The sequence below is a fragment of the Hydractinia symbiolongicarpus genome, chromosome 11 (genome assembly GCF_029227915.1).
Source record: "Hydractinia symbiolongicarpus strain clone_291-10 chromosome 11, HSymV2.1, whole genome shotgun sequence".
Lineage (NCBI taxonomy): Eukaryota > Metazoa > Cnidaria > Hydrozoa > Anthoathecata > Hydractiniidae > Hydractinia > Hydractinia symbiolongicarpus.
In genome coordinates, this window is record NC_079885.1 from 20765616 (window position 1) to 21053973 (window position 288358).

Below are 288358 nucleotides of genomic sequence, written 5' to 3' on the forward strand. Positions count from 1 at the left end.
CGAACAAAACAAAGCCTGAGAATCCGGCTGAGGCGAGATTGCTTGGTCAGTAATAAACGTGCTGCTTCTAAGTTTATCCTCCACAAAATATCTTTTGTTGACAAAATTTTGAAGATTTAGTTTTAAAAAATAACAATCTTTCTTTCATAAAACATAAAATTTACTAGCCGTTATTTCAAAAACGATACCCGTACGTTTGTTTTTATAATCAACGTAAATTTAGGGGCCACAGGCCTTAGGCTGCCGAGGTAAGAGGTCCTTTCTGACTTTTATTTGCTCTGCTCAATTGGCCGACAAGATACTTGTGAACCCTACCTTGATTATATGAGACGTAATTGTCAGTATTTTTAGGCTACCGAGACTCCTGGAAAACAGGTTGCATTTATTTTCGACCCCAGAGCTCTTTAGATAAACCTATCTTAAAAACAGCTCTGGGGACGAGAATGGGTTGCATTGTGACCCTGAGTTACGAGTATTTAAATGTAGACTACTAGATTCTTTAGAGAAAACTACTGCAATGGGACTTGTTTTTGTTTATTCATCCTGAATTTCTTTCCCGGTCCCTCCGTTTAGGAGTCAGGCGCAAAGTTCATTCTTCGAACCTTGGGGCTTTACATATCAATCACTTGCCTCTTTGTTCTTTTTTCAGATGCAGTCCCGTGGACCTTGCGTCTGATATCTCCCTTAGCTTTTCAATGTACTTTACTGTGGAGATGTATGTACCTATTTTATCATGGATTTTTAATCTTGTTTTATTTTGTATTTTAGACCTGAAGATGTTCAAATTATATATCAAAATAATTTAGTTCATATAGCATTAATGCCACTATGTTTTTACCAAAACATCTGTATTTTTTGTTTTTTGGTTTTTGGTTTCACTTCCGTGAAGCGTGATGCAAAAAAAAATCCTGACAATCACTTATCTTTATGTACAAAATTAAAGCTCCAAGATTAAACTTTCATCTCTTTGCCACTGTTGTAACAACTTCTTGTGCTTTTTTACAAGTAACTTTACGAGACACCCAAATTTACGACACATGTAAGATTACGACACATGTAACTTTGCAGCACACGTAAATGCAACTTACGTAACTTTACGACACATGTGACTTTACGATACATGTAACTTTACAACACATGTAACTTTGCAGAACACGTAAATGCAACATACGTAACTTTACGATACATCTAACTGTGCAAATTTGTAGTTAGATTTTTTTTGAGCTTCGCGCGTATTGCCCATTGTCTTGTCCAGACATTGTCTTGTTAGCCAAAGATTTTTTTTATCACGAAGTTTTCTCTGTTGATTAATATTAATTTGCAAATTGTTCTTCAGCCTGTTCTTGCCAATTTTTTTAAACATTCAGCTACACTTATGTATATAACTGTGATCGGAAAAGATAATATTTCTTAATTAGTTTTATTAAGTACTTCTCGACCAATAGTAGTCGAAGATGAGATTGACACAGCCTCGGTTATTGACCTTTTAGCCACGTGGTACATTTTAATTAAAAACAAAGTTCGTTCAAGCGTGCTGTGAAAGATTGTGTTGTAGTGTAGAGATGGAAAGACTCGTGTATAAATTAAATGTTTTCCAAGTACTTCTTTCTTTGTTTACAATATTAACCGCCATTTTATACGAAACAGCAGTGTCTTCTGAAGAATCCAATGATGTTACGCCAACCAGTTTGCGTGTGGGGATTTTAATGAATTTTTTCTTGCTTGTAAACGCTACACTTGGGATAAATAGAAACATTCAAAATAAGAAAAACTACTTTGCTGTTAAATGTTGTTTTGATGTATGGCTTATATGTTGGTGGTGTGTTGGTTTACGAAATAATTTTGAATATGTGACAAATTATATAAATTCTGCTGACCAGTCTTATCGAGTTCACAGCCTTCCTATCTCTTACAAAGTTTCATCATGGGACATCTTAAGCGAGGACATGCAATGGAGATGTCGAATTTTTTTTCTGTTTTACAGTTTTTCGGTTTGTCAACTTATCGTATTAGTGCTATCTGTTTTTTGTTTTATTATTGCATCCGTGCGAGGGAATGATTGTATTAAATCGAACAGAGGGAGTATAAAAACGCTTAATAACAATGACACAGCGAAAAATGGTTTCTAATTTCCCTAATCGATTGTGCGTTAAAAAATTCTTATTACACTAATACAAAAAAAGCAAAAAAGCATTGACGTAAAATTGGATGTAACTTTCGATACTTTGTCGATTATATTTATCCAAATACGACGCGCTGTAGTTACCATTGTGACCGTGATCTGTTCTGTCGCGAAGTTGACCGATATTATTGGGTTATCGAGCAAATAGAAGAATAACCTTGCTGACTTGTTGTGCTAGTTGTAAGAATTAAAACTTCTCGTGTAAACAGAAGAAGAAGAAGAAGTAAACAGAAAGGACGGACATCTTGTTTTTTATTTTTTTAAGTTTTTTAAAAAGATAGACGTTTTTGATTTTACTCATTATTAAACTCTTTTGTGATGTTATTTTCTTTATAGTTTTTGTAGTTAAGTGTGAGTACAGTTTTATTTTCTCTGTTTTTTTCTGATTTTTTGTTCTACGGCTTTATTGTTCTACGGCTTAATCCGTTAGAACTTTTTTTTGTCGCTGTTTTTACTAGCGAGACTAGTGAAGCACGGAAGGATACCAGCCTAGTGTAGCGTTACGAAGATTATTAGTTGTTATTAGTAATAACAGAATACTCCGTTGCACAAGGTGCAAAAACCTATTATTTTTACAAATAAATCATTTGACATTTTATGTTTAGTTGGCTTCGCTAGTACCAAACTACAATGGTTGTTTGTTATCTTTTAAGTGATCTATACGAAGCTGGATTTGTATTTCGTACAACAAGTTTCAACACGCTAAACTTCGATTTAAAAACTTCGATTTTACGTTTCATTTAGGTTTCATTTCAAGCAGTGTTTACAAATTTGAACACTTTTTTCTGCTACTTTAATATTTTCATTGTTCTTTTGCTGTGCCACTTGAAATAAATAATTATTAATAATTTTTCTGCACAATTAGCTAAAGCAAATACTCCCCCGTAGGGGATGAGTAAATCAGTAACACGCCGTAGAACTTTCCCGCCATAATAAATGTTGTGTTTACTAACAGAGCTAACAAAGTGAACAAACAGGAAAAAAGAAAACTTTTGGGAAGGAGGACAATGAGTGTACTCTTGGGTCATTTGATTTCCAATTTAAATTGAAAATGCATTCTGTTGTCTGTATAAATGTCAAGGCTCATTTTTGTTGTTGTTTTTTTACTCGGAATTCGTGAGAACAGTTAGCTACGATATCCATCATGAAAAAACTTCATAAAACAAAAAAACTAATTTAAACTGATCGCGTATAAGGGTGTGTAATCTGTGTTGACAGCTGTTACCTTTTAACCTTTGGTCCATTGGACTAATTAAATGGAGATGAAAAGATAAGTTTAACTTATCGTGTATTTTATATCATAATTATAGCGCCAAAGATATCTTTATAACCAAGACATTAAATATTATGTTTGTGAGTGTCACATTTAAGTAATGTAACGAACTATATATATATATATATATATATATATATATATATATATATATATATATATATATATATATATATATATATATATATATATATATATATATATATATATATATATATATATATATATATATATATATATATATATATATATATATATATATATATATATATATATATATATATATATATATATATATATATATATATATATATATATATATATATATATATATATATATATATATATATATATATATATATATATATATATATATATATATATATATATATATATATATATATATATATATATATATATATATATGAAAAAGGGTAAGAAAAAAGTACACTTCAAATTTTTATCACGTCGGTGAGCGCGCATTAAAGTGCTCGATATTGCGCAATATTTAAGAACGGTTTTGTGCGCGCTGATCGTTTTAAGAACCACAATTATTTTCACCTTTTTAAATCACTGTACAGGGTGATTTTCACGAAGCGAATTAAGCATTGCAATGTATAATGACGTAATTGCGTTTCTTATATAAAAAAAAACTAATTTAAATTTTATTTAAACTGCTATTTTTTTATTTTTTTCCAAAAAAATTACATACAACTATTTCAAAATTACCTACACATAAGTACAAATTCTTACCGTGGTATATAAAAATATTATGTTTTTATATGTATTAGGTACATAGTATAAAATGGCCGGAGTAAGTAGAAGACTGTGTAGTCTTATCATCTCAGGGGCTGTTCACATGGAGATCCCGCTCAGCCGAGTCAGCCCGCCTCCATATGAACAGCCCCTTAATGACGGCTATGTGAGGTGTCAAATAAAAATTAACAAGAAGCCTCAAGGCTTGAAGATTTCCGCCTTGTCAAGAGAAACTTTCCACAGAGCAAAACGTCCAATGGTCGCCCCAAGGCTGAGATTTCCAATTTAAAAACAGGATAAATGATTGAATAATTGCGCAAAACTATGTGACTTAATCACTTTTTGAAGCTTTTTGTCTAATCCATTTCTTGAGTAGTTTTAGTTGTAAAAACAATGATTTAAGTCTGGGATTGTGAGTCTAAGGTTCATGTTCTTATAACATTGTTCTTATATAAAAAAGGGGTTAAAGTAACCTGGTCTGAAAAGTATTAAATATGGGCGACAAATAACGCAATTTAGATATACTTCAATTTAATTACACTTGAATAAATAACAAAAATATACAGATTTACACACAGTTATAAAAAGTATAAAAACTTGGGATCTACCTAGAAAGTTCTAAAAATTTTCATGATACAAATTCTAGAAGTAAAATCATAGAAGAACCATAGACATCTAGTTTCCTTTAATAAGTTATATAAATATATATTAGTTTTAGTGATTCATTTTTCACAAATTAATATTTGCAGTTTACTCTATCAACATTTTTTTGGAAATGCTGATAATGGCTGTGTTAGATTATGGCTGACCTAAAAAAGAAAGAAAAATACTAAAAAAACATATATGAAGAACTCAAAATAATCTTAGCACATTAATATGATATTGTTCTGTGCCCTATATATTTAAAGATGACAGGTATAAATGCAAGATAAAATAAAATATTTCACCATTTTATGAAGTTTTGATAAAAAAATCAGGTGATACTGTGAAACGCCAAGTATTTGTGATGTCTGTCTTTCCAAAAAGAATACCTGCGTGTTCAAAGACAAATTTTGGAAGTTTTATAAATATTTAATTTTTTTGAAAGTTCCTAAACTTGCCTAAAAGCATCCCTAAAATGTTATATTCAACAGTGACCAAGAATACCATATTTACTCTAGTCTATTATTTCTTCACCACTGGATTAGTGTTTTAACCTACAAAAAAAGGTGGGTTTAGCAGGAATCCTATATTGCAGGATATATAGGCCGGATATGTTGAATTATTTTTGGGTAAAAAACCTGAGTGTAGTATTGTTTTTAGCAAAACTTAGGAATTTTTTAACAAAGTTTGGAAATATGAAGCATAAGAAGTATAAACACCTACCTCAAATCTTTTCCAGGCTATAAGCAATACCTTTATAACTTTTTTTTTTCAATTTCAATATGCATTCAAACTTGTTGTAAGAGCCTAAACTTGCCAAGGGTACAAATTATTTGCACAATAAATTTTCCTGAAACTTATTTTTGTGGGTGAGTGGTACACAAAAATGCTTCAATTTGCAGAATATATGCGAAATGTGCAATATTAATTTTTGGGTGCCTAAAGTTCAATTATTTCAGCAGAGGCAAAATCAGTATTTTGTCTAACATAGTATTCAGAAGTTAGGGCATTTACAAATGAGCAACATAGAACCCAATAACTTAGATCCTAAAGAAATCAAAGTATGAAGAAATAAAAAAAATTTTAATTGTTGCGGCTAGCTGAAATGGAAAATTTTGCGGAATAATTTTTCAGAACCGATGTTTGACTGATTTCTAAAATTTCTGTGGAACATTTTTACAGATTTGGCCCAAAGTTCTGCAAAAAAAAGTTCCACAAAAATTTCTTTCACAGATAGTGTATGCTAATTTTGAAAATATTTTTTACAATCCATGGCAAAAAAAGGCAGGATTACTTGAAAAACAGGGAAACTGGATAATAGAGTAAATATGTACAGTATACTTGATGCTTTTTTAAAACTACATTCACATGTTTTTGTGCACATCAGGGAGAATTTTTTTTCATAACCTCATTTATGTAAGTTACGACACAATTACATACAACTTAAGCTCGTATGTCAGGTTTTTTATGGAGCAAACTGTTTTGCTTGTTACACAATGTAACACAATGTAGTCCATAGGCCAAAATATATAAGAAAAAATGTTCGATTTAGGATTCAAATTTATAAAAATGTTTTTTGAATATTTGTGCACAAAACAATATAGCAATTAATAAAGGACTTGTTATCTTAGTACAAAAGTACACAGCCCTTTTCATAAAGTTCATAAAGAATATTATCAGAAAAATGCACTGTAGATTTGCCTGTCAAAGTTTGTAATTCTGATCTGCTGCTGATACTGCATTATAACGATAGTCGTGTTAAATATAAGAAAACACTTATTTTACGTTCTTTATGTGAAACTTTATATGCAATACAGTCTGCAGCTAGCTAGCTACATGACATGCAAATGTAGCTTAAATCGGTCAAACTTTCCTTAAAACTACTGCACCTTTTAGGCTATTAATCATCAGTTTTGGTTCCCAAACTGTTAAGTCAGGTAATGGGTTTGATCCCTAACTACATATAAGGAAGGCCATTTTATAGTTGGACAGAAATGCTAGGGAAATGCGTAGCTTAAATAAGAGCTTTAAACACTCTGAAGAATCGCAAATGTAAATCACTTTAACATAGCTAAGTAACAAACTAGCTAGAACATACAGCATTTTTTACCTGAGAAGTCTCATCATAGTCACAAGAAAAAAAGATAGTCTAGTTGCGTGGACCATCGGCATTGTTTACGCGAACTATCCTCAATCAGCCTGGGACGGTCTGCTCATCCTGCACAGAAGTTCAAAATGGGGGCGCATGCAGGAGGAGACTACCTTGCAGGCGAAGATCTTGATGATTTATTTGAGTTACTTGAAGGCGGTTTTCTTGATGAAGATGTGGATTTTAATGTGGAATTAGATGCTGTGATAACGGAAGTGGAAGCTTACGAAGAGGTTGGGTATCTTTGTCAGGATTGTGATAAAATTTGTAAATCACAACGTGGCCTGACTAGACATCGCAATGTCAAACACACTACTGAAGTTACTCCTGAAATATCGACGAATGCTGGTCCTTCATTACCAAAACTTACTAAAGAAGAACAAATTTTGAAAAAGCTACACCCTTTGAAGTTGAAAGTACTTATCACGAAGAGTGCTGAGATATTCCTTGGTGATCAATGTTTATCAACCAGGGAAGTGTTTCGTGATTTCAAAGTTTGTAATGATGATGCGGTCAAACTTTGGGAAAAATTGAAGCCAATCATTGGAAAGTATAAAGGTGATGCAGAAGATTTTTATGCAAACTTTTATGGTCTATTGAAAGATAACTTGCTTCCATCAAAATTTGAGGACACTACTTTGAGCAATATTATTCTAACAGAACTTGCAAATCATGTTTTAATTCATCTTTCGGGTAATGATAAAGTTGTCGATTCTGTAACTGAAGCTGTAACACCTATCTCGGAGAATGAACAAAAAAGCCTGCAATATGTGGCTGGATTTATCGTTCACAAGCTTTATACAAAATTCCGTTTTTCAAAAAAGTCTTAACAAAGTGAATTCAACAAACAGGCTGTATCAATCCTACAAGCATGCAAAGTTGACTGTGATGATTCACAGACATTGATCAATATACGCGACCGTGGTGGCTTGTGGAGATTGAACAAACAAATACAAGAACTTTTTCGAGAATGTGAAAAAATGTTTCGGTTAAAAACTTCAAATTTCAGCACAACACTAAATTGTCAAGACCTTGTTAAAAATATGCTCAAAAACTGTTCTGTACTTTCCAATTTCAAAAGTGTCTGTTATACCATTGATCCACAAGTCAGTAAAGAAGTCAGCATGAATCTTCTGGAACACATGCTTACTATGTTTACAAGAGTTCGCAGCTTTTCCTATTCTAGAGACATACGTGAAAAACATAAGGCTGCTAAAAAACTTGCAAAGAAAAGATCATTGAGAACTGAAATTAAAAAAGCCAGTAGCAGCAAAGACATGGGTCACTGATTCATCTAGTTCCGGGCATGAACTATAAAATCTGCCACAATGGCTATTTTTATAGCCACACATGTGATAAAAAAACATTACACATGGCTAAAAATCACAATAAAAATTCATTCCTTTTTTTTTTTTTTCTGGTTGAACTTCAGACAAAAATCAGGATCCCTCACAGTACGATTTAGAGGTGCCGTGTGAGAAATCGTGTTACTTCATTTACGGTCAATTTAAGATATCAGGATTCCTCTGATTTTCCTGTAAATATATGCGTGAGTAATTCTGACGCATTTTGAAAAAGTGACAACATTGCAATTTTTCCATAGCTAATAGCTTTCACAAAATAATAGATAGATGGGACACAGAAAAAATAAACATACATACTCATCCAATAACCATCTCCTAAAGTGATCCAATGATATAACAAAGCATCTCCAGTCCCACAATATAAAGAGAACTAGATAAAATTGCCAATTAATAACATTTTTTCAAATGTGTGGCTATAAAAATAGCCGTTTTGTTGTGTGCTTCATTCAAAGTGTAGACTTTTTTCTTTTTGGTAATGGGGTGTCATCTATCATGTTGAATTTGCTACCACATCCTTGTACATTCCCAGCAATTGGTCTTACAGAAAATTGTGCTTTTATGGTATTATCATTATATCCAACGTCTCTCACCGATGGTTTGTCACATCGCGATCCAATGGCACGCTGCCTACCAAAATAATTTTCCAGATCGTCTTGACAAAACCGTTCAGAAAGAATGTACGGTACACTATGTTGTAAAAGGAATTTCACTACTTTTTTGAGAGAGTTAACTGTAATCTTAAGCCCTTCATGTGTTTGCCAGGAAATAAACATATTTGATTTGGCATTTTTTGTAAAATTATCACCACGCTCTTCAATTGACTCTTTCCATAAGGTGAAATAGCAGAGAAAACCGTCCAACCATGCAAAGCGTTCATCATCAACTGACTGATAAGGTTTTAGAAATGGTTTTCTCTTCAACTCATGTTCGACAGTGTTTTTCACATTCAAGCAGTCAAAAAAACTATCCATCATTAGACAAAATTGTGCATTACCAGCTGCTTCAGGTGGACCAAACTGATTGAGAACTTTGCCAACAGTTTCACTGAGAACTTGAGCTGCAAGACGAACTTTCATTACTGAAAATGGTGTTAGCTGTATATGATCATTTGTTAATTTATTGACCAACTTCAAACCACTCTCGAGATCATTGTGATAGAGTTGTGTTATATGACTCCAAAGAACATAAAATCCACTATTCCACATATAACGGGTAGCTTGACCAGAACCAGAATTAAACAGACAATTGCGTGATGTTTTGATGAGATGTGGAGCATCAGCAAAAAAATAGATAAATCGACCATCATTAGCATGAATATTCTTAGTACGATAAACTACATCACTGTCATGGACACCATCTAAATGCCTATGCATTCTGAAAAAGCGTCTATTTGGAGAAGCACCATCAGCTGTTGCAGCGATAACTTTCAAATTTATTTTTTCAAGGTAAAGAACAGCTTTCCAAAATATAGGCATGATTTGATAGGAAGTTATTCCAGTTGTAGCAAATGTTGCAATACTATATGAAAGAGGATTAACAACACTTTTGGCAAGAAACACGAGAACATGAGTAGCAATTTCTTTGACAGATTTGAGTGTGGCAAAATTTGTATGAATATCACCAAGGTCAACAAAACCAATGAGTTCACCAGTATACTTGTCCCAAACTAAATCCTCCTGTATTTTCATCTCATCAAACAGAATTATGGTATATCTCTCAATGTCTGAAAATGCAGCAGTTTTTTTTGCTAGATCATTGATGATTTCATGATTAAATCCTCTTGTTGGTCGTATGTAGTTTCTATAATCACGAAGTGTTCGCAGGCTAGGAAGAACCAACATACCACTGCCAGTTTTAGGGTCATATCTGAGATCTGAATAAGCAGAAGAAGACTTTGCAGCAAGATTAAGACAGAACTTTATGATCATTGGATGATATCTGACACTGGTTGGTGATGAAGATTGGAGATATTTTTGCTGCTCCTCCCAGAACAATTTCATAAAAGGTGGTACATTTTTTTTATCACATCCACTGAATAAGGTTACAAAATCAGAGCTCATTTCAGAAGTAACATTACCACCATGTGCTTGAATAGCAGCTTTCATTTCAGACAGTTGGCTTGCCAGTTGTTTACATTCCAAACGCTGACTCTGAAGGGTTAATTTGACACGGTCCGGTGATGTGAACTTGATTGGTGCTTTCAACTTTGCAGGTTCAAGCATCTTCCTTTTTTTACGGACAGTAGCTGTTTTGAATGAAATGTTATGCGATGCACACTTTCCACAAGGATTAGGTTTGGGTGATAGAATTAACATACGACACATATTTGAACGAAAATACTGGTCTTGATGGAGATTTGACTGAAAGGACTTTTGTTGATAGTCTAGATAGTTGAATTTTTTAGGAATGACATGCTTTTGGAAGTTTGTCTCTCTACTATTATTGCAATCTGGAGCGGTGATACCAATACATAATTCATAACTATTGAGTTCTTTTATGAAATTGGAGAGTGTTGTATTAAGAAAGGATTTTTTGTATAAGATATGCAAATCATGGTCATCTGGTAACATCCATCCAAATATTCTTAAAGAAAATGAAAGGGATCGATCAATGAATATTTCAAATTTTGGGATGATGTGGTCTGGTGATAAACAAGTAACAACAACAAATGAGTCTTGAGTGTCAATATGCCAACATCTACCCAACGAGAGCTTTGAAACACGTTGACTGAAGTCAACAAAATTTCTGTATATGGTGGTTGGAGAAGGTGGTGGTGAAAAATCTTGTAAAATTTGGAAATCTTCACGTTTTTGTATCGAAGTGTTCGATCGAGGTGGAGAGGCTAAGGTCAAAATATTGCCAGATTTTTGTGGAAGATTCAGATGTGGTAGTTCTCCTTCTTTCAAACTTTTTCGAGTTGGGTAAACCCATATTTGATCCTCCGAGAAATGACGTTCACAAATAAACAATTTGAACGTGGAAATGCGACGTCTCAGCTCGTCATCTACCTCCCTATATTTCGTGATGATATTGATGAGCTCCTTTCCCCATTTTTTGTTTACTTCATTATTTGGCAACGGAACTTTGAAAATACTGATGTCTTTATTTCTCCTCGATACAGAGCATCCATATATAGCACAATTTTCACCAGGCATAGTAAAATCTTGTACGAAAAACACCCAAAGTCGAAATAAAAACACCAAACTAAGTACACACAACACCCAAAAAATGCGCCATTTTGAACTTCTGTGCAGGATCGGAGGTTTGGGAGCCACTATAGTTCAGCCGTAAAAACATAGAACAATGGCCTATTGTTTGTTGCTAGACTATCTTTTTTTCTTGTGACTATGGTCTCATCGACCAAACATCCTGTTTTGACAAACATTGATTTGGAGTTTCAAACATATCAAGAGGAACGGTAACCGATTGTTTTGGGCAAGAAACTTTGGCCTGTGGGACCTGAAACTCGAAGAACTTCGAGACAAAGCATCACAGGAAGCCACGATATAAGTTCTGACAATCTGAGACCCTATTGGCTAAAAAATCAAATAACGCATTTCTATTGGCTTTTAAGAAATTAAACAACTTCCAGGTCCAGGGTAAAATACTCTATTCTGGACACCGCGCGTCCAGGCTATAGGTGGTCCCTATCTCTCTATCTTCCAAGGCGATTTTAAAGATTCCGCTTTACGCGGCGGAAATCAACAATAAAAATGTAAATAAAAAAGTTAAATATTATGTTAAATGAAAAAAGGGTTTAATTATCACAATAAATTTTGTTTCAGAAGAATTTTTCGTCACAAATTTGTAACAGCTAATTTCTAAATGCAATTTATATTTGCTTTGTAGATGGATTTTATCTCCTCATTTAGAAACAATCTTAAGTTTTTTTGAACCTTGGTTTCTTATTGAAAATTTTGTCATATTAGATATAAATTTTGGTCAAACAAAATTTTTTACCTGAAAATCTAGTTGGATATTTATGTTGAACTTTCTTAAACAGTGTGATGAATATATTTTGTGCTTTTAATCTTATATATGAAAATAAGGACTTGCAAAAATGTTTAGCTGAAATACTAAGAATACCCAGTTCTATTAACAATGGCGTAGAAATTGAATACCTTGTTCTATTGTAATATATTATAATCCTACTGGCAGTTTTTGCTGATTGCAGTTTTTTTAATCTTGTTAGTATCCATTGCAACATTTGCATAGTATTTATTTAAAGCGAAACTATCTTTATATAAAGTTCCTAACCTTTAAGAAACCTTGTTTTCAACTAATTTAATATGTTCTCTCCAAGTTAACTTTTCCGTGTAGCAAAACTCCAAGAAATTTCATTGAATATTCTCTTTTTATGTTACACGATCAAGAACTAATTCAGGTAACTTAAGAGGATGTCATCTTTATGAAAAAATGTATATCTAGTTTTCAAGCGTTGAAGGATAATTTATTCGCTTTAACCAATCAGTTAATTTTGTATCGCCGTCCAAAAGTGAAAAAGGTACAAGATACCCTGGAATGTTCCAGAATGTAACTACACATGGGCCACAGTTTAATGCAGCAAAAAATTATAATCCTGAACATATCAAATAAAAATATATGAAATCAACTCAATGTCGTCTCCAGGGTCTTGTGGCCCCTAAATTCTAATGCTAACCTCGTGAAAATAATAAGTTAATTTCATGTGTAAGAACTTGGACAGTTGTCCAAGTATTTGTATGGCACTTTGAAAAATCTTGATCAGGTATTGAGATTATCGACTTAAAAATTTCACTAAAATAGCTAAGCATGGCATCTCGCCCTTAGTGAGGTGTAATATGTAATATTTAGTTATCGTAACACTGATAACAGGAATTATATATTTTACGTGCTAGCCTTTCATGCTAGTCGATGATGTAATAAATGATTCGCAATAATCTTCAATATCTCGAAATCTAATAATATTTTTTAAAAAGTAAAAATGAATCCTAGGCAACTTTGAAATCTTTTCTTATGTTATCCATCTAGTTTTTAATGGGAAGCCTTTCAGATTTAAATCGCTTTAACTCAAAAAATTTAGGGACAAAAATGCCAAAATTAATCTTTAATTTTAAACAAAAATACGGATTACAAGAAACTACGTTAATTGGTACGGATAAGTCAAGAATGTTGTTAAAAATTGTGTGCGGAATATACAACAGACTCTCGGTAAAAAAGACTGCCAAGGGAACCGAAGAAAAGTTCTTTACAGTTCATTATACCAAAAATGAAACTTTGGCTGAATTAATTAAAATCATGTATTTTTTATACCTTTCAAAAATTTATAGCGTTAACATTACCTGAAGTGTTCAAGTAATAATCAACCCGAATACAATACATCAAACAAATTCGAATCAAAGCAGCATTTTATATTTTTGTTTACATTACACAATGCAACGTCTCCATAAACCTAGAAAATTATCTATTAGTGGTTCACTACTTGTTTCATTGCGTAAGCGTTTTCTGTAAGAAAATGTGGCTGATGAAACGTTACTGGCAAAATGACATCCGAACGTTCAAAGTTTGGTTGTTTTTTGTTTTACTGTATGCTCTACTAATGTTTCTATGTTTCGAAATGTTCGATTTGGATTAAAAATGTTTTGTTTGCGGAACATAATATTGATACCGTTGCTTCAATAAAAACAAAGATAAACGGTTTGAGGGCACAATTGGCACGAGAAATTAACAAAGAAAAGACTACCAAGAGGGGGCAAAGTACTGACTAATTATACATTAGTACCTGGGTTCATTACGATAAGCTGTCGTTGTTAGTCCCATTTATCAGGGCTGCAAAAAGTAGAGATACTTTGAAGCAAAATAATCTACAAGAAGATGGGTCAACAGAGAAAGAGGACCGGTAGCCAAAAAAAAGTCGATTTCCGAAAAGTTGGATTTGCTTTCCAAATGTACAGAAACCATAACATCAAAAGCTGCTGACCCAACCCCAGCTCCAAAGATTTCTAATTTTGCATTGTATTTTGACGAAAAACTATCGAGTTTGGATAAACGCAATAGAAGAATAGCGGAAAACCATTTTATTCGAAGCCGAAATTTCATCTGATATGTTAAAAGTAGGAGAGTCCTAACCTTGCGCACAATCTCATCAACCTACAGGAGCTTAAGCTCAATTTGCTTTCAATATTTCCGCCCAAGGAGGGCAAAATTACATGGAAATGATAAACAATAACTGGATCTATTTGTTCTTATTTTCGTATACTTTATATAATTTTCTTTAATAATAATGACGAAAAAGAAGTAGCAACATGCAACCAAGCATATCTATTTCATTATTTCCAATTAACAGTACTTCCATTACCATTCTACTGCCCCATAATTAAAGAAATAGTCCATAAAGTTTCCCTAACACGTTTTGCATATAAAGAAGCCTTGTGCCCACTTCGAGATACTTCTAAAGAGTAAAGCGATTCCGTAGGGATTTCATAGCGCCATTCTCCGTTTGCAATTTCTCCATTCCATTCTCCAGAATAATATCAGCAAATAAAGGTGGTCGATAACCTTGGATGATTTAGGGCTTTTGATTAACATGTTGTGGAGTGTGAGTGCCGTAAGTATTTCATCTTACTTCGGCTCAAGATTGATGATAATAAAAAATATTCTCCAACGATTTGCCATTGCGCTTTTGTTACGGGGACTTTGGTAAAATCAGCTGTCAGACGTTCAACCACAGCTTTGCATCAATCTTTTACGAAGTAAGACACTGCATTCATTAGAATGCGGCACTGGAAGCTTAGTGATTTGAATGACTCACCAGTGGTCAAGTAGCGGAGGGTTAAGGCCAGTCGTTCGTCTGCTTTAATCTGTCTAGTGCCACCAACTTTTTCCTTTAGCGAGATAAGGTCAAAAAGTTTGCTCAGTACAAATTCGAAATCACCCACATCCATCCGGAACATTTCCCGAAACCCCTGTCTTTCTTTAATAATCAGTTCTTGGATAATATTTGTAAAATATCCTCTTTCTTTTCTTCTTTTCAGCCAGCTTCGTGATTTTCCCCTGGTCGGTTTTTCATCATCGGAATCCAATAATTCCGTAGCCAAAATAGTTATAATTTGGAATATTAAATGACACAAGTGTCCTGCTCTGAAGTTAACTCCTCATGTGTAAACCACTCAAGTCCTGTGTTCTGACTCGAATGAGGTTTTCATGTTAGCCTTTTAGTTCGATCTATTTAGGCCAAAAAATCTCCTTTTTGCGTTACAGTAGACATCCTTTAATTCGAACAGGCAGGACTAGATATTTTATCGAATTAACGAATGTTCGAATAATCGGGTAGCAGGGAAAAATTAGAATTCGGATATAATTTCTCAATCAAGAATATGTTACAAATTCTTAAAAAAATCATTTATCTTTGTTTGTTTCTTCGATAAATTGCTTGTCGAGAATACGACCAACTTTAATTTGCATATAATTGAACCACCTCCCCTTTATTTGAAAATAAGAAAAACCGTTTCATCAATTCTATCATTTGAAAAAATTACCGTCAGTAGGGGCACTTGACGAATTCTTCTTCAACTTCTAAATCGCCATCATCACCATCATCGTTTTTAATACGTTTATTAAAAAAAGGTTGATCCAACCTTTGCACGTATCAAGACATATCTACCAAAACGACCAAGCTTGTTCAATCAAATCAGCTGATTTCGATAAGATCATTTCTTTAAATGGAAATCCGGCCTAATGTTCGCTTAACAAGAACAGCCGAAAGTTAATTCATAGTTTCAAAGAATGCTTCCTAAATTGCATATTTTCATTGGCTGCAGGTAACAATGTCAACCAACCAAATAATTAATCTAGATTTTGCTAATCCATAGATAACTATCATATTCTGGTAAAGTAAGTTGAAAAGACCAAATTCCCTTTGATATCATTCTTTCAGTAGAAAATCCCTTTTAAAAGATGTAGTTGCACTTAATATAATTAAAAATATCTGAAACTTTTGTTGCACCTTACTGTATTTGGCTTAACATCTTAATAATACGCTAAGTGTGTCCGTCTGTCTGTGACAGGCAAAGCTGATATCGTCATTTTCCTTTGATGTAGCCGAAATTTCCCTTGAAGTCGCCGAAGAAGTTATATCCATTTTGCCAGCGGGTTTACTTTGTTTACATCACGAGATCTAAATGAAGCAACTTGATTTGCTGAAAAAAGTTTAACGACCTAACTCCCGAAAAATGGTAACCCTCGACACAAAAACAACAACAAGAAAACAGTCCCTTCGTCTTGAAAAAAATGCAAAAAGTAATTCAGAGAAAGAAAAGTCCAAGAAGTGAAGTGAGAAGTGGTAGCTACAGCTAGAAGTAAAGTAGTAAAGTTAGAAGAAGAAAATAAAAGTTAGAGTTTGAGGTGGATTTGAAATCACAAATAGTAAGGACTTTTATGTTTTCAGACGTTTAGTTTTTATGTCGCTGGAGCAAGCAGACTTGCATTTTCCAGGAAAAGCCACTTAAAAGTCTCAAATTCCTAAAGTTGTATATTTTACTGCTTTTTTTAAAAAAAAAAAACTGGCCAGCATGTTTGTTTACATTTTGTTGAATAATTAATGATTCCCTGACGCGTAACTAATGTGTTTGTGTTAAAATTCAAAATGCTACATAAAGCTGTTAGCTGACTAACAAACGAAAAACTTTGGAATGTTTAACTCACTGTAATGTTATTATTTTTACATTACTATTGTTTCTCTTTATATGTGTTTTACTAAGCATAAATAGCCATATATATAGCTTTAGTTTTAGCTAAGTGTTCCCAGTTTAAGTATATTGATGGCGCCGTAGATTAGTGGTTAAAACTCTCGTACTCTGTGTGGGAGACCGGGATTCGATTCCTCTTGACGGCGATTCAACGTGGGCGAGTAAATGTTATCATAGCCCCGGGTTAACCCAAGCCATGTGAGGGAAATTGAGGAGATGGCACATTGTGTGGGCTGTTGGATGTGGCAGGGAGTTGTCATAACACCATTCAAATTTAAAGATTTTAAAGATTCCGCCCTCGCCTTTAGCAGCTTCATAATCTCAGCCTAAACTAAGAAACTTTGAAACTCCGGTTGTCTCTGGTTTATGTCCTCTGATCGATCACCAAAAAATTTGAAAACGTCTGAAATATTTTAGTCGTCCAGGAAATTATGTTAATATCACCTTTAAAATAGTTAAAAAATAATGCCTGTTTGTTTAGTATGCGCGCCGAGGTGAGCAAACAGTCGCTTAACCCACAACCATTCGTTCCACACTTTAACGTGTGCTCCACACTCAAACAGTTGCTGCGCACCTCTACTCCATTTATGTGTAGACGAAACAGTCGCTACACTTAAATCATCGATAGCTTTTGAAATCGGAAAAACTTTCCATAGTCGGACGACCGGCCGATTTTTTTAAGATCACATAAGAGGATGCGAACCGAATATATTTCCAGATGGAGGCTAAGTTGTAAACAGAGTTTTTTACTGTTTACGTAAGTAAGATGGCCGGTTGATGTGATGTAAGAAGTGTCATGTAGGTCTATTTTTTGTGTATTGTTTTTTTGCATGTACGCAAAGTTTAAAAAAATCGTCTTACCAGAAAACTAGTTTAGCTACTTATTTGGCAAGAATTTGCAATTTTTTTTAAAAAATCCTATCGTTGCCGTCAAAAATTCTGAATTCTAAAGCTCAGAAAGTATAGTTATTAAGAAATTATTAGAGCAGTCTAAAAATATCATTGTTAGTTCTAAATAAATATGTTTCTTTTTACCAGGGTTATTGAACTTTAGATTTCCCGAAATGGACCTGAGCAACGTAAAAGATTAAATAGGTAACCACCAGTCTTCACAGAACGACCAGAGAACCAGCAGCGAGCAGTCTATACAGAATTTATTCCCATTTTGGTCACTTCTCCTGCGCCATGTTGATGTATTTTTTCGTTCAAATTTTGTCGTATTTAATCCGATTTTGGCAGCATTTTTATTTTTATAACTAGCAACCGTTCAGGGGTACGTTAGTTATAAACAAGAAAGCTGGGTAGCTTTAGAATGGAGTACTACTGGTCAGCATTAAAAAAATGAACTTTGGTAGAATTTTTTGTACGAGTTTCTACCAAATTTAAAAACTGCGGACCATGCGCATTAGCTAAGCCTTCGTTACAATTCTGCTCTCTGTTGTCGTTAGCAGTACCTTGTGTCGCAGAAAAATATTCCATGGATAGTCTATGACCGTGCGGCCAAGGAAACATCAAGAACAAAGAAAGCGAGGAGGAGCGACTTGGATTTTGAATTAAAATTTCAATTTATACAGTTATATTCCAATAAGTAATTTTTAACGTGATTGGAGAAGTTATAAAATTTCGAGTTTAAGAATTGCTGATAAACTATCTCCCGCAAAAAATATTTTGAACATAATGGAAATGAAAATAAAATGATGTATATGACTGTGTGAATGTCTTTTAACATGAGCCACATTTGTCTGGTATTGAACAAAATAAAAACGGTAAAATCGTCTGTCGATTAACGAAATAAACACACTGCACTAAAATATTGCAAGTTTCCGTATAAACTTGGATAATATAATCAACTATAAATTAAGAATTTCTCTAAATTTGACAGTACTTGCAGTGCCATCATGACTAGATAATCCTTAGTTAATTTGATAAAATTGAAAAAAACGTTTTTGATAAGAAGATATCAACTTTTTTCAAAACGTTTTATATGTGACCTTTTTAAAGAGTGAATAGCTTTAAGCGTTATTCTAAGTTACGTTCATATTTTGAAATAAGTAAATAAAACATTGAAGTTAATTAGTGTAATAAGAATATCGAGAAAATTTCCACAGTAGCAGAAGAAATGACGGTCAAACTCCCTTGTTTATTTAACTAGTATTAAGTCACAGTTAAAAACATCTCGTCAAGTGAGCTACGTTTGTCAAACTAACTCACCTCCATACAAAAGTGACATTTAATACAATACCTCTGAAATATGCAAATATATTACCTAAAAGTATTATACATTAATGGACATAATTTATTAATAATCTTTACAGTTCGCATTCCAGCGATACACAAATGTTTACCAAATTTTCGATAGTAAAACCATGGTTAGTTAAAGCAATGTAAAAATTTTAATAAACTTTTAATACCCCAAAAGTTGTTGAAAGGAAGCATCCAGCCTCTTTTTTTTACTTGCGACGCCCTTGTTTCCTGTGCATTTTTTAAAATTCATACTACATCTATGTACATCTATGAAAGCAACAGCTTTCTGATGTCCTCGTTATATCTAACTTCCTTTTTTTGGTTTGCTGTTGGACCTGAGATAAATTTCACGTACAATACAATTCTTCTTTAACCCACCGTGTTCTGTGTTTTTTAGAGGGACAAATTGTCATATCTTCATATTGTTGGGAGCCAATAGGTGGTTGTAATGCACTTGATAATGCAAAAATTATTATCACCAATAGTAATTCAGGTCAGCAATTTAAATATAATGGAGAAACGGGTAAATTTGGTCCATACATGTTCCAATAAAAGGGTTTGCATTGAAGGAGGAACTTCAAAGTTGTGAGTTCATCGTGTCCAGCTTTGTCACATGCTAAAAAATGGTTGCAAAAAGATGGTGAGTCTAAAAACTTTTTTCTTTTGTTCTGTTTTGTTTTCTTCTGTTACTTCTGAGAATAACAATCTTGGAGAAAATGCGACAAATCGAAGATTAAGTAGTTTTAAAGTTCTGACTGTTTCTTTGCAAGCTTTCTATGAAAATGTGGCTCTAAGCGAATGTTGGTCTCCTTTTTTATGGTTGGGAGAGGGGGAGGAGGGAGGGGCACCTATCATAGAACCTTTAATATTTGAGTTTCTTCCAAAAAATGTATTCAGGATTTTTAATTGACTTAATTTAGAGTTTAGAACTTTAGGTCTATATAAAATTAAATAAAAAAAACAAGTTTCAGAAATTTTAGGCTTAATTTAGATCAGCGATAGTGATACATTTTTAATGCACCAGATTGTGATGGGGCCATTATGTTTTGCATAGCTTTTTACCACTATACCAACTTTTAGGCAGACAATAACAATTTTTTATCATGCGACCAAAGTTTGAAAATTGATGCTGTGTCGTAAAAAAATTACGGCGACGAAACAGGAAAACATGCTTGTGTATGTGCGATTAACTTTTCCTAAACTCTTACCCAGACTCTTTGAGTGTTTAGGCGCTCCGTAATAACAGTTCAGGGTCCAAGAGACCCTTGGGATGAGATTTAGCAGTTCAGGGTTATATATGGTTTTGTCCAAATGTAAAAGAACCTAACAAGCCCTGGGGATAACATTGAAAGAACTAGTGGCAGAAATTTATATAATGTTATTTATTCTAGATTGATTTCTATTTTACCTGAAATGTATAAAGTTATACGATGGAAACATAGTGAAAGATAATCACGTTATTGTTAGTGAAGACTGTACATCCCCTGCAAGTAAAAGTATGTTTTCCAAACCAGGTATACTCATTTCACACACAACAGTGATTATTTGTTCAACAGTTTTTTTTGGGTTTTTTTGTGTCTTTAACCTTATTTTTGTTTCAAACACAAAACCTATAATACCCCTGGGGTAAGGTTGAGGGTAAGCCCCGTACCATGTTATTGAAAAAAGGGCCATAAAATTAAAAAATGCCTAAACTCAGCAAAAATTAGTTTTCAAAATATTGCAATGTTGATGAAATTTAGTCAGCAGGAAAGTGATTAATTTTGTGCAAGTGACTAATATTTTTAGCAACTTTTTTACTAACCGATTTTTTTTTTCGATAAGTTAAAAACATTCTGGTTATTTTTGGCATCGTATTGTCGTGGAGAAGCACTTCTATTATTCTTTTATAGTTTATAGTAAGATTTAAAAGCCGTTAAAAGTAAATACAAAAAAGCTTCTTCGTGCAAAACAAACTGTTCTGCTTGAAAAATCAGACAGTTTCTTTTTAGAATAAAGGGCGGGAAATACATGCACATTTCTTCTCCGTTGTTCCTTTTTCTGAATATATCAGAAGCAAAAAAGCTTTTTGCACATTGCAACGCTAATTTACATTCGAGTCTCTCTGTTAAGACTTTTAAGACTTTTAGCCTCGTTTGTTGCTTAAGTTAAATAACAAGTTAAATAACGAACTTATTTAAAACTTCGTAGCTCCTGTTCAAAAGAAAAGAAACCATTGTATTGTACTTGTTCAAATTCTTCTAAACAAGATTAAATAAAAAATTCCATATAATGTTTTTTCGAATTTTTTTTTTGGAAAAGACTTACTGTAAACATTTAAATTTAGGTGTAGGGCGTATACTATGCAAGATGTGGAACAACATAACGCCCCAATTAACCTCCCTGTTAGCAGATAGTAGATTTCCAAATCAATCCGATCATATAACATGGATCAGCTCTTACCAAACCGCCTTGTACTTACACACTCTTTCAAATTCTGGCCGTCAACCCACTATAACCTTTATATCACCTGAAACAGGGCATCACAATTTTAAAATGGCGGTTGACAACTATGGTACAACAGAAGCTACGAAGGTGAAAATTATCAACAACGTTGGTTTTTCTTCCCCATAGCAATACAGATACTCGTCGTCTCCTCGCTATCTAGTGGCAGGTGTAGGTTACTACGTCGAAGTCATTACGGTGGAGAGTAACGGTGGAGACCATGTAGCTTTGGGTGTGATATTCCCTAGCAGAAACACAGCGTATCCAATCACCGACCAGTACCTTATATGTCCCTAAGAGACGTATAGAAGGAAAAAGAAAAAATAGGGAGTTTTTCCATGAAACTTGATTTAATTTTGATTAACAATTGTTGAATTAAATTTTTTTACATTTGCAGCTACTGTTTAATCACTGTAAATAAATCATAGATTGACGTGTTCGCTGTCATGCCAACCTATAGACATTCCGCACATTGTTAGCGATGAGTTACTATAGCATTTGCATCATATATTTTTTTCTGAATCACAATTTGTCACAGTGTAACGCAATGGTAAAAAATCACTCTTGCCAGAAACTTTTAAAGTGTAAAAGTTATTACCAATAAATCACAATAAAACGTTACAAAATATGTTTCTTCATATTATTCGTCTTAAATAGGCTTTGGGTTTCATTAAAAAGTCATACCGGGACAATATTAAAACCAAATTTAGGCCCAGGCTACTCCTGCTGCATTTTGGCTAATTACAGCGGAGAAGGTGGGTGTCAAAAATTGTAATTTCATGCTAGGAATCTTTTGTATGCGTGGGTGTGTGCGAATTCGCTCGCGGCTACTCCCAAAGCTAACATAACTCGCTCACAGGCAGAAAGTCGAGTATTATAATATAGACGAGTGACCCGATGTTAAACATCAGGTCGAGCGCTTAAGTGCAGGAAAAGCGTGCCATATATACAGCAGTAGTGCTTTAGTGCAGATATATAGAATGTCGCAAATCGAACGCAAGTGCTTACAACAGTAATGCAGCGTTTCGGGTGTAATGGATTTTTCAAAAGGAATAACTTTCCCGCAAATGCAGGTGTACCCGCAATTTTAGGTGAAGTAAAAAAATAGACTAAAACCTGTTCTTACTTCAGCGTAGCAGAAACAGCCAGCCAGCATTTATTACTTTACGAAATAAGCTCCTGTGAAAATTCAATTAACTGTGCAGGACGCAGGCCAATATCAACAAGAGACAAAAAGCCCTGGAGTCGAGGTCGCTAACTTTGAGTAGTTACACCGACATAAGACCTTAGTACAAAATCAAGTCGCACATCTCTGCGGAGTTCTTACAGTGATTTGTTCTTTCAGACGTAACAACTTTCTCACAACCTGCAACAAAATGTGAAAGTCTACACCCAGATTTTTTTTATTTGAGGAATAAGTTTTCATAAAAGTTTCCACAGTATTATCAACTAGCCACAGTCAAACATTAAATACAGCTTACCAAAGCTGTACAGCTGTCAAAATACATTTAAGCACAAGAAGCATAACACATTTGTGCATTAGCTAGCTACTTACAAAAAAGAAATCTTCCTATTTTCACTTTTTAGAGCCACTTAGCAAGCTATATATATAACCCATAAGGAAGGTACAGCTTGGTAAAAATCAGATTGATGGAGATTGATATTTAAAAATAATAATGTTGGTTTGGGTATATAAGGGGAAGAAAAGCATGTTTGTTAGGCTGGATACTTATCCTATCTTATAACTTATCCTATCCTGTTGGTAGCTACCAAGCTCGTTCCCAGGGTATTTTGCCTTGTTTATGAAGTTGGCCACTCCGTAATAACGGCTCAGTGGCCATAAGACTCTGGGGATGAGGTTGGGTAGCTGCCCAAAACCTTAAAATAGTGTATTAGGAAAACCAAATGTCCTTAATTATATTATCTCTTTTATGTGTATCGTGATAAAGTACATTCTTTTGCGGTAAGTATTATATTTTTTTTCAAGTTTTCATATAAGTTTTTACGTTATACTCGATTTTTGAAAACCCATTTCAAACTTCTTAATGCTTCCTTGAGCGTATGATTCTTTGGTAACAATCATTCTAAGGGATCAGGAATATATAAAGAAGGGTTTTATAAATGTTGGATGAAAGGAGTCGTAGTGGAAAATGATCAATGGGTTTGATCTTAAAGAAAAGAAAAACTGGTGTTTGGTGTATAGCCTTTAATTATAAAGTTTTCGAGCTTTTCTTACTGCATGCAGGTGTATAAACTAGAAATTAAAAAAAGGTTGCGAAGCATTGCGCAAGTTGCAAGCAAAATTGAAAGTAGCCAATAGTTGTCCCTAGTGCTTTTTGTTTCTCTTTGATATAATACGGCGAGATTCTAACATCTTACTGCTGCTGATAACTGGGAATACACCAAAACTGAATATCATAGACGTAGAAAACCTGGGGACGAGATTGCAAGAAAAAAACTCACCGCGGAACAACAACAACTCGTTGTGCAAAAGTAATGATTTTTTGGCAAAATTACAACATATGTATGCGGAATATTTCTTTTCAGAAGGTACGAGAAATTTAGATCGCGCAAAAATAAACAAAAACGATAACTAAGAAATTTCGTAAAACCTCTTTTTCACAGAATTATAAAATTAAATATTGATAATATCACAATATTGTCAGTGGTGGCCGACGTAAATCCAACATTGATGAAGCTTTTAGTGCCAAAAATCCATGCAAAGTTATACTTTTATAATGTTAAAACCCTTATTTTGAAAGAAATGCAATACATCGAAAATGTCACGAATTAAGGGGATGCGCGTCGTAAGGTACACTCTTCCAACCGGAAAATAATACTCGGAATGCAGATAATAATAGAGACATTCGGAGATAAGACGGCGAACGAAGCAGCTTGTGGGTTTTTTTCAAGTAAAAATAACGGCACTAGTTATGACAACCGATTTCTTGAAGCCAATGAATCTGCTGCAATGAATTTTGTAAACTCACGGGAAAAATAAGCAAAAACAAACAATCTACAGAAACGAAAACAACTTATTAACTTTATCAAGATTTATAAAACAGCTTCAAATTTTTGACAGAAAAACAATAACAACACGGGATTAGGTTTTGCTTTCTTCTTTTTATCTCACGCATTGAAAGATAACATCTCTCTCTCTCTCATTGTACGCAATCTAAAAAGAAACAGAAAACATTTTTATATAGTATATTATATTATAAATATATATAGTAAAGTCTCTAAATACAATAAAATCCAGTGCCTTTGAGGGACGATATTTAGAGCTAAATTTCTAAACTACAAATATATATCATTTTATATGTCATACAATATGCTTCATACATGCTTGATATAATTAATAAAGTCATGCAACTCTGTTTACTTTGAGAGTTGTCTTCTTTTGGGGATTGGTAGTTCAGTCGGTAGAGCGTTCACTTCAAATTCATATGGGTTCAATCCTACATAAATTTAAAGGGTTTTTGTAGCTTAAATGGAAGCTTTCTAGCACTCTAGAACCGCCATGTTGTCCCCCCTGGAACAAAATTGACAGGGTAAATTTATTGGAATTAATGAGGCTAACTACATAAAATATAGATCACTCACTACTTTTTGTGGCCAAGACAACAGAATTGAAGGCACTGTTTTCCATTTGGAAAGTACAAATTGTATTTAACAATTTGCTCAAGGTTGCCCTCATACTTATGGCTTTTTTGGCCAGTTGACACGCATACTAATCTACCATACTGAACACAAAGTTACGAAAAACACAAAATTTGATTAAGGTGTATTATGTGGTTTCACATTCCTAAAGGGTCATTCAAGAGTAGTTTTTACGTATCATAACTTAGCTATACTACATTATTGTAAGCTTATGAAACACAATGCAAAAACATAGGGTCGTAAGGAAAATGATGATGCCCTAATTTTTTTTTATCTTTTTTAAATATATATTTTGTATATGTCCAAACTTAATCTCACAAAAGCAATAATTACATTAACGGTCGCCACCATTATCGAAAAAAAAAATTCCAATTGGTCATTTGTGACTTCACACGTCATACATCACTTCTTAAAAAATTTATTGCTGGTTCGAGTGTTGAAGAATTTAACAACATGTGAAAGTAGGTAAACAAAGTGGAATTTCCAGATAAAGGCACCATTTGATAAAATAGTTTAGGTTTAGAACATATATCAGTAAAAAGACCCTAGTAGCAACAGTACAAATGAGCAAATATACCTTAAAGAATAAAGAGGTATTTTCCCCTTTTAGTTTTGGATTGTTGACTTAAATTTATTTCCACGATGCAACAAAAAAAGAAGCAACTTGAGTTTTAGGAAATATTTAAAAATTGTATAATAAAATTTAAAAAGAAAGAGTTTTGTTAATCATTATGAATTGAATTTTCTTCTTCTGACTGTAGCTAGAGGTAGCTATCTAGCTATCTAGCTAATGATTTGATTAAAGGATGACAGCAAAAATAATTTTCCATGATGCACCAAAAAGTAATTTAGTTAGATACCTACATCAAACCAAGGAAAAAACGTAAATATAACTTTCAAATCATCCATACCTTCGCAACTCCCTTTTCTTCTGCTGTATGAAAAGGATATATACCACAAACATGCCAATTCAAGCTGATAATTTGGTACTTTTAAATCTTCTTTTTAATGAAGCCATAAATAAAACAGGTTTGTGCGCATTATAAACGTTCAAATTAAACGGGGGGTACAAAGCCTATTTACTGGCATTTTTAGCTAACATTTATAAGAGCTGCTTGGTCCAAACTTATTTGTTCTATTAGACAAAAAAATAACCTACCTTTTCGTGAAAAAATATCAGTCATATTTCCTTAAGCTGATTTTATATGATTTTTTTTCTATCGAAATTTTGAGAATCTCAATAATTCTCTTGGTATACTTCGCGTAGCAAACTGGCTCCACAATTTCGCTTCGCTCGCGAAGCTCAATTGCTTCGCAAAAAATAACCTACCTTTTCGTGAAAAAATATCAGTCATATCTCCTTAAGCTGATTTTATATGATTTTTTTTCTATCGAAATTTTGAGAATCTAAATAATTCTCTTGGTATACTTCGCGTAGCCAACTGGCTCCACAATTTCGCTTCGCTCGCGAAGCTCAATTGCTTCGCAAAAATTAACCTATCTTTTCGTGAAAAAATACCAGTCATATCTCCTTAAGCTGATTTTATATGATTTTTTTTCTATCGAAATTTTGAGAATCTCAATAATTCTCTTGGTTCGCGTAGCAAACTGGCTCCACAATTTCGCTTCGCAAAAATTAATTTTGTCCTTAGAGTAAAGAAAAGTTAATTTGAAATAGGGGTTTAGTGAATTGAATCTTCAATTAATTTAAATAGACATTCTTCTGTGTCAGTGCTTGTACACAGCTGTGGTAAGAGGAAGTATTTTAGTACTTTTATGATGGGCCGTGAATAAAGGAGTGCTCATTGCCGTGCCTTCGATGTGTTGGTAATAATCATCTTTGAAAATAAAACAATTATGTTTTATACAGAGAGAAATGGTTGGATTCAGTGAAAATATATACAGCCAGTCTCACAGTAACAAGAATAGCTACTGTATATTTTTTGATTGTCATAAGGTACCCAAGGATTCATTTTAGAATCCTTGCGGGAACTTACTAAGTAAAAAAAAACATCGAGGGTATGTGAACGTTGCCTCGCCTATCAAGAAGAACTGCATCGATTAAACATGCCTTTTCTCAGTGATATGCTGTTTATCAACAGAGGACCTGTGGCCAAAAAATTCTGCACATAACTTTGACAGAGAACATGATGGCAGACATACTGCGATTGTATCGCAAACAAACTTGCAGGGTAGAGTTTGTCTTTTTTTAAAGCCGAGTCAACGAAATTAAAAGCGCTGTTTTGTATAATTAATTAAGCTAGTTCGAGATAATTCGGGCGAGTTAATTCGGGCGAGTTAATTCGGGCGAGTTGAAGAGTTATCAGTGTGGAGCGCAAATTTTATTCAAAAATAATTTAAATTATTTTTATGTTGCCTAAAGGGTCTATCTTGTTTCTAAGGACAAACTTTTTGACAGAAAGAACATTTTTCTTGGAAAATTTAGCAAAATTTCACATGTCGCTAAAATCTGCGTAAAACAGTAAAAACTAACGCAAACTTCGCTATCTTTTTAATTTTTGTATCAGAGATAAATTACATTTTCAAACATCCATATTTCTTACCAAAATGTAAACGCCAGCCTTGTTTTAATGCTGGGAAATCTAAAAAAATTATGTTATATTTTGATAGCTTATTTATGATAGTTATCAAGTAACATATACTTTTATGAACTTGTTTCAATAGTTGGTGAATAAATAAGAGATGATTTTTCTTAAATTAACCATGGCACTTATTAGGCTATTGCCCTTTATGTTAGCAAGTAATGACTTAACGACAGATTCTCATATGTGATCTGTAAATCCTGACATGTTTTCTGTTGCAGAGTTGTTAGCTGATACTATGGGTCTGAGGGGGAAAATACGTTTATGTAGGTTAGGTAATACATAAAAAATGGTGGCATACATGGAAAAGTAGTGGGTTCTAAAAATTAGCAACTCCCCGTGTTATTATATGTCTACAAAAAAGGAAGCGAATAAATATTGATATATTCTTCGCAATCTGGAGAGTGGGATGAAAAGGTAGTTTTTTGTATTCTAAAGTTGACAGTTTATTTTAGAAATATAATCAGTTTCATTCATGATGACAAGACTGACACCATTGTCTGACTATTTAAATTAAATATAAGGTCAGGGTTTGTTTTTCAAATGTTGTAGGAGTGAACTTTCTTTGTATGACAAATTTTGGGTTGTAAATGCTTGTTGGTTGGGGGATAATTAGCAGTAATGTCACATTTTATTCCTTTGATATATCCCTGAAGATTATGATTTTGGATAGCAGTTGCGGTCTGTTTGAAAGTTTTTTTAACCAGGAAAAAGCTTGAATAGCATGAGCGAAAATGATATCCATGCATGATCCAAGCCTCTGTTCAATTTATTAAGGGAATTGAAATGGTCGATTAAAGAGGTGGACGTGGTTGGTATAAATTTTATTCCTTTGATAACGTTGTTTTCGATTCGAAATTTAATAATTTGTGAGAGGATAAATTTATGGTCAATCAATTTTTTCTCTTTTTGTTCGCATTTTCGCTTAGCCACGTCACATGGATAAGTACTTCCCACGTTCAGTATTTTGTGTAATGTGTTTTTTATACTTAACGTTTTTATTGACTAATATCGATCACGTGATTGGACACTATTTTTCTGTAGCGACCAGCTAACATGTAAAGAAATAAAAATTACAAACAAGCTTTCGTGAAATTTGAACGCTGGATTTTGACTTTCTGTACGTGCAAAAGAAATTAGAGCTAAAAATCCACGAATTAGCAAATGCGATAGATTTCTATCGAATTTGTTGTGACGGGAAATAGATTTTTTAACGATTTAACGATCAGATTTTAATATTTACCAAACATGTGTAAAAATAAAACAGAATTATAAAAAAAATGTACTCACTTTGTTATTTTCTATTATACCGCGTATTTTTTCACTTTGATTATAAATTTCCCATATGTTAACACACTCAGAAACCTAAAAACACATTTTAAATTGAAAGAATAGAATGGTGTAAAAATAAAGACAAATTAATATATACACTTTGTTTAAGAACGTGCAAAATGCTTTTGGAACTTGTTCCGTGTAATATCGCTCCTGTTCTGGAAAGTGTTAGGAATCAGAGCAAGGTGTATGTTCACTTTTTACACCAGGACAAAGTTGGGCTGTAAACCTTGTGGGGTTTTAAATATTTAAAGATTAAAAAACATATAGTTAAACAAGTGTGCCATCTGCTTAAGATGTTAGTAATTCTTCTAAAAAAACTTGCGGTAGTACTTTTACAGCTTATTCTGTTAAATCATGGATATACGAAAAGAGATCTATATCTGTGGTTAAATTTTGCATTGACAAATTCAATATAACATATTTGAGTACATCAGGTTACAATAAAACTAAGCGAGTCCAAATTACAAGAATATCACGTCCAGTCTATAGCTACAACACAAAAACATCAATTTCCATATTGAGAAAAGACTAAGAAATGACAGTACGCTTACGTTGTGTTCCAGCCTTTTTTAATATTCTCCTAACTTAAATGTGTGGGTGATTGAGTCTAACTGTATCAGCGAGGCAAAAAAATAACAAGAGAGAATAGAATATAGTTTTTACTTGTCGTAATCCCGTGGAAAATCTGTATCACATTCCCTATTTCGACCAAGAATATTTCGTGCATTCTCAACACGAAATCAGCCAAGTGACAGGCAAGATGGACATTAAACATATTTTTTAAAAATTGCTTAACATTTGTTTCTCAAACTTTTCTGTCTATAAAGAGTGGGTGCATCATAATAATCGAGACATTCTCGATTATTATGTACACAACCTTGCTATTTTTATTTTTAAATTTTCATTCGACCAAAAAAGGGTACTGTTTTCTTATTAACCGCTTTCTTATCACTTTAACAGAAAATCACGGAGACAAAAACTTTATACGGTATTGTAAAGAACTGACTGGTAAAATAAATATATACTAATTCTCACACAGTAAAAAAAATTCTTACAGGTGTTCATACGCCATCTTGTCACTCAGCTTCAATTTATGAGCTTCTGTCGCAGTAAATTTGAGAATTTACAACGAATTTCTCGCAAACACTTTATCACTTTATCAATATCTCGAAATTTTGTCAATTGCAAGATCTAAGCCTTAATGCAATTTACAGTTATACCAATGCGATGCATTTACGGTTAAAACGGAACTTGTAACGAGGGAAACCTTATATAAACACATTTCAATTTTCTTGCTTAAAACAAAACGAAGAAGGAATGGTTGTTTTTTTTTTTTTTTTTTTTTTTTTATGTTCTTTGTTTTTGCTGTTTTTGTTTTTGTTGTTTTGTTGTTTTGTTGTTTTGTTGTTTTGTTGTTTTGTTGTTTTGTTGTTTTGTTGTTTTTATTGTTTTTGTTTTTGTTGTTTTGTTGTTTTGTTGTTTTTATTGTTATTGTCACTGTTGTTGTTTGTTTTTTTTGTAGCTAGTTTTTGTTGTTACTGTCATTGTCACTGTTGTTGTTGTTGTTGTTGCGTCTACTGTTGTTATTGTTGTTGTTGTTGTTTTGGCAATGCATACAATAGCCACAACAGAATTATAAACTTTATCAGTGATACATCATAAATCCTGATTCATGGTTTATGATAAATATGTTTTGCCGACAAAAAAACAACAACATAAAGCTTGGTGTTTTATATCAACATAAAGCTACAGCATATTAAGATACTAAATAGTCGTCGACACACATTAAAAACGTGAATTATTAAAAAAAAAGGGTGCATCTTGCTATCTTCAACGTGCGAAATTTCGAACGTCTAACTTGTTACATTTCTCTCTAATCGCAGATGTCAGCATTATTTTGAAAGAAAAGGTGAGGTTAGGAAAGTATCAAAAATATTCAGTATTATATCGCAACGTGATATCAAAAGAATTAAAAAAAATAAAAATTAAAGCATATAATCAAACAATCGTGTTTTCGGGTCTGTATTTTATGCGCGGCTTTTTTTGATTTGTTCATTCAAACCGACGTTTTTCGTTTTCACTAAGCAAAGGAGAAACAATTACTCGAAAATAAGCGCAGAGGTGATTAGGTGTAGCATCTTAAGGGGAAATCCTGTGAAAAAAAAATTTTGTACAATATTTTTATTTTTAACTTTCCCCCCTCCCCCCTCCCTTTTTATTAGAAAATTAAAAGTTGATTACAAAAATTGTCATTCCCGCCCTAGTGCTTTGACAGAGGCGGAGCTGAACAAACAAATTTGATTGACAGCTCAAGAACAATAAGTATTTGAAAAATCTGAATTTTGAATAGAGAGAAATATTTAATTTTTATTAAAATTAAACAATGTATCCTTTTGTTTGCATTGTCTAGTTTAGAAATATTTTAAGTATCAATTTAATGCACTAAGGGGTGCCAACAGTTCCTGATGAGTTTAATTGTTGTTAAAGAGAAAAGAATGATATTGTCTTCGTGCTCTGCTATATAAATAGACGGAGAAGTAAATTTATTTTTCACTTGTTTGTAAACCACTCTTCGTTAAGTACACAAGCTATGACGTCAATGAAAGCTGAAGACATCGCGATGCGTTTGTGGAAGTTAAAAAAAGAAAGAGAAGAAGAAGACACGAAATCAAGGAGAAAGCAGAGCGACTTGTCAAGTACTGGCTCAGATATGGATGATTTCGAGGTATTATCTTACGAGGAGAATGGAGATGATATTGAAGAGGAAGAAGAAGAGGACAAAAAGTTGGATTCGAATAAAGATGTTGTAATGACGGAAACAAAACCGACACAATCGTACATCGCGCTTATCGCAACAGCGATTTTAAAATCGTCTGAGAAAAGACTAGTGCTGTCAGATATTTACAAGTACATTATGGACAAATATCCGTTTTTTCAAAGTCAAGATAAAAGTTGGAGAAACAGCATCCGACATAATTTATCATTAAACGAATGTTTCATAAAAGTTGGAAGAAGCGAGCAAGGGAAGGGACACTACTGGGCGATACACCCGGCAAATTACGACGACTTTTCACAGGGTGATTTTCGACGCCGTCGAGCAAGAAGGCGAGTGCGACGGAGCTTTTTCGATTGCCTTCCTTACGGTTCGTACTCAATGCGACAACAGCCGATTTCCCGGCAGTTATATTACCCCGATCATTACACGATGGTTCCTTACGAAAATCAACGGCAACATTATTACAAACGGTTTATGCCTGCAGAATTCCGACCGAGAATTACCGAAATAGCCGCGAAAAAGTTCGAACGAATACCCGAGTTAACAAAATTCAACGAAAAGCCGTTCTATTCCGTCACGTCGGCTCTGCGTCCAAACGAGAATCAAAACAAAGGTAAAAAATCAACTTTATTCACAATCGATAACATTCTCAATAACAACAAACAAGACGAAAGTCGTAATGAAAAAGTGGATAAACTTTCAAGTCCAGCTTTTGCATGTAATTGCCACTCTTGCGGCGTGAGAGACTCGAGAATGTTCCCGACGTATCACGGCGCGTGGTCAAAATACACGTCGTCGGGATTTTCACGTCAGTTTATATGTTGACGGTGAAATAAACGTTTCGACAAAACAGAAAGATAGGACTTAATATTTTACTAACACCAACAATTTCTTGTTCAACAGATTGTAAATGTTTTTATTAATATATAATATAAATATATATATATAATAGATATGATAAATACTTGTATATAACCGGGATAATTTATGAAAACTTATATCAAATTAAAAAATGTTCTGTTCTTTATAAGCCTTCGTCTCCGACCTAATTTCAACCTCGACTGTTGTTACCTCTTTTGGAAGGAATCAAAGACAGAAGTAAATATGAAAAAAAGTCTGGATGCAACTTGCAAAGATAATTGAACACAATTTTTCTTGAAACTCGTTCTTTTTGTTTTAGGTCTTTGACCTTTATTTTTTTGAAACTGATAATTGAAATACTGTTAAAACATGGTTTGAAAAAATTAGAAACGGCTTACATCTGATGAAAGAGAGCCAAGGTATAACATGTTTTCAAAATTGATTACACTAAACCTCTACGGCTTGAATTTCTTTGAGAAAAATGTTGTAAAAATTCAAATATTACATCAAAGAAATTTGGCGCCTACTAATCGTGCCCTTGGACAATATTTTTAGAACGTTATTGATTTATGAAATTGAGTTTTAATGATTACCGTAAAAAGAATTCTTAAATATGTGTTTCACTGCCATGCTGAGGAGGTTTCCGTGATCTTTTTAAAAATCAAAAAACATCGGTATAAGCTCGCTTAAACTGTTGGCAAAAAAAACAGTCGATTTACGCTGTCAAACATGTGAGGCTAATTGGTGAAAACGAGGCTCACACATATATTCAACGAGGAGGTTTGATTTCAGAAAGTGCTAATATCCACTAAGTTATAATACCAACTTGAGAATTCAGTTTTGTGAAGAAATTTACACGAAGACTTAAGGGAGACCTGTGTACGAGGTGTGCTTTTATGTCAATCAAAACATGTTGTTCACAGCATAAATATATTTTTCACTTTGTGTCAAATACAAGAAATATACTTACTCGTTCGTTTGACGAAGTGTAAATGATATTGTTTTTGTGACTGTGAGAGGACATTTGTATGGTCCTTAAAAAATAAAATCTTCTAAAGATGCTGCAATCCTGGACATAATATTATTGGAAAAGGCCGATTTTTGGCTATTTCTCGAACTGGCCAAATGGAATCGCCCCGTCAAAACTATGCAGCCGGCAGGCTGCAAAAGCTTCGCCAGGTAAATAGCATCAAAAATGCGCTACTGGTAGTTTCTGCCATGTCCGCATTTCAGAACAATCCACACGACGGCCCACTAAGGTGCTAAAATTCGGGGAAACGGGGTGTGCTGATGTCAGCAAAAATTAGTATGGGTTAGTATGGGTTGAAACTAACCAAATAACCTAAGATTCGTGCGATCATTGACAAGTGAACTTTGACAAGTTCTTAATGCCTTTGTCTTTTGTAGAAACAGTGTTTATAACTGCTTGTGGGACGAACTATGAATTTCGTCCCTCCTTTCCAATAAATTAAGTCCGGGATTGTAACGATCGGTTGTTTATTTTTAATTTTCTATACAATGTGACTTTAAACACGTATTTTTGTACCCTTAGTACCTAGGATCCTTTCGCTAATTTGAAATATTGAAAAGTCTATTTTATACTCTCTGCTTTATATCTCTTCCCTTTATGTATGTATTAGTACTTTTGTATTAGTAGTTAGTTACTTTCCGTTTCCATTACTTTAAAGTAAAATTCATACAAAATTGGCTTCATTAGTTAAATTTGGCTATTACACTTAGGGTCCGTAAAACTTGGCATGTTATAAGAGACATCATCCCCAAGGAGAAAAAGAGCCCTGGGAACGAAGTTGTGTGTCAGTAACTACATTACAATTTTACTGAAGATTCATTATTTTGTAAGAACCTGCTCTCAAAATGTTTTTGTTTGTATAATGGCTCCAAAACTTGCCGTGAATTCAAACTCGTCCCCAGAGCTTTCCTATGCCCATGTTAGTCTGACGGGACGGCTGGGTTGGCGTGTTTTTTGTTTATGATTTTTTTCTTTGTTTCAGTTGCCCTTCATGTATCTACGCATAAATGTTGAAAAGGTGTATACTCTTATGTTGTTCATAATTATCACCTTTTTACAATCAGACACTTGTTGAAATCGACATTGCAGCTACCCCACCTCGCCTGGAATATTTGAATTCCCTCAAAGTGATAGGTGATAAATGCGTTTATTGGTCTCTCCTTTCGTTTCAAAACCAAATTATTAGAGAGCTAAGCGTGGTTTTGAAGAATAGCTTCTACGGTGGAGAGAAATTTTCACATCGCGTAGCAATTAACATATTGGCAGGAACGTGTTGTATCAATTGTTTGCGCATGAAGGTGGAGCTCTGCGTAAGAGCTTATTAAGATTTATTCTGCTAATGACACTCGTTAATCAAGCTAATTAACAGGACGGAACAATAAAATATTTGCGTTAATGCTTTGTTTATGAACTAAAGACGAGAAAATATTTGGACCTTTGTTTCTGGAGAAGAAAGAGAAAAATCAACAATAACACCCAAAGGAATTACACATCTCTATCTTCGTGATGACACGTTTTTCTTGTTAGTATCTCATTACGTAATCTCAAGAGGTTAGAATTAGCTCGGAGAAAGTTTGTTGAAGGCTTCACTTTAAGAACCTTAGTGCTGAATTTTCACGTTCCTACAGGGAAAAGCGAATGAAATGGAGAAGTTCTGCAACCAATTTCACCTTTTTTTAGAATATTCTGAAAAAAACCGCAATGAAACAAAATTCATATCAATTGGCAATGTTTTGGAGATATGTTGAATTTAGGGCCGAAAAATTTTGCAGATTAATCCAAGTCTTCCTCTTTTTGCATAGTATTAGAAAAATATATGATGCGTCAAGGCGAGGTCAAATTTAAAATACGTAGGCGTAATTAGAACTTTTTTAAATTATTGATAAAAATATAAAATTAAAGGCATATGTCTAGCAATCAAACTTAAATTAAATGTTAATCGATTATGCATACGTTGAAAATTGCTTGTCGTTAACTGACCGTGACAAAATTTATTCAATAAATTTATATTGAAATATTATCCTAGATCAATCCTACGAAAAATCCCCAAATTTCAGGGATCCAGAATAGGGAAGACTGGCACATTGTGAAATGGAGTTGACGGGAAATCTACGCTATTTGGTTTGGTGTCAAAACAGACGAACATAAAGTTTAAAATGCAAAAAATCAAATTGTAAAATTAGCCCTGGTGTTGGTGAATAGATTACATCTAGAGTAGGGACCATGAGCGCAATATATCTTTTGGACTGATAATTTTGGCCTTACAGAATTTTTTAAAAATTTTTAAAGCAAATAGATTCCAAGAAAAGTGAGCTTTATCAATTTATGCTGATTTATTTTTCATTGCTTAAACATTGAGATACTGCTCACACTTTGTCTCTCATTTTGTCGGTCAAAAATTACGACAAATACCTAAAGATTGACGTGAATTATAACCGACAAAGATTTAACCAATAGATTAATTGAATATCTATTTTGGCTTTCCATGATGTTATAGTGTGAGTAGCGGAATTTATGCTTTGGGAAAGCTCCATTCATAATAACAACGCGCACATTCTTTCAGTACAAAGACTTACATATTATTATTATATATATTATTAAATATATTTGTGTATAAGTATGTTAACGCCTGCGAATTGAAAATTTTCCCACCCTATCCTAAGTTCAACCTCTTTAAGTAGAGTAAAAAAATAAATACTTGTCACTTATTAGAAAAAGCATCCCCTCCTCTGTTCGACCAAAACAATTATAAAAAGACAGATATTCAGTCTGTGAGATATTACATACATCCGCTGCAGGCCTTTTTTCAACACGTGTATTATTGTGTTTATAGATCTACGTATGGATATTTGTTCACGTGAAACATCTCTGTTTGTTAAAAACAGTTTTTTTAGCAGTGTGAAAAACTTAGACAAACCCACATGATTTTAATATTGAATTCACATGATAATATTACATCTATGAAGTGGCAATGTAAATGGTATTTTTTGCTAACAATGTACCATCTAATTTGTAAGAAGAGTCAAAAATTACTGTTTTCGTCTTTCGAGGTGTAGCCTTTCAATTAAAGGTGTTATGTCAATTAGATAGAAATATTTTTACACCAGGTTTCTGTAAACTTCGCAACAAAACAACCACGATAGTACTTCTTGTACGGTGTAATATCTTCATCCGCTTGGTGGGAAAAAACGTACGGAGAATTTATGAGGAGGATTTGGAATATATTAGGGAAGGTCTCTATCTCTATATAACAAAATTAATATCTATTCATAGAGTTCCACCACTCTTGAGAAAAAAATTTAATGTTACGTTGGTCCTGCACTTGTACAGGTATTAGCATCAGGAATCTACAAATACAACGATACTTGCCAAACTATAAAGCAGCTTTTTTATAACTTTATCGTACGTTGATCATTGCATTGATAAAACTATTCCATGTGTTGACTGGTGAATGTTTTCTAGGTAGCTACACACTTTGCAGATGGCTTTATAAGCTTGTACCCTCATTCTTCGAAACAAAAGCAAACAAGGGTGCGCAATGTTCACTCTCCTGGAATCTACAGAGATCCAAATTAAGTTAGTGTAGCTTCACCCTCGATAAGCAATGTTTAGTGTTAAGAAATAATTATTTGCAAACCTGAGGATGCACAAGCAGGCGTTATAAAAGGAGGTGCAATTTCTGTAATATCAATATGATTTTATTTTAATTCATCCTGCAGGTAAATATCTGGCAAAAAAAACAAATTAAGTGCGCAGTATTTTATTTTGTTTTGTTTTGTTTTGTTTTTTGTTTTGTTTTGCTTTGTTATGTTTTGTAATTAGCTAAAATTTAAAAAAATAAAAAAAAATTCCACCTTTTTTGTACTATTTTTGCGCGTATTAAATTTCGCGCGATAGGAATATAAATGTATGCAAAATATTTCTGCGCAAATTAAATGAAAATGGCTATATTTTCTCCTGCGAAAAAAGAAAATAAGTACACGAGAAAATAAGTACGAATAAGGTGCAAACCTCACAAACATTTTCACAATTTCTTTCATTTAGTTTATTTTCTCCTAATATTAGTAACTCATAAATTGCTTTCTTTCAAACTTAATATCTTTGTACAATGTCCATTTATATGGGATGACATCCGGTCATGACATTTTAGGAAAGAACACCCATCCCACTTATATGGCGTCATGCACCAATTAAAAACTTACTCTCAACCATGGTAGTTACAGGATTGACTAAATTGATAAAAAATAACTATCCAATGGGATAAACTTTGTTACATATGCAATTGCAACTGAGTTTTTTAAGAATTACAGGAACAGTTTCTTACTCCTAACGTTTCTTTACGAACAAAAGTAGCTTTGTTAGGGAAAAATTCTGAACGTTTAAAACCTTGCATTCATCACAGTGCATGTGGGAAGCTTACTGGCCCGAATTAATAATAATTCCTGGTAGCGTTTTTTGGTAAAAAAAGCTTTTTGTGACAGTGAAAATATTTTTTGGGCTGGTAGATGTTATTTTATTAAATACCAATATAGTAAGTCGCCTCGAATTACGTTTGGGCTGATTCACTTGTTTTAAAACATTGTTGAGCAATTGCCTTTTATGCGGCTGTATCGTTCTTTCATTCAAGTTAATTCAATGGGAGTCAGATTCTTTGTTTGTTGTTTTGCTTTTTTTATTTCTTTTTCAGTTCTTTGATGTTTGCTCCAAACGTTGCATTTTAGGTCTTTAGTTTTTTTCTTTTTATTCCCCATGATTGGTGTTTGACTCTATTTTAAAGGTATTTGTGTCTCCTTTTTATATTTAAGGACAGGGAGGGCAAGATTACCACCTGTAGAATTTAGGGAATGACAAATGTTTCGACTATACAGTTTGGTACAGTGACTAACCAAAGTAGAAGAAGTGACGCTCACTGCCAGGCAGTATGTTAGTGATGAACAAAGTAGTTTTTCTACAATATGACTTACACGCATTATACTCGCCCGTCATGATCAGGGGTCTGATCGGGGTGAGGCATTCTCTGTTGAGAATGAAATACGGATTTGCTATGATAAATATTCACCCATGTATACACACCAGCCGGATAAACTATCTGAGTTCATCACTAAGATATTGCCTCACCTAGTGTAGTGGGTTCGTCGGCGGCTCCCAGTTCTGGGGACCGCGGATCGAATCCTGCTCACTGCCAAGCAGTATGTTAGTGATGAACGAAGTAGTTCTTCCACAATATAGAAGAAGTGATTTGACATAAAAAAATAAATATTTTATGATATACGAACATTCATTTCAAATTATATTTTTTTAACTTGTTTTTATCAATAAAGGTGGATTTTCGCTCAAAAACAAATTGGAGCGGATCGGATAAATGTGAATTTTGGAATTTTATTTGTTCATAAAAATTTTTGATTTGATCTGTTCTGATCTAAACTGAAAGTTGAAATCATTTCAATTTTTCTTGTGGACAGAAGGGAAAAAAATTAAAAACAAAAGCATTATTAGTAAATAGCCAATCAAGTATTTTTCTTGCTCCATTCTGGCCGTTTTGCTTTTGAATGGAAATCCACCAAGGATGTTATTTTCGAAAGCTATGTTAGAAGTGTTACACTGATAGCTACACCTCTTTTCGTTATAGAAGATAAATATAAAACAGACATTACTACCTAAAATATTATATACCTAAAAATATCTACCTTATACCTTATCTAGAAAAAACGTTAACAATTAAAAAGATATTGCTTGTAAAACAACCACCTTCCACAAGATACGATTAAGTTAACTTCTGATAAAATCTGTTTAATTATACTTCAGACTTGTTCGAAATCAAATAATAACAACTGAATCTCCTCTTTTTGTTTCACTTTTTAAAAATGCTGCTTCTGTTTCGCTTTCCGTGCGATACTATTTTCCTTTTAAATTCTTTTTCATATTTTCAATCTGTTTTTCTTTCTCTTTAATCATTAGTTTATTTTTCTTTTACTTCTAACTGATTTCAGTGTTTCATCGCAATCCCATTGACATTTAAAGATGACGATTCGATTGCAATTTTTTGTTTGGAACTTGTCTAGCAATGTTTTGCATCTTCTTTTACGAGTGAGATATTGTTGGATGGCATATACATTGTTTGTCTAGAACGGCATGTTGGTTGTAGCGATGGATCTTCATTTTGTATTCTGGAACGATGTTGAACAGAAAGTTAAATAATTGAAAGTGGAGAATAGAAGAAGAGAACATCCGAAATACGATGCAGATAAGGGTTATACCGATGAATCAAAATCATACCGAGTCTCGAAAGGAGTAAGTAAGCAGCTTTTAAAAGGTTTTAATGAGCAGAAATTTTTTTTATACAGTACTGTCATTTTCCTCCGTAAACAAGTTGGGACTGACCTTTTCTCGAGTCAGTTCCGAAATGTGTTACAAACTATCGGCAATGTATGAAACGTCAAAAATATTTAACGTCACCTATGTTGATTTTAAGGAACAAATTTCATTGGTAGTTGCCATGGATTAATGAACTCACTGTGCTTATATGATGAAAGTGAGATTATATATCTTGCAACCTTGGAGATTGTTCACAGGGACTCTCACCCCTCTTCATTTAGCTGCTGGTGATAGGGTTATACCTGCACCGAAAAGAGGTTAGTAACTCAGAAAACTGCATTCATTTTGAAAACTTATTTCCACAATTGTGTTTCTACAGAAATAAAAAGCGTGACTTCAGGCTGAAACTCGAAGTTTTGTGTGACAATCCAAATGTTACTACACCATAAATAAGTATCATATTCCACGCATGGAACACATTAATGATGAAATTGTGGAGGGTGAATTTTTACGAGGCGTTTTCGACAGGCAGTGAAAGAAGGTACTCCCATCACTGACACAAAGATTTACGTAGAAACATCAAAAAGTAGAGCCAACAGTACAAATTCGAAGCGCTGAAATATTGTGATTTTGGTGATGAGTAGACAAGGTCGAACATTACAGACCAACTGTCACACAAAACTGTACAAGGCAACTGAAGTCATTGAAGTTTTAACTGTCAAGCAACAGCATTTGTGTGAAATCGTTGCAAAAAAACCCAACTGTGCCTACATCAACTTTTAATCTCTCTTTCACCATCATGCTACTCAACAATATTGTATTTGCACGCCAAAATTTAACCAACATCCGCTAGAAAACTCGGGTATGCCACAGAATAATTTAAACTTTTCTTTCACTTCCAAATTTCCCTGTACACAGGGGGGAATGTGACTTAATGTACGATAATGATAGATGGATCAGAATTTAGGTCGAAGAAAGCTTGACCTCTGCACCTTTTACGTGACAGCGAAAAAACGCAGCGTCGTTGAGAAGCAAATTTTCTTTTGGATGAGGTCCGGAGTGGTACTATAAATAAAAAGAGAAGAAAAATAAAATAAATAAAAAATTTCGTCAGCATACAATACTGCAACCTAACTGGAGAGCTTTTTAGTTTTTAGAAGATAAATACACTTTCAAAAGAATTAAGATCATGTTTCGTTTTTTACTAAATTTGCTGTCTTGTTTGTAATCAAACAAGTAAAAACGAAACTGGCTTGAAAATATCAACGAGCGAATTTTTGGAAATTGTATGATTTGATTATTAAATGGAAAAGCAGTGCCACTTAGAGCATTAATTTTTGTAGATTTCAAAGTTTAAAATCGCGAAAGTGGTGAATTTTTTTAGGCTTTCTTTTGTGTTAATGCTAGTGGTATTAAGGGACTGTTTACATAAAAGGCACGACGAGACGCTTGCTGTACTTCAATATACATCAATAATTATACTAAAAATCAAATTGTATTTATATGGGAATCTGTCCTGAATGTTGTCCCGTCACGATTTAGCAGAATCCCGCTTGAGATTTTTATCTAAGCACATCGTCCTGGGATGAATGAAATGATTTCTTCATATTTCAGTTGAAGAAAAAATATCCCGAAACACTTTTTTCGATATAAAATCATCTCAGCAAACGTCCCGTTCCGCATGTCATGTAAAGTTTGTTCCGGAATGGTGTGTTAATGTGAGAAACTCTCCGCCTGAACTGGAATCCCACTCGAGCGGGTTTCCGCTTAACCAGAATGGACGGAGGTAAAATTTTGGTGTAGTGATTTTTAGTATAATTATAGATGGGGGCGAGATCTTGCAACTGTCCTTTGCCGCCTCTAGTGTAAACAGCCCCTTAGTAGGTAAAAAGTCTAATTACAGACTCCACAAGCTAAGGCTGATTAAATAGAATATCAGAGCATTTGTAAAAAGAAATGCAACGTGCCTTATTGTCACACATATAAGACCACTCTGTTTAACAGCCCTTGGGAATATACCCGGGTTTACATTCACTGGGCCTTATCCGGCAGACTTTTTCAATTAAGGAATAACAAAAAAAGAGAAATGCATTTAGTCAAATAACTTTCTATCTTTTACAAATGTATTCTTTACATGCTCAGTCTTCTGAAGATAAGTTTCCTGTCCTTTAAACCTCCAAACCACTCCCTCTTTCGTTTTGTCTTTTTCCCGGTATATTTATGAGCGTTTATGAGCCTTTATACGGGAGAGTTTTTTCAAATTAAAAGTTTCAAAACCTACAAAATTAATTCCCCCGCATAAAAGCCATGGGCTTTTATGCGGGGGAATTAATATTTTTTTTAAATGTCTAAAGTTAGGGAAGCTTTCAAAAATAGTTTCTTGCAGCGTTTTATAGATTTCCAGGTAGTTGCGCAGCAATCTTATTTTTAATACTTCTCCCGCTTATATAAAATTATTTGAAACAAATTTCTTTTAAAATTTACCAACCATTCAAATTAAATCCGCCTGAAATATTCAGTTCTATGTGGGTGTGGTTATTTGCCAATTTTAACACCCTTAAAAGGAACCAATGTTAAACAATGTTTTGATGTAACCAAATTTCAACAAAACCTAATTTTCTGACAGTTTTTTTTAACTCAATAAGACGTGGCTTTTAAAATGAAGTGAAATTGAAAAGTTGTTGATGGTCATTTGAAAACACTGAGTGGGCGCAGACAAATGGGTGGGCACAGACAAATGGGTGGGTGCAGACAAATGGGTGTTCCTTACGAGTGCAGTTTTGATTTTGTTTATTGACATAACACTAGCGTGATTAAGTTAAAGAAGCATCTGTGTATGCTTTTAATAATTTGTTTGTATACACTCAACCTCGATGCCACGTGACCTCAATGCCACGTGACCTCAATGATCAAGATATATAACAACATTGTGGGCAGCTCAAGTTGGACACTGCCATCATGATAGCCTAGTCTCCTAGTTTTTAAGTGAAAGTTTGCAAATTAATTTGCAAATGGAATATAGGCATAAACATTTGAGCTATGACTTGATAATTTATTTTACAAATTACTGGTCTAAGCCCGTAAAAAATCCACCGCAATCACACGTCGAAAAAATTCGCGTCTGCCGCTACTCTCAAGATTAATCTTTGACTTACAAACAGACAAGCGAGCAGTATAATGTAAATTATGACTTTTTCAAAAAAATTTTGAGATGTCTGTATAGAAAGCGTGGTTACTGCCCTGTTGTACCAAAATGGCTAGACAACTTTAAAGAGAAAACGACTTCAAGAAAAATATCCACTTGGCGTTGCTTGATTGTCTTTCAAGTAGTCAATTAATTTATCAAAGAGGTCAAATGAATTTCAGTTTCACGTTACAATTTAAGTGCCACCATTTTATACCCAAATTGTGACGCCATTTATAAATACATATTTCAATGCTACTAAACAAAAATAGCAAAAGAAAAAAATTAAAGTAAACATCATTCAAATTGTTTGGATTACGAGGGCACGAAACACGAATGAGTGTACGACACGTCGGTGACGTTTGTATTCAAGTATACCAGTAACTAAGGATATTTGCTGCAGACATTACTCTGGCATTTTTTGCCGCAAAAGCGTCGTATCCTCCATACCCAGCCTTTTTCACAGACCTAAATTGTTATAGCACCAACTCAATTTTTATTAATTCCTAAAATACTGCTTTAACATGGCTGAAATTTGGCTAATTAAATATTTTTCCTTTAGCAAATTTTAATGAATCTTTCTATTTTCGAAGTTGCTATGGCTACCGTTACTGCTTAGTCAATTTTGAGCACTGTTTTTAAATTCATTTGCCAACCAATCCAATTGTCTTATCGTGGTCAGCGCTAAAAACACGTTTTAAACTGTCGGCAAACAGCAAAAAAATTTATCCGAACCAAGCAATTTCTTTTAAGCTATTCAAAAGTTATTTAAGGTTGTTAGTTCCACCCACCCCTTCTCAGGTTATTTGATAGCAAAGAAGCAGTATAAACAGTGTTAATTGATGGCAAAAGTGAACGGACAGGTAGAAAAGAGGGAAAACAAATACTACGATGTTTTATGCATCTCTATTTCACATCCATTTTGAGTTGGTTTATGATTAAAAATAAAATAAAAGTCAATAGTGAGGAGCCTCATTCAAGAATGAAGAACTACCTTTTTGTAAGCGCCAGGTGCTTAGCTTTGTAAAAATTGTTTTGATTTCATCTTCCCATTTGTTTTGATATTTTGTGTTTTTATAGAGTAAAGCTATAACACTTTGAGTCGGTGGTCAATGTGAATTTGTAGATTAATGTGGATCAATATGGTCCAGTGTGATTTTATTTTAAGTAAATGTGGGTCAATCTAATTCAGTGTGAATCCGTGTGGTTTTAAAAAAATTGCAAAATTTGCTGGACTGTAGCAGCCTAGGGGTCGCCCCCCTAAAAATATTTCTCTTGTCAATAAGAGTAAGTATGGGCGAGACTTTGGAGTTAAAACTAGAATACAAGATAAAAACCTTTTGTCGTTAACAATCTTAATTAGTCCTAGTTGTTTATAAGTGGGCGTTGTCTAATTAGATTGATGACTAACTAGATTAATGAATTGGACCTAGCTGTTGTTGTGTATGAAATATAGAAAACTTTCATAGCACGTGTATTTTTTTCTTTCTTATTATGTTGACCACACGTATTTCAAAAACGTTATTATTGAAGTAAATGTTCTATAAAAACATCATAACAAAACAAGTAATGTCAATATTTTGCTGCTCTCTTTCGTTGAGTATTTGTCCACTTGTAATCTGCAACTAGTAATCCATGGAATAAAAAATATTTGCGATGGAGAGAACTTGATGCAAGATTTTATGAGAATGAAATCTCTTCACGGGGAAAATGAAGTATCGTATGTTTTTTGATACATGGAATCAATCGTTTCTCGTAGAACTTCGTTTTTTCAAAAATAATTTATGCTTGCATGAGGATCGTAGTATCAAACTTTGAAGTTTTTGTTGCACTTCTGTTCGCTTATTAAACAGTAATGTTTGTGTTTTTATTTTTCTTTGTGTATTTTGTATTTAAGTTTATTTGCGTTAGTACTTTAGATTTGATGTGTTTCTGCTTTAAAAGCTCAATGATTTCTTTTCACATTTTAACATCAATTTCTACCATAAAAATGAACACTTACTGGGACAAAAAAAAAGTAAGGACATTTATCGAAGATGACGAGTATTTTTTCCGACAAATAATTTTGTCCAACATTTCTTTGTTTGATAATATATATCACAAAATGTCTAATGTTGGCTATTTTTTTCCCGCGCTTGAAATGAAATTAACAACAAACGTTTGACCTCGCAAAACAACTAGCTAACATATTTCTCAAATAAAATGGTTGCTTGTAAAAAAAATACGTGTATTTAAAAATACATTCTCGGAATAGGTGCAAACGTCACTAACTTTTGATTGAATCAATTTAAACATTTTTTGTTAAATAATCTGTCCAAATTTTGTATGGGTAAACTGTTTTATACAAATATAAGCCTAAATAAGAGTATTAACGAACTAGAAAGAGAGAGAGAATAACGTAAAATTTCATATTAAAAACTTGATGCAATTATTAACAGATGTTGCTAAGATTGGATGCATAATTAAGTTTTTTTGTCAAAGAACAAAAATCACATTGTGGCAGCTACTGTTGCGTTTATTCAGTGATATTATAAAAACATGTCATTTCGCTTGATCTTCCTATTTGCATGCCTATCATACACATGGTGTGATTACGAGTTAACCGTGCTTCATACGAACGACGTTCACGCACACGTCGAAGAATTTAACAAATATGGCGGAACTTGTAATAGTGGTAACTCTAAGAATTGTTTTGGAGGAGTTGCTAGGAGACGTACTGTGATTGAGAGGATTAGGAAAAGAGATAAGAATGTTATTTTGTTGGACGGAGGTGATCAGTTTCAAGGAACAGCTTGGTTTCAAGTTTACAAAGGAATATCGGCGGCGTATTTCATGAATCTTACTGAATATGATGCTATGGTAGGTTTATTCTCCGTAATAATTTACTCCATATTCTTAAAAAGCTTCAGAAACGTAATATATGTTTTAAAGGGGTTCATGGAAATTGGGTAGCCCAGTTGGAGTAGCTTTTTGGGCACCTGAATAACGCATTATAACAAGCGAATCGATATTCATTACTTCGGGATAGAGTCTTTACAGAGAATAAAAAACATAATTCATTAGATTTAAATTTAGATACTTAACGCATTTCCAAGTAATTGCGAATCCATTACGTATGTTCTATCAATTTTTTTCTCGCAAAATTGTTTGCCTATTTTTTCACTACGCGTACAAAATCCCATTCGTAAAGAAAATTTGCGGAGAATAAAGAAGATTACTTTACTTTATACGCGAACTAAATTGCGCAAGAATTCAAGTCAGATCAACAAAACGAGATTATAGTAAAAAGTATTTGCGCTGGATAGAAACATCTTAGGTTCTCGTCTGGGATGTCTGCCACATGGAAACCACTTTTAAACGCGTTTTAAAGACCATGTATTACTCCGCGCATAGGCCCTGGGTTTTGGTGGGCTTACCCGAGGGAAAGCTTATACGTGGTCCTCATTTTGCATTTAAACATACAGTTTTTTATTAAATTAAAATTGTAAAAATTAAACCGCCGTTACCATAAGGTACATAAAGACTCTTTAATTTCATCATCACCATTAGCATCATCTTCACTCTCAACAAAAGGAATAATAAGGAATTTTGCATTCAATTAACTGATTTTTCTTAAATATATGATTTAAGCAAAATATACACGGCATTTCGCGCCAACTTTTAAACATTGACCAATCAAATTGATACAAAAAATAAAATTTCGGTACGTGTGCTTATTTTCACTTTCTCTTCTCTGTTTTGAAATGTACATTCTTTAGAGGAAATCAAGTGGAAATCGAAAAGCGATTTTTAACTAATAATGTTCCAGAAATCAACAAGTAGCGTTGAAGAACACGTCCATTTTTTAGGATGTAAACAATGATAAATTCAAGTTAACTATTTTTAGGCAGTTGGTAATCACGAGTTCGATAATGGTCCACAAGGACTGGTCAATTTTATCCAAGCATCTAACTTTTCTATTTTAACATCAAATATGGACGTAACGAAAGAACCTGTCTGGCCAAAAGATCTATCCGTCAAGAGATCAGTTATTCTAAAAAGAAACGGACAGCGAATCGGTGTTGTGGGTTATACAACAGCTGAAACTAGTTGGCAAGTTTCGTTATTATATTTTACAAAAAATAATTTTATTCTGATTTTGACAGCGCCTTAAGTACACATTTTTTTTTAAAAGTGAACGAGTAAAATCTGACCTGAAGCTTCATGTGTTCTTAATACCTTGAGGGAATAAATTCTGCGAGAACTAATTTTCGCGAAATTACAAGCGCTAATATTTCGCGAGAAAAAAAAATTGGTGACATTTGGTTTTCAAATTCAGGCCTTTTCAAGGGACTTTTGGTAGGAGACGAAATTCACATATATATTATTATTATCCAGTTCTGGGCATATCTGGGGTTAATCATTTTTTAAAAAGGAAAAGAAAACTAAATTGTCAAAAACTCGCGCAATTCGCGAAAAATATTTCCCGCTAAAATTATTTTCCTTAAGATAGTACACACAGAATTCCACCTCCATTTGGTCTGATCTACCTCCAAGTTTTTATTGATTTTTTATTCAAATTTCTCTGAACTTAAATATGTTCATATGTAAAAATAAGTGTTTGTGTTGTTGCTTCAGAACAAAATATTTTGTGTGCAGAAATTACAAAAAATTTCGCGGTATGTAGTTTTTACGACAAATTTTGCGGAAAAACTTTCGCAAATCGAAGACATTAAGTTTCCCATTATAATTAAACATCTCTTACTCGTCAGTCAGTTTCACAACATTCTTCATTGGGCTGAATTTTATCAGCACACAGTTTTACGAATTCGTCAACTGCAAAAATGACTGTTATCGTAACATGTCCCTGTGTCACCATCTAAGATTGGGTTAATATCGTGAAAGGAACGATTTGTGGCAGCTTTGTTGAACTCAACTTAAGAGTATCAAAAATTCCAACAGTTTTTTCATCCAAATATTTCTACTTCTTTGGTAGTTGTCATGTGGTTGTAAAACTCCACTATTCAACCAGCGTGAATAATCTGCGGTTTACTCCCCTGTAAACCAACTTGAACATCTTCGGTACATTAACCATCATTCCATAGAGCTTAGACTTGCCCGAATATCGCTCGTTAAATTTCCCTTGAGAATTCGTTTACCGTTTTTATTGACCGTAAGATCAAGTGTCTGATGAAATTTTGTCATGTTGGCAACAACATTGACGATGCATCTAAACTGTATAATAAAAGTATTTTTTTTTAAGTAAAAAAACTTTTGTGTTTAGAAATAAACTTTCACAGAAAAGACAAAAAAACGGGAACGTTTTAATAAGCAGCTGGAGCTGAGAACGAGAATGTATGCCCTAAACAACCTCGATCACCGGTCCTGTAGCTTCATCTTCAAATCAAAAAACGCTTCAGGCCCTGGGATCGAGGTTGTGCCCTGGATCGTTCTCACTTATAAAATTAAGTTTGAACTTGTTCTTATTTTTTTTTACTGTAAGCAAAATCTGAGGCTTGTTTTTTTTATAAATTTGTTCCTAAGAAAAGAATACATTCAACCTTTTATCAAACAAATTCACAACTGCGCATGCGCCAATTTATTTATTTTTAGGTTATCCAATCCAGGCCCCAACATTAAATTTCATAACATCATCGACTCAGTGCGTCAAGAAGCTAAAAGGTTAAAAAAGAATGGACTCAACATCATCATTGCATTGGGACATGCTGGAATCGAGTTAGACAAAAAGCTGGCGCAGGAAGTCAATGAGGTGGACATCGTGGTTGGTGGGCATTCAAATACTTTCTTATACAACGGTGAGACTCGTTCGAAATCATACTGTAAAAACATCTTATTACGGGCATTATTAAGAGCAGACACATCTCTGCAACGGGCACTTTCTTCGGGAACGGATAAAATGGTGGTCAAACTCTCATATATCACGGCCACCTTTCTACTGCGAGATCATTTCAGATTCTAATTTACACGACTTCATAGAATCACCCTTTGTACAGCGGACAAACCTATTAGTGGATCGATGATTCTTGTGATTGTGATTTATCTATAAAGAGTATTTTACATTCTCGTTTAAAGATTTTTATTCTTTCATTTGTTAATCATTTATTTCGCCAAAACTGACCATTGATACACTTTGCAATTTATTGCAATATTCACTAACATCCCTGAGTAGGTTTTTTAAAGCAATTACAGAGTTTTACTGCGCAGGTCTGGGCACTAGTGAAAGCTTGTTTATATTTGTTCTGATAGCCCATATTTTGGTTAGTTCTACTTTGGAGGAAAAATTTTCTTTAAAATTCTGCGAAAAGAGGCTGAAATGCATAAGCCTGATGTTTCTTTCACTTTGTTTTCTGTTTTTATTTGAGGTTATGCCTTTTAATAACACGCCTAAATGGTGATACTAACCCTCTTAGGATTAAAAATTTAAAAATATTGACTTTCACAAAACAGAGACTACATTGTTGATAACAATATGATAATGACTGGCTTTGACAATCTGAACTATCATCACCTGCTTAACATTACATATTTTTATGTATTAACAAAGAAATCAAGCTTGTCCAATTAAATCAAATGCTTTACGATGCATGCACCAATCAAAATCATGCAAATTTTCACCTTTTTCAATTGAATAAAACAATGTTACAAAATTAATGTTGCAGAAGTTTAACATACCAAAATTACCATAACGAAATTGGAAAGTTGACCTTGCCAAAATTAATAGCAAACAACGGTGTAACATATTATGTACCCCTACATATTCTGGTTGTCTAATATATAGAATATTAATTTCCAAAAAAAAGTCAACTGTAGGGAAGTTATGTTTGCATTATTCAACCAATCCATTTATGGTATTAAAAACCAAGGCTAGGCATTATGTCAAAAGCATAAAATAACTCTTTTTGTTCTTCTAACGTTTTGTGTAGCTAACATCAAGACCATATGATCTGGATGTAGCTATAGTTTGAAGCAATTAATAACCAGGACGATCCCAGAAAAGATTTCCTGGGGACGAGGGTGTCGTAATCCTGTTTACGATAAAAAAATATTGAAAAAAAGGGAATTAAGCACATTGGAAGAACAAAATGCATTTAAATGCAACACCATTTGATGATATATTTCAAAATGGCAGCAAAGTGGTGACAATGCATTAGTTAATTTTATGTTTTTGTTGTCAGTAAGAATCAAAACATATACATGTTCTCTTTGATTACCAGGACCAAAACCCTCCAACGACAAAGTCGAAGGACCCTATCCATTATCGTTTACACGAGCTGATGGCACGAAAGCTCTGGTGGTACAAGATTTTACCTACGGAAAATATCTTGGATACCTGAAAGTCATGTTTGATGATAATGGCAACGTTAAATCTTGGCAGGGAAATCCAATCTTATTGAACGCTTCATACGAGCAGGATGCTGCTGTTTTAAAAAAAATTAAAGAACTTAATTCTCCAATTTTAAAACTACGAAAAGTAAGTACTCTTGTCTCTTAAAGGAGTGAAACCATAGATTCAACCATAGATTCAAAATATTTGTGTCTGCCAATAATTCAATAATTAAGACTTTTTTGCCCCAGTTCGTGCTCTCTACTTTCGGGAAGGGAATAGGGGGAATACTTTGACATTCTTACGACGACTGGAAATTCAAATCGTAGACTAATAGTTTCACAGAAGCCTCATCGACTTCTTCTATTTTTAACAAATAGTCGTTAATCCCATGAAATAATGCACGGGTTTGTTGTTCCTCAGATTTTTGTCTGCAGTACATATTTCTTGCATCGGTATTTCGTGCATTCTTGTCCGTCTGTTAGCACGAAGTAATAAAATTCGGGTACAGTTGTGGTGCAGTCATTTGGAACAAAGTATGCCACCATTAATATAGAGATACATTTTAAGGGGCTACTACATTTTAATTGGATGATCATTTATTTTCCTGTACACCTTCCTTAAAAATGCTGGCAAAAGACTAAAAATTTTGAAGCCCGTCAAAAGACGTACTCTACATCTTAATTTGAACTTGCCGATACTTACAGCTGCCTTATCTAAACTATTAGCCTTGTGAGTTGCTGATGACTCTTTTCGCAATATTTCGGTACTTCGTGAGCCCGGACAGAGTATTCTGGCATGTAAGAAAGTACGATTAGCGCTGTAAACACTTCTTAGTACACTGCACTTTTGTGGCGTTCCGTCTGCATTGTATTAGCGAGTTGATGCCTTTTGGCAACATTAAAAAATGACAAAAGAAAAATGCGTCGTGCTAATTTTCTTCACAAGGATTGTAGGCGACACATGTTCATTCGCGGCAATGGTTTCTTTCATGCAACAAATCATAGCAGAATGAGATTAAGAAAGATCGTTCATAATTACAGTCAACTGAATGTTACCTCTCTTGTTTGTACCCAACAAAACTTCTACATGTCCTTTCACCTGCTCTATTATGAACGTAACTTCTACATTATACAGGAACCAGTTGGACGTACATTAGTCAAACTTGAAGGCGAAAGAAGTATATGCCGAACACAAGAATGTAATTTTGGAAATTTAATAGCTGATGCGATTGTTAAAATGGCGCAACAACATCCTGACGAAACAAAATGGGCGACAGTTTCACTTGGAATGTGGAACGGTGGTGGAATTCGATCCTCTATTGATAAAAATTTGACTGGTAAATCACTCTTGGGTTTTTTTCGAAATTATCATTCCATTTTAGGCCCTCAGGTTCGTTTCCAGGGGTATTTTTCTTTTTTGATAATGGACGCTGAAATAAAAAGATTATTATTTTACTAGCTGTTGAAACGTCGGGTTAAGCTACAAGTAAATGTGTTACCCAGCGTTAAACACCCAATGAAGCGAATAATAAGAACCGTAAACTGTGCCACACATTCAAGTTCTAGTACAATTATGCAGTATTTCGTAAATATTGCTTTTCTTAAGAAACAATTTCAGCAGAAGAATTACTTAAAGTGCTGCCGTTCGGAAACACAGCAGATATCGTAGAAATCAAAGGCGTGGATCTTTTAAAAGCATTTGAACACAGCGTATCCAGTCTACCCAAATGGGAAGGACGTTTCCTGCAAGTATCAGGTAAATTTTTGCACAAGCTTCCTACAACCTCGTTTCCAGGTTGGAATTTTGGGTTCTTTTGTAGTTACTCAGGGGAGAAATGGACACTATATAAAACATCAAATGTTTTTACAGGTTTTCGGTTAAAGTATAACCTTGGAAAAAAAGTTGGCGAAAGATTGATTGAAGCCAAAGCTCTCTGTACAAAATGTCGAGTTCCACGTTACGAAATTATAAAGAAGGAACAAGTCTACAAGGTGAATGTGGTTTATACTAGCTTTTTCGTATCATTTTCCGCATTGTTTTGGAGAAATTCTAATTACATCTCGTGATTGTGTGTTGTTATATCGCTACTGTCTGATGGTGTGAAAGTTGGGGTACTAACACCTACGCCTATTTTCCCGCCGACATTAATACATTAAATTTCCGCGCGAGTTTTATTTTCGCGCAGGAGATGTGTCCAAATACACAATACTGTACGGAGCAAGCTAAATTTTGCGCAGTGCGAGGAAATTCTATTGCAAATGGTGATGGAATCCCCGAACTCTCCCTCTTTCTACTTTCTAAGCGTGTATCCTTTACCTTTGACTAATTCTTAATTTAGCGCCTAAGATATTTAAAAATTGCATATCTAAATGGGTACCTACTTCATAATTGTGATGCTTTATAACATATTAGTTAAAATATCTTCTCTTCCTTTAGTTTAGTTAGTATAAACAGATCTGCAAACACACAATTTGAATATGTTGACTTACCTGTGTATGATAGTGGCAAATTGTAATTTCAAAGAAAGGGCGGGAAAAATTGGCGCGATTAAAGCATTCGCGCAAAAGCTATAAAGCGAAACCAATATGCAAGCAAGTTGCAGATACAACTCCCAAACAATTATAATTTCATCCGTGATGTTTGTTATCCTCGCAGGTAGTGACATCAAATTACATACTCGGCGGTGGAGATCAGTACACCATGTTGTCCAAAATACTGAAGCGTCATCCTGGTGAAACAGCTTACAGCTATCTGTATCAATATGTAAAACAGGAGAGTCCTGTAGCACCTGCGGTAGAGGGCAGGATAGTTTTTGTAACAAGCACAGGGCTGGTGAGAACTTGGAATGTCATTTGTGTTACACTCTCCTTCGCAATATTTTCACTGTCTGTTTATATATAAACATTTTCTGTATATAGCGATTACCGTATCTTCTTTAGTGGGCGCCGAAGTTTATTTCACGAATAGTGTGGCGTTTATTTGAGGACGTTGTTTTTCTGAAAAAAACAAAACTGCGAATTGTGGATTTTTTTATAATTTTTTAAATAATTTTCACGGGAACTAATTTTCGTGTAATTAACGAAAACTCGCCAAATTCGCGAAAATTAATTCCGTTAAGGTACTAATTCGAGCAGATATAACTCACGTGTAATATTAACCCTGCTTTGACCTTTTTTTAGAAATATGTATAGATATTCAAACTTTGTATTAAATTTTATACGACAAACTTGGACCGTTTATTTTACTGACTGTAGATGAGAATATTTTTAAGAGATTCGATTACCATTTTTTTGTTGTTTATTGACTTTTTAGCTTGTCCATGGAAAAAAATTACTTTTTTCATATCCGTTTTGCTATAAATAAAAACGAGGCCGTAGTTTTAAAACGAGGCAAGTGTTGAGAATTCTGTAAACGCTTGTAGTCAAACAGTACCCCGTGCTTCAAATTTAAGTTGAATTTAGAATTATTTATGGACGGTTCAGTTGATGTTTTTTTCAGGCTTTTTAAGTTGTTTTAGTGTTAAAACAAGTTATTTTGAGCTAATAATGCCAAGTATCAAATGGTAGATTTCCTCTTCTAAACATACACCAGTTTTGTAGCTAGTTGTGGCTGTACATTACTGAGATCCTTATCTACCATTTAATGTTGAACAGTAGAATAAGATTTCTTATATTTCTTATACGCAGTAAAACTGTGACTACTGCGCAGTGGACGAGTTTTCACTGAACAGTAGTCAATGTTGTAAAACTCTCTTTACTGCGCAGTAAGCATAAAAAACAATGGAATAGTAAGTCCACTGCGCGTTAGAAATATACATATATATCGTAAGCCCGTGGAAAATCCACGGGTTCGCCCGTCCTTTTTTATACCGCATTGCGTGCTTCTCCCTAATGCGCAGCTAAGCTACCATTTTTGCATGACAGACAGACAGATAGACAGACAGACGTATACGGGTATTATAATATAGACTAGTCGTTAGCCCGTGAAAAAATCCACGGGGTCGCCCGTCCTTTAAATTAACCCGTTGCAACAAAGTGGACAGAAATACATCACATTTGGTATTGATGCGCATTTTAAAAATTTTGTGTTTCCGTTACGGGACACAGCTTTCGCGGACACACAGACAGACAGACGGAATACGGCTATTATTATAGAGATATATATGCCTAATGTGCAATAAAACATGTAACACTGCGAAGAAGAATCGCGACTACTGCGCAAAAGACAAATTTCTGCTGCGCAGTACATATATTTCTACGTAGTAGAATTGTTTTTACTGCACAACAGTGATCTATTTCTGCTGTTCGACAATAGTGGCAGTTATGGCTCACCATAGTGGACATCTCCAGATTTACCAGTCATTTACTTACAATTTTTGCATAAACTCTTTTTTTTGTAAGCATACACGTAAATTGGACGTAATCTCGAGATGCCTAAATTTTCTTCAATTTGAGCCTGAAATCAAATTACATGTCGGGTGACAGGGCAATTTGCCTCCTGGATAATTTCGCCCGTGAGTGTCCTACACTACTACTGGAAAACTGTCCCGGACAGTTTAAATGTAGGATAACTCCCTGCCCTTGATAAATGCACCCTAAAACTTCTCGATAGTTTCCAGAGCGACAGGATAGCGGGTAAAATTACATGGATGTAGACCTATTTCATGTGCATGCTGGATAATAAATACGGTCAAACCTGCCCCAAGACGTTACTGCGAAACAGCGGACATTATGGCTACACCTTTGTAAAAATCTCCATACCTTCTGTACAGTAGACACAATTTATGTCCCGCAGACATTTACAGACCTATCGATGTCAAACAAGCTTCCAGAGGAGATTTTTGAAATCTTATTTTCTAAAATGCCAAAAGAATGATTTCTTCCGCCGTATTTTCTGTAACTTTAAACCAGACTAGAGTGTTTCAGGGTAAAACTTCCTCCTTCTCCTGGGTTGATGGTATTTTTTTTTTCTTTCTGCTTATCAAGTATAGCATACGGAATAACAACACACGGATCTTCGTGTTAATTTTTACAAAAATTCTAGTTGTACTTATTCCAGCGTTTGGACGATTACCAAGGTTCTTCCCTTTAAAATTTCCCAAATTCCCTTTTATCGAACTTGTGGTTTATCTAACAAACTAAAATTAATTGACTCTTCTTAAATGATTTGTAGGTTAAATATAATCCAACGTAATAAAATGTGTATATTTGTAAGAGAGCATAAAAACTTCTGTTATGATATTGAATTCAAACAAAAAATTTAAGATAAAAGCTAGAAAAGATGGATTCAAAACGGGACAAACAGATAATACTTGAACATCAAAATATAACACGTCAGAAAACAAAATGTAAAATCACTTCATCAATGTCATCACCGTTTTTAATTTTTCACCATAAACATCAACAAAAATTGCTGCAAAGCTTAAAAGCGATGTCCTTGGTGAAAAAAATATTGCATCGTATCTCCTTTTCTGAGAATCTGAAGTCAATTTACGTCATATTTCAAAATGATGGAAAAGAGAGAACGTTCAACCATGTAAGCCTGTGTATATCATGATCCAACATACCTGAAATAAAAAACACGGATTTAAAAATAACTAGTCGTTAGCCCGTGGAAAAATCCACGGGTTCGCCCGTCGCAGCTAAGCTACCATTTTGCGTGACAGACAGACGGACGGACAGACGTATACGGGCATTATAATATAGATACCTAAGTAATCTAATTGTCGTTAAAATTTTTCAGATTTTTTTTTTTTTGCGAGAACTGATTTTTGCCAAGCTGGAAAATCCTATTATTTCGCAAGTAAATTTTCGCAAATTTCGCAAAAAAGGGATTCGATGGCATTTTGTTTCTCTATTGATACAGTTTTTATGTAGAAGACATGAAATAAAGCTGCTGTAGTTGAAATTTACATGTAGGTCCAGGTAAATCAGAAGAAAAAAAAAGTGCAAATAAAGGAGATAAAAGTATATTTTCCACATTTCGATTGAAAAGCGAAATTGACAAAGACTCGCCAAATTCGCGAAAATTAATTCCCGCCAAATTCGACCAGATATGACTCACGTGTAATATTAACCCTACTTAGAGTCGTGTGAGTTCTGTAAGAGAGGGGGGGGTGGTTTTATTTTCTTTACTCCCTAACCTTGGTAATGGCGAAGTGAAAATTGTAACAACAAATGTTCTCATCTTACTAAGAAAACAGCGAAAGCAGTAAATAATCCTTCTTTAAGAATTTCTTGTATTCCTCCATAATCATCCTCGTCAATTTTTTGAAATTTTGAGATGTAAATATAAACTATCGCGCAATTGATTGCAAAGAATCTAAAAAAAAGAGATGCATCAATTTCGACCTTGCCTAAAAAAAACTTTTTATTACAAGGTGAATCGAATGGAGTGATATAGTACGCGTCAGTGTCTTATAGATGAGAAAAAAAAGAGCCTGAAAGTTTAAGCTACACTGAAGATAGAATGATTATGTACACCACAATACCTAAATTAAAGTTTAAAATATGAAACAACTTCAAAAATTGTCTAGGAATGTTTTTGTTTTTTTTGAAAAATCTTGATTGGTTTTTAAGATTTTTATTTTTGGACATCACAAACTAGCTCTCAGTGAGGCGTTGTATTTCATTGTGTTGACAATTTATAATGGCTAAAAATTTCTTCGAACCTTTAGTTTGGCCTTTTGAAATACTTTTGAAATACAAATACAAGAATCAGAGTTAGCTGATCTCATAATCATAATTAGCGAAACCTTTAAGAATTATATATGGAGAAGCAAGTAAGATTTTTTCGCGAGAGAAAAGTATTAGGGAATATCAAACTCTCACGTTTAATACCAAAACCAGAAAAAAATATCATTAAACAGCGGTAGAAATTCAAAGCAGTTGATGTAGAGATATTTAATAAATAAAAGTAAGTCTAAACTTACAAGCCTAATCCCAAAATGCCTTGCAGAGGTATCAGTCCCCATGCGATTCCATTGATTACTGCAAACACTTGTCTCATCCAATAAATAACGTCTAATAGATCGTCCTAAAAAAAAAGAAGAAATATTTTGGTTTAAATTCCAGAAAGTGATTTTTAATGATCTCTTAAGCAACTATATAGGCTTTTCATGACTAGTTGTGAAAGTAGCAAAAAATTGCCTATGATTTCCTGTACTATAAAAAACTTACCACAGTAAACACATAAAATGAAAATACAAAGAAGTTACCTTTTCATCCCAGGCAGCATCAATTGTGAGTGATTTTTTAAACAAATCGGCAACATTACTCTTTGCAGGAATGATTTGTGAATTTGTACCACCTTTGCGTTTACTCATAATATAATAGTAACTATATTAAAGAAAAAAAAACAAAATAAGATAAAAAATGTACAATATGTGACCGCAAATGTCAGTTCTCACTTAAACATTTCAGAACTAAAGCTTACGAAAACTGCAAATTTGCAAATACTAACTTTGCATTTTTTTCTTTCAAATTCATTCTCTCCCTCAACGATAGTATTACCAAAATACAAATCAACGCAGAGAAGAATTAAAATTTCAAAGGGGATAAGTCTTCATTCTGCTTACCTTACTTACGAGCAATATGTTGCCAGAAATATGTCATGACAAAAAATGCAGAAAAGTTTTGATAAGTGTGGGAAAAACCACATGTCAGTGTAAAACATGTTTTCAGGTGTGCAAAGTGCCTTTAAATAAACTTCAGTATTTTAATATTTAAGCAGGCCTATCAATAAGGGGAGAGCAATTGCTCTTGTTAACGCAAAAGCTCGCCCAATTCTGAGAAATGAGAAACTAGCTGAGCCATTAATTGCTCCCCAAATTCCAAAAAAAGTTTTTCTAGCTAAGCAATATCAATTCATCTCACATGGAAATCAATGTTTTCTTTCTTCTTATTTATAGTAAAAAAATATATATATATATATATATAAAAGATAAAATAAAATAAATAAAAATGACTTTCTGATAAAATATGCATTTATAATCTTATTCTATTTATTCAGATTGCTTGCCCAGTTTAAATTATTTTAACCTTGGGGGAGCGATTTATTACTCTGGTGTTATTTTCTTATTGATAGGCCTGTTTAAGGGTGTTTCTTTTGTGTGTGTGATTCGGAAAATCCTAAAGAAACTGTAGGGCAACTTTGTATAAAACTTGTGTAGGAGATAATTATATCCATTAAGAAGAATATTCTTTCAATATCTGACTACATGTAATGGACATACAAAAATATCAAAAAAAAACTAAAAAACATACAGCAATAAAAATCATAACTTTATTTACGATGAAAAAGTAGTTTGAAAGGAAGAGTCCAGTCTTTCTGATTTAATTTTGAATCAAAAATATTAAAATCAATGCGTTGAAGATGCTTCAAAAAAGATTCTATAGGAACAGTTTGAAGAAATAATTTCTTCAAATCCTTCTCTAGACTGTGTTTCATTGTTTTCACATGTTGCAAATTAATATTTGCTTGACTAGCAACATCAAAAATGATTTCCTTTATGCCATCTTTGCTTCTGTTTCTTAAAATGTCTTCCTGTGAAACGCTATGCTTCACACAGAGTTCAGTAGGGAGCAGCACTTTACGTTGTGTCATGAAATATGGAACACCTCGAATTAACGCAACTAATGAAGATGCCTTTCCAATATGACTACTAGCGTTTAAAGCATCTAGACTATCATTACAGGTGGACTCTAACAATAAATCAAATATAGGACTGACAGAATATTCTCCATAATCTTCCACATCCGCAATGCTCATAAAAGGTCTTTGATGTATGTGACGTTCTCTGATGCTAATCAACTTATCAAAATGCTTTTTTGATAACATTTTTTGCTCTAGCGAAAGAGCTAACGATATCATTACTGGGTGTGATGGTGGACGACCTTTAAAAGTTTCATCAATGCTTTTTTTCCAAAATTCTAATCTCATTTCAGCTGTACGTGTTTCACTTGTTGAATCAACAATTTGAGAAAGTTCCACATTAAAAGCTCTGACTACCATTCCAATATTACGAGGCTCACCTGACAATAAGAGAAGACACAAGTAATTCTCAAAGTCTCGTGTCCGTACCAATTGTCTACAATACTCAAAATTATTCTTTTGTGGTGGTGGTGCTGCAAATCTCCTGTTTGCAAACCACAGAACAGTTTGGATTCTTCTTTTCAGTAGAAGTTTCATATTTTATAAAATATATATTCCTATATTTTCTATGGAGTTCAAAATTTTGAAAATGTGTTGCAGAAAACGTAGTCCTCCATGTGTGTACACATCACAAGTTGTATGCAAAATATTGAAGGCCAAATTGACAAGTTACTTGATATTCATCCTTAGATCTAATACCAGGGTGTAATCATCGTTCTCAGTAGCTTTGGGGTATTTTAGGGTGCAGGTAAAGGAAGGGGGCGTTTAAAAAAATTTTGAATTTTTTTCTTTAACCTTTTTAACAAAATATAATTTAATTCAAAATTCTTGCAAAAATTGTCCTTTTTTTCTAAGGTTTTTCTGATTGTCAAAAGTAAATTTTATTCTAGAACCTAACCCTCACTAGCTAACCTTTGTCTCCAGGGGTTTTCTATGTTTATGTAACTTCCAGACATTTCTTCAACATAGGCCACTATAAAAAATATATATCTTATGTTTGAGTACTCTGTTCAACTTGTTTAGTATACAAGAAATCTTGGATCAGTAAGTTTGAAATAACCTCACAAAAAATAATCCATGAATATATTTTAATGCCATGAGTAAGTAAAGTAAAGTAAGTAAGTAAGTAAACATTTATTTACCTAAGAAATGACAATTTACATTACTAAAAGAATAAATTAGCAATTAGGAAGGAGACTTTCCCGATAGCCAAGGCTAAACAAAGGAGAAAGCCACCAAGAAAAATGTGAAATATTTTCATATGTCAGTAAATACTGTAAGTTTAAAGATTAAAAAAAAGATTAAAATGAAAAAGCATTATTGATTATAATTAGTATAAATGAAAATTCAGTACAATATAGTCAAATAGAAAAATGTAATGAAACAAAATAATGAAGAGGAAAGCTAGTTTTTTTTTTTTGTTTGAACTGGACTGAATTTTAAAAAATGTACAAAACTTACTTTAAAGAATTCACCAAGTTATGTTACATTAGAGAGAATATTATTAAAAGTAATAAAATTATTTATATATTATATAAAAACGAGTTAAAAAATTTTCGTGAAGATGATGTAGACTAAAAAGATTCGAGAAGGAGATAGCTGCGAGAACGAAAAAGAGAGGACTGTTGGGGACTTGATGCCTAATGTGTGCCAGCTATTAGAACAAACAAACAACAAAAATAAATATTAAAACAACAAACAATATACAACAATATATACAACAAACAATAGTTGATGTATTGACTCATGTAGAAACTTGTAGCTAGGGATTTGATTGTGCTTAATTAAAGAGTAAACGCCTGTGGTGTTTATCACATTTTTTCCCCGATAGAATACTTTACAACAGTGGGGGAATGCTCTGATTTAATTGAAATTTTCAAAACACATTTACAAATCTTTTAAGATTTTATATTTAAACCCCAGTTAAACATGACCACTCAAAGCGAAAAGATTTTGGTATATATTGCGATCAAGCCTTGTGGGCAAATACAATTAAAAAAGTACCACTCCAGTTAATTAGTAAACATAGAAAGGAAGCAATCAGAGCTTAAGAACATAAAAACCACCACAAAACTCCGGTTGCCATCTTGAAATAAACCACTCGACGTTTATCTAGAGACTCCAAAAGGTGGCTCCGACTCCATTTAGCACCGGGCTAAGTGGACCCGACACATGACGTACAACATAAAGTAACACTGCTTTATATGCCTATCGACACAAAAAGTCCGACGCTCGTTCATTGAATTACTCCAACCAAGTTAACTCGACACATCAAAACCCTCTCTGACATCCTCATAACACAAGCATATTTCCCTGTAGATAAGCCATAACCAACATAATATCGCATAATAATCCATATTACCCTTCAAATACTCTCTATCGCTACATAATAAATACACATTATCCTGTAGATATAGTCGATCGCAGAGCCTGACCGACGCTGGCTACGCCCCTGCAGTAATTGAACAGATATTTCGACGAAATGCCCTCCTGTAAAAGGACATATTGCCTATTGTAAGCTAACTAGAGAGAAGCATTTGTACTATACATTGAACAGACTGTAGTATTCTGTATTCATCCGTCCGTCCGTCCGTCCGTCCGTCTGTCTGTCTGTCTTTCCACTGGCTAACGACGAGTTTTAGACAATTATCCTCCCGCCAAAAGACATATTGAAAGTCCTAAAGCACGCCAATCAAGAAATGACTTTATAATATAAACAAACACTTATGTTGAATACACATCCATACATAAATATAAACAGTATTCTGTACAAATAACCTCCCACGAATTAACACATTAAAAGTCTTACGCTAGACCAATCTGAGAAAAGACGTTATACTATACACTGAACAGGCAGTAGTGCTCTATACCCATCGATACACCTATAGAAACGATGTCTTGGACAAATATTCTCTCGTGAATGGCATGTTAGAAGTCCTGAAGCAGACCAATTAAAGGAAAGACTTCTCACTTTATTTAATCAAGCAGTGAGGTTGACACCATCTATGCACTAATAGAACAATATCCTGGACAAATACTTTCTCGCAAATTGAGAGAGTACAAGTCTTAACCCTATTCGGTCCGGGGTTTTTCGAACATACTATGACCGGGGGGGGGGGGGCGGATTCCGCCCCCCCTTAATAACTTTTCATAGGATTGTTCAAATTGAATCAAACTTGGCACACTTATAGTACGTCATAAAAGGAACAAAATGAAGGCAATAAATTTTTGCTTGCGTCAGCACATTTTATGTGACATCATCAGAAGCTTAAAAATTGTTAAAAATGCCACTATCTGCTTAAAATATAATTACTTTTGTTCTAGAACGAATTTTTACATTCTGTTTGAAGTTTCTGAAAGCTAAATAAAATTTTTTTAACAAATCTTCCGGTTTTCACATGGATCGAATAAAAAATTGCCAAAAATTATATTTTCCCCATTATAAGGATTTCATAGAGATTTTAGGGGTAGTTTCGAGTAATGGCCAATATCAAAGCCTCTGAAAGGTATGGGACCTAAAAATTTAGCATGCAGGTGTCTAATAGATAAATGTTGAAACTCAGTAAGTATCATAGCCATATAAGAAAGCAATCAGGAGTTATTAAAAAAAAGCCGTCAGGGGGGGGGGCGGATTCCGCCCCTCCCGGACCGAATAGGGTTAAAGCTGTCAAATATGATGGAAGACGTTTATACTATACCTATCCATACACTTTAAAAATGATATTTGTCCTCTCAGAAATGTCACAGTAAAAGTCTTAAAGCTGTTAGATTTGAGGGAAGTCGTTCTACTTTGCACTAAACAGAATTTATGTTTTCTGCGAACAATTTTTTAACAAAAATAAAAATAATTTTGAATATTATTTCTTTTTGTCTGTTCAGTATTCATATTACTGCGGAAATTTTATCATTTTTGAACATGATAGTTTAGTAGGCGACGTTTCGGGAGATCCTTCTCCCATCATCGTCAAAAGTATAGACCTCGCAAGCTCGGTCTATACTTTTGACCTCGGGTAATATTTCTCGGTATAGATAGACAAAACAGTTTATATTGTATTATTATAACGTTGTTTATGGTCTATCTACGAAGAAATATGTATTTGTTATGTAGCAATAGAGAGTATTTTAAGGGTAACCTTTTAAATAGGTTGGGGGCTTGGTGATAAGGCTATTCTAGCCTTCTTCTCGCTCCTTCTATTTTTTTCCTCTTTAGCTAACCATTTTAGCATATGCAATCATATCTCTAGATTATACGATATAATAATAGCTTAAGATTTTTATCCTACTTTTACGGAAAACTGTAAATTCTTCAACAGCAAAAAAGGAAAAAAGAAAAAAAAAAGAAAAAAAAGGAATATTATGCGATATTACGTCGGTTATGGCTTATCTACAGGAAAATATGATTGTGTTGTGAGGATGTCGGATAATGAGAGGGTTCATGTGTAAGTAAGTAAGTAAGTAAGTAAGTAAACATTTATTTACCTAAGAAATGACAATTTACATTACTAAAAGAATAAATTAGCAATTAGGAAGGAGACTTTCCCGATAGCCAATGCTAAACAAAGGAGAAAGCCACCAAGAAAAATGTGAAATATTTTCATATGTCAGTAAATACTGTAAGTTTACAAAGATTAAAATGAAAAAGCATTATTGATTATAATTAGTATAAATGAAAATTCAGTACCATATAGTCAAATAGAAAAAAGTAATGAGACAAAATAATGAAGAGGAAAGCTAGTTGATGTATTGACTCATGTAGAAACTTGTAGCTAGGGATTTGATTGTGCTTAATTTACAGTTTGTGAGGTTAGTATCAGGATAATTTCTTTGCAGATTGTTCCACTGTAATGTGGAGATTCTAGAGAATGAAAAAGATCCAAACGTCGATGTGTTAACTGTTGGTTCAATAAGCAAACCAGTTGTGTTACATCTAGTTTCATGAGAATGTGAGATTCGATCAAATTTGAGTGAGGTAAGTGTGTCAGATGGGAGGTTAGAGTTTAGGAATTTGTGGATAAATTGAATGTTAAGGACTTTAACTAGGTCGAAGAATTTAAGAATTCCAAGTTCTGCAAATATAGGCAAAGATGGAGATCTTGGTTCACTGAAGGTGATCAGCCTAAGGGCAGCCTTTTGGAGGGTAAGTATTCTGTGGGCTACTGTGGTGTCTCGAGTGCCCCATACTTGGCAAGCATAGCTTAAGTGAGAACTAAAGATAGCATGGTAAATGTTTAGCAGGGATTTTAGGGGAACATAGTGACGAATTTTAGATAACATCCCATTGGCTCTTTGAAGTTTAGTAGCCACAGATGAGACATGATACTTCCAGGAAAGATGTTCATCAACATGAACACCCAGGTATTTCACACTTTTGCTAGGATAAATGCGCTTACCGCATAGAATCAAAAAAGGTAAAAATTCAAGCCTACGAGATTGGGATCTAAATACAAGAAACTCTGTTTTGCTGGAGTTCAGTGATATTTTGTTGGCATTAAGCCAACACACAAGGCGTTTAAGATCAGCATTCATCCCTCTACAAAGGGATTCTAGTGATTTTGAGAATTTCAGCAGATGAGTGTCGTCAGCAAAATGATAGGTCTCTGACGATTTGATACAATTATGCAGATCATTAATATACAACAAGAATGTGTCTGGTCCATTTGGTTGGAGCAATTTTATGAAGGTGTGTCGGACTTTTTATGTCGGGTGTTTATGTTGTACTTCGTGTGTCGGGTCCCCTTAGTCCGGTGTTAAATGAAGTTATTGCCCAAAAGAGGGCATACGCTGTCGACAAAAAGATTCCGTGCTCTCGTAATGAAAGTGTAGTTCAAAGATTGCAGAAGTGGACAAACAGATAAAGTTTATTGAAAACTTGCGTTTCGACAACTGAGAAACTAAAAACTTCTTGCATTGTGGATATCTTGATAATCGAAACAACTGGCGCAATAACATATTTGTGTAGGGCGTTTAAGAGGGCGTTGGGTGACCCTAAAGCATCCTGTAAATAACATGTATAACTCTGCGTGGAATTTTCGTGGAAATTTATTCGGTTTTTCCCTCGACCTCTGAGACAATCTTTTCCTGGTTAAGAGAAACTACCCTAAAGCTAGATAGCTATTATATCTACATTTTCGTATCATGCTTTATATGTGAACTTCTACTCGTGCTTATTGTATATATCTAGCTCCTGGTGTCATAAACACTAGCTAGCTACGCGCCTTCTCTTTTAAAAATAGTAAGAGTAGCTATGTAGCTAATAACAGTAACAGTAGCTAATAAGAATATGCTAAATAAGAATGCCAAGATAGGATTTCAGGTTAAAAACAATAGCTATAGGTCTTTTATTTATTTTGAGCCATCATATGACAATTTAAACAGAAAAAGTAAAAAAGAAAGTCTAAATAAGTTAATTTTATTAAATCACGCCAGATCATAAATAAACTAAAATTTTTGTAGTTTCTGTTATTCCGACTAGAGTTCAAGTCATCTTTAGAGAATAAAATATTTTACAACAAGTGGCCGTTATATATATGTAACATTAAAATAGTGATCGTTCTTAGGACATTAAACCATGGTTTAATGCAGGTTTGAGTTTATAGTTTATTTATACTACTATTGGACTACATTGTCCTTCAGCATGACGTCATTTAACAAGTTTTTAATGCCAATTATGTGAGCAACGCCATTGCATGTATGGATGTGCTTACGTATCACACTATTCTTATCACTCCATGCATGTTCTAAGGTTCTTTCATACAATGTAAGTTTAGTTTTACCAATGTATTGTGTGTTGTATACATCCAGGATAGGAGAACTGGTAAACAACATTTGATTTAGACAGAAGAGGTGTAGCATCCTTCGTGTTTGTAAAAAATTCCAGTTTCAAATTCTATCGCAGATATGCTGTGGTGCCGTAGTTCAGTGGTTATAACTCTCACACTTTGTGCCCGGGTTTGATTCCCCCTGACGGTGATTCAATATGGGCAAGTGAATGCCACCATAGCTCAGGTTAACCCAAGTCATGTGAGGAAAATTGTGGAGATGGCACACTGTGTGGGCCGTTGGATGTTGCAGGGAGTTGTCTAGTAGAGTGCGGACCCTAATTGGGTCTGTGTAGCTCAAAATGAGCATTAAATACTCTAGGACTCCCCGTCTAAGTCATAGTCTCTCCTGGAAATAATAGGCAGGGTATATCCCTCGAAATTTGTGAGGCTATCCATGTAAAATATGCACTTCATCATCATCATATTTTGATAATACCCTCTTTGTAATCAAACCAGAAGATATACCACACATAAATGCATTGTTTAACAACCTTAATGAAAACTTAGTGTTCACAGTTGATCTATTCACAGATGTCGTTCCATACTTTCTGGCCTTAGAACTGAATCCGGATGGTCTTGCTCTGATACAAACACTGGTCTTTACACCAACTATATAAGTTATGTTCCATGAAATTTTCACTGCCTTGTAAACTGTGCTATCAAGATCTGCTGCCCAAGAAAACTGTCAAGTGAGATTTCCACAATCAAGAAGTTTGCATCATGTAATGGTTTTCCAAAACAAGTTTCCAATTCCATCATATACATAAATTATTGAACAAGTCAAATAATACACCTGTAACCGAGGGGACAAAAAGACTGTTTCCATATGGTTCGGAATACCTTACTGTGGAGAAAACAGTGTTTCCTTGATAAAATCATGTATATATTCGTAAAATCTGTCGGAGCCTGGTAAAAGATAAATTTGTTTATTTTAAAATTATGTACAACACAGTTATGTACAATTATGTGCGACCCTCTCTTTCCCAAGAAACCTTTCTTTGGAAAGAGAGGGAATATTCACTGAATAATTTACTCATCAAAAATGATGCCATAGTTTTCAAAGCCATGAATCAGATTGCTTCTGATTACATGCCCTCAAAATTTCTTTTGGCAAAAAACTGCCACAATCATCAAACAGGCACATTTTAATTGTTTTTCTAGTTTTCCCAATCTACCTTGGGTGGCACAAGCCCATACCTAGGAGCAGTAGTTGAAATAATGGCATGACAAGTGCATTAATCAAAAGGTTTTTTGTGTGAGGTGTTAAACAAGATGCAATGATTCTAATTTTAAAATAATTAATATTTTTCAATCTATGTCATTAATGTGCTCTTCCCATTTTTTGATCAAATATTACCCTGAGGTATTTAACTTTTTCGCTCCTTTTCAAAAATCAAAAAAGCCTGGAAACTTGTCTGTACTTAATAGGTTATTAAGGCAGCTATGTCTTCTTCTGAACTGTTTGTTAACCTATATTTGACCTAAATTTTTTAATATCAAATGTAACATAAATTAATTGTGTTGGCATGCTATTGCACTTATCTGCTTAGATTTACTGGCAGCATTCCTGTCAATCTGAAAGTTCAGACAATTTGACAGTGATAAGAGAATACTTAACCATACTTAGAGAACCCAAGGTATAAAATGATGTTTGACTTGTATTACAGAGCTTAAAAAGTTGGTTAACAAGTCTTTTTAAATTCTTTCACATTTCAAGAATTTCAGATTTAATTATGCTGCATAAATTATGATGTCATATTTAAGTAATTGCAAGTTTTGACATTTTCTGTCATCAGTAATTCTAGACCTGTTAAGGGATGTGCATTCAAACTTTATTAATGCATAGATATAAAGGTGAATTGATTAACATAAATTTTTTGCCTTGGGTTCCCTTTAATGTTTATGTAAACATTCCTAAAAAACGTTGACCAAAGTGAATTTTATCAACTTAAATCAGTTTAGATGTACTTTGAATCTCATATAAATAGTCTGTTATTACAGTTCAGGTAGCCTTGTAACTTTCCTCAAAAAATTATTTTTGTAATTCTTAATAATCTTTTTCCTCAAAAAATTATTATGAAACTGTTTTAAGAGTTATGGGTTATATAATGAGATTCTTATATTAAAAGCCTGTGTTATAATTTTTGATTATGAGCTTTTTTAGAATAAAAGTTTTAGGAAATTTGCCATAAACGTGCCACTGATATTTATTTTTGTGGATTTATCTTTGCAGAAATTGATCACCTAATCATTTTTGTTTTTAGAATAAATTGTAAATAGTAGACGTTACATACAAGCATGTAGTTAAAAGATATGGAAGATCTCAGCTACCTGGATAAATTGAAATATGAACAGAAAAAGGTAAAATAGGTATTTTGTGTTGGTACCGTATTACTTCCTCAACAAACATGTTGGATTTAGGCCACTATTGGGTCATATATCTTTGAATGTTTGTTCACTGTTAAGCGTCACATTGAGAATTTCGTTGTCACTATTGCTTCATTTTGCTTAGGTTAAAACCCTTTTATCAAAAAGAAAATCGATTTTTTCTTTTGTAGTGCAGAGTCCAGTCTTTCTAATTTTTGCCAGGACACATTGTCAACAGAAATGCTAATGTGTTAACAACATAGGCAGTCACAAAAATTGCTAATGTGAAAAATGGTGAGAGTCCAAGTTTGTTTGTCAACAAGTCAATGAAGTCAAAACTGCTTATAGAAATAGATACAACTCCTAACTCATTTGTTTAGGGATTTTCTGAAAAGGTTCGTATGCAATTCATATAATTCGTATCAAAAAGTTTAAACCCCAACACATGTCCATACATTATGGAATTTTGTAAACATTGGAATCTTATCTGTATTTTGCTTGATAATTAAGGCAGCTATGTCTTCCTTAAACAACAACACATTTTGTGCTAAAGGACTCCAAATGTGATTGTATTAAGTTCAAACAATACATTATTTTGTTCTTAAACCATGTACAGGCCTTTTCATATGGCTTTCGTTTGATGAAACAAATAGTTAGTAGTGTTCATACAATGATATGGAAAGACGATTCCCTACAATCCACATACCACTGCATCTGGTATTTATGTTTGTTTGCTTGTCCCAAACCTCTTAAGTTTTTTCCAATGACCAAATAACTCAGGATCTGTGACTTGGTTTGCAATAAAATGTTCTGCGTAAGGTTACAGGCCTTGTATATTTATTTACAGAATTTGATTGCACACGAACATGCAGATCCTATGTTATAGGGTCATCAGCAAAAAATTAAGAGGCCTAAAGGAGCAAACAAGTGTCATTTTGGCAAAAAATTTTTAGGTTAATCTATTCACCTTATGCATGCATAACAGGTCTAAAATTACCGATGACAAAAATGTCAAAATTTGCTATTACTTAAATACGACATCATAATGTATGCAGCATAATTAAATTCTTCAAAAGTGAATATCTTGAGAATGAAAAGAGCTGTTTAAAGAATTTAAAAAGACTTGTTAACCAACTTTTTAAGCTCTTTAATATAAGTCCAACATCATTGCATTTAAGCAAAGATCATGTTTTTGAAGATGTATTCTTTTTTTTCTTTTTAGGTTTTACAGGAAAACGAGAAGAGTCGTGCAAAAAAGTAAGTATGTCTGTTATTGAAAAAGTTTTTGAAATTATGAATATGACAAAAGTTGGAGTTAAGTCTTGAACCTGCAACCTTATGATTACAAGTGAATAACACAACCATTACTCTATTGAATTATTATTAAAGTTATTAAAAAAACATGGTAATGGACATAATAAGTCCGTTCCATACATGCAGTCTTATTTATTTGATTTTGGTTTATTTTTATTTAGAACAGAGATACGGGATGAATACATCAAATTAAAGGAGAAGCTTCAAACTTTTTCCGATGAAATCACAAGACCCACTATGGTTAGTCAAATTGTTTCGAATGAATTTTTTTCTTGCTTTTAATTTTTTTTTGATCTTTATATTTTGTTTATTTCAGGTACCTATTGGTGAGATAGCATTCTTTCCAGGGCATTTCATTCACACAAATGAAATCACTGTCCTTCTTGGAGAGAACTGGTTTGTTGAACGCTCATCTAAACAAGCATTAGAAATTACTGAAAGAAGAATAAAAAGTAAGCACATTTATTTTACAAAAAATGTGTATAAGTAAGATTTGTGTATCCGAAACACAGAAAAAATATAATTTTAGGGTGCTAGTTCTTTAATGGTTAGTGTTATGTGTAGGAGTTTTGTTAGGCCAAGATATGAGATATTTTACTAAGCTAAGGCAACATTGAAGTAATCTCGCTGATCCCTAGTATGCATTTTCCTCAAAAAATTATTTTTCGATAATAGCATTTAGTAAAATGTTTATAATCAGCATGTGCAGACTGCAGGGTATCAGGATGTCCACTCTTTGACGAAGTTTGCCAAAATGTAAAAAAAAAAGTCAGCAAATCAATAATTTCTTTCAATGTCATAAATGTAACGTTTGAATAGCCAAGTAAATCTATTCTTATTTTTTAAAATATTTGCAAGGATTGACTTTCAAACCTGTTTCTAAAGAATCACATTACTTTTTTACAGTCTGTTTTAATAGTATTTATAAATTTCCATTTTTCGGATTATATAAGCCTTATTGATATATCTATAATCAGTTGAAAAAAAATATTAGAAATGTTAGGGAAATTAGAGTTGATATTATAAATGGTTAACATTTATCATCTTTGTTAATCAAGCAAGTAATATGAATAACAAGCCTCCACCAATTCCAAAGCAATCCAATGTAATATATATATTATATTAATATTATTTTTATTGCTATTTTTATTGTTGATATTTATCAGTGATAAAGACATGGTCAATGAATATGTTTATTCTTTTGGTTACATGTGACACGAGGACCACATTTGTTTGCATATTTTCTTAATTTTGTCTGATATGTTTGATCGTTCATTTTATTTTTAAGATTATAGATGTTTTAACGAATCGATTTTTCTTCTTCACTTTTTATATTTTTTTGTAAATATTAAATTAGCAACATTTCAAATGACCTGAAGCAAAAAATATGAAAGTTCTACAAGATGCAGACTATTTCTACATGATATTAGTTTTGTGTTTATGTTTAAAACGCATTATTGTTTTGAACTTCTCATACTACATTTTAAATATATTTGTTTTAGTGGTCGATGCTCAGTTGAGTGAATTGATGAAGGAATTTGATAATATGAAGGCACATATGGAATACACCAACCATTTTCAAGCTATTCAAGATGTAAGAATTTGTTCACAGCATCACAAAAATAACGATTCTTTTTCTTCAAGAATCTTTGCGTAATATGTTTTTTGTGTTTAAAGTTTCGTGACAGTTGTCATATTTTGTGTCTAATATATAAAGGTGTGACAAGAAAAGTGACTTCGTAGGACCAAAAACAGGATAAAATTGTTTTCCTTGAGCGTGATACGTGCATTTTCTGGGCAAAATAATAATCCTTCTATGGTGTTTGCACCATATAATTATAAAATGAATTTTAGTAGTAATGTCAGGAAGTATGAATGCCTGGCTTTGCTTCGTCTCGTATCAGGGCTAATACAGGTCAATTTAGACATCGTTATATAGATTTTTGGGGTCATTTAATTTGGGCGCCCAAAATAGAGAGATGAAAATTGTGTTACTTCTTGTATTAAAGAATGAACAGGAAAAAATGTGGTAGTAACCTTTTTGTAGGTTCACTTTAAAGTATAAACTGTTTGATACAAACAAATTGAGTTTCTCGTTTCCTAAAAAAGTCGAAAGAGAATTTTAGGGGTTACCATGCCCAGATTAATTTCCTGGATTAACCCCTGCGTATATTGTCTGCTATAAACTTAATTTATTAAGAATATTTTAGTTCGATCAGATTGTTTTCAAAATAGACTGAGAAAAATTAGGGAAGTTTTGACTTTAAACGATGCAGTGGATCTTATGACTGCTTAAGGCGTTTCTGACTGTGGCACAGCAAGTAAATAGTAAGAGGTCCGCATTAGACTTAAGCATTAAATTTTTTTTAGTCCCAAGCCTGTATTTTGGCAGCTTTCAAAGTTACCATAAGTCAACTTTAAGGCATTTACAGACGGACAACTTTAGTAACAGCCAATAAAATTCAGTAAACCTGACCATACAGCCGTTTAAAAGCAGGGTGCTACGGCCATAAACGTTAAAAAACAGGGTGCTACGGCCATAAACGTTTAAAAACAGGGTGCTACTGTCATAAACGTTTTAATGAAAGGCAGCTACCATTTTTCTTTTAAATTGCTATGACTTTAAATCTGTTAGTGCATTCTTTTAGGAACACAATGATATCCAAGAAATCAAGGAAGAAATTGACGATTTTACAGGAGCGCAGAAAAGTAAGTACTGGCTTCCAAGATGATAGAAAAAATTCTACTGTCTCACATCGCCTAATCATTGTGGTAAATCCTCTGTAAAGTGAACAAAAAATTCTTTCACTTCAGTTAAGTATATTGTTTTTTTATGTATCAGTTAAAAGACGGAAAGCGCATGTACCGAAACACGATCTTATACAGCGAAGCGTTCAGCCCAAAGTGGAAAACACAAAAACAATTGACAAAAACAGCGAGGAGTTTTCGTCCAATAAAGACAGTACAATAAATCACAACGAACTACTGGCGCGATTAAATGAACTAGAAAAAGAAGAAGAGGAGGAAGAGGAAAAAGAACATTCGAAAATAATGAATGAAATTTTGGCAGGGACATATAAACCTGATGAAAGTGAAGGTAACACGTCCGGGAACAATGCGAGTGTAGTTCGGAAAGGTGGCGAACATAAACACGTGCAGTTTGATAGTGATGTTGATGATGCGAGGAATTCCGATGGCGAACACGAGGGAATTGAAAATGTTATCAAGTTTCAACACTCCTCTGACGTGCAGGTGGGTTTCGTCATATTTGTGTTCAATCGCGTGTCATGTCTCTTCCTGTGAGAAACGTTACTCTGCTGTATGATTATAATCGAGGGAAATGACTTGAATCACAATATAGTTCCAAGATAGGACTCTATGCCCCAAAGTTTTATGTTTCTTCTTTTGAAAACCCACCCCTGCATTTTTTATCAAATTTTCTAAAATTTTTTAATAATCTATTTATCCCAAAGGAGCTTCATTGTGATTTACTGGTGATTACATTACTACGCATGACAGTAGAAGCCACCATTTTGTTTGTGTCAGTGTTTTTTTTTTGTGGTCGTTTGTTTACATGACAAAAGTTGATCGATTTGCACTCTCTTGCTTTGCCGAAATGCTGTTCAAATCACAATTTGAACTATAAAAGCAAAGTTTTATTGCATATGAGAAAAATTCTTGTCAAAAAAAGATCATGGGCGTTGCTTAATTTCACTTTCCTTAATATGTTTTTTTTTTTTACTTTTCGTTGCTGTGTTTTTCAGCGGGAACGATCTGCTAGCGAGTCAGATGTGACTAGAAAGAACGTGAACTCGCCTGCAGATATTTACGAGCAATATAGACGCTCTGATAAAACTCACGACACTGACGAAAGGCCTCTGAAGTCAATTTTAAAGAAAGATAGTCGATCGAACTCCAACGAAAACTTGAGGCTTCGACCTATCCTAAAAACGTCGCCGGAACACAGGCCGGGTACGCCTGAATATACGTTAGACGATCAGCCAAAGCCTATTCTTAAAACACCACCGGACACGCAAGGCAGTGAACGCCGACCGGGAACGCCTGAATACGGTTTATCTGACGAGCCAAGGCCTATTTTAAAATCTCATTACGATACCACAGACTGCAAAAGCAAATCTGAAGTTCATTTTTCCGAAAGTAATAGTTATGTAGCCGATTATTACAACGACGAGACTAGGTCGATTTTAAAAAGCGGTGATATTGATAGATACCAATCAAACAATGATGATGAACAGAAAAAAGTTTTGAAGCACGAGCAACCAAAAACTATTTTAAAATCACCAGAAGCTGTTCGAGCCAATAAAGTGTTGGAATCGTGCGCCGAACCACGGCCTATTCTAAAACATCACAGTAGCGAGGTAGGTTAGTTCCCAGTCTTCACTTTGTTAAATGTGCGTTCTCTCACCGTCCTCTTGTACACTGTTTCAAAGTTAAAGTCTTGTCGTTGAAGTTCCTTCTTCTGATGGAAAATGATGTAAACAGACATAAGGGTCATAACAACATCGAGGAAACAGTGGTTTTTTGCAAAAAAAGGAGTTTGGGTGAACAAAAGCTATAGAACTGAATCTAGGTAAATGAGGGTAAAACAGTATTGACAGTGAGAACTAAATCGTAATCTCTCTTTTAAAGGCGTTTTTTGGAGAAATCGTGGAACGAGATGGTGCTTCGATAATGAGTCAGTTTCATCGGGTAAGTGAGACAATGAGTCAGATTGAGCATAGTTCGTTAGAGCAAATATTTGCCGAGACCTTGAAAAAGTTTATAGCAAAAGTTGTGCAATCCTTTGTCATTCTTGACCTGGTGTATGTCACTTTAAGCTTACATTACCTGACAACTAAAGATATTGAAGTGAAACGTCGCCAAAACCTCCACCATAGAATTTTTCGATTCTTGTCAACTTTTTTTGGAGGCCTATATAGCGAAATCCGAAAGTGGTCAGAATTTGAATTTGTTATTATCATACTGACTGTTTTATTCCAACTTATTCCAACTTTTCATAATTTTTTTATATTTTCACATTTCATTTTGATGAAAAAGTTTTTTGATCAGCATGACAGCGAATTCGCCTTTCATAAAGTCGGGAAATCTTTTTAAGCCTACTATAAAAATCATGTCATGTTAATTCGCCCGGGAAATTTTTGTTCGGATAATTTCTGTAAACTCAGTTTTGGTATGATTTTAAGTTTGTTCGCATTTAATCGTTAAAACGTGTTTTGACGATGTTAGGAAATTGTGTAAATTATCTTAAACTTTAATGGTCAGGGGCGTAGTTAGTGGTAGCGGCTGGGCAGTTGTTGCTACGCCTAAGGTAGTAGTACCTCTCCATTATTTTTCTTCTTTACAGGTAACGACCAGTCAGAAGCCTGTGTCTAGGTTTAAAGCGTCTCGGTTGGAAAGGTGACGTAAACTGCTTCTAAAGAAATTTTGGCACATCAAGACCCTCTCTCGTTTTTGTGTTTGTTTGTTTGTTTGTTTCTTTTACAAGCCGTTTATAATATATTTTCCATTGTAACCATATTTTATATGAAACACTTTCTAATTTGTATGTGTTGAATTGTGATTTTCCCCAGTTTTTAAATGCTCTTACATACTTCTTACGCATCCAACAAACCCTTCCCTCGTCGCAGGAACAGCAAAACATAAAGGAGTTAGTGTTTCCGGGCTAAATATACAGTGTCTAGTAAGCAAGATTGATGAACACTTTGGATACTCTTGGTAACCTTATTGTAGGGCGGAAAGGGGTTGGTGGCAACAATAAATTTGAGGTAGTATCAACACCCATTTCATTTTATTATCACGTACTTTCATTAACCCTATTTGGTCAGGGGTGGAATAGGACCAAACTTGACATACGTCAAAATAGCAGCAATTAATTTTTGTTTATGTCAGCACTATTTCTGTGACGTCATCGGAAGCTTGAATTTTGTCCAAAATACCGCTATATCTGCTAAAAATACATGTACTTAAGTTCTATAACGAATTTTAACATTCTGTTTAATTTTGAGAGACAGGTTATTTAACATTTTTTCCGTTTTTTACATAATTGGAATAAAAGAAAATGCTAGATTCTTGATCTAAGGGTAAATTCCAAGAAAATCGAAAAATCTGGTCAATGACGTGTCCGAATAGAATTGAAAAAATAGAGATGTGTGGTGGATTTCAAGTTTAAAAGAAATCCTAATTTTATAATATTTCCATAGAATCTTAAAAGAAAGTTTCTGAATGCGTCGTGCCCTATCGTTCTTCGTGGCATGGTTTTTCTTTGATTCGTAATACTCTTCGTTATGACCACCCTCATCCCCAGGGTTTTTTCAAGGGTGCGTCGTGACGTACTATGTTTGGTTTTGTGTGGATTCGGTGCAGCGTGATACTTTTCGTCGTGTCGTACGTTACTTCGTGGCGTAATGTTGTGCTTTTTACACGGAATTACTAATTTCGTGAGCAAGGGCAAAAATCTATTTTAAACTTTAATAGCCGCCTGAAATCTTAGTAAAGATTTTTTTGATTTTATTTTTTTGATTTTAATTTTCTCTTTTTGATTAACTGGCTAGCTATAATTAGAATTTTTTTTCCGATTAGCTAGGCAGCTAAATCTCTTCACTGAACTTTTTGTAAAAAACTAACTACATAAACATAAATTATTACGTAGAACTTTTGCACAACGCAATATTTATTCAAAATCACATGAAAAACTATACATCTTTCAATTATTTTACCGCATGTTATTCATGTGACTTGAATTTCTTGTAAGCAATGCACGAATTAAGTAATTTCATTTAAAGAAAAGCATAAATATTTTGAAAGACTCCGCAACGGACGCTCATTCTACCAATAAGGCGCACTTTGGCACTACGTAAACAACTAAGAATGATACGTCACGACGAAGAGTATTTCGAGTAAAATAATTTACGTCGCGAGGAAAGATACGACATGACCAGAAAGCTTTACAGCGCGATAAAAACCATACTACACGAACATTGTCCCACATATAAACTCTAAACTCGCCTACATACGGTTGGCGGAAATAATTCAATTTGATAGTAATGCTCCCCCATGAGGGAAGCGAGAAAAATTATTTATAGACTCATCGATATGGCCTTCTCCACGGAAATCTTTAGTAAAAGGCGAAAGATTTGTGCGTGTATGAAGAAAGCCCAGAGTTAAAGCCAGACGCCGAGCCGGGTGTGGGAACTCAGAGTGCTTTGCATCAGCTTGTGGCGCGCGCTTTCAGCATCTCGGGCTTCCGAAAATGCAGAAGATTCCTTATTCCGGGAATATAAGACAAGCTCGATGTGCCAGCCATGACATAAAATGATTGGATGACGAGGCAAAAAAAATGCACAGACGCTTTTTGTTTTGTTTGTTTGTTTGATTATTTTTTTTGCCTGGGGCAAATTTATGCAGGTAATGCAGTAGATGTAAACACAAATATGTCTGGTTTGCCTCAACTCTATTTGTCATCTATTTTGCCTGTTTTTTGCTAATGTTCAGCAGACACACAAACACAGCACATGCGGGTAGCAATAAGAAGGGGAATGATATAGCAAAATATGTTCCAATTTAAGGACATTTCTCCTCTTTGGGATACAATCAGTTTTTATAGGTTCTGTGGAGCACTTTTTCATCACAACTGAGTCAAAAAACGTTCTGCAGATCAAACTCTAGCTAGCTAGCTACACAGGAACTTAGGCACTACCATTCGAAATTAAAATTCAAAGAGATTTTTGTATTTTTACATTTCCTACTGTAAATTGCCAAGAATTAATGTTATCTACCTAGCTTTTTGAGATTGGGGTTCAGTTCTTCACAAAAGGCATTTTTAAGCACAATCGCCATCATGCCATCATAGTTTAGCTGTCAGCATGAACTGATAATTAGCCATTAAAAAAATAGTTACAGTAGTTGCCACGAATCTAATGCTTACGAAATTTTTACAAGAATTTTGGTGTCAACTCACACACATTGACGCACACATTTTCTTTACCTCACACGCCAAAAGCATATTATTAAAGTAACAGGCATTTCTTTTAAAAAAGTGAGAACCTCTATTTTCGCTAATCTTATGATTTCTTATGATAAAGAAAATCAATTTCGTCTCTTCCATCTCAATATCACCCTTTGTGATTCAATCATCAAATTGATTTCACCCTTCGTCCCAGATCTTTTTTCTATGTACACCAGTTACAAGCATACTATATTCGTCCTGTGTTTTTCTCGTCCCCCGGTATTCAAAACTGGCAGGTTAAATAATTGTGCAAAAGTAACACCAATTTGTGATATTTCTCAAATAGTAAAATGGCGGTATAGGTTTGCCCAAGTGCATTTTCAACGATCCAGAGTGTTCAATTTTCAAAATTTTTCCTACGGCGCAAACGGTTGGTGCCTCCAAGAGATTGTAACAATAAAAATTGTCATGCATTAGAGCCAAAGGAACGCATGTACAATTGAATTATCGTAAAGGTTATTTTCCTATTCAACCAGACCCTGATGTTTTATTTTTTCAAATTGGGAATACAATATACAATATGTATGTATACAAAATTCTTGATTGATAAATCCAAATATACCACTCATTGTTCCGGAAATTTTGTACTTATGACATCTTGCATTAGAAAATATATATACAGCTAAAATGATAAGGTTTTTGCTTTTTTTAATATTCAGGTATATTACAAAAAAGTTCACACTTCGAATTCTGTACACTGTCTAAGCTTCCAAGCAGATTGGTGCTAATAAAGGTTTGCAGAAGAAAAAAAGTGATGGCACTTCTTGAAGTGTAAATTCTACCAAGTTCTACTTCTGTTGTGTTTATGGGAAACAGTTTTACAAGAAGACGTAGTAGAAGAAGGGACCAAGTGACAAATCCTGCACAAACTGCAGGAGAAATCCAAGACATATCGGCTAGACATCGAGTGGTAACACATCAAACTTTGCCAGCAACAATGGAACAAGTTGACAATTCTGATCAAAGCGAGAATGAAATGTCAGAGAGCAATGAACCACAGCCAAATTTAGCATCAATCTTATCTTTTCTGCTACGAAGGTATTTAGCTAACTTTAGTAACAAATATATATATATATATATATATATATATATATATATATATATATATGTTGCTGTAACGCATTTTGAAAGTGGGAAAAAAAGTAGGATCTCTGTCAATTTACCTTCATAATTCTCCTATATTTTACAAGTTAGCAGTTTGAACCCAAAAATTTCAGTATTGTATTTCCTAAATGTGTTTCTTTTTAAAAATATGGTAGATTAGTGGTTTTAGCTCTCATACTCTGTGTGGGAGACTGGGGTTCGATTCCTCTTGACAGCGATTCAACATGTGCAAGTTAATGTTAGCGCGGGCCCTAATTGTGTCTGCGTAGCTCAAAATGAGCAATAAATACTCTAGGACTCTCCATCTAAGCCATGGCCCCTCCTGGAAATAATAGACAGGTATATCCCTCGATATTTGTGAGGCTAGCCATGTAAAATATGCACATCTATCTATCTATCTAATATATGTTACTTTTGTACTTTTTGATTTCTAATGTTCTAACTTGTTCAAAATTACTTTTCAGGTGAACAAGGCAAATGTTTTGTGAAAGCAACAGTTTTGCCTCTTATTTTGGCTAATGAAATAGGCAAGGGAAATTAAAATTTTGTTATTGAGAATGTTAAACAATTGAAGTAGAATTTGCTTTGATTTACACCAATCACAACTAAATTACTACTTACAACTTTTTTTACATAGTAACAATTTTTTCTACCCTACCTTAACTGAGCAGTTGTAAAAATCTAATTTTTTGTTGCAAATTTAATTGGTAAGTATATATCAAATTTAATACATAACAGAAATTAACTCTGGTGGTAACATTTTTTTTTTGGTTATTATGAAAATTTAATTCGCCTGGTTGTCCTAAATATTTCAAATTTTTAGATTTTGTTTTTTTCTGTTTAGTTCCAATGAATCAATTTTAGTCGTTTTTAAGTACTTGAGTGTAAGATTCTTCCTTTTACGGATAGGCAAAAATTTAGTACTGCTGTTCATGTGGAAAATTGTCTGTAGGACGAAGGATAGTTTTTTTCTTAGTTCTCATCATCATCATCATCATCATCATCATCATCAAAATGATTATCATTATCATTTCTGGCTTAATGGCCTTTTGCCATGCTATAACATAGCTTTTTAGTTCTAGCATGTCCTTGTAATCGTCCACTATATCTGTCTCGATCTTCGCATGTAATTTATAGTAGACAAGTATTACCACAATGATTATTGGTTAAAATTTAGTAAAACACATTTTATTTTCATTTTTGACGGCATTTTCCAAAAAATTTGTGATACAGGCTCTCAAAGTTTGGCATTTTTTATTTAAGAGATTAAGGGCTGTATTTTAGGAAATTTGTCTTCAAAAGCTTATTAACAATTGTGGTGTACTAATAAAAACATTTTAATGTTTAATATTATCAAGGTTATTATAACCTTAAATTAATTTTAGCGGCCAAGTGAGGTTAGTTCGTTCTGGTGGATTAGGTGCTTTTGAAGTCAATGTGCATGTACAGAGAGAAGACAGCGATGAAGAAGATGAGTTGGGTTCCACTGGAAGACAACCTCCATCTCCCAGAGGTTAGTTTTGTTATCATTTTTCTCTTTCTCTTTTATGCTTATTAAAATTATGCTAAATTTAAGTAGAATGATCTGGTATAGAATAATGTGTTGCAATAATGTCATTGTATTGTCGCAAAGTAATAAGCTGATAGATAACAGTTTAATTTTTCCCCACTCACAAGCAGGATCCAGCACTACCTTCAAGTGAAACTCTCTTGTTTTCTATTAGGTTTTTTCAATAGTAATACAGTTTTTTATCAAAATGTTAAGATGTTTATGCTTGTCCCAAGCTTACTTGACAGTTCTAGACAATTTGAAAATAAAATACTAAGATGTCTTTTGCAAGAACCCTTTAGGCAGTTTTATAACAACATGATGGTTTGACTTTTGTAAACAAAGTATTTTTTAGCAATAACATTATTTAAACTTTGTTGTTTAATTCATAGGTGATAACGAGCCTGACACTTCAAATATACCAGTAAGTTTTTTTATTGCAAGCTTATTGTTATAAGTGCGAAAATAAAAATGTGCAGAATAAAGAGGGTTGAAAGTATGAATTTCAGTAAATATCATACTAACTCCATTCAGTGCATTCTCGCACTATTATATGTAGTCAGTTTATAGCGCCAGGCACGTTAAAAATACCATGTCTAAATCATGCGTTTCCTAAAGATAATATCTATCACATAATTAAATTTGCTTTAGTTAGTAACAAAACACTATAATACTAATGACAAAATAACGAAAACCCTAGAACACTAATTAATTATTTGTTGCCTACTTACACTAATTAAGTTCGTTCTGAGTAAAAAAGTTTAAGGAGTGATATACATCAATTAGTTCTGTATTTTTTTAATCTTGCACCTTTTTACCTGTAAGGCATATTGCCTTGTTAAAAAGTCTTGTAAATGGGTTGAGCTTGATAAAACAATGTTAATTTAAATTCTTTCATGTTCTACTTCCCTATAAAACGTGGGTGCTCCCCAATAAGTTCATTTTACTTGAGATGTAATAAGAAATTAAACTTTTAAATAAATTTTGAGCATCAAAATTTATGAAAACAAAAAAAATCACGCCTGGCAATAGTCTCAAATGTTAATCGACAAATTAGACATCACAACGTCAATAACAAATTTTATATCAATTTTAGTTATTCTATAAATTTTACAAGACAACAGTTGTCAGCACTTGAATATAAAAAAGATTTTGTCCTTAATTTCATTTTTTAAGGCTAGGTGTTATTCTAATGATTTTTTCTTAGAATTCCCAACTGCAAAAAATTGTACAGAATGACAGTGGTCATTTCTACAAAACGCCAATGAATTTGACAACAAGATTGTTTCAGGTATATATTTTTTTGCATTTGAAAAAAGTGAACAAGAGAAAGAAATATTTACCTGACTTGCAGTTGTGAAAATTAATACAAGTTTTTCCTGAACTTATGATTTTCTCATACACATTATGTTATTTATTGTAAATTTTAGAGGGAAAGTGCTACCCTGCATGGAAGAAATCACTTTACTTCTGGTGATCGTGCAATATGTACTAAAAGGTATCGTAATTTGAACTAAGCTCTAAGAAGAAACTTTTCTTTTCAGAGAAATTTATTTCACGCTTACTTTGTTATCATGTAGCTTTCTACCAAACTCATGTGAAACAGTGGCACGGTATCGATCCAAAGCATTTTGTGGCACATATTCTTCAGATGGTACTGTTTTTATGACAGCATGTCAAGGTAAACACGTGTAAAATTTCATTTGCTGTTGTTTAATATAATATAATATAATATAATATAATATAATATAATATAATATAATATAACAAAAACAAGAATAATACAAGTTTTGCAGAAAAAATCTTACATATAGCTATTGCTTTTAAACCCAATTTAGCTGCTGCATTTAGAAATATAAATGGTGAAATTCAAACACACTAATGCAATTTTTTCCCTTTTTTTTGTGTTGCTTCAATACTGTTTTCAATTCAGTTTCACCTAAAAAGGGGCTAGGAATCGTCGAAAAATCCCAGTTTTATTAGTTGATTAGCTTTCTTATGCTGCATATATATTTTAACATATTATGTATTCTTTGCAATAGATCAACATATTCGGATGTACGACACAACTGATGGCCAGTTCAAACTGTTTCGTAACATATCAGCAAAAGATGTTGGCTGGAGTATTGTAGATACCGCATACAGCCCTGACCAACACTATATCATCTACTCCAGTTGGTCAGATTTCAGTAAGTTTGTTTGTTTAGCATATTGTCTTGCTCTTCAGTATTTCTTGTTTATTTGTTTGTTTATTACATTGTTTATTTGTTCGTTCGTTCGTTCGTTTGTTTTTTGTTTGTTTATTTGTTTGTCTGTTTGTTTTTTTGTTCATTTTTTTGTTTTTTCATTTTTTATTTCAGTTTAAGAATGCAATGTGTAAATTGTTCTGCACTATTTATTTTTACAATCTGTGTATTATTTGTTTTTTCGTTTGTTTCAGTTCATCAATGTAATGTGTATGGTGATCATAACACCCATCTTGCTCTTGACTTGAGGTGAGATGTGTTGAAATTTCTTCTTTAAAGCAGTGGTAATTCGAATAGGATGGCTTAAGGTTATTAAATTTCTTAATTTGGTTATTCTGAAATTGTTCTGAAGAACTATGAGACTTTGTTCCTAATTTTTCTTGAAGTATACAATATGCCTTTTGCAATTAATTATTTAAGCATGTTATGTTATGTTACACGATTTTAAGTTTTCTCTTTTGTTCAAACAAAGTTCTTAAAATAAATTTCATACTCCAAAAAACAAGGCCACCCTGTTAAAGGAATGATATACCACCATGCAAAGGATATCTTTAGACTATGCAAGCACTCTTGTTTTTGTTTAGGCCGGAGGAGTCACGCTTTTGTGCGTTCTCAGTTTCTTTTTCAGAGGACAGCAAAGAGATCATAGCTGGGTAAGATACTAACAGTTCCACCACATGTTGTAATTGGAATTTGATATGTTTTGCAGTATTTTACACAAGTTACCCCATGTATTTTTTAGTGGCAGTGATCGATGCTTGTATATTTATGACAGAGGAAAAGAGGATCGCATTTTACGGGTTGGTGTTGTTTAAGAATTAATATATCATTTTTGCAGACGTTAGTCTCTCTTTTTATTGAATGTAGTAATGCGAGCAAGGATCTGCATTTAAGAGCACTGCGTTTAATTGTTTTTACAAACCTACAGCAATAATCACATTTTAAGAGTTTGGAGTTAACAAAAGGATCGTAGAGGAGGTTCCCACGAAGCAAATTGTGAATAAAAAACTCAGTGGCGAATTAGCTGAGAAAACCGTTTTTCTTTTTAATTTCTACGATAAACAAAAACATTGGCGAATTTATAAAGCTAAATCTAAACACTCCTTTAAGTAACTAAGCATTTATTTGATTTCTCCAGTAATTATTTTTTCTAAAAACACCAATGGTTGCATTTTGATTGGTTAAAAGTTTGCAGCGAAATATTTCACCACTAAAAGTAGGAACTGCTTTTACTTTTCGTCGAAGCGAATTTCTTAAAACAAAATAAAACAAGCCATACTGCGCATGTCAAGACACATCTCGCCGGAGAATTCGCCTGGTGAAAATCTGCCTTAAATACTTATCCGTTGTAGACAAGTGAACTTTAGACAAGCTCAACTTGCGCCAGCATAGTATAGAAATATACTATTATATTTACTTATAGTATTGAACTTCGAAATTTGCTGCCTTGCCTCACTATATTTTGTGAATGGTTGCAGTGATGTTTAAAGAAACTTAATAATAATGTTTCTTTTGCTACTATACAATTGTCCTACGTGTGTAAATAGAAGTGAACCGATTTTCATCACAAATGAATATATATTCAGTCCTAATTTGTTATGCCACTGCCAGTTTTGGAACTAACAAACCACGTCCTGAAAATCACAAGATCTTACTTATATGAATTGTCTTCAAGTTTTCTTTAAAATGTTTTTTTCTCATAGTTCTTTGATGGATGCCAGCTTGAGCAACTAAACATTAAAGATTTTATGTTGTAGATATCTGCACACGATGATGATGTGAATGCAGTATCATTCGCCGGTGCAAGTTCTAACATTTTAATTTCTGGTGGTGATGATGGAATATGCAAGGTACTTCTGTTTAGTACCTTTTTCACGAAATAATGCAACTGTGAAGTAAAATTTTTGTCCCTATGCTTAGCACAAGGTATTTTAACCTTTTTTCCTACGCCCTGAAAACAAACTCAACTGGTAACTAATTCCCACAGTTTTCGTATAAAAAACAAAGCACCTTAAAACTGTACTATGTTAATTTTTCTTTTCATTGTATTCGGTTAAAAATTTGTGTGTCTGTTTTTCCACATGTGCTGTAGGTTATCAAAAAAACTATTCTTTAATATTTTTAACTCTTTAAAGCCTAAATATTAAAAACAATAACAAAAAAAGTCGGTAGCTCGTAGTATCGCTTTTACACGAAATAAAACTTCGCATTTTTTGGACTTTCAGTTGCATATTCATTCGTTTAGGTGTGGGACCGACGTTTACTGAGTGAATCCACGCCCAAACCGGTTGGTACGTTTGCAGGTCACACAGACGGGATAACGTATATCTGCGCTAAGGTAAAAACCTTTTATTGTCTCTCTTTGGTAGCTATTATTAGATTATTATTTGAAATTTGTAAAGATTTTATTTGTAGACTTTTTTGAATTTCTAGGGTGATGAAAATCACTTCATATCCAACTCAAAAGATCAAACAATTAAGTTGTGGGACACTCGCAAACCCTCTTCAGAAGAAGCAACACGGGTGAGTACAGTTCTTTTCAAAAAAGACCCCTACGATATGTGTTTCATGCGGTATTTTTCCGGGAAAAATTTTCGAGAGAAGAAGTTCGTTTTTTTTCTAGGCTTTTTATTTCGTGGTTTGTAGTATTTTTTCTTTTATTTTTATTTGACGTCAAATTTATAGATTTATAGAAAAACTCTAAACTTGTTTTTACATGTTTTTTCTGTTACTTGTTTCTTTCTAACAACGTTTCTAAAAACACACTACATCAAAACAAGATAGGATGTACTCACATCATTTTTCTTTCGTGGTTGACAGAAAAAGATATTTGTTTGGACCCAACCGTCAAATATTTGACGGTTAGGTCCAAAGACTGGGACTATATTTCCCGGACACGCGAAATACCGCAAACATTTCTTTACACGTGCGCATTAATTTAGCTCTGTTAGTTACCTAACAGGTGATGGAAATTTTTTAAGGAACCTAAAAGTATCTGTCAGCGAGAATGAAGAAGTTGGTTAAATTTTGTGGACTAAAGTTAGCCGCTTTTTTATTTTAGGAAGCTCGTCGTATTGTTGCCAATCAGAATTGGGATTATCGCTGGGAAACTGTGCCTCGACGCTGTTAGTAGTTTGTTATTTTGTTTGTTTGTTTGTTTGTTTGTTTGTTTGTTTGTTTGTTTGTTTGTTTGTTTGTTTGTTTGTTTGTTTGTTTGTTTGTTTGTTTTTATAAGTGTCTGCATAGAAGCCAACTGTAGTGCCGAAAGCTGACTCTCGTCATTCTAGTTATTCTTTGCTGTTTCTTTCTATATAGCTCCGCGTCTTCAGAATGTCATTGGCAACGACGCCGTCATGACGTACCGTGGTCATCGGGTATTGCACACATTATTAAGAGCAAAATTCTCACCCGCCCACACCACCGGACAGGTAGCTAATCATTTTTTTAAGTTAATTACGAAATAAATGAATGTTGGTCTTTTTTTTACAATGCTCATTTAAACTGAAGTGTAAAGAGAGAAAAGCAATGTATAAATCATCAAGCACATGTGACTGTACAGTGTATATACCATACCAAACGCTGGGCTGACTTTGTTCATCAGTGTATGACGAAGCCTATTCGTTCGGTTGGCCAAAATCACCTGGCCAAAAAAGGGTGGAAAGTTCAAAGAAATTACGTCGGTTTATGTATTGCATTTCTTGCTCACGCTAATAATGTTATATGTTATTAATGCTATTATATTTTAGTAGATTCTGATAATTTTTTTCGTGCGTAAAAAACACGTATTATTATTCAAGTGCTAATAAAAAGGGTAGAAAAAGCCAGGTCGAACATACCGTCAAAGATTTCGCTATTTTTTGTGAGGCTAACTAACATTCTTTGACCTTCTTTGTTGCAGCAATTCATATATGCTGGTTGTGCTACTGGCAGCGTTGTCGGTGAGTTTATATTTAAAGATAGATAAACATGCTTCATCCCAAGTACGATATCCCTATATTATATTGATCTAGTGAGACTTTCTTTGCTATGTTTTCATGACAATATTATATTTAAAGATAGATGGACAGGCCTCATTCTAAGTATGATATCCGTATATTATATTGATCCATGTTTTTTAGAAATAGATTTTCTGGTTTTGAAACATAATTTTTAAGCGCATATTTGCCATCCTAGAATATCGACCATTTCTTTTTCTTTTTTTTATTATATTTTTTCTGTGTTTCAAATAGCAACGTGAGGCTCTGTTAATGCCGGCATTTGTTTTTCTAGTGTACGACGTGTTAACCGGCAAAATTGTGACGAAACTAAGAGACGCACATCGTCAGTGTGTAAGAGATGTGTCGTGGCATCCATACGAAAGTGTTATCATGTCCACTTCGGTAAGACAATAGTTTGGGATATCGAGACATCGCTTTATTGCGCATGCGTGTGCATGAAATAAGATAAGCATTGTTGTCAAGCTCATTTTTTTAAACTTATGCTCTAAGTTTTAGAAGCAAAATATTGTAGATTTGCGATACAAATGATGACTATTAGTATTCCTTCAGTCCCTGAAAGCAATATTTATATATCTACTTTCGAATTTCAAATATCATGCTTAATTAGATCAAAATAATGAAATATTGGCGATGTACTCTTTTGGTTGAAAAATATAGGAGACGGCGATGTTAATTTTTTGGATTTGCGAATATAGATGACCCCCTTCCCTCTCTTGGATACTAAGGCGGTGTCCATCTCTGGCAGGTTTATTTGCGTCTTTAAGGAAATTAATTGAATTTAATAACCAATCATAACGCGATGTTGGTTGTTTATTAAAAACCAACGAGCGCACCGTATTTCAATATTTCGAATAATTATGCGCGGGAACTGACGAAGTTTAAAATTATAATAACAAAAGAAAGATCACATAAGAAACGAGTCTGCTAAAATAGAAATTTAAAAAGATGCTTTAATTTCTTTGTTTCTATCCACCTAATTTATAATGCAGATAAACAACCGGCTAGCCGGGCTGACTTCATTTCTTTTGATAGTTAAAGTTATTTTATTTGAGTAAAGCATGCTTATTCTTGTACAGAATGCTAAAAATATTAAAGATTAAACTTTTTTTAGCCAATAAATTATGTCAGTTTATAAACAATACACCTTTACGATAATTCGGGAAAACTAACACTCCATCGCAGCTTATTTTGCGATCGGAGGAGGTAAACATCACACTTTTATAAGAGTTTATTAATGAGAAAACACGTTTTTTCGTGATAACTTTTTTTGACGCGTTTTCTTTTTAAAGAAAAGTACACATAAGTTGTATGTTATTATTATCAACGTTTCTTGAAAATTTGAAAGAAATTGATACGATGGAAGTTAAAAAACTGGAGAAAACACGCTTTCGTCTCTAATAAACTCTCATAAAAACACGATTTTTACCTCCTTTTTTCCGATATTGTAAAACGATGGAGCGCCGTAGGAACGCATGTACAATTGAATTATCGTAAAGGTGTATTGGAGCTAGCTACATGTATTTGTATGAGAAATAAAAATATCTAAAAATCTTTTAGATGATTAAGGTACCATCAGATTTCATTGTGATACTTTTAGCGTTGTGATAAAAATGTAATTAGAGCAATTTGGTGTATTACGTTTTTTGGAAGGATCCTTAAAGCGCTCTATTTCATGTAAACACACTTTCATGACTTTTTCTGCTCACCCCACGTGAACGTAAAATGAACCTAACTGAGTCAGCCAGGATAATCGGATAAGTTCTTGACCTAAAAAGGATTTTCATATCGTTCCGCCAAATAAAACACGTTTAAAAAAAAAAACTTTTTTTTTCGGTTTCTTTCAGAAAGAGTAAAATGGCGGTCCCGCTTCAGAATGAATATATTTTCATTAGTTATTTATTTTGTATTCTATTAAAACTTATAACTTCGTTTTATTTGATGTAATAAAATTAGAAGTTTTTAGCGCTTAACACAATATCCAGCGAAAAATTGTGTCCGCACTTATATTGCTCTGTTTTTCAACGAAAGGTGCGCAAGTTGCAACCAACCTAGTACTTAGACTTCTGTAATTTTTTTCCGTGGTTGTTGTCATGTATTTTTCTGTCATGAATATTTTTTTTCTTTCGTGGGATTTCAGTGAACTTTTATATTGCCGGTAACCTAGTACTTAGACTTCTGTAGTTTTTTCCGTTGTTGTTGTCATGTATTTTTCTGTCATGAATTTTTCTTACTTTCGAGGGATTGCAGTGAATTTTAATTTCCGGTAACTTAGTACTTAGACTTCTGTATTGTTTATTGGTTTTTCTTATGGATTTTCCTTCTTTTTAGTGGGATTGCACGATCGGAAAATGGGAATATTGTCACCTAGCGTGCGAAAAGACGCAGTGCGAATCTCATGATTGTGCCAACGTGAAGAAGAGTCAAGACGGTAAAAGAAAAAGAATGAGATCGTTTAATGATGAATTGTGACCTCGCCTTAAAGGCTTGGTGAAGAGTAATTACCGGAACGCCCTGTGTAATAATAGCTGCGCCGGTTCATATGCTACGCCTCAAAAATTGACGTCATATTTCGTATTTAACTGCGACAGATAGTTCATGATCGAACACGAACCTCCTTCGAGCTGCTTATTCTAAATTGGATATTAAGAACGGAAGATAAAAACCATCTACCAGTTTCCTTAGCCTGAGACGCATGCGCAAGAAAATCTTCAAAATTTCGAAATAGCGAAATATATTTTGGTGCATGGAATAATTACGCATGCGTGTTTAAGATCTCCTTTAACTTTGAAAAACTGTTTGTACAGGACTCGCTATAATATTAAAACAATACAAATGTTTCCCCTTTTGTTGGCGTTTTCACCTGTTATATATATCAGCCTAATATATACAGTATATATAAATGTTTGAGAAAAATTATCATTCCACTTCGCAATTGTGTGTGACGAAACGAAGTGGTATTCTATTTTGGTAAGTGTTTGGTTGGTTGGTTAATTTATTTATTTATTTTAAAATGTTTTGAACTAGTGCTGTGTTTTTGTAAAGCAGGAAAAGTCAGCGTATTTCCTTGAATGTGCGCCGGAGAAGTAAGGGCTCAATGGAGAGGAAAGCGATTATTTGATATTTGAAAAAAAATTATTCAATTTTTTTGTTTGTTTTGCCAATTAAAAATGTGACGTCGTAACAGACTTTATCGTAATAAAAAGGAGCTGAATTTTTAAACTTCCCTATTGTTTTTTTTCTTATCAGCTTCTCTTCCTCAGATGCTTGCTTTTTAAACGAGTGTCGAAAGGGCGTTCTTGTAAGAGGCGCTCTACACAAGGCGCTAATACAAAGTCAGGCGCTCAATCGAGGAAACGTGATATGGTTATATCAAGATTTTCCCGTCTGTTTTTGTTTTTGTTTATTCAACGTTGTTATTTTTCTTTTCTTTTTGTAAATATATATTTTTGTTTAAAACAGTTTTATGTCTTCAAAGATTGTAAAAAGCGAAATAATGAAAGTCCTATAGAGGAGTACGCGACTACATGGGTGTGTGGTTGGGTTGGGTTTATGCCTAAACGTTCGATTTCAATTGATGCGTGTCAATTTTTCAACAATTACTATTTGCCTGCACCTTCTTCTGAAGCGCAAAAAAGCTCACCAGCTCACTTCGACAAAATCTCTAATGTGCGCACGCGCTGACAAAAAAAACTCTGAAGTTGCATTCAAATAGAAAGGAGATTCGGAGTATCTTGTTCGTGACTGGGCATTTAAAAAAAATAGTTTGTCAACTGCGCACGCGCTATCGTAACAGCTTGACAGCTTTCTGTGCTATAACGGAAAATGTTTTCAAATGAAAAAGGAGCTTTTTATTTATATTCCAATGATGTCGTGTTAACAAACTTTTGTCACTGCATGAATGACTTTCTTTTGTAGAATGCAACAATATGTAAAAATATGATATCTAAAATTGTAAGGACAAAGAATTGAAAACAGCCTTTGAGAATTCGGTCGGGTAATTTCAGTATTGGCACAGAGTGCGAAAATCTAAAAAATGATGTGTTTTTGTATAAAGAGACAATTTTCTTCTCCGTGATACTTTTACAGTCACGGTATTTTGAAACTCCACAAGTTGCCACTCTTTTTTATTTTTTTTTCTAATAAAACCAGCTAGCAAAAATACAGCCAGAAATGTTCATACGTTATTAATTCTTTAACAACCGGAGCGAAAAGTCTACTTCAACAGTGTCGTAAATTTCATCGCAATTTTGTTTGAATTCGGGAAAGATAGGTATGTATCTGATTTTGCATACTATAAATTTCAGTAAAACATGGATAGTGAAATGTTTCTTCTTCTTATGTTGAGTCACGAGTGTACATAAAGCTTACTAATTACATTGTTATAAACTCAAAAACTTATTTTCTTGTAGAGTTTTATTATCGAAGGGAATAATTAATGCCATTTTTAAATCGGTATCTAATTAAAAACGTAAAATTAATAATTATTACATATTTTTATAGACGTCTGGGTTTACAATTTGTTCAAATTTGTAATTTACCGGTGTAGCTGTAACATTCCACCATGGTTGAAACTGACGTGTCAGAGAGAATGTTTCAAGATCTTAACCGCCCACCCTCTAGATTGGCTAAAAACGCATCTTCTGAAAGTTTTTTTCAACTAAAACGTAATCGGCAAAAAAATTTTGGAGAGACTTGTACTCTCCTCCTCTGGGTTAGAAAAAGCATAATTTTTTTCCCAAGTTTTGTCAAAGAGACGAAAAGTTCTTGCAAAAAGTGCGCCAGTAAAAAGATACAGAGATTCCTTGTTAGAGAATTTTTTTTTTGCAAACTCAAAAAAATATGTGAGGCGGGTCAGGAAGTTTTTAGGAGAATCGGGGAAAAACATTTTCGTATTTTTGAATCATTTCTTTTTAAAATTCAACAATTTATGTCGCTAATTAATTTCTGGACCCTCCCTGATAAAACGATATATTGATTTTAATATTTCAAAGTGTTGCAAAAACTCGTTAAATGTTCAACCCCTTGTTTGGTGTTTTAACGAGAAAAGAGAATAAAAAAAGACTTGGAAACGACAAAAGAAGCCGTATATTATAACTATATTGTTTATTTAATGATATTAAAGCGCATAAATTATGCATACTCGTTCGCGTTGAAACAAATGCGTTCGTTATGTACATGAGAGAAAGAGGGCGGAGTTGTTTGTTGTGACCCATAGCGTGGGGTCCAAAGTTATGGTTTTTATAAAACGCATTGTTTGCGAAAAAATTATAAAAAAAGAATGAGACAGAAGAAAGATACGCGTTTACATAATCTCGTTCTTAGATCTTCTTTGTACGCTTATGTAAGTGGTGGGCTAGCTACATATCAAACAGCGAAAATAAAGCCCTGGGACGAGGTTGTTATAATTGTTTGTCACATTCGGCAAAATGGGAAAAACGAACAAAAACTTGCTCAGCTGACTGTCTTAAAGCATAGAATCTAAAAAGAGGGATGGACGTAGTGCCACCCTTACAAATGATCTCATACTGTTTCACATACAGCATTTTTAAAAGTAGATGTGAATTTTGAATGGAAAGTAACAGACCTCCCGTTATAAATGTAATAAAACTGAATCCCTTTTTTTATATTTTTGCCACCAAATGTCACAAATATGCATGTGTTTTGAAACAATGTTGGCATAATGTTTTTCATTTTTCATTTCTGGCACTGTTTGTTGTTGTTGTTGTTGCTTATGTTGATGCTATTCTTGTTGTTATTATTGTTGTTGTTGTTGTTGTTGATAATGTTGTTGTTGTTGTTATTGTTTAATAAATTTTTTATTGACTACTGTAGTGCGTTATATGAATATTGGCTGTGGAAATTTAAAGCCGAAATGAGCTTGCAGGCGCTGTGCGATTGAACCATCAAATTTCGTGACATTTGTAAATGATGATGGAAAGTTGAATGGTTTTGTCACGATACTGAATTTGTAATACAAATGAATAACTTCACGATACTTTTCTTATCTGTTTAAAGCTGGGTTTCCACGTAAACGAAAATGCTCGAATCGATTGACAAAAAGTAGGAAGATACTTTTACATCAATCGATGCTGATATGGAAACCCGCCTTAAAATCAAACCATCTAACCTAGTATTTAGACCTCTTTTTGTTTTTTTGATGTCAAAGTAAAAGGAGGTCCTGGGAACGAAGTTTTATATTATTACTATTACTTTAACGCTATCCCAGTACCTCTTCGGTCTACTGAGATAACGACAAAGCGTATAACAATTTTAAGGTTTCCATTAACTGACTTTGTTGAGTAAAAAATTATAACAGGCTAAATTTGGAGAAAAGTCCTTTTCTTAATCCTAGTTCCACCAGGAGCCAAACCTGTCCTGGGGACAAGTTGTGTCTCTTAAGGCGCGAAATTTTATGTTGGCGTTCTGACTAAGGAAGCTTCTTAATAGGTTTTGCGAGTGCAATTTTTACGCTAGCTAACTGCTAACCTCGTCCCCAGGGATTGTTGTCTCTCACCGGCGCTGCGCTTATTGACAACTTATGCAATTTTGCAAGTTTTACCCAACCTTCGCTGCAGTCATGGTCAAAATGTAAACTTAATATTAGACAAATGTAATTAATAAAAGTCTCAATTAATCACAGAAAGTTACAGAATTGCTAACACGAGGCTTTAAATGTACTGGGAGAAATCTAAAACATGTACCACAAGTTTATTTATTTTTGTGAATTCAATCCTAATTTGCTAAAATTTGTTTGCGCGTAATTTTTAGAAGCTGAATTGATGCGGTTGTTTGTGAAGAATTTCTTTTTTTTAAAAAAAATATTGATTTTTTTCTCTTTCGGTAACTTTACTGTACGTTCTTCTGATTGATGACTTTAAAATCTTGATTTGTGTGTTGTTATAGTTTAACTTTTCAAAAAAGAAGATGGAAACTAAATTTGATAACGTTTAATGAAATAAAAATGAGAAACAGTACCAGTAGATTACCGAAAATTATTCTTCGCCAAAATCTTAAAACGGTCCATTAGCAAAAAAAAATCTCCCAAAAAAATCTTTAAACGACTGACTCGCTAAAATTAATCTTCGCGAAATGCATATTTTTTACCTTGCGAGAATTGATGAGTCACGATCTCTATGTTATCCCTTTTGATGACGCAACAGTCGAGGAACAAAGGAAAAGAAACGGCTGGATGAATGACTCAGTTCTACAGCGTCTCTTTTTGGGAAGTTTATAAAATAAAATAACATAATACTTAAATAAGATATAAAGAAGTAACATAAAACCCTGGAAGTGGAAACTGCTCCAGATGGCTACCATCTTGAATGACTTATTATGCACGAATCAAACATGGTTACATATCTTCATATTTTTCTCTCTAGAACAAGTTACCAGAAAACAAGTGAAAACCTTTGAAGAACAAACTCAAAGATAGAGAGAGAATATTCATCACTAGTGGTTATAAGAATGGAATCAAAAATGGCAATCTTTAAAATTATGATGATATATGGTATTGTCAGCATATCTGCTGCAGCATACGATCCATTATCAAAAACAAACAGTGAAAGGGTAGGTGGTTTACGCCCATATTTATTTATTTATTAAATTCATGCTGGAAAAACTTTATTGTTTTGCCGCAAAAAAACTATTTATGAAAATAAGGGTGGTTCCCTTTTTAACCAGGGCTGTCTTACGCGCCATTTTGTTGTAATTTTTATTGTCACACTGGGATTGGTTTAAATTTATTTAAAGTTTTTGGTTTATGCTATTTGATTTTTGTGTTAACTTGATTATACATCTTGAAGTAATGCAATTAAAGCGGTGTTATTTTGTAGATCGCTAAATTAACTGTCTCGCACTGAACGGAATTCAGTATGCCTTCGCTAGAACTCTGTGCCGCAAACAAACCTAACCAAACTACGTGCAACAGTGGAATCATTTCTGTCTTTTAATTCTGGCGACCAGGGAAGAACTCCCGCTCAGTGCTAGAAAAAGTAGCATTTTCTCAATTTTCTTACACCATTTATACTGACCCGTCTTGGCTGGAGATCTGAATGGGGTTAACCATTCTCAGTGGAGGATGAATACACCGGTGTGCCAAGTTAAATTTGTTTTTTTACCAGTAATGCTTTATAATCGTTTTTGCGCAGCTCGAGTTTACGGCGGATTTCCGTAGGAAAATGTGTCTTATAGCGCTGGTTAGAGTTTTCCAGTGTGATAAACTACAGATCTAAATCGAGAAAGAAAAATAAATAAAAAATACGATTTCACAGTTTCCTTTTTTTTCCTTTATTTAATAAAAATAGAAGAAAATAGAAGATTAAGAAGAACATAATAATAAAGGATACAAGGTATAGAGTTAAAGTGTCATATGTATGTTTAATTCACAAAAGAAAGAAATAATTTTGTGTTTTTCCTTTTTTAACAAGCGATTTGAAAAACGTAAATCGTTCTTCCCTCTTCTCACCTAAGTTGAACATTATATCAAATTCACTTATAACGCACTTCCCGTTGTTTTTTCTTTCCCTTCAACAACAACAATAAAACTGTGTATTAATAAAGCTGGTTGTCGTTAAGCAGTTCATAACTCAACGTAGTAAAGTATATTGCATCAACAAGGATTATATAATGCCTTCTCAAAGTCGACTTTGTTTACAATTGGTGGTCATAGCAGTTATATTCACAATCGTGCACGGTTTGCTATCCGTATCAGGGCCTTATGGACCAGGCAAACGAGAAAAGGTAAGCGAGTCGTTTCTTTTTTTGTTATTTTTTCTTAACTTCTTAACATTTGCACCATCTTTGTTGTTTTCCATACACTATTCTCTATTGCTTCTCACTCCTCTTGCAACCAACCATGTATTGTGGTAAAGCAACAACAACGTTTCTTTTTATTTATAAGAACGTCTAGTTTGCTACATATTCTTCTTTCTTTACTGAATTCCAAATCTAAACAACCTTTATGATATCACTGTGCTTATGACGTCATTTCAAAAATACGAAATTCAAAAATTGGTGTCAGATGGACATTGATAGTTTTTTGCTTGATACATCAAAATTAATTTACAGTAGCAATCCTGTTTTTTCATATGAGAAAGACCTTATGGGGGACTGTTTTTTCCTAAAATTTAAGGTTTTTTATGGAACGGTCCTAAATTTATTGACAATTAATTCTTGGTGTTGGATGGACGCGATAAATAAATTGTGAATTTGTGGCGTCTTTGTATTACTTATGAAGTGATGTGTGTCAGCTATGTAACTTTTTTTCAAAATGGTAGCCGAAACACCACCTTGTGCGAAGGTTGCACGAAATAACAATGTCTGAGATAATCTGAGGACCGGAATATAGAGGACAGCTGAACCCCTGGATTTTCTACGGGCTAATGATTCGTTATTTATAACAAACGAACCAAATACTTTCCAGGAGAAATTGGAGGAGAAATTTTGCGTTGTTGCCTTGTATTTTCTTAGAGGTTTCTGTACTCTATGGCTAATCTTATGTTTTTCTTCACAAGACTTATTGCATATCTGCTGACAAACCATTAGTCAGGTTCAATAATTTAACATTAGAGGAAGGAATACTATCCTCCAAGATTTAACTTTAAATGGTTTGATTTAAATCTTCGCGTACAAAAGGTGAAATTTTTAAAAACATTTCCGCCCTAGAGTGGCAAATTTATCTTATTGTGGAAACAAAAGAAGCAACAGATGCACTTTTTTTATATCTTCTTTTTTATCTTATTCTTTTATTTGTTTTTATTGATTTTTCTATAATTAAGTTAAGCGAAGATGACACCTTCTGGTGAAAAAAACGTTCCGCAATTCGTTGAGACACGTGATCGGAAATTTATATTTATTTATTAATGTTATTCGCCGTCCTTTTGGTTTTGGTACAGCCTTTCATCGCATGCCCATTTGAATTCAATGATGCGATTGTAACAGTACAAAATATATAGAATATTTTTGTTCCTGTCGAGGTTTAAATTAGACTAGTTGGTGGCCCGGGGAAAAATCCATGGGTTTGCCCGTCCTTTTTATACCGTATTGCGTGCGTCTTACTACTTGCGGTACCATTGTGCGTGACAGACAAACAGACGTATACGCAAGTATTACAAAATAAATTATTCTGATATGCAGACGGGAAATCCAATTTTCTCATATAAACAATTTTTTCTTAGCTTAAGTACAGTCACAATGAGTTTGTGCTGAGTCAGCGCAATTTTAAGCTACAATTTCATATCATCAACTAGACCAAGAATTTTGTAGCATATGCTTTCAAACGAGCGTAAAGAACCTTGGTACGAGAATGCTATGTCGCGTGTAGGAAAGGGAGTGCACGTCCTCCTTATAACAGGAATAAAACACTGTAAAAATTAACCTTGAATAGCAGTATTTTGTTAAAACACTTCAATTCCAATTTTTATATTTCTTTCTGTTTTTTTTTTCTTCATATTTTTGATTTGCCATTACCACCAGTTTGATTGATTCAAAAAAAAATAAAACTTTTTAAAAAGATTAAGTTCCAAATATTTTTGAGTACTAAATTACCGTGACATGTCCGAGAAAATGTTTTCTAAATAAATGTCTTAAATTTTCCCAGTCCTCTAACTTGCATTAAAAAAAAATTCATAATCCAATCAAGATGAAATAGTTAACCAATTTTTTTTTTTAATTTAAAAACCAAAATTGGTTTAAGGATAACAGGAAAAAGTATTTGCTATCCCACGTTTTAAAACGTCATACTTACCCCCCGGGAGTATGTCCTTCCCCTTACCAACATCTCACAAAGAAGGCACCATGCTTAAACAGAATACGTTTACTTCCTCCAATTAGGAGAGCATTCAGATTATTTATCTTATGTGTGGTAGGGGGTAACGAAATAAAAAATAAAAAATGCGCAATTCAAGCACATTGATCAGTTCGTATCCTGGTTACGCTGAGATAAGTTAGTTTCAGACACTTCAAAAATTTTATTTCGTCTAATTTTATCTTCTTCGGGAAAGATAATTATCAGATTATTTTAAACGAGATAACTTCGTCATCAATATCTCTTGAAGAACATCGTAAAAGATAGTATTTGGTAGATCTAGAGAAGAAGAAAAAAATATGTTGAAGAGTTGTGTTAGTCTGCTGTTTTTTGTTGTGTGTGTTGATGCGTACTTCGGCAGTGTGGGACATTTGGGTGCCGGGAAAAGAGAAAAAGAGTATAATGTAAGAAGTTTTACGAATTGCTTTTATTATTACTGGCGAATTGTCTTTTTGTTGTAGTTGTTGATGTTGTTGTTGTAGTTGTTGTTGTTGTTGTTGTGGTTGTGGTTGTTTTCGTTGTTGTTGTTGTTATATGGTTGTTGTTGTTTTTGTTGTCTATTGTAAAGCATATAAACAAGAAAAACAGCCATTAAAATAGAGAAATTTAGTATCGGTTTGTTGGTTAAATTATCTGTCAATTTTAGAAGAAATTTTCAACTAAGAAAACTTTATTTCAGTCTTGTCACGACAAAAAATATTTCCCTCCCATGCAGAGAAAATAGCTGTTCACAATCTAATATATTTTCTTTTGTGTTTTATTTAATAATAATATATTCTTTCTTTCTTTTATATTTTTAATCATACAATTCTATTCTTGAGCTTTTCAAAACAACACGAACCAGGAAAAGAAGGAAATAAAACAGCACCGCTTCGCTGTTGGGATGCTTTTTTGAAAATAATAAAATAGACACCATGCTTTTAATTCACTCCTCCCTCTTTCTCACCCATGGTCGATATTACAATTTCGATTCTTAACTTTCGCTGTTACATGCTACATTCTCTCTTTTCAGTATATTTTTATTCCTTGACGGCTTCAGGAATCTTTCTTTAATTTCCAGTAAAGCTACCATTTTTTCCATGAAAAAACTTACCGACCTTGACATGTTCGGAGTCTTTGAACGGCTCTGTTTTTGTCTTTAAAGTTAACATCTTCTGAGCTTAATACCGTTCCTCGTTTTATTTTTAATTGCAATGGAAATATTGTTCTAACATGACTACACTTTTCCTTAGGTTGCACAAGCTTACAGGGAAGCTTCAAAGTTAAGAAGTCTGTCCACGTATGGAGAAGTAAAAGATATATGTGAAAAAACAAAAGTGATATGTTCTGAAATGGAAAATGAAGACCGTTTAAAGAAAGCAGAGAAGGAAATGGTGGATGATCCTTGGGATAATCTGAAAGATACTTTAAATCTCTAAATTATAAATCTTATAAAAAGTGAAATTTAAAGATTTTTTTGTATCTCTTTTTACCTATATTTTTTGAGACGTAGGCTATTGTCAAAAAAAAACACCTGAGCATTACACTAGTGTGAATGACAACATGGTTTTAAAATTAATCTAAGTTCTTATTACGCCTAAAGTAAATTTTTCCATGCTTGAAATACTGTATGCCTGATTTAGCGCCCTTTTGACTAAACGTCCTTAAGATTAGGATCCACTTGGGCGGCTAATTAAAGACATTTTGACATCAACAAAGTGGGCGCTTATTTTTGATTTTTCTCAATGAACTTAAAGATATTTGTTCAAATTTGCGCGCTCTGGCACTTAGCAAGGACCTCCTTGCACTTAGTGATGAATAAAAAAGTATTAGAATTGTTTTAGTAAAAAATGTTTTAATTTACCGCCCCTCTAAGTAAGTGGCGGCCTGGCGCTTAACCGAGTATGTACAGTACTTTCATAGTTTCAATATATTTTAATTTATTTATTTATGAGTGTAAGGAATAGATAGAGATCTATTGCATAGATATCTATCCGCATAGATAATATTTACAATATGGGTTTTAAATATATTTCAAATCAAAAAAATAAATATTTTTGCCTCTTAAGACGACAACATATTTTTCATTTCACAAAAAGCTGCCATCTTCGAACGTTTATTTTCTGCTATTAGATCACGTGACATAAACAAAGGTCACATGACAACGTAATTAATTGGTTTGAGGGTTCCCACTTTTGACGCAAGCAAAAAGAAAAAAAAACCCTCAAATTAATACATGTTCGCATAGCACATGCGGTGGAGCAATCGCTCGTCAAGCGAGATGTCGTAGCTTCAAGTTCCACTCAATCTATCATCTTTTCAGCACTTGGGAAGATAATGTGCAGGACTACTTATACAGTACTTGTTCGTTTATTACCTTTTGTTGGGCGCAAAGTAAATCTTAAACCTGGATAGAAGAAACGACACTGAAAGTGTAAACCTACAGAAGAAACAGCAGCAGCAATCCAACAAAGAAATGTGTTACACTGGTACTGGCGCTTACTCAGAAACAGCAAAGATATCAAGAAACAAAGAAACGTTTTAAAGTAGCTTAGAAAACATAATACCCCCTAAGAGTGTGTAGAATATTTTGTTGGAACAATGAAACACGATTGTATGGAAAAATGCAATAACCCATCAAAATACCTACATGGTAGACAAGTTTAAATTCTCTTGTTACATTCTGTTTACACCTAATTGAATAAGTTGTTACTTCGAGATTTTTCCATTTCTAAAAGCCATCGGTTACTGTTTAAAAAAACTTTTAATTTTTAAGTACTGATAAAAAGAAATTTTCGCTAAAATCTCGCGTACACAATCTACTTCTTATGGCATCTTGCCTTTATAGCTAATTTGATAGCAACCACTCAGGAGTTAAGAGACCCTTTAAACGAGTATGCCTGTGCACACAATTGCACCTGCTTTGAAATAATTGAGAATTGCTAAACTTCAAAGATTATAAAGAAACAATCGGGTTATTAAAACATCACACATATGATAAAAATAAATAAATAAATAAATAAAGGCAAAGATAAATAAAAAATTTATGTTGAGGATGTAAAGCAATAAGGAAAGCATGTAAAGTGCGGAAAAATAAACAAATTTGATTTCGTAGCTTTCTGATTATGTTAATGAATTCGGGAGTTGAATCTATTATCGCTATATTGTTCCCGCACATTTCGTTTTATTATCACCTCGAAAGTTAAAAATTCAACACTTTTGAAAAAATTTATTTTGGCGGCATATTTTTGAACCCTTTATATGGGAGATAATAGGTTAAAAAAGAAAAAAGAGACAAATAATTATTTAATAAGAAACTAAAGTAAAAAAAGGAATACTCTGGAACTAAAGATATATCCGCTTTAAAACAAACAAGAAATAGACAAAAAAATATAACAAAAAAACGTCGAAGATTTAATAAGATCTCGCGCAGAGAGGAAATAAATTTTTGAACAATTTTTAATTCCATTTTAATTAATGTGTAGGCATGTAGGTGATGTTTAAAGCAATTAAATAAGCAAGAAAATGGAAGAGGAACAAAGTATCTTGTTTCTAGCAGGTGCTAATAACCCAATTAGTTCCCAGACTCTCTTGCTTGGTAAAAAAACATTTGATGCATGTCATGTCGCCAAACGGTAGAAAATGTTTAAAGTGTCCAACTCCGCATGTAACAATCTCAAATTTCTAGTAAAAATCTCATTTTTAAGTTGATTGATAATAGCTTCGAGCATGCAGGTAAAATAGAGATACCTCCATGCTTTGAGCGTGCTTGTCTCTGGGAGACTGGAACATAAGTCGTATAGTCATTTTTTGACCCAGCTTGACGGCAATCCCACTTGCTTTGCCGTTATATTTGGACCAATCAATTTAATAGCATTTTAAAACAAATATAATAATGAAAAGTCTTAAAATAAAAAATGTAATTATAAAATATATAAAAAAGATTAAACAAGGGAAGTAGAGAAGAATTTTTGTAACTACACTTCACTTCACGTACACATTAGAGGCGGTTTTCAGATTTAAATACATCGAAATGTCTTACTTGCTTAAGTTACTGGCGTTAATGTCAGCATTTCTCATGGCGGATGCTATGTTTGGCGCTGTTGGTAAATTTGCGTCGGGTAAAAGGGAATCTGTGCCGTGGGGCTCGTTCAAAAATATGAAGTACTCACGGAATGGAAAACGCGAGGTACCTTGGGGTCAACATCGCATTCCATTTCGATTAATTGGTAAAAGATCATCGGATCATCCTCCCCATCGACTGATCGGAAAACGGGATATTGAAAATTTGGAAAGCTTAAGAAGTGAAGAGGGACCTTGGAAAATGTTTGGACGGCCATTTGGAAAACGAGAATACGATGAGATGTTGAATTCGGAAAGCTTAAGAACTGAAGAGGGACCTTGGAAAATGTTTGGACGGCCGTTTGGGAAACGAGAATACGATGAGATGTTGAATTCGGAAAGCTTAAGAAGTGAAGAGGGACCTTGGAAAATGTTTGGTCGGCCGTTTGGGAAACGAGAAGACGAAGATAATTTTTATGATCGTGATGCGGATCCTTGGAATTTATCTCGGGTACCGTATGGGTTAGGAAAACGGGAAAGTGAGGGTCCTGATTGGAGTTACAGAGTACGTTGAGTAATGCTAGACTTAGCAATACGGAGTCCTCATAAATCTAAAGAATGGCAAAATAATGAAAATAGTAAACTTGCAGCGTAGAACTTTTAATCTGTCACTTATTCTGATTCTCATAACCGTTAGGTTATACCAATATAAGTTGAATAACTGAGTTTATTGTTCTTCTTTTAGCTTCCGTTTTGGACAAGACGGAGCATCGAAGAAGCGTTAGACCAGGTAAGCATTTTTACTATAGGTAGATAAAAAAGAATGCATCAACCAAGCAGGAAACTAATATAAAATATGTTATTTTTGTGTTTCAGTTACCAATGAGCATGTTAAGATCACTTGTTGCAAAAAAAGAAGCTGATGAAAACGTAAGCCTTGAAATATCCGATTTTCAGCCATTCTCGTCCCAAGAGCTCTTTGAGATTAAAACCATCTCAAAGAGCTCTGGGGACGAGAATGATTTTCAGCCACATTTGTTTATGTTGTAGTTTTTACATTTTTGTCTCTATTTATTTAGTTACCGATGAGTTTTATTTCGAAGAAGAGAAGTGAAGAGAAGTCAAAAGTAGGTTTAGCCAATATGTAGTCCCTTGAAGCTCTTCAAATTTTCTCAAAAATGCCCACAATAATGATATACAAAGAAAGCACGGAGACGATCGCTCGCTTAATTACGACTGTTCTTGTTGTGCTCACTCAGCATTCTCTGTTTTTTTTTCAGATTCCGATGAGTTTAATGTCTAGAAAGTCAACCGATGAAGAGGTATGTTAAGGGCTTATTGACATATGAACAAATGGCAGAAAACATAAAACAAACATCTTGGGATTTATCCAAATTGATAGCATATGAATATTTACAGACAGATAAAATAATATGAAAATAAAAATGATCAGATAATTAAACAAAAAGAGATAAAAGAGATGAAAACAACAGAGTGGTATTGAAACCATAAAGTCTTAAAAAAAAAGATGAAGATCCAAAATTAATAAAGCTTTAATAAAACAAAATTAACATATTGAGGCTGAGCTCAAAATAACTATACTCATAATAACACGGTTGTTTCTCTTTAACTTCCTTAACCTTCAAAATCAATTGATATTTTTGTGTGTTATTTTTAGATGCCGATGTCTTTAATGAATTTAAAGAAGAGCAATGTAAGTTTTTCATGCGATAGTATCAAACACATTGAAAGGATATCCCAATTTTTTAATTTAGATGATAAGCAAAAATCGCGTACTTATTCTCTACACCTCGTGAAATATTATTTACTGACGGTGGATTAATTTTTATATTCAACAAAATGCATACAATACCTGTTTTATTGATGTCTAAACTGTTTCTCAAAAAAAAGAAGACAATAAGAATTTATGTGAAGTAAATACAACGTTTTTAAAAGTAATCTGGTTTACAAAATTCCTGCCTCAATCATTTTAAAATAATTTTAACCAATCAGGTATAGGAATTAAGTTTAAAACAAAAGAAATTAATGCTTGAATGATTTGATTGATTGAAATCAACATGACTAATAGGGGTGGAATCTCATAAAATATTCCACGGTCGCTTTGCACGGATAGCTACATAATAATAATAAAAATAATTATTATCATTATTTTTTAATAGATTCCAGTCCGTTTTATGTTAAATAAAAAAGAGACGGAGAATATCTGCAGGCGGGCCATCGAGGTATGTTCAAATTCAATGGATAAGAGAGACGCTCGAGAGAAATTGATCGATGACATCAAAGCAGCCATGAAAAAAGATGCGTAAAAATGGATCATGTGATGTTACGATAATACTAAGTTGTCAATCAAACATAAATTATGCTTGTTTAAGACGTAGTGTATATGTATATATGTTCTAAACGAGGGTATTACAGTCAACTTGGTGCGCCAAATTAATTTTTTTTTGTAATAATAAACAAATATCTTCTTTTGCTTTTCAAGAACAAAATAACCTTGTAGTTTGTTAAATACTGATCGTGTCTATGTGTCTTCCTAACATTCTAATCAGAGTGTACTGCAGAAATGAACCTTTCTTTTAACATATACATATCACTGAATTTTTATGTCGAAATATATATAAACTAGAAAAAAAAATTTAAGTGTATTACTTAGTTTATAGTCAGTCCTATTGACTGAATGAAACAAAATAGCAATCAAACTTAGGAGCAGCTAAGCACAACAGAGTCAACATCGACCCTTGTGCCTTTCCTTTCTCTGACAGACATAAAGTTTTGTAGCAGAAGAATAATAGGGAGAAAACAAAAACCTAGTCGTAATTCTATTCAAAACATTTTTTAAATAAATGTTTAATTTCAAAGATCATATCCACGAGTAACGATTTACAACGTTTCCATTATTGCACCTACGCACTTTGAATTTATGAAAATTCTATTATCTAAAATTACTACATGAGGTAATTCTTGGCGACGTCATCATAACCCATTTTCCTCTATCAGAACATTCACGGGCCGTCGCGTTAATTTGGACAACACAGAAACTGGTGCATTCTCAACGTTCCTTACCCAAACCTTGTTCCCAGGGACTTCTTTTTGACATTACTAAAACTAGTTTTGTCATCAAGTGAGATCTAGCGGCTTCGACATAGGCAACAAACACTGGGGACAAGGATGTCCTAACCCACATCACTTACCTTAGAGGTAAAAAGAAAGTCGGAAAAAAGTGACTTAATTCTGTCCAAGTGACCAATATTTTTGCCGACTAAAATTCTTGCCGACTAATTTTTTTGCCGACTTTTTTTTCACCGATAAGTTATTGGCCTAATTACGTTTTACACAGCTTTACAACTGCTAAACATTCGTCAGGTGACGCTGTTCTGCTATTTCAATAAATTGCAAAAAAATGTCACTTTCTAAAAAATTATTGAATGGTAACTAACTGAAAAGGAATGCTTAAAAAAATCACGTCATGTTTAATGATTTTTTTTATTATCGATGATTTTATTTTCACACTTCCCCTATAAGCTAAACGCTTGGTTCTTCAACCGTTTCCCATAGTAAACTGGCAACCTCATTGGCAGGGCAATTTGATTAATCTGATAGTGGTGAGACCGTTCAGGTGCCACAAGACCCTGGAGATGAGTTTGATTTATTGGTCATTATTTTTCTTCCGGAAAAAAGAACTATAACAGAATGAAAATAATATAGCGAAATATCAGCTTCTTCTATGTGGTAACTCATTCTGCATATATTTTACCATCGCTGTAAAATCCCCTGAATGACAGACTTTTCAAAGACATCTGGAATCATGCATCAAACAGGTAAAAAGCGGGGAATGAAGAAACATCATTTGTCTGAAAATGTTTGCCTCTCCAACAGGCAAGGGCGTAAGAAACAAAATTGCTCGTATGGCGTCAGTGGTAAAGAGGGAATTATTTAAAAAATTTATATCGACAGGGCTTAATGAGTTAAATGTATTTTTGTAAATAAAATTGTACTTCCTTAGGACGTTACCAAAGGCGGGAGTAGGAGTTGGGTGAAAAGTACAGTAATATACCCTTACGTAATGAATAAAACCCCCTAAATAATGACTAATGAGATGGACTTTCGTTTAACAGCCATTTACAATGTGAGCATTGCAGATGATAATTTGTGTTGTTATTGTGTAGAATTTGCAGGGTCAGGTTTTAAAAGCTGGATTACCTTTGTCTCCCTTGATTTGCTTAACTCTTGGCTCGGAACCTAGCTCTTGTTATCAACAGAGCACTAGTATTGTGAACTTATATATATATTGCTCAGAAAACATGTTTAAATTCGCCTAATGATCCAATTTATTGTGAGTGTGGCGAACAACAAAAATAATTTCTCAACAACACACACTATAGTAACGTTAAACACTGCAATATGTTGTTGATGGTTATGAGGCTAGCAATTGGCTTTATTTTCTTCCTAACGTGAGACTTAGTAAACCCTATCAGATTGGCTGCTTATAAAAAGTGTAATTGATGATCTAATAGAATTGAAACGTTAAATGAATATTGAATAAAGATTAAAAACTTTAGTTACACGATTTGTAATGAAAACATCTAACTTTTGGTCGGCCTTGGCCATGTTTTTTTGTAGGAATTAAGGACGAAAATATATTTATGACGTATTTAAGGGAACAACGGTTAGAGCTAAGCATACTTGTACAGCTTCTCTATTGTTTCTTAGACCTGGCGGGAACGAATTTTTCGATATGTCGATGTTTACGTTTATGTTATTTTAAACAAAACTCTGTTTTGGTAAATTTGATTGCAGCTCGCCATGTTCTAAAGTTCTCTTCATGTTCTCGCCATGTTCTTAAGTTTTTCTTAAAAATGTGCATATGCTTCCTACTGAACACCTCTGCCCGTCCACCTCACATTTTCTTCAGGTAGATATGTAGTTAATACAAATAAAAGTTGAATATTTTAACTATTTATCTTTTTATACCTGGAGTTTTTTGGAGAGTGTAACCTGTAGGGAGGGGTTAGAATGTTCGTTCGTGGCCAATAAGTCTTAACTTTAAATGAACCAAACCTTTATCACATTAATAGGAAAACTCAATAGAAACATCTGGCAAAAAAAAGGAAAATACGTCATTAGTACGAGGAAAAAGTAGAGGCGGATTTACACATTGGCAAGCTCGGCGCTTGTCAAACAGGAAATTTGGGCGCTCTCTTGAATCTTTACAATTGGGTTCTGTTTTCACTTCGCTATTTAAGTGTTGTCTCTCTTTCTGAGTGCTATGCCGAGTCTGGACAATTTTGCCAAGTCATACGGTATCAATACATCTATCGGCTTTCACCCGGTCCCATTCAATCTAGTAAATGGGGCAAAAAGCACTTCTCCTGTACTGAGGAGTGCTTATTTCCACTGCGCAAAAAATTCTGGTGCGTAATATATATTGACTCAGGGTGCATGGTTAAACAATAAAAATTACTAACATGTCCAGAGCAACTATAGAAAGACAACAACAAGATTTTTTTTAAAACCCCCTACGACCCATACCACTACCACAAGCCCCGCCACCATCACCCTATTTTGCTTCGATCAGATATTTAGTGACACCAATATAAGTAAGTTACCATGTATTTCCAGTAATGATGTTTTCGGTTATCGGAAACACATTTTTTGCTCTCAGCCTTAGTAAATTCAATTTTTTTTAAAAGATTACAGTGCGAGCACAGCCGAGAAATAAAAAACACTGGTAACATAATTGTCGATAGCAGCAATAATTTTGATGATGTTATATTTATTTGACGTCAAATTTTCTAACATTATTCAAACGATGGCAGTAAACGGTTAAATAACACCTATAACGTTTGCCGCAGCTACAAAAACAATGGCGACCTCTTCTGATCCCTTTGAAGGTATCGATATGTCAGGATTTCGGGTAGGTGATATTTGTAATATGATAATGTGAAAGTCACATAAAAAATTGTGTAAAAATTTGGATTCAATCAATGGTGACTGAATAGTAAACTTATGTGAAGACTTAGAATAGTAAACTTATGAGAAGATGCTTGAATTTACCTAATTTTCCCTTTTTTCGGACTTTTGTCGGATAATTAGTTCTCTAAAATGTTTACGTGGCAATGAAAATTTGCAAACCGTAGAGTCTGAGGGTTGCTTTCTTTTTATTCCTTAATTATTATTGTGGAATAACACTTCTGTACAATAGAAATTCTATCGACTTTCTCCATACGCAAAACTCAAACCTTCCCCGGAGAACTTCAGTTCTTAACGATCACAAATGACGACAACCGTTAGGAGGACAATTATTCTACAGTTAACGCTCGTTGACGCGGGTAAGAAGGGAGGAAGGTGGCACAACTATTGATGTCAACATTTTCAAATTTTCAAACCCTTGATTTTTTTAAAAGTTTTTAATAAAAATGCTTACACTGTATGGCGTGTGGAAATCCTTCTGTGTTGCTGTTTTTACCTTTTCGTTCAAAAATTTATTTGCTTTTTTTCCCTCGAGTTAGAGCCCTTGACAAAAAAGACGTCCACTCAGGAATTTAAGGGGAAGTGTAGAGCAGCTTTGATACAGATTGACGGAGCAGGGTCGAATATCTTGGAACAATCCCTTACATATAGTCATGAAAGACACTATTTTCACTCGCAAAATATTTGTTTGCAAATTTGAAGAGCGTCTTAAATAAACTACGCTTTGACAATAATAAAACCGATAACCGTTCTGTTTAGAAGAATTTACTCTATAAGAATATTTAAGATGAAAATGGACAAAAAGTGAAGAATATCCTAAGAATATTCTCATCTTGAATATTGTTCTTTTTGTAACTTACATTCTGTCATTGATAAAAAATGTTTTTTCTCAAGTTTTATTGAAGTGTTCTACAAAATCAAGTTGGCTGTCTATCAGTTAAACCAAGGGGTGATTTTTACACGAGTTTGCATTATGAGATATTTCAATGTTAACTGTACTAAGAATATGGTAAGATTATACTAAGATTTGATTTTTGCCCAAAAGTTGAGAATATTCATTTTGAAACGGAAAAGCACTATTCTCACAAACTGACTGCTGGCTCATTCTTATTTTTATTCTTTATCCATAGAACAAAAGGGAACCAGCCTTGATTAAAGCTGCACGTGCATTTCAGGAAAGCACTTCGACAAGGTATTCAAAAATGAAAAGTGATAGAGAGATGTAAGTTTTCTTTGTTTTATGCTTGACACTGCACATGTGATGGGTTTCAAAAAACTTTTTACTTGTGTGGCTTTGCCACAAGGTTTTAGTAATGCAATGGAAACCAAGAGAGTTGTAAAAACAGAAAATATGAATACGTTGCAGTGTAGATATCTTTATGTTTACGTTTTTAAAAGTTGAAGAGTTTCATAAGCTAAAATATTTTTGCTGTTTTCAAGAAATTTGTCGTTTTCAAACATTACATTGGGGTTTAGAAATATTGCACTGGAAAAAGAGTTGACGCAATTGAAGAAACAAATGGATTCCAAAATGTCTGAACTGCAAGTAAGTGAAAAATATTTGTGTAACTAGCTAGATGTTTATAGTTTGATTTAACATTTTCTTAATAAAAATTGATTATGTTTCTTGTACCAGGATTTACAAAATTTAGCAGAACAGACGAAACCAGCCGCTCATATTTTGGAGACAGTGATGGGTGAACTGGAACAAAGGGTAAGTTTTCTCTTATAAAGAAACGGAAATTGTGTTTACAAAAGGGATGGCTGTTCTTTTTAAGTATTCTCTGGTTAAATAAATTAATTATAGCAAGATTTCCGTAAGGTTTGTTTATGTTTTTTTCAGTTTTTGATGATATTATTGATGCGAGACATGTTTCTTAGTTAGCATAAAATAAGCGTGTATATTTTTCATTATTTTTCTCGCAGCAAGAACTGCATTGAAATTGAAAATATTGAATTGGACAGTATCCGTTGCTTTTTCTATATATTTTCGAACTGAGATCAATCAATGAGTTCGTTTAAAGTGTTGGTGTTCTATATATGATGTTTGTTTCAGACCATGTCAGCTTTTAGACAGCTTTCGCTGTATTGAACTTTTTCTTATAACTCTTCAAACGAGCATACTGACAATGCTGCGACATACCAATTTTGTGAAACAAGAGCTGAAACAAGAGTATTTATATTTACTTTTCACCCGGACTATTTTTTAATAACTAAGTCAGACTTTCGTTCCTTGCTTGCTAAAAGGAATTCTTAAAGGTTATTGGTTAAATTCTTGCGTGCAGCAAAAAAACAATCTTTTAACAACTGAAAATTTATCCAAATAAATCCTGCTTTACTGATAATTATAACGAAGGTTATTTTCTTTCTTTCACTTTGTTATCTAAATTCTTTCGTGCAGCGAAACAACAATCTTTTAAATTGGATTCTCTTAAAGTTTCAACTGAGATCAAAGCTGGATCAAGTAAATTTACAGGATATAAGAATATATAGTTTTTGAGTTATTTATGTTTTAATTTCTGGTCAGTAAAATACCGGTCTGTAAATTACACATTTTTTAAACTGCTATATCTCCACGACGACTTAATTCTCAGGGAAAAAAATTATATTATCCAAATCAGGTTAATAAAATGAAGCTCTGATCCAAAAATTGGCAGATTCTGAATACCCCATGTCTCCATGATCATAGTATTTTTCGGAATCACCCATGCACTCACTCTTAACAACTGAGAATTTATCCACGTAAATCCTGCTTTACTGATAATTTGGTTATAAAAAAGTGTTTGATAACTTAGAATTTAGAATTGTCATCGTTACTGAAAGCTTCTGAAGAAAGTCGAAAAGATATGGAGGAGTTGTTAAAGGAACAAAACGAAGGTTATTTTCTTTCTTTCACTACCCCACCTTGACAATTGGATCAACCGATCTCCATTAACAGAAGAGTTTAAATAAATACAACATAATAAGCCGCTACTAAAATGAAGACGCTGTTCTTAGTCGCATATGAAATATAGAACAGCTAAATGGCTACATAAGATGCTTTTAGTATGGAGCATAAGCTGTGATGCATGAATCTTACGTCACTTTATAGTTGACTCCTCAATAGACAGTAAAGCTAAGAATGTATCCCCTCTATTGTTCTTTTTTTAGAATTAACAACTTTGAGAGCAAACACATTGGTATGTTTATACCTCCGAAAGTTTACCAGCAATTTCGTTCTTATTTCTTTCTTTCCTTTAAGTGGCCACTATCGCCATTGAATTGAAAGTTTGGGTATGAGGTTGTTGCAACGTTGTCTGTATAGGTTCTATATCAGCCATTTCATCTTTACGGTTTCCATATCAATCCTTTTACAGACTCACTAATAACTTTTGAAATACATGTTTTTTTTATTCTCTGATGAATAAATATTCGGCAAGTTAGCAATCACATTGTGACAGATCTTCTAATCAATCTTATGTAACTCTCTTGAAGATTATGCAAACCTTAGAAGCAGAAGTCACTCAACTGAATAACAAGAAGACTGAGCTTTTCGGAGTGATACAAACGTTAGAAGAGGGTACGGTTTTTTTTTAGTCATAAAGTTTTACTATATTTTCATAAGTAACCGTTCACCGAAATCTTTCGCCTGTGTTAACGCTTTCTTAATGGGAATATAACTGCTCTGGATGAAAATTTATATGTAAAACGTGCTACATTTGGCAAGAAAAATATTTATTTCTTTTCAAGCGTGTGGTTTGATTAACGATGGCCCTAAGTTACCAACAGCCGTAAATAAACGATGAAAACAACGCCAAGTACACGATGACCCTGAGCGGATGACTACCTTAAGTAAACAACAGACTCAAGTGAACAGCGGCCCTTAACTGTATTTTTAAAAAGTTCTCACATCTCGCAACACGTTGCTTTTAACGCTGCCACATGCACCATGTGTCTGACATAACCAGGACATTAAATATCCTCTCCTTAATTATTGTTAAAATTGATTAAATGATTAAATAGAAATAACTATGAACAAAACTTTTAATTCATAGGTTTTTATTTAAAATTTTAGCACCTTAGCGCACAGAGAGTAGCAGGTCCCTAATGTTGTTACGTGATTATAAAAATACAAAATGTCTTTCTCTTTTTAGACGTAGCATCGCATCAATCCCAAGATCAGGTAAACACAATGTGTTTTTAAAGATAAACTATTTAAAAAATGAAAACTAATACTTACATCTTTTGTATTCAGACATTCAACAACCGTCTTAATGAGATGGAAAGAACACACAAGCTCGAGGCAAGAAACAGTTCATTTATTGCTTATAGGAAATTCAAAAATGGCAGATAAATTTGATGATGATTATCTGACTGTTTTATATAGGGTTATGGTTAATTACTTTCATTCTATCTTCGAAATTTTTAGGAAAATCAGTGGACAGAGTACATAAGAGATTTGACAATGAAAGTAGTGAACGCAGAAGAACAACTTCGTAATAAAGACGATGGTACGATCTCTCTCTCTTTAATTGTTGTCATTTTTCAAAAATAAGTACTTACAAGGGAAGAAACTTTCCCGCTTTTCGCGTTTTTTAGTCATTTTCGCGAGAGCTTTTGGTAATTATAATTCACCAAAACACAAACGTTTTTTCACCACACACACATAAAAAAAGATTTCATTTTTTCTTTTATCATTAACTACAATAACATTTGATGTTTTTTGTTCTTCTTTGGTGCTACGAACATTTCTCGGACATCCCGTTTCATTGAAACAGTAATGGACATTGGTTGCAGACTTTTCATTAATAATAATAGGTGAACAGAAAGAAAACTGTTGTGAAGTGATTTTTATTTTCGCGAAAGTTTTTTATGCAAAGTTTGTCGCAAATTTACAATTCGCGAAAAACATTCTGTCCGCGAAAGTTGTGTTTACAAGTTTCATAAACAACTTGTCCATGGCATATATAAAAACGGGAATAGTTAAAAACATTAATTGACGGCAAATATGATGAAAATCATATTAAGTACAAGGAGTATAATGATACAGGCGTTATACTCATGTCTTACCAATTGCAAGAACAGGTTCAGTCGTAAATAAAAGTTATATATACTAAGAATTTTTCGCTTTGTTTAGAACTGGAAAAAACAGAGCTGACAATCAAGGTAAAGTATTGGTATTTTTGTCATGATAAAAATCAGAATGTTCGCCCGTTTTGAAAAAAGACTCTTTCTGTGGCTAAAAATAATTATATTCCGAAATTCAAGTTGCCACAGTGTAATCACAAATTTGATGATTTTGATAATTTTGGTGATGGTAAACAAGTAGTGGGGAACCTTAAAATAACGGTGTGCATCAACGATTTATTGATAAGTCAAATGCTTTAAAAAAAATGATGTGAGTTTATAATTTTGTCTACCGCAGAGAGACCAGGAAATAGCAAAATATATCACTAATTGAAAATTAACCAATTTTTCTCATAAGTAAAATGGGTTACTAAAAGGACTGTTGTAAAATCGTTTTGTTGCAGGAGCTGTTTGAAAAATGTCACCAGTTGGGAGGTAGCAATGGTGATATTAAGAACGAGTTGATTCATTGTCTGGTAAGTCTTCCTGCAATTTTACTAATCCAGCTCACATACATCATAAATCAGCAAAATTGAAGTCTTAATAATATATTGGTTCACTTGTCTCTATAATAATACGCCAGTTCTGTCTGTCTGTCACTTTTGCAAAGTGGATAAAATTTCTTTGATAAAGTCTATAAAATATCGCCTAAAAATTTGTTCTGTAAATTAGCAAACTTTGACGTTAAAGCAATATTGACGTCAAAGGAAAGTATATTAAGATTAGTGAAGCCATTGCATTGCACTTTTAAATAGGCTAAATAACTTGGAAACGGGTGGAAATAACTGACGTCATCTCCTGCGTAGGTAACTAGGGACCACCTGGGACCAATTTGGGTAAGTTCCCCAAACCTTGGTCCCCGAATCCGTTTCGGAATGGACGGGTTGATGACGTCACCAAAAAACCTTCAAACCCTAATATCTCTGTAACCGTTTGTCAAAAATACGCGATCCTATACATTTTCTTGATCAGCGTTTCAAGATCTATACGATGAAGGCAACAGGCATTCATATTTTTGAAAAAAAAAATTGTGTTCTGACATGTCTCTGCTGACGTCATCAAAATTTAAATGACGGTTGTTTTTCTCTGTTATCCTGCCTAAGTGGATTTTTCCACGGGCCTTATCGACTAGTCAATAATAATGAGATTTTTTTTTAGGAATCCGGCAAAAAATTGAAGGATTTAAACACGAAATTGCAATTTTGTAAGGATTATTTGGAACAGCAAGTAAGTTAAAAATAGTGCTGTATAGCTCATATTTTGTTCTTGTTATAACTAACTACATTTTGCGCGAATTTTATAAGACATCTTCAAGGAAAAAAAAAATATATATTATAAAATATATTCTTTGTAATATAGTATGTTACAGACTTTAAAGAAAAAGAAAATTGATGCAAATATTGAATCAATTGCTTCGCATTAATTTTGATAGCTTTCGCGCCTTGAAGCTTTGATCAGAAAGATCTTAAACATCAATAAAAATCATCCATTCACATACAATAATTTTTACTTTGACGCTAAATTTTATAAGTTATGCTGGAGTAGTAGAGATTGCTGAAGTTTCAGACGAGTGTTTTTTTGCTAGGTTGACGAATTGATCAAAGAACTTAAAGCATCAAAGGCATTGAATGAACAGGTGAGTTTATTAGTCTTAATAATCGGCGCCAGGTAAATTTATTGTTTTTTTTTGCAAAGAAAAAGGGTTAAATCTATATAATAATACGCCAGTTCCGTGTGTCTGTAACAGGCAAAGTGGATATCGTCATTTTCCTTTGATGTTGCCGAAAAATGCATATCCAATATGTTAAATTTTCTGACGTTACGGCGCGACGTCAATAATATTACTTTAACGTCAATATCCTATATTAAATTATTGAAGCCGTTACAGTGCACTTAAAACTTTGAGGCCAAATAACTTGGAAACGAGGTGGTGACGTCAATGATTTTTCACCGCGTGGGTAACTAGGGACCACCTGGGACCAATTTGGGTAAGTTTCCCAAACCTGGGTCCTTGAATCCGTTTCGGAATGGACGGGTTGATGGCGTCATCACAAAACCTACAAACCCCAATATCTCTGCAACCGTTTGTCAAAAGTTCATGTTCCTATACATTTTCTTGATCAGCATTTCAAGATCTATATGATGAATGCAACGGGTGTACGAATTTGTGAAGAAATTTTTCTTTGGAACTTTTGGTAGGAACTTTGCTGACGTCAGCAAAATTTTTATACTCTATATCTCCTTAGGCTCTTTTCAAAAACATACGATACTATACATTATTTTGATCAGCGTTTTAACCTCTGCACATTACAGACAACAAATGATTAAATTTCACCAATTTTCTTTTTGTATATGCACTGTTGACGTCAGCAAAAAATCTAAAGCAACCTAATTTTCCATTGTTCTTCTGCGCCTTAGTGGATTTTTCCACGGGCCTTATTGACTAGTATATAATAATAGTGCATCCATTTCAACCTCGTCCTCAGAACTTTTTTGATTCATCTGCTCTGCGCTTCTCGATAGATCTCGTCTCGCTGTCGAATATGCGAAAAGAGACAACAGGTTCTGGGATTGTTGTTACCAGTAATTACATCTATTACTTTATTACAAAATTTTGACCGTCCTGAATCTGACTAAAATGATAAATTATCACCAAATGTCATCCCTTAAAGCTGTATGATTTAAAAGTTAAATTTCTTGCTTGAATTTAAATTCACAGAATAATAGATTTTCTTAAGATCTATAAATTGCAAAATGGCGATTTTTCTTTAATTCTTGAAGGTATGATACCACTTCCTATTAAGATGCTCCCTTAAAAGTGGATCCTTAATTCTATTCAACACTCAAGTAATTTTGTTGTCTTCTAGATGCGACTTGAAATGTCAAATATGAATCGAGAAAAGCGCAATTCAGAAAAGCAATGTTTGCTCACACAAGAACAGTAAGTAACAAAATTTTCATTTTGAGATTGTTCGCAAAAAATATGATGCCGTGCAAATCTGCTAAATCCCTGTCTAAAACAGTAATAGCATTTGAAATTCCTTTTTCTTTATAATTAAGTCAAGTTTTTATCGCGCCATTGATGTAAAAAACCTGCAATCCCTGACAAATATTATTGCCGAAGGTTGAAAGAAATGACAAAATAACATTTTTTCCCATCCTCCTACAGTGTTGATCTTTTTGGGAAAGTACAAGTACAACATTGATTGCAGGGGGACAAAAAATTTAATACTCTGTCAGGGGATCTACCTATATATAATTGACAATACACATTCTACACAGTCTTGGTTTTAATGTATTTCAAGCTTACATACATTTTGCAATTGAGCGGTTACCAAAGCATTATGAGTGTACAAAATTATTGATAGGGAAAATTCGTTGTTTTTTTTAAAGTCCTCTTTCAATGTAACTGTGAAACGTTTTTGTGCATTTGACGTCACTTTAAATTTTAGTGACGTCATTGAAATTACTCTTTCTGTGCAAAGCCTATTTTAATTTTATAAGTCTGGTAAGAATCAATATTCGTTTGGTGGCGAGGTCTTAAAATTACTTTAGACTTTTTTTTAAACCACTTTATCATAATTTTAGGTACAGCCATGTACGGAGTGAATTGGAAGTAGTTAAAGAAAATTTAAGTAACACGCAAAAGCATTTACAGGTAAAAATCAAAATGTACTTTTATAACAAATTTTCAATCACACTGTCATTACATGAAAGACATTCTAAAACATAGAACAACCCTTAAACTAGACAGTTTAGTCTATCCCTGTTACTATATTAGTGAAAGATCTATACTTTAGCTTTTCAACGAGGGGTCAATTATCAACTTTGTTTTCCAGGGTTCTAGCCATTTTTTGACATTATTACCCGCCAAGCAATCGCCAGTGGCTTTGACATCAAGAAACAAACCCTTAATTTCAAACATTTCTCTTTCCGAAAGTTATTAAGATTTAAATTTGTGTGATTGGATTAAAAGATAAGTCAAATTTTTTACGCATTTCTGTACAAACACTGGAAATACTTTTGCCCAAAAAAACAGGAATATAGGCAAAATTAAGCAGTATATGTTATAAACATGTTATAAATATAATATTCTTTTTTATATATATATTTTAAAAGATTTGTTGTGCATACCTGGCCAAACACTCATATGTTTAGGATTATGAATCTGGAAATCTCAGAAGTGCCAGTGCAATGTCAGAGATTTCGAAAGAAAAAGAAGCACACGAAACTACGAAACAAACTCTAGAAAAACAGGTGAGATCTTGGGTAGCAGCTGATGTGTGATCGCGATATTTTACGAGGAGTATGAGGAATTTCGCAGAAAAACTTTCGCGAATGTTAAAAATCATTTTATTTGCAACGGAAATCCTTTCGCGATTGGCAACAATTTTTTTCTTTTCTTCTTCTTTTTTATTATTATTAGTAATCAAAAGTCTGCATCTATTATTGTTTTAAGGAATCGGGATATTCGAGTAATGTTTGTAGAACCAAAGAAGAATAAGAAAAATCAATCAGTGAATTTAAGATTTCTCTTTGTGATGAAAACGCTTTTGCGTCATGAAAAAATATCTATAACTCTGCGTGAAAAAACTTTCGCATTTTGCTGTTTTATAGTTTTTTTTTATAGAATTTTGCGAAAACTACTAAAAAAACGAAAATCGCGAAAATCTCAGAAAATTTAGAACAAAAACGCAGTAACTAAATTGAAGCATATATATTTCATGGACATATTTTAGATTCGCGAATTAGAAAGCCATGCGAAATTGCAGGATGAAGAGTTGAAGAACGCGTTGCTTCTTGGCAGAAAAATGAAAACAGGTATGAGACCATAGACAAAAAATCTGTTGGACATTTGTTTCGTAAAATAAAATGTTATATAAATATAAACGAATAAAGATTTTTATTGCATTTTTTTGTCATTATAGATTTGGTGCAGCTGCAGTCGAAAATTGTAAGTAAATTTGAAGTTTTTCTTCCATTTGTCAGTAAATTTGCATTTCTTCGTTAATTTATCTTTCTTTGCCGAGAGGATAAGAAAAACTCCCAGGTTTGTGCAAAAAATAACACTTCAGAACTAGGAATCATTTTAAATTTTTCTACTAAAAAGACATTTAAAGTCACTGATTGATTGATTTTTTCTTTAATTTTCAACCTCAGCAAACATTCTCACCCCAGAGCTCTTTTAGATAAACCGCTCTGGGGGCGGATTACCTACGCCAACTGCTTTCAAGAAACCTCGTCCCCAGATAACTAAACTCGTCGTACAAAATGATTGTTTTTCATTTAGGAATATTACCAAGAACATTTTATAGAAAAGCAAGAACTTCAAAAAATTAAAAGTGATCTTGAAATCAAGGTTGGTAACTTTCTATCTTTATAAAAACAAATTCTAGGTCAATTAAAAACTCAAAATTTTTGGCTGCCGGTAAAATCAATATCTATCTGTTCAAAATGGTTGCACGCAGCTTTGGACATTCCGTACAGTAATGCATTAGTACACGGTAAAAGACGAACAAAGATGCACAGAATAGCAATGTGGGAGATATGTACTACCGCAAGCGAATTCCTATGAATTTCTCCCACATGCTAACGACTGACTGTGTTCTGTATGTTCAAAGTGATTGCGTCGTAACTTTATCTTACGTATCCTATTTCATCACCTCATGCTAACAGTCGAAAAGTGTGCATGAGGGAAATAAGTACGACAGGCGAATTATGATTACGTTTCTAAATAATATTAGCCATATAAGAAAAACCTTAATTGCCGAACAATTTACAAAAAAAAAAAAAAAAACGAAAAAAAAAACTTAGACAACGAATTTCGGACGATTCACATTTCGAACAAAAAAAGGTCCAAAATTTGTCTTGCCAATCTCTTCATTGTAGTTTTTTTTTTTCTAAAGTGTTGCCGGGTCGTTCTTGTGGTCCTGCTTTAAGGCATCTGTATGCTGCATTTGTAATGTCTGTTTTGGTTTAGTATAAATTGGATTTGAACACTCAACTTCAAAAAGTCAGTGCGATGTTTGAACAAGAGGTAAGTAAAGATATTAACACGATTCAACCTCGTTCCCAGGGCTTTTTGTCTCTCATCGGCGCTGCGCTAATATGCGAAAAGAGACAACTTGTCCTGGGATCGAGGTTTAACACGATTATTCAGGCACAGTGGACTGCCTTTATCTCGATCACCCTCTATTTTAAAGAAATATTTTTGTTCTTTGCCGAATTTTCCTCTTTATCTCCGTGACTTATTAAGTAAAGGGAAGTTTTAACGTCTTCGAGGATTTCATTGTAATGGATAGCTTTTCTTCCCCTTCGATTGTAACTAAGTTACATTACCAACTAGACATACGTGTAGCATTGCTTCAACTTGCTTGCCTGCCATACAAGCCAATGGGCTGACAACACTACATATAAAGTGTGCCGAATGAAGACTCGAACCTAAATACTTTTGATTACAAGTTGACAACGCTACCACTACACCCTCCACCATCTTTTTTTTCGAGAGTGACATTAACACCACATTGTTGTGAAAAAAAGGATGGGTAATTAGATATTATTTGTTTTCGTCATCAGGGTTCTCCTCTCTTCTTCATTGTTTTTAATTAATATCTGAGCAGATCAAATGTTTTTTATCAGCATCTAACCATTTTAAAACAGGCTCGGGTATAATTAATCCTCGGGCTTCGCAACAGCTTGCCAAATAACTCGAAATTTGTATTGTTATTCGTCAACAATCTTTCGTCTTTGAACCCGATTTTTGGCCACCTACTACCTCTGACATCCTCTTTTTAGAAGGAGAATTGCTCAGAGCTTCTCTGAAATAATTTAAAAACACAGCAGAGAGTTGCGCTTCATCATTCTTATTTTTTGGTAAATCTGAACCCTGAACATGCTAATAATTATATGCATGCCTAGTGTATCAAGAAATTTGAAAGGGGACATTCCAATTTTAACTTAGCAAGAGGGTATAACTTTATTTACTTCAATAAATTGAATCATCTTTTAGCTACCAAAAAGAAGAAATAAAAATATTGAATCCACTTTTTAAGCTATTTAATATTTCGGATAAATGTCGTAAAAAATGACAGTGTTGACCGTAATGTCAGGTTTTTAATGTTGATGGTAGCTAAACGAAACAAGCCAACAAACAGTAAATAATCTTGCTAATAATAGTGTGTTACACATTTTTTTTTATAAAAGTTGCTTTTCGGGTTTTAAGGGGGTGAATTATATCCGTCACGAAAATCTGATGATTTGACATAGAATGAACCAATGGGATTGCTATAATGATAAAGTTTGAATGTTCAAGTATCAAAAAGAAATTCATTTTTTATCTTTAGCAAAACGAACTGATCACAACAATGAGGACATCACGTGCCTATCGTCAAGACAACGAACTCGAGCCAAGCAACTCGCCATTGCGTGCAACGTATAGAACATACAACTAATCAAATAACACGAACTTTGCCATCATGTGTTCTTATTTTCTTTTTAAATAAATTTACAAAGAAATAATTCGAGAAAAACAACGATACCTCAAATCAATCTTGTTGTTATGGTTACAAAAAAAATAGTTGCGTAATGCTACATTTTATGCGGGGTTGTTCTACACGTACAAAAGTTCAGGTAAGGCAGGAGTTAAAAAGAAAAATGGTTATTAAAAACAATAAAAAGTGGCAGAATAGCGAATGAAATTAAAGTATTCTTGTTCCGATTCGTTTGGAAGTGAAAATCCTGCTCAAGTGAGTCAGCCGCTTTGATGTGTTGAAGTGGTCCCTTTAAATTCTTTCACACAGAAAAAAATATTTGGGCGTAAATTGGCCACCTTATCTTTAAAGAAATCACCAACGTACATAACAGCAGCCGAGACTACCTTTTCGCCATTGTGAAACTCGTCGTAAGAAATTGTTCGTACTGCAGCGATATCCATCCGTTACGATTCGTATCATGCTGTTGAAATGTAGATGTAATCGTCTAAAACGGAGAGAAAGAGGTCTGAACTGCTGTACTGCACGTTGGATGATTGTTAGCTGTATCTATTTTGAAAGTAAAAAGGTGGACATTTTCTGCAACAGAGCGGACAAAAAGCCAACATCATTTAGACTTGAATTTCGTGAGAATTACACGATGCAAAAACAAACAAACAAAAAATTCGTTTAATATGTTGGTTTTGCTTGTCTAAATAAAAAACACCCCAGATGATGGAGTACTAACCGAAAAAGATCGCATCGAATTAAACTTTCGCACAAATAACCGCATAGATCGTTGAGCGTGAAAAGTTACTCGTACAGAATATTAAAAACTAAGCTTATATAATAAGTGAACTTTGCTAAATACCACAAAAATAAACTACAAAATGTTTCTTATTTAAAGTTAACGAACATATATCGGGAAAAATGTTAGGAAGAAAAATCGGAGTGCTATCTTTTTTGCTGATGTCAGCAACAGTAATGTTGTCTCGATAACAGGCATCATCCAGTGCAAGGATTTTCAATATTTGATAAAACCAAAAAAGATATTATTACTCGAAATATGTTCGTCTACTATACTTAAACAAATAATTAGCGAATGGTAAGGAGAATTTAAATCCATCAAGATTTTTTTAAACTAAACACGAGTGAGAGAAAATTTTCGTAATTGATTTCAATCCATCCATTTCGATTAGTGTCATGTCTCATAAAGGCGGAAGTAAGGGTCTGGAAATCAAAAACACAAAAACAATAAAAGATGCAGTACATACAGAACATGTCTCATTCAATCGTCAGCGCGTGCGTTTAATTATGCATGGCAACTCACTATTCCGATTGATTTAAAAGTAAGTAACTCCTGCTGACCAGACAAAGAAAATTGTCCCGATGAATGAGCAATTCTGTTTTTTTCAGAAATAATTACTACTCCTGAACGGGTAAATTTCGGTTAGAAACCTTATATTTAAGAACACCTAGCTAACACTAAAATGTCGGACATTTATGTTTTGTCACAATTTGATAAGAACTACTACAAGCGCGATAAAAGAGTTTTCTTTTTACCTGCAACACCACACAACATTGGATGAAATCATCGAATGTGATCACTCCTCTGTTTGTACGGTCGAATTTCCGGATTAAAATATCGTAGAATTTTTCAGATAATCTGTAACCTACGAAGACAACTTTTGATACAGGTTCCTGGATCAATTAGTACGTGAAATAAGGTCTTCGTGCCCTCACATTCATGGCTTCTTATAAAATTAAAATACAATTGAAGATTTTAGTAATACAAAATATTAAAGCAAAAGCAATTAAGTTCTTACCAAATGAAGTTAGCGCTTGTTTCAACTCATTTTTGTCTATAGATCCAGAATTGTCTCTGTCAAAGTTCCGGAAACAATTTTGCCAATCCGTTACATATTTCCATAAAGCGCCAAACTCTTGAAAATTAATATTACCATTTCTGTCTTGGTCAAACATACCTGGAATAAACGGTACCATATTTTGTACACGAGGTATTTGTGTTCTGTTTAAACTGTGAAAACACAAAAACAAACGATTGACATACCTATCATTAATCTAACTGTTTCTGGATTAAACGGTGTCCATGATCCTAAATCAAGTTCAGATTAGAATAAAAAGGTTTGCTACCCAAAAATGATACTCAAATATCAGAGTGTCCCAGAAAACATCCCAATTTTTTTCGGGAAACCTATCAGATTGAAAAAATCCGTATCCGTAAATTGTATCAATTTATTTTTGGAAAAGAAAAGGCTAATTTATTTAATCTTTTTAGCAATTTTTTATTCCAAATTTTTATTGACTTAGGGTCAAAAATTTGGGTTTGGAAGAGATATCACTAAATTTACTTTAATGAAAGTATTTAAAACAGCACATTATAACCCAACCTTTTTTGATAAGGAGCTCCACCTAAATGTATCTTTACCTAACCCTTTCTACATTTACATAAATTTTTACCCCTTTAGCCCTATTATACTTGAAACACTGTGGAGTATATAACAGCTTAAATTTCAATGATCTTTAGCTACCTAATATTGTTAACTATTTTTAAAATAAACTCACCGTTTGAAAGAGCCTGCTGCAGCTCAACTGACGTTATGGTACCACTTCTGTCCTTATCAACTCTAAACATTAAAAAAGCCTTTTTTATCCAATGAGACTAAAGAATAAACAATGATAAAGAACAGTGTCACGACTAATACAATGTGAATGAGGCAGTTTAAACAGAATTGAACAGAGAGAAAGAGATGTGAATAATTTACATGACCAGCCTAACAAATATCAAGGGATAACCCTGTCTATTATTTCCAGGAGAGGCCATGGCTTCATTGGAAGGTGAGTCCTAGAGCATTTAATACTCATTTCAAGCTATACACAGCTATCCACGTTCTACCAGATAACCCAAGCCATGTGAGGAAAACATGGCTTGGGTTAACCCTGGGCTATGGTAACATTTTACTGGTCCATATTAAATCACCGCTAAAGAAAACAAACCCTGGTCTCGTTACAAAGCGAAGTTATAACCACAAGCTGTGGTATCGGTGATGTTTGAAATAATGCACATTAAGTAGCCTAGTTAACTAAGCTTTCTTCTACGAGTTGATAAAATGAGTTTCTCTGAAACAAAAGCTTAGACGCGAACAAATGACTCAGCGGAAACTCCATGTTTAAATTGAACAATGTGACTAATCGCCTCGGAGGCCATTTCAATTTATCTGTCAGTTGTTTACCAAGCTTGGACAAATTTGACTCTGGTAAAAACTTTGTAGAATACTAATGTTTGTTAGGGTGAGTGAAACTTGCTGGAATATTCTGGATAAAAAATATATATATGTACATGAACCAATATGTGCTAACTAGCACAAATTTTTGTCTCTTTGCACCAAGGAATCTAAACACAATAAGCTAACTTTGCATATAATGATTATATTTTTTTAAATAGTACATATATATAGTTTGACTCGTATTATGTCTAATTTTAGATGCGACTAACATTTTTTCCTCATTAGGTTTCTCATACCAATGCAGCTGAAAAAACTACTTGTCAAGAGACTTGAAAAAGAGACATTTCCCCTGTTTGTGAGCAACTTCTTCTTCAATCTGTGAAAACATTCTTTAATTGTTGTGATCTGATTGGTTGATTTCGATCCTCTAATTATCTTTTCAACTAATATAAATAGCCAAAGATGATTATGATCATTGCCTGTCAATGACAGCTGGAGCTGTTGAAACGTAGCCTAGGGTAAACCTGCTTGACCATGACATGATAATATCTATATTATTCAATGACAATAACTGAACAGATAAGTGGTAATATTTTTAAAATTAGCTATACATGATTGTGTGTTTGAAATCAGAATACACAAGAACAACTGAACCAGAATTTTTTCATCCTTATTTCCATACTGTCATTTTTATTGTTGGGAAGAAATTTCTGTGGTTCCAACATTAGCTTTGAACACTATAGAACTGCCTTTTTGGCCCATTCTGTTGGGAATCAATAAAATGTAAGGATGTCTCAATAATATTTCGAATCTGAGTGTACGAAACCTTACAGTATAGCTAAAAACGTCCTTAAATTCACAGATACTGTAAAACTGCAAAATTTATTATTTATTTATAATTTATTTCACAACAATCTACCTCTTCCTCCTATTGGTAACTATGCAATTGACTTCTCTCACTCTCATAATACTTGTGCTAACAGCCTTGGATTTATAAATTCAAGTGCTGTTCGTACTTGTGCATTTGGTTTGAAATCCATTAGGCATCAAAAGTTCCTATCATGGTCTAGTTGTCAGAATGCCTTACCTGAAATAAGACTTTTAGATCTCCTCTTGCATAGACTTAAATCTCTAATAAAGCATACATTCTTGTCTAATTATGTTTAATTTATTTATACCTAAAATTACTATTGTTCACAATCACTTGCACATCTTGGGATTTGCAATTGCAATATTTTCACATTTTTTCATTTGTCTGTCTTTTTTTGTAGTGTTGTCTGCATAAGTTGTGTGTTTTGTATTGTCCCGGTGGCTGTCATACTTTAAGCTCTGCTAACTTTGCCAGTTTCTGGGGTTTACTAGGTCATAATTTAGGTCATTTATTCACAAATATTTATTCACATTTATTCACCTTTTAGGTCATTTGTTCACAAAGATATAGCCAAAATGCCTGTGGACAAAAAAAGATAAAAAAATCACACGCCTTTAAAAGTCAAAAGGATAAAAATGTTTATAACGCCTCTTAAAGTTGGTTTTAGTCTGAAATTTTCAAATTGTGGATAAATTATAACATTTTGATCCTTTATTGCGCTAAAACAATCTTAAAAATCACAAAAATGATAAAAATATCACACTTCTTTTCTCAAAAAAAAATTTAAAGAGACACTCACAATTTCAACTGATATAAACTACTTATAATGTACTTTATAATGAAAAACAAATATGGATGATTATTGGTTAAAATAGAACCCATTTTTGTTCAAGATGGGTTTATAAACATTAATTGCTCAAGGTAACTGAATTTTAGTGAGAAAACCAGGCCTTTTTAGGAAAATTTTGATGCATGTGTGGCAGAAAGTACGGCACAAGTATTTTAGGTATACTTTAGGGTGTGCTGCATTGGTTAACTTCTTATAAAATTTGTCATTTTGCAGGTGCTATCAATAGCACACCTAAGCCATTCCGTGTATGTTTGGAAAAAGCCTGGAAAACAGCACTCAAGGGAAGAAAAAGGTTTAAATTTACCCTTTTTTTCTGGTTTTGAAGAGTTTTTGTTATATGGATTTATATATATATATAATGGACTTATTGGTATAAATCTTACCTTTTTTGATAAATGTGATAAAGTTATCATTATTTTGTTGCAAAGTATGTGAACTTACTGCACTGAAAAGAACTTTCTATTACTAATATATTACTGATATGGTGTGCCCTATCATTTTAGAAAATTTACTAACTGGTTCCAGGAAATGAGGTAAAAAAGTCACAATGTGATACTTTTACCATAGTTCTGTTTCTAATAACTTTTGGCTAATATTCTGGCGACAATCGATTATAAATGTTAAATGCTATATTTTCTGAAACTTCCAAAATAATTAAAAAATATGATAAAATTATCACAAAAAAAACAAAAATGGGCATTTTTGTAATGTCCTAGACTGCCACCCATTTTTCCAATAGACGTTTGTGGATAACTCTCAAACTGCAATGGACGTTTCTTTCGTGGCAATTCAAAACTACATTTTTGCCCACTACAATCAACAAGACCAAGAAACCGCGGAGAAGGCTTTTCACCTTTGTAGGATACATTTTTTTGGGAAAAATAACTGCCACAAGTGGACGTTTCTCAGGGTGGGTGGGTGTCTTTGAAAAGAAACGTCCATTGGACGTTTGTCGTGGCAATGTGAGTATGGATGCTAGAGTGTCATGCTCTGGGAATTGCCTTTAGAGGCGAGTCCAGCAACTCCACCTCCCATTAAACGTTTATCTTGAATCTTTATGTCCCAAAGACAAAATAAGGTAAAACTACAAAACTATATACCTTTGAAAAATTCCCCATAAATAATTTTGATCAACATTTTGCTGTTGTTGATGGTACGCCATTTTGAATGTTTTCGATGGTAAATAAAAATCGCTCTTCTTCACTGTGTTTAAAAAAAAGTGTTCTGTGCAGGGCTTTTTCATAGACATTCTGCGGTGAAGAACAGCGCAAATCACGTTGCTTATGCTGTTCCGTACAAAGTCTTAGTTTATACAAAGTCGGGTAGAAACAATTGTCTGATTTTAGATGCCTGACTTTGAAAGTTTTTGTCCTACATGATGCATGTGTGGAAATTACAATGCTTATTAAAAATAATAGGGAATTTCTTAAGTATTTTATCGGGAAGAAATAAAAAAATTATTACGATGAAATAAAGAGAAACTTTTTACCATAAGTATAAGCAAACAACAGCAAACCACCACTTGGTCAGCTTTGTGGAAATAAACAAAAGTAGTCAAACAGGGCGTTTTTATAACAATCAGGAAAATATACGTCGAAAGATAATTTTAAGAAAAACAACCTTGCCTTTACAAATAGCCTAAGCCTACAATTAAAGGCACCGAAAAATCCTGGTTATCCAAAATCTGTTTCTATTTTGGGTAGTTTTGACCCCCCTTCCCCCAAAGTCTGTAAAAAATCGTCAATATTACAATGCCCTTCTTTGGGTGGGTTTTTATTTCTATTCAAAGTCAATCACAAATCGTCAATAATAAGACTTTGAGTGGTTTTTATTCCTGCCTAAAATCGGTTAAAAAATCGTCAATAATAAAATACCCTACTTTGTGTGGTTTATATTTCAATCAAGGTCGCGCCAAAAGATTAGTCCTACTTTGGAGGTATTTATGTATGCTCATTTTTTTGGGCATGCTTTTGCTAAAATAATTGTGTATTAAAAGTTTAAATTTCGGTTAAATATATCTTCCTAAGAGCTATTTCTTTATTAAATTAGGTTCATGCCTCTTTCGTTAAGAATAGTAAGGCTTATAGGAGTTTAATAAAGTTTTTTAAGACCCAAGAATTTAGTATTTAGTGATAAAAGAATGTGTTTCACTTTACATAGTTTTGCCCTATTTCGATCATGATTAAAAAAATAGCCGACTTCGGGTAGCCGCCCTACCTTGGGTCAAAGAATGCACAAACGAGGCAAGATATAAAATACATAAAAGTAAACATGCTTGTCAGACAACTCATGCTCTTTGTGGAGCAAACAGGATCAATAGGTTTTAGGAGGAGTTTTATGAATAGCTCCGCCCGAATGGCTTCTTTTTACGATTTTTCACTCAAAACACTGAAGGGTGAAACTAAGTCTATGTCAGATTACAAGGGAAAAGTTGTTCTTATTGAAAATACAGCAACTTTATGAGGAACAACCACCAGGGATTACTTACAGGTTAATTTCAAGACTTATGTTTTTGTTAAATTTATTGTTAATGTTGACATATTGGATTGTTTGATCACTGAGATTGTTTTTAACGTATAAATACATGATTTTAGATGAACGAATTGATGGAGAAATACTCCTCAAAAGGTTTGTCAATCCTTGGTTTCTCTAGCAATCAATTTGGACACCAAGAAAACTGTTCCACTGAAGAAGTTCTTGATCAACTGAAACACATTCGTCCAGGAAATGGTTTTGTTCCAAAAATTGAAATGATGGGAAAAATAGATGTAAGCATATTTTAATACAATTGTATATACTAATTTTATTTATGTGTGACTTCATCATCATCATCATCATCATCATCATTCATGATGATGATGATGATGTGACTAATGATGATGATGATGATGATGTGACTTATGGGCCTTATTGCCTAATCTCTTGAAAGCTATTGGGATAGTTATGTGACTTGGTTGGCTGTGGTGATCGCTATTTATGCTATATATATATAATATAAATTACTTTTTTGCAGGTCAATGGAAATAATGCTGATCCGTTATTTAAATTTTTGAAAGAAAAATTACCGGTACCCTCTGACGATACAGTTAGTTTTCTTGACAATCCCGACTTCATTATTTGGAGACCTGTCCAACGAAGTGATATTGCATGGAACTTTGAGAAATTTCTTATTGACCGAAGTGGTGTCCCAGTAAAAAGATTTAGCAAAAAATACTTGACTAAGGATATTGCTGAAGATATAGAAAAATTGCTGTAAAATTATCGAAGTCTGAAGATGTTTAATTCACCTGATTTAACCATTTTTGCTTTTTAAATAAGGTTTCTAAAGTTTGGTAAAAGGTTTTACAAACTGCCAAAATAGTGACTATTTTTCAAAGTTTATATTTAACTAGTATTTACCTAATATATAAAATATTTTTTTATATTTTGATTGTCTAAACAGGGTTTCTTAAATACAATTTCTTTTAGTTCTCAACTTGAGCCAAAAAAGTTACCCCGTTGTTCGGTTTCGTTAAAATTCTAGGTATATATTTATAAATTGTATAAACTTAAACAATTTTCCAATATTTATGATTTTATGTTAGTAACCGTTTGTACAACAGACTATCATGAATGATGCAAAAATATATTGTAAAACTAATTTTTAGTCTTTTATTGGATTTTCCAACAACCCAGAATTTTCTTGCGTATGTAGCCTAAGAAGAATCATTGCGTCACTTTTCGTTTCCTGCACATCTCCGTGTGGGGGATCAATTCTTAGTTTTTGATGACCAAGCATGTTTCTATCGTAATTCTGACGCACGAAGTTAATTACGATTTCATATTAAAATGATTATTTTCCAATTAAGTTTTGCAATTATCCGCAGTTGATGAGGTCTGTATTTAAATGGATAGGTTATAAAGGTAAAGTTCATGTAGGTTATAATTACGTTGATTGAGACAAAGAAAATTATTACTGACTCGATAAACCAGAATTAATAGATATTAACCTTGTAACTAACTTATTATACGTTATACTTAGCAAACACAACTTTTACTTTCGAAGATTGTAAAAATAGTGAAGGAGGAAAAACTTCAGAGTGGTTCCATTGTAAAATGGATTATCTTTTTAGTGTATGTTGATATGGAGCTATAGTGTATCACTTTCTAATCCCGTCGCACTTTGTAATCCTATCGTATTTTTTAATTCAATTTTGTTACACTTTGTATTCCTATCGCACTTTGTAATCCCAAACCTATCTCAATTTATAATCCTTTCATGACGCACGTTGTAATCCCTCGACATTTCGCACTTCGTAATTCCACCTTGTTACACTTTATACTAATTCTTGAAATTATTTTTAAAATTTACTCACAATATTGATAAAATATTCTTCAGGATAAAGAAAAAAAATGGTATATATTCCATTCATTTGATTTTCAATTAAATTGGATATTTTCAATTTAATTTGAAATACTCAAAACGAGCACGTGGATCTTTGATTTTTGTTTTAAATATTTGTATCATATTACGATAATAGATTTCACGAGCAAGATTATTTTTTTCTTCAATTTTTTTTGTAATATTGTATATTGTAACTCTGCCTTTAGGGTTATTAACAAGAAACTTCTATAGAGACTTTTTAAACAAAGGTGTGTAACGTATATTAATGAAAAAAAATGGAAAAGAAAGAACAGTAACCAAAATTAATATCAAATGAGTAAAAGTTAAGTTTTTAAAGTCGATAAATAATAAATGTAGATTCATAGCACGAAAAATACATGCAGATCAACAGAATGGAAATTTCTCCTTCATTTGCACGAAATATTCTGTGTTTGTACGTTTCATTAGCTTAGAAAAAATTGGAGAAAAAGTATTTAAATTCGTGTATAAGAAACCAAAAGTGTGTAAATCAATCGAGAAAAATCTCATACTCATTAATTCTCGTCCCAAGAGCTCTTTGAGATTAAAACCTTGAAAGTAGTTTTAGTAGTCTCCTTCCGAGTTTACCTCAAAGAGCTCTGGGGTCGAGAATGATACTCATTATTTTTAAGGATTACAAGTTGCGATAGGTTTGGCGATGGGATTACAAAGTGATACACTACAGGGCGAGTTGAAAAAAAGCAATGCAGATGTTGAGAAAGAAACTATATTAGGATCAAATTAGTGGTAATAAATTTAAGTTAACTTTCAAGGGACCGAAAAAAATGATTCTGCTAGGCGAATGTTCAAAAAAACATTAATGTCGTCAAAAAAGGCAGTTCTGGGAAATAAAATTAGACGAATACAGAGGCAAAAGGCTCTAGAAAGGTCAAAATAAGATAATTAGAGTGAGAGTTACTTATAATCATCTAGAATCAAAATTTAACAATTTTTTAGTCTCTCTCTGTAGAAAAATTAGCTGTAATGTTTCACCATGCACGTGTTAGTTTTAAAAAAATCGGATGTAAAAAAACTCGTTCGCACGTTGGAATTCTGGAGTTTGTTTCAAAAATCGAGCAAATGTTCCGGTTACGAGGGTAAAAATTGCCTGAAGTGTCTAGAAAAATGTTTCCCATTAGCGAATGTTCCACTTATCCGGGGTTCCACCTATAGGTATTCCGCATATCGAAACTGTTCCATTAAAATACTTGGCGGGAAGATACTAATGTGTAAGATTTTTAAAAACGTTTAAAAATAAATTCCTACGAATATATTTATTTACACGTACGAATTCGTTTTCCCCGAATTAAAACATGATGTCAACACCGGTAACAATTGAAAAATATGCTAATACAGCTACTATCGAAAATTCGAAGGATGTGTAATATGTAAATGTTTTTAATTTAAAACACATATTGACGAAACACGAGAACGTGAAAACATAAAAATTACTGAAGAATTGCATAATTGATGTACATTCCTTGTTTGTTTTATTATTGATTCAACCTCGTCCCCAGGGCTCTCTTGCTCTCAAGCAAACAGATTGTAAGTAAAAAATAATTTGATGACACCATTGGGATCAGAAATGACGTCACACATGTCTAAAAAGGCCATTTTCCCAATTTTGAAATAATTTAAATCGAAGAAAATTGATTTCATTTACAAAATATGTCATATTTGTACAAAAGTTTTTCTTATTTCATTCAACAATAAGAAAATGTTGATGTTCTTATCATTAAACTTAGTACGCTTAGAATATGGCATTAATAGATGTTTGAGGTAAGAAAAACAATTATAATGACGTCATTCTGTCAAATTTGTCTGTTTTTTTTATCCAAAGGGCCCATATATCTCTAAACAGTTCTTAAATTTAAAAAATTTTTTATCCTAGACTGAAAAAAGGAATACCCTTTAAAAGCATTTCAAATTTACCTTTTAATTGCAAGCTTTAGACCTGCCACTGAACATAGAACCTTTTTAATCATTTGATGCTATTTTGGAATGAATTTTGCGCCTCTTGGCTAATTAGAAGATAATGATCTCTATCGCAAATTTAGAATTATAAAAAATAAGGTGGAACACTGAGGCTAAGTAAACTCACAATTAAGCAACAGTGAAAAGTCAAGGAGTAACCTGGGTAAAGGTTGGTGGTATTAATAACTTGAAACGAGTGGTAAAATCTTCCGACATTTGAAGTAGGTGAAGACAAACGACGAAAAGCTCTTTTGACATATCTATATATGTTAGCTTTCGCCAACGTTACCCCTGACATAATCTTATACTTGTTTAACAACAAAATTAGATTACTATTATTATTATTCCTAATATTTATACATGATATGGCGACTTTAAAATTGGAAACACTGTTATCAATGTATGTCCTGTGTTCGAAATGCATAGAGTAAGTATTTTCTTCGCATGGCATTGGTTGACCCGTAAATATGGTAAAGACACTCACTAAACATACCCGCACTGTAGACCGAGCCACGGATCTTGTGATTACGAAGCGAACTGAATGAACGAAAACTCAATACATACCAATCATTAACAGGAGTTGTTTTTATTTCTTTTTACATTTTGTTACAATACACAGATTCCTCCCTAAAAAGTTTACACCTTAATCGGTTGACTTTTCACAATAATTGGTCTTGGTCGGTTTTTAAAAATAATTTTCTGCTTCACAAAAGCCACAACATCGTAAGACGTTTCTTGTGGCGAATCAATATCCATCATTTCGCTTTCACATTCGGCATAACTTTGTTTCTTCTTCATCACAGCAAATGGTTTATCTAGTGGTGCTATTTTTCCAGTAAGAACATGATGGCCGACAATTAAGCTTGGATTTCCCTGAAAAACATGAAAACAAAGTAAGTATACAAGATTTTTAAGTCGATTAGATCATTTATTGGTTTGTATGCAGGGAATTCTCCTAATGATAACTTTTTTTTCCGGCAGAAATCTTTTTAGTCAAAATTATCACCGTTAAGCCTTCGGATATCCAGCATGGCTAGTTAGTTTCAAAGAAGTAAATTCCAGGAGTTTTTCAGTTTTCCTAGTGTTTTTCGATAAAAAAAAATATTTGAAAAAAAAACACGTATGGAATGAAAACCCCAACAAAAACATCTGTCGATCCAAACATAAAAAAATTATACCTATGCAGAAAAAAGACGACGAAGAAGGCATTAAATAATATCATCTTGCCACTTGCAAAGGAGCTAAAAGCACTAAAAAAAGTTTTCCTTAAACTATTATATATGGCGCATTAAGATTTTGTGGATACATATATATACAACTTGATAAAAAATGTATTAAAGGAACACAAGTACATTAAAATCATAACAATCCCTAGAAATTTTTAAATTGTGCAATTGAACTCACCACAAACAAAGGTCATGAAACAAAATACGTCTTAAAGTTGCAAAAGAAGACTCGAAAACTCCATCTGCCTTTTTTAGCATCAGTTAAAAAGAGGTTGGGAACTTCTTAGCGCATCTTTTTCACGGAAGTTTCGTTCCCAACTTCAAAATGTGTGTTTTAACGTTCTGATGAGAACGTGAAAATGGATGCAAAACCAGTAAAAAAAGTAAGTTTGTAACTGCTTTGAGTGTAACTTTGAAATTTAGAAAAGCTCAAACTTTTGTGCTTTTTTTTATCTGCAAATAATTCTAAACCAGTAAATATCTTAATATCTAGCCCTCTCCTATCTCGTGTACATATATATTTGTATTAAGATCTTCCAGGCAATGGAATGAAAACAAAGATGTTTTGATGATGAGAGAAATAGCTGCTATTGAAATACTAGCTTAAAAGTCTATGGTAGAAGGTTGCAGACACCTTGTGTGAAAATTTGATGAAGTTCTGGAAGTGAAACTTTGACTTTTCTAAGGAAAAAAATAGGGAAACAAAATCAAACGAGATGCGCTCAAAACCAACAAACTATTAAACAACAGCCCGAAACTTAGCTAGCAAAATTGAAACTTCGCTATAGCAGAGCTGAGAAAAACTGGATGTAGCTACCGACCTTTCAGTTAAGACGAAGTCAGCTCATAAAAAAATTACTTGCTTTGGAAATTTCTAAACATTTGCCTATGAATTAAAAACACAAGGAGAGTGCTTATTAAACTACAACACCACGAATAAAAATAAAATTTAAATCGTCGTTTATGTAGAAAACGAAAACTTGCAAGTACAGAAGATTTTACTTAATTTTTTTACGTAAATTGTAAAGTTAGAAAATGGAGGGTGAAATTGAAACTTTAAAAATATCGTTAAATGAAATGAATTGAAGCAAAAGATAACTACACTTGAAACTGATTTGCAAAGTTTACAACAAAAGCTGTTTACATACGATAACCTAAAACAATTCCCACAAAAGTTCAATAATTGTGCGGCTTGAAAATAACAAATTCAATCTCGTCATGGAAATTATACAACCTTATATATACAGATTATAGATTATACTGGGCATTTTTTTAAATTCCAGAGATAATAAGACGCAAATTTGACGCTCATCTCGAACTTTTCAACGCATTAGACGCATCAATGCAAGCGAGAATACAGCCAAATGTGAATGTGCAGAAACAGTTGGATTTTGTATTTAATTCGCACAAAGGCTTTTCTTCTCACTGTCTGAAGCCTAAACAAGTCCAATGCTCTTCTAAAGGGCAAGGATGTTGTAGGTGTCCTTCCTACGGGTTATGGGTAGTCGTTAATCTTTTAACTTCTTCCTGACACTATACCACAAAGAAGCACAAGAAATATCTTTATTGTGATGTGCCCTTTATCTTCAATTACATAGAAGACCAAGTGCAGTTTTTAAACAGTGTTGGTATTTCAGCAACCTCAGTTCATTTCAATAATAGTTCCACAAGCTCTTATGAAAGTTTGTTTGCTGAAATGCAAACTCACGAAGAAATCAATATATCAAAAGAGGTGAAAGAAGGGGATATACATTTACTCTGAGCTCATCCAGAGGCAATACTTTCCGAGCAAGACAGAACTTTATTGAAGTCAACTGTTTATAAAGATAATGCTGATAATAGATTAATGTTGATTGTTATTGACGAGGCTTATTGTGTAGAATTTTGGTAAGCATTGTTTCCTCTGATATATATCTATTTAAAAACAAACTACATCTTGGAAACTTTTTTGACTAAGTTAAAGTAAGTTATGACTAGCGCGTATTGTATTGTAGAAAACAACCTGAAGTAGATAAGCTACATGCAACTGTGCAGTTCGGGTGCAAGTCCCGATTATGTTTTTGTACAACAGCTGATCATGTCATACAATCACCTTAGATATATACATATATATCACCCTGACGAAGAAATAATCGAAATGTTGTAATGAATAATTTGTTTTTTTGACTTTATATACACATACTTTAAACTAACAAGATGCTGCTTTAAGAAGGAATATGTACTTTATGTATCTTCTTATGTATATTATGCAAATTCCAACCGGAAACATATATTCCCTGAAAAAAAGATCCGCAAAAGTAATGCTTCTGGATTTGAAAGCTATGAGAATATATTATATTAATAATATTATATTATTATTAAGAGAACGATTTCCAATGACAATCTACATAAAATTAAAATATCATGGTCTAGCATTTAAATGGTCTGAAAGAATTTTCAGCACATTTTAATAAGTGGGATTCAAAAAACACCATCTAGTCAATACCATGCAGCACAGACGAAAGCTATGAAACAAATCATCATAAAGAAAATCCCTAAGATAAACTCACGGATCAGAGTTATCTTTGCTACCACTGCTTTCGGAATGGGTGTTAATATTCTACATGTAGAAAATGTTTACCACATTACCCCACCCAGCAATCTTGAAGCTTATGTTCAAGAAATAGGACGAGCTGGCAGAAGTAAGCAACCTTTGATGTTTCGGCAAATAAAACAAATGTGGATAAAATTATGAACATTAACTTGCCTAAGAGAGCATATTCAAAAACAATTGGGTTTCAAGCACGAACTTCAAGAAAAATGTTGTTCAATCTGTGAAAAAGTGGAAACATAGAAAAGTCGACCACTGTAAGAACTCATTTAGCAGCAAAATTAAGAAATGAATTAAACTAGGAACTAAGTGTGGCCCTAACCAACATTAGTGAAGAAAATTTGATATTTTTGTACTCACGAAGAGCTTGCCGCTGACATTTGTAACACAAGCCTACAATCAAATACAGTTGCCCATGATTTATCCACATTAGATGAGAACATTACTAAAAGAAGTTTAAAACATAGTCAGTTAACATTCAGGTAGCAGATTGGAGTTAATAAGAAGGAAACTGGAATAATCATAATGGAACAACAGTGCAGATTGCATTATTTATCTGAAAATGGTGATCGTAATGCATGAGTACATGTTCGAGAGTTAGAAGTAATTAAAAAAAACTTACAAGTAAGAAACAAGGCCTGTTTGTTGATTTTGAAAAAATTATGTTATTACTGAATATGCAGCGTTTAAAACTTACGAGAAATTTGAAACAGTATTCCAAATAAACAATAATGATTATTGCAATCCTTCAATGTTTGTTACTTTAAAAATGCAGATTTACCAAAGCACCAGATGAGCTTACAAGTGCTACTGCTGAATCTCTTACATATGACCATAAAAAAAATTCCATAGGTTTACAGGTAAACGAATGACGTGCCAGTCAAATACACACTAATCGCACATGGATGGGTCTAAAGAAAAATTAATACCCTGCCAATGACCTAACTCTAACCACGCAGGCATGGGTTTACAGGTAAGTTAATACCGTGCCAGTGACCCTCACTCTAACCAAGCAGGCATGGGTTTACAGGTAAGTTAATACCGTGCCAGTGACCCTCTCTCTAATCACACACGCATGGGTTTACAGGTAAATTAATACCGTGCCAGTGACCCTCTCTCTAATCACACACGCATAAGTTTACAATTAAATTAATACAATTCCAGTGACCCTTACTCTAATCACACATGCGTGGGTTTACAGGTAAGTTAATACCGTGCCAGTGACCCTTGCTCTAATCACAAACGCATGGGTTTACAAGTAAGTTAATACCGTGCCAGTGACCCTCTCTCTAATCACACACGCATGGGTTTACAGGTAAGTTAATACCGTGCCAGTGACCCTAACTCTAATCACACACGCATAAGTTTACAATTAAATTAATACAATTCCAGTGACCCTTACTCTAATCACACATGCGTGGGTTTACAGGTAAGTTAATACCGTGCCAGTGACCCTTTCTCTAATCACAAAACACATGGGTTTACAGGTAAGTTAATACCGTGCCAGTGACCCTCACTCTAACCAAGCAGGCATGGGTTTACAGGTAAGTTAATACCGTGCCAGTGACCCTCTCTCTAATCACACACACATGGGTTTACAGGTAAGTTAATACCGTGCCAGTGACCCTAACTCTAATCACACACGCATGGTTTTACAGGTAAGTTAATACCGTGCCAGTGACCCTCTCTCTAATCACACACACATGGGTTTACAGGTAAGTTAATACCGTGCCAGTGACCCTTGCTCTAATCACAAACACATGGGTTTACAGGTAAGTTAATACCGTGCCAGTGACCCTTGCTCTAATCACAAACGCACAGGTTTACAGGTAAGTTAATACCGTGCCAGTGACCCTCTCTCTAATCACACACACATGGGTTTACAGGTAAGTTAATACCGTGCTAGTGACCCTTGCTCTAATCACAAACACATGGGTTTACAGGTAAGTTAATACCGTGCCAGTGACCCTTGCTCTAATCACAAACGCACAGGTTTACAGGTAAGTTAATACCGTGCCAGTGACCCTCTCTCTAATCACAAAACACATGGGTTTACAGGTAAGTTAATACCGTGCCAGTGACCCTCACTCTAACCAAGCAGGCATGGGTTTACAGGTAAGTTAATATCGTGCCAGTGACCCTCTCTCTAATCACACACGCATGGGTTTACAGGTAAGTTAATACCGTGCCAGTGACCCTAACTCTAATCACACACGCATGGGTTTACAGGTAAATTAATACCGTGCCAGTGACCCTCTCTCTAATCACACACGCATAAGTTTACAATTAAATTAATACAATTCCAGTGACCCTTACTCTAATCACACATGCGTGGGTTTACAGGTAAGTTAATACCGTGCCAGTGACCCTTTCTCTAATCACAAACGCACGGGTTTACAGGTAAGTTAATACCGTGCCAGTGACCCTTGCTCTAATCACAAACGCACGGGTTTACAGGTAAGTTAATACCGTGCCAGTGACCCTACTCTAATCACACACGCATATCGTTGTTGATATGACGAAAGGGCCAATTTCAAAATCGACAAAATTTTTTATTGCTGAATCTGAACAAGAAGATCCAGTTCTTTCATCTGCATCAGGATTTAAAGAGCTAATCTCACAGGTCTTCTGTATTTGATGTGGTCCAATCTCAATAATCATAATGTTGAATTATGACAAAAAGGCCAAATCCTACATTGGCCCTTTTTTCAAAATTTGTTAAAGTTTCACATAATGGCCAATCTCTACTTTGGCCTTTTTGTCAAAACGCTTTCTTTACTTTGTCACCAGGTTATAACCCTAATGCTGAGATTGGCCCAACATTGATGTTCTATCTTTTTCAGGTTTAAAGAAGTCATTACATTGTTTAGGCTAGTAAGTTTGATTTCCTAGGTTTAGAGAAGTCATTGCATTGCAATGTTTAGGTAAAAAGAAGTGTTTCTGCAGTTTAGATTAGATTAAAAAGTTTTATGGCAGCAGAAATTGCAAAACTACGTTGTCGACAGATTCAAGACTTTGTCTCTGGTGAGCATGTTTGGGTCGATGCAACCTACTTTGATGATCCAAAATCTGCACCAGAAACCGTTTCTCAACAAGTTGTGGTGAAGACAAAAAGGTCAGTTGCTTCTGGTAGTTGCAAAATAGTATTTGATGATGGAACTAAATCATATGTTGCTAAAGCTGAATTACATCCTGCTGGCAATGCCAGGATTGTGAATTCAAATGAAAACGATGAGGAAGATAGTGAGGAGAACGAAAATGAGGAATGGAAACCAGTGGAAGAAGAAAGCAGTGACGAAGATGAAGAAAATGAAAGAGCGGAGGCACGTACTTTCCTTGTTTTGTAATTTCAAAATTTACATTGACATCTTTCCTGTCTTTTTATTATCCCAATTTAAAATCAACCTTTGTGGGCGTATTTTCTAAAGTTGATTTAAAAAACCCTGTGTCATATCCCTTAAAATCTTTGATGTCTTGCTGTAAACTTAGATCTATCCTTTTCATATAGGAAGATGATACAGGGTTCACACCAGCGGCCAGTGAAAGGTTGTATTATTTGATGGATCAGAATCGTAAGCTGTTTGTTGGGAAGTTGATTCCTGGAGCAGATGTTGTCCACAACATACCCTTGGTAGATACTCAAAGAAAGTTTGAAATAGTTTCTGTAATTGATGCTAAACAGTGGGAGCACTTTGATGAGGACAGACATACTGAGGGAACGTTTATTGCATGGGACCTGAAATATGCTCAAGTGAAAGTAAGTGTATGCACCTGCACAAGTACACACAGACACACATGCACATACATACACACTAATAAGGTAAGTGCTTATTACACACACACACACACACACACATATATTTCTATTTTGACATACCACTAAGCCGCAAAAACAATTTCAGATGCAGCCAAGACGTCCAGAAGCCGCCTTGGAATTGGTTATTCCTGAATACATTCTTGTTGGTTACAAGAGCCATTTTCAAGAAGGTTGTGATGTTGTATGTGGGGAAGTATGTCAGTTTCGCGAGGATAAAGTTTACCACGAGTGGACAGCTTTAATCCAAGCTCCTTGTGAAGGAACACCACAAAAACCATAAAGCGCGGTAAACTGAACAAAAAAAAAGCAAGAAAGCGACTCAAGTTGGAAGGTAAAGAATACACAACCCAAAAGGGAAAGACGATGCCAGCAAGAAAACCAATGCAATGGGTAGAATGCAAGTGCAAGAACAAATGTGCAAGAATTTTCACCATAGAGGATCGAAATCTTTTATATGAGCGATATTGGAGTATTCGTTCAGACAACGAAAGGAGACAGTACATTCTCGCGATGACTTCAACAAAAGATCCTGCCCAAAGAACAACAAAGAAGGGAGAGAATTCGCGAAGAAACCAAACTCCTGTGTACTTCCTCAGTAAAACTAACAATGAAGAAGCTGAAGTCTGTGCAAACGTTTTCTTATCAATGTTACAAGTAACTAGAAAGTTTGTTCGATATACCCGTCAAAATGCAACTCAAGGCTTCATCGAAACCGGATAGCAGAGGTCAAAAGACTCCAAAACACAAACTAACTGATGTGAGACGAAAACAGGTTTTGGCACATATCAACTCATTCCCTAAAGTCCCTGCTCATTATGTGTGGAAATCAAGCCAAAAAATCTACATCGAAGATACCACAAACTTTTCCAAACTAACTGTAATCAAAATGCATAGACTGTATCTAGCTGATTGTCAAAAGGAGGGTGTCAACGATCCTGTAGCGCTTAGTACTTACAAAGAAATTGTTAAATCTCAAAATATAGCAATACATAAACCAAAAAAAGACCAATGCAAAATCTGTGTTAAATATACTAGAAGTAATCCCAAAGAAAAAGAAAAATTAGAAAAGTAAAAGAAGATGCCAGTCTACTTGTATTCAATTTTGATCTTGAAGCCGTGTTGTATACACCATGTGATAAAGTCAGCACAATTTTCTACATGAGGAAGTTGTGTACGTATAACTCTACTGCCTTCAATTTAGTCACGAAAACGGGACAGTGCTACATCTGGGATGAAAGTGAAGGAAAACGAGGAAGTAATGAGATTGGTACTACTATCCACCGCTATTTGGAACAGTTTCATGGTAAAGAAGTGGTAATGTTTTCAGACACGTGTGGAGGTCAAAACCGTAATCAATACATAGCTGCCTTGTTATTGTATATGGCACATAACCACAAAACCATCAAATCAATCGACTATATTTTTATGGTTCAAGGGCACTCCCACATGGAAGTGGACTCGATGCACTCAGCTATCGAGCGAAAGTCAGGTATACCTCTTATCTACCAGTTTTTTTATATAAACAAAGTTAATATTATTCTCTATAATCGAACATGAACATTCTTCAAACTTCAACATGCATGCATTTCTAGTAACGTAGAAACGATTAAAATACTAAGCTTTATGTTATCCGTACAGCACTGATCTATTTAAAATTTTATATCAGTATTCAAGTTTACTTTTGTTTTTCAAGGTGGATTGCAGATATACGACCCTTATGGATGGACTGTTGTAGCATCAATTGCCAGGAGAAATCCTTATTTTGTTGAAAACTTGGAACACACTGACATCCTTGACCTGAAAAAGTTGAAGCAGGATATGAAAGTGACAAATGTCAATAAAGATGACGATGGCCAAAAAGTCAGAAGGAACAATGATGGGAGTATTACCTGGATGCGGTTCGAAAAGGAACAACCAGACACCATTCTATACAAAGTCACATATGATCAAGCCACACCGATCAAAAAAATGAAGGTTATTCGAAGTATGCGCCAGAATGTAGCTTCAGAGGCCTCAGGTTACACTTTACCAAAAGCTTACACTAGCAAACTTCTAATATCTAAAGCCAAGCATGAGGATCTTTTGAAACTTTGCAATGACCTAACCATCCCAACCCCCCACCATCAATTTTATAAAGATCTGCTATGTCCAGACCAAGAGGTCGAGGAGAGTTTCTCTTCTGTCATTCATTATGACATTTACTTTTCCAGTTTAGTTTATCAAAGACCTTGTAATTTTCGTTTTTTCGGTTAATTATCTCGTTTAAAGTATTAAGAACTGCTTTTTGATTTATAGTTCCTTTATTAGACCTTTTTAAGCATATTTTAACAACTTTTAGGCAAAACATACTTCTATGCAAAAAGGCAAACCTCAAAGAATTTTCTATAGTGAAACATGAAAAAAGGGCCAATCTCTTAACTAGGACCCATTCCTCCATATCCATCATGAAGAATACAACTAGACAATAGGCAAAAGAAAGTTAAAACTGTCACCCTCATAATTCATTTAAATGGTAACTGGTGCATTTGCGAGACAAAAGAAATTAAAAAAAAAACGGTTAAAAAAAACTTTGCTATTTCCCGAAATGCTGATTTTGAGATTGACCCTTTTGTCATATCAACATTGATATACGTTTACAATTAAGTTAATACAGTTCCAGTGACTCACACTCATCACACACGCATGGGTTTTATCATGCAAAGTAAAAAAAGTAAAATGATGTTGAGCATATATTTATATAATTAGGGAGGATAGAAATTTATAAGAATTAACCAATTAGGAACAAGCTGTTAATTACAGTTAATTATGGTAATTAACATTTTTTTCTGTAGGGCTGACAACCAAATCTCAGGATGTTGATGCGAGATCCTGTATATGTGCTTGTCACGTTCTACACTATTGATGGTTTCTTATATCTTCCCAGTCATTGTTCTAAATTTTCTGTCAATGATTTTTTTCTCATCCCAGCATTTAAACTGCTCCAGCTGTGGTCCACAATTTCGTTTTTCTTCACATCTCTACATTTTTACTGTGTACCTGTTCTTAAACTCACTGCTTTCACTTCCTTTTTATTTGGCCTATATATACTGCATTACGATCTTGACACTTGATTTTGCAACCAACATTGCTTTGTTTTCCCAGGTCAATTTTGACAGTGCTTTTTAGTGTATCTTTAAGAGTTAAAAATGAATTGCTCTTGTGTTGCTTTAAAACCTCAATGAAGGATCTCGCTGGTAAAAATTTTGACACTGATATATTCCTCTGATGTTTCACTGTTGTCTTGTTTGGATCTTGTGTTTATTTTATTTTCTACTTGCGTGATAACTTTCTGATTTTATCCATTTGCGAATAATGCATTCTCAATAATTAATTGCATGTCCAATCTCTAGTTTCTTCTCCTTTTCGTTACCGACTACACTGTTGTGGTTTGATTTAGTAATGAAGAAATGACACTTTCTTCACAAGATTTCTGATGGTTTGATTCGAAGTTAAGGTGCTGGTCAGTGTGTTTTGCTTTACGGTACACTGAAACTGAAATGGTACTATGCTTGTGCTTGACCAACGTGTCAAGGAAAGGGATGCTTCCATCTTGTTTAAGTTAACAGTCAATTTGATTTGCTAGTGGGGGCCATTGATGTGTTCATAGAACACTTCTAAATGAGATCTTTTGATTATACAGTGGAATCCCTCTAAAGCGGACACCATTGGTGCAAAAAAAAGTGTCCGCTTTAGAGGGATGTCCGCTTTATAGGAAGTTGACCAAAAAATTAGTTTTAGACCTAATTTTGACCAAAAAAGCTTTTTTTGTAGTACTGGCGGGTATCATGGGGTGACTTGCAACACTAGGGTAGACGGCAACATCAATAGATTTAGCTTATCGAGCAAAGAACCCAAGTTGGCTGTGTAAAGTAAGTTTAGCAGCTCAAATTTGTCGGTGTTGCAACCAACCTTTAAGTGTTGCTAAGGTTATAAACTAAGAAACCAAGTTATATTACGAAGATATATTTCATTTATCTTATAGGTCTTTCAATACACGTTTTTCTCCCTATTTGAAATAATCTTTGATTGAGGATTGTTTTCTATTTTGAAGCTGAAGTTCCTCAATCTTTTTCGTAATGGTTGACAACATTTCTTGGCATGTATCATCAAAAATAGTAGATCGCTTAATTTTATCAAGCATAGTGATTAGCTCGGTGAAACCAAGCATTTCTTCTTCAACCACGTCTTCACTCTCATCATCATCCTCGGAAATCTCTTCGACCTGACATGCCATCTCTGGATTTTCAATTGCGTTAATGCTAGCTTCTCGGATTAATTTCCAACGCCTCCTCTTTAAGCATTACACCATTAGGGTAGATGTTAGAAGCGCAACATCTTTTGTACCATTCGAATAAGATCTCATTTATCTTGTGATACTTGCCATGGCGGTTACGTTTTTTTGTTTTCTCACGAAAAATTTCATGTTGTTCACGAATTTTCTTTTCGTCTCTTAAAATATTTGCTGCGGCTGTCTTTCCAATCTTGTAAATGTCTGCTAGTTTTCTACATCCAAGTTCTGGATTTTTTTTGGCGAAATCCAAAAACTTGATCTTATCATCTAATGATAAAGTTTTCTTCGCTAGTTTACCAGCAAGCTGCTGCTTCGACATTGCCATGTTGAATGTGCATTAGAAATTCAAAATTCGAAATTCTTTCCAGTTTAAAATTTTACGCTGCAATGTCTTCACGATTCGAATGCTATTTTAAAGTTAAAGAAGCTGAAGAGAACACAGATATGTCGAACGTTCAACTAAATGAGATGCTTCTCAAAAACATTGACCAACAGATTGAGATTATCCTTATAAAACAGAAAGAATATCGCTTCGACTCGTTTATCCGTGGATACCATGCTTACATGGACATATGGAGCCCAAAAGTCGGAGAAGAGAATTTTTGTTTAAAAGCGGAAGAAGATAACGAACATGACAAGTTTGCTGTAGCTGTTACAGATGACGATAAAGTAGTTGGGCACGTCCCTAAAAACCTTAGCAAACTATTCAACAAATTCATGTCGCTTCCTAACTGTACCATCGGATGTAAAGTGACTGGGAAGCGAGTGAACCGTGGTGCTGGCTACGGACTAGAAATTCCTGCCCAGTACCAATTAATTGGTGTTGAAAAGGCAGTTGAGTGGGCCGAGAAAAATATAAGGAAAGTGTTGGACTCGGTAAATAACAAAACTCAAAGATGTACTAAGTAAAATGGTTTAAATTTTAAGAAAAAGTGACATTTCATCTCGTTATTTTTCCATTGTCCGCTTTATAGGGAGTGTTTATAAGGGAAACTGTCATTTGGTGCAAAGATTTTTGTCCGCTTTATAGAGTGTCCGCTTTATAATCGTCCGCTTTATAGAGATTTTTTTATGAGAGTTTGACCTAAATTCTGCCGGTGCAAAAATTTTTGTCCGCTTTAGAGGGCTGTCCGCTTTATAGGGTGTCCGCTTTAGGGGGATTTCACTGTAGCAAATTACGTTGTCAACGAATCTTTTTCAAACCTTTGGGTGTCTGTCTGATGTGACCAATGCTGTTGTGTCATGCACTTGCATGTATATTTCAGCAACTACTGACAATGAAAAAGGTGTTTATCGCTTCTGGTCAGCTGTAGGTCAGGACCACTGAAGTAACAAGGGTAATCCCTTTGGGTGTAAAGCCACATAGACAAAAAAGTAAAAAAAAAAAAAAAAAAAAAAAAAAAAACGCCCTTAAATTCTCTTTTATAACCAGGTAGGGCAACATTGTTTATTGAATCTGTAGGCTACTGTGAGCCAACTCTGCCTACAGAATTTGGGGTAAAATCAAGAGTTAGTTATTTATTAAGAAATACTGAAAAGTGACTGATTGTAATTATGAAAATAAACAGGTACAATCAGTGAAAGTATATCATAAGAAAAATAGTACAGTATTAAGATATTAAATATTAAATATATTATTAAGGACTTGATATAGCAACTAACTATGTCATTAGGCAGAGCACCATCTCCAACATTTATTATTCAGTGCTTCAAAAGTAAATTTAGGCATGCAGCAAAAAGCGCAAACGTCAATTATAAACAGCTACCTAAGATACACGGGCTAGATTTCTAGGCCACAAATGCTACGGAATCAAGAGCTTTCTCATGGATTGGCCTGTGTTCTTGGTACGTGTGAAAATGTGTCATTCAGAGGTTGAAGCTACCAGAACTTGATGAAAACAAAAAATAGAAGTTTTTTGAAAAGTTTTAAGACTATCACCTGCTTTGTCTCACTGCAGCGTACTTGGATTTGTTAGACTTCGAGTGTGAATCCCTCATGCCATTCGAAGTAAGCCCAGCAGTAAGGATAACCACACTAGATCTTTGAGATTTAGCCAATACTGCATGACAAACAATGAAATAATCGATTTATATATGGCAAACTATAAAGTTATTGAAGACAATGACATGAGAAAAGTTTCTTACTGTCTTAAGAATTTTTGAAGGCAAAATGGGTAAAAAACCTATGAAAGCTATGCACCAAACAATACATCTGAAAATAACAGGTCTCAAAAATTAAAACACAGCCACCAGAAAAGCTTCATCCATTGACAAAAAGCTTGTAGCACTAGAAATAAATAAAATTCTTGATGGACAATTTGCTGATTTCAATGTCTCCATTTTTAAAGACGCAGAGTGGATGAATATCCTATCTTTATCCGACGATATTAGTTACAGTGATGACCAGATTATTGCCCTGTCAACACATTTTAAATCCAGCAGGTTTTCACATTGTATGCTTAATACAGGAGTGGAAATCGGGCAAGCGCTAAAGTTTGGTGATCTCCAAACAAAAAATCCAATCGTTTGGCGACATATATCATGTGTTGTAAGGAGCATTTTCCAAATATTTGTTTACTTCTTTTCGTGTCAATGTCAATCAGTGTCTAATTTAACTGATGGAAAAATGTTTGAGCATTTTGAAGATGATAATGAATGATTGTAGGCTTCGAATGTCGCATAAAACGAATTCCTGATATTATCAGATTTAAAGCAACAACAAACTGTGGTCAGATCAGGATCGCAACAACATTATTGACAAAGCAGTCAAAATTCTGGTTTCGAAATAGTGTACCACACAGATTGATCACTCTGCGAAGCAACCATTGCCAGTGAATGAAACAGATTAAGACAGTAAAGAGGAAATTGATTTTAATTTAGAAAATGTTGTTTTGTAAAAATTTTATACCACATTACAGTTTTTTTTTTTAATTTTCTTTTTAGCTTTTTTTCCTCTAACATAAAACACAAGAATCCAATTAACACAAAATCCAAAAGAACCTAAAAATAAAAAATGATCCTTGGTTTCACAATCTTTATGAAGAGCAGATAACCTCCAGTGAAAAAATAGTCCAGGCCCAGGTTGAGGGATGGATCAAGACTGCAAACAAAATGTCATACCATCACAGTAAATATGTGGTACGATGCAGCCTTTCTCTTAGTTAGAGTTTTCATGTAACCCTGCAGTATATACCTGCTATAGGTTACATCCTATGATGAAGCAATGTTTTGTCAATATATATTAACGTTTTTTACACTACTAAGGGGATTTATGAAGTGTAAGAGCAAGTAAGCGCATTATTTTCTTTGTGGAATTCCTGGCATTTTATGAAAATGAAACTCCAAAATTATTATAAATTTATTTATTTCACTTTTGTATTTATTTAAGAACACACATACAAACATACCCTTTCATCAAAATGCAGATCACCAATGTGAAGTCCAGCCAAATCATTTAACTCACTTTCCAAATTGCCTTGCAACTCAATAATCGTCCATTCCAATGGTTCATCTACCCTAAAAACATTAGGAGTTTTGTGCTTAATAAAAGATATTTATGAGTACCTGTTGCAAGAAGAATCATAACAAAATGAAACAATGCAAAAAGGTAATTTAATTATGTGATGACCCACATGTCTTTTGACAATGCTTTAAGACATTAAAGTTTGGATCTTACTTCACAAGCTTTGTTCCCAAGAAATTGTTTTTTAACTTGCACTCCTTTATAGCTAGCTATGGAAAAGTTTAGCTGCATAATCTTTAGTTTTGAAAGTTCTTATTTATTTATTAGTGAAGAATATATATATACACACAAAACAAATCTTTTCTGACAATGAAAATTCTTTGGGAAAAAAGAAGTTAACAAAATTTCTGCTGCATTTTGCTCAGATAAAATTATCTGTCGCTAAAAATATATATTTTTTCTTTTGTGATGGGGATTGTGCAACAAGAAAGGTGCTTAAAATAATGAGCGGTCATTTGGCATTTGACTGTCAGGATACAAAAGGGGCAAAAAACGCTCATAAAATTTACGCAATGTAATAAAAAAACATTGTTTATCAATAACTTAGTTATACGGCAAAGCAACTCTGAGCAAACAAATCAAATTTATATCAAGAATCGACTAGACCATCTAAAACAGTTTCATATCGCTGTGGGTAAATTAAATTGAAAATTTTTTATTTAATTAATATGCTATTTTTTTACTAGTTTTCAAAATTAAGCCTTGTACCCAAATATTTTACAGCTTAACAAATTGTAGATGCAAATTTTTTATAATGTATGAAAGTTATACTAATGATAAAATATGTGTGTCCCTTTTGTTACACAGAATTTAGTTGTTTAATACATTTTGTCCCACAAATAATTACAAAGTTTAATTAAAGAACTCCCTTTTTTACTATGCACTTATATTGTGTTTAGAATTATGGTCACATATATTTCTCCGTATTAATTTTTTGACCCTGAAAAATTGACTTAACATTTTAAAATCTTCACATTTGTAGTGACTACCAGGGATATAATATTTTAAGCGCTACAAGAAAAAAACAGTGATGTGCAAGGTGCTCAAATTAAAACGCTCAAATGGTGAAAAGGTGAGGGGGGAATAACGCAGGAACTCCAATTTTTATTATTATTTTTGTTGGAAGAAATAAAACGATAATAAAAACAGTAATTCAAAATAGTTTTTAAAAAAAAATTGTGAAACAAAGTTTAATGAGGCCTTGCATTTTTGTGTCAAAATCTCTCCGGTTTTGATAACAAAATTTTGCAAGCAACCACGAAATCCTGAAACAAAGTTCCTATCTTTTGCTTTTAAGGCTGCTAAGTAAGACATACGGTACTACTTAAAGAAAGATACTATTATCAAAGACTATACAAGAATTCCTTTTTCAGTTTACACAAAGTTCAAACCACACATAAAAAGTTACAAGGTTCCTAAATTATATGTAAACTTACAATTTCACAACGATCTGTACCATGTCATGACAAGTTATTGATATATTTGTTTATAGATTTCTAAAAATAATGAAATAAAACAGCAATTAAACAAAAACTTTACTAAATGTTCAACTGCATTTGATGCTGTCCAGCAATTTGATTATCAAAACAATAGGCCAAATCCTTTCCTTTTTTCTTTTCTTCTCACAATTTCTATTTAAAAGCTATGGTTATTGATAAAGCAACTATTTTCTTAAAGGAAAATATAGCCTTTAAAAAATGACCAAAATAACATTTTTTTTGTAGAGAATAATATAGCAACCATAGTTGCTATATGGTGCAATGGCATGGAAACTTGCTTTGCCCAAAAGAATTGTGAGGGATCTTTTAGGTTCATAAAACTTTACACTAAACCACTATGATTAAAAGAGACAAAGTTAACAACACAAAAGTACCACTCTTTCTCATACATAGAATAAACCAGGTACAATATCAGCAATATTAAAAATGTTAATTGTTGTCGTTCGCTGCATGTTCTCTGATCGATCTGTGAAAGTGGTAGTTACTTTTTTAGTCCCTACAGCTTTAAAGGATTAAAATTTCATCTTGACCTCTGTTTACTATGTTAAGAAATAATATTTCATCATTTATATTCAAAATTATAAAGCAAATAAAGATACATTTTTTTTGTGGTTACAACATTCCACCTTAGCGAAAGCTAGCATTCTGAAAAAAATTTTTTTTGGATTGAACTAAACTTGACGTCATCTCAAGGATGGCCAAAGAAGACTCTTGAGCAGTGTGCGTCCAAAAAGGCAAGACCCCTGGATACTCTTCGAAAACGAGTTTTACCATAAGATGTTTTATAGTTTGCAACTTTAACGTCAAATATATATCTTGCTAAAAAATCAAAATAAGAATATTTTTGTAATTAATAAAATACTTAACTAGAGCAGATTTTTGATTACATTTTTCTAAGAAGTGGCAGGTGCGATAAGCTTTAGAAACCCTCAAAAAACTTAGGTAAAAAGATGCACTGGTGGACTATCGTAGAATTACGTACACACTTTATAGCTGATTTTAATTGTTTTAAACAACCTTTATCAGACAGAAGACTATCATACTACTACAGACCATGGATGCTATTTTGTGTTTTTAGAGTTCACTCCTTTTAATAATTTTTCACCAATAACAGCAGGGAAAGGGGTCAAGTAACAAAAGGCAAAAAAATAAATTATTTATCACATAATGACAGCTATTTGATAAGAAAACTGGTAAATAGAAAAAAAGAAAGAAACTTAAACAAATATATAGCTACGAATAGTTTTTTCCATACTGTTCACTCCGACACAGATTCCGCTTCTTCCCGCGTTAAATACTGAAGGAGAGATTTAAAGATGGTAGAAGTAGACGTAAACAAAACGCTAAAGAAATGACTGGCAAATTGTGACAGAAGAAAGCCCTGGGGACGAGGCTGTGAAAAATTGTACTACAAGTAATAATAATAACAAAAGAATAACAACAAAAAACAACGCATAAATTATCTTGTAGGTGTCAGGATATGTGGGGTATAAGAAGGATATGAATAATTTTTGCAAGAATAGATTTTTGCTGAATTCGCGAACTTTAATTCACGCGAATTTTCATTTTATAAAAATACTAAGCGATTTTCCACAAGGTAGTGGGAGGATGGATAAATAAACGGCTTTCTTGCATTCGCAGATAAAGAATTTGTTTCTGGATTCAATGTTTATATATTTTTTCCTTTTCCATTATTCACATTTTTCCTTATTGAATTATTTCATTTTTTCCCCGCCTTCATCAGCATACGCTTTGTCATATACTCTATTTTAACCATGATTGCATTTCTGCGCCACTAACAATGCTGAATTAACCTAAAAATCCAGTACTCATCTGGCAGTGTTTGGTTGTAATAAATTAAACATATACGTAAGAATCATACCTTTTTTTAGCCTGTTCGCAAAAAAAAAAAAAAAAAAAAATCAGAACTCTTGTTATTGGTGGCTTAGCCTACCTATAATGTTTTTTTAAATCGTATTCCAGTCTATGCTGTTATCACATGTTTTGTGTAGTGGGTGATTATTGGTCGGTTTTTCATGGAAGAGAAAGAGCAGTACGAAATAACGTTTTATATCTGAAATAAAAAAGTTTATATCATAACAGATTATAATAAACTGACAATTTGGAGTAAAACTTTCCCAATTTTAAAACATTGCCACTTGTCCGTTCAGTCATTATCATTGAATAATATAGATATTACGATGTCATGAACAAGATATTTTAGGCTACATTTCGACAGCTTCGGCTGGAGCTACTTCCTGAATTGTTGGGAGACATTTACGTAGTTGAAATTATGGCGGTAAGGGGATTTGGGAGTCAAGGTTCTTTGTTTTGTCTTCGTTTGATAAGGCAGAGATGGTACTGCATGGTAGTGCATTCGGCTTGTAATCATAAGGTTTCAGGTTCGAGTCCCCCACATAGTCCTGGCATACTTTGTATGTAGTGTTTTCATCCTATTTGGTGCCATCTACTGACGGCTAATCGGCTTGTGTGGCAGGGAAGCAAGTTGGAGCAATGCTATACATATCTCTAGCGGTAATGAAACATAGTTACTGTCGCAGGGGAGGAAGAACCAGCGGTTATGTTGGAATCTCCATCAAACTTCCTGTCAAAACTTTTTTACTTACTTAATTTCTAATCAAATAGCGCAGGCGTTTATTAAATTAACAAGAACATCTTGCATTACTATTAGCCGAATCGTTCCCTTGTGGCCCCTAAGCCTATTACAGAGCGGAAATAATCAAGAAGACAAAATACCCTGGAAACGAGGTTGCAGAAAAGCGAAACTAAAATGTGGAAAATAAACCTATACATCACGGTGGGCGATGAAAGAACTTTATATATATAGTACCTAATTATAGCTTGTTGTGAAGTGGTTTTTATGTATTTAATTTCATGACTTATTTATATGACTTACCGAGTGAAACCATCATATGAGACCAATTGTTTTTTTGTATTTAGTGTTTTATCAGAAAGGACAAAAATTAAATAAAATCTCAAAATTGACTATTTGCACAAACAGGGAAAATATTAATAAAGCTGTAAATATGATTTAAACCTTTATTTACAAGGGAAAAAAATGGAATTAAAAGGAAAAATATAGAAGTTATTGCGGGAGACAGAAGTTATGTAATTTTTTACGAAGACAAGCGAAACACCTGGAATTGTTGAAATTATACATTTCTAAAATTAGAACTTGTTCATCTGACTGCGCTGGGGGTGGATATGAAAGAAAAAATTTTTTGTTGTTTTTTGTATATTTTTCGTAACTACGTTGCTCCCATAGATGTAAAGCAGTGTGATACATCGCTGTTCGGTATATAAATTCTCTAGAGGGGATATTGCAAACATGCTTGGAGCAAACTTCGGTAGTTATTTAAGAGAGAACTGGAAAAGCAGCAAATTTTTCATGCCATAATGTACTATCTATTTTTTCTAAGCTTGCTTATTTCACAGGTGATCTCCGATGAGTAAGTATTAATTTACTATCGAATCTTCACATGCATGGAGGAAAGAGCGAAACAACCAGTATTTGGTTATTTGGAATTTTTTCTTTTGTGTAAAATTTTCTCTTTAAAATTAAAATCGTTTTGTTTACTAATGATTTAGTCTTTCTGGTGTTGTATGTTCTTTCGTATTATAATTTATGCAAATGAATTCTGAACGGTTTTCCGACAAAACGCTTGTCCAAAAACGTTGTCCGAAAATTTTAATATCTGAACTTTTTATTTCACTTAATTTTTTGCCATATTTTGTAAAACATTAATAGCATAAAGCTTTTATGATCATCTTAAATTTTATCTTGGTAGGGAATATATCTTTACCATCAGTAAAACCATTCAAAACTTTATTATGACCTGTTTTTTTAAATGTCTATTATCTTTTTTGACATTATTGATAAAAAAATTTGAGTCACGGAAGGTGGCAAGACATAGACTGTTAATATTAGAATATCTTTCCAAAAATGCGCTGCGCCACAAGGATTAAGAAGGTACTGAAAGGTTAAAAATGCCGTTTGAACGTAATGCTGTGTTGGAACTTCGTCAAACTGACTTGTTTTAAGTACACTCATGGCGCCGGGGGTTCTATCCCCCTTTGCGGCGATTCAATTTGGGCAATCGAATATTACCATAGTCCCGGGTTAACCTAAGCCATGGGAGGGAAATTAGATGATGGCGCACTGTGTGGGCCGTTGGATGTTGCAGGGAGTTGTCTGGCAGAGCACTAACCCAGATTGAATTTGCGTATCTCAAAGAGAGCTTTAAATACTTATCCCTGTTTTATCCCTGGATATTTGTGAGGGTAGCCATGTAAAATATGCACATCTATGTATCTATCTGAGCAGATAACAACCTGGTGCTCAGGAGTTATGGTGCTCCAACGATGGACTGTTTTGGTGAACGTAGCCTGATTGTTACCAAAAAAAGCTAATGTCTAAAGTACTAATGATAAATAAACTCATAATCTCGATTTTTATTAAATTCGGGAAACGGCTATTTTCGCACTTAAATTCGCGCATCCACGCAAAAATCCTTTTAGTGGTTGAAATTTACTACAAACGTTATAAGTCATATTTTACGCGAAAATTAACACACGCGAAAATTTACTTTTTTTCCTCAAAAAACAAAACTGGTTGCAACAAGGCGTTGCTGTTATATTTTGTCTAAAACCTCGATTTTGTAATTTTTACTTGTTGTTAGAGAGAGGGAAATTGAATTTGCGCGAAATTTAATACGAAAGAAATAAGTTCATATTGCTATTTCGTTAAAATGAATAAATTTCATATCCGTGCTCTAGTTGCACGTCGACAACAAAAACATGACAAAATATAACACCAAATTGAGAATATAAATCATAAAGAAACAAAAAGTTGAAGAATTTTTTAACATTAAACCTCTGCTAAACGAAACCATGACGTAAATTTTTGCGTACTGAACTTTTCACTTTTTTTTTTCTAGATTGGAAGAACACTTGGTTTTTCCTCCTGAAGATTATATAAAAACGGAATCAGGAAAACACGGTGACTACATTTTTTTTTTCGTCTAAATCATTTTTTATGTTATGTTTAATCTCATAAGCAATATTTTTTCTAGTTCTTTTCCAGAATTTGAGAGTTTACTGAATTCGTGTTGTGTTTGTAAAGTGCTTCAAAAGTACATTGAGAAAACATACGCTAATAAAGGGGGTAATAAATTTCCTTGCATCGACGAAGAAATATTGATCAAAAAATGGGTATAGTTTTCGAAAACATAATTTACATATGCAACGACATCAAACCTACTTAAAATATCCAGATAACTTATGACTAACTTTTAAATCGGAGTATACTGATGAAAAACGCATGTTTCTGTTGTTTTTCATGAACGTACTCCTAGAAACATCAGTTTGTAAGTGAGACCAAGGAGGTGGGGCAATTAGACTCAATCATTGTCTTGTTTTTAGATGGTCCACGAGTTGTCCATTTTACTGTGTGGATTGAATCCGTCATACGCATCGATCCAGCTGCAATGGTAAGGATGTTAACACCACTATCTATGTATTATTTTTGAAAAACCAGTGTAACCTTTGTACATTTCAAATAACTTGAGCATCTTAGTTGGACATTGATAAAAAAAGTCAAATGGTAATTTTTTTTACTGCATGTTACTATCAGGAGTTTATTGTGAACAGTTACATCATTCAAGAATGGACGGATGAGCGTTTGAAACGAGAGAATCATCATGTCATCATGTTACAGGAAGCAACCGACGTGTGGACACCTGACGTTTACTGTTTGAACTGCAGAAAATCTGCTTTGGATGAGAAAGGCACAAGAGTGTTGTTAAGGATTGACGTGGATGGGAATATTTATTACAGTCAACCGTAAGTTATTTATGTCGTTGCTAGGAGTGTAACGATCCTTTTTGTAACATGGTTTGCGGCTAAAGTAGCTATCTGTTGCAAACATTCAGAAATAATAGAAGATACAACATTTAATGAAAAGTGGACAACGTCATCCAATCTATAAATGTCTCAAAACAAATATGGTAGCTTTCACTTTTAACATTGTAGCTAATAACGACTAATGTCATTCTTTTAACCTTTTGGGTGATTTGAATCAATGTCGCAAAACTAACCGAAAACAATAATAATAAAAAAAAAAATGGGAAAAATCAAAAAAACAAAAACAAACAATAAACACACAAAAAAACTGTCGACATGTGTTACCCTAATGAACCTAATACCATAATATATCTTTTTAATACATACTTGGCGACATTTTTCACTCGTCAACACAAAAGTTATGAATTACCCAGGTATAGTAGACATTAGGACATGTCGGCAACCATATTAAAGTTTCACCCCCGGTTATCTGATAATTAAAATCATGATAACTCCCTTACCCCCCCTTTACTACTTTGCTTTTTGAGGGTAAATATGGTGGAAATCAGGCCACGCCCGGAACACAACATTCGAGAATGGTTCCAAGAAATCTTAAACATGGAACAGAAAGTATTTAAAAAAAATTCCACTTTTGTATGATTTTTGTTTTAGGGGGTTATTAAATGCAGCGTGCAATTTTGATTTCTATACTTTTCCATTTGATGTTCAAAGATGCAAAATGCAATTTGCCAGCTGTAGGTACATTTTTATATCATAACTTTCTTTAAAAGTTGTTCTTGTAAAAGTCATGCTTAACTATAAGGTTTACAATACCATGCATTCGTTTTACAATTTGAAATATCGGCATTTAATGTTGAATGAAGACTTCCAGCTTATGTATCAAAAATTTATAGCTGCTATATTAGTCAGTGGGATTGATACATCTGTGGAGAACAGAAGTGTCTGTGCATGACAGTGTTATTTTCTGTTTATTTTAGACAGCAACAACAACAGCTTTGTAGATTACAAACTAAAAAAAGCTACCTTTCTCGAGAAAAAAGATTTGGAGCAATTTAAAATAGATAATGAAATTAAAGCGTTGACTAGAGTTGCTGAATATTTATCTGGTGTGTATTCTTATGTGGTGTGTATTCTTATCTGGTGTGTATTCTTCACCTTAAAACATACGCAAGAAGATTTCGAAAATTCGTATCTTCCTACGAGGACCGTAAACGCTTTTTAGAAATATCACGAATTTTCTTCGTCTAGGTAATTACACAATAATTGAACTGGAGCTGAAGTTTACCCGCCAAATTGGGTTTTACTTAATCAGACTATACATCCCTACGTCTGTGCTGGTCAGCTTATCTTGGATAACATTCTATGTATCACCATCAGATATTGAAACAAGATTGACAATTGGTATCACTTTGATTCTCTCAATGATCTTCTTGCTTGGATACAGCGATACATCTCTACCTAAAGTTTCATATATCAAAGCGATTGATTGGTTTTTGATCATGGCGTTACTTATTATTGTGTTGACGGTTATAGAGACTGTGGTTGTATACTGGTACATTTGCAAGAAGGAAAAACAACAGGAACAGGTAGAAGAATAAGTTACCTTGGCTGTAACCTCCTCTTGTCCTGTAACAAGATAGTCAACGGCGGCCAAATGTTTTAGATGTTCTTCCGAACGTAGAAAATATGTTTTTTCTTGGTTATTTTTATTAAAACAAGAAATAAAAAACACGAACTTTTTGTGTCAAATAAAACGTTTTGCTTGTGTAAAAAATTAACTAAATTAAGGCCTATCTTGTTACGGGACGAGAAGAACTAATCAGCAACGATAATGAGCAGCTTCCTATCTTAAAGAAATATTTTGCTCCTTTGTTGTGCAGTGTCTCTTTATATCATTTCTATATCTCTAATCTTTTTTTCCTTAAGTGATTCTTTCCGTCTTTCGCTTGGTCGTGATAGAGGGATCCACAGTATCTCATAACAGAACTGTGTTAGTAGATCAGACTTTTCTGCTTTATATGACTAATGCCTTTAATATAGCTAAATGCGTCCTGAAAGTAATTTTACAAACCCGGGCTTAGGAAAGTCAAAAAAGAAGCCCTTTTACGAACAAAATTGGATTTTCCTTGTTACGTTTTTGCAACGCCCTTTAGTTCACATAAGAAACAAATTATTTTTATTATATTATTTATTTTCGGTTAAAAAGAACTAATCATGGACTCTCGTCGCATTTCTTCTTAGAATGTATTATTTATTTATTTATTTATCTTATCTTACAAAGCGTTCGCAAAGATTAAGCTAGTGAATGACTAAAGCTAAGTTCACACTTGAACGCAATTTCTTGGGTCGCGAGAATTTACCACATTTGTGGTTGTTTTTTTAAGATGTTTTTGTACATGATTAACAGAAAAGACAAGAACTAGCAATTACAGAGAAACACTGGAAACACTTATTCAGCGTACCACCTCCGGCACTTTTGAAGTCGATTTAAACTTACCACAGCTTTCCGCAGCAAAACGGAGCTGGAAAAACGTCGTATTTCAACTACCTTCTGAGCAAAATCCATAAGTTACTTTATTAGTGTAAATTCAACTTAGCCTGTTTCGGGTTATTTATTTAGTGTAAAGCGTGTTTCCCTTTTTTCAGTGTAAATTCAACTTAGCGTGTTTTTGTTAGCCTATAATGTGTACCTCTCTTTCTGTTCTGCTTTCAGCGAAGACGATCCTCCATATTTTCAAAACTTAGCGGCAGCAACCACTTCGATATCAGCAAGGAATGCAGTCCACCCGATGAAGATGATGACATGAAAGCTATCTATGGAAGCAAAGAAAACACTCGCAACAGAAAATGCGCAATGAAACATAAACTACTTTGCGTTGACGAATATGACCGAAAGAAGCCACTGAAGTTTGACTGCAGCATGAGTCCTTTCATAGGAAGTGAAGTCAATGATGATGATAATGATGATGATGATTTCAGAAACAGAGTGGCGAATTTTGAGATTGTAGCACGACTTGTATTTCCCTTGGTATTTTTTGTGTTTGCCATTATATATGGTATTCATTACTCGCGATATCTACATGAATAACACGCAAAAGAGGGCGAATAATAACATTGATGAACTTTGCAAGCTGGTAGAATGTAGAATCTACATTATGCAGCCGCTGTTGCGATTATTAAAACTGGAGTTTAATACAACTATTTCTTGTTTCGATCAAATGTTATTGAAAAAACAGCGTATCTAGGTGTTTTTTGGTGAAACGTTTGGACTTTTACCACTTATTTTTAAAATATACTCCATATTATGTTCAGAAAGTTATAGCGTAGACTTACCGCGATACCCAACGATTTTTCTACCGTATTTAATCAGCCATTTAACTGTTTGTACTTGTATTACAGGCTTAGTGCTTTTTATTTAGCCATTTTTCTAACACTTTCTTTTTCACTTCATTAAATTAAATACGTCAACACACATACGAACATAGACATTGGACGTGGAAAGAAGATGGCTAAAAGCTTGTCTGCTTTCGCTCAACCATATTATCTTGGTGTCAACCCCCACGTGGGTTGTAATAACTTGTGATCAAGTTATTTAGTAATATGCCAACTTTTTAATAGTTATGTCAAACAGATCTTTAAACAAACCAAAGCCTCAGAAATTCGCGAGTTGAATATATGTTTTCCTATCCAACTAAATTTTGTTGAAATTCTAAGTTCTTAATAGTCTTCATCATATAAACTGCAATTAATTCCTTAAGAAAATCAATTAACTTTCTTAGGAATTAAGACACCAGAATTGTCCAGGAACTTGGAAGATTAAAATTCCATTGTAACCAAGTGCCATGAATAAAGTGTTTTCTAGATGTGGATAGTACAAATATACTGAAATAGGCGAAAAATATACCGAAAGATATACTAAAAAAAAGGGCAAAGTTAAACTTAATGGGGCAAAGATATGCTGAAGGGGGTAAAATATGTACTGAAAGGAGGTTGCGCGTAAGTGGACAGTATAAAGTATAAAACAAAAAAGACTAATATTCTCAAAATCAGTCCTCTTAATAGATAACTTGAATGTGAGCTAGCTAACTACTACATTAGGGTAGAGGTTTTAGTGGCGTGGGGCTTTGTGGTTGTGTCGTTCACTTCGTAATCACAAGGTCCGTGATTTGGTCCACAGCACGGGCATGTGTCTTTACCACAGCTACAGGTCAACCCATGCCATGTGAGGGACATTGGGTAGCCCAGCCGGTGTATACCCATTGTATAAATTCAAAGCACAGGACCCACATTAATAAAAGTGTTTTCAACACTGAAGTGACTTTATCCCGTATAATTATTCGGAATAGAAATAATAATTGTGAGAACGTCTCGACGAAAAGTTTTTTTCCTGTAAAAAGTAATTATTAATATTTGTCAAAAATTAGTATAAGTTCTTGTACCCGCAAATTGTGCCCACCCTTGAATATACAAAGGTTTCATAAGGTTTTAGGTACGAGCCTCCACTCCAACCGTGGAAGTATAAGAGATATCTCTTATACCTCCATGCTCTAACCTACTTTAAATGTAATGTTGTCAGTTAATTTAGAGCCATCTTTTGACCACGAACCGGCTTGTGTGGCAAGCAAGCAAGTTAGAACAACAGACATGCATGTAGACTTAAATACAGAAGTATTTACTACTTACGGAGGCTAAAAAAAATTGTAGGCCTTTATGGTTTACAATAAGCATAATCTCAGAAAATGGTAATTCTTCAGGTCGCAAATAGGTTTTAGTTATTGTCTTCTTATTATTGAAATTGTTTACCCAGTTCAATTGGTACTGCTATCCTCTGGAGGGCGCACTAGAACTTAAATTTATTCAAAGCTTCCATTAGAGAGCTGCGAAGATTGTGCAAACACAGCAAGCGCTTAACTAGACAACCGCCTTAGATATCAATCCCATCTTCACTCTGAACACTAAGCAAAAAGGACAGATTTACATTTTTATAGTCCCTGGCATGACTCGGCCGGAGTTTGAACCCAGAACCTCCCACATTGGAAGCGAACGCTCTGCCACAAGTCTCCACCGGGCGGTAAAGGGCGTAAGCTAATCGATAAAATTATAACTATAGGTTTAATGAATAAAAGCACTGTACATTAAAAATGTAAAATATAAGATAGTGCTTTTTAAAATAGGCGTTGGAAACCACGTGCATGGAAGTTTTTGGAAAACATTTTATATTATAAGTTCATGTTCTAATGTTATTAACAGAGTATTCTGTATAGGACATTTTTTCCCTCTCGCCAACAGCCCAACATGATTAGGGTGGTCAACATTTATCTACTGCAATTGTCTGCTGTGTTCCTACGGCAGGTGGTTATACTTACACCACCTGGGTGAACAAACACAAAAAATCTTTTTTATAGGATCAGTTAAATCAATATTAATGTTCACTGGGCGAGGTTTTATATATCAAATGAAAGTTTTAAAATTTATTAACTTAAAAAACACACCTATAGAAACCCATTTTTATAGAAAGTTGAAATAATTTGTTTGAAAGTCCGTGCAAATGCAAGAAGCCGAACACAACAGCCGAAATGCACAGCATGTCTTACTCAAACTTTATTGATGTCTTTTCAATTGTTTAATGAAGCTGAAAATGTCACTTATAATCAGTTCTAACGGTCTCATAGAACGTTAACATCAGAAATACGGGCTAATGGTGGTGGCAGGATGTCTTTTGGGTGGTTCGTTTGTATTTTTTTACTGGCATTGAGCGAAACAAAAGCGACAGGGTATGTAGGAACTTACTATCTTCAACTTTATTAAGTATTAAGTATACTTTCTAACTGCAAGATTTCCAGGTAAGATAAACTTCTTTAAATCATAAACACTTTCTTTAAAGTAACACTTTGTCAGTAAAAGGAAACTTTTCTAGTTTTTAAAAGCTAATTTCCAAAAGAAAAACCAAACTGTACGGTAAAATTTGTGACGTCATTGTCGTTTGTCGTAATCTTGGGAAACTTTCCAGGTTCTTTTTCGTGTCAAAACAGAACATTGGAATCGTGGCCAAGAATTGTAGAAAAAAAACACAAGTAAATTTGTAAAAAAAAAAAAAAAATTTTCTCTACAGCATGGGTATACTTCAAATGTTTTTATTTTCAATTCCAGGATTCCTTATGAGCATTAAAAGATCCATTATTATAAGACTTCAAGCACGAAGTCTCACTGTTTTCAAAAAGATATCAGCTCCACTTGCAAAAGTTTAAAAAAGGTTATTAGTTCAGATTGTGATATATTCCCCTGATCATTTTATTTCTTGGTCAATTCTACCATCAAAACAAAAACGCAACTAAATCCTTCATCGCTGCCGTCTGACGGCTCTCCTGTGGCATCCTGTGGTATTAGTCTTTGTAATGAAAAAAAAAAAAAAACCTAAAAATGCTATAAATTTAGACCTAAAATTAACAAAAATGCAAACAACATTATGACTTCACAGAAAATGATTTAAAAAAGGAGACAAATTTACGTCAAATTAATTTGTTGTCATTTTATCTCCTCCTTCACTTAAAACTGACCCTTAAAAAGTTATTGTTTGCATACAAACAGTAGCTGGATTGTATCAAGGTATAAGATCTTAACTTTATCCGATGTTAACATGCTGCAGTCTAATTAATTTGTGATATGTTTCTCTCGTAGAGATGAAGAAAATTATATCTTTCCTCCAGAAGGCTATAATAAAATAGAATCTGGGAAGCATGGTAATTAGTTTCTAGCGTTTTTAACATATTATTGTAAAATAATTATCAGGTAAATAGCATTTTTTTTTCGAATATTTAGATGCTCCTCGTCATGTGAATTTCTCTTTGGTGATTGAATCTGTTATCAGAATTGATGCCACTATGATGGTAAGAAATTTTTTGAATGTGCGAGTTTTTGTAAGACTAATTTCAATATAGCGTATTTTTGTGTTAAGGTGAAGCGATTGATAGACTACCCGAATACTTACAATCTTAATGGTGTTAATTTTACGGGACAGAAACAGATATTTTGCAGATATCAACTCTCACAAGATAATGTAAAAGGGATATTTTTGAAAGAGAAGACTTTTTTTAAACCACCGTGTTTTTTTGCGGGTATTAATTTTCGAAGGTAAAATTATTTCGCGAGTGCATAATTTCGCGAATTTGGCCATAACGCATAAAAAGTACAAAAATTGATACCTGCAGCAACATTAAAATGTGTGCTTTAAACGATCTTACTACTTTAGAAACACATGTCATCATTGTCTATTTCATGTCATGATTTTGACAAGAATGTTAATAATTTTTAGAAAAGTGTCAATTTTGTGCATGCACTGGTTTTTGTATTGAAAACAACTAAAAATTTGAAAATAGTGAAACCATACACGAGAAAATTGTCAGCTTTTTATTGTGTAAAAAATAGGGCATTAATAAAATAGGATTCTGTATGGTCTATCCAGTAACTCTTGGATGCAGTCCAGATTATTCCTTCCCTTCGAGATGTGTAACTAATTATTTTTGTCACTGTTAGAAATGACAATAAATGTTGAGGCATAGATTCTTAAATATTATTGAGGATTAACATGTAGATTAAAATCCTTATATTCGTAAGAAAGATCTGATCATTTGTTTTTTAGGAGTTTGTTTTGAATAGTTATATCGTGCAAGAGTGGACTGATGAACGTTTAAAACGAGATAATCATCACGAGATTGTCCTGCAAGATGACAACGAGATATGGACACCTGATATATACTGCTTAAATTGTAGACAGTCAACACTTGGCACAAAAACAGGAAGGGTTTTGCTTCGTATTGGAGTAGACGGAAGGATCTATCACAGTCAACCGTGAGTTGTCTTCTCGATACGTAAAAAGTCCAAACGAAAACAAAAATTGTCTTCCTTTTATCTTAACTCAAATTTTTTTTGGTATGAAGACGAGGAGGGGTTATAATTTAAGATCTCTTTTCCTTTCAAGAGAAGATGCTATTTTTCTTTAGGTAAAACAAGAGTATTATTTTTTTACATTTTGTCGAAGATGTTTTTTTTAATTTCTCTATATGTTATATATATAGAAAAACGGGTAAAAAAAGGCTTTTCGTCCTTCATCTCTATCAAAACCTGGGTTCTATAGTTAGCGCAATGTTAGCCAGAGAAAATATTTTTTGTTAATAATAAGCAGGCCAAATATGGCGAATTTACGAAAAATACAATGACTTATTACGTGGTCCTAAATTTTTGCTAAAAAGCAAGGTTTTAAAGAATTGGCAATTCAAACCTTTTGACCAAAATGCACAAAAATTCGCGAGATCGCGATATTTAATTCTCGCGAAAATGTATATTGTAACACCTGTATATCTCTGTTTTTCTGTCAGGTAAAATGGTACCGCAAGTACGGCACACGTAATGGGATATAAAAAGAACGGGCGAACCCGTAGATTTTTCCACGGGTTCGCCTACTAGTTTATTATATTACCGTTTATATAATCCAATTAATTTATATAATTATATTTACTGTCTAGGGGACTGCTACATGCAGCTTGTAATTTTAAATTCCAGTTCTTTCCGTTTGATGTTCAATATTGCGATATAGAGTTTGCCAGTTGTAAGTTAACGTTTTATATGTATTTTCTTCTTCATTCCTTCTGCAGTGTTTTTGTCATAGCTTGCTATACCGTTAGAACCTTTTGTGGAAAGTTATTGTGGTTTTTGGAGTCAGAGCTGTTTTGGAGATGCGGTTAAGGGGCTGATTATATGAGGCGAGCTGACCCGGTGCTGGCTCGTTTAAAGGAAAATCTATTTTTAAACATAATCCAGCTTTTGCAGAAATTTCTTCTAAAAGACAGTTTCGATTATATGAGGCAGGTTGAAAACGGGTTGGCTCACATTCCGAGCCAGCTCGTTTTTTCAACCCAGCCAGCTCGCCTAAGCGAGCTGGCTAGCCCCATGTAATAGCTTGTCCCAAGTCAGAAGCGAGTTGGCGCATGCAAAGTAGCCGATATCATGAACAAGAATTTTTTTGTTTGAGAGAGTCTAAAATTTTTTGTCCATAAATCTTCTATTGATACAGCAACCAACGTCATATCAACCCACCACTTATCAGTACGACAATTTCTAAACCAAGTTTTTCTCTTTTTTCTAATTTTTCTCTGTTGTGTTCTTGAAAGTAACTGTTTCCATATTTTCTTTAGAAATCATAGAAATAGTTATATTCTAAAACATTTTGTGTATGCAAAGCAATAAAACATTTGTTGAGAGTTGCAAAAATGTGCTCACCAAAATTAACACACGATAATGTATCATTCTTTGTTTACTTAATGCGTGCGCCATCTTGATATTTTCCTGGGTTGTCATTTTAATTTTTCCATGTAATAACGAGCTAGTGCCGGGTTGAAAATGAGCCAGCACCGGGTCAGCTCGCCTCTGTAACCAGCCCCTAAGATTCTAAGTCAAGTGGGTGAAGACCTTATCCGTAACCGCTCTCAGCTTCTATCAAACGATGAGTAAAATCAATATTTCCTTTTAGACAGTCACAATAGCAGTGTTGTTCAGTTATTCCTAAAAGATGCATATTTTCTTGCACGGAAGGATTTAGAGCAATTTACCGTTGAAAAGGACATAAAAACATCCTCAAAAATCGTGAATTACTTGTCAGGTAAATTTCTGTTTGTTTGCCGAAGCACTAAGAATCGACGAAGTGACTGGCGGGGAGTATTTTGCCACAAATCCAATCTTTGTTAGGTATACGCACTAATAACACAAAATTACTTTTAATTTATGCTTTGATTTTTTATTCGTATTATGTGATTACGAATCTTGTTTCTTATTTCATCACAGGCAATTACACCGTCCTTCAAGTCGAGCTCAAATTCATGAGACAAATCGGTTTCTACTTAATACGAATCTACTTCCCAACGATCATCCTCGTTTGTTTATGTTGGATCGCATTTTGCGTTTCACCATCAGATATTGAAACACGATTGACAATTGGTATCACGTTGATTCTCTCAATGATCTTCTTGCTTGGATACAGCGATACATCTCTACCTAAAGTGTCATATATCAAGGCAATTGATTGGTTCATGATTGTGTCTTTAGTTCTCATTGTGTTGATTGTGTTAGAAAGTGTTGGCGTGTATTGGTATTTAAGCAGGGACGAAAATGAACAGGTAAGTGTTATGAAAAATATTTAAAGAAATAAACAAGAATGCCAATAATATATCCATTTATATGCTGCACGATCATTCGTTTATTTTATTGAGTTCAAAGAAATTAGTACGTCGCAAGAATGTAGATAATTGGCTATTTCGTGTATATGTAGCACGAATATTTTCCCATCACACGGACTAAAATAAAGGGTATAGAGATATGCAGGTACTGGTATTTTGTGTAAATTTGTTCTAAATGATAAACACAATTGAAAAATGCAATGATATGATTATTCTAGAACGATACCGAATCTAAGGCAACCACAACAACTGGGATAGACAAAAATATGGATAACGCCAGAGAATCTAACATACCCGTTGAAGACGATTCGTTTGACTCTAGCACCAATATAAACAATGGAATGCATGGTGAAGAAGGCGTTAGGTTACGTTTGCTAGGCTGCAATTTATTTAAATCCAATTGCAAGAATGCAGTAAAGAAAAAAATGGACGCCAAGACAAGAGTTGCAAAGTTTGAACTTATAGCTAGAATTGCCTTCCCGTTGGTTTTCTTTGTTTTTGCTGTAATATATGGACGGCATTATACACAAAAATTTCATGAATAAGAATTCGCTGTAAAGTTGGAGAAAATAAAGTCTGTGTATAGAGACAATATCCATTGAAGAGATGAAATGTTCAAACGGTTTGTCGTATTCTGCACAACTAATGTAAAGGAGATATCTCCGCACATGCACCATAGAAGTTAAAAACTGTAATTTAAACTGTAATTTTTTTTGCAAAACTTATTTTTGTGATTTAGAAGCCTGAAAATAATTTTTGGGGGACCAAAGTTTTGCGATTGCAATATGTAGAAGAAATTATTTGCAAGCTCATTTTTTATGATTTTTTTTTTTTAATATTGAATTTCCTTTTACTTATCGCCTTTCTAAATTTAAAATATTCTTTCAATGATTTTTTAAAATATTTTGATCGATTCATTTTTTCCAAGTGTAAAAAAGTGGCAAAAATAAATTCCGCGAAAATTGCTTCTACAAAAACTTCTTTCCTTAAGGTAGTACATATCTGACAAAAGTTTGTCTAATAAAACAGACTTGCTGCACAAATTTTCCATAAATAATTTTATGGTTTTTAAACCGTGTTCTTCATAGTACTTTTGACTCCACAACAAATTAAATAACAGCTTTATTTCCACTCGCAGTTAAACAAAAACAAACCTGCCAGTGCCATTAACATTTTGATTGAATCCGATTTTATTTTGTCGCAATAAAAAAGACTATTTGTATCTTCATTCCCTTGCTGTGAAACTGAAAGGACAAATTTTGATTTTCAATAACTCTGCACACAATCAAAGACGTAATGTGCTGTGTATCTAATATAATTTTTGCTCTGGTTAAGATAAAAAAGATATGATAAATTTGTCTAACTTTATTATGAGTGGGCGTCGTTACTTGTATTTACAACTTCATATTATACCGCCGACATAAATTCTATCAAACCGTGTAAAATCTCCCGAATTGAACAATTCAATCCAATGCCCGACAAGATGTTAGAACAAATCTGCAAAATATTGATTTTTAAGACAGAATGTCTCCATAGGAATAGTTCAAGCTTAATATAAGCTCTAAAAAAGACCCTTATAAGCCGTCGGTTATTTGTGGCTAACGCACTTTATGTTTTCCGCCCTTAATAAGAAGGATTTTTTGACTTCATGCATAGTCAGATAAGATGGCATAACTGCCTTACTATCAACTAATGAAACAAACAAACAAAACACCACTGTAGAAATCCGTAAAGTTATGGTTTTATTATAACCCATTAAGGAAGAAACTTCTTTCTTACGCTCCCTAAGCCATATGTACGCAAAAGCCGGTTTTGGTAATAACTAACGATTAGGGAAGACGTCCACTTAATACTAACTCCAGATTTTCCTGAAATTTCTGACATTTTCTTATTTTCAAGTTTTCTACCAACACGTCACAAATTTGAAACCTTGAATTAATTACAAGCAAAACGAGTATCACTTTGGCAAAAAAATTATGTTAATCAATTCACCTTTATAATCCTTATGTATTGATAACGTTTGAATACAAATCCATCCACACAGGGGCGGATCTAGGATTTTTTTCTGGTTAGGCAAAATTTCATAGATTTTTTGGCAAAGTAATGTCAAGGGTTGTGGTGTTGTACGAGGTAAATCGGCCGTTTTGTGTTTTTGCTGTAAAAGGAACTAAAATTTTCCCAAAAGTAAGGTTTTTAGTTATTAAGAATCCTTCTAGATTAGAAACGAAAGTTTCTTTATAGCCAAACAAATAACAGTAACCCCCGTAGTTTTACCACTTTATCCTTGTTAAAACATGCGGATGGAAAATGCGTCTGGTTAGTAAATTCGATTTGAAACAGGGTTAGCGTTTCCATAATTTCTTTGAATCACATATTGGTATTAAGTATCTTAGCATCTTTTTTCGTTTTGCGCACATAATACGAGTACAAGTAATAAGTTGGGGATTTGCTTCATTTCAAAACATGCAATAAGTCTAATAACTAACAATACAACAAAAAATTACATTACAAGACAATTTTAGGAATAGATAGTCAACAGTAGTGCAACGTAGAAATATTGTTTGGAAAATTATAGTCTGTGGTAACAACCTGCAAATGCACAAAGAAAACCAGCATATAAAAGAATGAAAGATTTCCAGTTAGACTTACAGTGTAAGATCGCAACATATAATAAACGTGTACAAAAAGTATATAGTAATCACCTCTTCATGAAGTTAATACAGTTTAGCATTAGGGTTACTGGTGTAGTTTTGCACCAATTTCTATTAAGCATTAATTTTAATGCTATGAAATTCCCACAAGAGAAAGGCAGTTTATTAAGCCAGAAAAGAGTTAGAAATTAGAAAAATAACATCAAAACATTTAAGATGTCTCATATTATTTACCCTTACATGTCCCTGTCAACTATGTTTAAAAAATATTTTAATACTGTAAAATCTTTAAGAAAGTTTTAGTAACTATAAGCCAATTATGAAGATTCTCATATAAAAAGCAACATATATACAAATCCTACTCATATCCATAAGTTGACATGACATTTTGTTAGTTTACAGTCTGTAACAGAACGTTTTTTAACATGCAATTCTTGTTTCGATCTGTATATGTTTTACGTGAAAATCATTTCTATGATTTACTTGAATATTCACAAGTTATTTTGATTGATTTTTTTCACCAACTTTGTGGATTATACCAGATATATATCCATTGTTTACAGTTTTCCAATATTATAAGGATTCAGAACAAATCTTCTGTGTTATTTACTTGAATATTCATCATAGGTACCAGGGTGACATCAAAATACAAATTATTTTGATTGATTTTTTTCACCTTCTTAGTTCCTCTTATGAAACACAACTTTGTGGATTATACCAGATATATATCCATTGTTTACAGTTTTCCAATATTATAAGGATTAACAAATCTGTGTTCTTTTAATTGATGGTGATTTTCATTGTCAGAAGAATATTCATCTTAGGTACCAGGGTGACATCAAAATATCTTATCCTAAAACAAAATTATATCAATGTATTGCTCAGCAAGATGAGAATAAGAAATATTATAAAACAAACTTGGACTATTCTTAGATTAGGTATTGCTTCATTCTTTTGTTTTTAGCAATATTATTACAATTAAAAGTAACATGGGAAAGTCAAAGAGATCTTCTCGTGTTCTTAAAAGTTTTAAAATGAGCAGTGGGATGTTGCATATAAAATGCACTGTTTAAAAGTTCCCACAAAGTCAAAGTTCTTAGGGACAATCACAATAAAAAAGTATATGCTAAGCGTATAAATTTGGCGGTGGGACGAGGTAGAATCCTTTGACGTTTAATTATATCTCATACTGTATACATCGATTTCTTAGAGAACAGAAAGAATTAATAACTTTTAGTGTCTACCTGCTTAGCAGGGACACATGGATGAGTGCTTATGGTTTCAAGGACTGACAACATTCAAAGATTACCTTTTCTGATTTGATGTTTAGGGGAGGGAAAGGGGATCTGCAGATCTATTAACATTTAGCTTGGACTTTTGCGTTCATGAAAGAGCTGTCCCTTAGTTATCTTACAAGAATGTATTCTCTCCCAAACAGAAACAAAGATACACAGTTGCATAAACGGCTACACGAAGCCTACACGAAGCCAGTGACCCTTAAGACGTTAAAGAAAAAAAACTAACAAAATTCCAACTAATACACATACAGGTAGCTAGTAATACTCTATACCGAATTTAACATACACATCAAAACATCTTTCGACCGCCAAGACAGTGTTTACATAAATTGCCTCCGTTAGCTATCTCGTTTGGCATTGGGCTTTTATGTTTTTAAACAATGCATTTGATCAAGGCCAAGTTAAAACCTTTTGTTTTGATAAGAAAAAGATTTAAATTACACGTTTTGTAAGAACATCTGGTGGTTTACCACTTTTAAGAATAGTTCTTGACACAAAAGTGCCTTAAATTCAGGAGCAGCTAAAACTAAAATATTTCAAGTATTACTGAATTTATTGTCTCTTGCAGAGGAAGATAAAGGTTTGGTTTGAGACAACAACACGGCACACGTGGCCAAAATACTTCTCTCCAGCATTTCCAATCCTTTCAATATCTGAAAAGGTTTCCAAATTCAAAACTTCTTTATTTAACTTAGGTGGCATACAATTGCTTTAATATTCTAGACATTTGAAGTGCTCCCTGCAATTGGACCTGATCCAGGTAAACCATGTTGAAAAAGAAACATCCACTCCATGTAACCGTACCCGTGGTCGTTTTAGGCGTTTAAACTTTAAAACCCACGGACGTTTTAGGCGTTTTTTCTTCACATTCCAGAATTTCATTCATTGGAACTTGAAAACCCGCGGACGTTTTAGGCGTTTTTTCTTCCATCTGTGATTTTCATTCATTCGGAACTTTAAAACCCGCGGACGTTTTAGGCGAATAGACATTTTGCCTAAGATCGCCCCGGGTTTGCTTATTTGAGTAAAATAAAACACGCACGCCGCGCATCGTCATAGTCGAAATCGGCGGATGCCAAAAATAAATTGATAAAAATAATTTAGTTTTTTTTTAGATTATTCTATCTATAGAGAATTTTTTTTCTAGTTCACAAAACTAGGCTTAGGCAATTGCCTAGGCTGCCTAACCCTAGATCCGCCCCTGCCACAGGTTTGAAATATCTGATGACAGAAAATGTCAAAATTTGCTATTCCTTAAAATGACATCATAATTTATGCAGCATAATTAAATCTAAAATTCTTTAAATGTTAATATCTTGAAAACGATAAAACTTTTTAAAATTTTTAAGAAGATTTGTTAACCAATATTTTAAGCGCTACAAGTCCAACATTATTTTGTACCTCGGGTTCCTTTAAGATTTTATAACAATCAAAAATACTGTTCAGGAACAGATTTCAATTAAATCCTTACTTCTCTTAAAACTTAAATGTAGTTCTAATAAACTCAACCCAAAATTCCTGACATTTTTCTGACATATTAAAAAATGATGGAATGAGTAGATTTGGAGAGAAAGTTGTTAAAGTTGTTAGAGATTTGAGGAGATTTGAGGAGAAAGTTGTTAAAGTTGTTAGAGATTTGAGGAGATTTGAGGAGAAAGTTGTTAAAGTTGTTAGAGATTTGAGGAGAAAGTTGTTAAAGTTGTTAGAGATTTGAGGAGATTTGGAGAGAAAGTTGTTAAAGTTGTTAGAGATTTGAGGAGATTTGAGGAGAAAGTTGTTAAAGTTGTTAGAGATTTGAGGAGATTTGAGGAGAAAGTTGTTAAAGTTGTTAGAGATTTGAGGAGATTTGGAGAGAAAGTTGTTAAAGTTGTTAGAGATTTGAGGAGATTTGAGGAGAAAGTTGTTAAAGTTGTTAGAGATTTGAGGAGAAAGTTGTTAAAGTTGTTAGAGATTTAAGGAGATTTGAGGAGAAAGTTGTTAAAGTTGTTAGAGATTTGAGAAGATTTGAGGAGAAAGTTGTTAAAGTTGTTAGAGATTTGAGGAGAAAGTTGTTAAAGTTGTTAGAGATTTAAGGAGATTTGAGGAGAAAGTTGTTAAAGTTGTTAGAGATTTGAGGAGATTTGAGGAGAAAGTTGTTAAAGTTGTTAGAGATTTGAGGAGGTTTGAGAAGAAAGTTGTTAAAGTTGTTAGAGATTTGAGGAGAAAGTTGTTAAAGTTGTTAGAGATTTGAGGAGATTTGAGGAGAAAGTTGTTAAAGTTGTTAGAGATTTGAGGAGGTTTGAGAAGAAAGTTGTTAAAGTTGTTAGAGATTTGAGGAGTTTTGGGGAAGCTTTCAAAAATTGAGGAGAATTGACGAGTTTTGATGGGTTTGGTAATCATGCTAACAGAGTAAACACCCTGAAGTGTAACAAAAGTCACATTGTTAACAGCAATACGTAATATCATATTCGTAAAATGCGTTTTCATATATTACAATACAGAAAATACAATATAAAACTGAGTTTGACATTAAAATCGTATCTTAATACGTCTTTAATGATATTGGTCTGTCATTGGTATTGTAAACACATTAGGTCTTCTAACTTTCAAATACGGACCGTAGTTGGTTTAAACACTTTTTAGATTTAAATCTTCAATTAGTTATGTTTCAAATTCTTTAAAAAATACCATAGCAGGTGCAATTAAGATGTAAAATGACGGGCAATACCTCTTTCCCTTCATGTAAGCATCAGTTATTGTCACAATGCGTCGGCGACGACGCCCTTCAAGAGTTATCAGACACGATGCATGATCGAACCAATAGGAAGAACATCAATATGAACAATGGCGAATGAACGACCGCGTATTTCATCTTCCGAACACCCTCCAGTTGCTGACACAGCAAAACTTTGTAAATAATCAACAGCAAGATGATTGAAGTGTTGATGATGATACGTTTCACCGCCAAACTTTTCTCCATCGCCATGTACAGATGGATGAAGACAATCAAGTCAAAGTAGGCCATCAAAGTGTCACATGCAAACAAAGGCGTAAATACCGTCCACCATGTTGAATCTAAATAATCTTCAAGTTTGAGCACTAACAGAATGGAAAACGCCAATACAGATGCGATCATCATAGTGAGTTCGAATACAGTGATTTGAAGCCATTTCTTTAACTCTTTTAATGTAAATAACATTTCTTGTTGTTATATTTGCTAAAGAAGAGAGCCAGAAAATGAGAACAAATTTCGCAAAATGAATTTAACTGAATCAACATAACTTTTCTTGCAGAAGGTGGGACAGTAAAAATGATACTTGAAACAACAGAAAACATAAAAGAAAGCAGTTATTTTTTTTAAAAGCATTAGTAAACAGGTAACAGAGTAAAAAAGACTAAAATATGCTGTAAAAATGTTTAGAAAAATAACACAGTATAAAAAAGCCAAAGAGCTGTTGCTAGATTAGAGGCAAGGTACCATTTCTAATATAAAATGTTGTGTGTCACTAAATACAACAATTGATGTAACGATTGATGTAGCACACAGTCACTAAACTTATCTTACCCAACCCAGATAACTAAACAGCCTTTACACGAAGTTTGCGGCTCTATCTTAGACACTGTTTACACGTACCCGACATGAAACTCATGAAATGAAATTTATTCTTAAATACATGGTGGCCATTGCACTGGCAAAAAAAATTTCCTTCAATAAACGAACATATAGCTTTTGATGTGTCATTCAGCTTTTTTATGCAGTACTTGTGCATATTATAAGCTGTTTTCATACCAGTATGAAACACATTTTGCGCTCACACGGTATTATCATGCTTAAAAAGCCCCGACATGAAATTTCATGCCCGTCCTTAAGACGGACGAAATCATGGCGGCATGAAATTTCATGTCGGCTTTGACGTGTGTACAGTAATAGGGTTTCCTTAAGACACCGAAATGAACTCATGTCAGCATGAAAAAATCCGTGTAAACGGGGTCTTAGTCATCAATCTTTAAACGGTTTCGGACGCAATAAAACCTAGTTAACCAATTAAAACCATCTAAAATTTTAATTTGCTTTTAAAATGTTCATGTGAACACAATTTACTCAAAAAAACATATTGCGCATGTTTAGCTACAAAGCTGCAGCGCATGTACAATTTCCACAATGACTGATTCACAGACCAACAGACTAAGAAATAGTTTTTACTCATCCCACTCCAGTTTGTGACACTATTTTTCACAAAAATTCAGAATGTAACCAATTCAAAAAAATTAGACCTTACAATCTAGAGAGAACAAACTTAAACCTCTTTAATAAATTAGTAATTTTAAACTGTAGTAAACGTCGAGTGAAAATTACAACAGACAAACAAACAAACAAACAAACAAAAAACACGTAAATACGGTCTTCGACAGCAACTATGAATACGATTAGAACGGACTTAGGTTTCAATACAACTCTAAGATCATCGTTTTAATATACCCAAAATTTAACCTAAATATTACATTCTGCGTAACGTTACCGTTTTTTTATTTTTTTAACAAAACCAACTAGGGAACGCCCTCAAGCCACTTTACTCCTTCTCCCCTAAATTAAAACACTAGAAAATTAATAACACGTTAAATATGTAAAATCCATACACGTAATGCAAATTCATATAAAAAAATCCTTAAAAATATATATTCAATATTCAAAAAATTGCTAAATTCCTTATAATTATTGTCTAATGCAAAATTCAAAATGCATGACTAGTTATGCGCTGCGAATGCTGATTCAGCAATACGGACGATATCTCTTAACATTTTCACATCTTCACTTCTACCCACCATCGAAAATAAAAACCCACAATGTACAGTCTTATATTCTAACAACGTAGATTCCAAGTTCTGACCTAGCAGCTTATCATGAAACATTTTACTGTCACTGAGTAATACATCAAATTCACAGGATAACAATTTTACCGGGGGGTAATTCAATGGAAGAGTCTGTGTAAAGAGCCCAGATACAAAAGGAACGAGGATCTGGTCCATTACACTTCTTGGGATATTGCATTTCCTACGGATTACTTCGGAGTCACCATTTCGCAAGAGATCAGATAGCTTATTGGTGAGGAACAACTGAGCGTATTTATCCGTACCAGTTAAAAATACAGAAGTTAATCGAGATAGCAGTGATGGAGGAAGGTATGTTGAATAGTTAGCTGCGTCTTGATAGGAAGGGGTACAAAAATCAGCACACTGCAACAATGGATTGACTAATATCTAAAGCAGAAAGAAAAAACTTAAAGGTTTTACACTGTGATATTTTTATGTGCGAAAGTCGATACTTTTTTTATAGGAAGAATTCTAACGAGCACAACGAATCAATATACACATATATAAAAAATATAAAAATATACAGAAGTCACTTGGAAGAAATTGACGTTAAAAACTTTATTTTTTTAGTGTCGAAATAATTCATATACAGCTGTGCGCACAGACGTAAATAGAAAACACAAAGAAAGATTCTAGATGTACATCCGCCTGGATTGTTCGTTTTTATTACTCTTCTCGTATTCCGCGTATTTTTTAATAAAAAACTTCACAAAAAAATCATCAGAAACATGTATGAATGTTATGCGAAAAATAATGTCATTCTATAAACACAAATAAAAACATCAAAAACATTATAAGAGACATGTATAAATGCAGGGCAAGAAATAAACTCATTCTATGACAATGAGCGTCCAGGCGGTATAATTAAGAATCATGGTTTTAAACATGACTAGTCGCTACCATCTTTAACTCATGCATAGAAAGTTGGGTATTATAATACAGAATAACTTACCTGCACTTTCACCATCTCTGAAAGATGTGGATGATTTTCTGCGAGCTGAAGACAAGTCCACGCTACGAGATTGCCACCAACACTGTCTCCGCACAAGACAATGCCATCAGTGTTGATATTAAATTCTGAAGGATTGGAGAGTATATAGTGAACTGCTTTATAACAGTCATCATGCGCAGCTGGATAGGTGTGTACAGGAGCAAGACGATAGCTAAAAGTTGAGGCTATGTTTTAATAAGAGGTACAGGTGAAGTTTCTGATGTCATACAGCTTAAAAAAAAGATTTTAGGCCAGGGCTTAAGACTAGCATTTATTTTGTCCATTAGTTAAGTTGACTTTACCAATCAAGCATCTATTTTTGTCTAATGGTAGCCTAAAAATCCAATAATAATCAACATAGTTTCCTTCTTCTTTTATTACGTCAAAGATGCTCTTTCGTTATTACAAAGATCATGTACGTTTGTGCACAAGAAATTGCAAGAAATTAACGTTGAGAGAGCTGTTTAATGTCATCCGAAACACTAAAATTTCACAGCACTTCCTCCAGCCGTCACCATGGGGCGTTCTCCAGGAACTTTCACCGGAATTTCCAAGTGGGGCCTTAACGACATTAATTTTAAATTCTTAGCTTACACCCTGTAGACGCCATATGGCGGTTAAGTTATGATTACACGAATAAAATCGTAAGATCTTAAAATTTAAATATAACAGTTCGACTATACAAATAATACAAATGAAGTTTAGGTCTTACTCTATAGATAAAACTAAAGCGTTTGTTTTCTTCGCAATAAAACCCAAGCACATGTCATATGGATCTAAAAGATAAATGGTTAAGTTGACGTTCTTATATCAATAATGCCGAGAAAAAAACACATCATGAAGTTGGCGTATTACTGAAAAAGACTGAGCAGTATATATGTCGTTCAGGAAAAATACCTAAGGGAAGAGAAATTTTGCTAACAGAAATGTTCGTATAACTCATTTTCAAGGTCAAAGCCAGCAATTAACGAATCCAACTTCCGCAAATTTTAAGTGAAATTAGCAATTCGCGAAAATAAATTTCGTGAAGTATTTTCTAAAATCTACAAGCTCTAAATTCTTAAGTAACCAAATTTAAATTTTTTTAAAAAATTATGATCGTGAAAGAACTTTTCAAGGAAACAATATATTTGTCTTAAATTGCGGAAGTATCTTGCACGAAATTATTTTGCTTACCATTAATTCACGAAAATATCTTTCGGTATATTCACTATTTCCGGAAACACCAGTCGCGCGAAAATATACTTCGCGATAACTTTGGGTCGCGAAAATTTCTTTCTTTAGGGTAAACAAAATAAACATAACAAAACAGACAAACAAACAAACAAAACAAGTTAAACAAATAACTTACAGATATGTGGTAAAATAAAAGCTCCGCCATGTATAAAAATAAAACAATTCTGTTTTTTGCTAGCTTGTCGATTGAAGTAAAAAACATCGACGCCATTAATCGTCATTTTTGATTTTCGTTTACATGGTACATTATTCCCCAAAACATACAAATCACTTCCGGTTAACCATGTTGTAAATTTTCCCTAAAGTTAAAGACAAGTAATTTTACAAGAATGTCTAAATTTTAGATGAGACTACAATCCTTAACAAAATATATCGAGTCAGTTGGCAAATTTCACAAGTAGTTACATAGGTCATTTTTAATTCACATCACAAGAACTTGTCAATGATTACATTTAGGATCTTAGTTTATTTGGTCAGATCTCGACTCTCAAAATGTGCTGATTATTGCTGACGTCAGCATTGTCAACTTTCCAGCATTTCCAGAACTTTGTGGGCCCTAACATGGATTATTTAGATGTGTAGACGTGTTTACTTTATTTCAATTATTCTCACTCATATATTTTTGTTTTTTTACAGAAATTCAGGAAATATAGGGTCAGAAAGCACAACATCCGCTCAACTAGACAACCGCCAAAGATATCAATCCTATTCTCATGCTTAACGCTAAGCAGAAAGGATAGATTCACATTTTCATAGTCTCTGGCATGACTCGGTCGGGTTTGAACCCAAAACCTTACGCACTGGAGACGAACGCTCTACCACAAGGCCATCAGTCACCTTCACGAGTCATAGAAAATAAGTACAACCTTATCGCGTCTATTTTACACGAAATCTTGGTTTCGTTCCAAGTTGTGATTTATCGCGATTAAATGTTAATTAATAAAAATTTATTCGGTAGCTTAAAGCGAAATATTTTTTTATGTCAATAAACCCTAAATAATTTATATAGTTAAGAATATGATAAAATTTACTAGAATTCGCCCGCTGCTGCACGCAGCTACCATCTTTGACTCGCTCAGAAACCGACTTAACAGCGTGACGAATACAGGGACACCTCTCTATAGTGGACGCCAACGGGGCTTAAGAAAAATATCTGCAATAGAAGAGGTGTTCGCTACATAAAACCTTGAAATTAATTTCGGGCCCCTGGGAAATACACGTTATAGAGCGGCGTCTGCTATAAGGTTTCACTATAAAGATGTTAGTCCAATAATACTCACGATAATAAAAAGAAGCTTCGTAATCCCCACCACAAATAGTCGTAACCGCAACGCATCCAGTCCAGATGGTGAATCTCTACTGTTAGAATGAAACGGTCTTGTTAATTTCCATACCACCAGTGCAAACAAGAATATAGCTACCACATACACAATCATTATATTACCTATAGTGAATAGAAAAATGTCAAAATTATAGAAAAGGGGGATACTCACAACATAAGCACGTCAGTGTAAAACATGCAAAAAAATATCAAAACTTCCTGTCAACAGCAGCAGTTTTTTACACATTATAAAACAGCGACAAAGGTAAAAATGAGCGTTATGTAAGACCCTGGATGAGTAGGAATTTTGCTACCTAGGTCCCAATTCTTCGGCCCTTTAACTTTCTTAATAATTTAACTAAAAATCTTCGCTGGTACACTGGATAAGTGAAACTTCCAACTAGTACCGATTTTTTTGTCCTATGGATAAATACGTTTAATGCAATGACTTTAGAGATAATAATAATAAAAATAATAATAATGATAATAATTTGAGAAAAACAGAAACATTTTCGAACACATTGTGGAGCATTTTGAATGGTCACAGCACGTTGGCTCTTAGCCAGTGAGATATTTTCACCTAATCTCTTTCAACGGCCCACTTAAACGATATTTTGTACCCTTAAAAGTCCCACATAACACGAGTATACTGTACAGATAAACAAGAACACGAAAGAACAAGATTTTTACTAGAATTGTAAAATAATTATTAGTTGTATTAATCTATTACTTCAAAATCACAATCATCCAAAATTTTGTACTTTCTATTCTTGTAGCCTTGCAAATCAGTTTCTCTTAGCTGCATATTATAACGATACAAATTCTCGATTATTTTTTTATTTTTTGGAAAGCCTGACATTTTTGCCAATTCGTCATTGTATTGAAACTGCCGATAGAACATCCTGTGAAAATACCTTGTTGGTTCACCACACAATAACCTTTGTGTCTTTTCCATTTCGATATCCTTGAGCATTTCGTTAAAAGATGGAAGACGTTTACAGCCAGAAAATATACTGCTGACATAAGCACACTGTTGATGGTACAATGGAAAAGGTATTATAGTCCAAGGAACACCAACGAATGCCATGGATGGATACATAATATTAAATAAATGTTTATATAAATTTTCAACAATTCGTCCGGTAACTTTAACACCACTGCTATTATCTAGAAATGGAAAATAATATTTATACCCTGTGCAGGGTATAAAAACATCAATTTCTGCTGTATTGTTATCTTTAAAGACAAATCGACCATCTTCAGTCACGTGACTTATGTCGTCCACTTCATAGACATTTAAAGGGAGTGTAGACTGCGTCTTATTACCACGGTGACTAAAATAAATCGAAGCGCATTGCTTTGACAACTCTAACATGATATCGCTTCCGGATGGTCCATCACCTAGGATTAACGTCGTTAAATCCTTAAATTCATCAGCATGACGATAGTAGTGACTGTGCATGGTTTTTCCAGTGAAATGCTGCAAACCAGTAACGCAGGGATACGATGGAACTGAATAATGTCTACGAGGAAGTAGAAAAACTGGATTTTGGAACTTAAAACGAGGATCTTGATTTGTGGCTAGATACAACGGAACGATTGCATTTCTTAATTAAAAGTGTTTTGCTGATCGTGACACATATTTCCCAAAATTATAATTTTTTGAAAAAATTAAAATTTAATCTTCTGACATTAAAATCAGAGGCGAGTTAGTACAAAAATAGAAAATGTGACAGCTTTTTTTTCTGCTTTATAAAGTTAAAACTTGACATTTTACCAAGTTCCAAGTGAAGATTTCGAAAATCATATTCACTTTCTTTAAACAAAAGAAAAAGGAAAGAAATTTATAGAAAAATGTAATAGTACTTTTTCCAGAAACAATTAAAAAAACTATTTTGGGCCCAAATTCAGTTGATGCTGCCTCTATTATTTTTTTAAAAATCCGAAATCGTCACATTTTAGCATTTTATTGATAAATCGGGTCCGGAGAAAAGCCGAGTTGAACGTACAAAGGATATTTAAAAAACATTTTAAGCTAAATTTGGGTAGCTTTAAGTCTGTTGCCTAGGAATTAGATTTTTCCCGAGTACGTACGCACAGACAGATGGAACTTAATTCATAGGTTACTTTGCTGTCGCGTGTGACCAAAAAAAACAAAAAAAAACAAACAAACAAATCATACCCGTTGCATATTACCACACCGTCAAAGACCTCTGACGAAACTTTACCACTGCGATCAGAGAAAAAGATTTTCCATTTCACAAATCTCTGCTCCTTCTGTGACATAAAACATGGAGATATTTGTGTCACTTTCGTATTAAAGCGAATGTGATGGAGCAGGTTAAAGTGATGAGCGTAAAGTTGAAGATAATCTCGGACAGTCGTATGGTGAACATACGATGAATCACTTTGTGGGAAAGGGAAATCTGGAAATGCCATTATTTCTTTCGGTTGATTTGTTCTGTAAAAGTGAAGAAATCTACACTTGAATGAGATGCAATATGCACTAGGAATATTTACAAAACACCACCACATAATGCAGTCAATAATTACAATACTGTCTTAATTACCTGTTCATCGATTCAACAAACAATGATTGGCAATAAAAGAAATTAACGAATTTTATTCCGGAAAAGCTATATCAGGCAAGGAAATCAGAGACAAGCCAAAGACAGTCAAAAATCAATCCTCTTCTCTCATGAATTTACTTCAATTTTCTTGCGACAATATCAAACCCATTGCAATACCCAAACAGATATTCTTAAAATATGCCACAACTACTATGTGAAATTATCCAAACTGTTCATTTAAATCCTAGAGTAGGAGGTATCTGAAGAAAATTGCTGGAAAAAATTTTTCTTAAATATGTAACATGTTTTCATCAATTAAGCTACCTCAGGTTCTTATACATACTTGAAAACACATCTTTAGAATTGTTTTTATCAACATCTTGATACACCCATGTACCACCAACACAGTCTTGTTGTTCGAATAAAATAGGTTTTAATTTGGATCGCAATAAATGTCTTGCGGCGCATAACCCTGCAGCTCCACTGCCAACCACACCAACTGTTTTCATTTACAAAATTTTGTTTTTTTCATCAAATTGATAAAATTGTTTGATGCATTGTCTAGAAAATCCATAAAAAACCTATCAGAAATTCATACACATTCTGTACATAGTTTACTGAACATTTAAATTATCAACCTCTTTTATATCAACGGCCTTTAGAATTATTATATAGCCTGTTACGTTACTAAAGACAGAAAATAGTAGTGGAAGTGGTAAAAACACAAATTAACAGATGCAGATCATTTATTTTAACAGATCCTGTTCAATCACTGCAATAGATCCTGTTTAATCACCTCAACAGATTTAGTTTAATTATTTTAACAGACCTAATTCACATACTACAACAGATCAAGTATAATTATTGCATAGACTCAGTTCGATTATTGCAACAGATCCAGTTCAATTATTTCAACACATCCTGTTAAATTTTTTCCATAGACCCAGTTTAATTATCGCAACATATCCAGCTCAATCACTGCAATGGATCCAGTTTAATCATTGCAACAGATCCAGTTCAATCACTGCAACATATCCAGTTTGATCTTTGCAACATATCCAGTTTAATCACTGCAACATATCCAGTTCAATCATTACAACATATCCAGTTCACTGCGACATATCCAGTACAATCATTGCAACATATCCAGTTTAATCACTGGAACAGATCCAGTTCAATTACTGCAACAGATATAGTTCAATTATTGTGAAATAAATGGCCAATATGTCAGAAATTTCCAACACACAAGCAAATAAAAAATATATTAAATTTATAATTTAAATATTTTCTTGTGAAAAAACAACAAAAATACACATTAGAATAATTATAATTTTTCTATTAAATATTGTTTGCATTAATTATTTTTTGCAAAAACAAGAACTGATCAAGGGGACATAAAAGAAGAGATGATAAAAATATTAGTTACAAAGAGGAAGAAATTTTAACAACTATTCCCCTACTTTTTTTTCATCCGTTTGACGAAGGAATTATTTTTTGTGATACTTCCTTTAAAGATACAGTAATATTTCCAGTTATTAGAAATTTTTTTGCATGGAAAAGTGAAATGAAAGTTACACAAAACCTGTAACAAAGCCCTGTGTGACGAAGAGTTTTTTTAAATTCAAGCGCAATTTAAGAACATATTTTTACATTATACAAAAATAAAGGACAATGGCAACTAGAAGACCAGTATTTTAATTTTATTTTTTTAATTTTTAGCTCTTCTTAGAGCAGCTTAAGGAAGTTACTTTCAATAATTCAGAATCCCAGAACAATTCTAGAATTAGCTCTCAAAAGTTATATTTTCAAGAACATTATCGAAAAAATTCCAGAACAATTCAAGTAATTATAGAACCGTTGCCCATCCTGTACAAAAGTTGTTGCAGGATTCATGTTCGCAAATGATGTTAAGGGCTCAAATTTGATTGGCCAAACATGTACGTCTATTTCACAAAAGATTAAAACTATGTATGCATCAATAAAAATCATAAAACTTCAAATTCTTTATTATTTAACACTCTGTAAGAACAATTCTTATAATGCTGTAGATTCTTCCTTCTAACCGTTGAATTGTATATGTATAAATCTTTAATGACTTCCGCGTTTCGATTATTACCTGACATTTCTGCCAGTTCATCGTTATATGAGAACTGTTCAATTCCCATCTGGTGAAAATAACGTTCTGGAATTCCAAAAGTCAATTTCTTAGCTTTTTCTTTTTCTGTATCAGCAGACATCTCTTCAGTTGAAGGTAGTGTTTTCTTACCTGAATAGACACTAGCTAGATAGGCACATTGTTGATGGAACATGGGCAATGGTGTACACTTAAAAGGCAAACCAACAAAAGACATTGAAGGGTACTTAATGTTAAACAGATGTTTGTACAATGTCTTTACTACTCCATCTGCAACACAAATACCGCTTTCAGAGTTCAAAAATGGGAATGCATATTTATAACCAGTACAAAGCAGTAGTACATGTGCTGCAGCGAGACTACCATCTTTAAATACAAACGATCCATCCTGTGACACAAAATCAATGTCGCAAACTTCTATAACATTGGAAGGAAGTTCTGCCTCGATTCTTTCACCTCGATGACTTAAATATATTCTTTCGCATGTAGTAGCCAGTTCCAAAGAAATATCTCGACCAGATGGACCCGCTCCTAGTACCAAAACAGTCTTCTTTGCAAAATCACTCTGTCTTCGATAGTAATGACTGTGGATAATTTCACCATTAAAATTATCCAGACCTTTTATTGTGGGATATCGGGGTTGTGAGGAATGACTAAAAATACATACAGAGAATTCCACAGCATCGGTTATTGCATGAAAAATTTAAAAGTTTGTAATTCACATAATACAATACACCTATCCATCAGTTGCCAAAAAAAATAAATAGGTACTAGTTGTTCGTTAGCTTGTGGATAAATCCACAGCTTTGCTTGTCATGCACATCCCAGCCGTCACTATTCCGTGTATTTTAGTAGCAATTTGGCTACCATTTTGAAAAGAATAAATGTATAGAGGTACTTCCCCGAGCATATGTATACACAGCATCAAGAAACTTGTTTCATGAAACAGCAGACAGATAAAAAATTCTTTTTCGCATTTTCGCCTGGCAACTCCTAATGTTTCTTTAATTTTTTAAGGAATATGGCAAAAGGCAAAGGTATTACGTATCATTTGCAGCTTTTATCTCTGACTTTAAATACAAACCTAATTGAAGAAACACCCATCTTTCTCATTAAACCTAATTTAGCTCAAAAAATTTAAAGGCCATAGAGAATCAAAAAAATAAAAAAGAAGAAACATGAAGAACCATGAGCTGTTACAGTTTTTTTAATAAAAAAAAATATTAAAACAAATATCTCTTGTCAATACCTACCCATTACATACAACAACAGCATCAAACTCTTCAGTTACATGGTTATCTTGCATCAGATTTTGTGACTGTACACGCCATTTGATAAAACTGTTCTCAATGGATTTCATTTGACTGGGTAATACAGATGTAACTCTCATATTAAATCTAATGTGTGGATATAATTTAAAATGCTCTGCATAACACTCGATGTATTTTCTCACAGCTGTATGATGCAGAAATGTTGGATAGTCATCGTCGAAAGGATAATCAGGAAATTCCATTACTTGCCTTGGAAGATTGGTTCTAAAGATGTTACATTATTATACATGCTCTTTAGACTCATGTTATAAATGCAATGCTAAAATATTTAAAATATTTTAAAAACAAAATAAACAAAACTAGAGATACAGTTAAGCATGCACAAAATTTATCAGTAACATCAAAGATGGCTCACAAACCATACTTTTTTAAATAACATATGAGACTTATATAGTTTCTGAACACGAGCAAGACTAAATTAGCCTATGGCTATAAAAAAAGCTATATATATCTTTAGTTGTTGTTACTGAAAATTAGCCTCAATAATACCAGAAAACTATATTCTTGAAAAATATTTTAGTTGTTTACGTTCCTTGGTGATATTTGCAATGCAAAATTATACTGATTTTTTCTATAAAATTTGTTCTCCATTTTCTTAATCAGAAAAAAATTAAAAAAGCCAAGTTCAAGATAAAATAAATGTACAAAACCACAATCATGTAACATTATTGTGCAACTGAAGCTGAATAAACAATGTTAAACTTACCTCATATTATCATACAGACTTGAAAATACATCTTTAGAATTGTTTTTATCAACATCTTGGTACACCCAGGTGCCACCAACACAGTCTTGTTGTTCAAATACAATAGGTTTTAATTTTGATTGCAGTAAATGTCTTGCAGCGCATAACCCTGCAGGACCTCCTCCAATGACAGCAACAGTTTTCATTATTTAAACTACACAAAATTACTAAACAAACTTCAGACACAAAATATTGAATTTTTTCAGTTTTAAACAAAAAAAAATGTGCAAACTTATATCTGTAGCAGCTCTACTGACACTTTTAATATTTACAACTCTGAATTAAAACGTAGGTAAAGGATTTTGGTTTTCCCTTCACACTAAGAATTTCGGAATGTTTGTATACTTAATTGTGAATTAAACATAATTTTCATAAAAGCTACATATTACATATTTTCATGCTACATATTTTCATGCTACATTTTTATTTATTTACATTTTTGTTAAGTTGCTATGTTAATAATGGCTTCAGGAAACAGAGAGTATGGTGTTACACAATCAATGTGGAAGTAACAAGAATCTTAATTCGTGCAGTCCAATGGTCTCATTTACCACATTTATAAGGTCAAGGTCAAAAATCAGTTCAATTAGCTCCCACGGTCAATTGTTTCACTGTTAAAAGCAATGCAACCTAGTAATATCGGAAAAATATCGCTAAATACATGTTGGTACCAATTGGTGACGCAACTGTTGTAACTCAATAAGTCAAGTATTAACAAATTTAATAAGATTATACTAAAAAAGTTGTTATTTATAGCTTCTACACATGCAGAATATTAATAAAAAAACTAAAGGCACTCAGACTGTTCATAAAGAAAGGTACTGGAACACACATAAATTTATATTTTAACTCAACCCCAAACAAAAGGAATATACACTGCTAATCATTTTACCTATTAGCAATTGCATTTACAGAAAAGAGCCGAAAAAGGCTACAGGAAAATAAAAACAACATTTGATTTTTGAATATTTATTTAGCTTTATAGGAAATGTTCTTAGATTCGAAATTATCATCTGGATCGAAAGCAGTGTTAGGAGCAAAAACATCAAGTGAAGTATAAGTTTCTCCATTCCAATTTGTTAACAGCACTTTACTTAATGGGTTTGGGAAAGATTCAGGACTTTCAATCAGCTCTAAATCACGATTGGAAGCATCCAGTCCTAGTGATTTTCTATTGAAAACCCTCTTTTTTTTTACACCCTGCACATCCTTGTTAACTTGACGACAACACTTTGAGCAAAAGCACAATGACTTTGTACAAGCAACATCTCCTCCTAATTGATACTTTAAGTTTTCACACATCTCTAAGTTATATATCTCACTAAATTGAAATTCAACATTTGAGACATCCATGAAATCCACATCGTCAAAATGTTTTAATTGCGAAGGCATCACACTATAGCAGTTCGTTCCTGCTTGTGTTAATTTCTGTTTTTCGTAATCCATAATTTTTTCATAATTGACTGCAGTTTCCTTTTTGTGTTTTTCTTTACATGATTCAATTTCTAGCACATTCGAAATCCACTTATCACATATTCTATGATATTTTGAAGTCAATTGCAATGGTACAGATGGTATATTATTGGTTAATGTTTTCCGGTCTATGTAGTCAGTATGCGAATGTTGTTTCCTGCTGTCTGGTTCTGATGTACCTAATTCATAATTAAACCTTTGAAAATATAAATCACCAGCAAGTGTTTGTTGAACAATACAACAGGAAAGACATTTCACACTCTTGTCCAACTCTGATACTGCTAGTCCCACTAAAGGTTGGTTAATTCGTTGACGTATATTATTCAATGATAACTTCCAATTGTTGCAGTGTATTGTCCAGTCCCGGGGAGAAGACAACTACAGAAACAAAAATTTTGTGTATATATCATGCTAGGAATGAAGAAAAAATTATACGAAAAGTCTTACTGTTTATGAATTTTTGTTAGCATTAAAGATACTGTTGAAAAATATTATTAAGGCGTGAGTATACGAAAAAAATGTTTTTTTTTTGAAAATTTTTTTTTCAGTGATTAGATAGAAAAAGATTTGCTTCTTAAAATGGTGCAAAAATATTTTTAAAAAAATGTATTTCGGATAGATTATTATCCCCCAAAAATTTTTTTTTCATAAATTACTTTTTTGTTATGCGATAAAGAACAAATATTTGTTCACACGTAATCATCTTGGGTATTAATTTTTACTACTTAATTATGTTCAAGGTTATAAATGATAGCCGACTCAAAGAGGAAAATGATTTTCGTATGTAGTTAAAAGATTCTTTTGAAGTTTTTCTCCTATTTCTCATAAGAATGTTTTCTTTTTCTTTTTTGTCTTCCGAAGTTGAATATAATATACTGTGAAAAACATGGCAAAACCAGTTTATAAGTTATCAGCGAATAAAAATGTCCTATCGTCATAAAGCTTTTATATCATCAAAAAGCTTTTATATCATCCAAAACAAAAATATTTGACTTGCCAGCTAAAAGAAGATTAAAGCAAAATGTTTCTACTGCCGATCGCCAAGCTAGCACTAGTCGAAAAGATTGTTGTTTCTAGAGTTTGTTTTTGTTTTACCCATACTCAACTACGTATAATTGCGGATGCGAGCGAACACGTGCAGCATAAACAGAAGATGTGAAAAAAACCTATTAACAAAATGGTCATTACCATAGTAATCAATTATTATGCAGAAGTATAAGATTTCTGTAAGAAACCTAAAAGCTCTTTTTCACAGTGTTAAATTTTTAAGAGAGTATCACTTACGTTTTAAATCTCTTTTACAAAACTATAAAGAATGTGGGTTGGAGAGCACGCTTAGCGTGGAAGAGGAATGTTCGATCTAAAATAGCTCTTTTTTACTTCTTGAGAATGAGTAGAACGCGAGTTATGATGGGTTTTTTGACAATTAGAGGTTAAAAATTGTGAAAAAAAAATTTAATACTAAATAACTCCTAAAGTAAAAAACATTAAGAAAAAATTAAAAAAGCGTTTTTAGATCAATGTCTTGTGATCACAAAAAAGCAAACAGCAAACTTGAGAAATTAGTAGTTTTGTAAAAGAGATCGCATTTGTAGGAGAGGGGTCATTTTTTTTCGTGTCTATTAAACCTTCAAATTTTATTTTTTCTTAATAATTTTTATAGCATTATATAAGTAATCATATAGGCTTTCTAAAAATATATACATTAATATATCAAAATAAAGTTTTGGTGAATTAAAAGCATTTTAAAATATCACACCTTTTTTGTATACTCACGCCTTTAAGAATTAATTTTTTAAGGACAAAGAAATAGTAATATCCAAAATTTTTCCTGTTGCGAACAAACTTATGACTTAAAGGAAAAAAAATATATATATAGGATTTCAAGTCAACAACATTGCAAAAGTTTTAACACTACTGTAAATGATCGATGATGCCCCTGGGAGCTTATTTGTCAAAATGGGTTTTGGGGGAGGGGACTTATTCGGGAGGAGGGGTTAAATGGGAGGGGGACTTTTAAAACTATGCAAAAATCTAGTGTGCTAAAAACAACGATTTTATTAAACACAACAAATCTTTCTAAAAGTATAATAGTAAAAACAAACACTAATCAATCTCAATACAATGGTTGGAAAGAGAAAAAGGGACTTGTTGTTCCAGCAAAGTATGTTGCTTTGACAGGGAGCAAGATATTCGGAAACATATTGTTCGACAAGTTAAAAAAAAAAGAAAAACATCCTAACTTTGAATTGGATATTGTAACAACGAGTGTATTAATTACTTCAATAGTAGTATTTCCTCAGTCCCTGTTAACTATATTAAAATTACTGTGAATTCAAATAAGCCCTCATGGAGGCTTATTCGGGAGTGGGGGCTTATTTGTCAAAATTGGTTTGGTTTTGGGGGAGGGGGCTTATTCAGGAGGGGGGTTATTCGGGAGTGGGGGCTTAATCGATCATTTACGGTAAATTAAAATGGTAAATAAATTTATACCTCAAACAATTTTGAAAGCACAAAAAAACAAACAGCCTATCAAGATTTAAAGGTGTGGTCATCTCGTATCTACAGAAATGTAGATATAACTAAAAGCCCTATTCTTCATTGTGTTTATGCATAAAATAAAAAGTTACAGTCATAAAAAAAGGTACTCTTGAAATAAATATTTTTCCTAATTAATCCCACAAAAGACAAACATACCATCAATAATGGCTCCTTTACAGTTAACATTCTTGTATAACCCATTCCATGTTCATCTTGAATGATATTATTACAAATTTGCATGGAAACGGTTTCACTGTCCTGATAGCTTGCTACAGTAATCAATGCACTGTCATCTTGTAAGGACATAATATCAATATGACGAGGGCAGTGCTTCATGTAGTGGTTTATTTTTAATACTGGAGTTTTTAAGAAGCGTTCATCATTAACAATTACTGACTGGTCAGATGTAACAAAATAGTGATGCAGATTCAGTGGACTCCTAGATATAGCTGGTGACAACTTCTCTACTCTGTTTAGATACTGGCAGGGAAGCTTTAAATGTTGTACGGTTTTTAGCTGTGGTGTCTGAAAAGTAAAAACTGCTTTATTCAAAGAAGCTTTATTACATACAAGTTCAAAATTATACACAATGCATTATTTAATGAAACAAAAGAAATAGCAAGATAAGCTTTCAGCTTCACTAGCTGTAAAGTCTTATAGAAAAATCCACTACAAGTAAGTAGCTTCAAAACTTTATTGAAATAATCTGTCCAAAGACTATAAAATATGATTTAATGCTTGTAAACAAAGATTTATATCCTAAATCAGGAAATGGATATTTAAAGACATCAAGTGTTCACTCCTTTAGTTTCTCAGATTTACAGAGTTCAGCTAAGGTCTTTCCATTGACCACTCCTAAAAAAATGCAGATTGTTTGGACTGATAAATGTTGCTGATCGCCTACATTTCAATATGATATGTGAAATAGTTGCAAATTTCAGGGATGCAAAAAAAATCATAAAAAAAAAAAATCACACAAAAATTTAATGCAGAGATACCCACTCTAAAATCATAGCCCATAATATCATTTTCAGTTACAACTAACATTGTCTCTTGACAATTTCCATATAAGCAGCTTTGCCACAGAACACTCTCTGCAAATGAATCACTTTGAACTTTAACATTACTTGAATCTCCTGCAAAAAATATAAAAAAAAATATATGCACTATGAAGTCAATACTTGTTGAAGTCACAAAACTGAAACTTTTGTTATTTTATTTTCAGTGACATTTTACTAAACCTGACAAGAGAGATAGAATTAAACAGAAAAATAATACTGCAATTTGACTAAAAAGTACATCACAAGAATCTTCTGACGTTTTTCAAGAAGTTATCTGGTTCAACAAAAAAAAAAAGAAATATACAATTGTAAGTTTGTAAGTTTTTTTTGTAATTTTTATCTCATTCCTTTAAATTTTGAAATACAATAACCCTGTTAGTCTGAAAAATAAAATGAGAAGTAACATTTCTAACCATGTTGCTTTTTAGCACAGTATATAAATTCAACACAATCTAGAATTTCGTTTTTTACTACTTTAATTTAATTTTTGACTTGCTGGGTGGGGAAGTGGCTGGGTGAAGGGTCTCCTTAAGAGACAAGAGAGGAGTTGAACGTCCTCCACCATACCTTAGTTTAAAGGGGTGATCGTGGAAGTCCCATGAAATGCCACATAGTGATGGTGTCACTTTAAAAAACACCCAGTTCGGTCTGTGAACAGTTGGCGCTAGGAAGGGCATCCAGCTGTAAAACAATGCTAAAACGTTTTATTAATGGCCGTAAGAATAGTTGATCAGACAAACTGCGTAAACGGGGCTGGAACTCTAAGGAGTGAAGGTGTCGCGCACGGTAGGACAGATGTCAGGTGTGAGCATCGTCAGACCGTTACCCAGCTATCACATCACAAGGTAGATAACACTAGGTTGAGGATGGCTAGTGTAAATGTTGGTACTCTGAGAAGGTAGAGCAGGTGAAGTAGTTGAAATGTTAGAACGTAGATCTGTTGATATGTGTTGTGTTCAGGAAGTCAGGTGGAGAGGAGCTTCAGTGAGATTTGTGGAAGGTAGGAGGGCAAGGTATAAGCTTTTTTGGATTGGTAATAGTGATGGATATGGAGGAGTTGGCATATTTGTTGCAGAGAAGTGGGTAGAAAAAGTAATAGATGTTATGCGTGTTATTAGTCGTATTATAGTGATAAAGTTTTTGATAGGTAATAGGATTGTCACTTTTCTGTCAGTTTATGCTCCACAGTGTGGACTCAGTGAGGAAGATAAAGATAAGTTTTATGATGAGTTAATAGCAGTCACATCAAAGTTTGGAGACACTGAACTTGTCATGGTGGGCGGCGACTTTAATGGTCATGTTGGGAAGTCATCTGAAGGTTATAGAGGTGTGCATGGAGGGCATGGATTTGGGAGCAGAAATAAGGAAGGGGAGAGATTGCTTGAGTTTGGAATGGCAACGGACATGGTGGTTTGCAACACATCATTCAGTAAGAGACAGAGTAGGCTGATAACATGAGTCAGGTGGTTGTAAGACACAGATAGATTACTTCCTGGTTAGAAAGTCAGACAAGAAAGTAGTGAAGGACGTGAAAGTTATATCGGGGGAAGAGTGTGTTTCCCAGCATAGGTTGCTGGTTTGTGATATTATCTTGAAGAGTGTTAAAGAAGCCAAGGAAAAGTACAGGCCCCGTCGAAAAGTCTGGAAGCTGAAGGAAGAGATTGTAGCAAGACAATTTAGTGCAAAAGTTCAGAAGTTAGCCTACAATAGTCAATGTGATAGTGACAATGTTGAAAGTACTTGGACTACTTTGAAGAATTGTCTTCTAGAAGCTTCTGATGATACCTGTGGGTGGACGAAAGGACCAGCTAGACATAGACAGACCTGGTGGTGGAATAATGAGGTTGACCAGTGTATAAAGGAAAAGAGGAAACTTTGGAAAGAGTGGAAGTCAGGTGGTAGTAAAAATATTTACTTAGAAGATAAGCGCCGCGCTCGTACAGCAGTGTATAAGGCAAAATCAGAAGCAGAGAGAAACAGATTTGCAGATGTGTTAAGAAGGGAAGACCAGCGCAATGAGGTATTCAAGATAGCAAAGCAAATGAAGAAGACTAATCAAGATGTTGTAGGTGAGAAGTGTATACGTAATGATGAAGGTGTTTTGGCTAGCACAGAGGAGAAGAAAAGGGTAGCTTGGAAGAATCATTATCAGAGGTTGCTTAACACTGAGTTTGATTGGGACGAGGATAATTTGTCTGTTGGTGATGTTGTAGAAGGGCCAGCTATGCAGATCAAGACAGAATGGGTAGTGGAGGCTATTAGGAAATTGAAGATATTGAAGATATTGGAGTTGAGCTTATTACAAGTCTTGCTAACCAGATTATAAAGGATGGTGCTATTCCGAGTGAGTGGAAGTCGAGTGTAATAGTGAATTGTTTCAAGGGCAAGGGTGATGCATTAGAAAGGGGTAACTATAGAGGTTTGAAGTTGGTTGATCAAGTAATGAAAGTTATTGAAAGAGTGATTGATAAGTTACTTAGAGAACGAATTAATATAGATAAGATGCAATTTGGTTTTGTTCCAGGGCGTGGCACTACGGATGCAATATTTTTGCTCAGACAGATTCAGGAAAAGTATTTAGGAAAGAGAAAGAATCTCTATTTTGCCTTTGTAGATTTAGAAAAAGCTTTTGATAGAGTTCCACGTAAAGTTATTTGGTGGGCTACGAGAAAATTAGGTGTGGATGAGTGGCTAGTTACAATGGTACAGTCTATGTACAGCAATGCTAGAAGTCGTGTCAGGATTAACAATTCACTTAGTGATGAATTTAGTGTAAATGTTGGTGTACATCAGGGTTCTGTACTTAGTCCTTTGTTGTTTATTCTAGTCTTAGAAGCGCTGTCGATGGAGTTCAGAACAGGTTGTCCATGGGAGCTAATGTATGCAGATGATTTGGTTCTCATAGCAGAGTCGATGGAAGAATTAGTTAAAAAGTTTGAGAAGTGGAAGAAAGGACTAGAAGAGAAAGGGCTAAAGGTAAACACAGCAAAGTCTAAAGTCATGATTAGTAGCATTGCAGCCAAGTGTGACCTTGTAGTTGGAAAGTGGCCTTGTGGAGTTTGCAGGAAAGGGGTTGGTAGTAACTCAATTTTTTGTCAGACTTGCAAGCATTGGGTACATAAGAGGTGCAGTAGTATTAGTGGAAGGTTAAGAGCTGACATACAGTTTGTATGCAAGCTTTGCAAAGGTGAGATTATAGAGAATGAAGTATTTCCAGCTTTAATGATGTACAACAGTGGCTCGTTAGAGATAGTTGAGAACTTCTGCTACTTAGGTGATATGTTGGGCAGTGAAGGGGGTATTGGTAGAAGTGTTACTTGCAGGATAGGTTCTGCTAGGAAAAAGTTCAGAGGGTTACTTCCTTTGTTGACTAGCAGAGTCCTGTCAATTGAGGGAAAAGGTAGGTTGTATGAGGCCTGTGTAAGAAGTGTTATGTTGTAAGGTAGTGAGACATGGGCAGTGAAGCAGGAAGATCTTGACCGTTTAGAAAGGAATGATATGAGAATGGTTAGGTGGATGTGTAACGCCAGTCTAAGAGACAGAAAGAGTTCAGATGAGCTATGAAGCAGGCTAAGTCTCCGTAGAATTAAAGATGTTATCCAGATAAGAAGATTGAACTGGCTGGGGCACTTGGAAAGAATGGAGGAGGATAATTGGGTAAGAAAGTGTAGAGACTAGTTAGTTCCTGGGGCAAAGCCCAGAGGCAGACCGAGAAAGACTTGGCAGAAGGTTATAAGGACAGACTTGATACAGAGGAAGTTGAGTTTAGATCTAACACAGTCTAGATCAGATTGGAAGAGGGTCATTAATATACCCCGTCCAACCCATGCTAGCATGGAAAACGGACGTTAAGCCGAGAATGATGATGATGATGATACCAATTAGAAATAATAAATGAAGCAAACAAACTGATGACTACAAAACAGAAAAGTTTCCCAGGGCCTTTTTAAGATTTTCGAAACTTACCAGGTATATACCATTTCTGGGAGACTCAGGTTTGTTATCCTAAAGATTTTTTGTTTCTGGAAAGTACGAAGTAAATCAAAGTTTTTAAAAAATCTTTTTAGCTCTTTGTTTTTGTGAAGTAGAAATCAGGCAAGGTTAGGAATATCACTACATTATATCCAGTGCACTTTTCTGAATATTTTAGGAGCAATGCAATGGTCAAACCCCGATAAAGTTTAGAACATTTGATATTTTATTGACAAACAGTTTTATTTAATTGAGTGTATGTTATACTTTAATGTAAAACCTTCGCAATTCAGCTAATTTGCTGAAGTTTTAAACGCTACAGACATAAATTGTTGTGGAAAATTTTTTTTGTTACTTCTCCCTAAGAAAACAGTGTCAATTAAATATATACCATTAAAAGCAGTTACACTTCTGTCAGATGCAACAATCATTATCTCTTCATGACATGCTGGATTTACAACACTGGAATGGATTAATCCATTAAAAGAGAACTCTAGAAATGTCCTGATTTCAACTGAGTCTTCTGAAATACACTAAATAGACAAAATAACAATAATATATGCACATCAGTTTTCACAACAAAATTGAGAAATTTAAAGAATTGAGAAATAAATGCCATTCTCCCTTCTCTAGTTACAAAATTAATGATCAGAAACAATTTATTGAAATTCACCAGTGACTGATTCTTTCACTAGTCTATTGAGAGTGAAAGGACTAGACCAGTGGTCACCTGTAAAGCACTTGCCTAATAAAGTGCCTATGTGTAGGCGCCCTATTAGGCTGTAAAAAAGAGATCAAACTTCATGTTTTCATTATTCTGATAATTTGTGATGTAAACTTTGATTTGGATAAATTTGGATAAATTTGGATGTTTTATAAATTTTTGTCATCACAATTGAAAACAATTTTTTTCATTTGTTTCTAAGTTGACCATCCAATTCAATTTTTTTTTTATAACTCAAATATGGCACACCAATAATTACTTAAGGGCAGCGTAATTGAAGACAGAATAAAAAATACTTACTATGTCAAGTAAAGTGCAATGGTAATCTCCTCGCACATTTACGATAAAATTGCTATCTCCAACAAAAGAAATCTCATTCACTCTGTAGTTAAGTTGTTTCACCGCCATTTCTTTTTCCTGCAACAAAATATTGTTTCCTGATGCTTTCTCATTTTCGGGAACAAATATTTCTTTTACAACAACATCACTTTGCATTACACCTGACAAACAAACCAAAAATAATCGACCAACACATTTTAACATTACCAAACAGTTTCTTAAGCTACTGTTTTGTTCAAGATCAACAGCATCAAGAAATAAACTTTCATCAGTATATTCAAGTAAAATATTTTTCGGTATATCACTAATAAAATCCGATAAAATACCCATGTTTAGAGCATTATTGGTGTACCATTTTATCAAATTAGATGGCATGTTTTTTCGATACTGCAAAGAGTGATTGATGGCAGGGAGATTTCTGTTTAAGTATTTTTTTAAAGAATCTGACATCGGCATATTGGTAGTACATTGATGTAAGCTTTTGTGTAGCAAGTTGTGGTGGGAACTTCGAAACCAACAATATTGTTTATGATAAACAGACTTTTTTGAAATAAGTGTCGGAAAATAACTGGTCCGAAGTATATCATTCAGATCTTTGCACAATGAGTTGTTTGGTGGACCAAGAGGCAATGTAGGATGATAAATGGTGAACTTGGAATGTGATATTTTATTTGGAATTGACTTTCGAGTAAATGAAGCAGCAGAATTAAACTGATCAACAGATATATTTCCAATACAGTCTGTCCCAATACCAACACCCAATATCTTGTTTTCAAGTTTTGGCAAGGCATAGAGGTACATATCTGTTGTGCTTTTACTTTCACTCATTTTGTAATACCGTCTTTTTTCTGATAGAAATAACAAATTTTCAGCTGCAGCTTTTAACCAATTGAATTATCTATCCCATAATCTTTACTATATTCCAGAGTAACATCTATCACAAGCCTGCTTTGGAAGTGCTAATATTGCCCAAAAAGCTGAATATAAAGATAGACCAATTTAACTCATTAAAACAATATTATACAAAGAGAAAGATTCTACACTTGCCATCAATACAAAAATAAATTTTAAAAAAACACTAAAATTGTTTTTGTCAGCCCTATATTTACAAAAGTGTAATAATTTTCCTTAAACAAAATAAAATGTCTTCCAGAAATGCACAGAAAAAAAGAGATGTTATGCTATGCTAGTACTCGAATAGGCAGTAATATATTTTTCTAGCATCAAAAAAAAGGATCTTCTTTTGTCTTTTTTGGAAAAAGGCGACTGGTTACGCATTGAAAGAAAAGATAGTCAAAAAATAAGGGGCCTGGGACAAGCAAATTAGTGTCATTACTTAGTATTATTATAGAGATGGCATATCATATGCAACATAAATAAATCTGAAATTCTTTAAATCAGGAATATCTTGAGAATAAAAAGAGCTTTTTAAAAAATTGAAGAAGACTTGTTAGCTAACTTTTTAAGCTTCGTAAGTCAAATATTTAAGAAGACTTGTTAACCAACTTTAAGCTCTATAACAAAAGTCCAACATCATTTTATACCTCGGGTTCCCTTCAAAGCTACCATCTATTTGCAAGGAAAAAACCATAGTATTACAACTTTTTATTTGATCAAAATATACTACTCAGGTATATATGTTCATTTTCCTAATGACAATTTATATAACTTACATAACTGGCAATATCTATGAACGCAATAATTTACAGACATCTTCGACATGTTGAACTGCTATTGCTGAAGTAATTGGATATGCATGTGATGCTAATAAAACACCAAATGGCAAATTGACTGCGATAATACCAACCATATTAGCCTTTGATACAGCATAAACACTGTGCAAGTTACATTTACGAATTACAAGTTTTGTTGGTGCTGAGTTGATGTTTAATGTAAAGCCTTTAACTAACAGTTCTGAATGCTTGTTATCATCATGTAGGCTATCAAAAATGTTTTTAAACTGTTCAAGCTGACCGCACGGGACATTTTCTAAGCAACCATATGTTTGTACAGTAATAAGATTCGATGTAAATAATAGTATTCCATCAATAATACTTTTAAATAATAGTTTCTCTTTCAAAAAAATTGCCCAATTGTCAGTTTTTTCCATTACATACAGAACTGACAAGCAAAGAAACCAATAACAACTTTATATTGTGCCTACATGGAAAGTTTGACTGTTTAGTAAAAAAATGTCATTATTTAGTACACAAGTGTTAAGCAAGACATGCCACAACCAGGGTTGGTGGATGGGAATTTCCAGCACCACTTAAATCTCAAAAACCACGAAAAGGCATGGTGTGGTTGTGACATATAACAGTTAGTGCTAAGAAGCAAAAAAGACTTAAAGGAAAGGCAAATACAGTAACGCCTGAATGTAATGTTACATGTAATGAAATCTTTATGTGGGTGCTTAAATACGCGGTGAGAAAACAAGAAAATGTGATGTAATTTCCTTTGTCCTAGATAGATAGATGTATATTTTCTACATGACTAGCCTCACAAATATCAAGGTATACACCCTGTCTATTATTTCAAGGAGGGGCCATAGCTTAGGGTCCGCGCTCCACTAGACAACTGCTGTCAACATCCACCGGCCCACACAACTTGGGTTAACCCAGGGTTATTCCTCGACGTTGAACTGCCGCCAAGGAGAATCAAACCCCGATCTCCCACACAAAGTGCGAGAGTTATAACCACTAAACTATGGCGCCTAACAGCTAGCGCCAGCTTGCTAGCCAGTAGGTCGTGTTAAAATTATAAACAGAAATTATTCTTTGTCAGGAAATTATTTTCAAATGTAAAAATTATATATGGTATTTTTTCCCAAAACAAAATTTTCCTGTTATTATTGAAAGTTGTTTTGATTAAACCAAAAAGATAAATACAAGTTAAGGTTACTTAACTTAAGTTAATTGTATAAGTATATATACCATTAATGTCCTGTGGTTGCTATTTTGTACAGTACCACCTGAATGTAATAGATAGATAGATGTGCATATTTTACATGGCTAGCCTCACAAATATCGACAAGAGAGGAGTTGAACGTCCTCCACCATACCTTAGTTTAAAGGGCGATCGTGGAAGTCCCATGAAATGCCACATAGTGATTGTGTCACTTTAAAAAAAAACCAGTCCGGTCTGTGAACGGTTGGCACTAGCAAGGGCATCCAGCTGTAAAACAATACCAAAACTCTTTATTAATGGCCAAAGAACAGTTGATCATCATCATCATTCTTAGCTTACTGTCCATTTTCCATGCTAGCATGGGTTAGACAGGGTATATTAATGACCCTCTTCCAATCTGATCTAGACTGTGTTAGATCTAAACTCAACTTCCGCTATATCAAGTCTGTCCTTATAACCTCCTGCCAAGTCTTTCTCGGTCTGCCTCTGGGCTTTGCCCCAGGAACTATCAAGTCTCTACACTTTCTTACCCAATTATCCTCCTCCATTCTTTCCAAGTGCCCCAGCCAATTCAATCTTCTTATCTGGATAACATCTTTAATTCTACGGATACTTAGCCTGCTTCTTATAGCTCATCTGAACTCTTTCTGTCTCTCAGACTGGCGTTACACATCCACCTAACCATTCTCATATCATTCCTTTCTAAACGGTCAAAATCTTCCTGCTTCACTGCCCATGTCTCACTACCGTACAACATAACGCTTCTTACACAGGCCTCATACAACCTACCTTTTACCTCAATTGACAAGACTCTGCTGGTCAACAAAGGAAGTATAACTCTCTGAACTTTTTTCAAGCAGAACCTATCCTGCAAGTAACACTTCTTCCAGCCCCTTCACTGCCCAACATCACCTAAGTAACAGTTCTCAACTATCTCTAACGAGCCACTGCTGTACATCATTAAAGCTGAAAATACTTTATTCTCTATAATCTCACCTTTGCAATGCTTGCATACAAACTGAATGTCAGCTCTTAGCCTTCCACGAATACTACTGCACTTCTTATGTACCCAATGGTTGCAAGTCTGACAAAAAATCGAGTTACTTTTAGTTAGAATAAATAAAACATTTTAGAGCAATAAGAAAAAACACTTGCAAAAAAACTTTTTCATTTTTTATGGTTATAAATATCTAAACTCTTGAGCAGGTAAGAGTGTTACTATAATAACTATATAACAACTATAATATTCCAGAATATTATAGTTGATATTTTGTGATTGTTAACACATTTAAACAATAGCATGCATCTCTTAAATTCGAACAAAAGTTTTTCGTATATATTATTGTTAACACACGCACCTATAGATAACAATTTAGAAACATGTTTACATAAGATGGGAGTGAAAGATGTATGTTTAGTAGGGCATCCTGGATACAATGTACCTTAACTTGGCTAGGACTACATTAGCCCTGTTTAATTTTGGAAGTAAGTCATTAATGTGATGATCCCAAATTAGATTTTCGTTGATTTGAACTCCAAGGTATTTTATTTTTGAGACTAGTTGCAGTTTTTGTCTACTAAGGCGGAAATTTAGATGTTTTTTAACTTCTCTGATGTGCTTAGGGCGAAACAGTATAATGTCTGTTTTATTAACATTTAGACTAATTTTGTTTGCTCGTAGCCATATGTTTAAAAGTTTCAAGTCTTTGTTTACTTCCTTGTTAATTTTTTTTAAAGAACTACTACAATTAATCATGCTAGTATCATCTGTGAAATGAATTATTTTTGAGTGTTTTATTGCACGATGGAGGTCGTTGAGATATATTAAAAATAATAAAGGCCCTAAGACTGAGCCCTGTGGGACTCCATGATTTATGCTAGCATTATCTGATGTTTACGGTTAGTCAAATAAGATTTTATAAGGCTGTTGGGAATGCCTCTAACACCATATTTTTCAAGTTTTTGTAACAGTATGGAATGTTCAACTGTATCGAAGGCCTTTTGTAAATCTAGAAAGATGCCACAAGCAAAGCTCCTTTTGTCTCCTATGTTTCTGCCTAAAACCATATTGGTATTTAAAAAGTAAGAGATCATCTTCAAAGAAAGAATAAAACCATGAGTATATAGCCTTCTTCTATTATATTGGAAAGTAAGGAGATAGGGCAGTAGTTTTCAATACAGGTTTTGAGGCCTTTTTTGTAAATACACCTTTACGATAATTCAATTGTACATGCGTTCCTACAGCTCTCCATCGTTTTACAATATCAGAAAAAAGGAGGCAAAAATTGTGTTTTTATGAGACTTTGTTAGAGACGAAAGCTTGTTTTCTCCAGTTTTTTAACTTCCATCGTATCAATTTCTTTCAAATTTTCAGGAAACGTTGATAATAATAACATACAACTTATGTGTACTTTTCTTTAAAAACAAAACGCGGCAAGAAAAGTTATTACGAAAAAACGTGTTTTCTCCTTAATAAACTCTTATAAAAGTGTAATGTTTACCTTCTCCGATTGCAAAATAAGCTGCGATGGAGTGTTAGTTGTCCTCAATTATCGTAAAGGTGTATTGGTAAAATGTTAGAAGTTTTTAGAATGTCTGTGTAAGTTCCAGTTTGAAAAGAAAAGTTAATAATTTTACTTAGAAGTGGACTAATAGTAGGTGCAAGTAATTTCAAAAAAGTAATAGGAATGCTACCAGGACCAGTGGCTTTATTTTCCTGAAGAGAGAGAGTATCAAATTTCCTATTTCTATAGTAGTAGTGGGCTTCATAAAAATAGAGTGTGAGTTTGTATCTCCTGTATTTGTTTGTGTTGTGTGTTGCATTAATTAACCAATTCTGGGACAATTATTTGATCTTAAAAACCTTGGGGGCAAGTAAATAGATAATGAATAATGAAATTTCCCTGCTGCACGTGTTTTCAAATATGCATAGTACTGTAGGGCAAGAAACTGTGATGTGCATATAAATTCCCTTAACCTCTAATCTAGAAATCAAAAATCAAATGACCAGCTAGCTAGCTTCAGCAGCAGAGCTAAGTGAATTAATGAATAGCTAGCTAGCTAGTTGAGTTATAAATACAGCATGTGTGCATTAAACAACGTAAAATCAAAATTTATCTGAGTTTAGTGGTTTTGCAACGTAGCTTATATATAACTCTTGCACTTTGTGCGGAAGACCGGGCTTGATTCTTCTTCACAGCAATTCAATATAGGTGACTGAATGTTACCACCCCAGCCCTGTGAGGGAAATAGGGGAAATGGCACATTGTGTGGTCTGTTTGATGCCAGGAAAGTTGTTAGAGTGCAGCCTAGCTAACTGAAATGAGCATTAAACAATTCAGGACCATCTAAGCCATGGTCCCTCCTGGAAATATTAGACAGGGTAAATCTCTCAATATTTGTGAGGCCATGTAAAATTTACACATGCCCATCTCTTGCTGGCTAAGGAAAAGACTGAAAAACAAACACAAACGCAACCACTTTGAAGAAACAACACAACCAATGACTTTCAGTGGCAATAAGGCAAAGAAGATTAAGCGTTTTCCCATCGCCGTGTGTGGTGAACAAACCTCGTCATCAGACCTTTTTTTGCGCGTACGGACAAACTGATTTTTTAGAAATGACTTTTTCTCCCTATCTTAAGGAAAACATATCGTTACATGAAATCATGTATACAAAAACATCATATTTTAAATGTTATCGTATTTCTTAACAGTTTTAATTAATAAGGTACTAGTTGTCATGCACCGTGGAAAAGAAGAACGATGGACAACAGATAAAAAAGAGTTGAAAGTTATTAAGTCTTAAACTAATAAGCGCAATGTAATGACGTCACTAAACTAGGTAAAACCATTCACCACCTCATCCCCAGGGTTCTTTTTTTCCCTTTGACAATCTTGGACGGCGATGTCAGTCTTCTTTATTGATGTCTTTATGCAATGATTTAAATGGTTACCTTTCCGTTTTACAAATGAGACAAAAAGCTTGCGCTGTGAAAGCGTTGAGAAACAAGAGACGGGACCTAAACAAAGGTTCTGGTTTTGTCCCGATACAAAAAACTTAATGAGCGCTGGGATGAGTGTGGGAACGCAACGTTGCTAGCTTCAGATAACACAATAGATTTTCTATCTGATATTTCATCTTACAACCCCTCAGGCGATAATTTCAGTTTACAGAACTTTCTAATTCTTATTCTCTATCACAAGATATGTTCGTAAGTGCCTCTATAGAAGTTCCACTTTATATAAGAATAAAACAGACATGTACAAAACGCAGAAAGTATACGAAAAGTATAGTATACTCAGTATAGCACTCTCAGCATAATACACTGTCTATGTCCAACAACTGTATATAATCCATGTATAACCCATTTGTTATATATGGATTATATACATATAAAAAATGTAGCAATGCACGAGCTGACCCAAAGAAATTTTCGGTGAGCTCATCTTGATTATCCCAAAAGTTGTTAAGTCTGCTACGACTTTTATTATAGGTTTGGAAATTCGAGGTATCAGGCCTGTGGGTGGCTTCCTTACTTCTAACACTTACCAAGAAGGCCATTTCCAGTTTTGGTACACGGAAAAGTGTTTTCCTGCACTAAACTGACAAAAAGAAAAATGGATACCAATAACCTAACACGAGTGGTTACTCTTCAAGCGGAAAGGATGCTGTATGACAATACCACCGAAAAGGATACCATACCAGATTACAAAAAGTCCACTTGGAGGTTAATATCTATTTGTTTTGAAGTAAACATAAAGGGACGCTCTTTCCACACATAAGATCAATACCATATCTACATTCTAAAACTCAAATAAGTCTGTTTTTGTGAGTCAATTTAAAAACCGGGTGTTATGTAATCGTAAACGTCTTTATAATCGCACCTGTTATTATAGAAGTAACCCCCATCCAGTCAAATTTTTTACCTCCGTGTAAACAGTCGGCAAGAATGCACGAAAAAGTGATGCTAACGGCTAACGGCTAGTTTTATTCTAAAAACCAAGTCACAGTGTACAAAGTTTCTAATACTACTGAGATTTCAACATCTTGATCTATCCTTAATGCACGACAATTTTATGGTCTGAGTAGGACATAGACCGGGAAAGTAGGGGAAATACACAAAGCATAATTTCCTCACTCGATACCGTTGTGTGATGTAAACTAGTCCAAAAAGGCGTTCTTTTGTGATTAAAAGTATTTGCAAAGAAATAAAAACATCTTTTCTTTTTGCTGTTTTAGCGTTTTATAAGGAGTGCAATTACGGATTAATTTGCGTCCTGTAAAATGCACTATTTTAAAAATAAGTTGCTATTGGCGCTGCTACAAACTTCAACGAATTAAAATACAGGTCTACTCAGGTCTGCCAGAGCATATCAACACCAAACATATGCTGTCAAGTGGCTTGGCAGTTATATTAATTTCCTGCTTCCTAATAGAGATTACCCGGAACAAAAATATGCGCATTTTTACTTCGATTGCTACAGTACAGTGTTAACTGTAACATTATATGTAAAAATAACGTACATATGAATAGCAAAATGGGAAGAAGTTTTTATGTTTGTATTTTATTTTTGCTGGCAATAATGGCTGGAACAGGTAAGGTGTCGCTTGTAACTTTTATACCTAATATTTTTAACGAAATATATCTTTGCCAGATGATTAATTTGAGGGGATTTGAATTTACAGAATATATTTTTGCGATTTTGCACCCTATTTGCAAAACTAAGTTCTGTAAATTTGCATTTTTTAAACGAATCGTAAAATAAAAAGTTCTGAAAATGTTAACAGAAGTAACCAATCGCAAAAAAATCCAAAAAATCTAAAAGCATTTAAAATTTTTGCGGAATATGTGTAAGATGATACTCTTAAAATAATGCATTTCACATTTGTTAGACCTTTGTATACCATGTCCATTGAAATATCCACTTTTGTCGGTAGTATTTTCAATAGAATATAACCAGAATGCAATTTTTTATTATTTTTTTGAAGCATTCTTTTGCAATATAAAAAGTAAAGATCTGTGAGAAACGTAGTTGTCAAAAAATAATGTTGGCAAAGATAGTTGATGAATTAAAATATTACAATATGAATTGTTAAATGATATGGTCGGTAAAAATTATTCGTCACTTGGCCAAATATTGGTCACTTTTTATTATCTTCTTTTTGCGCCAAAAAAGTAACTTAACTGAGTTCAGTGTATTTTTTGGCGTCAATTAGTTTTCCGATACTGAACTGTTAAAAAGAGCTGTTTAGTTCAACTTACTTTTTTCTATTGCTATAGGGGATTCCACGAAGAAATGGCCATGTGGACATGTCAAACGAGATTGTAAGTTTTAGTTACATACAGTAGTAAAATTTTTAAAGTATTGATGGAAGAAATGAGAATAAACTGTGTCAAATCCAATGCAATCCAACCCAATCCAGCATCCAATAATAAAAACAAGGAGCAAAGAAGTCGTGTGGTGACACCTAGTAGCATTTTTATCAAGGCTTGTTTGAGAAGGGAAAACTGATCTGGTTTTAACAAAAATTTAGATCGTGAACTGGTGTATAAGTATAATACTTTCCTAAGAATTTCCTTGCCATCCATCGCACCAATTACTGTGTTTTACCCAGATTAGAAAATAGAACACTTTGCACGTACAGTGTAGAAGAATTAAAAGACTGATACTGGAGAGATTGGTCTTTTTGTTCCTTCTTCGTAGAAATAAATTCGTTGCTTGTTTAAGGTTTTTGTTGCAAACTGGAAACAACCACTTGTCCACAAAGAATAAATTCTTTTCAACGACCAGAAAGCACGTCTTAACCATAAGAAAAAACTTTTTAACGAGAAACAAAAACTTTTAACGACAAACAAACACTTTTAAACTGGGAAAAACACTTTTAAACTAGAAACACACAATTTTGAACTAGAAACAGACACTTTTTACGAGCAGTAAACGTCTTTTAGCAAGCAGCGAATACTTCATAATGAGGTACAAACGTTTTTTAACGCGAACAAAACGGAATTCAACGACCAGTGAACACTTATTAACGATGAACTAACACTTTTTAACGAGAAACAGACATATTTTAACGACCAGTGAACACTTCTTGAAGACGAATAATTTAGTAGCTCCTTAAATAGCCTTTATTGCTTGGAAGTGCTTGTTGTTCGTTGATAACATGTTCGTATCATGGTACGAAATGTTCTTTGTTTATTGATAGTGTTCTTTGCTCGTGTCAATTTGCTCGTTGCTAGTTTATACCTGTTTTTTGCTTTCGTTTTTCTTTGCCGACCTATAATGGAAGGCGCTGATTATACCAGTGTTAAGGAAGTCGTACGGCAAGAATTGCGCCATGTCAGATTACGCAAGATTAGAAACAGCTTTCACTTTGCAAGCGTAAACACAAAAAGGTAACTGATGTCAACAGAACTAAGGTGTCAAATTAAATGTTGAGACAAATAAACTCGCACGTTTCTTCTTTGCAATAGTTGCCAAGCTGTGAGATACAGGCCGTACTTACACTTACACTAAAGCGCTATTTACATTGACTACATGTAAATTTAAAAAAAAGCTTAAATAAACCAAGCAATACTAACAGCGAGCTGGAAAAGAAATTGCTTGTAAAAAATTATGTATTGAGGAACCAGTTTTCCAGAAATAAAATCAAGGAGTAATGTATTTCTCGTTTTATAATTACCAGCAAAATTTTAAAATATTTTTTATCTTAAAATCTTCTTTTTTTGATGGTAATTCTCTTACAATAACTAACGTACCTTTTTAACCCTTTTCGGTCCATGGTTATGACCGGGGGAAGGGTTGCGGATTCCGCCCAGAACGAATTTAAAGATTCCGATTAAAGTTTTAGACAGCCAAATAATCCGTAAGAATGAGGAAATTGGATTATTTTAATTTACAGAATGATTGTCCTTCATGAAGTCGTGTGGTGAGCTTTGAGTTCTAATGCTATTTTGTCCTACAACTGACAAGCAAACAAAACAACAAAAAATGTGTTATCTTACAATGATATCAGCATGGTTAAGTATCGTTTTTTCTTGTCTTGTATTTCAGGCCATTTCACTACACCCCTTACAAAATCAATCCAAGTCGAGAGCGGCATTTTTGTTATGCAGGTTGCAGTAAAAGTTACAGTAAATGCTCATTTAGTTAAGCTGCTCAATCCGAATGATGCTGAAGTTGATACTAATTCATCATCTACCGCTAATGCGAAGAACTTCACTATTTATCTCCCTGCACCTGGTGAATGGACTTTATCTTATCCAGAGTCCACTGGAAATTTCACTTTCAGCGTTAGCAAAACTCACTATGAGCGCATTGAATTTAATCATTCATTCGAAGCAAAAGTTGATGGTCGAACTTTTAAAGTGTACAGTCCAATTGTAGGTAATAAAGTCATTTCTTTAATAATAGCCGTATTCCATCTGTCTGGTCGTGCCTCTCTTTTTCTTTTTCTTACGGAAACACGAAATGCGCTATAAAAAGGACGGGCGGAACCAAGGATTTTTCTATGGGCTAACGACTTGTTTTCATAATTCTTGTAGAAACCTTTTTTTCACTCTGCTTTTTACTAAGTAAAGCTATTTATCAACCCTTGGGAAGGTCCGTTTTTTGTAAAGACTCCTTTACTTCAGCCCTTTTGCTATGGTATATGACTTTGTAACTCTCTGAATTTTTCTATGTATCTTTGAGACTCCTGCTTGTCAAGCTCTTAGGTTCCATACCTGTCAGAGCCCTAGGTATTAGCAATTACTCGCAACTGCTCACTTTTTGAATTTTCATTAAATCCTTATAATTCCTAAAATCAGGAAAACATACTAATTTCCGTTAAGATTGTAGTTAGAATTTGAAACTCACAACACAGGAAAGAGAAGGGAAATCAATTTGTAAAGTTTAGGCACGTGATTATCACGATTTCCTGATATTTTCTGGATAGTACCTGAAAATCGTAATTTTAGGTGATATTTGTGAAAACCGGAAAATATATGAAATAACTTTTAATTTTTTTTAAAACTTAAACATAATGTTATTTTTTTTAGAGAAATAAAATCAATGAACTTTAATGGTACTATAAGTGTGTAAAGTTTTGGGAAAACCTATCAAACGTTATGGAGGAAAAGGGACAAATAACAATAATAATAATAACAATAGTAAATAATAAAATTGAACAGTGAAATGAATGACGCCTTCTTAAATAATGTATTTAATTCTAGGACACGAAAATGACCTTATCATTCGAGTTGCTGGTGGAAACATTATTCAGATTCCCACACTCAGGGTAGATATTACTAACGAATTGGGAAATGCTTGGCTGGCTGATCTAAAGTTAAACATCACAAATACAACATTCGTATTTAAGACAAAATTTGTGCCACCTCCTTTTCCATTAAAGTTAGTTCTGAGAGGTATTAATAAATCTAATGCAGTACTATTTTTAATACTTTCCATTATTTATACATATTTAGTTTTAAGTTAATAAAAGTGTAATTTCTTCCTATTTTAAAATGCACCAGGCTTCTATTAACAAAGAAATTTAATTCCAACGTAATACAGACTTAACTATTGCAAAATGTTATAAGTTTCCAATGATTCTACGAAATACTTTTACAGTTAAACTCCCAGGACTGAAAGGGGCCCATAATAAAGCAGGATCCTTTGTTGGACATTTTATTTTGAAATTGGCTCTGCATGTAATCATTTTAAAATAACCGAAAACGGTTTTTCATTTCTTTCAGGTCAAAAAAAAGATGGCACACGATTTCAAAGAGTTTCAAGAGAACTTATAAGTGTTCAGCGATCTTTCTTCCAAGTAGCAAAAGCTGGTAACGGTTTGACAGCCCGCTTGGGCGATCAAGATGTCGACATTAAAATACAAGTATTGAACACAGGGACACCTGCGAAGTATGATTTCACAATCAAAACAAGCCTCGGAAGTATTTCACCTCAAAGGATATCCAAAACAATTGATGGTATCGATTTTCTTGACTTTAAATTCCAAGTACCTACAAGCCGATCGGCAGTTGGAAAGCTTGCAACGATAAGTATCACAACTGGATCACCTCAACGACCAATCGAACTTATTTTTGACTTACTTATAGTTGAGTAGTGTTGGATGAGCGTTCTGAACAAAAATATTGCCAAAGGAGATGTTCAGCTTTGGCTGAGAATGTGTCCTTGGTTCGTTGAAGAAATAAAAAGGTGCAAAGAAATTGTGATTTATGTTTATTTGTTGACAAACTTATAATTGTAGGTACTGGGACGAGTTTGGAAACACGACGTTGTTAGCTACAGATAATACAATAGATTTTCTATCTGATATTTCATCTCAAAACCCTTTAGGCGATAATTACAGTTTACAGTTTACAGAAATTTCTAATTCTTATCCTCTATCACAAGGTATGTTCGTAAGTGCCTTTATAGAAGTTCCAATTGATATAAGAACAAAAGAGACAAGTACAAAACGCAAAAAGTATACGAAAAGTATAGTATACTCAGTATAGCACTCTCAGCATAATACACTGTCTATGTCCAACAACTGTATATAACCCATATATAACCCATTTGTTATATATGGATTATATACATATAAAAAATGTAGCAATGCACGAGCTAACCCAAAAGAAATTTTCGGTATGCTCTTCTTGATTATCCCATTACAATTTCCAACTAAGCTTTTAACCAAACAGCTCTTTTCAACTTTCTCTTTTTGTTATCTGACAAATTTAATTGGTGTTTTTAACGAAAGTGATTGTCCCAAGGATTTCCCACGACATTTAATAGTTTTATCCACGAAAAGTTCTTAAATTCTGCTACGACTTATAATATGGCTTTGGAAATTCAAGGTATCAGGCCTGTGGGTCTACGTCTAACACCTACCAAGAAGACCATTTCCAGTTTTGGTAGACGGAAAAATGGATACCAATAACCCAAAACGAGTGGTTATTCTTCAAGCGGAAATGGTCAAAATACAAATTACAAATATACACCAATTCGACACGACTGGACTGCTTTCAAAATTGAAAGTTTGGACTCTAATTATCTTGGTTAGAAAATATTAGCGCAGGTCACTTTAATTTGAGAAAAAGCAGTAAAAACATCACAGTAACTAATCGCCTTCATTATTTTTATTACCTTACTTAATTGCTGCAAAATCAATTTCGATATGATATCTCATATGAATGTGGAAGAGCTTAAAAAGTATTTAAGACTGCAAGGATTAAAAGTTACTAGAAGGAAAGAAGAGCTTGTTGCTTTTACTTTCTTACACTCTTGTAGTTGGTATTATCCTTTTGAAATATTCCTAAGGATCCCAGGTTCGAATCCTGACAGGAGTTGTTTGCTATACTATAGGCTTAATATAAAACAAAGTATATAAAACGAAGAAATGAAATACATTCTTTATGTATGTTCTATGTTTTTTTAATATAATTTGTAGCTATAAAAATGGCTGATTTCCAAAAGATTTGAACAAGTTAGGTTTTTTTTACTTTAGGTGGTGGAGGTGGATGAAGAAAAGGCACCCTTATTGACTTTTTTGTGGAAGTTCATAGCCCATTTTAAGCGATAGGTATGGGTGAGTAACATTTGGTTCTCCATCAACTAATTGTTCAGAGCACACTCAGTCACTGGCACAAGATTCTCCTTTTGATTTATCTCTATTTACCCTTCGTAAAGAAATGATCCACTTCTTTCGTTTTTTATAATTTTTAAACACACTAGGGAAACAGTATAACCTATAAGGGGGAATTTAACCAACATCCACACTCCTTTCTAATTTTTCCCCTCTCCACTTATAAATCCTGGCATTGCTGTCACAATATCCATTAACTGCACCGCAACTAAACCTCCCATATTTAAAAGTCACAAATATAATTCTGCGAAGAAGAAGAATCAACTGCACAACTTCAACGGCGGTAGCGCTTACTTTTCTGACCAAACTAATTAGAGACTATGCCCCAAACCGCATTAAGATTCACAATGACAGAATGATATGTCTATTTGGTGTATTGGTATACACCAAATAGACATATCATTCTGAGAGACCATAAAAGATTACAAAAAGTCCACTTGGAGGTTAATATCTATTTGTTTTGAAGTAAACATAAAGGGATGCTCTTTCCACATATAAGATCAATACCATATCTACATTCTATTACTCAAATATGTCTGTCTTTGAAACTTAATTTAAAAACCGGGGGTTTTGTAATCGTAAACGTCATTATAAGGCACCTATAATTATAGTAATCCAGGCAAATTTCTTTACTTTTAGGTAAACAGGCCGCAAGGATGCGCGAAATATCGACACAAGAAATATGTACGACCAACCTCGTCCCCAGTTACAGACGCTGAAGCAAGAGCAGATATAAGTGTAAGAAGTTTTTGGCAGAGAGGACAACGAGCATTTTTACATGTAAGGATTTTTAATCCCATCGCTCCAAGTTATCGACGCCAAACAATGTCATCATTATTTTCTTCTCAAGAAAAAGAGAAAAAAAGATTTTATAACAGACGCATCATAGATGTCGAACAAGGGACGTTTACACCTTTGATATTTAGCATCAACGGGGGTAGGAGTCGAGAAACAAGTGTTTTTGTAACCAGACTAGCCGACATGATCGCGGAAAAAAGAAATGAAACAAAGGAAGTTGTTGTAGTGTTGCTGAGACCCAAAATTTCGTTTAGTTTGGTGCGTCCGGCAATTTTATGTTTGCGTGGTTCAGAAGTTATTCTGTTCTTAGTATGTGCGACGACGACGTGCTGTTTACAAATGAGTTGGCAATGATCTGAGAATATTCGCCGCTCCCGTAATTCTGAAGATTCGCAATGAATTATGGTAGTTGTATTTATCGCCGAAAATTAGATGTAAACAATTATGGCTGCAGTAATGAATATCACAGAAAGTAACGAAAAAAATCCACTAAATTCCACAACTATATATAATAAAAACATTTTTTTAATAAAAACAAGTATTTTTCTTTTACCTTATCAGATGTACAAGCAGCTAATACAACTGACATTGGCTTGAACAAGAGGGGGCGGATAACATGCTGTGTTCCTCGCTCTTTTAACAATTCAAAACGAAACAAAGACCTTAGTTTTTACATCATACCTAAAGACAAGACCTTGAAAAAGCAGTGGCTAGCCAAAATTAGCAGAAAAGACATTAAGCCAACAAGCTCACATAGGGTTTGCTCAGCCCACTTTGAAGGGTGTAAAAAGACATATATGAATAAAGTGCCAACTATTGTTCCAAAGGTCGCATTGCTAGTCCCTAAGAAACCAAGAAACACTCGTACTAGTCTTGGACTTTTACCAGAGTTATTTTCACCTATTCGACCCACAAGGGAACAAGAAAGTTCACACGAACCAACATTAAAAGAGCAACATGCCATGGAAATAGAACTATTAAAAACAAAACTAAAGGAAATAACAAAAGAGAAAAATGATATTGAGAATATGTCAACTATCAATGTTTTGTTTTCTCTCCACGTATAATGTCTACGTCCTTTAGTGTTATACTGTAAAAAATTATTAAGTTAATAAATATTATTATAGACCTCATCCCCGGTCTTGCCTTGTTGATGAAGTTGATAGCGGTCACTCCGTAATAACGGCTCAGGGGTCACAAGACCCTGGGGACGAGGTTGATGTACGAAGGCATTTTTTACGGACTAACGACTAGTTCTATCCTAGTAACGAAAAAGTCATGATGGACTAAAGAGGCTAATTCTATTGAGAGTTTAACACCTTGATCTATCCTTACCGCACGACAATCTTATGGTCCGAGTAGGGCTAAGACCGGAGAAGTAGAGAAAATAGACCAAGTACAAGAGAATGTACTCACTCGGTACCTTTTTCTGATGTAAACTAGTCCAAAATTGCGTTTTTTATGATTAGAAGTATTTGCAAAGAAATAAAAATATCTCCTTTTTTTGCTGTTTTAGCGTTTTATAAGGAGTGCAATAACGGATTAATTGGCGCTCTATAAAAATAACCATTTTAAAAATAACTCGCAATCATTGTATTAGCGCTGCTACAACCTTTAACGAATCAACACACAATTGTACTCAGGTCTGCCAGAGCATATCAACACCAACATTTGGTGTCAAGTGGTTTGGCAGTTATATTAATTTCCTGCTTCCTTGTAGAAATAACCCGGAACAAAAATAACGCATTTTTACTTCGATTGCTACAGTACAGTGTTAACTGTAACATTATATGTAAAAAAAACGTATATATGAATAGCAAAATGGGAAGAAGTTTTTATGTTTTTATTTTATTTTTGCTGGCAATAATGGCTGGAACAGGTAAGGTGTCGCTTGTACCTTATATACCTAATATTTTTAACGAAAGAAATTTTTGCCAGATGATTAATTTGCCGAACTTAAATTTACAGAATTTATTTTTGCGTTTTTGCGCCCTATTTGCAAAATTAAATTCTGCAAAGTTGCACTTTTTGGAGCGAATCGTAAAATAATAAGTTCTGAAAATGTAGGCAAGAGTTAACAAACGCAAAAAAAAAAATACCCTAAAGCATTTCAAATTTTGGCGGAATATGTGTAAGATGATACTCTTAAAATAATGCATTTCACATTTTTTAGACCTTTATATACCATGTCCATTGAAATATCCACTTTCTTCGTAGCATTCTCAATGGAAAATACCCAGAATGCAATTTTTTCATTATTATTTTTGAAGAATTCTTTTGCAATATGAAAAGAAAAGATCTGTGAGAAACTTATTTACCAAAAAAATAATATTAGTAAAGATAGTTGATGAATTACAATGTGGATTGGCTGAAGATATGGTCGGTAAATAATATTCGTCCCTGGCCAAGTATTGTTCACTTTTTACCGTCTTCCTTTTTACCAAAAAAGTAATTTAACTGAGTGATGTGCTTTTTATAGTGTTAATTAGTAACGAGGAATTTTGCTGCCGAAACTGAGCTGTTAAGATTAGCTGTTTAATTCAACTTACTTTACCAAGGATAGTAAGTTGCAGGTGTAACCCAATTTTATTATTACAGGGAATTCTATGAAGAAATGGCAATGTGGACACGGCAAACGAGATTGTAAGTTTTAGTTACATACAGTAGCAATTTTATTAAAAGTATTGATGTCATTGGCATTCTGATTAACGTTTCACACAAGAAGAAATAGCAATAAACCGTGTCAAACCCAATACAGCATCCAATAATGAAAACAAGGAGCAAAAAAGTAGTATGGTGACACCTAGTAGCATTTTTATCAAGGCTTATTTTAGAAGAGGAAACTGATCTGGTTAACAAAAATCTAGATCGTGAACTTCTGTCTAAGTACAATACTTTCCAAGACTTTCCTTGTCATTTGTCACACCAATTACTGTGTTTTACCCAGCTCAGAAAATAGAACACTTTGTACGTACAGTCTAGAAGAATTAAAAGACTGATACTGGAGAGATTGGTCTTTTTGTTCCTTCTTCGTAGAAATAAATTCATTGCTTGTTTAAGGTTTTTGTTGCAAACTGAAAGCAACCACTTGTCAACAAAGAATAAATGTTTTTCAACGACCAGAAAACACTTCTTAACCAAAAGAAAACACTTCTTAACGAGAAACAAACACTTTTAAACTAGAAACACACACTTTTAAACTAGAAATATACACTTTTTAACGACAAGTAAACATTTCTTGACGACGAACATTTTAGTAGCTCCTTAAATAGTCTTTATTGCTTGGAAGTGCTTGTTGTTCGTTGATAACATGTTCGTATTATGGTGCGAAGTGTTCTCTGTTTATTGATAGTGTTCTTTGCTCGTTTCAAAGTGCTCGTTGCTGGTTTATGGCTGTTTTTTTCTTTCGTTTTTCTTCGCCGTCCTATAATGGAAGGCGCTGATTATACCAGTGTTAAGGAAGTCGTACGGCAAGAATTGCGCCATGTCAGATTACGCAAGATTAGAAACAGCTTTCACTTTGCAAGCGTAAACACAAAAAGGTAACTGATGTCAACAGAACTAAAGTGTAAAATTAAATGTTGAGACAAATAAACTCGCACGTTTCTTCTTTGCAATAGTTGCCAAGCTGTGAGATACCAGCCGTCCTTACACTTACTCTAAAGCGCTATTTACATTGACTTGTCATGTAAATTAAAAAAAAAAGTTGGATACGGTAGACTTCAGTATATTCAAAATACCTCTTAAACATGTCCCTTATAAAAACATTTTTATATATTATAAAACATTGATAAACTCCCTACCAGTATATAAAAAAATAAATTCGTGAGAAAATGCTGGAACGGAGAAAAAAATTCCAAACAAAAAAACACCTTCCCAAGTTAAAGCTTTAGTAGCTAACTCCCCTCCATCAATTTCTTTTTCGCTCAAAAATACATCGTTGTATTGCTCTTATTTAGCTCTACAAAATCTTACTGCGTTTTTTCAAAAAAATTATTCGTTATAATGCATTTTGCCTAAACTACTACATAAATCCACGAATTTATCTCGTTTAAGGAATCATTCGACGATAACTCAATAATTATTCAACTTTTGAAATACAAAAAAACAGGAATTTGTAGCCAGACATGTAAGTGTTTAAAAAAAATTGTTTCGCTAATTTTTAACGAAATGGAGGGGAGATACCGACGAAAACAGGCAATGTATGGACTGAATTTTTTGTTTCGAGAAAAAAGGCTTAACATTTATTTTGGTACCTGTGCAAAAGTGTAGCATTGGAATTTTAACCTTGTTAATAATTAATGACTCAAAACATTTTTGGTATAAAATTAAAGTAAGGTAAAAATTTGTATTGATAAATGTGAAACATGGCTTCTAAACGTACATAAAAACGATGATAATAGAAAAATAAATATTAAAAAAGCAGAATGTAAAAGAAAAAGTATAACAGTATAACTTGACAGTATTTAAAAAAATGCAGAATAATTTAGAGCTTGTTAATAAAAGTGAATTATGGTGAATTAAATTTCTAATACGTTAAAGTCTTTATTTTTAATACAGTGTGGGCGTTTAAGAAAAGAAATACATTTTCCATGTTTTAGCCTACCAAAATAACACTTTTATAATATATTTTTTCTAAAACTTACTGGAAATTTAGCATGAAAGTTACATCCCTAAAAAAAAATTAAAAATTTTAACTCTAAGGGTCTACCGTATTCTTAAATAAACCAAGCAATACTAATAGCGAGCTAGAAAAGAAATTTATTGTAAAAAATTATGTATTGAGGAACCAGTTTCCCAGAAATAAAATCAAGGAGTGAGATATTTCTCGTTTTATAATTGCCAGAACTTCGCATACCAGCAAAATTTTAAAATATTTTTTATCTTAAAATCTTCTTTCTTTGATGGTAATTCTCTTACAATAACTAACGTACCTTTTTAACCCTTTTCGGTCCATGGTTTTTTCGAACATGTTATGACCGGGGGAGGGGTTCCAGATTCCGCCCAGAACGAATTTAAACATCCCGATTAAAGTTTTGGACAACCAAATAATCCGTAAGAATGAGGAAATTGGATTATTTTAATTTACAGAATGATTGTCCTTCATGAGGTCGTGTGGTGAGCTTTAAGTTCTAATGCTATTTTGACCTACAACTGACAAACAAATAAAACAACAAAAAATGTATTATTTTGCAATGACACAGTATGGTTAAGTATCGTTTCTTCTTTATTTGTATTTCAGGCCAACTGACTACACCCCTTACAAAGACAATCCAAGTCGAGAGCGGCATTTTTGTTATGCAGGTTGCAGTAAAAGTTACAGAAAATGCTCATTTGGTTAAGCTGCTCAATCCGAATGATGCTGAAGTTGATACTAATATATCATCTACCGCTAATGCGAAGAACTTCACTATTTATCTCCCTGCACCTGGTGAATGGACCTTATCCTATCCAGAGTCCACTGGAAATTTTACTTTCAACGTTAGCAAAACACACTATGAGCGCATTGAATTTAATTATTCATTCCAAACAAAAGTCAACGGTCGAACTTTTAGAGTGTACGATCCAATTTATGGTAATAAAGTCATTTTCATAATTCTTCTAGAAATCTTTTTTCACTCTGCTTTTTACTAAGTAAAGCAATTGGTTAACCCTTAGGAAGGTCCGTTTTTTGCAAAGACTCCTTTACTTCAGTAAAGAATCGGTTTTCAAACTTTAAGCCGCGATTTTGCTATGGTATATGACTTTGTTACTGTCTGAATTTCTATATATATCCTTGAGACTCCTGCTTGTCAAGCTCGTAGGTACCATACTTGTCAGAGCCTTAGGTATTAGCCATTAATCGCAACTGCTCATTTTCTGAATTTTTAATAAATCCTTATAATTCCTATAATCGGGAAAATATACTAATTTATGCAGCTGCTACGCGCATTTTTTTTTGCAACGCGCATTTTTTTATGCAACGCGCTTTTTTTTGCAACACACATTTTTTGCTACGAGCATTTTATATATATATTTTTTGCTACGCACTTTCTTTTCACGTAAAAAAATTTTGTTATAAAAATACAAATTAACTTATCAACATAATGTAACAACGTTTACTATGTTGTGAAAGAAACAGTATTTTTATATTACTTCGCCGCTGCAATGTTAAGATGGCGGATATACACGAAGCAGTTAATAGATATTTTGAAGATGGTCTGACATACGCACTGAATTCTTGGGTTTCCTTTGAGCTCGTCACATTTGTGACATAAGCACTTCCACTTTGAAAAAATAGTTCCGCAAGAAAGGTATAAGAAGAACTTGAATGATATAAAAACTACATCTTCTATAGCACATAGAAGATGTAGTAAAAGATGGCTTTTTCAAAAAGTTAATATGGTTAGATGTAGCAACAACAACACAAAATGCCAGAGGTGGTTGCTAAATTCTTTATGCTATTCGTGTATGCGAAAGAACACCGCAGCAAATCAAGGCTCACGATGGCACAGAACACGCATTAATCGAACCTATCCACTTGTATTTGTCCTCATTAAACGGAGATTGAAACGTTAATAATATGAGTGTAATAACATCTACGCATAATCAACGAATAGAGTCATTTCGGTCGACACTGCAAAGGGATCGTACAGGTTGGTAGCGACGTTTTTTCAAGACTTAGTTCGATCTTCACATGATTGACACAGATGATCCGGTTATGTTGGATTGCGTTCGCTACTGCTTTATGCCTTTACTAAAACAAGAAATATTGTCCGTGAAAGAAGATATGAATACGCACATAATATCACATAATAAGTCACAACAATGGACCAAGTGGACGTCCTAACTGCATGTATTATTTACCATACTTGAATCAATGTCAAGATTACATCCAGTATATGAAAATGGTCGAAATTAACGACTTAAAATCTATTGCTGGTGACATCCCCCCCTGATTACTCAGTTGAGTTTTCGCAGTTTGCCGAGACACTGGCAAGAGTTAGCAACAGGAATACAGCAAGAAATGTGTGGGAAGCTTTACAACTATTACTTATTTCTCGTGAAATAGATCGAAGAATATTAGAACATTGTTCATCTTGCCTTGTCAAGCAAGCACAAAGAGAGAGTCTAACAAACACTACTTTAATTAAATTAAAAATGATGGCTCGTTGCTTTTTTTGTTAAAAAAAAAGCGCGTTGCATTTTTTTAAAAGAAGCGCGTTACAATTAAACATGCGCCCAACATTCGAATTAAAAAGCGCGTTCCATTTTTTAAGCCGTGAAAAATTTTAAAAAACCTTGCAACATTTTTAAAGAAGCGCGTAACAGATAAATAAACGCAATATGGTGACCCTTGGGGTCCATCACATAACTTCCGTTAGGATTATAGTTAGAATTCGAAACTCACGACACAGGAAAGAGAAGGAAAATCAATGTGTAAAGTTTAGGCACGTGATTATAATAATAATAATAATAATAATAATAATAATAATAATAATAATAATAATAATAATAATAATAATAATAATAATAATAATAATAATAATAATAATAATAATAATAATAATAATAATAATAATAATAATAATAATAATAATAATAATAATAATAAATGACGCCTTCTTTAAACTTGTATTTATTTCTAGGCCAAGAAAATGATCTTACTATTCGAGTTGCTGGTGGAAACATAATTCAGATTCCCACACTCAGGGTTGATATTACTGACTATTTGGGACGTGTTAGTTGTACTGATCTAAAGTTAAACACTACAAATACAACATTTGTTTTCAAGACAAGATTTGTGCCACGTCCAAGTTTTATTAAGATAGTTCTTAAAGGTAGGTATTGCAGTCTATTCCACAATTTTATATTTGTGTTTTGAGAAACAAATAGTTCGTTTGGAAGTTGAACCTGAGCCAGCTAGATGATTCAAAGTGGCCATTTTTATGACTAAGTAAAGTGTTTTTTTTAGACTTCTTTAATTAATGAATGAATGAATAAATAAATGAATGAATAAATGAATGAATAAGTGAATGAGTGAATGAATGAATTAATGAATAAATTAATGAATAAATGAATGACTAAATTGTGCTTTACTTTTTTAAACCTTACCCTGTCCAATGCAATGCGCATGAAATGCCCTTTTGTCACGCTTAGCTACCCTTTTAGTGAATAATTCAACTAGACATAAAAGGATTTAATCTCTGCATGTGGCTATATTATAGATGTACCTAAAGAATCGTTCCGGCTACAATACTAGTACAACGCTTTTTTTTACTGAAGTCAACTTAGTCAATTAGTTTAAGCATCATTAGGCGGTTGGGAATCATTTCAAAAAATTTGGAAGTAGTAAAAATTTGCAATACTTAAACAAAGGATAATGGAAGTTATTTCTTTACTTTTTTAAGGTCAAAAAAAAGATGGGACAAGCTTTCGAAGAGTTTCAAAGGAAGTTAGAGTACAAGAACATTTTGGCCTCGAATTGGCACAAGCTGGTAACGACTATACAGTTCGTCTCGGCGATCAAAACGTGGATGTTAAATTTCAAGAACTACACAGAGCGAAACCTGCCAGTTATAACATTTCCATCAGTGCTAATGTCGGAAGTGTTTCGCCACAAAGAATTTTCAAAAGAGTCGATGGTATTGGTATTTATCTTCTCGACTTGAAATATAAAGTGCCTGCAAATCAATCATTAATTGGCAGTTATGCCTTTGTAACTGTGGCCAAACCAGGTGAAAGACACACTGTCAGAATGCTTATAACTGCGTAATACTTTTCGGCTTGTAAAATTGTATGTGTTTACCAAAAAATGCTGGAACTAGTGTATGGATGTTTTCATTGCTGTCATGACTAAAATGCAAATTTGCATCATGGTAATACTGATTGATTTGATGTTATTTCATTATTTTGTAGTAAACCTCCAAACACAGAGATGCTCAGCTACTACGCACTAGACTGGCCAACTCAGTTAATAAATCTCTTATAACCTGCAGTCTTAAAGTGGCGGTTTGGCCAGTTCGTTTGTTATCATTTTGTTAATTTAAGGATCGCGGTTGGCTTTGCTTTTAAATATGGTTAATTAATTTCAGTGTAGTAGATACAATGCTACTTATTTTGACAAAACTAACTGACATTTAAAAGTTAAGGCTTGTGACAACTTGGCTATTTCCCCTGTGTCTGGTAATTCTGTTAAAAGTGCTTAGCTATCTGTCTCAAATTACGAACGACATTGTATTTCTGTTATATTTCTTTGATAAATTGTAGTTATAATTTCTATGGTAATATTTCACCATTATACCATTTATGGTTGGTCTATTTATAACTTGTGTTAACGCAGATACTTTAGTCGTCAATAATGAGTGGTCTAACTTCCTAAGTGGTAACCAAATTATAATGAGTGGTCTAACTTCCTAAGTGGTAAGCAAATTATATATGCAGACACATAATCGTATAGCTTAACTGCATATCACACTCTCAGGGTGGATTTCGTCGTCCTAGTAATAAAATGAAAACAAATTCAGACCATTTCAAGAACATATAAATAAATTTATATCCAAAACTTACATGACACCCCAATGTCCCGCAACGCAAGTATTGATATATAGACAACTCATACTGGTCAAAATCTCAGCCACACTTCTAATCATCAAATGTCCTGCAAAGAAATCGTCGTCAATACTGGACAGAATTGTCAATGTATTCAGTGGAGAAAATGAACACCAAAAAATTATTCCATATAAATTATGCCTCACGTACAAACGGTTACTACAGAAACCATTAAAAAGCTTGATGAAAAGATCAGAACTGATAGAAACGGTGATGCGAACGATGCAGATGCTGAACCGGTAGCCGCAGTGTGTAATCAAAATGGGTCTAGAAAATCAGTTCAATATTGTCTACGACACCCCGGTTAAGGACTGTGTAGGTGAAACAAGAAAATATTAATTTCATTATTATTTCCTTTTATGTTCCTTAATTACTTTAATTGGTGATCTGATTTTATTATGCATTATTGACTTTGATCATCTCTTCAATTAGTAAATAGCCAAAGATGATTTAAATCACAACCCGTGGATGACAACTGTAGCAACTGGTTCATGACAGAGTAACATTCAAGTTACCTAATGTTTTGATACGGTTGCTTCCCCAAATTTGGACCATTAGCGCGAAGAAAGTTCCTACTTGTCATATAGTTACAGCGATGAATAAGCATTCTTAACTGCTCTTTTTAAATCTTAGCTAATATCATAGTTAACAGAAATTGAAATTTATTAAATTTTTGCCGCTTGGCGTAGTTTGGGTCCGTGTAAAAACGGCCGGCGTTAAGAAGGTTAAAGTTTAACATAAGGTAAAAAAAGGTCCAAAAGTGGCGTTATTATTTCACTTTTGGGTTTACCAATTAAACACATATACTTGGATGAATTAATGATATAAAGGTCACCTTCTGAGACCTTTTTTGGCTAAATATCCTAACAAATCAAGACAGATTAACTACAAATATATAGATGAAAGTAAGAAATATCGGCGAATGAACACAACAACTTTGAAAATAATAACAACTTGAACAATTATAATCAGGCTAGTCAACACTGTAACTGATTAATGTCCCTTAGGTCAAAATCTGAGTGTGGTGGAGTTAAGGCCAGAGTGAATAGAGCCAGCGTTATTTTAAACGAACAAAATAAACTCGACAATAGTATGTTAATTTTGCTTTTCTGTGACAGGCTAAGGATATTGTTTTTTGACTAAATGAATAACCCCAGTAACACATCACATTTGTTAAACTTTTTTTCAGTCTTTTTTGTGGTTTTACAAAAGCCTTTGTCACAGCTAATTAACTTTTATTGTTTCCTGAATGCACTTTCTTTGTTATAAGTACGTGCAAAGACACAGTTACGGAAAATTCACGTGGTGTTGCCTATATATTGAAATATATTTTTTATTAATCATAATTATTAATCATATATAATCATATCTTACCATATTATTTAATAAAAATTGTTCATTAAGGCAGGTTTCCACTCAAACGAAGTGGTCGAATCGATCGACGTCGATAGCATCGATGTTACTAAAAATATAACATTGCATCAAATTCGGTCGAATTCAAAAGTAGGATTGCTTTTTACTTTTCGTCGATCGATTGTAATTTATCCAATGAGATTGATTTATACTCACGTGATGTACACAAATCAACAAAGAAATGAGTCACTGAAAAGCGGAAAAAGTGAAAGATGGCAGAAAACATTATAAACAAACGAAAATTTAATTGCATATTTGATGCAACAACATCAATACACTATTTAACTCGAGCAACCGTTAAAAGATGAAAATGCATCATTGATAAGTAATTATTAGCCGATGAATGATAAGGAATTTGAGATAATATTTGTAGAATAAGTTCTTTCTTAAAAAGTCCTACAAAGCAAAGAGTTTGGAGGCAAATGGCTAAGAATTTTTTTTATCGTATATGCCATGAAATTCTATATACATGCTCAATATCATTATTTCATATCAAATTTGTGTTGTTTTTTTAAATAAATTTAAATCAATAGCCATCGATCGAGGCATGGTCAAATTTAAGTGGAAACCAATTTTCATAAAAACGCCATCTATCGATTCGACCACATTTATTTGAGTTATTTGAGCGCCTTTAATCGAACTATTTTGAAAAAATAACAGAAACAATTTTATGATGCAAAAATCACAAATTTCAAAAAGTTTTTTTAAGTGAATACAAACCGATTTGTACTTAAAAAACAAAAATTTTTACATTCACTAAATTCGGAATTTATTTTGTAAGCTTTGTTTGATTTTGAAGTGATTTTTTACAAGAACTTCCAAAGTTTGCCTGAAGTTGGATGTGCTTATTTTTTGAAGAAATTGAAGCCAAAATCTTTATTATTCTTGTTATGTGTTTAACTGAAGAATCATAAGTAAACACTTGAGTTTTTTAAAGCTTTTCTCAGCTTCTTATATGTGCCCTACAAGAAGCGAAGTTCCCTACTATCGAAGGCATTTTTTTAACTTCAAAAAGTTTAATTCAAGATCAGCATTTTCTTAAAAGTCTGCATACTTTTTTTTGGCAGATGTTAGTTTTAATTTTTTTATTAACTAGCTCCTATTAAAAAGAAGACGTCGCCTATAAGTGCGAAGCAACATATCGCTAAGGAAATTCCGTAACATGGTACATTTAATGAAAGCACTAGAAATAAAGCAAAAAGCTTAGAACAAATATTCGAAAAGTCTGAAATTCTGAATCAAAATGAGAGTTCTAACCGCTAGAACGAAAGAAAATGGTGTGACACAAGTTCAAGTTACCAGACTTCCAATTCGTCGTGTGATTCGATTCAATTCGGAATACGCGTCTCGTTACACATGGTAAGTTGTTCTATCGGATAGTGCAGTCAAATTTGAAGCTGATAACCTTTGGCTGCGTATTTTATCAAATACTTTTTTACACATACATTAAATATATTATGTCATACATATTAATATTTCCCACAACTATAAATTTGTCAACACATAAACATAAAATCACAATTTTTTTACACCTTTCTTTTTTTATAACGAGCCCAAGACACATTGTTAGGCAAAGCTCAATATCTCTCTTTGCAATATTTTTATGAAGAAAGCTCATCCAACATTACTCAACTAAAAATAAGTCAAAAATAAATTCGATTGGTCGTTGAGGTGATCTTGTTGTGATACTTATCGTTGCAAGCTTTCCAACTGCCGATCGGCTTGTAGGTACTTGGAATTTAAAGTCAAGAAAATCGATACCATCAATTGTTTTGGATATCCTTTGAGGGGAAATCCTTCCGAGGCTTGTTCTGATTGCGAAATCATAATTCGTAGGTGTCCCTGTGTTCAATACTTGTATTTTAATGTCAACATCTTGATCGCCCAAGCGGGCTGTCAATTCGTTACCAGCTTTTGCTACTTGGAAGAAAGATCGCTGAACACTTATAAGTTCTCTTGAAACTCTTTGAAATCGTGTGCCATCTTTTTTTTGACCTGAAAGAAATGAAGAATTAATTTTGATTATTTTGAAATGATAGAATGCACAGTAAAATGTCCAACAAAGCGTCCTGCTTTAATATGGGACCCCCTTTATTTCCTGGGCTTGAAGCTGCAAAAAAACGTTCGACATTCATTTGGAAATTATAACATTTTGCAATAGTTCAAAGTCTATATATATATAAAATTCAACTTTTTTGTTAATAGGAACATTGTGCATTTTAAAATAGGAAGAAATTACGCCTTCATTAAATTGAATTTAAATTTCCATAAATAATGGAAATATAATAATATAAGTCGTTAACCCGTGGAAAAATCCACAGGGTCGCCCGTTGCGTATGCTCGTCCTTTAAATTTACCCGTCGGAACAAAGTGGATAAAAATATATCGCATTTGATATTCGTGCGCATTTTGAGAATTTCGTGTTTCCCTTACGGGACGCCGCTTTCGCGGACGCACAGACAGACGACGGCTATTATTAAAGAGATTGGAAAATAATAAATAAAGTGCTGCGTATCAATAATGCATTAATTAATACCTTTTAGAAGTAGCTTTAATGGAAAAGGAGGTGGCACAAATTTTGTCCTAAATACGAAATCTGTATCTGTTCGTTCTAGCTTTAAATCAGGAATTATAACATCTCCGCTTTCCATTACAACATCAACTCTAAGGGTGGGAATCTGAATTATATTTCCACCAGCAACTCGAATAATGAGATCATTTTCTTGACCTGAAAAAATAATATGTCAATTTAATAAATAATCAGCTATATTTGTAGGGAACAAAGGCGGTCACCACTGTTTGAGTTAACGGCTTTCTAAAGGAAGGGCCAAAAAAGAGCATCGGTTAAATTCAAGATAAAGTATAAAGAATATTCGGTGATTATTTCAGATGAGAGAATAAATCACTTCAGCAACTAACCATCAATGGGATTAAACACAGCGTATGTCGTTCCCTTCACCTCAGCTTGCATATTAAATGAAAATTCAATTGGTTCTTTGGATATTGCTTCGACACCAAATGTTAAATTTCCAACTGCATCCTCATATGTAATCGACCATTCACCTGGAACAGGATTGACAACCTCGAATATCTTTATATTTGAGATCGTGGTGATGTTCTGGGTATAAGGAGAATTATTTGGTGTCAATAGAGTCACTGAATCAGCATTGTTGGTGACTGTCACTGTTATTATTAATATAAAAATATTGCTGTCAACTTGAAATGTTTCTTTGGTTGATTCACTTTTACCTTTAACCGCTATGGACGTGTCAATAAATAAGCTTGATTTTACATATGCCACAAGATTTGGCAGTTCTTTCTCCTTCAGAGAGAAAACATGACCTAAAGAAAAATATTTCCATGACAAATAAAACAAAAGGAAAACAACAGGTCCTCAAATCAAAGAATCTATTCTTAAATGGAATTTCATCAGGTAGTAGCATGGAGACAAAATGGCGTTTACTTTTCCTGATCTATAATCATCATATTTTGATTAAATGCAATACTAAAACTCCCTTCCGGCATTAGCTTTACTTCTTTTTGTTCAATTTGTTAACCCAAAACCAATATGCAGTCCTTTTGAAGGTATTAGAGACTCAAAGCTGTTGGCCCGAGCCTTAATTTTTCAACGCTGCAGAGTCTGATTAGGTAGGTGCCGGAATGTTCCAACAAAAGAGTGCATTTTTCTAGGCTACACTTACCTCCTGTCAAGTCAGCTATCTCTTTGTATTTGGTATCGCCTTCTAAACAACTTTGACCGTCTGTCAATAAGAAATTGATAGTGATAGACTGTGATTCAGCTAATGATTTCAAAGTTAAAGAATTTTCTAACGTCGCATCTTTTGCGGACGCATCCGTAAACACAAACATAGAGCTACCAAATTTTGGTTGACTTTTAAGCGCCTCGATCATGCCTCCATATGAATGTTCTGGACAGTCATCACCACCATGTGCTCGCAATGCAGCTATGTCATTGACACATTGTTCAAGTTGAGAGGAAGCTCTCTTTGTAACTGGTCCAGCCGCTAAAGAAAACGTTATATTTTCTTAAACGGAAAGCTTGAACTCTCAAATTATTGAGTTTAAAAGTGTTCTCAACAAATGAATATTTCTGAGTCTGAAACTTTCCATGAAAAGTTATATCCAGTTTTTGCAAAACAATATACAAAAAGATTCCACGCACAGGTAGAGCTGAAAATTTGTTTAATTAAGGAAAACCGAGTGAGAATTTCAAACGCAAAAATGAATCAGTTGGACAGAACCTAGCATCACGTTCAGATAGTTCAACGATAAATTTCAATCTTTCATACTCGCATTTAAATCTGTATTTATTTTCGTTTTTATAAAAAGAAAAAATCATCAGATAATTTAAGATACAAAACCAATCTCGTTGAATACGTACAAGGATCATTGAAAGGAGCCACAATGCAATCTACGGGTTGTTCTTTAACAACGTTAATAATTGCAGATACCATTTGCCTTGCTGCATATATCTCCGCTGACATTGAACCAGTTGTATCAATCGTAAACATCAGAGTTGATTCACCACCACTGCCAAACACGAGATCAAAATTAGGTGATGATTTATTCTTTAATTCTTTCAGCATTTCAACACCTCCATTGCATATTTCGTCAGGAGTCCTTTGCTCTTTGATTAGAATCTTAAAGCAAGATTAGGAGTAATGTTAGCAATAAACAACAACCTGTAATAAGAAACTGCAGAACGTGTGGACAAATTACGGTCTTCTAACCTGTATGTTAACATATAGTGCTTTTCCAAGTGTACTGCGTGCAAACGAAAAGTGATCTGAATTTACTGCCATAGCGAAGATCTCTTTAAATTTAGCTAATCTTTCTTCTGAAGTATTTCCAAATGATTCAGGATCGCCAAGATTTCTCATTAATGCCGAAGCTTTTTGGACTTGAAAAAGAGCTCTTTGGAATTTTCCTAGAAGAAGAGTCAATCATTAGCTAAATGATATAAAATGGGACTAATCGCAAACGCCTTTGATGATTGGTCCTAGCTACTTTTGGTTAATTAAGTGAAAAGAAATAAAAAAAATTCGTTTACCTGTCTTTTGTTTATCTGGATATTCTGTATTAAAAAACTTTTGAAGAGTCTTGATTACAGTACTGTAAACATTGGTAAAACCAGAGGTCCCTGCAGAATAGAGTTAATTTATCACTGTGACGAAATGAAATGATGCAACGGAATAATATAAGAAGAAAAACGCATCATAAACTTTATTTCACCTTCGCAAAACTGTTTCTGGCATTTCATAAAATCTTTACTTTGGCCTGTACACGTTGCATCTTGAGTTGGCTTTATGCATGTTCGAGTTCTACTCTTTGTTCCTGGTCCACAATCAACATTGCAGTTGCCATAAATACTCCATTGTCCCCATGTACCTATAATGGTTAAACGAGACAAAATGAATTGATAAGTCTGCCAAAAATTTATCTTTTGTCATTGTGAAATAAGATTTTATGATTATAAGGCAACACTGGCAAATTCTATATTCATAAATGCAAGCTGCCTATGTCGGTATTTCTTTGCGCAAAGCACAGCATCGTTAGACTTAAAAATTATTTAAAAGATATCTGCATGTGTTTTAAAGATTTATTTTGTTTATGTAATAGACATTTTCCAAATTTATTTCTTTTGGTGTGCTGCAGTTTTTCCGATTAAAAGTCAAAAGAATTTGACCTGAACAAAGATGTCATTAACACAGGACTTCAGGAAGCCTAAATGACTTACGTGCAGACTATGTAGTAGTACTGAATTTATGGTAAGAAAATAACAGAAGAATTTTAAAACAATGAATTTCGAGAGGCTTTGCAGTAGTTATAGTTTGTATGTAGATACGCTAAAATACGCATGCGCGGCCAAAATTGAGCGAGTATAGAATTGTAAATTTATTTGATAAACAAAATTTAGGGAATATATAGATACAATCAAAGAGGCAAATATGGCTGTCATGAAAGTTGAATGGTCTTTGCTGTTAGTCTAGAAGACCACACTCTTCCTTGTAAAAAAATACGGCGAGAATAAATAAATTACTGCGCTTCTTGTATATCTCTTGCGCCCTCGCGAATGATATTTTCCTTTTGCGCCGTTGTAAATAGTGTTTTGACCTCGCACTTTTGAGAATGATATTTTTGCCTTGCGCCCTCGCGAATAACGTTGTCGTTACACTGTTGTGCGTCTTGGCAACAAACAAATAAACTATTTAGGATGTCATTGACAATAAAATTAGAAGTAAGTAGGAAACACAATAGTTGTAAGTGTAAAACTACTTCAACATTCTTTGTGGACAAAAATAGATACATGTCAAGCCAGAGCTATGACGTTAAAAATCGTATCGTAACCTATATGATTTATTTTACTTAAAAGTGGGAAACACTTTTTTTATTTTGTAATTGTTTTCATCAACTCTTTAAAAAAAAAACCAACAGATAAGAAACAATAATTATATTCTTACCTTCACCAGAACCATCGCCATTTGTGGGAAAACATCGATCTGTTTTCTTGAATAGACATTTGTCACACGCAGCACTATATTGCAGTGTGAGCGGCCAACAGAATCTACAGTAGGCTATGCCGTGTACGCAGCTCAGAAAATATGCTGGGTTTGTAATTTGGTTAGGTTGGGCAGGATCAAAGTATTCGTGATTGCCATTGGATAGACCTTTACACATTTCATTGGAACCTGAGAGAAATGTTTTAATGACGTCAGAAACATTTTGCCTTGTGCATGTTACGCAGTTCGTTAGAAGCTCAAGGTTAACCAAATCAGTATTCTCTTTTAAAGACAAGGGTTAAGGGTCCGATTAGAGTTATATACAAGCGACTCGAGATTGCGTTATAACGAACAATAAAAGATTGAATAAAACCTTTTCATATACTTACATGGGATTTGTGGTAATTGAGCCAAGACAGCATCTATAAAATAGAAAAAAGTTGTTTCACATTGTATTTATGAGTTTCATGAAGTTTTCTTAACCCTGTCCCCTCTTTTGTCTTTTTATAATCGGACAAGTTATCCCTTGAATAAAAAAAATATCGGAATTAAAGTTTCGCAGATTTAACAAGATATTAAATTTCGCGAATATTTCTGCCCTTAAAGCACATTCAGATATGTGTCAGATGTTACATGATTGCCACTAAAAAGGTGTACAAAGATCAACAATTACAAACCATTTAGATGTCAACGGCGAAAGGTAATATAAAATGAAGAATCACTTACCAAGGAAAACATAGACACAAATAAAAGCAGTAACGCTGTAGATCTTCATATCTGTTCTGATCACCAAAATTTAAAACTGTTGTTTTTCGTCTTGTAATTAAAATGAATGCCATCTTTCGCATTTTTCCCTATTAAAAGATGATGGCATCCGTAACACCTTTCTTGAACAATGAAACCATTTTGATTTGACAGACTCCAAGTTAACCCACAACGACGGTTTCCATTTATAGCGGACCTGTTCATTGTCTACAATGACAGATACCACAATACGTGTAAGAACCAGGCCTCGGGATACGATTTGCTAATCAATATTACTCATTTCATAATAGCGGCCTATAGTAATTATTGAATAATTATGTTGTTAAGATTACCTAGCAACAGGTAAGTAGCAATAAGGTGTCTCTCATCAATAGTGTCGATTGCATGTGGTATTTAATTGTTTCTCTACCACGCAGTTAACACTCCTGGTTTCATTGTTTGACGATGCTTCAATATTTTGTTGTTCATTGTACTTAAATAACTGTTTCATTTTGCCACAAAACCACTGTACTGCCAAAAATATCATGATGCCCATGTCTCCTGATCTAAAGGTAAAACATGCTGTTTGGATGTTCCTAGAAAACAATAGGACTGATGGAAATGTATTTCGTTGCTTGTTGAATTTAAATTTGTAATACGATTGGCAAATTTGGTTCACTTCTAACCCCACGTTACTTACTTTACAGTGAAAACTGTGACATTGTTCTTGGATACAAAGTCCTTTGTAATCTTACTTTGTTCTGAAGCAGTTTTAAGACATTTACCCGAAAAGAAATTTGAAGTTGTAATTAATATGAATTCGTTTCTGTCAGACATACTGTTTCAATGTATTTATATGTTTGTGAGGAGCATCTATTCTCCTAGAGATTGTAACATTTTTCTCTGCTATCAGTACATATTTTGTGAACGCTCAAGCTTAAGGAAAACTCAAGCTATTTTAAAGCCTCAAAACGTTATTTAAGACCTTTTTATAATATAAATGTTCTTTGTATGCAATGCTTGCGCAAATCGAAGCATATACTACATCTTTAACGCCTGCTAAGAATTTCGAACAATGAAGACTGTTCTTTTACGTTGCTTCTATAATCATCCATGGCCTTTCAACCGCACACGGTTATTTTTTATGATCTACACATGCACAAAAAAGTCGTTGGAAGCTTCAAACGTTCTTTTTAATCTGATGTAAATTTTCGAGCTTTAAAGGTTTGTGTTATTATATGGTTTAGTATAAGTGTTAATGAAACTACATTGAAGTTATTGATCTGGCATTTGTATCCATTCTTGCTGTGGATATTTTGATATTGCATAAGGTTTTTTCTATAATGTTTAGCGATTCACTTTACTCCATTTCCAGATAGAAAATGTCATTTCCTGTTTTAAACATCACAAACTGGTACTGTTATGCTTCTTTGAAAGTTATGTCATATTTTCATAACACAGTTTAAAAAAATGCGCAATAATACAAGAGAGTGCATCTTTTTTGACCTTTATTATATCCTAGGAGGAGGAATATTTGTTGGCTAAACTTCATTAACCTGGCCATGTCGCCAGTCTAAAAAGGAAGCAAGATTTTTCTCCTACACAAGTTTCGTCATTTCGATTCGAAATATTTCAAACAACAACACTATAGTTACATTCCTAATGATTTCGTTTCTATTTATCGTATCTTTGCGCGAATATTGCGTTATACAATTCCTTATATATTAAACGCGTTTGTATATATCGAAACAGGTGATTGGGTTTAAAACGACGTCATAGGAAATATGTCGTGCATTTAAAAAATCCGGCTGTTACCTGACGGTAACAATTTTGACCGACCTGGAAATACACAGTAAGGATTGAAAGGCAGTAAAAAAAGTACATTAAGAACTAAAATTTTCGGACAAAAAAACTTTCGGCAGACACAAATTTCAGAAAACAAAGATCCACAGGTTTTTCTGTCCGAAAATATTCATTATTTTTATTACTATTGTTATTATTATTCATTATTTTATTTTTTTAAAAAAATAATCTAATACAACTTTCCCGAATCAGTTTTCATTAACGACCGCTGCTATTTCTAAACTTTTTCAAACAAAATTAAAATTTTTTTTTTAATTTTGTACTAATTGACCTCTTCATGAAATAGAAGCTTATTAGTACAAATAAAAAATTAAGAAGACTTTGACCGTAACATTAGCACCACCAAAACAGCACTTTTACATGTCGGATTAAGTAAAACATTTATACACACACCAATTCTATGATGCTGAATATGGTCTTAAAGTCAAAACATCAAAATTTTAAAATTTTAAAAAAACATGCAATTCGGGAAACGTGTTTTAAAGAACTTTGATAACTGTTTTAGGACTTAGATTCTCAAGTGCATTATAGTTTTTTTTCATTGACATCCGCTTGGTAAGCTTGTTGTGTCAGGAACCATTGAAGTTTGTTTTGTGACGAAAACATCAAAGATGATACATAATGTAATCACAAGCGGAACTTCTTGGATTTTGTTCTGAAAAGAAATTTTTTCAACAACAAAGAGAATGTTTGTCCTGCGCATGAACAGCAGAAAAACCAACGTGAATGAAAACATCTTAACTAATCAGATTTAGAATTACAACTTCAAAACGAGGTCGTACAATACAAATAAAATTTATTTCTTGCGTCGATTTAGTTTGATCTCCATCATTCATGAAATTCATTTTTTATTTTTCAGGGAAACAGTTAATCTGCTGATTATTACACAACCAAAGATTCACCACCTGCTAATAATGAATGTTTTTTTTTTATATATAAAATGCTTGCCTAATTTAGCAATAAAAAGTTCAAATTTCTTTCCCAAAAGCAATAAAAATATTATTCGTGGGTATGGAAATTTACCAATCGCTACTTGCAGCCACAATTTTTGGGTTACATATAGACCGCGTGATTTGCAATATAGACTAGCTGTTTAACGAGTCGGCCCATCTTTTTTTAACAAAGCCGATTAAAATATGTTATTTCGTGTGTCCGTAGCGCAACTTTCATTTCTTGTGAACAGACAGATAGAATAAAGCCATTAATAAAATAGATTACGAACACGATTACGTGTCTTAGTATCCCGTGTTTACTTTTCTAGTGAACAACAAAAGTGCTAAAAATACAAAGATTTCATTTACGATTAATTAAGCGATCTTCCTCATTTAATCTGTGCGTGTGACTTCGATGAATAACAACTATATAATCTTGATCTCATTTTAAAACAAAAATAACCTTTATATAGAATATGCTTCACATCACGGTTTCCTGTGGCAGAGTGTTACTACCTAATTATCTAAATGACTACGAGAGTGAATCAAAATAAACATTTTAATAGATTTTTCCCGAATTTCCTAATTATGCCAAACTCAATTAAAGAGGTCGATACTGAAAATGATTTCTATCCCTATGTTCCTTAGCAAAAGGTAGAACAAATTACCTAATTTCGTAAATATTTCTGTCCGTTAAGTGCCTCAATTCCGAGCTGAAAGTTACGGTAAAACCCTTTACATAGCCGAGCTTTCCAAGAACAGCCTCGTTTTCAAAATGATAATTTTCTTTAAATCTAAATAAAATCCAACCAGAATATTATATTGCTCTAAAAACTTTATTTTTTGCATGATAATTTAATATTCTATCCGAATATCCTTATTTGAAGAGCACAGAACCACAGAATAACGTCATAATAATTTATGAAATTCGGGAAAGATGCATTAATCCTAGTTGTACTGGAGGTGTGCACCACCAACTATTTATATTATACCAATTTTTTTTTCATGAATATTTACACGGAATATATATTGTTTGTATATATGACTTCAGTCATATATACAAACAATATGCACAATAAAACTGCTGTTAACGTTCTTCCTATTGATAGTAAACACTAAATATATGATAGAAAAATTAGTAAAATTAGTTAAAAGCAAACTGAGAATGTAGAAAGTGAAAAATGGAGTATGTGACGATAGCATTAAATGGTAGTGTGAGGGCAAAAATAAGAAAAATAATTAGATAAATCGCAATAACCCTGTGTGAAAAGATGAAAAACACACACTGCTCGACACACCATTTGTTGTACTAAAACCTCCCATACTGCTCCAACATGGCTGAAACTTTAATATTTTTCTTTTTAGCAACTTTTCATAAATAAGTATTTGAATTCACCTTTTGGAAGATGCCATAGCAACTGTGTTGTTGATTGTTGGCCCAGAAAAGGCCCTTATTTTTGTACGATTGTTTTTTCCTTACCTCTCTTGTTCAAGAGCGATAACATAAGAACTTTGATTTTCTGGAAAACGTCTGCATGGGAAATACAACAGAGTAACTAAGCAACACCATGTTGAGCGCACAATATGTTCGTTATCTTTTTTAGAAAATTACAGCTCTTGGAAATTAGTTAAAATAGTCAAACGTAATCGACCCAATAATGCTCCACAGCCGTTATTTGCGCTTGCCGTCGCGTACGCATTACAAGCCACTAAACGACCTGCCAAGGTCATTTACAAGTCTGTGCATAACTCAGCAAAAATTGGTGTCATTAAAAGCTTGGGATATAGCTTAAATAAGAACACGTTTAAATATTGATAATTTAACTTACTACACAGCTTAACTTACTACACAGGTCTGGGCTCTAGGGAATATCTCTTGCAGAAATATATTTTAAGCTTGTTTCCTTTTTTTTTTTCGATAGCCAAAATATGTTTTTAGTAGTGTCATATAGCTATTTTATTGTTTCCTAAAAAATAGTCAGAAATGCATAATTTCTTCTAATGTTTCTTTTCCTATTTTTTACCTTTACCTGACGTTTCACTTTCTATTAGCACATTAAAAAGCGCACACGACTTAAACTTATCGATTTTGACTAATTGAATCCCCGGGAAGATCATTGATTATAACTAAACCGTTGAAAAATATAAAAAAAAAATACCTAATTTGAATATTTTTAAGCAAATGTTGTCAATATTATACAAACAATACACCTTTGAAAAACGGAGCCTATGCTAAAAGAATGGTCGCAAAGCATAATGTAGGGTTAAACATATGCTAAAAGAACATAGCAGTGAGAATTATTTTTTTATATAAATGAGTATATTTACACATACCGTTAGATAGTGCGATTTAATATAACAAAAAAGTGGTCTGTAAGTAGCAAATTAAATAATTAGAAAATTTAGAAAAAGAAATAACAGCGACGATATACAAAAATTGCAAGACAACACAAAAAACAACAACAATAACAAAATATAACAACAACACATGTAAACAAATGTTCGCAACTTTCTTTGAAATTAACAAAAAAAAATAAGTGATATAAGCAGCACTAAAAGTGCGAAAAATAATTTGTGAACACTAATTATTCTGGTGGTATTTCTTGATGCTAAAATTTTGAATCAAGCTTTTTGTCTTTATATAAATTTTAGAATGTGTCACCTACCAACCGTGTCAATCTAAAACACCTTTTTACAAAAATAAGATTTTTGCTATGATGTACCAGCTATGTTTATAAAAAAATAAACTTCAATAGCTAACTACATTTTACCTAAAAAATACAATTTGGTTTTACTTAAAAATATGCCAGCAAACCAGGAAAAAGCAAAGTCTACCATATTTTATCTATGATATGGCAATCAACGTGTACTGAAGCGTCTTCTGTGCACAATGGTTTGGTCAGTACTCATTCCCATCTGTTTGCATCTTTTACTTGTCTATGTTACTGGAACCATGTGTTGCAGTGATAAGCCTTTATCTTCATTTTTTACAGACTTAATATGGCTACCAAGAATCCAGGTCGACCAGAAAATTTTCTATAAAATAAATATACATATATATTTTAAAATAAAAATATTTTTCTTAGGACCGCAGTTTTTGTGTGTTAATAAATTGGAGTCAATTTATGTAAAGTTTATTTAAAATTGCAGTTTAAAACGTGAGTTGAAATTTGTTATACCAGTAAAACTCTGTTAAGTAAGAACCAAGAAAACTGGACTTATCTTAAGCGTTTAACAATTAACTGCACTCTTGTATCTCTTTTGTAAATAATATGTTTGTTTTGGCTTCGCGACAGAATAAAAGACATTTTTTCGCGCCAAAAACTATTACACTATGGTCCATTACAATGTGGACGATGTTCTCAGTGAAAGGAGACACACATTTTTTGATTTGGCTGTCGAATTGGGATGACCAAAATTGACAGGTTTTTAGCCCCCAATTGAGTGCAGCAACCAAAATCAAATTTTATTCATGTTTCCCGTATAAAACTTTTAACTTATGCCCCCGAAAATTATTTTTTTCTAATCTATTTAACGGAATCCTACTAACAAATGTCGGTTAATTCTTTCCTTAGTTACAGTTTTTAGATATACCTTGCGTTATGCTTCACATCATGTATTTTATGTATGGATTTATGAGGAGTTTTTTGCAGTGTTTGATCTTAAAAAGGTCCATAGTCGTTGCGCAGAGTCAATTTTCTTTTTCGAGTCGCCTTGCACGGCATAAAAGTCAGATAACAATTTAAGAGGATTTTGAAGATCATTTTCAGGATTTTTAGAGAGATTTGCTGAAACAGTATTTGATAAGTTCGATTTTTCTGTGTACATCCTACTCTCTCCTACATATTTGTGATATAGCACGGATGGGTTGTCTAACAGTGGGTATTGCGAGAATGCATTCTGAGATTTATATAAATACGTCTTTTTTATTTTAGCTTGGAAACGTGTTGGTGCATAAACTCTGGGATAATAGTTAATTTCACTACCTTTGGGTTGTATCATATTGTAATAAAAGTCAGAATTAGAAGTATAGCTTGTTAAAGGAAAGAGTGGTGGTGATGTTTGTTGATATGTAGTGTCTGTTCTTAACTGCTGTTGAATTGTATTGCTATATGGATTGTATATGTTGGGATTATACTGTCTCTGTTGATTATACGTATATGAGGAGCGTATGTTCTGCAATGAGCCGTCGTTAGCGTATGGGTAACTCGTATAGTAACTTCTCGTATATGAAAGTGTCGGTTGATTGTCGTGTGATAAAGTCGTTGAATGTCGGTAATTTAGTTTCGTCGTGTTAGACTTGTTGGAATCCGCCGTAATGTTTTTCTTTAGTTTGGTGTTCTTTATATTTTTATGTTGCTTGTTAGTACGGTTAATGTTTGTGTTCTGTGAATTATTAGTGTTTGAGTGTTTATGTGTGTATTTATAGCTTAATAATGGTACCTTTTTCAGTTGGTGATCGATGTTCGATTGAAACATTGAAGGTGGTTTACGTGGCGTATTAGCGACAGCTTGAGACGGATTTCCAACTAACTTTTGTGTCAACGAAGGCATTTTAAACTTTATTTTAGCAGGGTTGATTTTTTCGTAGTATTCTTTAAAGTTTTTACGTAATCTAGGTTTAATTTTAAGCTGATAAAGTTTCTTTGGTTCAGTGTTTGTGTAATGCAATTCCATAAAATCCTTGTTCACACGCGCTAAAATAAAACCTCCAAACAAACCATGCTCAAACCTAAAAATTTAAAACATTCGTTACTTGTTAATATTTAAGATTACCGAAAAAATTTTTAATGTTAGGTTAGGTTTGTTAATGTTAGGTTAATCTCATTTGCATTAACTGTAAAAAATATTATGATCAACTAAACGAAATAATAAAACTTAAGACGACCATTTTAAAAGGATCCGTCCCTGGATAAACATGTCAATATGGACATAAGAGTTTCTACAGATACAATTTCTGGTAAAATTCTTGCAACTCAAAAACAAATCTTTCACAACTAACTGACGTCACCAGCAAAACTGATTGGTTTTTATCCCTTTGTAATGCTAATTAGTAGCGTCACATATCACGCAGAAGGAAACATTACATTTTTTTGCTTCTCATCTTACATCCCCTTTCTCTGGCTATTTTTTATGGTCAGTTTTATTAAAAATAGCCAGCCTTTATCTCAATGTTTATTATGTCCCGAATTTTAGTTTTATACACGATAAAGTCTAGGATCTCCTGAGGAAAACTTTAAATTCCATCATTGACAAAATTTAAAAAGATTATACAAAGAAATGTGTTTTTTGCAAGTCTTACAATGCATTTTAGGACACTCTTAACAAATACTGACTTTTGATCTTATTTGTGAGGCGTACTCACGCCGTCGTGCGTAGAAAAAATCCTTGCCAGAAAAAAATAAAAGAATGTTCTGTTTTGGCGCCTTTTTGCCGCCTTATTGCTGACTCTGTCCGGACTTTTCCCCGACATTTCGGCGATTTTTTTTCCGACTCTTTACCGATAAGTCATGTGTTAAGTAATACTAATAAACTAATATCAAACTCTGGAGTCTTACTTGAGTGAGGAAGGCGAAAGTTTATTTTTACTGGTCATTCGTGAGTCAACAAAGTTACCGCTCCCACTGATAAAATAGTGAACAGATGAATCTTTTTCTTTGATATGCTAAAAGTAAAGATAAATAGTCAGGACAGAAATGCCAAACAAAATCAAAATTTGATGTATCGGCCTCTATAATAACATCATTAGTCAAAAATATTACGTTTTTGACAAACTTTGGACATATAAAGTAATAACATCCGATATCTGCCAAACTCGTCGACCTTTTTAATGTTAAAATATAACTTAATTATAAATGGCGCATTCTAAAAAAAATATCTGGATAGTGAACATAGGGAAGGTAGCTGCCAAATATCAGAGTATGATATTAACAATCTCTGAGATACGAGTCGCAGATCTAGCTACCACAAGTCTAGTAAGGCTAAGTGGTGAAATTTTAGCTACTAGAGTTGTTATCTGCGGAACAATCCTGAAGGAATTAGTTATGTTAAAACCATATAAGAACTGTATGGCGAAATTACCTGCAGATTATGGTCGTGTCCACTAAAATATGCAGTTACGTCATATTTTTCAAACAACGGTTTTAGTTTTTCTATTAAACATGGTGTGTTTCCATGGGTACCGGCAGAAAGTACAGGATGATGTCCAGCAACAATCAAGTAATCTGCCCTGCAAAAATCATGTTACCAACTTTATGTTACCATAATACCAATAAAAATAACTGAACTAAAAAATGTTAATTTTCAAAATTACTGTGAATTTACCTTGAATCTTTTAATTTGTTTTCTATCCATTTATATTGCACCTCCGGTGGTGGAGAACCGCTTTTTCTAAAATACGTATAATTCCAATACAGCGAATTTATTTTTACAAATTTTACTAATTGTTACTGAGAATAAGCCTTAATGGTTTCAAGTTAGGTGCACTTCCAAGAAGAACAAGAACAAGAACAAAAGAGACAAGAAAAATAAAAATAAGTCAAAAAATAAAAACGAAGTAAAACGTACTTGTTATACCAACATAACATGGTTGTATCTATCATTACAATTTCCACCGTTTTGTTGGAGTCTGGGATGGGATAAACTAAGAACATTTTGAAGACTATCATTTGTATCATTTATACAATAATTTCTCTTATTAACCGTGATGTTCTTGCGCTTAATTAGAGGGGAAAACATTAAAGGTCAACAACTTAAACTTAGATAAAAACAGTGGCACAAAACCTTATTCCAGGAGTTTTATTCCATAATAAAAAATAGCTTTATGAAAACCTAAAACCCTCTCAGTGAAAAGAATTATCATGTTTTAAGTAGAGGCATGAAATAACTAATAGAAAAGGTATTATTATAAACAAAATTCGCTATTGTCGAAATATAAACTTACAACTCCAAAAACATTTATCGGCTTAAGAATTTAGCAACAGTTGTATCCTGTGCCGATTGATGAAAAATCTATGAACGTCACACTGAATAAAAGCAGTTTTGGCGCTCCATTTAGCGAGATTACGACGAGAACAACGTAGAAATATAACGCAGTTCTTCATTTAAGGCCGATACTGAAGATAGTTACCATTTTGGCTTGCACACATAAAAAGCAGGATAGCTGTACTTTAATAAATATGTGGAAATTAAATCTATTTTATTTCTATCCTTACCAACTGAATAATAATAATCTGGATATTTCCAACGGGTTGATACTTTGGTGTATTCGATTTGAGCGGAAATATTCTGCGCGTGGTCATGGTTCCCAGCAATCATATACCAAGGTATATTCAGTGAAGGATCTGAGTAAGTGCGTTCAAATGTTAAAAGAAAACGAGGATCGTTCACGTTTTTAACACCAGTAAAATAAAAGTTATCACCGACTCCAACAATGAATTTGCAATTCAACTTTGCTGTTACCTAAGGAAAAACATGCAAAGGAAAAACCATTATATGTTATATGTTTCTTAACGCTGATTATCTGTCAAGATTTCTGAAGATACAACCTAACCAATGAAGTAACATGCCAATTAAGTTTCAAATTTATTTCCTTAACCTCTGTAAAGGCCCGTCAATACATTCTGAAGAACATTTAATACAACTGTAGTGTGGAGGTGATTAGAATTGGATCGTATTATTAAAATTTAGAATTTAAGGAAGAAAAACTGCTTTAATTTGTTGGCTATGTTTTCTGTTTAGTAAACGAGACAAAAATTAAAATCCGATTCATGCAAATGTATTGCCAGGGAATAACCAAGAATTTTTTATTTTAGAGGAAATTTTCTGAACACGGATGTGTATATCTTTGCTTCCACTAAATTTAAAAAGAAATGATTGAAATTCCATCTCGTCAATTTCGTAACTAATGAAACTGTTACCGGGCACCTCCAGTAGATAAGTGCAGTTTTGTACAGATGAATTATATTTATTAGCAGGGGATACCGCAGTCCTAAATTGGTCCAGTTATTATAAAAAAAGAAAAATCTAATAAAAACATGCACACAAAAGTTTCTAAGCGATAATTTTTCATAAATAATACCTGATCACTAACACCTTGTTCGCTTTTTTGATGAAAGTTTCGGACATTTTCGGTGAGAAATCTGATACTTGCTATATGATAGGTTCTTTAATTGACAATTTGTTAAAATAGCCGAGATTACAAGCAGGCTAATTACAGCCCAACAAGCCAAGCCAGACGTCTAACCGAGTTCATATTAAGACCTCCTCATCAATAGCCCGTCACTATACAACTTTTTTTTTCCAGAGACACGTTAAAGATAAAAGCGAGACTGTCGGACAAGGACAAAATCATACAACATCATTTAATTTTTTAATACATTTCAAAAGAAATCAGACGATTGGTCATAAAGTCCTCTCCATGTTGCAAATTTCAACCTGACATTATACATTAGAATTGAAAATACGATTTGGATTTTAAGTATCAACAATAATTATGCTTAAAGGTAAGACCAAAGCCAAGAAAACAAATCAGTTGTCTATCTTCTGAGAATTACTTCTTTCAAAAACCTTACAAAAATTCTTTCATGTGAACAAGCAACGCTCAAGATTATATGACTAAAAATGCTTTCTACACTATATACACTAGCAGTGTTTTAATTGAAAACTGAAAAGCCCTTGCAGACTGAGAAATTTCGGATTTTTAACTTCATTTATATTTATGCATGTGCGGATTTGCAATTATAAGTTTTCCATATGTTAATCAGAGGTTAAAGTAAGCCCCTTTACCAGAGCAAGAACTGACGATGAATTTGCAATTTTTTATGATTTATCAAAAGTAAGTTTCTTCATTTCAAGATCATGATGAATAATGAAGACGGCTACAGGATAGACTTCTGCTCATTTCTTAACAACGCCTTGTAAAAATAGGTAAAAAGGCAAATTTAACGGAGTATCTAACATATAGCTCATCAAATATTTAATTAACAGCCTTTAATAGTATTTCTGATCGAATTGACTTAAACACGAACTTATCCATATTTCACACACGGATGCGAACACAGCCGAGGCCAGGTCGCAGGGCATGACGCTGTGACGTTAAGGCGATCATCTCTTAAAGAAATCGGTCGAAGATCGAGGACAAGGAAAATGCAGCCGGTTTTAATAAGATCTCGGATATGATCCGACATCTTAATAAAGTGTTTTTAATCATAATAAACCGTTGACCATCAATAACCATTCTTAGAAAATTGTTACGTAAATAGTTTTTTCTAGTTTTTAGAATCATATCACTACTGCAAATAGGAAGAGGAAAAGTTCTTAACAAAAATAACAGTAAAGTGTTGAAAAATCAATACGCAACCTTCAACTTACCTTTCCGAGAAGATTTGCAACTTTTTTTTGCGAAGGCGTCTGGTACGGAGGGTGTGGAACGCCACCAATGTCTCCGATGATTGGAAAGCACAGCTCACTAGAGGACTTTCTACAGTCGACCACAGAGCTTTCATAGTGCACCACAATAAAAGTTAACAAACTGAGAAATAAAATGTCCATTACGTCTTTTTAATTCTCCTCTTTGTTGTGTCATCACATGATGTCATGTTATTGACAATTCTATTTTTTTTGTTGCTAGGCTTGCGTAACAACAAGATATGTACTGGTTAGCTGGAATCGAGTAACAGTAATTAACGTTATATGCCGTTTATTTATATGTCAGCATTCCACATTCCCGTGTAAAAGTTACACAAAATAATTCCAATCAATGCGTTCGACTCCTTTTTGCATGTTCTTCCGAAGTTCTTATCCTAAAAGTTTGATGTGTTTTTATTTTAAAAAAATTCTGCTCAATAATCATGCCCAATTTTCTGCACTGCGTTCCAATTTGTGTTTGCTCATTTAACGCATGCGCGCAGATAGGCATATTATGCTCAAGTTGAGTTTGCTTAATGAATAGTTGGCATTTATTTTATGCGTACCGAGCAAATCAAGGTAACAAACTGTGCAAACACCTACACCTTACACTGTGCTTCAAAAAAGAGGTTTGGGAACTAGCACGTTGGTTCTTTGTAGTTGTAGGTCTTGAAACGAGGTTGGGTCATCTTCAAAATGTACATACATTCCAAGTTAATGTTACTTCGTTACATTTTTAAACATATTGACTATAAAATCAACGGTCAGCGTTCTTCAGTTCTATTAGATCTACAACATTGGTGGAAAAGGGTATAAAAAATAGTAAGAAAAAATACAGAATGCGGATAAAAGGAAAACAGGTGTTCTTACTGATATGTGCTTCGGTATGGTTGTGGAAGAGGAAAGCTTTAAATGAGGATGAAGATGATATCAAAAAATTGTAATCCCTGCATCGATTTATAAACTTTTTGTCCTGTTTTGTAACTTCTATTTGTAACCCCTATTTGTCTTTTTTTAGACCTTTCCTCAACATCACGTGATCAAAATCCAGTCGGCTTGTTTGTTTGTTTGTTTTGAGAAAGTAACCTTTTATTCAAAACAGATAACATTTCCAAATAAACAAAAATGTTATAAAAAGTGAAGAAAGTTATATACTGCACTCTAAAAAAGTTCGCGTATTTTAAATTAAAATTTTGTATTTTGAAAAATGTGTTAGTATTGTCTCTTCTTGACTTCCCTAACGGACTCATTTCCGGTACAGACTTCTATCTGCAACAGGTAAACGTGGACTTAGATTTGTATGTATCGCAGCTTCTAAACAAACTTTATTTTTATGGTTATATCTGTGGAAGAAAAGGACTGTTTTGACTGGTCAAAAAACAAACTGCTGTTAACAATCTATAGTAAAAAAATTTGGCTTGTATGTCATGCAGTGATTGCCTAATTATTATTTTTTAAGTTGGATTAGATTTAGTGAATAGTCAAGTACTTTAAATTTGTCACGGAATTTATTATGTATCTTTTGACAAAACACATATCTTTAGCTTCAAGGTATACGTTTTTCTTACCTTTCAGACCTGCACGAGAGATTATTTTCAGAAGTTGAAATTAGTTGCGAATTTTATCATTCAGAACCGAAAAATGAATGGAAGGTATTACTGTTGATATTACTGTTTCAGCGAGAAAGCTTGATTAAAATTTGAGGAAAAAGAAGATTAGAACTTTGGCTTTAGGTAAGTGGCCCTAAGTAAGCCAAATGTCAACCAACTGTTACAGTCAGAAGCGAGTAGCATAGTGGAAAACAAATGGTGCTGGGGACGAAATTGTGAACGATATAAAATAATACGTCCATGGTCTAAAATTGAAAAAGCTTCCTATCTAGTTTATTCTCCATTCTTATTTATATGTTTACAGATATCAAAGTTGTTGCCTCTTTTCAAATGTATCTCAAAACGTTGTCCAAAAAAAAATGTCCGGTAGTTTCCCCAGACCTTTGATGAATGTTGAATAAGCAAAGAAATCTTCATAAAATGAACCTTTGGCCACCGAGAGTATTTATAAAACAAACCTCCTTTGTTACCAGTATTGGTTTTAAATATGATAAACATCTTTTTATTGAGAAATGAATCAACGTATCAATCAATTAAATCATGCTTCGTATTGTAATGTCATTGGAATCAAAAACACATAATACATTATTGTTGGCCAGCAATTTTTGTCATTCTCGTAAGCTTAAGTAATTATGGTGCTATTAAGTTGCTGTTGTATTATGTTTGCAAAAAGTTCAGGTTGGACGGATCATAAGCAAAGCTTTTAAAAAGAAAAATGGAGGTAAAGTGTTTTTTTATCTACTATACTTTAACGTTAAAACACGCACAACAACCGACATAGCGATATCAACCCTTTCAGTAAGGTAGCTAATTTCTGAAGGGCTTAAAAGCATGGCGTTGTTGTACTGATTCAACACATTGCTTCAAATTGTTAGTTCGCACATGTCTATTTATTCCATAAAAATGAATATTTGTACCGAGAGACTGTTTGTTCGTTCGCTTGTCAAGCTGAGAGAAAAAGATCCTTCTTCTAATAAACTAGTTGTGACATCTTGAGAACATATTTAATGTTTAAGCTGGAACGTGAAATCAGAAGCGTATAAAAGCCTCTTTTCTATGCAGTATTTTTACATGAAAGCCATAGTTTTCTTGATGGAATAATACGTAAGCTAGTCGTGATTAAATTCATAAAAAACAAAAACATTTTTTTTCTCTCGTTGTTTACTTTCCACGATAAAACAATTTAAACACATTTAAAAGAGCTTGACATGTTGTCTAAGAATCTTTTTATTTTTTTAAAAAACATTTCTTTTGACTTCCAAAATACAGGACTTGAAATTTTTTCTATTTATGTGAAATTGTGACATCATAAAGCTGCCGTCCACAAAGTTTCGTTTCAGCGGCGAAATAAAAAAAAAACAATTTAATTGTTTACATAGTTTCGGAAGTCATGAAACTCATTTCGATGTTGATTTTATTTTGCCCTTAAAAATATAATTTACCAGAAACAAAACTATTACACATACTACTACTACTGTACTAAGTTATTGCGCTTGCGTTGAAATTTATGGCGCAAGCTCAGTTTGCACAAACACGACGAAATTTCATTGCGATTTGAAATCTCATGTGGCGTCCATGTAAAGGCTACTTAAGTTTAATTTTAAGAAACAAATGTTTCTCCTTTTGCATTAAAAGTATACTTTTCTAGAAAAACTGGAAATCATTTGAGAGCACGGCAATGCACATACCGGAAGAAAACTTGACCTATCAATCATGGCTGCAGTCAGTCGAATATGCTAACCCAATCTCCTTCGAAACCCTCTCACATGTCACTACATTCGAAAATGCTAACAATATCTTAATGACGGAATTAAAATCATTTAAAGTTAATGATCATTCATGCGTAACAAGATTTCCAAGCTCCACTTATCATCCCCTTCAAGACGTAAGAATTTTGTGGGTCAATGCAGATGATTTTCAAAACAACCAAGCTGAGAAACATGGCAATATACGCTTTTTTACAACGTCTCTTGATTTTATTAAACCTATGAACTTTTACATAGTAGAATTTATTGATAATTGCTTACAACCCGTGGCGAGAGTGTTAGTCACAGGAAAGAAATACCCACAGCTGAAACACTTTAATATCAACGTAGAAAATGACGGTCCAATTTTCTTAGATTCTTCGGACAACTGGATGAAGTACATATCTTTCAAGCGAAAAAACTGGTCATTTTTTGAAGAGTTTAAAATCGAAATCATGTTAGAATCTCCTGGGAAATGTAACTCGATGTTTGACAGAATAAACTACGTGAAATGCGTAAATCCGAAATCGATTGTTAAAAACGATCGGTACGTCGAGAAAATTGAAGCCTACGATTGCGAATTTGGGGAACTTCGCTACACTTTGTTTCATTTTAGACACAGATTTGAGAACAAATACACAATACTGGGCTTAACTGCGAGCACGCAGCAATGCATTCAAACTATTGTAACGACAGAACTTACACGGCAATGGTATCCATTAAAAACAAGACAGTTTTGCAGTAACAACAGTCCAAATTACTTGATAAGACATTTAGCTTTCGATAAATCATTGTACCAAAGAGAAATCCAATGGGAAGACGAAGGAACGGTCGAAGATTTACATTACATCTTCACAAGAAGTGGTGAGCTGCCAGACGCATTGACAATGATATCGAAAATAATGGACAGTGTTGGGAAAATGAGATACCATAGGTCATTCAAGGAAGTTTTTGAATTATTTATTGATCATTTCAAAAGTGAAGAAGCACAGGCTAGAGTTCAAGAGGCTATAATAAAGTTTATATTTTTCCACTAACATAAATAGCCTTGTGTATTAGTGGGAAACAAATGGCAAATTAGGCAACAATAAGAATTACAAATGTAATTGCAACAGCAGACGCAACAACAACAACAACAACAACAACAGTAGACGCAACAACAACAACGACAACAACAACAGCAGACGCAGACGCAAAAACAACAACAACAACAGCAGACGCAACAACAACAACAACAACAACAACAACAGTAGACGCAACAACAACGGCAACAACAGTAGCAGACGCAGACGCAACAACAACAACAACAACAACAGTAGACGCAACAACAACAACGACAATAGCAATAAGAACTCATGGACTTACTGTGGTATTTTTATTTTGCTGCGAGTTAGTAAAAAATCTTATTATATTTTGGAAGGTAATTGTTCCATAAAAAGAACGCAACCTCAAGTTTGTATTAGCCGCAGGAGAAATAAGAATGTTTTTTTGAAGCGATACTGTCGAGGGATAACGATTTTATTGATGCGTTATAAATTAGGAAAAATCATTATACTTGAATTATACATTATTAATTACTGTCAAGTGATTTTAATGCAATACTGTCGTCAAATATCCTGTGTTTTATCAACGACGCTATATAAGTATGTTGTGTGAGGTTCTTTAGCAAATTGCCCAGTTTCTTAAACTATGGTTGCAAACTTCAAAAAATGCAAAGTATATTATTAACGCGTCCATATGCTAGGACAAATGCAAGCAAAACAATTGGTATGACTAACAAACATTGCAAATACTCGAGTTAGCAAAAACTCATAGCAAATGAAAATACTGAACTTCTTCAATCAGATATTTTAACATGGCGTTCTTTAATTGAATATTATTCTCTTCTGCATAATCAATGAGTCTATTAACTTTAACCGAAATGCTAAAGTTAAAAATACTCTTTTGGGTTTTCCTGCTGTTACAGAAGATTTGATTCGATTTTTTTTAACAGCAAACATTCAGATATGGTAGTTTTATTATTCATGCATGTGACTGGTGAAATAGACACCATAAGCAATAGAGAAGGAAACAAAAAGTGTTGGAAATGCAATTCGCGAAATGATTTCAATTTTTCGGACACACCGTTTGCGGCGATGTTGATCTTTTAGTCGGGAACAGCGCTTCTTTATAGGGTCATTGCCATCACAAAGTCTTATATTTTCCACATGCGAGCTTCGTTTTCTATTTTGACAATTTCCGTTCTCATTATTGCGCGTAAAATCAACTAATTCGTCTTTTTGAGAGTTGAAATCATGCTCTGCCTTTTCTAAACGTGAATCCTCAAGTCTTTCCTAAAACAATAACAATAAAAAAAAATTGTCCAATGACTGATGCAAATTTAAACCCTACTTTCTACGGGGCCATTATGCTCCCCTTTCCCCTTCCGGTTGTTTTTACTAACTTTCCGCTACATCATTGTGTAACTTTGTGATCTTCCATCCATTTTAAAAGACATAAATTGGTAAAAAAAATTTCAAAACTTTGACATTAGATTTTTCTGTTCATATTTCACAGTTGAAATCTTCACTTTATACACTGTTTTTATCGTAGTATTTATCATATTTAGAGTACAATGACGTCACAGGTCAGCCACGTGACTAAAATACCTTTTTTAATTTTCAAATCTTTTAAATTGGATTAACGTTTTATTTAGCTTTAATACCCCTTCCCCTCCTCATAGTTACGCGGGTAAAAAAAAGACCATAGCTAATGGGGTTAAAGTTAACTTAAAAAATAATTAAATACAGAAAATTAAGCAAGCTTCTTACAGTTTCTGTTAGACTTTCTCCTTTAAGATACGAGAATACGACAATTGCATCCAAGACTGCAAGCACAATAAGAATCAACGAGACAATCAGGTACCAGTCTATTGCTTTAACATATGAAACACGTGGTATTGAAGAATCACTGAAGCCAAGTAGAAATATCATGGATAAAATTAAAGTGATACCAATGCTAAGTCGAGAGCTGATTTCTTCTGGTGACACGTAAAAAATGATCCAGGACAAGCAAACGAGAATAGCCGTCGGAATAAAAGACCGAATCAAGTAAAATCCAATCTGCCTGGTAAATTTTAACTGCACTTGTAAGACGGTGTAATTTCCTACAATAAAAATTATTTTAAAAAAACCACATAAACTTTTTCTGGTTACTACACTTGCGAAGCCTATGATAATTTTTAGTTTTCTGAACCGTACTAAGTTATACACGACCGACGCTAATTATAACATAGTATAGCGATGTTGTAATTAGCATCGATCGTGTATTTTTTTGCACAATATAAAAAACTAGTCGTTAGCCCGTGGAAAAATCCACGGGTTTGCCCGTCGCAGCTAAGCTACCATTTTGCGTGACAGACAGACGGACGGACAGACGTATACGGGTATTATCATATAGACTAGTCGTTAGCCCGTGCAAAAATCCACAGGTTCGCCCGTCCTTTTTATTTACCCGTCGCAAATAAAATTATATCGCATTTGATATTCGTGTTTCCGTAACATGATTTTCTAACTCAGCGGGGGGTCCGCACAGAGACAGACAGACGACGGCTATTATTATAGAGAATAGAAAAAGTTTCAGGAAAATAATAAAAGATGCTGGCTACCTAGCTAACTGCATTTAGCATAAGAATTATCGCTTAAGAATATTGTTGTAGCCAAACTGCATTTTTATCTTTATGCTCTCACTCTTTAGCCAAAGATAGGAGCTAGCTAAATGGCTACAGCCTCAACATAAAAATAAATGTTGGGTAGGATAAAAAGCTCTCAGACCATACAGATTAGTAAGGCTCTAGCTAGCTAGCCTTCAAAATCTTCGTGTTATACATGAGCATAGGGGTACTATTATTTTCCAAAAGTCCTTATCGCTTCAGAGTGAAAAGAAATCAATTTTTAAAACAGTAATAAAAGTGGTCGCTGCCAACTGCATTGAGCTTAGCATATTGTGTTGCAGCAAAACTCCATTTGGCTACTTTCACTTTTTAGCCAGAGGTAGCTAAAAGGAGAGCTAGGTAGACCCAACTTCAACATAAAAATAAAGAACAATATACCAAACTGAATAAAAACTTTAAAAGAACAGGAATAAAAATAAAGATAGCTATAGCTAGCTGCTTAAAATTTACGTTTTGTAGCTAGCCAAAAACTTAAAATTGGTTTGTTTAAGATTTATACGTAGCTAGAAAACGTGATGAAATATTCATGTGAAATATTCAATTCAAATATTCATCTTAACATGTGAAAACAAACTAAATAATCCTATAGGATAAGAAGTACTCAGAAAAAATAAGGAGGATTGAAAGGACACCTACAAACTTCACACCATCACTTTCAAACTACAATGGCCTTCGTAGGGGTAGCATGTTTCCTCCCGTCGGCATGTTGAGGCCGCGAAGCACTTGGATTGGTCATTAGTGAAAATGCAGCCTCGTGATTGGTTTACTACGCGTGAGCGGTAAAGCAAGGCCTGTAAAAAAACGGGGTCTGCCGGGGATTCGAAACAAAGCTGCAGGGCCGCGGGGATTTTCGGCGGGTCTCGCTACTTGCTCCGCCATGTTGCGCAGAGACAGACAGACGACGGCTATTATTATATAGAAGCAAAACAAGGTGGCTAAGAAAGCTTAAGAATTAAAGTTGTCTTCCAAGTACAACCCTTTGGAACCAAGAGTTAGATTACGGTTACTCAAACTTTGGCATAAACTTTAGGTTTTGGAATATTTAATACTTTTAGGCTACACACTTTGGAGCTCATGTGTTAGAAATACCTCATTTCTGTCCCCTGAAAATCAGGAGACTAAAAAATTCAGTTAATTGTAACTAAAAGCATTTTTATTTTACGCAAAATAACTCGCCAACAAAGAACAAGATGAACAACATTAAATACCTGACATGTATGTTACTATATTCTCTTTCGTGACAATCTCCTTACTTATTGTAAATTGCTCCAAATCTTTTTGATCAAGAAACCGTACCCCTTTGAGTTTGTATTGAACCACGCTGTTGTTGTTGCTATCTGCAAAAAAAAAAAAATTATCTAATTCTAATTTAATTCTTAATTTGGATATTTATACCTTTAACCTGTGAAAGCAAAGCATATTTAGATTTAGAATTTATAACATCAGTATTTAATAAATGTTTATGGTCGTGAAAATAGGAACACGCTTTTTTAGATAAGCAACGCTTTACAAGAGTTTTTTGAGGCTCGAAAAACGGAGCAAATGGTTAAGAGCGGTTCAGCCTGAAGCAATAATAAAATAAGGGAAAAAAAAGAAAACAGCAATTGTACCCGAGACGTGTAGGTTTTATACAAAACAAGTGATCAAACCTCATATTCGATTTTGATTATTGCAGTAACGTAGCTGGCTTGATATTGATTTGCACGGTAACTGGGCGAACAAATATGTAAATTTTGTCTTCCAAAGTAAATACACATATTTATAAGAAGCAGAAAATTTTGAGTTACGCCAGATTTTTTTCTCTTTTTTTACTCTTTTCAGAATTTTTTTTTAAATTTTCACGAAACAATTCGTTACGAGTACAAGTCTTACAAAATCGTAGCAATTAATTCTGAGAAATTTTTGCCTAGAAGGCATTTTTTCTTCATATTTCTGTGTTGATCAGGAAAAAAGGAGATATAAAAAAATTGACTCTTGCCTGTGTCCTTACTTTCCCTTATTTTTGAGGCATTTTCAGCATTATTTATTGTTCAACAAGAAAAACAAAGAAGCAGTTGGCATATAAAAAAAGAAATATTCAGCAGAATTGGCGAAAATCTCATAAGGATTTCGTGAAAATTTCGTGAACATTTTGTGAAAATGTTTTGCTGCTTCTAAGACAGCTTATCAATAAAAACTTGCAACTTACAACTAGCAAACTGCATGTGACACTTCTGTACGTCAAATGGAAATTTTTTGAAGTTAAAATTACAAGCAGCATGTAACAGACCTCTAGAATGGAAAGTAATAAAGAGATACACAACCTAGAAACAGTAATAATACTTTTCTTACCAAACACAAATTTTAACAAATATTACGACTTGTAAACACCGTCGATTCTGCAACTCAATTTCATAAAAACTTTTACCCAAAGTAAAACTGACAAGTGTCATTTTATCACCTGAAATATATTTTCGTGCATGACGTTTATTAGAAATTAAAAAATAATTTTATAGCGTTGAGTAATAAACAAAAGTAACTTTTTGTCACCATCGCGTGGCCAATTCTGCCATTTTTAACACTAAATTATGTTTGTGAGCGATTCACCGTGCCTATTTTCTCAATTTTTTGTAAAGATGCTCATTAAAATTGTCAAGACGGCAGAAACCCAATTAAATTTAATTTATCTTTACTGCCCGACAATTCAGTTAAAAAAAGATAATAAATTTAGGTTCAAACTCAGACCTGTTTTTTCCTATAAGTAAAATCACTGAAAACGATAAATAACCTGCTGTTGAAATTTGAAATTGATTTTATTGAATTGTGCTTTGTGAGTGGTTCAGAGTACCTAAAACTAGAATTTGCCTTAAGGCGTCTTAGAGTAAAGAATTAGTGGATAAAGTAGATGTAACATGTCCGTTTAAACCGTCTAATTCAATCTAAGCTCCTTTAGGCAGAATCTGTCCTGATAAAACCAGTAGCAATATTATAAAACATTAGTGCACATGAAACTCGCATATTTATGGTTTGTGAAATGGTACAGTTGATTCTCCCTAATTCGAATTCCCACGGGAAAAATTATTTTTTCGAATTATAGAGAGATTCGAATTATAGAAAGTCTCTGTAATTTGAACTTCAAGAAGTGCTTTCAAAATCAAGAAAACATAATTCAAGTTTCCTTCAATCTTTATTTTCATAGTTCAAAAAAAAAAGAAACTCTATTTGAAAAACTGGTGAATATTTGATTGCATTACATTGGAGAGACGATCTCCTTTAAAAAATAACGTTCGAAAAACAATTCTTGAATTTTAAAAAAGCATTCAAATTTTTCAAAACCCAATTTGCACTCTAAAATTCAAATTAGAAAGAAAATCGTGCTGAAGGTACTGAAAAACTGTTGGAATTATAGAAAGTTTCGAATTAGAGAAATTCGAATTAGAGGGAGTCAATAGTTTTACTTGCTGCCAACACAAAAAGCTAAATCACTGAAAACTCACGGCTGGCTGTGATATATCTTTCCTTTAACATCGACTCTAAGAAGCACTCTTGTACCACTTTTGCCTAAGGCTGACTCTCGACAGTTTAAACAATAAATATCAGGCGTCCAAATGTCAGTATCATCTTGGAGGACAATGTCATGATGATTATCACGTTTCAAACGTTCATCAGTCCATTCTTGGATCACATAACTGTTAACAATAAACTCCTAAATGAATGAAGACGATAATTTCCTTTTTAAAGTTTTCAATTCTCAGTTTTTTTTTTCAAATCTCAATACCTCTTTTGAGATGTAACAGAAAAACGGTAGAAAAAGAGAAGATTTTGAACGTCGAAAGCTTATTTATAATATCTTTTTTAATCAATGACTATTCACTCTAGAAAAGCTGAACGACGAGTGAAACCGTGGGTTTTCCCAAGCACCAACGACTACTTTTAACATATTACAAGTAACAAAATAACCCTATTCGGCTTGGGGTTAATTAAACTTAACATTTTTTTGGTTTTTAGATAATTCGCATAAAAAGAACGTTAATTGCCCGAAAATCCGATTTTCCTTAAATCCGAAATAGTTGGGAAATCGGATTACACACATTTCCAAATTTTACAGATTGATTCCTCTTAATGTAACAAAGTTTTGCTGGGAGAGTAAAGTTAACGGTAATCACAATCACAATTGTGATGTGGGGTAGTCTCGAGTAATGACCATACATAACCATGCAGCGTAGCAGACGAGGGTTAAGAAGACTTACCATAGCAGTTGCATCAATTCGTATGACTGATTCAATTGAAAGTGAAAAGTTGACATGTCGTGGGCCATCTAAATTGAATATGAAAATAATACTTTTAAATTAATGCTAATTTTTGGCATGGAACCTTCATAGCAGCTTGTAAACAGCATACGGACAGCTAGTATGTTCTATTGCATTATTTTGTAAGTAGCTACTTTCTTAACTACGGTTTCTGGCAGTTTACTTTAACTTAACATGAGATTCCTACCGTGGTTTCCTGACTCTGATTTAATGTAACCTTCTGGAGGAAATTTAAAGTGTTCTTCGTCACTAAAAAGATAAATAGCTACAACGCATTTCTTTATAAAACATTTACGGCTGTTTTTAGTTACAAAAAAACAGACAAGAACAAAGCTTTTGACCAAATGTGTAAATGACCTGAATGCAAAATCTTCTGCTCGGGAAGGTAGAATCAATTTCAACTTTGTAAGAATCACGCAAAGTGTGTATACTTTTTGCATAAAAAAGAGTGACATAGTGTCATTATTAGTATTTTAACATTAAAATAATTTATAACACTTACCACCCACGAAAATAACAAATTAATTTTGTATAAAAGAGCTTGAAAATTTGTTTAGGAATTTGTATATTTCTCTGAGGAAATAATATTTTTAAGATGTTGGACTAGGATATTGGACTAATCATGCATGACATCATGAGCTGGCCCTGTGAGGTTTTGTATTCAACAGTTTAGCCTAGGTATGTAGGTAGAAATATACGTTTTTTATCCATTCAGTTTAGTGTTTTGAGTATTTTACTATAACTATGCTCATAACAACAATTACATGCTTCAGAGCTAGTTCATGACGGCTTTATTTCGCATAAATGCCGAAACTTTTGAGAGTCAATAAAGATTTCGAGAGCCAATAAAGATTTTTTCACATAAGAACTTTTCGAGATGACTTTTAAAAGTTTTTCATATGATTTCAGCTTGTTTTTTTCGTGGGAGGCAAACTATAAAATAATAAATAAGTAATAAAAAATTATCCAAAAATCCATTTAACCGTTTATCCAAAAGTGAGAAGGTTAGTATAACAACTGTTGAGACGATGCATTTGAAAAAAAAAATTAACATCGACATATCTTTCTACTTTACCATTACACAAGTCAATTAACACTTAACTAACCCTGTTGTTTTCGTCAAAACAAAACAGCAACCAAGAAGTAGAAACCTGAAGCCATCCATTTTTTGTAAAAACCGAACAGTTACTAATAGCTTATCACTAAAAACACAGCGATAAATTCTCAGCCTTGAGGAACTACTTCTTGCTTCTCAATGTTTGAGATATAGATATTTTTAGAGTTACATCAATAGTCCTGCTGGTTTTATTCATTATTGAATTTAAATTTGATTGATTTTTTTAATTAGGTATTCCACGGATTAAATATATCTTTAAAGACGAGGAAAAAATTATCTCTTAGTGTTGCGTTGTTGTATCTTTCACAAAACAACATTATTTCCCTATCGTATTTAATGCATCTTACCATAACCTCATTCAACCCCTGAATACCTTTCTACTTCCCGTATCCTATCGTTTATGCAAAAAATAAAAATTTTAGTTCTAGATTTGATTTTCGAGGTGCAATCTTCCAGGGATTGTGCCCTGCTAACAAAGCAACAAAGTTTTTTTGATATGTCATTTTTATTTCATTTTTCACCTTTGACATTGTTGATCATTACTAATTAATTATAATACTTGTGAAAGTTGATAAAAATTTTCGGTTCAACATTCAGCTTGAAATGTTTATTATCGACCAGCAGTTTATTATGTCCTAGCAAGTGTTTCCCAAGATTTTTGCCAGATAAACATAGCCTTTACTATTATGAGAACATATTGGACACATTCTTTTGAAAATTGTGCAACTAAAGGTTGGTTTTTAATAAAGCCACCACTACGACTTTATTAGAAACAGATATTGTAAAACAAACGACACAAAAGATATTGTCCAACAAATGTTCTAGAGATAGAATTTTATCTACCTGCAGAACAGTTACTCAAAAACTGGCGCACAACGATGACAAATTTTAGCGAAGACCAAGCTTAAAAAGCTATTCATGTCAAAACTTTGCTATTGTTGTTTTATTCTCCATCCACTTTTTAATTGCTGTGATGCAAATTATCTGTTTCTCTGGTAATAAGCTTATTGATTCTCTTTTTAGCCTTGATTATATTAAACAAACCTTCCAACGCGTTGAAACATCGCCTACATACTACGGATTACAGCTTTAATGTTCTATGCTTTTTTGAGCGGCTTGTTTAAAACCTTTACTTTTTAAGTTTATCTATCTTGTTTAAATTGTACATTGAGCTATGTCCTAGTCTCACAAACCAACTTAAAATAAAAAGTAGGTTGAAGCATTATCACTCGCCTGCGTTCATCCTATTCAGATTCTAAGTGACCAGACCAAAAAGCTGAAGTTGGGGATGGCGGAGGGATGCCTACTCCTGTACGTTCTGAACTAATGTTACTTGACAAAAAAACTATCACAGACTAACAAAGATGTAACCTCATTTTTATGCTTGATCAGATGATTAATTGTTGACGTCAGCAGAAATTAAAAAGTTGTAAAACATTGATTGTTAACACTTTCCAGGAAAGGTCCAAGGTCCCAAATTGTGTCATGTGGAATTTAACACGCTCAACTTGTTTTAAAGCTTTTTGTAGCTATAATAAGGCGTTAAAATGAATATAATACCATTTAAAGTTAATACAAATCAAAATGCATCGATATGTAACAATTTCCTTCGAAAGAATATATGACCTACAAATATGAAAATGTACACTTTCTATTCCCCTTTGCCGTTCGCATCTGAAAAGAAAAAACCTTTGTGGAATTTAAAAATAAAACTATTATTAATTCGCTAGCCCGTTAAAAATCCACGGCAATTCGCCCCCGTACTACAGCAAAGTTGATGAAAATATATTGCATTGGATTTTTTTATTTCGATTTTGTGCGTGTTTTAGCATAACCTGACAGACAGAAAACGGCGGGAAAACAACAAAAATAAGACGTTACTCTCCTTTATAGTTCATTTAAAAGTTCCACTTGACTACTATATGCTCCTCCGTAGATTCAAAAAACATCATGGCGTCATGTAATTAATTTTAATTTTAATTTTTCACCTCCCACTCCAGCATTAACTTCTTTGTCGCCCTCGAAATTCCTTCACATCTTGTGACAAAAGATTTTGTTTTTGCTGCGGAATGAGTCGTTTGTTATTTTAATTAAGTGAGCTGTGATTAGGTCTGTCATTTGTTGCAAAGAGTTATGTAAATGATGTATACAAAACCAATTGATGAGATCGCAGCAATCAATGTTAAGTTAACATGTCAGAGTGTGTGTGCATTGCCTTTCTGCAGTTTGCGTCAATCTAAAAAACTTTTGTTGAAATTTACTTACTGTAAATGTTCGAAACGGAGTTTGTTGTCAAAAAAAACATTTTCCTACCATAGATTTGCTTAGTTTTTTTCCGTATCTAATGCGTACGTGTTCACTTGTCAGAAACTTCAAATGGCCTAATGCGTAATACTAAATAATAAATAAATAAATAAAATCACTTCATAATGTAGACACAAGAGCAGTTGGTCTACATTCCTTTTCATTACATGTCCAAAAATTAATAAAATCAATGTCATAATAGGACTGACTAAATTATTTGGAAAATGAATATTGCATGCACCTGGATCAAGGTTAACGTTCGATACTTGCAAGTTTTAAGTGAATTTGCAGTAGTAAGCAGCATTCAAAACTAAGAAAATTTCCATTATTTTGTCTCCCTTTTCTTGAAAGTTTAAAGAGGAAAAAATCACAGGAATAACAGCAGAATGGAGTTTGTTATGTAACGTCTTCGTAGTGAGTTATTTGTGCAATGAAACGCGTCGCAGTGTCAGAGAATTTGTAAATAGCAGTCAAAACAGAGCAGTCGATACAAAAATAAAACTGAAGGGGTCACATTTTAGTGACGTGTAACAGGAAATATTAAAGATTCACGAAATGGCAAAAATTAGGAAGCTTTCCGCCGCGTTTTATGTAACCCTAAGCATGTTTAAAGAGTTTATTTTTTTTGGGAAGTGAACGCTCTACTACAAAGCTACCACAATTAACTTGAAATCATTTAGGGTATAACAATACTCAATTTCCGAAAAAACGTTATCAGCCAACAAAGCGAGGGGTGTAATTCAGGCGAAACACCTGCTCCCCAGCCTCGTCCTAATGTCGAAAGCACAGCTGGAACTGTAGTTGAAATAAATTATAGATTTAAATATAAAAAATATTAAAAATGTTTATCTTATTTTATTTCCTGAATAAGTTACCCACTTCTAACGTTTTACGTTTAAAGGACAAAACATATAAATTCAACGATAATGTCTTTACAAAAATCAGAATATTTCCAACTACACGGAATAGACAGAGTATGGGTAATAACAGAAAACTAACCGTTTGCGTAATATAAAATCCACGAAAATTTGTCTTTCGCTACTTGCGGAGCAACAATTTTGTCTCACAGACAGATAGAGACAAACGCACTGCCAGCATTATAGTGTAGATAAAGAACGAAAACCAACTCATGTAAATGATTTTTAGTCCTAATGTGGTGCCCTTCCCCCTCCTGCGGATATTTAAATCACGCTTTAAATTTATTATATTGATTTTTTAAAACAGACTTTTGCGGTCATGGAAAGATCCTTTTTTCAGCGTCACTTTCAATTATACTTCGTTTCTGAAAAGTGCTATTTTTCTTGTAGTGCCACGGGTGGTTGCTAGAAGCTGATTCGAATTGGGTTCGTTGGGGTTAAAATTTTATATTACTCTTGTATTCAGCATTATTATTTAATTAATCTGCAGAAAGCAAAGAAGTTTTAATATTTGAACACATTTTAGCCAAAGAACAGTACCGAAAAACAGGGTTATGACGTCACCTTTATTATCAGCATGCTTCTACTGTTGACTATACCAAATTTTTTCGGTGAGATAAAATTTGGTATAGTCAACAGTTTTGAAAGAAGTTTGGTGCAAAAAACAACAGTTTTGAAAGAAGTTTGGTGCAAAAAAAATTTTTTTTTTGCACCAAACTTCTTTCTCCGATTAAAGTAAACAAAATAGAAAGAAAGTGACAGCGGTATTATATTCATTGAGAACAAAAGTATTCTGGCTTGCAATAAGTCATCAATAACATTTAAACTGATTGTCGTTATAGATTTCTTAAATAAAACTCATTTCCTGTTTTTCCAAAGACCAAAACAGATTCTCTGTTAATTAAAATTAAAACCAATTTAAAGTGCGTAAAAGGATGTCGTTAATCTTTGGTGCGAATTGTTAGTGAGGAATTCATGGTATGCAACGGCTTTTATAAATCGCAGGAGGAAAACTTTTTACTTTTGTTTCTTAAAAAGTATGACGCTCTTAAGATAAATGTTGAAAAGTTAGTTTGGGAATTGACACTGGTATTGCTTATAACCTTATCTAAGGTATAAAAAGGTCCTCTTTCGTCATAGAGAAACTTTTTCATTAATTTTCAAAAAAAATTTTTCAAATTGGGAAAAATGCAGGCTGAATGTTTCTGTATATAAAATGTGTGTATATTTCAAGCTGATTTTGCTTTTTTTTAAAAAAAAAAAAAATTGTAAACGAAACCATTTTTAAATTTTGTGCAGAGTTATGGTCTTTCAATTTTTCCGTAAACAACATTTTGGGAATGTATGTCATTGTTTGTCATGGCGCGTCCGTGTGTCTTTCTTCTGAGAATAGTTCACCCCGATCGGACCTCCGCTCATGACGGGCACGTTTCATACACTATCTTAGAGATAAACATTGCTACAGTATTATACTTAGAAAATACATGAAAAAGTTTGTTTATTGTTTTTATGGCTACGAACTGTTTTAGTCGCTTAACCGACGGATGTAATCTAAGATTTTTTTGATAGTCGTGCATGAATTTGTTACATAAGACACATTAAAAGCAAGGGCGGATCAATTTAAATGTCACTAATTAAAGACGGCATCATCATAGGCTAATGAACTATAATAAACATCTTACATAACAACACTCATTATGTAATGATTACTCCAATTGTTTTAAGTACATATAAACAATATAAGAATCCTTATGGTGCACTGTTCTTTCAAATTAATTTAAGAAGAAGATCGAGAACTATTATTTATAAAATGAAGACAAATTTACAAAGTTTTATACTCTTATGCATGTTCTTATACAATTCAGCACTGGATAAACAGTATTTCTTTCCATCTGGAAGTTCAAATGGCGATATCGTTCTAGTAGATGTCAGCAATGGTATCGGGTTGGACAGAAGTGACGATGGTGCATTTCCAGTGGACATTGAACATATTCCATTTTTTGACTTAGCAACAAATACTAAAATACAAGTAAGTTATTCATATTCCTCGTTGTTTTTAATGCTTTGTTAGATCTTAACTCGTACCAATAATAATTTAAAACTATCTATTCAAGACATACTAGTTTTAAGTTATCTGCGAGAAAAATATTTATAGCAAGTATTCTCCACACACAAAGTTAATAACATCTCTCTCCTTTAGATTAGTCCTAATGGATACGTCGGACTGTTCGGTAGCCCTGTACTTGACCAGCCATTTCCAACAGATTTCCCAAGATTGTTGTCAGTATCACCGGCCATATCAGCTCCACAAATCGCTATTTTTCACACTGACTTACTGTTTACTTTCCATATGATGTCGCAATTAACATATCAAATGCACACAACAGGAGCTGCTTTAAATCTAGCAAAGACTGATATTATGGCATTGTTTGGACGATCTTTCACGCCGACAAAGGTGTTAGTTATAACATGGAAGTATGCAGAACCGTTTTCAAGTTTCCAAAACTCTGTAAGTTGTTATAAAACAATAAGACACACTCTCCTTATTCAATCTGCAAGGACACATTTTTATTTTCATCGTTCCAATTCTTAGCGTTTGACCTACTTGAAAAAAAAAACAGTAGGCGTGAAAACACCGAATTGTTTTAATGGCACCCTTGTGTTTCGTGGCTGTCTTTCTTTTTTTTTCAACAACCAGAACATTATATAACTTTATTGAGATAATTTTTTTTACAGCAAAATGCTACTTTCCAAATGGCTCTTGCAACCGACGACCAGCAAACATACCTTTTTATGCACTATGGAGAAATAAACATCAACGAATTTAGACCAACTGCTGTAAGTAAGAATTAAATCAGATTTTGCGTATCTTTGTATAGCAGGGCAGAAAACCAACCACATATTTCATACAAATTTTTACCTTTGAAAAACATTATATCTTTCTATTATTCCTCGGAAACAAATAGTTTTGTGTTCAATTCGTACACTAATTTTGTTATTGTTAAAATCTTTATTAATGTGATAATGTAGTAACTAGCCAGACGTGACTCATTAACAGGTTCAATACAACAAAAAATAACTCCACAATAAATTCTTCATCTAGATCGGCTGGCAAGAAGGCAACCCATTAAAATTCTTCCGCCATCCTTTGACCCAGCTTCTTCCAGACGTTAATAATGTTTTGTCATACAAACCGAAACGATTATCGACTGAATCGAATGTAGGAGTTCCAGGAAAATGGATATTTCGTGTCGCAAAACCATGTAAGACTGCAATACAGTTTCTGTTTAGTCGCAAAATCTTTTAAAATGTTTTAAACAAAAAGAAACAATTAACTGATTTTTACATTTCCTTATCTCTTTAGCGTGTTAAATATTCATCTATTTACAATTTATAGATATTGATGTAACTGTCACAACTCCACCAACTGGAACACCAATCCAAGTACCAACATGTAAGTGACCTTGGAGGGCTAATTTTTTTATAAGTTGCCGTTAATCTTTAATATTACCATTGAACAAAATATGATTTAGTATTGCTTATTTAAACCGTTGATTGATTGCAATGTAAAAATATTTAAGCTTGCCTATCGACTTAATATTTACTTAATTTTCTTTCAAGTAATTTGAATTATGCAGGGTTGGTCAATTCGTTTAAGGCAAACTATCATTGATTAACATGGATCAAAATGTTGTTTTTCTCTGAAGTTGGGGTTAAAAAAAATATGACAAAACAACCTGCGTTGTTTTATATATTTTATATGGAAGTTTAAGTTAAATTTTTAGAAAGGAAAATTACATCTCATGAGATGTAACACTGGGACCGGGGGACCTTCCGGTTTTTAAAAAATTATTATAAGATTTCCCTATCAAGGAGATCAGGAGATTAAACACAGAAAAATACTTGGTTATTGTTTAAAGTGAAGCGAAATGATCAAAAAATTTCTAAAAACATTTCTTTATTTACCAAAAACAGATTTTCCCCTGAACCCACTGAAACTGTTGTGTTAACGATTGCTCATCAAAATTTGAGCAATTTGCTCTAGTTGTTTCTCTAATTTCATTTCTAATTTAGAAATTTCGGATACCCGAAAAACTAAAACTGATTTTCCGATCGGGGAACAATTTCCTTTTTTAACGGGACAATTATTTCCCGATTGGGAACCTATTTCGATTTGCAGTACTCAACAACATTTAATTATGCTAAGACGGTTTACAAAATTAGGACCTTAAATGCAATTTTTTAAATTTAGGCCCAACATCTGACAGTAACGTATGCAATGGTAAAGAAGGAAACATTGCCTTCCCAGGTCAAGAAAATTTCTTCATTTCATGTTCTGCGGGACACCAACCGATTTGTCAACCATGTCCTATTGGGTTAAAGTTTGTAGAGCAATGTAATCAATGTCTTTTATCGTTAGATTCAGGTAGGCTTGTAATTAATTGATTTTAGTTTGGGGTTTTCTCTGAGAAATTACTTTGTGTTGAATGCTTGATTTAAATTCGGGGTATGCCCTGACACATTTGTTTGCCACTAAGCTTTCGTATGACAGAAACTAAATATTGATATCCTCGAAGAGAGCTTAATTAACTAGGATTGATTGTATTTACATTTTGCAGTCTTATATACATATATAGTATACTAGATTTCTCGTTGCTATATTTAGATTGTGCGCCAACTTTATCTCCAGTCACAGCAACATTGCCAACCATTCCTTTTAATGGCTGTTCCCAAGAAAGAGGTAAGTTACCTTAAAAGAAAGTTTGTCCTAAAAAACAAAAAAAATAGTTAATTGTACCATTTTTTCTTTCATAGCTAAAGCATTTTGCTCTAATAAACCATCAGGTCGATATGCCAATCCTTTCGATAATAAAGATTCATCATTCTTCTGGTGTGTCGGTATCGGAGCTTACTGTCAGCGGTGTGCACTTGGAACAGTATTTTGTGCGACCGGACCTACTTCCGGTGTGTGCAAATAAGCCTGCAAAGACAACACTTGGCGCTCTTAGTTAGGATGTTATGTAAAATAGCCCTTTTTGTGTTGATCACAAATATAAGCTAATACCTTATATGGACATTGATAGTTACTTGTTTTTTTATTTAACCAATTAATTAAGATGTATATTATTTATAGTAACGAATCAATAGATAATTATGCGAACTAGCTATAATTATTCTTTCTTTTTTTCTCAACATGGCGTACTTAGGTTATATTTTTTTCCCTGAGGCCCTGGCTTGACACAACATTATTGCTCCACGTCAAACGAAGCTGGTGTTAGAATGATTCAGCGCTTTTCTAACCAAAAGTATTAAAATTTTATCACATTTTTTTTTAATTAGGAAGGTCTTTTCAACATGAAAGTTTCCTCTGGCCGGTGAGGGAACTCACTATTCTCAATTAGGTAGCTATTAATTACACAGTATTCGAATTATTAATTTAGTGACCGATGACAAAGAAATTTTATTATACTTCGCGTTTTTTTTTTTTTTCGAAGAGGTTGTGGTGCAGGTGTAATTGGTCACGCGACGAATATTTTCCAGTGACAAAAGTTTTTCGAATTTAAAAAAATTGCCACTCAAATTCTTTCTTTAGACCATATCTTCAACCCTCGTTCCCTGTCCTAAGATAACGTCTGCTGTTGCACAAATTAAAAATTTTATTATTGTGGGAATTAAAGTCATTACATTTTGTTAACCACGTTCGCTGCGAAGAAGCAAATATCTCGTCTGTTTTCATTGGCCTGTTCAGCAAAAAAACTCTAGCTTTCGCAGAAAAATTCTGCCGAGAGTGGCCAAAGTTTTATTCGTCGGTTTCTTTAATAAGTAAGTTAGTAAGTTAGTAAGTAAGTAAGTAAGTTAGTAAGTATTTATTTATTTGTCCTAATAGACTGGAGACCATTCCGATAGGATAATACCTAATAGGCTGGAATGACCACCAAACCAAGTTACAACTTTGAAAAATTTATAATTACAAACTTTATATACTCATAAATAACGATCGATATATGCAACAATAAAAGGATTAAATGTTAAAACTACTATATGATGAAAAAAAATAAAACTTAAAACCAGATACTTTAGATGACCCAACGGCAGCGTAGACATATTAACTTCTAAAAACTGTTGAAGAAGGTTCCAGGGGATGTTGGATTGATACTGGATAGAATTATTCCTAAATGTGACTGTTCTCACTTAAGTAAACGTATTGAGCCCGGATTAGCACGATTATTTGGACGATTGCAAGCATTAAATGTAATTATAAAATTATTTAGAAGAGTAAGAGGTAGTTTGTTATTGATTAACTTATGAAGAAAAATAATATTGCACATCTTGACACAATCAAAAAAAGAAAGAATTTTAAGCTCCAGAAACAGAAGAGCAGAATGAGAATTAAAGTCGGAAAAGGTTATTATGCGCATAGCTGTTTTTTGTAGATTTAAAACTCGTTGGGATATATAAGATGAGTTCTGACAGTACTGGGATGGAGTTTTTTACCATGCATTTTAAGCTTCACTTCAAAATCAAAATACTTACGTTTATGCCTAAAAATAATATATTCTGTTTTAGTTGAATTTAATGAAATTTTATTTGCGTTTAGCCAACTAGTTAAACATTTCAAATCAATGTTAATTTTTTTGAACAATGATTTAAGGGACTTGTTGAAGTATAAAAGTTTATTATCATCAGCAAAAAGGTTAACTGTTGAATATATTATGGAGTTATTTAAGTCATTAATATATAACAAAAGAAGGAGTGGCCCGAGGACCGAACCTTGGGGTACCCCATGTAATATCAAGCGAAGTTCAGAGGTGACATTTGATATCGTGACAAACTGCTTACGTTTGGTTAAAAACGACTTAAACCACGATAGGCCAACACCACGGATGCCATAATGTTCAAGTTTATATAATAAAATTGAGTGGTCTACTGTGTCAAACGCTTTCTGCAAATCGATAAAAACTGAACAAGCAAATTTGCCGGAGTCAAGAGCTTTATAAATAGCTTAAATACTATTGATTAAGGCATTCGTAGTGGAATGTTTTTTGCGAAAACCAAATTGAAGGGGATAAAAAATTCTGTTGATATTAAGAAAGTTGGTTAAACGTTTGTACATTAATTTTTGGTATATCTTATCAATATTGGACAAAAGGGAAATTGGACGATAATTTTCAACTTTAAGTGGAGAGCCTTTTTTAAAAATCGGAACTACTTGAGCCTCTTTCAGTCTGGTCGGATAAACACCCGTTTTAAATGACAAATTTATAAGTTGAGAAAATTGGATGGAAACTTCGTTTTTAACAAGCTGTAGAATAGGAACAGGGATGCTGTTGTGGCCGATGGCCTTATTTCTACCAAGGAAGGAGGAAACCGAGTTACCATTTTCCAATGAAATTTTGTGTTTGTTGGATGAATTTATAGAAAATAATTCTTTAATACCTTCCCAGACCTTTTTGACCCTGTTGGAATTATTTATAAAATAATTACAATAATGATTTTTTTTGCTTTGCTTTAAAAGCGAAACAATTCGATTTCTATAAAATTTGTAACGGGCTAAAATAGTTGTTTTCATGTGGGATGTTTTAGCACGAAATTTAAAACTTAAATTATTAAGAAGCTTATTTCTCACATTAATAGACGACAAAATTCGTCTTGTTATCCAAGGTTTAGATTTCAGTTTAATTTAATTTTTAGTTAGTTTCACCATTGGGACATGCAGGGGCGGATCTAGGGTTAGGCAGCCTAGGCAATTGCCTAAGCCTAGTTTTGTGAACTAGAAAAAAAATTCTCTATAGATAGAATAATCTATAAATAGATAAAATAATCTATAAAAAAAACTAAATTATTTTTATCAATTTATTTTTGGCATCCGCCGATTTCGACTATGACGATGCGCGGCGTGCGTGTTTTATTTTACTCAAATAAGCAAACCCGGGGCGATCTTAGGCAAAATGTCTATTCGCCTAAAACGTCCGCGGGTTTTAAAGTTCCGAATGAATGAAAATCACAGATGGAAGAAAAAACGCCTAAAACGTCCGCGGGTTTTCAAGTTCCAATGAATGAAATTCTGGAATGTGAAGAAAAAACGCCTAAAACGTCCGTGGGTTTTAAAGTTTAAACGCCTAAAACGACCACGGGTACGGTTACATGGAGTGGATGTTTCTTTTTCAACATGGTTTACCTGGATCAGGTCCAATTGCAGGGAGCACTTCAAATGTCTAGAATATTAAAGCAATTGTATGCCACCTAAGTTAAATAAAGAAGTTTTGAATTTGGAAACCTTTTCAGATATTGAAAGGATTGGAAATGCTGGAGAGAAGTATTTTGGCCACGTGTGCCGTGTTGTTGTCTCAAACCAAACCTTTATCTTCCTCTGCAAGAGACAATAAATTCAGTAATACTTGAAATATTTTAGTTTTAGCTGCTCCTGAATTTTAGGCACTTTTGTGTCAAGAACTATTCTTAAAAGTGGTAAACCACCAGATGTTCTTACAAAACATGTAATTTAAATCTTTTTCTTATCAAAACAAAAGGTTTTAACTTGGCCTTGATCAAATGCATTGTTTATAAACATAAAAGCCCAATGCCAAACGAGATAGCTAACGGAGGCAATTTATGTAAACACTGTCTTGGCGGTCGAAAGATGTTTTGATGTGTATGTTAAATTCGGTATAGAGTATTACTAGCTACCTGTATGTGTATTAGTTGGAATTTTGTTAGTTTTTTTTCTTTAACGTCTTAAGGGTCACTGGCTTCGTGTAGGCTTCGTGTAGCCGTTTATGCAACTGTGTATCTTTGTTTCTGTTTGGGAGAGAATACATTCTTGTAAGATAACTAAGGGACAGCTCTTTCATGAACGCAAAAGTCCAAGCTAAATGTTAATAGATCTGCAGATCCCCTTTCCCTCCCCTAAACATCAAATCAGAAAAGGTAATCTTTGAATGTTGTCAGTCCTTGAAACCATAAGCACTCATCCATGTGTCCCTGCTAAGCAGGTAGACACTAAAAGTTATTAATTCTTTCTGTTCTCTAAGAAATCGATGTATACAGTATGAGATATAATTAAACGTCAAAGGATTCTACCTCGTCCCACCGCCAAATTTATACGCTTAGCATATACTTTTTTATTGTGATTGTCCCTAAGAACTTTGACTTTGTGGGAACTTTTAAACAGTGCATTTTATATGCAACATCCCACTGCTCATTTTAAAACTTTTAAGAACACGAGAAGATCTCTTTGACTTTCCCATGTTACTTTTAATTGTAATAATATTGCTAAAAACAAAAGAATGAAGCAATACCTAATCTAAGAATAGTCCAAGTTTGTTTTATAATATTTCTTATTCTCATCTTGCTGAGCAATACATTGATATAATTTTGTTTTAGGATAAGATATTTTGATGTCACCCTGGTACCTAAGATGAATATTCTTCTGACAATGAAAATCACCATCAATTAAAAGAACACAGATTTGTTAATCCTTATAATATTGGAAAACTGTAAACAATGGATATATATCTGGTATAATCCACAAAGTTGTGTTTCATAAGAGGAACAAAGAAGGTGAAAAAAATCAATCAAAATAACTTGTATTTTGATGTCACCCTGGTACCTATGATGAATATTCAAGTAAATAACACAGAAGATTTGTTCTGAATCCTTATAATATTGGAAAACTGTAAACAATGGATATATATCTGGTATAATCCACAAAGTTGTGTTTCATAAGAGGAACTAAGAAGGTGAAAAAAATCAATCAAAATAACTTGTATTTTGATGTCACCCTGGTACCTATGATGAATATTCAAGTAAATAACACAGAAGATTTGTTCTGAATTCTTATAATATTGGAAAACTGTAAACAATGGATATATATCTGGTATAATCCACAAAGTTGTGTTTCATAAGAGGAACTAAGAAGGTGAAAAAAATCAATCAAAATAACTTGTATTTTGATGTCACCCTGGTACCTATGATGAATATTCAAGTAAATAACACAGAAGATTTGTTCTGAATCCTTATAATATTGGAAAACTGTAAACAATGGATATATATCTGGTATAATCCACAAAGTTGGTGAAAAAAATCAATCAAAATAACTTGTGAATATTCAAGTAAATCATAGAAATGATTTTCACGTAAAACATATACAGATCGAAACAAGAATTGCATGTTAAAAAACGTTCTGTTACAGACTGTAAACTAACAAAATGTCATGTCAACTTATGGATATGAGTAGGATTTGTATATATGTTGCTTTTTATATGAGAATCTTCATAATTGGCTTATAGTTACTAAAACTTTCTTAAAGATTTTACAGTATTAAAATATTTTTTAAACATAGTTGACAGGGACATGTAAGGGTAAATAATATGAGACATCTTAAATGTTTTGATGTTATTTTTCTAATTTCTAACTCTTTTCTGGCTTAATAAACTGCCTTTCTCTTGTGGGAATTTCATAGCATTAAAATTAATGCTTAATAGAAATTGGTGCAAAACTACACCAGTAACCCTAATGCTAAACTGTATTAACTTCATGAAGAGGTGATTACTATATACTTTTTGTACACGTTTATTATATGTTGCGATCTTACACTGTAAGTCTAACTGGAAATCTTTCATTCTTTTATATGCTGGTTTTCTTTGTGCATTTGCAGGTTGTTACCACAGACTATAATTTTCAAAACAATATTTCTACGTTGCACTACTGTTGACTATCTATTCCTAAAATTGTCTTGTAATGTAATTTTTTGTTGTATTGTTAGTTATTAGACTTATTGCATGTTTTGAAATGAAGCAAATCCCCAACTTATTACTTGTACTCGTATTATGTGCGCAAAACGAAAAAAGATGCTAAGATACTTAATACCAATATGTGATTCAAAGAAATTATGGAAACGCTAACCCTGTTTCAAATCGAATTTGCTAACCAGACGCATTTTCCATCCGCATGTTTTAACAAGGATAAAGTGGTAAAACTACGGGGGTTACTGTTATTTGTTTGGCTATAAAGAAACTTTCGTTTCTAATCTAGAAGGATTCTTAATAACTAAAAACCTTACTTTTGGGAAAATTTTAGTTCCTTTTACAGCAAAAACACAAAACGGCCGATTTACCTCGTACAACACCACAACCCTTGACATTACTTTGCCAAAAAATCTATGAAATTTTGCCTAACCAGAAAAAAATCCTAGATCCGCCCCTGACATGTTTGTCAATTAGGAAGTCACATTTTTCATAAAATGCATCAAAAGAGCTACTAGCATCACATTTTTCTAGCGCTAGAATTTTATTCCAATCAACACTACGAAAATCCTGTTTAAAACTTTCTTCGTCCAAAAGAAACCATTTTCTGGTATAGACGGTTTCATGTTTTTTAAATGAATAATTAAAATCATTGAGCAAAAGAAATTGGGGAAGGTGATCAGATAAACCCACCATTAAATTTCCAGAAATACTTTGGTAGCGGGTTGGTGAAATAAATATTCGAGTGGTGTGTTATTCTAGTAGGAAGTGAGATATGTGGCAAAATTTGATAAGACCCTAATAAGTCCAGAAAATTGGCATGCGAAGTAAATGCGTTGGATTTAAAAATATTGATATTGAAGTCACCGAGTAATAATTTTGTTTTCTTTTGAAATTTTAAAAAGCAAATGAGCTAAGTAATTGTCATTAAAATCATCTATATCCATAGAGGGATGCTTGTAAATACAACCTACAATAATATTAGTTTTAGATTTAAAAATAATTTCTAAAAATGTCGAGTAAAGTTTTACAGTACATGATGTTCTCCAAGTCACGGCGTACTTATTACAGATATATAGTCCAGTTCCACCAGCAGCGGATTTAGAAGGTGTATGAAAAAATATATAATATGGAAGATTAATGTTAGAGTTTGGACAGTCAGAGAGCCTTGTTTTGCTAATGCCAATAACACTAAACTGATAATCCAAAGAGGGCGCAAAATTCGTCAAAATATTTATTAATAGCATTATTATTAATAGCATTACTCTAATTTTTGAGCATTAATTAAAAATAACTGGTAACTGTAAATTGAGACAGTCCGCGTACTTCAGCTTCAGGGTCAGTTGTTGTTTACATCGTAAAGACAGGGTGCTCTTACGTCTTCTTCGACGGGATACGATAAATCCAATAATTACAATGTCATTAACAAGCAAGTTTATTCTAGGCTATGTTCCCACAGCTACAGCGACGACTGTCGATAAAGTTTCAGAAATTGAAGATAATATGCATTACTATATTGCAAGAAAGTCTCAACATGCTGATGTCAGCAGCGCTGATTACTTCACTAAACAATACTCGTAATTGGATCATCTAAAAACAGGGGTAAAAAACTAAAAATGGCTGCATGATGTAAGCAAGCAATAAAGTAGAACGGAGGGAATAAAAAGCATAAATGTAATTAAGGCTCGCCTGCAGCGAGGTAACATTCATGGGAAAAACAGCTGATTCATCCTATGCTTAGCCTCTATATAATCACATATATTACCTTCAAGACATTTTGAAACAGGGTGATAAGAAGATTTGAAGGAAATTACCAATTACTAAAGAAAACTGTTTTTAGCACTTTCTAAAAAATGATGGTATTTTTAAATTGTCGTTATACTACACTTTTATATTTTCTGCCTATAACTGAAAGGGGGCGTTTACAACCTACTTTAAATAGGGAAATTTTACGACATTTGGTTGTTTTTTCAAAAACTTTGTCTTGTTTCGGTTAACAAAAATTTGTCCTCCTAGATTTTAAAAAATTCTGGTTTTAAAAGCCATGTTTCACTTTTACATTTCCAAATCAAAACTCAGAATTAAATTGACACAAACGTATGTTATAAAAACGTTATAAAAGGAACAAAATGGCAGCAATAAATTTTTGCTTGCATCAGCACAATTTCTGTGACGTCATCAGAAGCTTGACATTTGTCAAAAATGCCACTATTTGCTGAAAATTAAAGATAATTAACTCCTATATATACGGAGGTGTGGCACTCGATGGCTAAAATATGCTGATATCAGCAGCAAATATCTGAGAATCATAAATAATTAAGTGATAAAGTACAAGAGCTAAATATATTATTTTTATGTAGCTAGCTGCACAAAAGATTTTTCAAGGCATTCTGTCATTTTAAATAAAAATAGATAGCTAGTTATTTGGACCTCCCATAACAGTGAACAGTCAAGAATTGAGTAGCTATATAGTTAGATAGGTATGCAAGGCAAGTATGTTGGTAAACATGTTTTCACGACAAACTGAAACCTATATTTCATAAATAAATTTCTGCATATGCTCAGGTTTCTTTTATCGAACGGGAACCTATTTTTCATAAATAATTTGGTAGATTTTCAGGTTTATTTTATGAAATAACAAAATTTGGGGAAGTATAGCCAGAAGTAATATTCACTTGAAGCAGGAAGACCTAAAGTCTCCAGGTTAAGACTTAGTAAGCGTAAACTGTTTCACACGCAGTACACTTAATGTAATGTGTCACAAATCCAGTGAAACGGTTATAGCATTAAAGGCATAATACCTTTTTCATAAATCAACATTCACAGGACTAATGATAAAGATAAAGCTTATTGTTACTTCTGCAAAGCAAATACAGTTGTTTAGCATTTTTCATTTTGCGTAATAAGTTCCTGTGGATATTCAAAAATTAATTGTGAGTCGCACCAGGCTGAGCAATTAGTGCAAGTAAATGTGTTGCAGATACAGGTGGACAAAAAATAACTTTCTAACTACTTTGTATTTATACGGCATAAAATTTAGATTATGTATTTGGCACCATGCTTTAGAAGCCCATTCCTACTTTCTTTGAGCTGGATAAGGTATTTGGTCCTAAGCCTGTACCACATCTTATCTGTTTGAATTATTTTGAATTCTGAGAATCACTTTGAATGTTTTCTGTACACATGGCTTGTCAAAATTGATATGCTGTCAAAAACATCTTATCAGCGTCTCCAAAAATGGCTAAATTCAAGAACTCAGAAACAATGATAGTAGTAAAAAAAATTTTTGGGTTCATTTCATCAAACTGGTAATACATGTAATACTAAGTTTCAAGTCATTATTTCAATTTTTACTGAAGTAATAGGACTTTTACTTAGTATAGTTTTAGCATAGTTTTTCATACCGCTGACACCAAAATGGCTGCAGGGACTAATCGGTTTGAAATTAATATATAATATTTTAATAACAACCTTTTTTTCTTTATGTGTTTTAATTTTACCGCAAAAGCTGTATAGATTATGTATTAACATTAGGATAAGGATGAAAAAGTTACTGTGGGACATGGGTTTTAAACCTTGAAAATTTCCAGCGAGAAATTTGAAAACTAATGAATGACAAAATCGCAAAAGTTTATCTTCAAATTTTTAATTTTTGTTAATGTAAAAGTAATTCACATGAATAAAGTTTCTGATGCTTTTTATGAAGAAATCTTCCATATTAGCCATATGGGGTAACTTGATGAACAATGCATTTTCCTGCAGGTGTTCTCAGACTTTTAACCCAGCTAAAAAGCTCAGCCTTGTCCTTTCATACTTAGTCTAGCTAGCTATAGCGAAATAGTTTATTATTCAAACTTGACCTATTTTACTGAGTATTAAGTAATAAATGCTAGTTTAATCCTAAATCTAACTATAGGGTTGCTAAGCTACCTGTAAGAACAACATCAAACAACATCGAGGCTGTTCTCTTTTGTAAACAAACCCAGTGGTATTTTTGTAATAAGTACCAAATTTTATGTGTGCATTTCTTGCGCTACCAAGGTGCCCTGTACATAAATCCTAAAAATTTATGTCATTGGCTCACTCTTTACGAATGACACCACGTAACAAAGGAAAACCATGCTTTGCAATTTCCCGTAACCTATACCGAGATTTGATTGTGATATATATCAGAATTAATTGTCTTTAAATTACTTTTGTTCTAGAGCGAATTTTTGCATTCTGTTTAAAGTTTATGAAAACTAAATAAAAGTTACTTAACATATTTTCCGGTCTTTATGTGAACCGCATAAAAAAGTGCCTGAAAATCCGGTTTTTTTAATTTTCGGGTATAAACCGACAAAATTGGGAAATCGGATTAATCACGTGTACAAATTATGCAAAATGATTCTTCCTTATAAAACAAAGTTGTGTTGCAATTTTCAAGTTCTAAAGATAAACCTAATAGGAGTTATTAAATTTTCCCCATTATTAGGATTTCATAGAGATTTTTAGGTGTAGTTTCGAGTAATGGCAAATATCAAGACCACTGCAAGGTACGGGACCTAAAAATTTAGCATACAGGTGTCTAATAGATAAATATTGAAACTCAGTTAGTTTCATAGCCACAAAACATTGCAGTAAGGAGTTAATAAAAAAAAGCCGTCAGGACCGAATAGGGTTAAGGCAAGTTCTGTTTAGCTGCAAATTAATGACAAATTAGGGTTTTGAAAAGTTTTTTTAAAATCCAGGAATTTTTACAAACGAATCTTGGAAAAATGTTTTGTAAATTTTTCAGGTCGCCTTGAGATTTCTCGAGAAACTTTAGGTTGAGTTGTAAAATTTAAGAGCTGCTTTATTAACAAAAAATAGAGTTTTACAATCCAAGAGCTGATTCCAATAGGCTTACCAACAACCAAACAATAGTTAATATTTTATCAGCTAGTTACTAGTATAGTTGTAGTTAGGTAGTAGCTAGTAGCTTGCTAAAGCTGCGTAGCTCTGACTAAAAAAGGGGGAAAGGTCAGTAACAAAGGTGAGCTAGCTAGCCAGCACACCTTCTGACTTTTTTTAAAGCTAACTAGCTAACAAAAAAAAATAATACTTTGTGCTATCTCAATCTATATGTTCTTCTATCTTCCAACAGGACTTTTAACGATTCCGCCTTGTATAGTGCAGCGACGGAAGGCAATAGATATAAAATGGAGTAATGTTTACAAAGACTCCGTTTACACTGGAGCACTTAAATGACTTAAAGAAAGTATCTGGATTCAAACGAAAACGTAATAGTTAAATAGCGGATATGTTTAATTCGTTATCTGTTTACAGTCAGGGGCGGATCTAGGATTTCTGATGTAGCCCGTCATAAAATGTACTTATATTAGTGACACGCGAAGGCCCACCATGGTTGGGCCTAAGGGTCCAGAAAATTTTTAAACATTGGAGGATCCTAGATTGTCTGAAAACAACATTCCCGCATCTAAATTGTAAATTATTTGGAAAATAAAATAGCTATTTGTCATTCATACAGCATAAAACGAAAATCGTTACCGTGTCATCTTATCAACAATGTTGTTTGGTTGCTTGTCTTTCTTGCTGAGTTTCTATTGTTATATATGAAGCCTATGAACTAAAGAAACAAGATTATCTCATATAATTTATAGATGTTAATAGGCCGTTTCGCTCAATATCAGAGCTCATCAGCATGCCTAGGATAACAAAAAATGTCATCCAGACATGGACAGCCAAATAAAAAAGAAGTAAAGAATTAAGATAACAAGATACAATGATGAGGAAAAAATAGAGAAAAAGTCTGTAATATGCAACATCAGTTACATCAAAATTTTGTGGAAGGGAATCAACTATTTTTGATGTTATGACTGATTTATTATTGTTTGGAAAAAAATTAGGTTCATGGCTAGTACTATTTTGTAAAAGATTACTAAAAACATTAGATACAGAAGAAGTAGAAGGATTTAAAATGTTGCTTGAAGGTGTATTATTAGTACCTTTTATTATTGCTTGGGGATCCTGACTTGATGTAGGCAATTGCTGAGGAAGAGATACCTTTGGTAAAATAAGCTTATTCTTGGTGACAGGTTTAAAATCAATTTTCTTTTGAAAGAATCCAGAAACATTGGTAGACATACATTTCTTCTTAAATAGAGGCTTATAAATTAATTTCTTAGAAGTAAATAAAAGTGGCACATAGTGATTATGTTTAAAAGTAAGATCTGAAATGAGATAACCTTCATAACAAAACAAAATATGGAAGCAAGTTTCATCAACCTTTGGCACACGTGGAAAAACCTTTTTATTGAATATTTCTTTGTATTTGAGAGGACCACAATCAGGATAATAACACATAATATTTCTGCGAATTATAGAAGACAATGACAAAACAAAGAGAAAACCAGACCACTGGTTCATGTTTTTCAAACAAAAAGTAGCCTCAGCTTTGACAAGTTCAGCAGCCTTAAAATTAGTATCAACAGCAGCATGAGATACTGACATTGCTAAAATATTTGATGGACTTAAAGATGGATATTTGTCAACAAATAAATTGGGGTGAGAACTATAATACTCAGAATTGACAAAAAGTTCAATGCAAGCAAGTAGCTTTAACTGTTGCGTCAAACTATTATCACCTACCAGACATAAGGATATGGAGCTAAACAAGCAATTTCCAGATGATTCGGACCTAAACAGTGAAAAATAAATAAATATTTCTTAGAGAAATTAAAGAGAATTCACTCCTCAGAGCAAAGACACTAAGTTTTAACATTTTGAGAAGAATCAAAACTATTATTAATTCCACACACACATGCCAGCTAGCTACCATAGATACGGTTGCTAGCTCTCCAAGAGTAATAATCAAAACAAAAACCACGAATACATGTAACTAGCTAGCTAGCCATAAGTAGTTCATGGTGATGACATAGTGATGTACACTTAATTACTATGGTAACAAATGGTCAGCAATAATCAGAAATGGAAATTACAGAAAATAAAATCTTACCTCAATGCAACACAATTCTTGGAAGAAACTGATGCAGGAAGATATGAAGATGAAGACTAGCGTGAGCATTTTGGCTTTTGCAGGGTATTGATTTTTAGCCAATCACAACTTAAGAAAACTTCTGTAATGACCAATTAAATCCTGCCGGTGTTATTCTCCTGCAAACCCGGCACTCTAGACCAATAAGAGTTAAGAATAACCTCATTGTTCCGTCAAAAACCTGCAGAACAAAGTCTATATTTTTCTATCCACCATTAAAGATTAGGTCTAGCCATCTTTGCGCCCTGTCTTCGCAACGAAAATGAAGCTGATGCCATCACGCGCGCCACCGCCACCACCGCGCGACCATACACACGGCAGCAGCAGCGGCGGCAATATTATTAATTTTTATATTGATGAGCGCTCAAATGAATACATTATTACACGCCCCAAATATTACTGGTTAGTACTAAATATTTGAAAATTAGATAAACTATACTTGTTATTTTTAAACCCCGTCCTTTGACCCATTTGACGGGGTTTGGATCCGCCCCTGACAGTCGTATACCAAAACGTATAGCTCTCTAAAATATCGCTATCCTAACTGAACTTATTCGGATTTATGTGTTTTTTTGTCAGTTTACAATAGAAAATCCGATAAAAAAATCGGATAAAAACTTTTACGAAAACGTTTTTTTTTTGTTTTTAACGTTTTTGTTCTGAATTCTTATCAATTCGCAAAATCTTGTTTACACACAATCTGTATAAATTTCTATTTTTAGTTAGTTGACTCACGAATCCGTATAAATTTGCTCCAGCGTAAAAGCAGTGGTAAATTCGTTTTTTTTGCGTTCGAATTTTTGTCGTTTGATGCTTTTCCCGGTGTTTTTTTTTTTAAAAAAATAAGTATTGATATATATGAAGACATTTTGAGGGTTAAGGCAAAACGGTTAGCTTATTTTTAAAACAAAATGACGAAATAATTACAACTCAATAAGAAAAACATTATTTAACTTCATTCAAAGTACTTTACATTAGTACATTACATATAAAAGTTAAATCAACGTCTCCGACACCACAGCGGTTTATGGTGTAATGGTTAGCACTCTGGACTTTGAATCCAGCGATCCGAGTTGAAATCTCGGTAGAACCTAATATTTTTATTGTGAGTTTTTTGTAATAAAATAATAAATCTGATTATTTTTTTTCTTTTTACAATTTCGCATTACGTCCACATTTCAAAAGTGTTATTTTTGCTAACAGCTGTGCATTATCGAACAAAAGCTAACCTGGTACGCGTATACAATTCTCCGCAGTGAGAATATATTTCCGTAATTTGAACAAATTAAAAGTCAACATGAAACTTCTTTAAAGCAATTTTTTGCAACATACCGTATAATATTTAATTTTATTTCGGCAAAAAGTTGCGGTGAAGTTTTTTTTATTCGTGATTTTTCACGCTGATCTACTTATAAAATTTTAAGTGGGAAATTTTCAGACAATATCTACTTTCAAAGTTGGCTTAAGAACTTAACTACTTAACTAACACAAAAAATCATTCACTTAGACTAGTTCATTAAGCCCTTCCTTGATGATTTTAAGAAAACGCCTCCAAAAAATCTCAAATTCTAAAAACATTTCCTATCCCTTGCTAGACCCGAACAACCGCACAATTAACTGCATAGCTTCGCCCATTACAACCGTTTTAACCGTTTTTAAGTAGCTTTCACAACGCATGTTAAACCACCTATGAATGCGATGTCAAGACTATCTAAATGTAAATTCAACAGACATGGCCTTTAGGGAACGAGAACAAGCGACAGGTAGTGTGATTTTATGCACGTTTTTTAGACATTCTTGACAGCCGAAATACCGCAAAGACTCGGTGCTGCCTACCAACGTGTAACAATAGCAACAAAACAAAATGATATAAACCACATTAGGAAGATATTAAAGGTTTAGAGTGATAAAGATAATATCAGTATAACGCGAGTTGAATTTCTTTACATCCACATTCTGTGAGCATTACATTTTATTTTGGATTATGTGTTGCAAAAGTTCAACTTGCATGTATTTTTATTCATTCCAACTATCAAATCACTGTATTTCAAAACGCGTCTTAGAAAACAGTGCATACGTATTAAAAAAGGTAAGAACGCCCTACCTGGTAGCAAAATTGGTATTTCGTAAATCCTTGTTCGCATGTTAGTATTAAGGGACTAAGTTACTCTGCAAGAATCTGAAAGGAAGCTGCGGCTTAGCCAATATTACGCGAGACAGACATCGGTTAACAATATATAAACTAGACGGTAGCGTGCGGATAAATCAATGGATCCGCCCGTCCTTTATATATTGCAGTTTTTGTGTACACAGTGGGCTATAAAATCATGCAGAGACTGAGAGTATACGCCTATTATTAATATAGATCGCTGTTGAAGGCAGGTTAAGCGCTTAAGAGGAAGTAAAGCAAATCAGTCTATACAATTTCAGTGAAGCGCTTGCAGTGATAAATGTTCCATACTTTGAACTTCCGCATAAGCGGTCAAGTGCAGCTAAGCTGATACCAGAATGCAAACCAGCATAATCAATAAAACCTTAGGGAATTACGCAACCCCATGTCAACCTCCCCCAATTAAATATGGGTTAACTATCACAGGCTAGTTATTCTAGACTGCTACAAACAACCAATTCTACGAATCTTTCATTCTTCCCACCAAGGTAATCAGATCGACGACCAGGCGTACTAATCAGTCTATATATTGTCCAGCCAAAAAACAGCTGCTTGAACACCTGCTTGAAATGTATGTCAGTATATATGTGTAGTTATTTTTGAATGAAGGGTCATATTATTGTGCAGTTGTTGACCGATTTAGCGGGTGTATGATCTACTACTTTACACCAACAACCCTCAAAATTGATAATCTTGCAGAGAGATTTTTACCAACTACGGCACCTCCAGAGACATAAGCATAGAGCCTCAATTTGCATCTAAACTATTCACACAGTTTCTTGAAGACTGGGAAGTAACGCATCGACTCTCATCAGCACACTACCCAAAATTTAATGCAAGAACTGAGCATGGTGTCAAATCCGCTAAATGGATTGTCTTTGATAATGTTGCTGCAGATCGTTCTTTGAATAGTGACAAAGTAGCGAAAGCCGCATTGCCCACAACTTCAACCTGAGTCCTGCCCAACAGCTCATCGCCAAATGCAGGACCATATGTCTGATCTTCCAAAGTATTATCGTCTCCACAAAGAATGAATCAGATCCCGTCAACAACTAGAGCAAGCTGTCTGTAGACGAAATAAACAACAAGATGTGTTATCCAAGAACCTGTATTTTATGTTATGTTGTATATAGGTGCAGGAATGAATAAAGCAGCTTTACGGATATCAATATATCGTTATAAACACAGCGTACAAAAGAAACTAGACAATGCAAAACATAATTACAAGATGGGAAACTAAAAACGTAAAATAACTAAAAGGGACAAGGTAGTATACAAGGTAGTATACAATAGCTCCGTCATAGGAAGAAAAATTAACAACATAGCAAGTATAGCTACCTGTTACGCAGCTATAACAAAAATGAGTACAATTCAAGGACTGAACACGAAGTATGCAGAGCAGACAAACAACGACGTCGGAAGCAACTAGTATGACGACGAGTACAGCTTTCTGCGTCGTAGTTCAAGCAAATGAGAAATATAAAAACAATATAAATCAAATTGAGAACGTACTAGCTACAATAATTCTCTACATATCGGCGCGACAACACATACTGTCACAGACGTTACAGGAAAAAACACAGATTAAATACAGAAGGATAAACTGTCAAGAGGCTCTAGTAGCACGAGAATTGAAGTTCGAGGCAATTAAAGAAAAAAAGCAATATATTCCATAATGTATGCAAAACGAGCAACAATCACCAGCTATGTCTACGTAAGTGCCACGATGATCTACACAACAATATTGACATGCTTCAACATTATATTTACTCTAGGAAAGATATTCGGCCTTAGACCAAACAATTTCTTACAGCTTGCTATTCTGCACACTCAACAGGGTGTAACAAAGTTTTCACTAAAAAACTTTCCCAGAACCTTAGCTGAAATAAGAACAGGTTTACCCCTGTTGTTACCTTGTCATAGCAAAAACAATCGGCAATTCTTTTTTATTTTGCGGAATAAGCATCCGTGAAAGTTTAATGCTGACACTGGGACGGGCGGTCAGTAGAGGTAGATATGTCGCACACGGTTAGTATAGATAGACAGACATGTGTACCTCTACTGCATTATGGATGTAACAGCTTGTTCTAGTTGTTGTGCGACATCAGTGAGCTATATAGTCTTATAACTGACTAATTTTAATGTGCAGAATAAATTTTTAAGTTTATAATCCGTTTACATCAAAATACAGCCTACAGTCTGTTATGTAAATCAATTTTGTCAATCTATAAATTCGTGCCCAACTTTTATATTAATAAAACGTGTAAGCCTGAAAGTATTTAACATATGACGGATTATTTAACAACTTTGTTGTAGTCAATTGTATTTGGCTACCTTCAATTTTTAGCACGATGTAGCTAACAGCATATAGCCACAAACCCAGTTGCAGCTCAGTAAAAATCAAATTAGTAAAGATAACAAAATAGAAAAAATAAAAAGTATCTACACCGAACTGTATAAAAACTCTAACAGAACAGCGTAAATATAGCTAACTAGCTAGAATGCTTCGTGCCACGCTTGTTGCCAATATCTTAAAATTGTTTCTTTGTAAGATATATATAGGGTTAAAAACCTAATTACATATTTACTTTAATGCTTAGAACGCATAACCCCAACTATCTTTCTTATAAACGGAACGGAGAGTAAAAAATTTAAGAAAAAAAATCAGAAATCTGATAACATTCACGTCCTGACGACCATGGTACTGTGGCAACATCAACGACGCCCGAGAATGGTACGTTGATTGGTTTATTTATGCGCATCCGAACATTTCGCAATATCTAAACAACGTGACCAGATCGTGGGTAATATAACTTCTTACTTTCTTCTGATTATTTAACTTTTGCACACGAACAGACTACAGACATTGTTGATAGGGAAACTAGTCCATAGCCCGTGAATGAATCACATCGTGTTTTTGCAGCGCAATTATTTCTCGCGGACGGACAGACAGAATACGGCTTTTAATAAATAGACTAGTGGTTAACGCATGAAGAATTCCACGGGGTCGCCTGTCCTGTCTTAAATTTCCCATTATTCGTGTATACGGTTAATATGGTTAATATTAATATAGATAAAAGAAAAGAATTGCCCAGTCATATGAAATTATTGTATGGTAGTTACATGGTCCCTGAAAAAATCTACTTATAGGCACGACGTATTAAAAAGTACGTGTTTTTGCTGTTGTTAAAACCTAGTTTATCACAAAATTTAGGCCGACATTTGCCAAAAACACCATAACTATCCTAAATAGACTTAACTTTCAGAAAAAGAAAAAGAAAATGTAACAATAATTTACGCATTTTTATAGCCAGATATTGGTTAAAAAAGAGAAGCTGTAAATAGCTTAACAATTTCTGAAGCTTTAGATTGTTTAACATTATTCGGTACGGGGTTTTTCGAACATCTTATGACGAGTAAAGTCGGTACACTTATACTACGTCATGAAAGAAGCAAAATGGCGGTAATAAATATTTGCTCTTGTAAGTATTTATTGCCTTTAATTCAATTACTTTAGTTACAAAACTAATTTTCACATTCTGTTTAAAGTTCCTAGGAACCAAATAAAAGCTTTTTACCCTATTTTCTGGTTCTTGCATAGTTCACATGAAAAAATGCCAAAATCTGCCTGAAAATGCAATGCAAAAAATTGGGAAATCGGATTAAATACGTCCTTCAAAAATTTTCTTCAAGATTGATTGCCTTTGTTGAAATAAATTTGTCTTGTAAGTTCTAAGTTTAAAAATTATCCTAACAAAAGTTATTATATTTCCCTGATTATAAGAATTTCATAGAATTTTTAGGGGTAGTTTCAAGTAATAGGAAATATTAAAGTTATGACACCTAAAAAATTGGCACCCAGGCGACTGAAAGACATGAAAACTCAGTAAGTATCATAATGCATCATAACAAAAAGGAGTTAGTATAAACCCTTGTAGGGGGAGAGGGTGAGTGCGAATCCTTAGTCCGTGCACGTATTTATAACAAAAAAACTGCATAAAAGGAACATTGCGGGTAGTCGTAGTTCATGTAAAGTTACCAGTGTTAAAAACTACAATCTTTTTTTCTTTTCTTATAACCTAGTTAATCAAAAAGTTTAGGCTGACATTTGGCAAAAGTTAAAAAACATCTCGGTTAACTTACGGACAGTCTCCAATTATTTCGGGTAAAACACGGGTATACCGCGTTTTATCATTATCGTCTACCGCGTTTTGCTATCTGACGTGCTTCTTGTCGTTTCAAGTTTGTGAAGAAGACAAGAAGGTACCGCCATTTTCACAAATATGTTTTCGTGTTGACAGAAATGGTTGGTTGTACATTTGGCTATTAAGGTATTTGTGATCACGCTGTAAAAACAAGGTTTGTAATATTATCTATTCTATATATTTGAAATTTTCTATATTCTATTTGCCTACAGCTACCTGTCAAAGTTATATACATAGTAGTCAGCTCAAGCTATATATTTCTGGAAGTGTTTACCTAAACTTTGTAGCTGTCAAAGCTATACTTAGCCTTTCTGACTGTTTTATACATAGATATATACATAGATAGATATATACAATATAAAAACAGTTAGTCAAGAAACTAAGCTGTTTATGTAGTTCTTAGATCACTGCAGATTAGCTACTTAGCTGAATAGCTGTGGTGCAAATCCTGCCTCTGTACAAAAGAGTAGCTTAATTAGGAAAGCAGTTTAGCTAGTATTCTCTTGATTTAGGGTGCAGATATATAACCGACATAATGTATTGTAAAAACGGACCTTTTTAAGACTGTTAGCTAGCTAGCTAGCTATTTCTTCTAAGTTTTGCACAATAACATACGAAGATTAAGATTATTCCACACAAAAAAATTTCCCGCTGAAGCTATTATATTTATTTTTTCTTTTTCCGCAGTTTTTGCGCGTCTTTAAATATAACGGGGAAAAAATCCGACACCGCAGTAAAAATGACGTCAAAGTACTGAAAATGACGAAAAATCAAAGAAAAAGTCCTATTTTACAGATCGCACCACTTAGTGGTATGTGGCGTCATCGGATATTTTTTTAAACCACAGATAATATGTCGACGACTTAAAAAAAAGCCGTTAATAGTTGATCGCGTGTTTATTTAGATGGATTTTACCAAATTAAGAAAGTGAATAAAAACACCAAAGCGAGGCTATATCCACTTAAATACAACTAAATAATTTTAAGCATCTTTTTTTCAAAATTCGATCCTTCACCTGAATGAATAAAAAAACCCAGGATGTTTTATTATCAGTCAGGTTGGTGCGCTTGGTAAAACCACTTTTTGAAACTGTCAGAAAGTTGCCCGAGATTTGCCCAAAATGTATGTTATGTAAAATACATATATATTCACAACGATAATTAGCGCATTTAAGAAGGATAAGGCTCCTCTTGTAAATAGTATTTAACACAGTTGGACTTGTTACTTTCAATCAAAAGGCAGATAAAGCAGTCGACAAACAAAAAATCCACTTACACCATAAAATTTTTTGTTTCCTTTACCATAAATTAGTTTTTGCTAATTTCTTTAAATTTAAAAGACACAAATAATTAAAACTATTTTTAACGAAATAGAAAAATGCTAATTTGTAGTATGCGTTACAAAACTACATCGAGGAGGAAACAATAAAAGTTAATCACCCATGACATTTGTATCAGAAGATATTTTAGTTAAATAAAGGCTTTTGTAAAAACATGCAAAAGGCAAATTAAAGTAGACATCACATTTCGTGTGTCACATTTTTTCGCACACAAACAGACAGATTACGATTATTATTAAGCTGGCCGGGGCATCCAGCATCGAAACGCTGGGTTAAGCCACAAGTAAATGTGTGATTCCTGTGTCTTACATCCAGGTGGAATGCTATTAGTACAGGTATATATAAAAAATATCGTAAATCACAGTGTTTTGTGTAACATCTTTTGTAAAACATAACTTACCCGCATCTTTAGCTGAAATATAAACACATTTAACAACTTGTTGTTACCCTGTAATAGCGAAGATAGTTTTTTATTTTGAGAAATAAGTTCGCTTAAAAAATCCACATTTCCGCCTGTTAGCAAATTATTTAATTAATGTACATTTCTGCTAAAATCTCAAAATTGGTTCAGCACTCAAATAGATGTGAACCGTGCTACACATCTGGGCGATTTGTTAAATTAATCTCTTTTTAGATTTTAGCCACACAATCAATACTGCAAATTTAGTAAAACAATAACTTGGTAAATCATAAATATAATGCATAAAATTAAAAATATTGGTAGGATAAATAAACTTATATTAAAAAATACAAGCCTTAGCTTAAAGAACTAGCTAGCTTGCATGCCCTCGCAATGTATATTTGAAATGTTTGTCTGAAAATGTGAAAGCATAAAAATAAAATTTTCTAATATTTACAAAAAATTTAGAAAAGAAAAAGGAAAAAATCAAATTTTCATTGGCTTACTGTCATTGGCTTACTACGCGCGAGCGGTGCATTAAAAAGTTGTTAAAAAATATAGCATTTGCTGCTTGTAAGTTTAAGATCCTGCACAATCTGCATCAGCGGAAAAGAGAGACAACAGGTATTATAGCAGGGATAAATCAGAGTTTTTTTAATAACGCCTTCCTCCAAAGTTATATAGCGTAATTCGGGGCAAGACGAGTCACTTAAGGGAACAAACGTAAAAAAAACTAAGAAGACAATGGTTTTTTGAAAAAATTTTAATACAGGCTTAAACAATGATACAAAACCTTAAAACAAACCAAAAAAAATTTACAAAAAAAAATCAATATGGCTGCCATTTTATTTGATATACTGCAATAGTGTGCTGACTCATCTTACCCCAACAGTTGGGGCAAGATGGGTCACTATAGAAATCCAGAAACTAAGGAGAAAATATCATGTTTTTAAACTTCTAGATGTCTGACAAAAGTAAAATTTAGTACCACTACTTAGTAGCAACAAGTTAGAAGGTTAAATGAAAATACAGTACTAAAATATAGCAATAAAAATCATACTAGTTGAAATCAAATGGTAATCGATAAGACTAATCGAAAAGTATCTAACATTATAAAAATTTGGTTAATAAAATCTTCCTTTCTATCAGCTAATGATTGCATAAAACTTGAGTTCTTTTGTGTGCCGTAATAGGCCTTTTTCTGACGGTCTAGAGACTTTAAAGCTTGGCTTCTATTATGGGTTAGCTTATTAATACTTTGTGTTTAATTGATTTTGGATCTAATGGATTAAAATTAAATATTTATACCTTCCAATTGGAAAAATCAATTTGATTCTGCTACACAGTTTTGCAACCTTTTTTGGCATCTTTAGCAAGTTTTATACATTTGCAGCAAAATTTACCCCTGGCCCATATGTACCAACGTTATTGTCGATCTTCGCATGTTAAACTTAAATCTTTGTCTAGAATATTTTTATTTTTTTAAAAATCTCGATTGCTTTTCAAGATAGATAACTTTTCAAGCTCTTTCATATGAAATCAACCTGTTTTTCCGCGGGAGGTAAGCTTCAATGTTTTTTGTCATGCTTTGTATAACAACGTAAACAAACATGGCCTTTGGAAGCTTAACGTTTGCAGCATCATTTGATTTCTTTCTAACACATGGATTAATGTGATCTCGGAATAATAATAAAAAAATGATTCCGAGAACGTTTAACTCGTGGGTCAATGTTAATTTTATTTTACAAGTTTCTACTTCTTTGTGTGAATTGAAAATTATTTAAAAATTATTGGCCCAATGCAAACCAAGATTAAAATGATAAAGCAGACTCAGAACGCACAGTCACTTCAAATATATAATACTTGCACCATACTAGTAAATGGCCCTAAATAAACTGTAAAAATGAAATTTCTAGCTCTTTTTTCCTTGTAAGGTGATTGGAGCAACACAAGGTGTTTTTTGCGAAAGATCTTAATAGACTATTAACGGTATTTATACTGCGCATTTGCGGTATCAAATATCCTGGGGAGAGGTGGATTTAACCTTAAATAACTTTTAAACGATGTTATGTCAATAAAACTTTGCAGGAATCTAATGTAGCAAAAAAGAAACTGATTGGTAGATGCAAAAATTTGTCGACGCTAAGATTTTCCTATGACGTCATAACATTTTTAAGAAAATGTATTTTCGCTGCTAATTGTATGGTTCGATTGATTGTATCGGCTTGCAAGTGAATTTTGTTAAAAAGTCGATTCTAACACCTTCACACAATACAATCTTTTGCAGGGCACTGCATCAACGTGAACATCATTAGATGACCTCGTTCTCGCAACGATTTTCACATGGCAACATAATTCATCTTCTTGATTACAGCAATTAACATGCTCATTCATTTAATCATTTCAACCGCTAACGAGACCGAGAGTAATTACAAGCGCCGACGAATTAAATTTCAATCTTAATTTGCCTTTATTTTCCATTAAGTTTAGTTTTCCCTAAACAACAATACTTTTTAGCCTTGAGATGTTGATCCCAGGTTTCTTTTTTAGGGTATCAAATCATGCGCATTTTACTGATTTTAGCTAAATCAGTGAAATTTAAAACATTTGCTGGAATATTTATTTTACTCTGAGTTAGACAGTTTTTGCGTATGCAGAAGATAACATGAGCTACTGAGTACATCTATAAAATTACTTGAAATGAAGTTAGCACTGTATTGAGAATTCATTTCAAGAAAACTCGTGACTGTAATCTAATTTCTTTAAAGAAAATTTAAAAAATAAGCACCGGCAATTGGCATAGGAAATCGTTTGTAAAGTTATATGAAGTACGCGTATTTAAAATGATATGTATGCCATTACACACGTGTAGCTTTGCTACAAAAATCTATGAGAAATTTATGAGAAGTTCCAATTATAGCGGCACTAAAATGGCTTAGTTCTTTGTGTGAGACATCTAGCATAATATTTCTTTATAACAAGCATATGATGAGCATATTATAAGGCTTCATAAAGCAAGAACACTTTTTCCTGAGAAAAACAACACTTTTCAAGCAAAACGTTTAGATGAGCTTTGAGATAAGTGTAATAAGGCGGGACATAAATAGTTCATGATAACATAATAGTCTAAAAAAGAAGTACGCATTCACTTTATAACATGTTTTTTTTCATTTTTAATTGATACATCATGTGCTATTTTTAAAGTATGGCTTGTAACTAATTGTTTAATTAATGGCTATAATTAATTGTTTTAATTGTTTTCCTTTCAAGCGTACGTTATACAGGAAACATGATGTCGCTTGTTACTAGTTAACCTCAGAAAATAAAACTTATTGATTTAAAGTCTCGGATTTTCTTAGCGATAATTTTTGTTAAAATCTCGATCTGATGCATAAAAAAAATAATGATAAATTGGATTCCATCTCATTAAAGTATATTAGGTTTTTCATAACAGCAACACCCCTCACCCTTCCCTCCACCCTCCCTCCCCTCACCCTCCACCCTCCCTCCCCTCACCCTTTCCTCCACCCTCCCTCCCCTCCTAATTTAGAAAATACGACAGCAAATACCGGATCTAAGAATTTCTAATTAAAATCATCCAATATATACAATTTTATAAACCATAGAAATGGAATTTAAAAAGAACAAGCTTCAAATATTCCTTTTTTATCTCAGTAGCTTACTCCTTCTTGCTTGTTTTAGTGACTCAGTATAAAATCAGTCAATCGATTTGTAATTTGTAAAATAACATATGTCTAATAATCTATTATAAAACAATTAAGAAAAAAGCAATGTTGACTTTTTTTAGAATGTTACTATACAGTAAACAGTGACTCAGAATAACAATTACAACTTGACAACTGATTTGAGCTGTTACCTTTTTCCTTTTCTAATTTTATTTTTTTCTCTCATTCCTATATAAACATTTTATCATATATATACAATATAAATAAAATTTCCTATCTTAACATCCTTTAATAATAACAATTCCATTCCTCTTTCGCTTGCGTAAAACCTTTTAAGTCCTATCCCAAGCCTTCTTCACAAAATCACAAGAGTAAAAAAGGATAGCAGAAGAAACGCCGAACACGTATTTGGATAACTGAGCTATACAATCTAGGTAGCTAAGTTATCTAGTCAGAAACAAAGTAATGATTAAAGCAATTATTTAAATTTATAATTCATAAAATGTTTTTAACCGTATATTCCTTTGAAACGTTAATGGTCGCAGCTCTAATGTTTACACGTTTGATAAAATACAGGTGTCGTGGTTAGAAAGAAAGAAATTAATGCGCCCACCCAAATGCTAAACATCGGAAGCTTCGGCTAAGAACGCCTTAAGTGAACACGATATTTTCTTTTGGACGTGTCCTGTAAAATGTGACTAGGCTACCTATAATTCATGATACACATTTTGCTACCTGATAACAAAGCAAGCAAAAGGGAACTTCAAGATGTCTGTTGTAAGAAATAAAATTTTACGAAATAAATTTTCACTACAGGCCAGCCTCCTGGAGTGTATTGTCGTACCGATTGATATTGATATCAACAATTAAAGAATCATCAAGATGGTAGATCATCAATGAAACGTCATTGCTGCATGATACTCTGCGTTTGTAAAAGTCGCCTAAAACCAAATGCAAGAACACAAATTTTTTAACTGTGTTTACAACATTTGTATCTTCAATCATGGACAAAATTAATAAAATAAAGGCACTTTTTTGTCATTTTTAAACATGGCAAAAAAGTTCAAATGGTCATACTAGCCAGTATGCCAGGTAGAAAACGTTCAAAATTTGCTAGTGGTATTCTCTAGGAATAATCCACGTTGTGGCCCAAAAACACTTTAAACTGCAGAAAAAATGATCGTGCCAAAGTTTGGATTTAACCAGACCTAAATCCGCTGTTAACATTGACAAGTTCAAGATGCCTGGGTTTAACATGGAAAAAACCAATGTAATTACTTGTATCTGTGTTGGTGTCCTGTTTCATTATAATTTGTGCATGTCTGTAGATTTAAATATTTGTTACACGCAGACACAGCAAAATTACACACATCCTGAAGGATGGACAAAGTGGCATACCTTACATGCCATACTTTTTAAATCAATAAAAATTATTTCTTATGAACACTTTTTGGGTCTATATCAGAAATTCAATTATGGATTTTAGAAGAAAATCAGATATAACAGTTCATAGTGGTATATAGCTATACTTAGTTAGTTATCAAAATCAATACAAGGAAAGGAAAAATCTTACATCCATATATCTCACAACAGGAAAAAGAAACCATCAAACACACCGATATGTTCGAGTTGCTATATTTTTAATGTTCTACTCATTTAAAGATTTTATGGCCAAGAAAATCTTGCTTTGTAGTTAAATTAGTTAAGCTTGGTTTCCATCTGGCGTTATTTCGCGTTAAGCAGGTGCGCTAATTGGAGTTTTTTTACCGCCTAATGGAAACGTCTTTGAATATTTAGCGCACCTGTTTTAACTTCAATTAGCACCCAGGATAAACATAAAATTCTTCTGACGTTTTATAATACGAGTTAGCGAGAACACACTTTGGTAAAAAGAAATTGAACATGTGTGTGCAAAAGCCATTCATACAAACATTTATTTTTCAAAACGGCGGAAAAAAAAAGTTCACCCTTAAAAGATTATATATTAATTAATTTCGTTTTGCAAAAATAATCACGAACCTAATACGCCTAATATAATTTTAATACGCTACACGAAAATCCATATTGATATCCATGTTAATTTTACTTGTAATTGAAACATCTTTGCGCCAAATACTCAATATGACTAACTCTGAAGCCAACTTCTGACCTCAGAGTTAAGGCCAAATGGAAACCAAGGTTTAACGCAATGATAGTACATGATTATTCAATAAAGTCCGCGTAACAATACTTACATTACCTCTGTTGCTTCCAAAGGTTCCTGTTTTACCCTTCTTTGACGCTCTTCGAACTCTTGCAACCGCATGCGTGATTGCTCAATCGTTTCACGTAATATTTTATCCTCAATCTTAAATGAACATTTAAAAAATGATTTTATATAAGAATTAAATTGTAATGCTAAATTTAAGTTTACTTTGACTAGCCACTTCTTAAAAAAAACAAATTCAAAAATAAGTTGCAAATATAGGCACATATTAAAATTCAACAATTTCGAACATTCTAATTTAGGATGAAAAATCTTTTTTGACATTCTTCAGTATTTAATCCAATATATTTTGTTTATTTGCTGTTTTTATCAAATACTTTGCTTTATTATATATACTAAGTAAATGAAAGAAGGTGTTGGCAATTTAATCAATAATCAACTTTCACGCTTCTCCTGACCTCTTTCTATTCCCTAACATTCCTTTTCACATTTCTAAGAACAATCCGAATTATAAACAATCTGCAAATTAGTCAAATTTTTTATCCAATTATTATTTCATCCAATTTGTTTAACATTTCGCTAAACATGGCCTAGGTATGGCAGACAACACACCTTGTCATAAAGCAACTTTACTGCTAAAAAAGGATTTTATCATATGGTACCCATAAAGCTTTCTAACCATCATGCAATTTGGCAATATGCAGTTTGGGAAAGGTTTTTTATTTACAAGGGCGGGGAACCAGCAAAACAGGTAAATATCTGGAGTTTGGTGCGTTCGTTGAAATTAAGAATATGTTAATCGCTTTAAAAAACAAACAAAAAAGACCTTTAGCATGTCATATCTACCTTGGCTTGACCGGAATCATGCTCCAGATACGCCGTTCCATCAAGTCTTTGTAAATCCATGACACCGTGAAATATGACGCAGACTCCGTTCATTACAAATCTGCTTTTCATGTGGACCTACAAAAATAAGAGAATAAACAT

General features: G+C 33.5%; 25 protein-coding genes and 1 non-coding gene across 35 annotated transcripts in view; 12 read left to right on the forward strand and 14 right to left on the reverse strand.

The window, feature by feature from the left end:
• The first annotated feature begins 31977 nt into the window (after window positions 1–31977).
• Window positions 31978–33193, forward strand: LOC130614277 (forkhead box protein fkh-2-like). Its single transcript, XM_057435699.1, has one exon. It carries the CDS (start codon window positions 32009–32011, stop codon window positions 33017–33019), a length of 1011 nt encoding a protein of 336 aa, XP_057291682.1. The 5' UTR covers window positions 31978–32008; the 3' UTR covers window positions 33020–33193.
• Window positions 33194–44656: 11463 nt separating this feature from the next.
• Window positions 44657–54199, forward strand: LOC130614451 (snake venom 5'-nucleotidase-like). The gene is made up of 8 exons (XM_057435880.1): window positions 44657–46443; window positions 47471–47676; window positions 49177–49379; window positions 50799–51055; window positions 52046–52247; window positions 52517–52666; window positions 52781–52902; window positions 53567–54199. The coding sequence occupies exons 1-8, from the start codon at window positions 46123–46125 to the stop codon at window positions 53810–53812; spliced, it is 1707 nt and encodes a 568-aa protein (XP_057291863.1). The 5' UTR covers window positions 44657–46122; the 3' UTR covers window positions 53813–54199.
• A 1902-nt stretch (window positions 54200–56101) lies between these two features.
• Window positions 56102–58248, reverse strand: LOC130613878 (GEL complex subunit OPTI-like). The gene is made up of 4 exons (XM_057435233.1): window positions 58128–58248; window positions 57843–57946; window positions 57103–57232; window positions 56102–56477 (listed from the first exon to the last, which is right to left on the reverse strand). Exons 1-4 carry the CDS (start codon window positions 58233–58235, stop codon window positions 56439–56441), a joined length of 381 nt encoding a protein of 126 aa, XP_057291216.1. The 5' UTR covers window positions 58236–58248; the 3' UTR covers window positions 56102–56438.
• An 870-nt stretch (window positions 58249–59118) lies between these two features.
• On the reverse strand, window positions 59119–60937 carry LOC130613877 (NADH dehydrogenase (ubiquinone) complex I, assembly factor 6-like). Its single transcript, XM_057435232.1, has one exon. The coding sequence runs from the start codon at window positions 60098–60100 to the stop codon at window positions 59195–59197; it is 906 nt and encodes a 301-aa protein (XP_057291215.1). The 5' UTR covers window positions 60101–60937; the 3' UTR covers window positions 59119–59194.
• Window positions 60938–68622: 7685 nt separating this feature from the next.
• LOC130613876 (RNA polymerase II subunit 5-mediating protein homolog) lies at window positions 68623–75631 on the forward strand. The gene is made up of 10 exons (XM_057435231.1): window positions 68623–68745; window positions 69974–70008; window positions 70227–70305; window positions 70382–70517; window positions 71568–71659; window positions 72714–72774; window positions 72908–73317; window positions 73830–74444; window positions 74716–74775; window positions 75431–75631. Exons 1-10 carry the CDS (start codon window positions 68698–68700, stop codon window positions 75485–75487), a joined length of 1593 nt encoding a protein of 530 aa, XP_057291214.1. The 5' UTR covers window positions 68623–68697; the 3' UTR covers window positions 75488–75631.
• A 1501-nt stretch (window positions 75632–77132) lies between these two features.
• On the reverse strand, window positions 77133–77249 carry LOC130618785 (U5 spliceosomal RNA). The gene has a single exon (XR_008979530.1). It is a non-coding gene; the product is annotated as a U5 spliceosomal RNA (small nuclear RNA).
• A 140-nt stretch (window positions 77250–77389) lies between these two features.
• LOC130613776 (DDB1- and CUL4-associated factor 11-like) lies at window positions 77390–89833 on the forward strand. Its single transcript, XM_057435116.1, has 19 exons — window positions 77390–77490; window positions 78751–79129; window positions 80581–80708; window positions 81137–81168; window positions 81952–82035; window positions 82175–82242; window positions 82325–82425; window positions 82787–82933; window positions 83185–83239; window positions 83575–83643; window positions 83733–83790; window positions 84748–84840; window positions 85236–85328; window positions 85424–85513; window positions 86052–86115; window positions 86306–86418; window positions 86889–86928; window positions 87260–87369; window positions 89317–89833. The coding sequence occupies exons 2-19, from the start codon at window positions 78897–78899 to the stop codon at window positions 89455–89457; spliced, it is 1719 nt and encodes a 572-aa protein (XP_057291099.1). The 5' UTR covers window positions 77390–77490; window positions 78751–78896; the 3' UTR covers window positions 89458–89833.
• Window positions 89834–101696: 11863 nt separating this feature from the next.
• Window positions 101697–104287, forward strand: LOC130613777 (uncharacterized). The gene is made up of 7 exons (XM_057435117.1): window positions 101697–102398; window positions 102579–102623; window positions 102710–102763; window positions 102913–102960; window positions 103114–103155; window positions 103512–103547; window positions 104014–104287. Exons 1-7 carry the CDS (start codon window positions 101805–101807, stop codon window positions 104158–104160), a joined length of 966 nt encoding a protein of 321 aa, XP_057291100.1. The 5' UTR covers window positions 101697–101804; the 3' UTR covers window positions 104161–104287.
• A 3369-nt stretch (window positions 104288–107656) lies between these two features.
• Window positions 107657–120474, forward strand: LOC130613989 (putative leucine-rich repeat-containing protein DDB_G0290503). Its single transcript, XM_057435370.1, has 22 exons — window positions 107657–107768; window positions 108955–109046; window positions 109301–109370; window positions 109461–109538; window positions 110620–110701; window positions 110975–111003; window positions 111299–111383; window positions 111958–111986; window positions 112059–112106; window positions 112233–112314; window positions 112941–112969; window positions 113335–113406; window positions 114089–114157; window positions 114516–114566; window positions 115798–115871; window positions 116519–116588; window positions 117089–117187; window positions 117670–117751; window positions 117859–117884; window positions 118221–118289; window positions 118911–118967; window positions 120274–120474. The coding sequence occupies exons 1-22, from the start codon at window positions 107718–107720 to the stop codon at window positions 120379–120381; spliced, it is 1452 nt and encodes a 483-aa protein (XP_057291353.1). The 5' UTR covers window positions 107657–107717; the 3' UTR covers window positions 120382–120474.
• LOC130613992 (programmed cell death protein 6-like) lies at window positions 120397–126627 on the reverse strand. 2 transcript variants are annotated; one of them, XM_057435373.1, is made up of 6 exons: window positions 126469–126627; window positions 122986–123047; window positions 122471–122515; window positions 122226–122384; window positions 121963–122072; window positions 120397–120907 (listed from the first exon to the last, which is right to left on the reverse strand). In XM_057435373.1, exons 1-6 carry the CDS (start codon window positions 126615–126617, stop codon window positions 120803–120805), a joined length of 630 nt encoding a protein of 209 aa, XP_057291356.1. In that variant the 5' UTR covers window positions 126618–126627; the 3' UTR covers window positions 120397–120802. The 2 variants fall into 2 exon arrangements, with proteins under 2 accessions (XP_057291356.1, XP_057291355.1); XM_057435372.1 differs by lacking the exon at window positions 120397–120907 and adding an exon at window positions 120914–121629.
• Window positions 126628–127621: 994 nt separating this feature from the next.
• LOC130613990 (glutathione peroxidase 2-like) lies at window positions 127622–130079 on the forward strand. The gene is made up of 3 exons (XM_057435371.1): window positions 127622–127858; window positions 127963–128136; window positions 128382–130079. The coding sequence occupies exons 1-3, from the start codon at window positions 127640–127642 to the stop codon at window positions 128622–128624; spliced, it is 636 nt and encodes a 211-aa protein (XP_057291354.1). The 5' UTR covers window positions 127622–127639; the 3' UTR covers window positions 128625–130079.
• Window positions 130080–132305: 2226 nt separating this feature from the next.
• LOC130613903 (chromosome transmission fidelity protein 8 homolog) lies at window positions 132306–150007 on the reverse strand. The gene is made up of 4 exons (XM_057435262.1): window positions 149985–150007; window positions 148667–148726; window positions 147115–147223; window positions 132306–132617 (listed from the first exon to the last, which is right to left on the reverse strand). Exons 2-4 carry the CDS (start codon window positions 148687–148689, stop codon window positions 132381–132383), a joined length of 369 nt encoding a protein of 122 aa, XP_057291245.1. The 5' UTR covers window positions 148690–148726; window positions 149985–150007; the 3' UTR covers window positions 132306–132380.
• A 3353-nt stretch (window positions 150008–153360) lies between these two features.
• Window positions 153361–158211, forward strand: LOC130614174 (glycine receptor subunit alphaZ1-like). Of its 3 annotated transcripts, XM_057435586.1 has the most exons (7): window positions 153361–153749; window positions 154172–154239; window positions 154383–154591; window positions 155264–155346; window positions 155590–155718; window positions 155861–156198; window positions 157326–158211. In XM_057435586.1, exons 2-7 carry the CDS (start codon window positions 154237–154239, stop codon window positions 157698–157700), a joined length of 1137 nt encoding a protein of 378 aa, XP_057291569.1. In that variant the 5' UTR covers window positions 153361–153749; window positions 154172–154236; the 3' UTR covers window positions 157701–158211. The 3 variants fall into 3 exon arrangements, with proteins under 3 accessions (XP_057291569.1, XP_057291568.1, XP_057291570.1); XM_057435585.1 differs by lacking the exons at window positions 153361–153749; window positions 154172–154239 and having other exon boundaries at window positions 154319–154591; XM_057435587.1 differs by lacking the exons at window positions 153361–153749; window positions 154172–154239 and having other exon boundaries at window positions 154452–154591; window positions 155264–155350.
• A 1969-nt stretch (window positions 158212–160180) lies between these two features.
• Window positions 160181–166501, forward strand: LOC130614688 (gamma-aminobutyric acid receptor subunit rho-1-like). The gene is made up of 8 exons (XM_057436125.1): window positions 160181–160386; window positions 161291–161352; window positions 161432–161499; window positions 162252–162460; window positions 163135–163217; window positions 164139–164267; window positions 164450–164781; window positions 165060–166501. Exons 1-8 carry the CDS (start codon window positions 160325–160327, stop codon window positions 165384–165386), a joined length of 1272 nt encoding a protein of 423 aa, XP_057292108.1. The 5' UTR covers window positions 160181–160324; the 3' UTR covers window positions 165387–166501.
• A 5053-nt stretch (window positions 166502–171554) lies between these two features.
• Window positions 171555–171968, reverse strand: LOC130613501 (transmembrane protein 203-like). The gene has a single exon (XM_057434835.1). It carries the CDS (start codon window positions 171966–171968, stop codon window positions 171555–171557), a length of 414 nt encoding a protein of 137 aa, XP_057290818.1.
• A 136-nt stretch (window positions 171969–172104) lies between these two features.
• Window positions 172105–181325, reverse strand: LOC130614715 (uncharacterized). 5 transcript variants are annotated; one of them, XM_057436155.1, is made up of 6 exons: window positions 178104–178355; window positions 177149–177312; window positions 175984–176167; window positions 175345–175408; window positions 174594–174804; window positions 172105–174028 (listed from the first exon to the last, which is right to left on the reverse strand). In XM_057436155.1, exons 1-6 carry the CDS (start codon window positions 178210–178212, stop codon window positions 173516–173518), a joined length of 1245 nt encoding a protein of 414 aa, XP_057292138.1. In that variant the 5' UTR covers window positions 178213–178355; the 3' UTR covers window positions 172105–173515. The 5 variants fall into 5 exon arrangements, with proteins under 5 accessions (XP_057292138.1, XP_057292137.1, XP_057292139.1 ...); XM_057436154.1 differs by lacking the exons at window positions 172105–174028; window positions 174594–174804; window positions 175345–175408; window positions 175984–176167 and adding exons at window positions 179372–179650; window positions 180084–181325 and having other exon boundaries at window positions 177170–177312; window positions 177920–178712; XM_057436156.1 differs by lacking the exons at window positions 172105–174028; window positions 174594–174804; window positions 175345–175408; window positions 175984–176167 and adding exons at window positions 179372–179650; window positions 180084–181325 and having other exon boundaries at window positions 177187–177312; window positions 178104–178712.
• A 156-nt stretch (window positions 181326–181481) lies between these two features.
• Window positions 181482–184159, reverse strand: LOC130614714 (uncharacterized). The gene is made up of 3 exons (XM_057436152.1): window positions 183931–184159; window positions 183147–183428; window positions 181482–182546 (listed from the first exon to the last, which is right to left on the reverse strand). The coding sequence occupies exons 1-3, from the start codon at window positions 184113–184115 to the stop codon at window positions 181745–181747; spliced, it is 1269 nt and encodes a 422-aa protein (XP_057292135.1). The 5' UTR covers window positions 184116–184159; the 3' UTR covers window positions 181482–181744.
• Window positions 184160–184922: 763 nt separating this feature from the next.
• Window positions 184923–195056, reverse strand: LOC130614713 (uncharacterized). The gene is made up of 5 exons (XM_057436151.1): window positions 194041–195056; window positions 193408–193549; window positions 188986–189119; window positions 188140–188508; window positions 184923–185820 (listed from the first exon to the last, which is right to left on the reverse strand). The coding sequence occupies exons 1-5, from the start codon at window positions 194905–194907 to the stop codon at window positions 184939–184941; spliced, it is 2394 nt and encodes a 797-aa protein (XP_057292134.1). The 5' UTR covers window positions 194908–195056; the 3' UTR covers window positions 184923–184938.
• Window positions 189721–191308, forward strand: LOC130614717 (craniofacial development protein 2-like). Its single transcript, XM_057436158.1, has 2 exons — window positions 189721–190831; window positions 190888–191308. The coding sequence occupies exon 1, from the start codon at window positions 189966–189968 to the stop codon at window positions 190500–190502; it is 537 nt and encodes a 178-aa protein (XP_057292141.1). The 5' UTR covers window positions 189721–189965; the 3' UTR covers window positions 190503–190831; window positions 190888–191308.
• A 556-nt stretch (window positions 195057–195612) lies between the features above and the next one.
• LOC130614718 (uncharacterized) lies at window positions 195613–198086 on the reverse strand. Its single transcript, XM_057436159.1, has one exon. The coding sequence runs from the start codon at window positions 196187–196189 to the stop codon at window positions 195767–195769; it is 423 nt and encodes a 140-aa protein (XP_057292142.1). The 5' UTR covers window positions 196190–198086; the 3' UTR covers window positions 195613–195766.
• A 23407-nt stretch (window positions 198087–221493) lies between these two features.
• On the reverse strand, window positions 221494–225805 carry LOC130613503 (von Willebrand factor A domain-containing protein 7-like). The gene is made up of 4 exons (XM_057434836.1): window positions 224825–225805; window positions 224124–224447; window positions 223342–223815; window positions 221494–223150 (listed from the first exon to the last, which is right to left on the reverse strand). The coding sequence occupies exons 1-4, from the start codon at window positions 225027–225029 to the stop codon at window positions 222948–222950; spliced, it is 1206 nt and encodes a 401-aa protein (XP_057290819.1). The 5' UTR covers window positions 225030–225805; the 3' UTR covers window positions 221494–222947.
• Window positions 225806–233243: 7438 nt separating this feature from the next.
• Window positions 233244–240377, reverse strand: LOC130614585 (tartrate-resistant acid phosphatase type 5-like). Of its 2 annotated transcripts, none has more exons than XM_057436011.1 (8): window positions 239855–240377; window positions 237697–237943; window positions 237050–237125; window positions 236807–236872; window positions 236564–236711; window positions 236041–236147; window positions 234077–235214; window positions 233244–233518 (listed from the first exon to the last, which is right to left on the reverse strand). In XM_057436011.1, the coding sequence occupies exons 1-7, from the start codon at window positions 240032–240034 to the stop codon at window positions 234116–234118; spliced, it is 1923 nt and encodes a 640-aa protein (XP_057291994.1). In that variant the 5' UTR covers window positions 240035–240377; the 3' UTR covers window positions 233244–233518; window positions 234077–234115. The 2 variants fall into 2 exon arrangements, with proteins under 2 accessions (XP_057291994.1, XP_057291995.1); XM_057436012.1 differs by having other exon boundaries at window positions 233250–233518; window positions 234926–235214; window positions 239855–240376.
• Window positions 240378–242096: 1719 nt separating this feature from the next.
• Window positions 242097–244823, forward strand: LOC130614435 (uncharacterized). The gene is made up of 2 exons (XM_057435864.1): window positions 242097–242221; window positions 243149–244823. Exons 1-2 carry the CDS (start codon window positions 242216–242218, stop codon window positions 244280–244282), a joined length of 1140 nt encoding a protein of 379 aa, XP_057291847.1. The 5' UTR covers window positions 242097–242215; the 3' UTR covers window positions 244283–244823.
• Window positions 244824–244840: 17 nt separating this feature from the next.
• LOC130614433 (glycine receptor subunit alpha-2-like) lies at window positions 244841–253016 on the reverse strand. The gene is made up of 8 exons (XM_057435863.1): window positions 252353–253016; window positions 251434–251495; window positions 251187–251254; window positions 250434–250642; window positions 249146–249228; window positions 248166–248294; window positions 246056–246390; window positions 244841–245578 (listed from the first exon to the last, which is right to left on the reverse strand). The coding sequence occupies exons 1-8, from the start codon at window positions 252409–252411 to the stop codon at window positions 245264–245266; spliced, it is 1260 nt and encodes a 419-aa protein (XP_057291846.1). The 5' UTR covers window positions 252412–253016; the 3' UTR covers window positions 244841–245263.
• Window positions 253017–257281: 4265 nt separating this feature from the next.
• LOC130614212 (uncharacterized) lies at window positions 257282–261420 on the forward strand. The gene is made up of 8 exons (XM_057435635.1): window positions 257282–257613; window positions 257785–258093; window positions 258321–258422; window positions 258688–258847; window positions 258982–259038; window positions 259837–260010; window positions 260251–260325; window positions 260400–261420. Exons 1-8 carry the CDS (start codon window positions 257287–257289, stop codon window positions 260561–260563), a joined length of 1368 nt encoding a protein of 455 aa, XP_057291618.1. The 5' UTR covers window positions 257282–257286; the 3' UTR covers window positions 260564–261420.
• A 23625-nt stretch (window positions 261421–285045) lies between these two features.
• The window catches only part of LOC130614359 (core-binding factor subunit beta-like), a 7634-nt gene continuing 4321 nt past the window's right edge, over window positions 285046–288358 (reverse strand). Inside the window, exons 4-6 of one of the 2 annotated variants that reach the window (XM_057435785.1) lie at window positions 288218–288334; window positions 287400–287512; window positions 285046–286106 (exon numbers count right to left, since the gene is read on the reverse strand). In XM_057435785.1, the coding sequence (XP_057291768.1) occupies window positions 286070–286106; window positions 287400–287512; window positions 288218–288334 (267 nt within the window). In that variant the 3' untranslated portion in view covers window positions 285046–286069. The remainder of the gene's footprint in view (window positions 286107–287399; window positions 287513–288217; window positions 288335–288358) is intronic. The other variant, XM_057435784.1, reaches the window with a different exon arrangement.

What these genes read in the sequence shown, in the direction of transcription:
- LOC130614277 (XM_057435699.1), top strand. Translation starts at nt 32,009, where the DNA reads ATGACGTCAATGAAAGCTGAAGACATCGCGATGCGTTTGTGGAAGTTA.
- LOC130614451 (XM_057435880.1), top strand. Translation starts at nt 46,123, where the DNA reads ATGTCATTTCGCTTGATCTTCCTATTTGCATGCCTATCATACACATGG. An exon ending in TTACTGAATATGATGCTATG is followed by an intron (nt 46,444 to 47,470) that starts GTAGGTTTATTC and finishes AACTATTTTTAG; the next exon opens with GCAGTTGGTAATCACGAGTT. An exon ending in ACGTTTCCTGCAAGTATCAG is followed by an intron (nt 52,667 to 52,780) that starts GTAAATTTTTGC and finishes ATGTTTTTACAG; the next exon opens with GTTTTCGGTTAAAGTATAAC.
- LOC130613878 (XM_057435233.1), bottom strand. Translation starts at nt 58,235, where the DNA reads ATGAGTAAACGCAAAGGTGGTACAAATTCACAAATCATTCCTGCAAAG. An exon ending in GGCATTTTGGGATTAGGCTT is followed by an intron (nt 57,233 to 57,842) that starts GTAAGTTTAGAC and finishes TCTTTTTTTTAG; the next exon opens with ATTCTTTGCAATCAATTGCG. An exon ending in CTGCTTTCGCTGTTTTCTTA is followed by an intron (nt 56,478 to 57,102) that starts GTAAGATGAGAA and finishes TTTTTATTTCAG; the next exon opens with GTATGTTGGATCATGATATA.
- LOC130613877 (XM_057435232.1), bottom strand. Translation starts at nt 60,100, where the DNA reads ATGAAACTTCTACTGAAAAGAAGAATCCAAACTGTTCTGTGGTTTGCA.
- LOC130613876 (XM_057435231.1), top strand. Translation starts at nt 68,698, where the DNA reads ATGGAAGATCTCAGCTACCTGGATAAATTGAAATATGAACAGAAAAAG. An exon ending in GAGAAGAGTCGTGCAAAAAA is followed by an intron (nt 70,009 to 70,226) that starts GTAAGTATGTCT and finishes ATTTTTATTTAG; the next exon opens with AACAGAGATACGGGATGAAT. An exon ending in TAATGAGTCAGTTTCATCGG is followed by an intron (nt 74,776 to 75,430) that starts GTAAGTGAGACA and finishes TCTTCTTTACAG; the next exon opens with GTAACGACCAGTCAGAAGCC.
- LOC130613776 (XM_057435116.1), top strand. Translation starts at nt 78,897, where the DNA reads ATGGGAAACAGTTTTACAAGAAGACGTAGTAGAAGAAGGGACCAAGTG. An exon ending in CTGACACTTCAAATATACCA is followed by an intron (nt 81,169 to 81,951) that starts GTAAGTTTTTTT and finishes ATTTTTTCTTAG; the next exon opens with AATTCCCAACTGCAAAAAAT. An exon ending in GTGTTATCATGTCCACTTCG is followed by an intron (nt 87,370 to 89,316) that starts GTAAGACAATAG and finishes CCTTCTTTTTAG; the next exon opens with TGGGATTGCACGATCGGAAA.
- LOC130613777 (XM_057435117.1), top strand. Translation starts at nt 101,805, where the DNA reads ATGTCTTACTTGCTTAAGTTACTGGCGTTAATGTCAGCATTTCTCATG. An exon ending in GTCCTGATTGGAGTTACAGA is followed by an intron (nt 102,399 to 102,578) that starts GTACGTTGAGTA and finishes TTCTTCTTTTAG; the next exon opens with CTTCCGTTTTGGACAAGACG. An exon ending in GAAGTGAAGAGAAGTCAAAA is followed by an intron (nt 102,961 to 103,113) that starts GTAGGTTTAGCC and finishes TTTTTTTTTCAG; the next exon opens with ATTCCGATGAGTTTAATGTC.
- LOC130613989 (XM_057435370.1), top strand. Translation starts at nt 107,718, where the DNA reads ATGGCGACCTCTTCTGATCCCTTTGAAGGTATCGATATGTCAGGATTT. An exon ending in ACTTCGTAATAAAGACGATG is followed by an intron (nt 112,315 to 112,940) that starts GTACGATCTCTC and finishes CGCTTTGTTTAG; the next exon opens with AACTGGAAAAAACAGAGCTG. An exon ending in TGGCAGAAAAATGAAAACAG is followed by an intron (nt 117,752 to 117,858) that starts GTATGAGACCAT and finishes TTGTCATTATAG; the next exon opens with ATTTGGTGCAGCTGCAGTCG.
- LOC130613992 (XM_057435373.1), bottom strand. Translation starts at nt 126,617, where the DNA reads ATGTCTATGAAAAAGCCCTGCACAGAACACTTTTTTTTAAACACAGTG. An exon ending in GCAGCAGGCTCTTTCAAACG is followed by an intron (nt 122,516 to 122,985) that starts GTGAGTTTATTT and finishes AACTTGATTTAG; the next exon opens with GATCATGGACACCGTTTAAT. An exon ending in AATGTTGTGTGGTGTTGCAG is followed by an intron (nt 120,908 to 121,962) that starts GTAAAAAGAAAA and finishes TCTCCGTTTTAG; the next exon opens with ACGATTACATCTACATTTCA.
- LOC130613903 (XM_057435262.1), bottom strand. Translation starts at nt 148,689, where the DNA reads ATGGTACAGATCGTTGTGAAATT. An exon ending in GTACAGATCGTTGTGAAATT is followed by an intron (nt 147,224 to 148,666) that starts GTAAGTTTACAT and finishes TAATGTTTTTAG; the next exon opens with GGTAGATGAACCATTGGAAT. An exon ending in ATCTGCATTTTGATGAAAGG is followed by an intron (nt 132,618 to 147,114) that starts GTATGTTTGTAT and finishes CATGTTTTTCAG; the next exon opens with GGAAATCCAAGCTTAATTGT.
- LOC130614174 (XM_057435585.1), top strand. Translation starts at nt 154,350, where the DNA reads ATGGTAATTTTTTTTACTGCATGTTACTATCAGGAGTTTATTGTGAAC. An exon ending in AATATTTATTACAGTCAACC is followed by an intron (nt 154,592 to 155,263) that starts GTAAGTTATTTA and finishes TTTTTGTTTTAG; the next exon opens with GGGGTTATTAAATGCAGCGT. An exon ending in AGTTGCTGAATATTTATCTG is followed by an intron (nt 155,719 to 155,860) that starts GTGTGTATTCTT and finishes TTCTTCGTCTAG; the next exon opens with GTAATTACACAATAATTGAA.
- LOC130614688 (XM_057436125.1), top strand. Translation starts at nt 160,325, where the DNA reads ATGTCTTTTGGGTGGTTCGTTTGTATTTTTTTACTGGCATTGAGCGAA. An exon ending in AGCGAAACAAAAGCGACAGG is followed by an intron (nt 160,387 to 161,290) that starts GTATGTAGGAAC and finishes TTTCTCTCGTAG; the next exon opens with AGATGAAGAAAATTATATCT. An exon ending in CGATATAGAGTTTGCCAGTT is followed by an intron (nt 163,218 to 164,138) that starts GTAAGTTAACGT and finishes ATTTCCTTTTAG; the next exon opens with ACAGTCACAATAGCAGTGTT.
- LOC130613501 (XM_057434835.1), bottom strand. Translation starts at nt 171,968, where the DNA reads ATGTTATTTACATTAAAAGAGTTAAAGAAATGGCTTCAAATCACTGTA.
- LOC130614715 (XM_057436153.1), bottom strand. Translation starts at nt 180,268, where the DNA reads ATGAAAACAGTTGGTGTGGTTGGCAGTGGAGCTGCAGGGTTATGCGCC. An exon ending in AGTATGTATAAGAACCTGAG is followed by an intron (nt 179,651 to 180,083) that starts GTAGCTTAATTG and finishes TCACTTTTACAG; the next exon opens with AACAAATCAACCGAAAGAAA. An exon ending in GGTGTGGTAATATGCAACGG is followed by an intron (nt 178,713 to 179,371) that starts GTATGATTTGTT and finishes ACTTCCTCGTAG; the next exon opens with ACATTATTCAGTTCCATCGT.
- LOC130614714 (XM_057436152.1), bottom strand. Translation starts at nt 184,115, where the DNA reads ATGAAAACTGTTGCTGTCATTGGAGGAGGTCCTGCAGGGTTATGCGCT. An exon ending in AGTCTGTATGATAATATGAG is followed by an intron (nt 183,429 to 183,930) that starts GTAAGTTTAACA and finishes TAACATCTTTAG; the next exon opens with AACCAATCTTCCAAGGCAAG. An exon ending in GCTGTTGTTGTATGTAATGG is followed by an intron (nt 182,547 to 183,146) that starts GTAGGTATTGAC and finishes ATGTATTTTTAG; the next exon opens with TCATTCCTCACAACCCCGAT.
- LOC130614717 (XM_057436158.1), top strand. Translation starts at nt 189,966, where the DNA reads ATGTTAGAACGTAGATCTGTTGATATGTGTTGTGTTCAGGAAGTCAGG.
- LOC130614713 (XM_057436151.1), bottom strand. Translation starts at nt 194,907, where the DNA reads ATGAGTGAAAGTAAAAGCACAACAGATATGTACCTCTATGCCTTGCCA. An exon ending in ATTGCACTTTACTTGACATA is followed by an intron (nt 193,550 to 194,040) that starts GTAAGTATTTTT and finishes TTGTCTATTTAG; the next exon opens with TGTATTTCAGAAGACTCAGT. An exon ending in AAGTGTAACTGCTTTTAATG is followed by an intron (nt 189,120 to 193,407) that starts GTATATATTTAA and finishes TATTTTTTGCAG; the next exon opens with GAGATTCAAGTAATGTTAAA.
- LOC130614718 (XM_057436159.1), bottom strand. Translation starts at nt 196,189, where the DNA reads ATGGAAAAAACTGACAATTGGGCAATTTTTTTGAAAGAGAAACTATTA.
- LOC130613503 (XM_057434836.1), bottom strand. Translation starts at nt 225,029, where the DNA reads ATGCTGAAAGAATTAAAGAATAAATCATCACCTAATTTTGATCTCGTG. An exon ending in GGCTCCTTTCAATGATCCTT is followed by an intron (nt 224,448 to 224,824) that starts GTACGTATTCAA and finishes CGTTTTCTTTAG; the next exon opens with CGGCTGGACCAGTTACAAAG. An exon ending in TGTGTTTAATCCCATTGATG is followed by an intron (nt 223,151 to 223,341) that starts GTTAGTTGCTGA and finishes TTATTTTTTCAG; the next exon opens with GTCAAGAAAATGATCTCATT.
- LOC130614585 (XM_057436011.1), bottom strand. Translation starts at nt 240,034, where the DNA reads ATGGACATTTTATTTCTCAGTTTGTTAACTTTTATTGTGGTGCACTAT. An exon ending in AACAAATTAAAAGATTCAAG is followed by an intron (nt 236,712 to 236,806) that starts GTAAATTCACAG and finishes TGATTTTTGCAG; the next exon opens with GGCAGATTACTTGATTGTTG. An exon ending in CTTTCGCCTTCCTCACTCAA is followed by an intron (nt 235,215 to 236,040) that starts GTAAGACTCCAG and finishes TTAAATTTTTAG; the next exon opens with GTTTGAGCATGGTTTGTTTG.
- LOC130614433 (XM_057435863.1), bottom strand. Translation starts at nt 252,411, where the DNA reads ATGGATGGCTTCAGGTTTCTACTTCTTGGTTGCTGTTTTGTTTTGACG. An exon ending in ATCAGAGTCAGGAAACCACG is followed by an intron (nt 251,255 to 251,433) that starts GTAGGAATCTCA and finishes TATTCAATTTAG; the next exon opens with ATGGCCCACGACATGTCAAC. An exon ending in GAATTGATGCAACTGCTATG is followed by an intron (nt 250,643 to 251,186) that starts GTAAGTCTTCTT and finishes TCATTCATTTAG; the next exon opens with GAGTTTATTGTTAACAGTTA.
- LOC130614212 (XM_057435635.1), top strand. Translation starts at nt 257,287, where the DNA reads ATGATTACTCCAATTGTTTTAAGTACATATAAACAATATAAGAATCCT. An exon ending in TTTCAAGTTTCCAAAACTCT is followed by an intron (nt 258,094 to 258,320) that starts GTAAGTTGTTAT and finishes TTTTTTTTACAG; the next exon opens with CAAAATGCTACTTTCCAAAT. An exon ending in ATTTCGTGTCGCAAAACCAT is followed by an intron (nt 258,848 to 258,981) that starts GTAAGACTGCAA and finishes TACAATTTATAG; the next exon opens with ATATTGATGTAACTGTCACA.